Genomic DNA, 247,500 nt, shown 5'->3' with positions numbered 1-247,500 from the left:
AGGAAGTCTCTTGTTCCAAACACGCAGACTCAAAGTCATCTTTTTTATAATAATAATAATAATAATAATAATAATAATACATTTCATTTATAAGCGCCTTTCAAAACTCTCAAGGACACTTTACAGTCACGTAATTTTTTTGTGCGGGTGAGCAGCGGTAACCATTTGCGCCAGCGTTCACTCTACCAACCAACTAACTAGCTAGCTGGGTAATTGGCATCTAACTCGCTATAGCTATCTATAGCTAGCTAAGTAGCTGGCTTACTAGCTACCCAACTACTTATCTAATGAGCCATCTAACTAGCTGTTAGCTAACTAATTGAATGGATGGATCGATAAAGAAATGAATGAGCAGATAAATCAATCAATAACCAAATAAATAAGTAAATGAATTAATAAATGAGCAAGAGAATGAACAAATAACCAACCAACTAATTAACTAGATAGCTAGCTCATGAGCCATCTAACCAGCTGTTAGCTAACTAATTGAATGGATGGATCGATAAAGAAATGAATGAGCAGATAAATCAATCAATAACCAAATAAATAAATAAATGAATTAATAAATGAGTAAGAGAATAAACAAATAACCAACCAACTAACTAACTAGATAGCTAGCTAACGAGCCAGCCAACCAGTTATGACTATAACTATAACCTAGCGAAGTAGCTAGCTAAGTAGCTGGCTAACTAGCTACCCAACTACCTAGCTAATGAGCCATCTAACCAGCTGTTAGCTAACTAATTGAATGGATGGATCGATAAAGAAATGAATGAGCAGATAAATCAATCAATAACCAAATAAATAAGCAAATGAATTAATAAATGAGTAAGAGAATGAACAACTAACCAACCAACTAACTAACTAGATAGCTAGCTAACGAGCCAGCCAACCAGCTATGTCTATAACTTAGCGAAGTAGCTAGCTAATTAGCTGTCTAACTAGATACCTAGCGAACTAGCCATCTAACTCGCTAATTAGCTAACTAAATGGATAGGTGAATGGATGAATAAATGAGCAGATAAATCAATCATTTTATCAAACAATAAACAGAAACAAATAAATAAGTAAATGAAGGACTAAATAAATAAAGATTTTGTAGACCATTACGATAAATATATTTTTTTTTAATTACATTTTGGCGTGAGAGGAAATCGCATTGAATTGCTTTCAACACAAGCAGGTTGACGCAAATGTCAGGTGACGACGTCGTCCTCTTAATCATTCCGGTCATGCTAATTCGCAAACGATACTTCGTGTCAGGTATTGAACAGGTGAGCTGTGACTTTTAAAATGCGAACCCGAGGGCAGTTTAAAGGCAATTAAAGGACAACCGACACCATTTTTTTGTTTTCTAACTGACATCAGAAAAACGTTTTATAGCACAGGTGTCAAAGTCAAGGCCCGCGGGCCAAATCCGGCCCGCCACATCATTTTTTTCGGCCCGCGAAAGCAAGTCAAACTTGTTAAATTCCATGATAATTGCTAAAATCTGAGCCAAAATGTCATATTTTTGGATGTCAACCACAATAAAAGTCATTATTCTTGACTTCAGATTTGAAAACGAGTTATTCATTAATTTTCTGTGTGCTCTATATGTAATATTTGAAGGGATTTAAACATTCTAATGGGTTCCCCAAATTCATAACGGCCCTCGAGAGGAAACCATAACTACAATGTGGCCCGCGGCAAAAAATGACTTTGACACCCCTGTTTTATAGCATCTAAAATACCCAAAAACATGCAGGCTGATATTTTTAGTCAAATGCAAAACACCAATTAAAATGACTTCAAGTGTCCCAAAACTGCTAACAAAATGAGCTCAGTAATGGTGAGATTCAGAAAGTCCCGCCCCCTTGTTCGTGACGTCACGGCAGGATACACCGTCACAAACTGCCCTGATCGAGAATCAAAATAAATGGCTTCAGAGACTTCAGATTCGGAAAAGATGGATTGGATTGGATTTGCCTTTACTAGTCTCGCAGTGGAGAAATTTACATTTCACAGTAGCAAAGTGATGACAGGAATGAAAGTAGAAAAACAAAATACACATATACAGTAAAGTCTCGTTATATCGATATTCAAGGGAGTCCGAAAAAATATCGATATAGCCGGGACTATCGATATATCCGACCCTGTTTGCATGTAATTTTCTCCGTGCGTGCATAGAAATAGTATCGATATAACCGGGACTATCGATATATCCGATATCGATATAACGAGACTTTACTGTGTATATATATATATATATATATATATATATATATATATATATATATATATATATATATATATATATATATATATATATATATATATCAGTGACGTACGGTGAGGTTCATGGCTGGTGAGGCACTGAAGTCATCAATGACGTCACCGCTCGCGTCTCTACTTAGTATTTGAACGGTAAATGTAAAAATTCAGCGATTTTGAAAAAAATCCTAAAACGGTGAAGTTAAATGGACAAGAACTTTAAAGTACAAATCACTAAATACATCTAACTGTTTAATTTATTTTTTCATTTGATATTTCCATGACAGCTTTCCATGATGACAGGTGAGGCACTGCCTCACCTGCCTCCACTGACTGCACATCACTGATATATATATATATATATATATATATATAATATTACATTTTAAGCGCCTTTCAAAGCTCTCAAGGATACTTTACAGTCACAGACAAGCATAGGTACTATAATAAATAAAATACAATCACAAATAGAATGCAATAAATAAAATACAATTATAAATAGAAACATGAGCTGCTGGAAAGGCAGCCACTCTTGTGGCGCCGTCTTGAAATCCAAAGAACAAATGCTTTCTTGTTACTCATCCAGTTATGAATATGATTCAAATAGTTCTGAAGAGGAAAGCATACATGTTTGCAATCGATTAAAGAAGTCCTTCCGTATCAATTCGAGCCGTCAGGAATTCAATGTAGCTTCCCAGAAAATGCACAAGAATTTGTGTCAATTTACACCTTCTTTATGCGTGTTACCGCAATTGGTAGTCTTGGTGCGACACACAATGATTCACCATCGCGTTATTTATGTAGTTTTCCTTCTAATTTCGCCGTCACCACGGTTTTTTCATGCGAAAAAAAGTACCCAAACCGCATTGTGTGTCGCTTTGTCGGTCATGGGCGTTCCCTTTGTGACATCATTCAGGAAATCGTCATCAACTCGAAAACAAGACTTGCTGAATATTCAGCACGAACCTTAAAACATAAAATATAGCTATATGTGGTGGAATCTTTGACTTCAAATGACTTCTACTGAGCATACTTTACAAAGATTTCACCCCATATAGCTATATTTTACGTTTTAAGCCTCGCGCTGAATATTCCGGAAGTCTTGTTTTCGAGTTGGTGACGATTCCTGACGTGACGTCACGTTAGGAATGCTCCTGACTGAGAAAGCGACACACAATGCATTTTGGGTACTTTGTTTGGTCTGAAAACTTCGTGTTGATGGCAAAATTAGAAGGAAAACACATAACGCGATGACGAATCGTTGTGTGTTGCACCAAGACTACTATTTGATACTAGTTGACACAAATTCCCAGCAGACAAATCAGCCCATTTCCAACAGAGCTTGGGCGCCATCTTGTGCATTTTCTGGGACGCTACATTGAAGTCCTGAGTGCTCGAATTGATACGGAATAAATTCTTTAATCGATTGCAAACATGTATGCTTTCTTCTTCAGAACTATTTGAATCATATTCATAACTGGATGAGTAACAAGAAATCATCTTCTCCGAATCTGAAACCATTGTTTTGATTCTAGAGCGAGGCAAGACGTCCTGGCGTGACGTCACGAACAAGGGGGCGGGACCTTCTGAAACTCGCCATCTCTGAGGTCATTTTGAAGTACAGTAAAGTCTCGTTATATCGATATTCAAGGGAGTCCGAAAAAATATCGATATAACCGGGACTATCGATATATCCGACCCTGTTTGCATGTAATTGTCTCCGTGCGTGCATAGAAATAGTATCGATATAACCGGGACTATCGATATATCCGATATCGATATAACGAAACTTTACTGTAGTTTTGGGGCACTTTAACTCATTTTTATTGGTGTTTTGCATTTGACTAAAAATATCATACTGCGTGTTTTGGGTATTTTAGATGCTATAAAACGTTTTTCTGATGTCAGTTAAAAAACAAAAAAGTGACGTCGGTTGCCCTTTAACTCATTTTTATTGGTGTTTTGCATTTAACTACAAATACAGTAAAGTCTCGTTATATCGCTATTCAAGGGAGTCCGAAAAAATATCGATATAACCGGGACTATCGATATATCCGACCCTGTTTGCATGTAATTTTCTCCGTGCGTGCATAGAAATAGTATCGATATAACCGGGACTATCGATATATCCGATATCGATATAACGAGACTTTACTGTATCAGCATTTTAGATGCTATAAAACGTTTTTCTGATGTCAATTAGGAACCAAAAAAATGGTGTTGGTTATCCTTTAAGATCAACAGCAGATGGCCATACGGGCCAAAATGGCAGCTCGTTCAGTTGGATAAAAAGGGACTTGATGAAAAAGACCAGTAAAACAGTAAAAGGGACAACTTTTGCGCACCTCTGTGTTTGTGCACGTCCAAGCTTCCGGCTTTGGACGAGCCGAGCGCCACCAACCAGCGTTGCCTCTCAGCCGCGTTCACCGCCCTGACGTAAAAATGCTGCTCGCCGGGGATGATCAGCTCCAAACGCGTGGCGTCCGTCGGGTGAACTGAAAGAATGAGCTAAAGTGAGCCACGCCGGGTCGGATGGCTTCCGTTTTTTGGGACTAACCTTTAATTTCGCACACGGACATCTCGATGGAGCCTTTGCTTCCTTTGCCCACGTCGTCCTCGCTGTCGTAGTAGGAGATGACGTCGTTGTCCAGCACGAACCAGCGTGGCTGCCAGCCTGCCGCAGACGTCAAGACTTTTACTTCATTCGGCGGAAAAAAAGTGATTGCATCCAACAGCAACGGATGAAAATATTAAGGGACGCTCAATAAACGTGAAACGGGCAGGGTCCGGGGACTGACGTGGGGGCTAGCTGGCTATCTAGCTAGCTATCTGGCTGGCTACCTAGCTAGCTATCAATTTGCTATCTTTTAGCTATATAACTAGCTAGCTAGCAATCTATTAGTTATCTATTAGCTAGCTAGCTAACTTTCTAGCTATTTGGATTATTCCAGGTTGAGTGAACACTGGCGCATGTGGCTGCCGCTGCTCACCCACAGAAAAACTGATCCTGTGACTGACTGTAAAGAGACCTTGAGAGTTTTGAAAGGCGCTTAGAAATGACATTAGTATTATTATTATTATTATTATTATTATTATTATTATTATTATTATTATTATTATTATTAAGAATCAGAATCAGAATACCTTTATTCGTCCCACAATTATTATTTATTATTATTATTTATAATAATAATAATAATAATAATAATAATTATTATTATTATTATTATTATTATTATTATTGAGACTAAAACAGTAAACTGTTAAAAATGTCACTTTTTTGTCACATTAGCTTTTTTATCATAAAGGTGAATTTCGAGTGTTTCAGATTTCAATATTTTTCAAAAAGAAATTTTGATAATAATTTACATTTCACAGTAGCAAAGTGATGAAAGGAATGAAAGTAGAAAAACAAAATACATAATAATAATAATAATAATAATAATAATAATAATAATAATACGTTTCATTTGTACGTGCCTTTCAAAACTTTCATGGACACTTTACGTGATGATATCTTACTACTAAAGAAAAAAAAAATGCCCAAACAAGGGAACTGGAATGGATTGGATTGGCCTTTATTCATCTCGGCATAGAGAAATTAACATTTCACAGCAGCAAAGTGAAGAAAGTAGAAGAAAAAATAATGCAGGGGGTGCTGTAAAGGCAACCATTCCCGCGGCCGCCATCTTAAAGTCAAAACAACAACAAAAGAACTAAATATGGAAAGGTGTGATGGATTTTCCTTCTTAAATATAATATTAATTCAATCGATTTTATTGTGTTCCCTATATTGCTCGACGTTTATCCCCGTTGCCAGTATCAAGATATTCTTTTGGACTTTATTATTCATACGTGACATGTACACAAAAATGTAGTGTAACGTCCGATGCTTGTGATTTGCATGTTTGGGGGCTGGGCTAGTCGGGAGAGCATAACGACTTGGAGAGAGACTTGGGAGGACCTGACAACTAGGGGTCCGCGAGAGAGCCTGAGTGGAAAGCACAATATGTACCACCAACAACTCCGGTATGAATGTGCTAACTGCTTAATAAAAGCATGACCATCTGTGCCAGCGACTGTGCGCATCCTTTATCACGCCGAGGGGCATGACAGTATGCTAAGCCTAAACTGAAGAAATCACCAGTGCGGCACGCAAGACTAATTATTATTTTCCTTCTTCATTCAATAAATTACAATATCAAAAAAAAAGAGACGGAAAGGAGACCCACCTGTCATGTAGTTGGTCCATTTGTACAAGACGCCCTCCATGTGCGCGTCTGCTTCTCCAGTTGAATTCGCCACAGATGCTAACCGGCGTGGTTACTCGCAGCGGTTTAGCGACGAAACCAGACGGAGTCGGGAAAGAAGGGAACCGTCACGTTGCGCCAATTTGACTTTCCGTATTTCCGTAAGACGACGGCGTTTGTCGTTCTGTTGGTAACATGACGGCTTTACGATTTAGTTTTGTTGCTAACTCGCTAGTCTGCTGACGGAAGAGAGCCGGACATTTTTTTTAACAAAACAAACGCTGACTACGAAAGCTGGCGAAGGTTATTTTGCAAAAAAAAGTGTTTGATGCTCAAAAAAAATTGTCGCGTAATGCTTTACATGAGGGCTGATGATTTTTTTTAATTAAAACTCATCTTATTTTTTAAATCAGATCAATATTTTGTGTGATTCCGACTAAATCTTCTGCCAAATCAATGCCGTTTAGGGACACGATACGGCGCATGCGCAGTCAGAGTAAAATCGACACGAGCCATCAGTTTGGTATTCATATGTAAGAAAAAGTGCACAATATGCCAGACTTTGAACAAAAAGTAAATAATTCTTTAAATTCATGAATGAAATGAATATAATATCTTTGCGGTGGACTGAGCATTGTCCACCTCAAAAGCATACATGTCAATTTATACGTTTCCTCTGCATTTTATGTTTTTTTATGATTTATTTATGACGGCGGACTACAAGTTTTAAACGGAATTGTCGTTTTTTAATTGTGAACCGATATCACAAAGAACATTTTGGCTCAAATCCAGTTGGTCTCAACTGCTGGTAGCTAACGACAATGCTGTCGCCGATCGCTACTATTGTCACGCAAAAGTAATCCTCAATCGTATATTTTTTAGCGCTGCTACGGTCGATAAAAGCATAATATGCGCATGTGCGGTAAACTGTCTGCATTTCCGCTTGTGTTAGCGTTTTTTATCATTTCAAATAATGTATGGCGTACAACTTTTATATGGGAATTGTCATCATTTATATGGGCAGCGATTAGCCAAGATTGACAGGTATGCAAAAGTTTGTCACTTAATAATTATCGATTTATGTTCAGCAGAGAAATTAACAAGGTGCGTTTTTGAGAACTCATCGTTTCATCTTTATTGCATTTCGAACATATATATATATCTATGTTTATATATTTATACTTGAGAAATTTGCTTTTTTACACTACAATCTTATATTGTGACACATTAGAAAAGACTGCAAAAACATAGCACTAAAAACAGATACCAAATGATAAATAATTAATTGGCCTTGTTTTTTTCCGCCATCGACAACTTCAAGCGGCTTGGACCGGAAACGGAAGCGAACACGCTTGATGTCATCACACCTAATTGAAGACAAACTAAAAAACATTGACCAGTTGCGAACAGCGCTCGGCAACTTATAAATGCTTTTAAATGTTCAACAGCCATCACACACTGCTTCGGAATGTACATCTACCACACGTGCTTCATTTAGGGCACTGTTTTTGTTTTTCCACATCATTTATGAATGAGGCGATATGTTGATCTGGTTGAACAAATACAAGTAACATCCGAATTACGAGCAAGTTCCGACCAAAAAAGTCGTAAGTCAAAATGGTCGTAAGTCGAAATCCATTCAAAATGTTGAATAGAGACTCGGAGACTAAATGACACGCAAACTCCCCCCCCTCTGGTGCCATCACGCGGTCGATTGCTGTGCGAGAGTGAGATGCTGGCTGGCCGGCCAAAATTGTGCAACGCGTTGCCGGCCTGCTAGCGTGTTGCGGTGCCAGGCGTAGAATTAAAATTGAACAAAATAGGGTCTGGAGGTCATGGTCGTAAGTACGGGTGGTCGTAAGTCGAATTGGTCGTAAGTCGGATGTTACCTGTATTGTTAGCCATAATGTGTGCTACTTTCGGAAAAGAAAATACAAACGTTACAATATCACATCTGAGACGGACGGCGGTGTTAGAAAAGCAGCTCACAGGAATCACCAAAGTTAAATGGAGGTGGATGGAGAAACACGCTAAGTTTTGCGTGATCGTAGCTCAATAGCAGAACCGTAATAATAATAATAATAATAATAATAATAATAATACATTTCATTTGTAAGCACCTTTCAAAATTCTCAAGGTCACTTTACAGTCACTGGATAGTTTTTCTGTGGGTGAGCAGCGGCAGCCACATGTGCCAGCGTTCACTCAACCCTGAAGTAATTCAAATAGATAGAAAGCTAGTCAACAACTAACAGCTAGCTAATGGATAGCTAATACATCATCATTTGTAACGGACCGAAATGTGTTTTATTTTTCCTCTCGGGCTGTCACAGATGATTATGAGTCTATTAAGTCCTTAAAATCCACAAAGAATGAATCATGACAATTGTACTAATTGTTGAAATACAGTCAATTAATAGGTGACATCTGCAGCTAACTAGCTGGCTGGCTTTTAGCTATCTGGCTGGCTAGCTAGCTGTTATCGATAGCTGATGTTGATTATGTTGTGGGTCATTTTTACATGTATGTAAAAATCCACACAAAACAGTCAAATAATCGGTAATATCAGCAGCTATCTAGCTAGCTATATATAAGCTATCTGCCTAGCTAGTTGGCTATCTATTAGCCATCTATTGGCTACTCAAATAGGTAGAAAGCTAGCTGTCTAGCTAATAGATAGTTAATAGCTAACTAGCTGGCTGGCTTTTAGCTATCTGGCTGGCTAGCTAGCTGTTAGCTATCTGTTATTGATAGCTGATGTTGATTATGTTGTGGGTCATTTTTACATGTATGTAAAAATCACCACAAAACAGTCAAATAATTGGTAACATCAGCAGCTATCTAGCTAGCTATATGTAAGCTATCTGCCTAGCTAGTTGGCTATCTATTAGCCATCTATTGGCTACTCAAATAGGTAGACAGCTAGCTGTCTAGCTAATAGATAGTTAATAGCTAACTAGCTGGCTGGCTTTTAGCTATCTGGCTGGCTAGCTAGCTATTAGCTATCTGTTATTGATAGCTGATGTTGATTATGTTGTGGGTCATTTTTACATGTATGTAAAAATCCACACAAAACAGTCAAATAATCGGTAACATCAGCAGCTATCTAGCTAGCTATATGTAAGCTATCTGCCTAGCTAGTTGGCTATCTATTAGCCATCTATTGGCTACTCAAATAGGTAGACAGCTAGCTGTCTAGCTAATAGATAGTTAATAGCTAACTAGCTGGCTGTCTTTTAGCTATCTGGCTGGCTAGCTAGCTATTAGCTATCTGTTATTGATAGCTGATGTTGATTATGTTGTGGGTCATTTTTACATGTATGTAAAAATCCACACAAAACAGTCAAATAATCGGTAACATCAGCAGCTATCTAGCTAGCTATATGTAAGCTATCTGCCTAGCTAGTTGGCTATCTATTAGCCATCTATTGGCTACTCAAATAGGTAGACAGCTAGCTGTCTAGCTAATAGATAGTTAATAGCTAACTAGCTGGCTGGCTTTTAGCTATCTGGCTGGCTAGCTAGCTATTAGCTATCTGTTATTGATAGCTGATGTTGATTATGTTGTGGGTCATTTTTACATGTATGTAAAAATCCACCCAAAACTGTCAAATAATCGGTAATATCAGCAGCTATCTAGCTAGCTATCTGCCTAGCTAGTTGGCTATCTATTAGCCATCTATTGGCTACTCAAATAGGTAGACAGCTAGCTGTCTAGCTAATAGATAGTTAATAGCTAGATAGCTGGCTGGCCAGATGGCTAATAGATAGCAAGCTAGCTTGCTTGCTTTCTATCTATTTGAGTTATTCCGGGTTGAGTGAACGCTGGCGCGTGTGGCTGCCACTGCTCACCCATAGAAAAACTTTTTCTGTGACTGTAAAGTGACCTTGAGAGTTTTGAAAGGCGCTTATAAATGAAATTGATTATTATTATTATTATTATTAAATATGTTCAAAAGTGACTTTTGTGCAATCATGCTATCAGGCTAACGATCAGTTTAAAAAAAAATCCCCTCCCACAAAAATCTAATTCTCGATATTTTTTTCCCCCACATCAATGAAAGGAAAAATGAGACGATGATGTCATTCAAGACGACATTTACACAATTTGGTTGAATTTAGTTCTTCAATTCCACCTCATTGGAATTAACGGAAAAGCCATGATTGTGTTTAAGCACCTCCAAAAAAATATTTTTTTTCACACACCGAACAAGAGACTGCAAATAAATAAAGCGGACTGCCATTTTGGTCGTATTTGTGAATAGGGGTGTACCCGCCCTTAAAATGGAGGTTCGATTCAAATACTTGCGTACAAGTACCAATTTTCATTCACATAGTGAAAGGGTGTCAAAGTCCTTTTTTTGCCGCTGGCCTTGTTACGGTTTCCTCTCAGGGGGCTGTTATGAATTTGGGGAAGCCATTAGAATGTTTTATCCCCTCCAAAGATGACATATAGAGCCCACAAAAAAATTAATAAATAACTACTTTTCAAATCTGAAGTCAAGAATAATGACTTTTGTTGTGGTTTACATGGGACATTTTGAAATTTTGGTTCGGAGTTTAGCAAGCGTCATGGCACTCGACATGCTTGATTTGCTTACGCGGGCCGAATACAATATGATGGTGGGCCAGATGGTGCCTTCGGGCCTTGACTTGGACAGCTGTGATATCAGGGATTAGCCAGCTAGCTGAATAGAAATAGAGATAGCTAGCTCGCTCGGTAGCTAGATCGATCACTTGCTAGCTAGCTCGATAGATGAGCTTGCAATTTCATAAGTTTCATTTGCTTTCGCGGGCCGAATAAAATGATGTGGTGGGCCACATTTGGCCCCCAGGACTTGACTTGGACACCTGTGAAGTCAAGCATTAGTCAGCTAGCTGAATAGAAAGCGAGATAGCTAGCTTGCTCGGTAGCCAGCTTAATTGCTATCTAGCTCGTTCACCAGATAGCTTGATCGCCAGCTTGCCTGATTACTCGCTACCGAGCTCGATAGATGAGCATGCAATTTCACAAGTTTGATTTGCTTTCGCGGGCCGAATAAAATGATGCAACGGGCCAGATTTTGCCCCTGGGCCTTGACTTGGACACCTGCGATGTAGTATGTGTATGTGTAGCTGAGAAAGCACACAATGGTCAACTAGACACTTGAGCGATCATACAGACGGTCCGATACAGTTATAAAATGTATTATTATTATTATTACAACATCTACACATCAACTATACATTGTGCGCTTTATTCCCCCCCCCCTCCCCCGTCGCCCCTCTTGCCGTATTTTCTGTGGGGTTGGCTGATTTATCACCATCATCGCATCACGGCTAAAAGATGCACGCAAGTGGAAGTGGAGCTGCAGAGATACAATTTGGAACCACTCGAGTCCCGTTTTTGACAAGCCGACACCCCCTCCCGTCGATCTAGCAGCCAATCAAGCTAAAAGGACTAGAAAGGGTCCGAAGACCAATGGGGGCTGATGCGTTCCAAAGTGACCTTGACCTTGACATTGACGGACGGAGGGAGGACGCTTGCGGTCGTTATGATATGACGGTGGCCTTGGTCACGATGGCGGGGTCTTCGATGTCCGCTTTGCTCTGGACCATCCGAAGTTCCAGCTGGGGGGGGCTGGGCCTCCGACCGGGACCGGCCAGGTCTGAGGAGAAGGCGATATAGACTTGAGTGGAAGATACCATTTTTTTTAATGGGGTGGGAGGTTACACCCATGTTGTTATTCGTGATGTATTCAAATTTTTGTGGCTATTAAAAAATTATAGCATGTGAATTTACAATAATTATCAATTACATACTGATTTGCCACGATGACCCAGCTTTCAAAATAAAATAAAATATATTAGCTAGCGAGCTTTCTATCCGAGTTACAGTGATACCTTGGTTTACAAACCCCGGTTTATGAACATTACATTTATGAAATTTTACCTTGGAATATGAACTATTTTTCGGGTTACACACAGAGCTGCCACAATTCTCCTAACAAGAAAATGGTGGCCACTGTTTTTGTCCTCTATTCCCCGCCCCCAGTCTTCGGTTAAAGCCACGTGATTGGTCAAGAATGCAGCAGTGGGGGATGGGGTTACAGATAGAGAGATAGAGAGACAGATAGAGAGTGAGGACGTTCTCCAAAAAACAAAATGGCGTCTTCGGTTAAAGCCACGTGATTGGTCGCGAACGCAGCACTCTGTGTGTGTGTGTGTGTGTGTGTGTGGGAGGGGGGGGGGGTAAACTTTAAAGAGAAAGGCAGGCGAGAGTGAGAAAACACACACACACACACACACACGAAAGGGAGACGACGGAGCTTGAAACAAAAAAACAAAAGTGAAAAAAAAAACTACATTGAAATTGTGAGAAAATGGATAGAAAACACTGAAATTTGGACTAGTTTCAACTTTGATAGTTCAAAAGCAAAGTGTAGACTGCAAGGTTAAAATTTCCATCAATCAGGGTCCACAAATAACCAGCACAAGCCATCTGTACACATGATGCAAAAAGCTATCAACCCAGCTAAACAGAACACAATTCAGAATCAGAATCAGAATCATCTTTCTTGCCAAGTATGTAGAACACACAAGGAATTTGTTTCCGGTAGAACACGCTGCACTAGTATCGTCGTCAAAAAAACTGCTAAGTGGCACTATACAGTTCCATTTTGGCTACTGTTGAAGAGTTCAAAGAGTTAATGGCTTGATGAGGAACTAGGTAAAATTATCGCAGAGAAAGCACCTACAAGGGATCATTCCTCAAGATGGTGAAAGAAGAAGGCTACGTTCCTCATCAAGTGTTTAATGCTGATGAAACCGGCCACTCCATTCCATCAAGCCATCATCGACCATCACAAAGATGAATAAAACGACTTCATTATACATTACAGTTTATTTCTTTAATTATAATACTGTATAACATTCATTATACATAAAATAATGTATGTTTTGTGTAGTTTTACGGCTTAGAAAATTAGAAAGTAGAAAATTAAGTTTTATGGGGACCTGGGAACGGATTATTCTCATTTTAATGGTTTCCTATGGGAAATTAATTTTTGGAATACACATTTTTCGCCTTACACACTGTCACACTTTTATTCGACCAAACATCGTGAACTTCGGTCACCTGATGCTAGCGGGCTAGTGTGGCTAACGAGCACACGAACATGAGTCACAACTTACTAGCGATACAAAAGTACAGCGAGTTGTACTCACGTTTTGCTCATGAACTCACACTTAAAAGACAACCGACGCATCCGGACTAGTTGTGTCCATAATTTGTAAAATCACTTCAAATGACTTTTACTGAGCGTATTTTACAAAGATTCCACCGCATATAGCTATATTTTACGTTTTAAGACTCGCATTGAATATTCAGGAAGTCTTGTTTTTGAGGTGGTGACGATTCCCCGAATGATGTCACAAAGGGAACGCCCCTGACCGACAAAGCGACACACAATGCGGTTTGGGTACTTGGTTTGGTTTGAAAACTTCATGTTGATGTTGAAATTAGAAGGGAAAAAACATAAATAATGCGATGGTGAATCGTTGTGAGTTGCACTAAGACTACTATTTGATACTAGTTGACACAAATTCCCAGCAGACAAATCAGCCCTTTTCCAACGGAGCTTGGGTGCCATCTTGTGCATTTTCTGGGATGCTACATTGGAGTCCAGACGCCTCAAAATGAGACGGAAGGACTCATGGATTCCAACCATTTATGCTGTCCTGTTCAGAACTATTTGAATCATATTTATAACTGGATGAGTAACAAGAAAGCATCTTCTCCGAATCTGAAGCCATTGTTTTGATTCTCGAGGAAGGCGTGACATCACAATCAAGGGGGCGGGACCTTCTGAAACTGAAACTTTCTGAGGTCATTTAGAAGTAGTTTTGGGACACTTTAAGTCATTTTTATTGGTGTTTTGCATTTGACTAAAAATATCATCCTTCATGTTTTGGGTATTTTAGATGCTATAAAACGTTTTTTTCTGATGTCAGTTACAAAACAAAAAAATGGTGTCGGTTGTCCTTTAAAATGTAATGTATTATTATTATTATTAAAGTTATCTAGCTAGCTACCGAGCTATCTATTAGCTGTCTAGCTGGCTATCTGGCTAGATATCTAGCTAGCTATCTATTCGCTATCTAGCTGGCTATTTGGCTCGCTATCTAATAGCTATCTATTAGCCATGTAATAGCTATCTATTTGCTTGCTAGCTAGCTTTCTATCTATTTGAGTTACTACCGGGTTGAGTGAATGTTGGCGTGTGTGGCTGCCGCTGCTCACCCACAGAAAGACTTATCCTGTGACTGTAAAGTGACCTTGAGAGTTTTGAAAGGCGCTTATAAATGAAATGTATTATTATTATTATTATTATTAGCTAGCTTTCTATCTGAGTTACGACCGGGTTGAGTGAAGCCCTAGCTAGTTATCTGTCCGACTTACTTAGCTATCTATTAGCTGTTTCTTAGCTAGCTAGCTTTCTATCTGAGTTACTTGCAGGTTGAGTGAAGGCCTAGCTAGCTATCTATTAGCTAGCTTTCTATTTGAGTTACTACCAAGTTGAGTGAAGGCCTAGCTAGCTGTCCGAGTTACTTAGCTATCTATTAGCGAGCTAGCTTTTTATCTGAGTTACTACCGGGTTGAGTGAAGGCCTCACTAGCTACCTGTCCAAGTTACTTAGCTATGTATTAGCTGTATATTAACTAGCTAGCTTTCTATCTGAGTTACTTCCGGGTTGAGTGAAGGCTGAGCTAGCTATCTATTAGCTAGCTAGCTTTCGATCAAAGTTACTTCCGGGTTGAGTGAACACTGGCGCGTGTGGCTGCCGCTGCTCACCCACAGAAAAACGTATCCGGTGACTGTAAAGTGACCTTGAGAGTTTTGAAAGCCGCTTATAAATGAAATGTATTATTATTATTATTATTATTATTATAAAAACCATCAAACTATGAGTGTGCGCCCCCTGCTGAAGGAGAAGTCTTTCCTCACCGTGGGCATACGAGATGGTCCTCTGGATGACGTGATGCATCACCGAAAACGTTTTCTCGCAAGCCGTCTGATTTGAACAAAAGATGGACACAGAAGACGTGCGTGCATACTCAAAGCGGGTTCGCCATTTTGGAAAAACAGTCGCTTGGCCAAAGTATTGGGACACCCTGAACAAAATGGGTTTGTTTACGGCAGTGAAATTCCATACTCATCTATCGAGCTTGCTATCGCTAGTGAGCTCGATCGAGCTATTTATCTCGCTAGCTAGCTCGATCGAGCTATTTATCTCGCTAGCTAGCTCGATCGAGCTATTTATTTCGCTAGCTAGCTCGATCGAGCTATTTATTTCGCTAGCTAGCTCGATCGAGCTATTTATCTCGCTAGCTCGATCGAGCTATTTAGCTCGCAAGTGCTCGAACTATTTCGCTCGCTAGCAAGCTAGCTTTCTTTTCATTCAGCTAGCTGGCTAATGCTTGACATCACAGGTGTCCAAGTCAAGGCCATATCATTTTATTTGGCCTGTGACAGAAAATTAAATTTGTGAAATTCCATCCTCATCGATCGAGCAAGCGAGCTAGCGATTGAGCTATTTAGCTCGCTAGCAATCGTGCTATTTGGCTTGCTCGCTAGATATTATTTTTGGAAAACATTTTTCATTCTTTGATGGTGCATATTATACATGGAAAAAGTTTGAAAATACAGTGAGACCTCAACTTACAAACACCTCAACTTACAAACTTTTTGTCTTACAAACGTCAAATTTATGAAAATTAAACCTTATAATAAGCACTATTTTCATAATACACACCCACCACGGCTGGCGGAGTGATCTTCGGCGGAAGCACACGACCGAACAGCACCAGAGGTTAAGTTACCAACAGTCCTTATAGAAGGTGACTCTCCTTCCATAAGTCATCAACGACCATCAAAAAGGCAATAAAACTTTATTTTACAGCACAGTTCATTTCTTTAATTACAGTCGTCATGTAATGCGCCTCTCTTTCCAAACAGCAATTCCCTTTGACCTTCGACCTCCAACGCCATTCCATCAAGCCATAAATCACAAATGTAAATAAAGTGACTTTATGATACAATGCAGTGTATTTCTTTCATTACAATACAATAGCACATTTATTATACATAGAATAAGGTATGTTGTGTGTAGTTTTAAGGCTTATTTAGTTGAAAAGTATATTTTATGGAAACCCGGGAACGGATTATTCCCATTTTAATGGTTTCCTATGGGAAATTTATTTTTGAGATACACACTTTTCGCCTTACACACTCTATCTGGGAACCAATTAAGTTCGTAAGTTGAGGTCTCACTGTACACCATTCCTTGGGGGTGCGCCTTATACATCGTAAAATATTTGAAGGATATGAAACATTCTAATGGTTTCATTCGGTGATAATAAACGGAGCCCCAATACTTTGATCCAATGGAAAACGGGTCATTGGGTACCTTGAGGTCATTCGGGTAGTGGTGGGTCCACGCCAGCAGCATGGCGGCAAACAAGTCGCCCGTCCCCACAAAGACGGCGTCCACTTTGGGGACTTCTATTCTGACCCTCTGCGTCGTCCTGCTGCCATCGGGGCAAACTGAACGGACAAGTAAGATTACCTTTTTTGTTTCAATGAATGAATGAATGGATCAATCAATCAATCAATCAATGTGGAAGCCACGCCCACCGTGACGCTGGCTACCCAGCGACACCAGGAAGCGATCGCCCAGTCTGGACGGCAGGTCGGAAGAGGTGATGACCACGGTGTCAGGGCCCATGGCGTGCAGCAGGTCCATCACCTGAACAGCAAACCAAGAGACATTTACAAAGCGGCGTGGGCAGAACCAAAAAAAAAGGATTCTGGGAAAAAAAAGTCAGACTGCTCACCTCCACGGCATCTTTCTGTGTGCTGATGTTTTTCCCAGTTAAAAGTCTGAAAAAAAAATGTTTGCTGAGTCGGGAAAAAAGCTACATTAGGCTTAACCGATTCGATTGGAAAAAAAGGTCAAATCAAGTATCAATGCGTCTTTTTTGTTATCGTGATATTTATGGTCCACATGCATCGCATGATTGGGGATCGTGATTGGGTTAAAGTAACATATTTTCTTTTAGGCATTTCGACTACCGTTTGCTAGCATCATCACTGTTGCTGCGGCTTGGAATTGAAGCGGATTTACAGTATGTGGCACAAGAGATGTGAGACAATCTCATTTCGTCAATGGATGCTACACCTTCATGTTGGCTTTCAAATTTTTCGAGCTTGTAGCAGACGTGCACGTTTCAACGTGATGTTCCTGATCCACAGGTGAAAAGGACGCTTTGATCCTCTTTCATCTAGAACTGCTTCATATGACAAAGAGGATGCAGAAAGTCTTTTTTTTGTTGTCATATTACAGTGATACCTCTGCTTACGAACTTAATTGGTTCCCAGAAAGTGTGTGTAAGGCGAAAAGTTCGTCAGCCGAACATTTATTTCCCATAAGAAACCATTAAAAATGAGAATAATCCGTTCCCAGGTCCCCATAAAACATAATTTTCTACTAAATAAACCTTAAAACTACACAAAATATACCTCATTTTATGTATAATAAATATGCTATTGCATTGTAATGAAAGAGAAACTGTACTGTATAATCAAGTGGTTTTATTGACCTTTGTGATGGTCGTTGATGTAGTTGCCCGTTGATGATATCCGAGTGAAGTTGCCGTGCTTTCTCGGCAATAATACCCTCACTCACACTGTCCCCTGCGAGCTGCTTTTCGTTAATTCAAATCAACAGAAGTTTTTCCAACCTCTTCTTCTGCCTGAGACCGTTGCTTAGACAACACAGAAACAGCCTTAGCCACACGTAGCAATGGTCGACTTAGCGTACTGGTACTGGGACAACTAAGTCACACAAACGCACACCTCGTTGTTGTTTTTTGATGATCTCCTTCTTCTGCTCAACCATAATTTTCTTTTGTGTCCTCTTCAACTTAACACTAGCCTGTGGTGTGGTCTTTTTCGGTCCCAAAAAAGCAAAAGTACTCCACTTCATAACAAGCCACGTCTGCACTCAAAGAAAGGGGGTGACGAAAACCACCGTGGCGCTATGTGGTTTGGTTCGTCCGCCAAGATTTTATTCTCGCTAATGTTATGTTCGTAAGGTGAAAAGTTCATGAGCTAAAGCGTTCGTAAGCCGAACTGTAGCTATCAATGTATTTGTTATTTAGTTTTTTGTTGTTGTTTTGACTTTAAGATGGCGGCGCGAGAGTGGCTGCCTTTACAGAAGCTCCTGTATTTAGTTTTTCTACTTCTTCCTTTCCTTTCCTTTCATCACTTTGCTGCGGTAAAATGTCAATTTCTCCACTGCCAGACTAATCCAATCCAATCCATAAAAATCAAACACGGTTTTGACAAGAGAAGATGAGCCACAATTTCGCGACTGGTGTCGTTCATTCGTCAAAATAAAACAATTTTGTTTTGAAATGGGATGCGGAGGCTAATGATTGCTCGATGAACGGCCGCTAAATCCAACTCACTCTGCCTCAAACTGGTTAGGGGTGATGATGTCGGCCACAGGAACCACCTTGTTCTTGTACACCGGGTAGAGGTTCTGAGGGACGTACTGTCAAGATGTTGGCGGTGAACACACGAAGACCAAAACACACACAAACGCTCACACACTCACAACGCACCATGGAGCCGTGGTCGCCCAACACCGGGTCGCACACTGCAACGACAAAAGTGACACACCCGCATTCCATTTCAATCATTGTTGTGGAATTGGAGACGACCTTCCAAGGTAGAACGAGAATTAAGTTTGTGTGTTGGCTCCCTCTAGTGGTGGGCCACTGTTTACTACACGTTCCAAACATGTTTATAATACAAAACAGTTTTTATAATAAGTAACTCGGACAGCTAGCGAGGCCTTCACTCAACTTGGTAGTAACTCAAATAGAAAGCTAGCTAATAGATAGCTAGCTAGGCCTTCACTCAACCTGCAAGTAACTCAGATAGAAAGCTGGCTAGCTAAGAAACAGCTAATAGATAGCTAAGTAAGTCGGACAGATAACTAGCTAGGGCTTCACTCAACCCGGTCGTAACTCAGATAGAAAGCTAGCTAATAATAATAATAATAATAATAATAATAATAATAATAATAATAATAATACATTTCATTTATAAGCGCCTTTCAAAACTCTCAAGGTCACTTTACAATCACAGGATACGTTCTTTCTGTGGGTGAGCAGCGGGAGCCACTTTTGTCTCAGGGTGATCATTCGCTGCCATTCCCGAATTTATTCAGGAATTGAAAATTGTGACGTAGAATCACCATTCCTGAATTTGTTTGGGTGTTGATAAAGCGCTCGTCAGACCTCTGGCAATGTTGGCCTCTAGTTACTCTTTAATTCATTCACTGCCGGTCCGAAATTTATTCGGGAATTGAAAATATGACGTATAGTGCCATTCCCGAATTTGCCCAGATTTTGTTTGTTCTTGTGTGGGTGTTGATAAAGCGCTGGTCATGGCCTGTGGCAATGTAATTTCCCCTTTCACAAGGGGGCAGCATTTTTCTTTTGTCCATCTTAGCGCTTCAGTTGTTGTTAAAGCACTATATAAAGCAATATGGATATAATAATAATTTCATTTTTAAAGGACAACCGACACCACTTTTTTTGTTTTGTAACTAACATCAGAAAAACGTTTTATAGCATCTAAAATACCTAAAAACACGCAGGATGATATTTTTAGTCAAATGGAAAACACCAATAAAAATGACTTAAAGTGTCTAAAAACTACTTCAAATTCAAACCGGAAGTGGCCAGTTTCAGAAGGCCCCGCCCCCTTGTTCGTGGTGTCACGCCAAGACGTCTTGCCTTGCTCGAGAATCAAAACAATGGCTTCCGATTCAGAGAAGATGCTTTCTTGTTACTCATCCAGTTATGAATATGATTCAAATAGTTCTGAAGAGGAAAGCATACATGTTTGCAATCGATTCAAGAATTTATTCCGTGTCATTTTGAGGCATCTGGAGAGAAATGTAGCACCCACAAGATGGCGACAAAGCTCCGAGGAAATGGGCAGATTTTTCTCCTTGGAATTTTCGTCAGCGAATATCAAATAGTTGTTCGGTGTAACACACAATGATTCACCATTGCGTTATTTATGTGTTTTCCTCCTAATTTCGCCATCAACACGGATCAATACGAAGTTTTTAGACCAAACAAAGTACCGCAAAATGCATTGAGGTGGTGAAAGGACTGCTACAGTGTGTCCTTTCTCGGTCAGGGGTGTTCCTTCCGTGACGTGACGTCAGGACTCGTCACCAACTGAAAAACAAGACTTCCGGAATATTCAGCGCGAGTCTTAAAACGTAAAATATAGCTATATGGCGTGGAATCTTTGTAAAATATGCTCAGTATAAGTCATTTGAAGCGATTTTACAAATTATGGACACAACTCGTCCGGAGGCGTCAGTTGTCCTTGAAGCGCCTTTCGAAACTCTCAAGGTCACCTTACAGTGACAGGATACGTTTTTTTCTGTGGGTGAGACGCGGCAGCCACACGCACTAACGTTCACTCAACCCGGAATAACTCAAATAGATAGAAAGCTAGCTAGTTACCTGGCTAGCTAATAAATACTTTGCTAGCTAGCCAGCAGATAGCGAATAAATAGTCATCTAGCTAATAGCTAGCTAGATAGATAGCCAGCTAGCTGGAACAGACAGCAAATATTTATTGTTTTCAACATTTAGCTTGTAGTCGACGTGCACATTCCACCATGATGTCCCTGATCCACTGGTGAAAAGATGCTTTGATCCTCTCCTCTTTCATCTAGAACTGCTTTATGTAACAAAGAGGGTACAGAAAGTGATAAAGAATGAATGCCTCTCTGTGTCTTTGTGTTGTAATATTGTCTTTGTTTTGTCATATTTGTTTTTCTTGTTCTTTTGACTTCAAGACGCCGCCGCGAGAGAGGCTGCCTTTCTAGCAGCTCATGTATTTTGTTTTTATACTTTCATTCCTTTTATCGCTTTGCTGCTGTGAAATGTAAATTTCTCCACTGCGAGACTAATAAAGGCAAATCCAATCCAAATAGATAGCGAGATAGGTATCCAGCTAGGTAGCTAGGTAGCCAGCTAGGTACCCAGCTAGCTAGCTAATAGACAGCAAATAGATAGATAGGTCGGTAGTCAGCTAGGTAGCCAAGAGAAGTCATCACTCACCGTAGACCAAATTGGGATTGGCTCTCTTGAGCTCCTGGACGATATCCACCACCATCTCCAGGAAGGACGTGTCCCTGGTGTAGCCTGAACACAAAACATTTGCGCCGTTTGGACAAACGTCCATCGAAACGTCTTTGGTTGGCGACAGTGACGGGGGAAACGCACACCTGTGAGAACGTAATCGTACTGGTGTACGTTGTTGAGCTTGATGCCTTCGTAGAGAACGTGCAGTTCGTCCGCCGTTAACACTTGGCCCTTCCAGTGCGAATAGCCTGAATGGGGACAAAGGGGGCGGGGCTTGTTACTTCACATACACACATGCTAAACAAAAGACAGATATTTAAAGTCACAGTTATTAGGGGACTGGCTATATCTGTCTGTCTGTGTAGGCGTATATTTTGGCATATACAGGTAACATCCGAGTTATGACCGGGTTCCGTTCCGACAAAGTGATCGTAAGTCAAAATCCATTCAAAATGGCCGACGTGACGTTTACACGACAGGATAGTATTCTATTGAATACTATTATATACCAAACTATTATATACCAAATTTTATACTTACCTTTAAAGGACAACCGATGTCGCTTTTTTTGTTTCTTAACTGACATCAGAAAAACGTTTTATAGCATCTAAAATACGCAAAACACGCAGTATGATATTTTTATTCAAATGCAAAACACCAATAAGAATGACTTAAAGTGTCCAAAATCTGCAAAAAAATGAGCTGCGAATTGGGCATTTTCAGGAAGTCCCGCCCCCCCAGTTCGTGACGTCACGTCAAGACGTCTTGCATTGCTGGAGAATCAAAACAATGGCTTCATATTCGGAGAATATGCTTTCTTGTTATGAATATGATTATGATTCAAATAGTTCTGAAGAGGAAAGCATACATGTTTGCAATCGATTAAATAATTTATTCCGTGCCATTTTGAGGCAACATTGAGGAGAAATCTCTCACCGAAAAAGAGGCACAAAATGGCGACCTCCTCTGGCCACCTCCGTTTCCACAGGCTGATAAATTCCTTATATGGAGCTTGGACGCCCTCTTCTGGCGGCTTTTGGGTGCAACACGAGGTCCCCAGACCAAACAAGTACAGCAAAATACATTGACGTGATGGAATGACCGCTACAATGCGTCTTTTTTTGGTCAGGGGCGTTCCTTTCGTGACGTCACCAACTCAAAAACAAGACTTCCTGAATATTCAGCGCGAGTCTTAAAACGTAAAATATAGCTATATGTGGTGGAATCTTATTAAAATACGCTCAGTAGAAGTCATTTCAAGCCATTTTACAAATTATGGACACAACTTGTCCGGAGACGTCGGTTCTCCTTTAAGTGTCGTTTTTATCATTTTATATTTCGTATAATCTATTTTATTACTGTACTTGTAATGTATACAAAACTGTTTACTGTACAGTTCATTTATAAATGTTATACTGACCCTGCTCTCCCTGTTAACGGCCAGAAGAGGTCGCCCGACACACATGCGAAAGAAAAACAGCAGTGTACAGTACTAAAGGAGGTATTGCCGAGACAGTATCTGCACTGTGTAACTACTGTATTGAGTGTAGTCACGCAGTAGATTGCTGTGCGAGAGTGAGATGCTAGCTGGCCAAAATTGTAGTATGCGTTGCCGGCTGCTCGCGCGTTGCAGTGCCATGCATAGAAGTAAAAAAAAATTAACATTATTAAAAAACTAATTAAAAAAAGGGTCTGGCAGTCATGGTCGTAAGTGCAGGTGGTCGTAAGTTGCGCCAGTCGTAACTCGGATGTTACCTGTACAGGGTGACCCAAAAAAATAAACGGGTCCCAACTTTAATTGGGCCTCCATTTCCTCGGGTTTTGTCCAAATGAAATGAAACTTTGGTGATAACTAGTTTATTACAGTAAAGTCTCGTTATATCGATATCGGATATATCGATAGTCCCGGTTATATCGATACTATTTCTATGCACGCACGGAGAAAATTACATGCAAACAGGGTCGGATATATCGATAGTCCCGGTTATATCGATATTTTTTCGGACTCCCTTGAATATCGATATAACGAGACTTTACTGTATATTGAAAATATCACATCAAAACACTAGGGTCCAGAGTCTACACCAGAAAACCAGAACCATCACCAACCAAGAAACCTCACTAGATGGGGCCTCATTAGAGTTGGGACCCGTTTTGTTTGGGTCACCTTGTATTATATTTGATAGCACAAAGCGTCCTGTTGCACATTAGCCACCTGTCAATCATACAACGATAGTGCGCGTTGAAGGAGCGTTCATGCGCACATCTGTCTGTTGCAGGCTGATGTCGCAGATTCAGGTGAGTCACAGGCGGGTCACGTGTTTGGAGGGGGTGACGAGGACGGGGTAGGGATGGGGTGTTGTTGTTGCCAAGCAACATGGCAGGAGAAAGCGAGAAAGAAAGGACGTGAGCGTGTGCGTAGGAGATGACATCATCACATGCTGGTGAGGGGGGGGGGGGCAGGAATTGATGTAATCTACCTCTCTAGCTAGCTATCTATTACTTATCTATTAGCTAACTAATCTTGCTATCTAGCTGGTTACCCTTCTAGCTATCTATTTACTAACTGGCTACCTAGCTAGCTAGCTATTTGCTATCTCTAAGATGGCTAGCTCGCTATCTATTAGTTTTCTATTAGCCAGCTAGTTAACTTTCTATCTATTTGAGTTACTTGAGTGAGCGCATGTGGCCGCCGCTGCTCACCCACAGAAAAACTGTCACCTTGAGAGCTTTTAAAGGTGCTTATAAATGTAATGTATCATTTATCATTTATCATTTTGAGGGTCCGCCCGGCTCGGAGTTGGAGGACATTTTTTACATTGGAACATATCAAAAACCCAAGTTTGTCTGTATTACACAATGGAGATGAAAAATGAATTCTGGTACTGATTATGGTTGACGATCGCTCTTGACGGTTTGCAAATCCAACAGTAGCCTCATGAGCACGATTAAAAATTGATTTTTCACGATTGGTCAAGAAATTGTGTGGCTATTTTATTCGTCCACATGTTCAATGAAGCCTTTCTCACATTCTCCTGCTTCCAATGCGACAGAGCGTGTACGACTTCAAATGGTAGGGCCTGGCCTGGTGAGTGACATGGGTGTCGAGTTGTCTTGGTGTTAACTGGCAGACGTCTTTGGTGTCCCTGTCTGAATTTTGTTCCCATTATACATCAGCTTTCTTCATTTTTTTTTAATCAAGCAATCAAAAGCGATCGAAGCGTTGGTCTTACCTGTGTGGTTGGAAAACTGCACAGAATTGATGGAGTCCACCTCAAAGCCCAAAACCTGCGACAAATGGGAGATAAACACACACATATGCAATGTTACAGCGGGAAAGAGGAATTCCATTTGATTATTGGAAGACAAATACAGTGATACTTCGGTTTACGAACCCCTTGTTTTATGAATTTTTCGGTTTACGAATGTTAAATTTATGAAAATTTAACCTTGGCATACAAACTATTTTTCGGGATACACACGGAGCGCCACAATGAGTGGTGTGTCATTGGCAAACGAGCCCGTTCTAACAAGAAAATGGCAGCCTCTATTCCCCGCTCCCAGTCATCGGTTAAAGCCACGTGATTGGTCAAGAACGCAGCAGTGAGGGGCGGGCTTTACAGACAGAGAAAGAGAGATGCCATTCTCCCAAAAAAGAAAATGGCAGCCGACATTTTTTTCGTCCTCTATTCCCCGCCCTCAGTTAAAGCCACATGATTGGTCAAGAACGCAACAGTGAGGGGAGGTGGTTTAAACATTAAAGAGACAGGCAGATGACAGAGAGAGTGACAAAATTGATAGAAAACAGTAAAATTTGGACTTGTTTCAACTTTGATAGTTCAAAGGCAGAGTGTAGACTGCAAGGTTAAAATTCCCATCAATCAGGGTCCACAAATAACCAGCACAAGCCATCTGTACACATGATGCAAAAAGCTATCAGCCCAGCTAAACAGAACACAATTGATGAGGAACTAGGTAAAATTATCGCAGAGAAAGCACGTACAAGGGATCATTCCTCAAGATGGTGAAACAAGAAGGCGACGTTCCTCATCAAGTGTTTAATGCTAATGAAACCGGCCACTCCATTCCATCAAGCCATAAACGACCATCACAAAGGTAAATAAAACTATTTGCTTATACAGTCCAGTTTATTTCTTTAATTATACCACCATCGCACATTTATTATAGATAAAATAAGGTATATTTTGTGTAGTTTTAAGGCTTAGAAAATTAGAAAGTAAATTATGTTTTATGGGGACTTGGGAACGGATTATTCTTATTTTAATGGTTTCCTATTGCAAATTAATTTTTGGGATACATACTTTTTGCCTTACACATTCTGTCTGGGAAGCAATTAAGTTCGTAAGTCAAGGCATCACTGTACTCCGTTTTGGATGGATTAAACTAGCGTTGTGAGTCAGGCTACGGAGAAGCTGGGCCTAAAGACTTTAAAACTTTGTGCAAAAAGAGCATCTTAAATTTGTTGAGCAACAAACGGGCGTGATGGTTATTGTGGTTGACATGGGACAATTTGACATTTTGGTTCAGACTGTAGCTTTCGCGGGCTGACTACAATTATTTTTTTTATTTAATATTATTTATTTATTATTTATTTATTTATTTATTTAATTTTATTTTTTTTGTTTGTGGGCCAAGATTTGGCCCCTGGGCCTTGACTTTGACATCTGTGACCTAATGGATTAGCCAGCTAGCTGAATAGAAAGAGAGCTAGCGAGCTCGATCGCTCGCTAGCTAGCTAGCTATCTCCATCGCTAGCTAGCTACCTGAATAGAAAGAGAGCTCGCTAGCTCGCTAGATGGCTAGCTATCTCAATAGATGAGCATGGCACTAGATATGCTTGATTTGCTTTGGCGGGCCGAATAAAATCATGTTGTGGGCCAGATTTTGGCCCCGGGGCTTGACTTTGACAGCTATGATCAAAATAATAATACAACATTTCATTGAGAAGCGCTTTTCAAAACTCTCAAGGTCACTTTACAGTCACAGGATAAGTTTTTTTCTGTGGGTGAGCAGCGGCAGCCACGCGAGCCAGCGTTACCTCAATCCGGGAGTAACTCAAATAGATAGAAAGCTAGCTAGTTAGCTAGATAGCTAGCCAGCCAGGCAGACCGCTAATAAATAGTAAATATATAGCGCGGTAGGTAGCTTGATAGCTAGCTTGACTGTCTTTATTATGATGTAAGGAATTATCCAGCTTGTTGAATAGAGAGTTAGCTAGCTAACTCGATTGTTAGCTAGCGCAATCGCTGCCATTTTCCACGAGCGGGAAAAAGTCAGCTTTTACAGGCCACGTCTTCAATTCAAAGAGCCCAGCTAATGGCCGCCGTTCTTCATCGCCATCAAACGATTATTATTTGCGCGTTAGTGAGCGCAAAAAGAATCAGTCAGACGTAACAAGTTGAAGGCGCGCTGGTGGGCGCGGGACTAGCACGCCGCAACTTTTCTAGCATCCCGACGAGCCCTCTGGGCCAAAAACAGACAAAGCGCTTCCTGTCACAGCGTGAGAGACGATGTGGAGGTTCATCGCCATCATCTTCATCATCATCCAAACAAAAGCCACCATCTCTCATGACATTCTCGCCGTCAACAACAACAAAAAAATTGCACAGTAATGTTCACAGGCCTGCTGAGCTAGACCCGTACTTATGACCACGATCTCCAGACCCTTTTTTTTTTTTTTAATTCTACGCCTGGCAACGTGTACTACAATTTTGGCCAGCCAGCATGTCACACACTCGCACAGCAATCTACTGCGTGACTACATTCAATACAGTAGTTATACAGTGCAGATACCATCTCTGCAACATCTCCTGTAGTACTGTACACTGCCTTTTTCCTTCGGCGTGTCCGAGCGTGTGTGTGTCGGGTGACCTCTTCTGGCCGTTAGCAGGCATTATTTTTGTACATATGTACCTACGTATTTTGCATTTTTTTACTTGCTTAATTTTGTATGTGTACCTCCAGTATATGTTGTCTTAATACTGTAATAATGTGGTATTCTTTACATATAAGTGTTTCTTTAACCCACTATATAAAATCCAAATATAAAATATAATATAAAATGATAAAAAGGACCCTAAAAGGTAAGTATAACATTTATCAATAAACTGTACAGTAAATAGTTTGGTATACATTACAGGTGCAGTTATACAGTAATAAAAATCGACAATACAAAATATAAAATGATTAAAATTACACAAAAAATTTAGAAATGAAGTGTAAACAGTTTGGTATATAATAGTATTCAATAGAAAACGTTGCTTAAAAACAGCAGATTAGGATACGATGTATACTATCCTGTCGTGTAAACGCCACGTCAGCCATTCTGAATGGATTTCGACTAACGACCATTTGACTTTCGACCGTTTTGTCGGAATGGAACCCGGTCGGAACTCGGATGTTACCTGTATTGAGTTTTGGGATGACAAACATTCACTATAGTGTTAGAAACCTTGAACTCTCTTCTTTCATGAGGAAAAAAAAAAAGAGTTAATTCCTAAATGACATGGGTCTTGAGTTATCTGAGCTTCAAATAGGGGCGGATGTCCAAAATACAACATACAGATTGGTTTATATCAGCTACCTGTCTTGCTTAAACAACAGCTGAAGCTGTAACAAAGCGCTAATATGGAAAAAAGGGAAATCCTGCCCCCTTGTGGTAGAGAAAAAAAACATCACCAGAGGTCTGACCAACGCTTTATCAGATCCACCCGCAAGAAAAACCCGAATGGCGCGCTACGTCATATTTCCAATTCCCAAATAAATTCAGGAATGGCAGTGAATGAGTTAAATTCAGAGATAAAGGTAAACTTCTTGGATTCTAGCTTTTGGTGCCATTAGCCAAGGTTGACAGGTATGCTTCATCATTTTAACGGATGCTTTCTATCAAAAACGTTGTCGCCATATTTGAAAAGATTTTCTTACATTTTTTGGGGTACATTTTGGTCGCTATGGGGAAATTGTATTGGCATCCACAGCGATCGACAACTTAGCACATCTGCTAACCTCAGAACTGAACTGCCGATGTGGATTTTCTCAGAGTCCTCTCGCTTTCTACCACCTTTGAAACATTTTGGATTTTTGGTTTTCCATATATGCTTGGCGATTGACTGGCGACCAGTCGCGGGCGTATCCAGCCTCTTTCCCAAAATCAGCTGTAATCGACTCAAAGTCTAAAGGACGAGTAATCTAAAAATAAATGATGGCTTGGCATAAAATGGTGGCAATTCTCCTGGTTTTGAGTATCAACAGTGTCCCCGTAATAGACCGAATGACTCGCGACTTGGGAGCGATCTAAAAACATGAAAACAGCCCCATCCTTTCGAAAAAAAACCCTAATGTTCTATTTGTCATGATGGACATTCATGTCTATTTCAATGTCGGACTACCAAGGTTTGACTCAATGACGACATGAAGGGGGAAAAAAGGTAATGAGGAGTCGTGAGTGACAGCTTGAAACGGCATTTTGGAGGTTGTAGCTTGCAGGAGGACAAACTCAAAACAGACGATGAAAATTGAAGAATCAGCGACAGGCCACGTCACGACTCGACAAACTTTGATTTTTGTTGTATTTATTAGTCACGGCGTGCAATGAGATGGCGTTTTATGGGGGACGGGGGCGCTTAACTCAATAAAAAGCATCAGAAATAAAATGTCAGTCAAGGTCCCCCACTCGTCGCTTCACGGACGCGAAGAAGCGGAGGCTGCTCGGCTCACTTGCTTTCTACCTGCAGCGGGAAAGAGGCGCTCTTGTTGCCCACATATCCTCGGACGACGTGGCTCTGGATGGACAGGACGCGGCACTCCATGGCGGCTCCCGATGGTCGGCCGAGGGTGAGCGGGAAGGGGCGGGAGGGACGGTCGCTGGCGGACTCTCGTTCGTCGGCTCGCTCGCTCGCTTCACCGCATAACAACCAAGCCCGAGCCCGGCGCGCGCCCACCGGAAATGTAGCTTGGATGTTAGCCAAACGGCTAACCGAAGGTGTGTCACGCGCACGCAGGCGTGCGTGGGGGCGGGTACGAACGAACCCCAGCTCTCGCGAGACTTATTGTTGATTTATAAAAGTGTGTGTGCGGGAATTCTTCCGTTCACGTGAATTCACTGAAAAAGATTTTCAAACGACGCAGTTCGGGTGCTAATCCTGTTGGTGTCGCTGTTAAAATCGCTACCCGGTGATGAAAAGGTTTCTTCAGCCGTCATCTGTACTTCTTTGAAGGTGTCGGACGTTTCGCTTCTTATCCAAGAAACTTCGTCAGCAAACTAAAGTCTTACTGGTAGTTTAGGCCCTATATATATCCCTACTGTCCAGACACGGTGGTGCTATGATAGGTCCCTGCTCTCAGGTTGGGGGGAGCAGAGGACTACTCCCTGCAACTCCACTGATTGTTCCTATTGTTCTGACTAACGACTGGCCTGATTGCCCCACTTCAACCAGTATCACCTCATCAGTCTTACTAATCCTATGTTGCCTAAGCAGGCTATTGTATGAACGATCTAAATTGAACCTCACAACACCAAACCGGTTTAATGAAGGATTTAGTTGTTTTATGAAAATCGCTTCTTTTACTCCCCTTTCAAACCATTTATGTTCTTTCGCTAAACTTTTAACCTCATTGCTTCAGTTGCTGACGAAGTTTCTTGGATAAGAAGCGAAACGTCCAACACCTTCAAAGAAGTACAGATGACGGCTGAAGAATCTCATTTTCAGCGATGGACCATTCCTGTACGACTGAGAGCTTACACAGACGCATCTCTACCCAGTGATGGGAATTCCGGCTCTTTTTCGAGAGCCAGTTCTTTTGGCTCGGCTCACCAAATGGATCTTCATTTTTTTTGTCACTTAATGTATGACCAGAAATAAGGTAAAATTATATATGAAACGAATTGCAAATATAAAAAAAGCATACAATATATTATTTAAAAAAAACAGTATTGCTTTATTTATATTCTTCTGAACATATTCAACATTGGATTGGCTTGGATGTATCTTTATTCGTCGCGCAGTGGAGAAATTTACATTTCACAGCAGCAAAGTTCTGAAAGGAAGAGGAAAGGAAAGGAAGAAGTAGAAAAACAAAATACAGGAGCTGCTGGCAGCCACTCTCGCAGCGCCATCTTGAAGTAAAAAAAAAAAAATAACCATGGAGTGCTACAAAAAATAATACAAAGTTCAAAAACAGACTCATCTAAAAAAAGTTCAAGAAAAATGTCCAATCTCTGTGTATCCTTATAGGATTTTAAGTATTTACAGTAAAACAACACACGTAAGCTTTGATTACCAATTATGAATTCTTTTTTAATTTAAATTAGTAAAATAAAAAAATCTGCATCCATCTCATCCAAGTTTTAGGTAATCGTTAGTGAAGATTGGCATTAAGATACTGTATACCACAGGTGTCAAAGTCAAGGCCCGCGGGCCAAGTCCGGCCCGCCACATCATTTTTTTCAGCCCGTGAAAGCAAATTAAACTTGTTAAATTCCATGATGATTGCTAAAATCTGAGCCATATTTTTGGATGTCAACCACAATAAAAGTCATTATTCTTGACTTCAGATTTGAAAACGAGTTATTCATTAATTTGCTGTGTGTTCTATATGTAATATTTGAAGGGATTTAAACATTCTAATGGGTTCCCCAAATTCATAACGGTCCTCGAGAGGAAACCATAACTACAATGTGGCCCGCGGCAAAAAATGACTTTGACACCCCTGATGTATACCAAGTACCTCAGGTTTAAGGGGGTTGATTCTATTTGCTCAAAGTGTACTGCTGTGTCTCTTAACGGTTAGAGTCTAACTCCTTTCCTTATGTGAGTGTGCGCGTGTAAAACCATCCTCTGTCTTCTACCACCGATTTTGACCAATCACGTGCAGCTCTAACCGAAGGGAGAAAAAAAAAATCGGCTTCAATAAGCGGCTAATAAGCCGTTCACTTCGAAGATCCGGCTCCTAGAGCCGGTCCGTTCGCGAAGGACACATGTCTACGAACACCCGATAGACGGGCATCCAAACGGCAGAACAAGATGTGTTCAACAGCCAAAACGAAACACGAATAATCATAATAAATAATCATACATTTCATTTACAAGCGCCTTTCAAAACTTTCAATGTCACTTTCCAGTGTTTTTCAGCGGGTGAGCAGCGGTAGCCAGACGCGTCAGCGTTCACTCAACCCAGAAGTAACACAAACACATGCACACGCACGCTACTAACTCAATAACATTAAAATACACAATAACATCCAAAGTCAAATACCTAAAAGGAAAAGCAAACATTTGCCCCCAATTGGAATGTATGTGTGGGCTTCAGTGTGCTCAAATATTCATTGATGGCACAACATCAGGAGTGACGGGGTTCAGTGTCTTGCTCAAGGACACTTTGACATGGTTGCAATGGCCAGAGATTGAAACACCTACCGCTGGGAAATTTACATTTCACAGCAGCAAAGTTATGAAATGAAGAGAGGAAAAGAAGTATAAAAACAAAATACAAGAGCTGCTGTAAAGGCAGCCACTCTTGCGGCGCCATCTTGACGTCAAAAGAACAAAAACAATAATAAAAATAATAATAATATGAGAACACTGATGGGTTAAAACAGGGGTGTCAAAGTCATTTTTTGCCGCGGGCCACATTGTAGTTATGGTTTCCTCTCGAGGACCGTTATGAATTTGGGGAACCCATTAGAATGTTTAAATCCCTTCAAATATTACATATAGAGCACACAGCAAATTAATGAATAACTCGTTTTCAAATCTGAAGTCAAGAATAATGACTTTTATTGCGGTTCACATCCAAAAATATGAAATTTTGGCTGGGATTTTAGCAATCATCATGGAATTTAACAAGTTTGATTTGCTTTCGCGGGCCGAAAAAAAAAATGATGTGGCGGGCCGGATTTGGCCCGCGGGCCTTGACTTTGACACCTGTGGGTTAAAATGATCCTTCCCTCTGGTTCATGGCTCTTCACGGTGTTAGAAGATGGTAGTAAAATCAGCAGGAACCAAGGTGTTGAACAAAAAAGATTATTTTAATCTTGTAGAGACCAGGGACATTGTGAGGTCGGTTGATAGGATGTAACGTCATGTAAAGGCGGGCAGGATGTGACGTGACAGGAAGTCCAAGGCAAACAAAATGATGCAAAAAGAAATAGAAAAGATATTTTAAAATGTGTTCGCATGGCAAATTGCCTTAACAAACACAAAGACACAGAGAGTAATTCATTCTTCAGTACAGTGAGACCTCAACTTACAAACTTTTTGTCTTACAAACGTCAAATTTATGAAATTCAAACCTTATAATAAGCACTATTTTCATAATACACACCCACCACGGCTGGCGGAGTGATCTTCGGCGGAAGCGCACGACCGAACAGCACCAGAGATTAAGTTACCAACAGTCCTTATGGAAGGTGACTCTCCTTCCATAAGCCATCAACGACCATCAAAAAGGTCAATAAAACTTGGATCACAGTTTATTTCTTTAATTAAAGTCCTCATGTAATGCGCCTCTCTTTCCAAACAGCAATTCCCTTATACCTTCGACCTCCAACGCCATTCCATCAAGCCATAAATGACCATCACAAATGTAAATAAAGTGACTTTATGATACAATGCAGTGTATTTCTTTCATTACAATACAATAGCACATTTATTATACATAGAATAAGGTGTGTTGTGTGTAGTTTTAAGGCTTATTTAGTTGAAAAGTATATTTTATGGAAACCCGGGAACGGATTATTCTCATTTTAATGGTTTCCTATGGGAATTTTTTTTTTGAGATACACACTTTTCGTCTTACACACTCTGTCTGGGAACCAATTAAGTTCGTAAGTTGAGGTGTCACTGTACTTGCTGTACCCTCTTTGTGACATGAAGCAGCTCTAGATGAAAAATGAAAGGATCAAAGCGTCCTTTTCACCAGTGGATCCGGGACATAATGGTGAAATATGCACGTCTGCCTCAAGCTAAAGGTTGAAATCCAACACGAAGATGTTAGCATCCATTGACGAAAGAGATTGTCTCACATCTCCTGTCCCACCGTAAATCCGCTTCAATTCCAAGCTGCGACAATTCCGCATACGCATCGAATTACATGTTGCATTTGAATCACAACATTTCGGTCCAACTGAATTTTCTTTTGATTTTTATTAACACTGAAAGACAAGGTACGTACATCTACAATGATGTCCGTCTTCTAGCGTCCATTAGCGGTCATATAATAACTCTTCGGTTCGTTTTCTCAGCAGTATTTCTACAGCAGCCCGGAAATCGGACAGTACGAGAAGCTTCATTAGCTTACTTTGAGTACAGTGTGAGGGACTACGATGGGGTCGTGAGGAAAATACAGCGTGAAGACTTTTTTTTTCTCATGGTCAATACACACAAAACTGGCTCGTCCACATCTGATTGGACAGTAGCTGGTCACTGAAGGTAGCCGTTGGTTGTTTACAGTGTGAGGGAATTGTGATAAGGGACAACATCATTCATGCAGTCCATTTTTGTGTGTGTGTGTGTGTGTGTGTGTGTGTGTGTGTGTGTGTGTGTGTGTGTGTGTGTGTGTGTGTGTGTGTGTGTGTGTGTATTTTCATTGGATTGGATGTACCTTTATTCGTATCGCAGTGGAGAAATTGACATTACACAGCAGAAAAGTTATGAAAGGAAGAGGAAAGGAAAGGAAGAAGTAGAAAAACAAAATACAGGAGTGCTGGAAAGGCAGCCACTCTCGCGGCGCCATCTTGCAGTGAAAAATAAACACACAAAAAAAACGAAACGACAAATAACATGACAACACAAAAGACAGTCATTCATTCTTCAGCACTTGCTGTACCCTCTTTGTGACATGAAGCAGTGCAAATGAAAGAGAAGAGGATCAACGCGTCCTTGGTGGAATGGATGGAATTTCATGCACATTCCTTCTCCAGTACATGACAAGAGAAATAAAAATACATACAGGATAGCTCTTTGGAGTAATCCAAGGAGGTTTGACGTGTGGCTAAATGAAGCTAAATGAACAGCCCTTGCAATAAAATAAAATAAAATAAAATAAAATAAAATAAAATATTCACAAAGAAAATTTAAAGGACAACCGACGCCTCAGATAAGTTGTGTCCATAATTTGTAAAATGGCTTCAAATGACTTCTACTGAGCGTATTTTATAAAGATTCCACCGCATATAGATATATTTCACGTTTTAAGATTCGCGCTGAATATTCAGGAAGTCTTGTTTTTGAGTTGGTGACGAGACCGTACGTGACGTCACGAAAGGACCGCCCACTGACCAAAAAAAAGACATTGTAGCGGTCCTTCCATCACGTCAATGTATTTTGCTGCACGTTTGGTCTGACAACCTCGTGTTGCACCCAAAAGCCGCCAGAAGAGGGCGTCCAAGCTCCATATAAGGAATTTATCAGCCTGTGGAAACGGAGGTGGCCACAGGAGGTCGCCATTTTGTGCCTCTTTTTTTGGGTGAGACAGTTCCCCCCAATGTTGCCTCAAAATGGCACGAAATAAATTCTTTAATCGATTGCAAGCATGTATGCTTTCCTCTTCAGAACTATTTGAATCATATTCATAACTAGATGTGTAACAAGAAAGCATATTCTCCGAATCTGAAGCCATTGTTTTGATTCTCCAGCAATGCAAGACGTCTTGGTGTGACGTCACGAACTGGGGGCGGGACTTTCTGGAAATGCCCAATTCGCAGCTCAGTTTTTCTTGCAGATTTTGGACACTTTAAGTCATTTTATTGGTGTTTAGCATTTGAATAAAAATATCATATTGCATATTTTGGGTATTTTATATGCTATACAACGTTTTTCTGGTGTCAGTTGTGACGTCGGTTGTCTTTTAAGGGGAAAAATAGTGAGTTAATCGTCATGGGTACAAAAATGAGAAATACTTCAAAAAATACAAAAAAAGACTTCTAGTGCTGCTAACTAATTAGTGCTAAATAGTTAGCATATTGTGTTAAGCCTGGACAATGAAAACACACACACACACACACACACACACACACACACACACACACACACACACACACACACACACACACACACACACACACACACACACACACACATTTCCTGTTTCAATGGTTTTGTGAGGTCCGGATAACTCCAGATAAGGAATGAGGTCCACCGTTACTGATAAGTATAGAGAAGAACTAGTGTTACATTTGAACACTAAATGTTACCCCATTTCCCACTTCAACTTCTTTAAAAACAAAGAAATAAAAAGTGGACTTGAAACTGAAATAACAGCAGGAGTGAGGTTATATTCAAAGTCCTCACCCCTGTAGTGAATTTGGTTAAAATATCGTTTTACTTTTTGTGGTATGAACTTTTTCCTCTCATTAACCACACGCACACAAACATGAACACACACAGTGAGTAAAAAGTGTGTGTATCCAAGTGAAATGAAAATACACACCAAAAAATCATTTTGGGTGAATTTGTGAGGACCTCTCTGAAACTAACAGATGCACATATAGACCCTTCTAGAAGCCTTTAGAATGAAAAACCTGTAAGGACCGGCCAAAAGGTCCGCACTTGTCAAAAATGTCCTCACTACGTATGGCACAGGTGTCAAAGTCAAGGCCCGCGGGCCAAATCCGGCCCGCCGTATCATTTTTTTCGGCCCGCGAAAGCAAATCAAACTTGTTAAATTCCATGATGATTGCTAAAATCTGAGCCAAAATTTCATATTTTTGGATGTCAACCACAATAAAAGTCATTATTCTTGACTTCAGATTTGAAAACGAGTTATTCGTTAATTTGCTGTGTGCTCTATATGTAATATTTGAAGGGATTTAAACATTCTAATGGGTTCCCCAAATTCGTAACGGCCCTCAAGAGGAAACCATAACTACAATGTGGCCCGCGGCAAAAAAATGACTTTGACACCCCTGACATGTTAGTGGTCCTCACAAGACTAGTCATACAAACACACTCACACACGCACGAGATTGTCACTGGATCAAAAACGGTTCAATAAAATATCAGCTTGGAATAGCCATTTGCAACTATGTAGCTAACAATGTTAGCATATCTCCTGAAACCAGCGCCTAAAACGTCTTTCGGTGACATTGTGGCGTTCACTTTAGTTCTTTTCTCTACTCGACGTCAAGTTTTTGAAGGCGAGCTGCCTCGCGGTCCAACATCCCAGCTGGCGATTTCAACTTTTTCCACCGCTCGGTCAATAAATTAGATTAATTAGTCTCCGTAGTGGATCTACAAGCCAGACCTTGGTCCCGGATGTGCCCTTTCAGGGTTCTTCGAAGAGCTGGAGATCCAGCCTGACCACGATCTCGCCAGTGGGAACTTCGTGGAGCAGCAAACGCTTGGTGATTGGTCCCTTGGAGCCCTGGTCCTTCTTGATCTCTGCCAATCGAATCTCAGTCCTGCCCAGGAAGTCTGAAAATGAGGAAGTGGAAAAGGAAACTCAAGCAAACGGCCATCTTGCTCATCTTGGATGGCGCTCCGGCTAAAATTAGTGGGACAACCAAAGACGTTTGAAGCGGAGCACCAACCGTCTGGCGAGAACTGGTCGCGTTCAAAGACGGTCACGCACAAGACGTCCTGTTCCAGGTCCTTGATGAAAAACTGGCAGTTGGAGTTCCACTTGGGATTCAGCGTGTCCTGTCGCCCAACAAGAGTTTGCATTCCAATCCAGAATTTGAGCCAGTGAATATCGTTTATCGATCAGGTTTTGAAAATCCTACCCCACTGGTGTGCATTGGGATATTCCGCACAAAAATATCTTGTATTGACAAATGTCGAATTCCTTGAAATTTTATTTATTTGTGTGCTTGTTTGGTTACATATTTACTTGGTTACTTATTTATTTGCTTACTTAGTTGGTTACTTATGTACTTATTTACTTATTTGCTTGTTTACTTATTTACTTAGTTACTTGGTTATATATTTACTTGGTTACATATTTACTTGGTTACTTATTTATTTGCTTACTTATTTGGTTACTTAATTATTTGGTTAATTGGTTACTTATGTACTTATTTACAGTTACTTATTTACTTATTTGCTTGTTTACTTATTTACTTAGTTACTTGGTTATATATTTACTTGGTTACATATTTACTTGGTTACTTATTTATTTGCTTACTTAGTTGGTTACTTATTTATTTGTAATTGGTTACTTATGTACTTATTTACAGTTACTTATTTGCTTGTTTACTTATTTACTTAGTTACTTGGTTATATATTTACTTGGTTACATATTTACTTGGTTACTTATTTATTTGCTTACTTAGTTGGTTACTTAATTATTTGGTTAATTGGTTACTTATTTACTTATTTACAGTTACTTATTTACTTATTTGCATGTTTACTTATTTACTTAGTTACTTGGTTATAGATTTACTTGGTTACATATTTACTTGGTTACTTATTTATTTGCTTACTTAGTTGGTTACTTATTTATTTGGTTAATTGGTTACTTATGTACTTATTTACAGTTACTTATTTACTTATTTGCTTGTTTACTTATTTACTTAGTTACTTGGTTATATATTTACTTGGTTACATATTTACTTGGTTACTTATTTATTTGCTTACTTAGTTGGTTACTTAATTATTTGGTTAATTGGTTACTTATGTACTTATTTACAGTTACTTATTTACTTATTTACTTAGTTACTTGGTTATATATTAACTTGGTTACATATTTACTTGGTTACATATTTACTTGGTTACTTATTTATTTGCTTACTTAGTTGGTTACTTATTTATTTGTAATTGGTTACTTATGTACTTATTTACAGTTACTTATTTACTTATTTACTTAGTTACTTGGTTATATATTAACTTGGTTACATATTTACTTGGTTACTTATTTATTTTCTTACTTAGTTGGTTACTTAATTATTTGGTTAATTGGTTACTTATGTACTTATTTACAGTTACTTATTTACTTATTTGCTTGTTTACTTATTTACTTAGTTACTTGGTTATATATTTACTTGGTTACATATTTACTTGGTTACTTATTTATTTGCTTACTTAGTTGGTTACTTAATTATTTGGTTAATTGGTTACTTATGTACTTATTTACAGTTACTTATTTACTTATTTGCTTGTTTACTTATTTACTTAGTTACTTGGTTATATATTTACTTGGTTACTTATTTATTTGCTTACTTAGTTGTTTACTTATTTATTTGTAATTGGTTACTTATTTACAGTTACTTATTTACTTATTTGCTTGTTTACTTATTTACTTAGTTACTTGGTTATATATTTACTTAGTTACTTATTTACATGGTTACTTATTTATTTGGTTACTTATTTACTTGATTATTTTGTTACCTATTTACTTGTTTACATATTTACTTGGGTACTTATTTATTTGCTTACTTAGTTGGTTACTTATTTATTTGGTTAATTGGTTACTTATGTACTTATTTACAGTTACTTATTTACTTATTTGCTTGTTTACTTATTTACTTAGTTACTTGGTTATATATTTACTTAGTTACTTATTTACATGGTTACTTATTTATTTGGTTACTTATTTACTTGATTATTTGGTTACCTATTTACTTGGTTACCCATTTACTTGGTTACTTATTTACTCGGTTACTTATCTACTTATTTACATGGTTACTGATTTACGTATTTACTTGACTACTTATTTACACGATTACTTATTTACTCGATTACTCATTTACTCTGTTACTTATTTACTCAGTTACTTATTTAGTCAGTACTTATTTACTTGGTTGCTTATTTACCTATTTAGTTGGTTACTTATTTACTGATTTACTTGGTTGCGTATTTACTTATTTATTTGGTTATTCATTCACTTGACTAATTATTTACTTGGTTACTTATTTACTTGGTTACTGATTTACTTGGTCCGTATTTACGTATTTACTTGGTTACCTTTTTTACTTATTTAGTTGATTACGGATTTACTTGGTTCCTTATTTACATATTTACATGGTTACTTATTTACTTATTTAGTTGATTACTTATTTACTGATTTACGTGGTTACTGATTTACTTATTTAATTATTTACTTGGTTACTTATTTACCGATTTATTTGGTTACTTATTTACTGATTTACTTGGTCGCGTATTTACTTATTTAATTATTTACTTGGTTATTTATTTACTTGATTACTTATTTACTCAGTTACCTGGTTACTTATTTACTTGGTTCCTTATTTACTTATTTACATGGTTACTTATTTAATTATTTACTTATTTACTCACTTACTTGCATGCTTACTTATTGATTGAATTTGTGATTTATTTTCTTTGGAAAAAAATGTGTCGCGGACAATAATTTTATATTAAAACAAAAATGAAAGTGTCCCAAAATCAATTCTCCTCATGGATGATTGATTTTTTTTTTAAAGTGTGAAGTAAATGTATTTCTCCTGATGGGTAAGAAACTTTGAATGGAAAGCAGCCATTGCGTTACCTGCAGTGTTTTGGTGATGTGGCACTGCGAGCCCATAGTCACCTCACAATAAGGATTGCTTTTTCCTGACGCACAAAACAAGCCCAGTCAAAGACGGCATCCGGGCGCGGAAATGGCGGCGCCATTTTTTGGGGGGGGAGGGGGTGTTACCGTGCGAGCGACAGGGCTTGAGTTCGATTCCCTCCACGATGTTGACCATCAGCCTGCCGATTCCCGTCGCCCTCTGGGAACGCACTGAGCACAGATTGGCAGGGCTCAACATCAGCCCAGCAAACAAGACAGAAAATATGACAATCCAATCCACGGGTGTCCAAGTCAAGGCCCAGGGGCCAAATCTGGCCCGTCATCTCATTTTATTCGGTCGACCAAAGCAAATCAAACTTTCAAAATTTCATGATGTCAAAATCAAAATGTCAAATTGTCCTACGTAAACCACAATAAGAGTCATTTTTTTTTAATCTCAGATTTAAAAACTAGTTATTGATTAATTTGTGCTCTAGATGTCATATGTATCTCCAATCTCGACTATTTTCGTCAGTGGATTCTACAGCTGCGTATTTGCTTTCAACATTTAGCTTATAGTCGACGTGCACGTTCCACCATGACGTCCTTGATCCACTGCTGAAAAGGACGCTTTGATCCTCTCCTCTTTCATCTAGAACTGCTTCATGTCACAAAGAGGGAACAGCAAGTGCTGAAGAATGAATGACTCTGTGTGTCTTTGTGTTGTCTTATTTGTTATTTAGTTTTTTTTACTTCAAGATGGTGCAGCGAGAATGACTGCCTTTCCAGCAGCTCCTGTATTTTGTTTTTCTACTTCTTTCTTTCCTTTCCTCTTCCTTTCATAACTTTGTTTCAGTGTAATGTAAATTTCTCCACTGCGAGATGAATAAAGGTACATCCATCCATCCAATGTGACCCGCCGGTGGCAAAACATGACTTGGACACCCCTGATGTAATCCAAAAAATACCCAGATAGGCTTTTTCTCTCTTCTTCTTCTCAGTTTCGATGAAAAGTTCGGAAGCCGCCTTGATTTTCTGGACCCACGCCGTCCTGCGGGTGCACGCACACCCACACATATACACGTAGCAGGTGAGCAGATTCGCATTGACCTCGCCGACGGTGAAAATTTTTGTTTTTTGGTTTACCGCTCATTGATGCTCTCGGCCCTGAGGGTGTAAACTCTGTCGATGTGAGAGATGTGAAAAAGCGGCTCGTCGCCCGACGGGTCCGTCGGTAGTTTCACCAGAACTTCGTTCAGAAAGATGGGCTGCGCAGTACATACGCGGACACGCATGGTTGTTTTTTTCAAGTACAATAAAAATATGTCAAGACAAACAAAGTGCTTTTTCCAAGTAATTTTTCAAAATAAAATATAAAGTACCGTATTTCCCGGTGTATAATGCGACCCCCCAGAAAATGTGCTTTTCTTGAAAAGATGACGCTGCGCCTTATACGGCGGTGTGCCTTATATAGGAAGCCTCTACTGTAGTGCCTTATAATATGGTGTGCCTTATTTTGAACATTTTTAGAGATTTCTATACAGGATTATATTTGGAAAACTTTTTTTTTCATTCATGCGCCTTATACAGGTAACATCTGAGTTACGACCGGCGCGAGTTACGACCACCCGTACTTACGACCACGACCGCCTTACAGGTACAAGTTATACAGTAATAAAAATCGATAATACGAAATATAAAAATAAAAATGACACTAAAAGTTCTAAAATGTATACATGAACTGTAAACAGTTCGGTATATACAGGTAACAAACATCCGACTTACGACCGAGTTCCGTTCCGACCAAACGGTCGTAAGTCAAAATGATCCTAAGTTGAAATCCATTCAAAATGTTGAATCAGAGGCTATATGACTCGCAAACTCGCCCCTCTGATGCCATCACACGGTCGATTGCTGTGCGAGAGTGAGATGCTGGCTGGCTAGCCAAAATTGTCGTACGCGTTGCCGGCCTGCTAGCGCGTTGCAGTGTCAAGCATAGAATATTTTTTTTTAAATACGGTGTGGACGTCGTGGTTGTAAGTACGGGTGGTCGTAAGTCGAGCCAGTCGTAAGTCGGATGTTACCTGTAATAGTATTCAATAGAAAACGTTGCTTAAGAACAACAGATTGACATCGTACACTATCCTGTCGTATAAACCTCGCGTCGGCCATTTTGAATGGATTTCGACTTGCGGCCGTTAGACTTACGACCGTTTTGTCGGAACAGAACCCGGTCGTAACTAGGATGTTAACTGTATATGGAAAAGTTTGCAAATACACCATTCGTTGGGGGTGCGCCTTATACTCCAGTGCGCGTTATACACCGGAAAAGAGAGTATATTTTTACTTAAAAAAAAATCCACAAATAAAATCAGAGGAGTAGTTTTGGAAAAAAGTTGTATTATTATTATTATTATTATTATTATTATTATTATTGTTGTTATTATTATTATTATTATTATTACTTGCTGTTGTTGTTATGATAACTGTCACTGTAATAATATGAAATATATTGTAAATTATACATATTGTTTTACAATTGCTAACAATTCGATTTTTTTTATAAAAAATCAGTTGTCCAGATTTCATTTTGACAAAGAAGTCAGTCCAGAGGCACAAACAAGTGGTATTGATTAGATAGTAAAGTATTTTTCATGATCATTACTATTATTAACTCATTCGCTGCCATTCCCGAATTTATTCATAAATTGAAAATATGACGTAAAGCGCCATTTCCGAATTAGTTTGGATTGTGTTTTTTTTTTTTTTTTGCTTGGGTGTCAATAAAGCGCTGGCCAGGCCTCCGGCAATGTTATTTCTTTCTCTTCCACAAGCATTTGCATTTCATTCATCTTAGCGCTTTGTTACAGCGTCAGCTATTGTTAAAGTGCTATATAAATCAATATGTATTGTATTGTGTACATCCGCCCCCATTTCAAGCTCATATAACTCCAAATCCATATAATTTAGGAATTAATTCTTTTTTTTCCTGACGAAAGAAGACAGTCTAAGCTTTCTAACGCTGAATTGAAAGTCTACGTCGTCCTAAAAGTCAATATTCTATGGGTCCTGGAATTGGACTGACAATGACAAAAACCTGGCACTGGAGTGGACACATTTTGGCACATTGTCTGCCAGTCAATGAGTTCACAGGCGGGTAGAAAGTATTTTTCTAGAAAAATGATAAATTGCACACGCTGCCCTTACAATAAAAAAGAAAGATGTGTGTATGTGTGTTTGAATGCATGTTCTCACCGTCTTGTACATGCGATACTGCAGGTGCGTTTTGGCCGAGAAGACTTTGTCGGAGCCAGACGAGCCCAGGGGTTTGGTGACCTGCAAGGTGAGAGGAGTTCAGACGAAGCGAGCGTATTAATAATAATAATAATAATAATAATAATAATAATAATAATAATTATAATTCACTCAATCACTTCACTCAATCCGGAAGTAACTCAAATACATAGAAAGCGAGCCAGCTGGCTAATAGCAAACTAGATACATAGATGGATAGATAGATAGCCATATAGCTAATAGCTAGTCAACAATATGTTAGCGCTTTGCTACAGCTTTAGCGCGATATAAACCTACATGCATGTATTGCATTGTATTTTGTACATCTGCCTTCATTTCAAGCGCAGATAACTCCAAACCCATTTAACTTAATAATTAACTATTTTTTTCTGATGAAAGAAGAACATGTAAGTTTTTTATCACTTTTGATTGAATGTTGCAGTGGAGAAATGTACATTTCACAGCAGCAAAGTGATGAAAGGAATGAAAGTAGAAAAACAAAATACATGAGCTGCTGGAAAGGCAGCTAACGAGTAACAAAAAAACTCAAATAAAATATTTACACTCAAAATTGTTTTCATTACTTTGGAAGGCAGGCTACAATATGACTTTGTTGTACATTACATATAGAGCACACAGCAAATTAATGCATAACTCGTTTTCAAATCTGAAGTCAAGAATAATGACTTTTATTGCAGTTGACATCCAAAAATATGAAATTTTGGCTCAGATTTTAGCAATCATCATGGAATTTAACAAGTTTGACTTGCTTTCGCGGGCCGAAAAAAAATGATGTGGCGGGCCGGATTTGGCCCGCGGGCCTTGACTTTGACACCTGTGACCTACACTGTCTGTAAGTAAAGAATCTGCTTAATATTACAATATGACTTATTTGGAGGGCGGGGGTCACCTGCGTGAGCAGCAGAAAGTCGTTGAAGAGGAAGCCGTAGAGCTCCTTGCTGCTTTTGGCTTTGAAGAGTTTGCCGCTGTGGAGGAACTTGCGGGGACCCAAACAGTTGGTCACCGAGTTGAACACCAATTGCTGCCAAAAAAAAGGCATTGGTGACCCGTAAAAAGCCGTTCCCCCACTCCAGAGGGACAGATGTTGAGGAAGATACGGAAAAAAATACCTCGGACAGGCCTTCACACTGAACGTGAGCTTGGATCCACTCCAGACGATCCGAGTTCTCCTTCTCCCTCACGCCTTCGTTCACCTACGAGACAAATAATAATAATAATAATAATAATAATAATAATAATAATAATAATAATAATAATAATAATAATAATAATAATAACACAAGGAAGCACAGGGTTTATTGTTTTTTTTTCCATCCCCAAGAGAACCCCCCCTCACGCAAACATAGTTTTATTTTTTTCCACAAATAAGGTAAGATGTGATGTGAGGAGGTCTCACCTGTGAGCACAACTCCTCGGCCTTTTCCAGAGCAGCTTTCAGGTGATTGTGGTCCGGATGCGATTCGGGGGTGTTTTCCAGGATCTGGAGAACAAACATACAAGGAATGACATCTCCCACTCCGACTCGGAGTCCAACTCGGAGTCCGACTCTGAGTATGAGTCCGACTCGGAGTATGAGTCCGACTCGGAGTATGAGTCCGACTCGGAGTCCGACTCTGAGTATGAGTCCGACTCGGAGTCCGACTCTGAGTATGAGTCCGACTCGGACTATGAGTCCGACTCGGAGTCCGACTCAGAGTCCAACTCCGACTCCGAGTCGGACTCATACTCCGAGTCGGACTCATACTCCGAGTCGGACTCATACTCAGAGTCGGACTCATACTCCGAGTCGGACTCATACTCCGAGTCAGACTCATACTCTGAGTCCGACTCAGAGTCCAATTCAGAGTCAAACTCCGACTCCGAGTCCGACTCCAACCTGAGTCAGACTTCGAGTCAGACTCAGATTCGGACTCAGAGTCGGATTCAGAGTCAGACACAGAGTCAAAGTCTCACTCCGACTCCAACTCTAACTCCCACTCCGACTCTCTCTCTGTGGTTGTGTGGGTGTGGGTGAAGCGTACGTTCTTGATGATGAGCGGGTAGCGAGTGACCCTTTGCATGGGCTTGAGCAAGAAGCTGGAGAGCGGCATGCCCTTGCACCGGGGGTCCATGGCTAACCTCTGACACACAAAAACAAACAAGTCAACATTGAAGGTGCGCCTTATAGTCCGTTGTTAAACCTCAGAAGATGGAGGACACTGATTTGCTGTGGCGACCCCTTGAAGGCAAAAGCCGAAAGGAAAAGAAGTATATTTATATACTATATATATATATATATATATATATATATATATATATATATATATATATATATATATATATATATATATATATATATATATATATCGGTTTATGTTACCTTGGCATACAAACTATTTTTTGGGATACACACGGAGCTGCCACAATGAGTGATGTGTCGTTCGCGAACGAGCCCGTTCTCCTAACAACAAAATGGCAGCCGACTGCATTTATTTCTCTATTCCCCGCCCCCAGTCTTCGGTTAAAGCCACGTGATTGGTCAAGAACGCAGCAGTGGGGGATGGGGATACAGACAGAGAGAGTGAGGCTGTTCTCCAAAAAACAAAATGGCGTCTTCGGTTAAAGCTACGTGATTGGTCAAGAACCCAGCAGTGGGAGGGGGGGTTAAACATTAAAGAGACAGGCAGAGAGAGAGTGAGAGAAAACACACACACACGAAAGGGAGATGACAGAATTTTAAACCAAAAAAAAGTGAAAAATAAAAGAAAAAATATAACAAAGGTTAGGAAATTGATAGAAAACAGTGAAATTTAGACTCGCTTGAACTTTGAAAATTCAAAAGCAGAGTGTAGACTGGAAGGTTAAAATATGCCATCAATCAGGCTCCACAAATAACCCGCACAAGTCATCTGTACACTTGATGGAAAAAGATATCAACCCAGCTAAACAGATCACAATTGATGAAGAACTAGATACGATTATCACAGAGAAAGCACCTACAAGGGATCATTCCTCAAGATGGTGAAAGAAGAAGGTTATGTTCCTTAACAAGTGTTTAATGCTGAGGAAACCGGACACTCCATCCCATCAAGCCATCAACGACCATCATAAATACAGAGGGTTGTGTCAGGAAGGGCATCCGACGTAAAAGCTTGGCCAAAAAAAACATGCGAATCAAACCTCTGAAGATGGAGGACACTGATTTGCTGTGGCAACCACATCAAGGGAAAAGCCGAAAGGAAAAGAAGACAAAGGTAAATAAAACGACTTTATTGTATAGTACAGTTTATTTCTTTAATCATAATACTATATCACATTTATTAGACATAGAATAAGCTATATTTTGTGTAGTTTTAAGGCTTAGAAAATTCGTAGGTATAAAATTGTTTTATGTGGAACGCATTATTCTCATTTTAATGGTTTCTTATGGGAAATTAATTTTTGGGATACACACTTCGCCTTACACTGACTGGGAACCAATTAAGTTCATAAGCCAAGGTCCCACTATATATATACACAGTAAAGTTATATCGCTATCGGTTATATCGATAGTACCGCTTATTACGATACTATTTCTATGAACGCAAGGAGAAAATAACATTACATCGATATATTTTCGGACTCTTGAGAATATCGATATAACGAGACTTTACTGTATATATATATATATATATATATATATATATATATATATATATATATATATATATATATATATAAAATGTGTGTACTTGAAAGTTTTGAAAGGTGCTTATAAAGAGGAGTCCACGTGGCTTATAGCAGTTTGCTTGTAGCTTTTGCTTCATTGACTAAAACAAACTTTTGATTTGAAAAAAATTTGAAAGTTGTACGCCCGTAAAAGTTGTATATATATATATATATATATATATATATATTTGGAAAACGTATTTCATTCATTGAAGGTGCGCCTTATATATGGGAAAAAGTTTGAAAATGCAATATTCATTGGGGGCGTGGCTTATACTGTAGTGCGGCTTATACCATGGTGTCCCTTATACACCGGAAAATACGGTATTTATATATTATATTTGGAAAACTTCTTTTTCATTCATTGAAGGCAGGCCTTATATATGGGAAAAAAGTTTGAAAATACAACATTCATTGGAAGTGTGGCTTAGATATCGGAAAATACGGTATTTTCACATCATATTTGAAACGTTTTTCATTCGTTGGAGGCGCGCCTTATATATTGGAAAAGTTTGAAAATACAACATTCATTGGGGGTGCGGCTTATACACCGGAAAATACAGTATTTATATACAGTAAAGTCTCGTTATATCGATATTCAAGGGAGTCCGAAAAAATATCGATATAACCGGGACTATCGATATATCCGACCCTGTTTGCATGCAATTTTCTCCGTGCGTGCATAGAAATAGTATCAATATAACCGGGACTATCGATATATCCGATATCGATATAACGAGACTTTACTGTATTATATTTGCAACACTTTTTTTCATTCATTGAATGTGCGCCTTATAGTCCGGTGCGCCTTATATATAGAAAAACGTTTGAAAATATACCATTCATTCAAGGTGCGGCTTACACTCTGGTGTGCCTTATACATCGGAAAATACAGTACAGTGAAAACTCAACTTACAAACACCTTATCTTACTAACTTTTCGTCTTACAAACGTCAAATTTATGAAAATGAAACCTTATAATAAGCACTATTTTCATAATACACACCCACCACGGCTGGCGGAGTGATCTTCGGCGGAAGCACACGACCGAACAGCATCAGAGGTTAAGTTACCAACAGTCCTTATGGAAGGTGACTCTCCTTCCATAAGCCATCAATGACCATCAAAAAGGTCAATAAAACTTTATTTTACAGCACAGTTTATTTCTTTAATTACAGTCCTCATGTAATGCGCCTCTCTTTCAAAACAGCAATTCCCTTTGACCTTCGACCTCCAACGCCATTCCATCAATGACCATCACAAATGTAAATAAAGTGACTTTATGATACAATGCAGTGTATTTCTTTCATTACAATACAATAGCACATTTATTATACATAGAATAAGGGATGATGTGTGTAGTTTTAAGGCTTATTTAGTTGAAAAGTATATTTTATGGAAACCCGGGAATGGATTATTCTCATTTTAATGGTTTCCTATGGGATTTTTTTTTTTTAGATACACACTTTTCGCCTTACACACTCTGGGAACCAATTAAGTTCGTAAGTTGAGGTCTCACTGTATTTATATATTATATTTGAAAAACGTTTTTAATTCATTGAAGGTGCGCCTTATATATGGGAAACGTTTGAAAATACAACATTCATTGGAGGTGCGGCTTATACTCTAGTGTGCCTTATACACCGGAAAATAAGATATTTATATACAGTAAAGTCTCGTTATATCGATATCGGTTATATCGATAGTACCGCTTATTACGATACTATTTCTATGAACGCAAGGAGAAAATTACATGCGCGCAGGGTTGGATATATCGATAGTCCCGGTTATATCGATATTTTTCGCACTCCAGAGAATATCGATATCACGAGACTTTACTGTATTATATTTGGAAAACTTTTTTCATTCATTGAAGGTGCGCCTTATAGTCAGTCGGGTGCGCCATTTATATGGAAAACGTTTGAAAGTACACCATTCATTGGGGGCGCGGCTTATACACCGGAAAATACAGTACCCAAAAATGATCCAGGTTCATATTGTTACACACCGAGTTGCGTTGAATGAATTAAAAAAAAAAAGTATGGGAATGACCTTAAGGAAATCTTTGATTTCGGGGTTGTCGTCAGTTTTCTGCTGAATGAGCGTCGCTCCGTTGAGTTGGCACGAGCAGAACCTGCGCAAATGGCCACCGGCGGCGGGGTGAAAAGGCGTCACGTGACCGGCGACGCGGCGCAGGCGAGCGCGCAATCACCTGATGTACGGCTGCATGTGTGGCAGCTGATTGGTCAGGATGTCGCCAATCATCTTGACGGGCATGCGGTCTCCCGACATTTTCTTCCTCACCCTCAGCGCTCTGCGGACAAGGAGTTTGGAAAATGTCCGCTACACCATAACGACGACGATCTCACTTGAGAAGTTTGATGTTGCACATGATGAGCTCCTTCCAGTTGACGAAGATCATGGCCACCTCCTTCTCGCTCAGCAGTTCACACTCCAGCAAAGGCTTGTGGAAGATCTAAACACACATGCGTAAATTGCCCATGCAAACAATAAATTGCCCAATTTGACATATAATCTCATATTATTCTCATACACTCTCACGCTCACTCGCTCTCAATTGCTCTCACTCTCACTCTCTATCACTTGCTCGCTCTCACACTCACTCAATCACTCACTCTGACTTGCTCGCTCTCACACTCACTCAATCACTCGCTCGCTCTCACTCACTCACTCTCGGTCGGTCGCACACTCACTCGCTCTGACTTGCTGGCTCTCTTACTTGCTCTCACACTCACTCTCTCGCTCTCACACTCACTCACTCACTCACTCGCTCGCTCTCACTTGCATACTAACTCACTCGCAGTCACCCACTCTCGCTCGCTTTCACTCACTTGCTCGCTCTCACATTCACTCACTCGCTTGCTATCACTTCCACTCACTCACTCTCACTTGCTCGCTCTCACACTCACTCAATCACTCACTCTGACTTGCTCGCTCTCACACTCACTCAATCACTCGCTCGCTCTCACTCACTCACTCTCTCGCTCTCACACTCACTCACTCACTCGCTCTCACTCTCACTTGCATACTAACTCACTCGCTGTCACTCACTCTCGCTCGCTTTCACTCACTTGCTCGCTCTCACATTCACTTGCCCGCTCTCACACTCACTCACTCAATCACTCGCTTGCTATCACTTCCACTCACTCACTCTCACTTGCTCGCTCTCACACTCACTCAATCACTCACTCTGACTTGCTCGCTCTCACACTCACTCAATCACTCGCTCGCTCTCACTCACTCACTCACTCACTCACTCTTGGTCGGTCGCACACTCACTCGCTCTGACTTGCTTGCTCTCTTACTCGCTCTCACACTCACTCACTCTCTCGCTCTCACACTCACTCACTCACTCACTCGCTCTCACTCTCACTTGCATACTAACTCACTCGCTGTCACTCACTCTCGCTCGCTTTCACTCACTTGCTCGCTCTCACATTCACTTGCCCGCTCTCACACTCACTCACTCAATCACTCGCTTGCTATCACTTCCACTCACTCACTCTCACTTGCTCGCTCTCACACTCACTCAATCACTCACTCTGACTTGCTCGCTCTCACACTCACTCAATCACTCGCTCGCTCTCACTCACTCACTCACTCACTCTTGGTCGGTCGCACACTCACTCGCTCTGACTTGCTTGCTCTCTTACTCGCTCTCACACTCACTCACTCTCTCGCTCTCACACTCACTCACTCACTCACTCACTCACTCGCTCTCACTCTCACTTGCATACTAACTCACTCGCTGTCATTCACTCTCGCTCGCTTTCACTCACTTGCTCGCTCTCACATTCACTTGCCCGCTCTCACACTCGCTCACTCAATCACTCGCTTGCTATCACTTCCACTCACTCACTCTCACTCGCTCTCTCTCGTCGGTCACACACTCACTCGCTCTGACTTGCTTGCTCTCTCACACTCATTCACTCGCTTTCACACTTACTCTCACACGCTCTCACTCTCTCTCACATGCTCACACACTCATTCTCGCTCACTCGCTCTCACTCACATGCTCGCTCTGGCCTATTCACTCTCACACACTCGCTCTCACGAATTCGCTCTCGGACACTCGCTCTCTCACTTGCTCTCACACCCACACCTCTCTCTCTCTCTCACACACACACACACACACACACACACACACGCACGCACACACACACGCACACACACACACACACACACACACACACACACACACACACACACACACACACACACACACACACACACACACACACACACACACACACACACACACACAATGCCTCAGCACCGTGAAGTCAACATACTAACCACTCGACTACCAAACTGCGCAACATATAATGCATATATGGACATAAATACAAATGAATGCATATACAGATACAGATATATGTATTTTTTGGGGAGAAAGTGATGGCTAGCTGGTGTTTTTGCCAACCTCTGTGACGAGTTGCAGGTCGTTGACGTAATTCTCCTCGGTGACGATGAGCTCGTGGATGTAGCCTTGGCGTTTCCTCTCCATGGGACTTAGCATGTCCAGCAGGTGCAGATCAGCACACCCTAAAAAAACCACACATCAAGCAATATTCGCAGCGTCAATCAAGTCCAAATAATGTTGGGATACATACCTGACGTCAGCACACACGTCATTCATGATTTATTCAAAAGTACAAAAATAATTCAGGTCTAAGCTGTATTAAGTTAATTGTGTCTACTTCAGGTCTTTTTTGGGAATGTAAATATGTAAATAGTTTTTTAATCAGTGCAATTTATTCCAAAAGACGTGTTCATTTAAAGGCTACATTAATACATGGCATGTTTTGTAAATATCATTTCGAGAGAAAAAATGTTTTTTTAAGATTTAAAGAAAAGTCTGAGAAAAGGCAGATTTTTTTCAAGATTTATTGTATTTTTTTCCCATTATTAAAATTCTATTACTTTTAAGAAAACGTTACTAGTCCATTATTTATGTATTTATGATTTATGATGTATGATGTCGATTGTCTATTTTCTATTGTATACTGTGTACTGTTTACTATTTACTTTTACTATTTATTTGTTTATTTTTTATTTATTGTTTTATTTATCTATTTATCTTTATCTTTATTTATTTATTTATCTATTTATTTATTTAATTAATTATGAGAAATTGTCACATTTGATCTGGTTGTGGCTCAAAAAAAAATCAATATTTCAGAGAAAAAAAAATATTTCATCATTCTGTGCCGTTAAATACTTTAAAAAGTTGATGAAGATGAAAAGCTCTCATGTATTTTTGATGATGTCATATCACAAGAAAATAAAAGTTCCCCTCTTCTCTTTAAATTCGTAATCTAAGTACATTTTTTTTTTATTTTGGCGGGGAACATTGCATGATAAGATTCAAAAATCGCTAAATAGGTTGAAATGACATTTTTATAGGATCAAAACAAGCAGTTTGCATCATGGACGGAAAATAAATCTGAATTTTGATCAATTTGAGGTGACAACAAAAGGTAAGGTCACAATATTGAAGCAAAAACCTACCATTAAACCCCAAAAAATACCGGCAAGTTTTGGATTTTGGGCGTTTTTAATTCGATTTGCTAGACGAGACGTTTGAATTCCTTTTTTTTTCATGTTTGCTGAATGAGAGGAAGGAGCACAAGCACATCTTTGAGCGTTTTAATCGGCAGGACGCGGTCCGATGCGGAGCCTCCCGCAAAAAAAAAAGCTGCGCTTACATTCAATCTGTACACGCCTGGAAATCGAAGCTAAAGAAAAAGCGTATTGGCGTTGGTCGGATTTTCACTGGTGCGAACGAGTGTGAGTGGCGCAAGTCGTGCAAAGCGCACTTTTGGCTCACGGGAGTTCGTTAAAGTTCCAAGTCAAAGACATTGAAAAAGTTCAGAACACCCGCTCTTAAGCCACCATTCAGTGGCGGATTCACAACGTATTTAACTCATTCACTGCCGTTCACAAATTTATTCCGGAATTAAAAATATGACTTAGAGCGCAATTCCCGAATTTATTCGGGATTTGTTTTATCATGCTTGGGTGCGGATAAAGCGCTGGCTATGGCCTCTGGCAATGGTTTTCCCCTTCACAGGGGGGCAGCATTTGCTTTTTTCCCATGTTAGCGCTTTGTTCCAGATTCAGCTGGTGTTCAAGCGCTATAGCAATCAATATGTACTGTATTACGTTGTATTTTGTATAGTCACCCCCATTTCAAGCTCATATAACTCCAAACCCATATCATTTAGGAATTACAGTGAGACCTCAACTTACAAACACCTCAACTTACAAACTTTTTGTCTTACAAACGTCAAATTTATGAAAATTAAACCTTATAATAAGCACTATTTTCATAATACACACCCACCACGGCTGGCGGAGTGATCTTCGGCGGAAGCACACGACCGAACAGCACCAGAGGTTACGTTACCAACAGTCCTTATGGAAGGTGACTCTCCTTCCATAAGCCGTCAACGACCATCAAAAAGGTCAATAAAACTTTATTTTACAGCACAGTTTATTTCTTTAATTACAGTCGTCATGTAATGCGCCTCTCTTTCCAAACAGCAATTCCCTTTGACCTTCGACCTCCAACGCCATTCCATCAAGCCAAAAATGACCATCACAAATGTAAATAAAGTGACTTTATGATACAATGCAGTATATATCTTTCATTACAATACAATAGCACATTTATTATACCTAGAATAAGGTATGTTGTGTGTAGTTTTAAGGCTTATTTAGCTGAAAAGTATATTTTATGGAAACCCGGGAACGGATTATTCCTATTTTAATGGTTTCCTATGGGAATTTTTTTTTTAAGACACACACTTTTCGCTTTACACACTCTGTCTAGGAACCAATTAAGTTCGTAAGTTGAGGTCTCACTGTAACTGTTTTTTTTTCTGATGAAAGAAGAGAGTCTAAGGTTTCTTACGCTGCATTGAATATTTATGTCGTCCTAAAGTCAATATTCTGCGGGTCCTGCAATTGGAGTGACAATGACAAAAACCTTGGCACTGGAATGGACATATGTATTTTTTGCACATCGTCTGGCAGGGAATGAGTTAAAAAACAGTGAAGAAATCAATTGTTTCCATTTGTGAGGGTTAAAGACTAAAAATCACAATTCTGTCATCCGGATAACAAAATATAACAAAAATAGATGGCAATTCTACGACAGTGCTCGTCTGCTGCTACGGACACAAAAAAATCAAGAGGGCGGTCATGTTGCCAAAGTAACAAAGGTTGATTGACATTTTTATGCTAGCGTTTCTGATGTCATCCGTGTGAACAGACTATAAATTCATATTGTGACAACATGTTTTGTGGACGTTTTACAGGATTCAACAGTGGCGTTCAAAGAACGTGGGAATTTATAAAATCCCGAAGAATAAAAGCTTTAAAAATGATTATAAAATAGGTCAAAGCATCTAAAATATATCAAAAATAACCGCCTGACTCATTTCTGACGCAATAAGAAATCATCGGAATGGAGTGACTCGTTCGTAACGCGCGTGGTTGTCTAGCAACAGACGAGCCCATTAGTCCAGGTGTAAACATGAACAAACAGAAAATGGCGTCACTGAATCGTAAATTGGTTTTAAAAATATATTTTTTTAAAACAATGTCATATGTGTGCGTGTGTGGTTAAAATTCCCAAACTCTGTACCGTGTTTGTTTTGAGTGTGTACGTTCGTGCGTGCGTGCGCTCCGTTAAGGGGCGGAGTCTTTGGCTGGTGCGTTCCACATTGGAGCGAGTCCTCCAACAGATAGTGGGTCTTTCTGTCAAGCTCTGGGGAGGGGGGTCGGGTTAGTCGGGCGGTGGAGGTGGGATGGGGCATTGGGTATGGGGGTGGGGGGGTAGACGTTTCAGTCACAGGTGTAAAAATTGGCCCAGTATGTAAAATAATATATATATTTTAAAATAGTAGCAAAGCGTGAATGGAGAAAAGGAAGAAAAAAATATGAGGCTTAACCGGGGGTAAGGGGGGCATAGCATAATGAAAATAGCATGAGAGTTAAGTTATTTGGGGGGGGGGGGGGGCATTTTATGGAGGAATATATTGTCATTCTGGCCCATTTTGTTTTTAGATGGAAAAAAAATATTTTCTATATATTTTTTTTGTTTTCTGGGAAAAATGATAAGATTAATATGCACATATGGGAAAAAAACAGTTTTTCATTCAAAATTAAATGATCAGAAGTCGTAATTTGTGTTTTTCCCCCAAAACAAATTCAGGAAAATATTTTTTTCCAGTTACAAAACGTGCCAGCAAATAAAAATATTCCTCAAACAGTGTTTTCAAATAAAAAATAATCATAATACTTTTAGTACATTTTATTCTGAAAGGTTTACATTTCAGAATAAAATGTACGTCCATTTTTTTTAAGATGGGGAAAAAATATTTTCTATATATTTTTTTGTTTTCTGGAAAAAAAATGTTGAGATGATAGATTTATGTGCACATATGAAAAAAAAACAGTTTTTTTCTTCAAAATTAAACAATCAAAAGTCTTAATTTGTGTAGTTCCAGAAAAAACATACTTTTTCTTCCACTTAAAAATCGTTCCGGGAAGAAAACATATTCCTCGAAAAGTGTTTTCCAAGTAAAAATAATCTGAATATTTTTTTCAAAATTTTATTCTGAAAGGTTTACATTTCAGAATCTTACCGGCACAAATCTGAGCTAAAAAAAGGCCAGCTTTAATCTGATGCAATTTCTTTCGGGGGGGGGGCTCATTTTATGAAGGAATATATTGTCATTCACGTCCATTTTTTTAAGATGGGAAAAAATATTTTCTATATATTTTTTTGTTTTCTGGAAAAAAAATGTTGAGATGATAGATTTATGTGCACATATGAAAAAAAAACAGTTTTTTTCTTCAAAATTAAACAATCAAAAGTCTTAATTTGTGTAGTTCCAGAAAAAACATACTTTTTCTTCCACTTAAAAATCGTTCCGGGAAGAAAACATATTCCTCTAAAAGTGTTTTCCAAGTAAAAATAATGAGAATATTTTTTTCGAAATTTTATTCTGAAAGGTTTACATTTCAGAATCTTACCGGCACAAATCTGAGCTAAAAAAGGCCAGCTTTAATCTGATGCAATTTCTTTCGGGGGGGGGGGGGGGGGGGGGGGGTCGTCATTTTATGGAGGAATATATTGTCATTCACGTCCATTTTTTTAAGATGGGAAAAAATATTTTCTATATATTTTTTTGTTTTCTGGAAAAAAATGTTGAGATGATAGATTTATGTGCACATATGAATAAAAGTTTTTTTTTTCTTCAAAATTAAACAATCAAAAGTCTTAATTTGTGTAGTTCCAGAAAAACATACTTTTTCTTCCAGTTAAAAATCATTCCGGGAAGAAAACATATTCCTCTAAAAGTGTTTTCCAAGTAAAAATAATCCGAATATTTTATTCGAAATTTTATTCTGAAAGGTTTACATTTCCAAATATTACCAGCCCAAATATGAGCCAAAAAAGGCCAACTTGACTCTCATGCCATTTCTATTTTGTGTGTCTCTCTCTTTTTCTTGGAAACAGGGATGAACCGAGCCGCTTCTAAAAATGACAAATCTCCCGTCAAGCCACAAAATGACCCACTATCCACTGAACCACCGCACGGTGACCGGGGCGCCGCACGTGCGCGTTGGTGCGGTGCCAATACAGTCCCAGTCAAAGTCTCAACGCATCTTGCCACATGCAAGATGGCGGCGGCGAGGCCTAGGTAAGTCATTGCTAAACGTTACAGTCAGTCTGTCTGTCTGTCTGAGACTTCTATCGGTGGTGGAGCGTTGGCATTTCCGGTTCGTGTGAGCGCTCGCAGCGATCCCATTGGTTGAGTGGCCTAGTGGGCGTGGCCTAGTGGGTCTCTTTGAGGGCTTTGAGGAGAGGGGGATTCTGGGGAATGATATGATCCTAGAGAGAGGACGACAACAACAACATCAAACAAAAACAAAAATAACAACAACAACAACAACAAATCGGGTGCTAGGTGGGCAGAGCGCACGGCGACGGGCACACAAGTAGAAGATCTAGAGCGGGACATCCCCATAGCACTGACGGGATCTGGAGTATTACCTCATTCGCTGCCATTCCCGAATTTATTCCACAATTGAAAATATGACGTAGAGCGCAATTCCCAAATTTTGTTTTTTTTTTCATACTTGGGTGTCGATAAAACGCTAGCCATGGCCTCTGGCATTTTTTTTTTTCTTTTCCACAAGGGGGCAGCATTTGCCTTTTGTCCATGTTATAATAATAATAATCATCATCATAATCATTAATAAAAAATCAATAATAATCATTTCTAAGCACCTTTCAAAACTCTCAAGGTAACTTTACAGTCACGGGAAAAGTTTTTCTTTGGTTGATCAGCGGCAGCCACACACGCCAGCGTTAACTCAACCCGGATATCACTCAAATGGATAGAAAGCTCGCTAGCTAGCTAACAGATAGCTAATAGATAGCCAGCTAGACAGTTAGCTGACTAGCTAACCCAGCTACATTGCTAGCTAGATAGCCAGAAAGCTATAAGGCACACTTATTGTTTCAAAAGTCAAGACAAAATAAAGCGCTGGTCAGACCTCTGGCAATGTTTTTCCCCTCCCACTAGATAGATAGATGGATAGATAGATAGCCATATAGCTAATAGCTAGTCAGCTATATGTCAGCTTCAGCTTGTTGCTAAAACACGATATAAACCTATATGCATGTATTGCATTGTATTTTGTACATCTGCCTTCATTTCAAGCGCAGATAACTCCAGACCCATTTAACTTAATAATTAACTATTTCGATCTGGAAAATCTACGGTTTGTAACACTGTAATGAATGTTTATGTAGTCCTAAAAAATCAATATTTTGTGGGTCCTGCAATTGGAGTGACAATGAAAAAAACCTTGGCCCAAAAAAACAACTAAATAGTAAATGAAGAAGAAAATAAGTAAATAAATAATAATGATAATAGCAATAATAATAATAATAATAATAATAATAAAAATACCAATATTGTTTGCTTTATTTAGTGTAGTTTCTTTTTTTAATCACTTTAAATGTTTTGTTTATCTAGCCAGCTGGCTATCTAGCTAACAAGCTGGCTATCTAGCGATCTATTAGCTATCTAGCTAGCTATCTATTAGCTATCTAGCTAGCTATCTATTAGCTATATAGCAAGCCATCGATTAACTAGCTAGCTATCGATTAACTAGCTAGCGAGCCATCGATTAGCTATCTAGCTAGCTATCTATTAGCTAGATAGCTAGCCATCGATTAACTAGCTAGCTATCGATTAACTAGCTAGCGAGCCATCGATTAGCTATCTAGCTAGCTATTAGCTATATAGCTAGCCATCGATTAACGAGCTAGCTATCGATTAACTAGCTAGCGAGCCATCGATTAGCTATCTAGCTAGCTATTAGCTATATAGCTAGCCATCGATTAACGAGCTAGCTATCGATTAACTAGCTAGCGAGCCATCGATTAACTATAGCTAGCTATCGATTAACTATCTAGCTATTGGCTATCTATTAGCTAGCTAGCTTTCTATCTGAGTTATATCCGGGTTGAGTGAACGCTGGCGCGTGTGGCTGCTGCTGCTCACCCACAGACAAACTTGTGCTGTGAATGCGAAGTGACCTTGAGAATTTTGAAAAGCACTTATAACGGAAATGTATTATTATTATTATTATTATTATTATTATTATTATTATTATTATTATTATTGCACAGCCATTTGAAATTGACATTTTATATATATATATTTTTTTTACCAAGGGTAGAATTCTGTATCTTTAGTAATTGCATACAGAACTCGAAATTATTTCTACATCAAATATGCAAATTTAGATATTTGAAGTCTATGTACCTTTCCACTTTTTACAACAATTATTCCTTTTTAATCTATCAATGAATTATTTGGCTCAATGTTGGGTAAAAAAATACGTAATTAAGCGTTGTTCTTGAGCACAATCTATTTATAGCTATCTATTTGCTATCTAGCTTGCTGTCTGGTTAGCTCTTTTTGCTATCTAGCTGGTTAGCTGGCTATGTATGAGTTATAGCTAGCTATTAGCTAGCTTTCTATCTATTTGAGTTACATCCGGGTTGAGCGAACGCTTGCGCGTATGGCTGCCGCTGCTCACCCGCAGAAAAACTGATCCTGTAACGGTAAAGTGACTTTGAGAGTTTTGAAAGGCGCTTAGAAATTAAATGTATTATTATTATTATTATGGGACCGAAAAAGACCCCACCACAAAATCAAATGACAGTCGAGCAGAAGATCATTGAAAAACACCAACGAGGTGTGCGTTTGTGTGACTTAGCGTCCCACTACCAGTACGCTAAGTCGACCATTGCTACGTGTGGCTAAGGGTGTTTCTGTGTTGTCTAAGCAATGGTCTCAGGCAAGAGAAGAGGTTGAAAAACAACTAAAGGGGACAGTGTGCGTGAGGGTATTATCGGCCAGAAAGCACGACAACTTCACTCGGATATAAATAAGAGGCAACTACATCAATGACCATCACAAAGGTCAATAAAATGACTTTAATATACAGTACAGTTTATTTATTTCATTACAATACAATAGCACATTTATTATACATAAAATAAGGTATATTTTGTATAGTTTTAAGGCTTATTTAGTAGAAAATTATGTTTTATGGGGACCTGGGAACGGATTATTCTTATTTTCAATGGTTTCCTATGGGAAATTCATTTTTGGAAGACACACTTTTCTTACACACACTTTCTGGGAACCAATTAAGTTCGTAAGCCGAGGTATCACTACGTATCATCACAAGGCAACTATATTAACGACCATCACAAAGGTTAATAAAATGACTTGATTATACAGTAGTTTATTTCTTTCATTACAATACAATAGCACATTTATTATACATAAAATAAGGTACATTTTGTGTCGTTTTCAGGCTTATTTAGTAGAAAATTGTTTTATGAGGACCTGGGAAAGGATTATTCTTATTTTTAATGGTTTCTTATGGGAAATTAATATTTGGCAGACACACTTTTCGCCCTCCACACACTTTCTGGAAACCAATTAAGTTTGTAAGCTGAGGTAACACTGTACGTCAAGACACATGTGTAATGAATGAAACACATGTGTGAGGGGAACGTGTTCAACTCTAGAATTTCTACATCTCTGATGGATGGATCATGCTGAGGAGGCGAAAGGGGGCGGGGGGTGGAAGGCATGCTGGAGAGAGAAAAAAAAACACACAATGCTAACAAATAGAATCATGCGGAAACACACCTACACACAAACATTCACACACACTGGGGTTATAATAAAAGAGTTCCAAAAAACGTCAAGGCCGCGCGTTGAGAGAGGTGCAGTGTCTCCACACCACAAACTGAGGTGTGTGTGTGTAAGGTAGAGAGTGCATGTGCGTTTTCAACAGGACGTTTGTCGTCGCTATTTTTTTTTTACTCACACTGCATGCTGGGGTCGGTGTCGGTGGTGAGCTTGACATAGTTGCTGGGGAAGAGACCCTCGCGACCGTTCAATTCGCCTTTCCACCAATCGCAGTCGTCCTTGTTGAGCACGGTGATCACCTGACCCTTCTGGAAGGCCAGCTCATCGTCGTTCTGCGCCACGTAGTCGTACATGCCGATCACCTGGCACACTGCTTCTTCCGCAAACGCCCAAAAAAAGCGGGAGGGAGGAAGGAAGTGTATTCCGCGTTAGGAAGCAGTACAGACGCTCCCTGACTTACGAACATTGAAGTTATGAAAAACGGTACATAGGAACATTTTTGTTGTAACATATGTAGTATTCTGTCCAGTTGTACATGTAAATATTTTTATTGAACATACATTTTATTAAATGTTTATTTTTCAGTACAAACCAATACAGGTTACTTACACAAGCCTTAAACATGCAACATACTTATATAAGCCTGAAACACATATATGCAGGTAACATCCGAGTTACGACCACGACCGCCAGACCCTTTTTTTATTCTACGGCTGGCATCGCAATGGGCTCGCAATGCGCACTACAATTTTGGCCAACCAGCATGTCACACACTCGCACAGCAATTTACTGCGTGGCTACATTCAATACAGTAGTTTTATAGTGCAGATAACATCTCGGCAACATCTCCTGTAGTACTGTACACTGCTTTTTTCCTTCGGTGACGCCAGAGTCCGAGCGTGTGTGTCGGGCGACCTCTTCTGGCCGTTAGCAGGGAGAGCAGGGTAAGTATAACATTTATAAATGAACTGTACAGTAAACAGTTCTGATTACAGTGGTACCTCGGTTCTCGAACGCCTCACAGTTCGAACAAATCGGAGTTCGAAAAAAATATTTGAGATATTCTTGCTTCGTAGTTCGGACACCAATCGGTGTTCGAACGCCAATACGACGCGTGAGTGCGTACGCGAGGGTGGGGTGCTGAGCGGCGTACGGGTGTATCGCTCTCTCCATGACCTGTTGTCGCTTGCGGACGTGCTGCGTTTTGCTCTAGCGTTTAATATAGGGTTACAAAAGAGTTTTAGCCCCTAATCATGCCTCCAAAGAAAGTAAGTGATGCTAAAAGTGACAAAAGAAAAGTAGTGCGTACAACTATTGCATTTAAGAAAGAAATAATCGCAAAATATGAAGGAGGTGTGCGAGTGTCTGATCTGGCTAGGGAATACAGCATGGCGAAATCTACGATCAGTACGATATTAAAGAATAAGGAGGCTGTGAAATCTAGTGATGTGGCTGTGGGAGTGAGAGCAAGTGTCATTGGATAGATATTTGAAGAGAAAAGAACATCCTGTAGCCGAGTCATCCGTAGCTGTCACGTTCCGAGCGAGAGTGACGGCAGCTGACTCGTCGGAACGTAGTGTAATGTTTGGGATCCCAAAGCAGACACATACTACCCAAGTAGGATGTTTATTCACAAATAAAAGACAACACAGCGAGTAAGAAGGCAGGGGGTGATCCGACCCGCTTACTACGCCAAAAAGCAAATGACGCAATCCCGGAAGATGACATAAATTTACGGGACGCAGGGAAAATACCTCGGACCGGATACACTCGAATCGAAGGAAGAGTCCAGGTACGGTGGCGAGTTGAGTCAATCATCCGACATTGGCGAGGTGATCGCGAACCGTATAAATGCTCCGTGTCCGTGATTAGATCACAACGATGGGGTGCAGAGCTTTCAGCCGCTCCGCTCCTAAACTCTGGAACTCACTTCCACCCAACATCCGCAACATTGACTCCCTTCCTACTTTCAAATCTCACCTGAAAACCCACCTGTTTAAACTTGCTTACATGGTCTAATTTATTATGCTGTTTTATTATTTATTGTTTTATGCATGATTTTACTGTTTTGTGTGTTGTCTTTGTTGTAAAGTGTCCTTGAGTGTTCAGAAAGGCGCTTGTAAATTAAATGTATTATTATTATTATTATTATTATTAGAGAGAGGCAGCCCCGCCCCCGGCTGTCAACTCGGAAGTGACAGGAGCAAAGAGATGGTTTCGGTGTTCGAAAAAAAAAAATCGCTTTTCGAACAGGGTCCTGGAACGAATTATGGTCGAGAACCGAGGTGTCACTGTACATTACAGGTATAGTTATGAAGTAATAAAAAATAATAATATGAAATATAAAATGATAAAAACGACACTAAAAAGGAAGTATAATATTTATAAATGAACTATACAGTAAACAGCTTTGTATACATTACAGGTATAGTTATGCAGTAATAAAAATCGATAATATGAGATATAAAATGATAAAAACGATACTAAAAAGTAAGTATAACATTTATAAATGAACTGTACAGTAAACAGTTTTGTAAACATTACAGGTACAGTCATAAAAATCTATACGAAATATAAAATGATAAAAATTATACTAAAAGATATCAAATGTATTATTCAAGAGAAAATATTGCTTAAAACCAACAGATTGACATCGTATACTATCCTGTCGGCCATTTTGAATGGATTTCGACTTACGACCATTTGACTTACGACCGTTTCGTTGGAACGGAACCCGGTCGTATCTCGGATGTTACCTGTATTTTGTATGAAATGCACTGAAGCAACTTACAAACACATTCACCTTACAAACGACCGTTCGGGAACGTATATCGTTCGTAAGTTGGGGAGCGTCTGTAATGTGCTTGTGAGGTTTTGTCGTATTTTTGTGTACTTGAGCTTGCCATTCTAATGTTCTACTGTAGTATCTGTGACTTGGAGGTTGTAAAGCACAGGTGTCAAAGTCAAGGCCTGGGGGCCAAATATGGCCCACCACATCAGATTTTAAGGCCCTCACGGGTAAATTCCAGGATGCTTGCTAAAGTCTGAACCAAAATTTCAAACTGTCCCATTTAAACCACAATGACAATCAATATTTTTGAGATCAGATGTGAAAATTAGTTGTTAATTTGTTGTGCGCTCTATATGGAATATGTGGAGGGAACTAAACATTCTAATGAATTCCCCAAATTCATAACGGCCCCCCAAGAGGAAACTGTAACAACAATGTGGCCTTCCCGCTGCAAAAAAAATGACTGACACCCTTGACATAAAACTTTAAAAGGTGGATCCGGGCCTTGAAAGTGATGTGGGTGTCAGCAAATGTGAGTCTGGCTAACCCCCTTCCATGTGTGTGCTTGTATACCAGTGTTGACGGGGACCAGTTTTGGCGGCGTGGGCTCGGTGGGCGTGGTCTTGCTCGTGCTGGGGCTGAGCAGCTTGACGTAATTGGCGGGAAACCATCCGATTTGCCGCTTTTTCCCTCGGGCCTGAAGCGCAGAATGTCAAGCGTCCGATGAAAAACGGCATCGTACACGGCTAACGCGGCGCTCCGACGGCTAACGCGGCGCTCCGACAGCACCTCAAATTTCACGAGCATGATTGTAACAAGCGCAAGACGCATCTAGCCATCCGTCCCGAGTTCGATCACGGCGAAGCTGATTGGATGCAGACCATTGAAATCTCGCTAAGTCCTAGCGGTCGATCTTCCCTGTAGTTCAGCTCCAGTCTGAACTCAACGAGGACTTAAGACTTCAACGCTCTCTTCTAAATTGTTTTCTTGCCGCTTCTATTAATTTCAATTATTTTTTTTGTACCTGAAGCTCGCCTTCCCACCAGCCTCCCGGGTTCTTCTTCCTGATGAGGATCAACTGCCCCGGCGCTAACGTTAGCTGCTCCGCTCCCGTCGCGCAGTAGGGGGCGATCACCTGGGCAATCTCTGATGAAAAGAGATGGTGGAAATAGAGAGTTGATCGTGAGTTGGGCAGATCGGATTATTAACTCGACTCAATTGTATGTTTTGGGCAATCCAGGTTTTGATTTCTTTCAAACCACGTCTGCACTCAAAGAAAGTGGATGTGGAAAACTAGTCCGCCAGTCATCGTGGCGCTGTTCGACTGTGTGGTTTAGAGTTCTTTCGCCGAAAACTAGTCCGCCAGCCATTGTGGCGCTTCGTGTGTTTCCCAAAAACTAGTTTGTATGCCAAGATTATATTCTCGCGAATTTAATGTCCGTAAAGCGAAACGTTAGTAAGTTAAAGCGTTCGTCAGCTGGGGTATCACTGTATGTCATATGTGGCGCAAATCATGTAGCAATATGCGTCAATCGTAATCGGCGCTGGCGCAGTGGAGTTCCACAGTTGTGCCAGTGGCTGTCAAATTGGCGCAAGGGTGCCACCCAGGCGCATCCCTGCGCCACATGACAAATCAAATGATTTCTAGCGCTGCTATCTACTTAGTGCTAAATACTTTGCATCTAGTGTTAAGCCTGGACGATGAACACACACACACACACACACACACACACACACACACACACACACACACACACACACGCACGAGATTGTCACTGGATCAGAGGGGGAAAAAACGGATCAATCAAATACAGTGATACCTTGGCTTACGAACTTAATTGGTTCCCAGACAGAGTGTGTAAGGCGTAAAGTGTGTATACCAAAAATTAATTTCCCATAGGAAACCATTAAAATGAGAATAATCCGTTCCCAGGTCCCCATAAAACATAATTTTCTACTTTCCAATTTTCTAAGCATTAAAACTACACAAAATATACCTTATTGTATGTTTAATAATGTGCTATTTTATAATAATTAAATAAATTGTACTCTAAAATAAAGTCGTTTTATTTACCTTTATGATGGTCGTTGATGGCTTGATGCAATGGAGTGGCCGGTTTCATCAGCATTAAACACTTGATGAGGAACGTATCCTACTTCTTTCACCATCTTGAGGAATGATCCCTTGTACGTGCTTTGTCTGCGATAATTTTACCTTGTTCCTCATCAATTGTGTTCTGTTTAGCTGGGTTGATAGCGTTTGTCATCAAGTGTACAGATGGCTTGTGCGGTTTATTTGTGGAGCCTGATTGATTGGAATTTTAACCTTGCAGTCTGCACTCTGCCTTTGAACTATCGAAGTTGAAACAAGTCCAAATTTCACTGTTTTCTATAATAATAATAATACATTTCATCTATCCATTTTGTCACTCTCTCTCTGACGTCTGCATGTCTCTTTAATGTTTCAACCACCTCCCCTCACTACTGCATTCTTGACCGAAGACTGGGTTCGGGGAGTAGAGGACCAAAACAAGCCGGCTGCCATTTTATTCTTCGGAGAACGGGCTCGTTCGCAAACGACACCTCACACATGGAGGCGCTCCGTGTGTATCCGGAAAAATAGCTTGTGTGCCTAGGTAAAATTTTCATAACGTTTTACATTACGTTTAACGTTCGGAAACCAAAAAGTTCGTAAGCCAAGGGGTTCGTAAACCGAGGTATCACTGGACGTGATGACCAGATTCACAGATGCCGTCACCGTTCAATCACCTGGTTTCTTGCCAAGGCTCCCCGTTTTTCCCGCTGCTCCTAAAGCCTGGAAACACAAACAAAAATAAAGAATGAAATCAGCCGTGATTGCGTGCCACATGCTGCTTCACCTTTACCTCCGTGGACGCATCTCGTGGCTTGACGTAGTTAGAAGGGAAGACGCCAGTCTTGCCCGCCACTGTGCCGGTCCACCAGTCGCCTTCCTTCCTGGCCACCACCACGACGTCTCCTTGCTGGAAACTCAAGTCGCCCTGCTCGCTGCTCTCGTACGTGTACATGGCCACGTATTCTACGCAAAAACAAAGGAACGCGCAAGATCAATGACGAGTGGGCGCCACGGGAAAAGTTTGGCTTACCTTCTCCCGACTCGGAGGGCTTGAACGGGGCGGGCGAAGGGCGCTTTCCGTTCAGGGGGCTCTCCGACAACGCACATTCGCTGGAAGCCGAACAAGGAAAAGCGTCCATTTGTCGCTCTCGTATGAAAAAAAATCAAACTTTCTACCTTGCGTTTTTGCCACGTGCCGAAGAAACGAGCGGGGCAGCGATCGGGGCTGCGATGGGAGGCGCCACAGTGAGCGTGAGCGGGGGCATGGCGGCGACGGCGGCAGAGATGAGCTTCACGTAGCTTTTGGGGAACCATCCTCTCTGTCCGCTTTGGAGCTCTCCCAGCCACCACATGTCCTGCTGCTCCAGCACTGTGATGATCTACAATGCAATTTCATTGACAATTACAATAAGAATTCTTTAAAAAAGTAAGAACTGTTTTTTTCCTTCCACGAGGGTGCAGCATTTCCCTTTTTTCTCCTGTTTGCGCTTTGTTACAGCTTCAAATGTTAAAGCGCTTTATAAACCAAGATACAGGTAACATCCAAGTTACGACCGGCGCGAGTTACGGCCAACCGTACTTACAACCACGACCGCCAGACTTTTTTTTTTTAATTCTACCCCTGGCACGCAACGCGCAAGCAGCCGGCAACGCATACTACAATTTTGGCCAGCCAACATATCACACACTCGCGCAGCAATCTACTGCGTGACTACACTCAATACAGTAGTTATATGGTGCAGATACCGTCTCCTGTAGTACTGTATACTGCTTTTTTCCTTCTGTGTCTGCCTGAGTCCGAGCGTGTGTGTCGGGCGACCTCTTCTGGCCGTTAGCAGGTAGAGCAAGGTAAGTATAACATTCATAAATGAACTGTACAGTAAACAGTTTTGTATACATTACAGGTACAGTTATACAGTCATACAAATCGATAATACGAAATATAAAATGAGAAAAATGACACTACTTCTTCTTTTCCTTTCGGCTTTTCCCCTCAGGGGTCGCCACAGCGAATCAATGTCCTAACCCGGTTTTGTGTATCCTCTTCTCTCACACAAGCTACCTTCATGTCTTCTTTGACCACATGCATAAACCTCCTCTTTGGTCTTCCTCTCCGTCTCCTGCCTGGCAGTTCAAGGCTCAGCATCCTTCTCCCGATATAGTCACTCTCTCTCCTCTGGACATGTCCAAACCATCTCAGTCTGGCCTCTCTGACTTTCTCTCCAAAGCCTCTAATATGAGTTGTCCCTCTAATGTACTCATTCCTGATCCTATCCAACCTGGTCACTCCCAAGGAAAACCTCAACATCTTCAGCTCTGCTACCTCCAGCTCTGCTTCCTGTCTTTTCTTCAGTGGCACTGTCTCCAGTCCAAACATCATGGCTGGTCTGACCACGGTTTTATTACACTTTTCCTTTCATTCTAGCTGAAACCCTTCTATCACACATCACACCTGACATTTTTCTCCAGCCGCTCCAGCCTGCCTGGACACGCTTCTTCACCTGTTTTCCACACTCTCCATTGCTCTGGACAGTTGACCCCTTAAGTACTTCAAATGGAGAAATTTACATTTCTGATGAAAATTCTCCACCTTCTTTATATCTTCTCTCTGTAGCATCACTTGGATCCCTCTCATTCACACACATATATTCCGTCTTGCTGCGACTGATCTTCATTCCTCTCCTTTCCAGGGCATATCTAGTTTCTCCGCCACCTGTTCCCTGTTTTCGCTACAGATCACAATGTCATCTGCAAACATCATGGTCCAAGGAGATTCTTGTCTAACATCGTCTGTCAGCCTGTCCATCACCATAGCAAACAAGAAGGGGCTCAGAGCTGACCCCAGGTGGAGTCCCACCTCCACCTTGAATTCCTCAGTCACACCGACAGCACACCTAACAACTGTCTTACAGTCATGATACATGTCTTGCACCGCTCTGACATACTTTTCTGTCACTCCAGACTTCCTCATGCAATACCACAGCTCTTCTCTGGGCACCCTGTCAGACGCTTTCTCCAGATCTACAAAGACACAATGCAATTCCTTCTGACCTTCCCTGTACATCTCTATCAGCATTCTTAAAGCAAACACTGCATCTGTCGTACTCTTTTTTGGCATGAAGCCATACTGCTGCTCACAAATGTTCACTTCTGCTCTTAGTCTAGTTTCAACTACTCTTTCCCAGAGTTTCATTGCATGGCTCATCAACTTTATTCCTCTGTAGTTAGTACAACTCTGCACATCTCCTTTGTTCTCAAAAATGGGCACGAGTACATTTCGTCTCCATTCTTCAGGCATCTGTTCACCATTTAAGATCTTGTTGAATAACCCAGTCAAGAACACCACCGCTACCTCTCCAAGACACTTCCATACCTCGATTGGTAAATCATCAGGCCCAAGTGCCTTTCCCCCGTTCATTCTCTTCAGCGCCCTCCTCACTTCATCCTTGCTAATGTTTGCTACGTCTTGGTCCACAACAGTCACGTCTTCTACTCTTTGTTCCTTCTCATTTTCCTCATTCATCAATTCTTCAAAGTACTCTTTCCATCGTGCCATCACACTACAGGCACCTGTTAATCCATTGCCATCTCTATCCTTAATCACCCGAACCTGCTGCAGGTCCTTACCATCTTTCTCTCTGTCTCGCCAGCCTGTAAAGATCAGTCTCACCTTCCTTGCTGTCCAGCCGAGCATACAACATAGGCCTTTTGTTTGGGCTTTGCCACCTTTACTTTAACCGTGCGCTGACACTAACAAAAATGTACAAAAATGACACTAAAAGTTATGAAATTTATAAATGAACTGTAAACAGTTTGGTCTATAATAGTATTCAATAGAAATTGTTGCTTAAAAACAACAGATTGAAAACGTCTACTATCCTGTCGTGCAAACGTCATGTCGGTCATTTTGAATGGATTTCGACTTGACCGTTTGACTTACAACCGTTTTGTCGGAACGGAACCCGGTCGTAACTCAGATAACTCCAGACCAATACAACTTAAAAAATAACCATTTATTGTGATGAAAAGAAGAGAGTCTAAGGTTTGTTATGCTGCATTGAATTTTATGTCGTCCTAAAAGTCAATATTCTGTGGGTCCTGGAATTTGAGTGACAATGACAAAAACCCTGGCACTGCAGTGGACACATTATTGCACATCATCTGGCAGTGAATGAGTTAAAAATAAGGAATTTGCTACAGAATAGCACACATGTTCTCCAATATAGTCAAACCTGGGTTTTTGACCATAATCATTTCCAGAAACCTGCTTGAAAACTGATTTTGTAAAAAAAAAAAAAAAAAAAAAAATTCCCATTATAATCAATATCTGCTTTTTTTTTAAATTGTGATTGACTAATCGAGTGGTGCATTTAGGTGCGCTCAGTTTGGTCGAGAACAATTTATCGGTTGCAAACTGAGGCATAAAAAAACAGACATTTTTGGTTGAAAAGCGAAATGGTTGAGAACCAAGACGTTCGAAAACCGAAGTTTAAAAAAGTTGATGTGATTTTGGATCTGACCTCATTTTTGTTGAAGTTGAGGTGGTTGTCCTTCTTGGCTCTCCAAGGGTACAAGGCCTGAGCCTGCAGACCCTCCACCTTTTCCCCTTGGCCCAGGACGGGAGACGGCGAGGAGCCCGCCGTCATGGTGGCCGGCGTGAAGGCCGAGCGCTGCCGCAGCTGAGCGGACGGCACGCCGAGGGACGGATTGGGTGCGGCCGACGAGGTGGGCCACGCGTCCCATCCCTCGCTCTCCATTTGGCTGCTCATGTTTGATGGCCAGCTGAAAAAAAAACGTTCACAACATACGTCAAAATTGTTTTCACGGGGCAACAGGAAAACAAGAAACAAAATAACACGCGTCTCAAAAGGTTTAATTGTCTCTAAGAGTGTTGAGGGGAAAAAAAGGGCAGCCTTTTGGCCACGTTTTCAAGCATGCAATAATTGATTTATTTGCCTCTAAGGTTATTTATTTGCTATTTTTCGGTATTTGCGATCTATTGGCTAACTAGCTAGCTATCTATTAGCTATCTAGATAAGCCTCTAAGTTTATTTATTTGCTATCTATCGGTATTCGCTATGTATTAGCTATCTAGCTATCTATCTATTAGCCATATAGCTATCTAGCTAGCTATCTATTAGTTAGCTAGATAAGCCTCTAAGTTTATTTATTTGTCATCTATTTGCTGTCTACCGGTCGTTGCTATGTATTAGCTATCTAGCTGGCTATCTAGCCAGCTATCTATTAGCTATATAGCTATCTATTAGCTATATAGCTATCTATCTAGCTAGCTAATAGACAGCTAGATAAGCCTCTAAGTTTATTTGCTATCTATCGGTATTCGCTATGTATTAGCTACCTAGCTGGCTATCTGGCTAGCTATCTACTAGCTATATAGCTATCTATCTATCTATTAGGTATATAGCTATCTCACTAGCTATCTATTAGCTAGCTAGATAAGCATCTACGTTTATTCGCTATCTATCGGTATTCGCTATGTATTAGCTATGAAGCTGGCTAGATAGCTATCTAGCTAGCTAAATATTAACTAGCTAGATAAGCCTCTAAGTTTATTTGCTATCTATTTGCTATCTCCTGGTACTTGCTATCTATTGCCTATCTGGCTGGCTAGCGAGCTATCTATTAGCTAGCTCGATAACTTTTCTATCTATTTAAGTGAACGCTGGCGCGTGTGGCTCGCCCACTGAAAAACTGACCCTGTGACTGAAAAGTGACCTTCAGAGTTTTGAAAGGCGCTTATAAATAAAATAAATGTATTATTATTTATTATTTATTATTTATTTTGATGATTATGATTATGATTACAATTGTGATTATGATGATGATGATTATGATTATTATTATCATCATTATTATCATTATTATCGTCGTCGTGTGGCCTTCGTCATTGTCATTATCATTATTGTTATCACATATGTTGTCATGTTAATGGGTGGCCATTTTGTGCTGCTCTTCCATTTGCTGTTGACTAAAAATGATGTGAAAGCCACAAATGTCACAGTTGCCATGATTTATACCTTTGCTGACGTGACATGCGCGGGAATTTTTTTTGTGGGGGTATGCGGGAGAAAAGCGTCAAGTGTAACCCTCACGTGGTGCTAAAGTCGGCCCAGTTACTGTTAGCGGACGACGTGGACGATGACGTCTGCCCGGGGGCGGGAGGCGGCGTGCAGTCGGGCTGCTGGCCCGAAGTTGCCGTTGAAGAGGAGGCGGGCGCACGCAGGCTGACGGGCGCTTCGCTGTCCGATATCCGTTCGGCGTAATTGGCCGGAAACCAGCCGGTTCGTCCCCTCAGCTCTCCGCCCAGCCAACCGGGCTCTCCCGTCTGAGACTCATCCACCTGTCGGGTGGGACATGGGAGACGGTAACTGCGCCAGATGCTAACTGAATTCAGAAATCTGGATACGGTGGGTCAATGATCACGAATATGATCATGTGTATGCCTACAGGAGAGGTCCGTCGATGAGAAGGTTTCTTCAGCCGTCATCTGTACTTCTTTGAAGGTGTCGGACATTTCGCTTCTTATCCAAGAGGCTTCGTCAGCGAACTAACATTTTTTTGCTGGTAGTTTTGGCCCTATATAGATGCCTACTGTCCAGACATGGCGTGCACCTAAAAGCTAGCAACCACTCATTTGACGACGATGAGGTTAACATTTTAGCAAAAGAAAATAGATGGTTTGAAAGGGGAGTAAAAGAAGCTATTTTAGTAAAACAGAAAAACCCTTCACTAAATCGCCATGGTGGGGTGAGGATCAATTTGGATCATTTGTACAGACTTCTTAGGCAGCATAGGCTTATTTATGCTGATGAGGTGATACTAGAGCAAATGGCGCAATCAGGCCAGTCGTACTCCCCATAGGCAGGACAATAGAAGTAATCAGTCAGGACAATAGAAATAATCAGTGTAGTATGGGGTGTATGACTGGCCTGATTGTGCAAGGAGTAGTCCTCTGCTCCCCCCAACCTGAGAGCAGGGACCAATCATAGCAGAGTCTGGCACCGCCACATCTGGACAGTAGGGATATATATAGGGCCAAAACTACCAGCAAAAAAAAATAGTTAGCTGACGAAGCCTCTTGGATAAGAGGTGACACGTCCGACACCTTCAAAGAAGTACAGATGACGGCTGAAGAAACCTTGTCATCGATGATCATATGTATGATTTTTTTTTTTTTTTTTTGGGGGGGGGGGGGGATAAAGTAATATTGGCAGGGATGTGAAATGGGAAGAGTGTAAATATTGACACACAATACACACTGGACTTTAAATACATGAATGATGAATTTCGTAACCTGCGCATATTCATATTTATTACACACAGCGATGTTCTTTGACGATGCTGATCGCATTGCGCCCCCTCGCGCTGGGACATCCGCGATGACAAATCAGTGTCAAGTACCACCAAAGCCAATTCCAATGAAGTCGGGATGCCCACAGGTGTCAAAGTCAAGGCCTGCGGGCCAAATCTGGCCCACTACGTCATTTTATTCAGCCCGTGTGAGCAAATAAAACTTGTGAAATTACATGCTCATATATCGAACTAGCTAGCTAGCAATTGAGCTAGCTCTCTGTCTATTCAGCTATCTCGCTTATCCCTTACATCACGCGTCAAAGTCAAGGCCCGGGGGCCAAATCTGGGCCGCCACATCATTTTATTCGGCCCGCAAAAGCAAATCAAGCTTGTCAAGTGCTATGCTCCTCTATCCAGCTAGCTGGCAATCGAGCTAGCAAGCAATCAAGCTAGCTAGCTCTCTTTCTATTGCGCTATCTGGCTTATCCCTTACATCACAGGTGTCAAAGTCAAGGCCCGGGAGCAAAATCTGGCCCACTATCAAACTTATGAAATTCCATGCCCATCTATCGAGTTAGCTTGCTCGCGATTGAGCTAGCTCTCTTTCTATTCCGCTATCTGGCTTATCCCTTACATCACAGGTGTCCAAGTCAAGGCCCGGGGGTCAAATCTGGCCCGCCACATCATTATATTTGGCCCGTAAAAGCTAATCAAGCATGTCAAGTGCCATGCTCATCTATTGAGCTAGCTGGCGATCAAGCTAGTTAGCAAGAAAGGTAGCTAGCAAGCGAGGTAGCTAGCGAGCGAGATAGCTAGCGAGCGATGTAGCTAGCTCTCTTTCCATTCAGCTAGCTGGCTAATACCTTACATCTAGCTGGTTGGAGACATTGAAATGGCGAGTGGACGAACGTGAGTGAGAATGAGCTGACAAGGTCGCCGACAAGGTCGTCGACGCCGGGCCACAGCAGGGCGGGCGGGCACTTACCCATTCCCCCTTCACCTTCAGTTTGCACACCAAGGAAGAGAGCAAAGCGTTATCCACCCGCATATAACGTAGCATATTGGCAGCTATCCAAACTGTAAGCGACATTGATTTGACACGATGGCATCAACAGTCAAAAGCTTGGATTGAAACACTGGACCCGATCAAAAATATCGGGTCCAATTCGATCACGGTTCATCGGTACAGGACTTCATTGTGCTGCATCGTGCCGAGTTGCATACCATGATGACATCGCCGGGGGTGATGCTGATCTCATCGTGGCTGCGAGCATCGAACGGGTAGAGCGCTCGGTAGTAGACCACCTTCAGAGCCTGCTGCTGCTGCTCCGAGCCGCTGATTGCTGCTGCCTTCTGCTCAAAGAGGCTCGTTGCCGCAGTTTTTTCTGACGTTCAAAAAAAAAAACAACAACAACAACAACACGACCTAAGTCAAATAACGTGCAAGGTCTCCAATTTCAGTTGTCAAGAACTAAGGAGCGTCAGCGCAGAGCGCCGATGACGTACAGTAAAGTCTCGTTATATCGACATCGGATATATCGATATTCCCGGTTATATCGATACTATTTCTATGCAAAAATTGAAGGGTCGGATATATCGATAGTCGGTGGGAATATCGATATAACGAGACTTTACTGTATTTGGATCGGTCGCGGCTTGGAATTGAAGCGGATTGACGTGGGGCAGGAGCTGTGAGACAATCTCTTATTGTCAATGGATGCTACAGCTTTGTGTTATGTTAGCTTTTAACATTTAGCTCGTAGCAGATGTGCACATTTCACCATGACGTCCCTGATCCACTGGTGAAAAGGACGCGTTGATCTTGTCCATGTTCATCTAGAACTGCTTCATGCAACAAAGACGGTGCAGAAAATGCTTAAGATTGAATGACTGTCTCTGTCTTTTGTGTTGTAATTTTATTTTGTTCGTTTTTTTTTGTTTTTTTTTTTTTGTTTTGACTTCCATCACCGCTGGTTAGGGCCCACCGTAAAAATAAACAAAATCTGACTTCAACGGACAGTTAGGACGGCGGCAGAAAATCATGGCCACCGCCCTACCCACTCTCGAGGACTTGCACACTGCAAGAATCCAAACAAGGGCAATAAACAAATCCTACAGGACCCTCCGCAGCCGGCCCACCACCTTTTCCAGTGACTCCCCTAGCTCAGGCAGGCGCTACCGATCCATGCGCACCAAATCCAGCAGACATTTAAACAGCTTCTTCCCCCCCCCCCCCGTCGCCATTAACTATCTAAACCACAGGTGTCAAAGTAAAGGCCCGCGGGCCAAATCCGGCCCGCCACATCATTTTTTTCGGCCCGCGAAAGCAAATCAAACTTGTTAAATTCCGTGATGATTGCTAAAATCTGAGCCAAAATTTCATATTTTTGGATGTCAACCACAATAAAAGTCATTATTCTTGACTTCAGATTTGAAAACGAGTTAATCATTAATTTGCTGTGTGCTCTATATGTAATATTTGAAGGGATTTAAACATTCTAATGGGTTCCCCAAATTCATAACGGCCCTCGAGAGGAAACCACTACAATGTGGCCCGCGGCAAAAAATGATTTTGACACCCCTGATCTAAACAGTAACACAAATAGAACTGGAAAGTGCCTCCATTTTTCTTATGATACTAGTGCAGCGTGTTCTACCGGAGACAAATTCCTTGTGTGTTCTACATACTTAGTAGATGATTTTGATTGTGATTCTGATTTAAGATGGCGCAGTGAGAGTGGCTGCCTTTACAGCAGCTCCTGTATTTTGTTTTTCTACTTCTTTCTTTCCTTTCCTCTTTCTTTCATCACTTTGATGCTGTGAAATGTCAATTTCTCCACTGCAAGACGAATAAAAACTAATCGAATCCAATTGAAATAGCGATCAGGTGTTGTCATAGCAACACGTCACTTTCAACCGACCTGATGAGGCCCAGGGGTCGGTGGGCTGGCCGAAGAGCTTATTGAGTTTCTCCTGCGTCTTTCTTTCCCGAGCTTCTTCGTCCTTCTCTTCCGAGGACGCGGCGGTCTGGCGGCCGTCGGCGTCCTCGCCCTCGCCTCTGCTTTTCCTCCCCTCTTCCTCTTGGCTCACTCGGTTGAGCCAGCTGTGCGAGGCGGAAGCGGGGCTCGGTGCCTTCAGGGAGGAACTTGAGGCGGTGGCGTCATCATTGCTCCAAGCCAGAGATTTGTCCGAGGACACCCTGAAGTACAAGATTACTTTTTCATAACTTGGAGGTCAATATGGCAAGCTATTATGGATATGCAGGTTCACATACAGGTAACATTCGAATTACGACCGGGTTCTGTTCCGACAAAAGGGTCGAAAGTCAAACGGTCGCAAGACGAAATCCATTCAAAATGGTCAACGTAACGTTTATATGACAGGATAGTATACGATGTCAATCTGTTGTTTTTATCATTTTCTATTTCGTATTATCGATGTTATTACTGTATAACTGTACCTGTAATGTATACAAAACTGTTTACTGTACAGTTCATTTATAAATGTTATACTTAGCTTTTAGTGTCATTTTTAGCATTTTATATTAGCGATTTATATTACTGGATATGTACCTGTAATGTATACAAAACTGTTTACTCTACAGTTTATTGATAATGTTATACTTACCCTTTAGTGTCATTTTTATCATTTTCATATGATCGATTTTTATTACTGTATAACTGTACAGGGAGACCTCAACTTGCGAACACCTTATCTTACGAACTTTTCGTCTTACGAACGTCAAATTTATGAAAATTAAACCTTTTGATACGCACTATTTTCATGATACAACATCCACCACGGCTGGTGGAGTAATCTTTGGCAGAAGAACACCAAAGCACACCTTCGGCTCTGGCAGAGTGATCTTCGGCGGAAGCACACGACCGAACAGCGCTCCAGCCGGTGCTACTTTCGACACCCCCTCTCATTGATGGTATCGAGATGGTATCTGCACTGTATATGAAGAGATGGTATCTGCACTGTATGACTACTGTATTGAGTGTAGTCACGCAGTAGATTGCTGTGCAAGTGTGTGACATGCTGGCTGGCCAAGATTGTAGTACGCATTGCCGGCTGTTTGCGCGTTGCGGTGCTAGGCATAGAATTTAAAAAACAAACAAAAAAAGGGGCTGGCGGTCATGGTTGTAAATACGGTCGTAACTCGGATGTTACCTGGATTTGCATTTTTCATCAGGGAAAATGCTTCTATTCTCTTTCCAAGGCAACAATGTCTCATTTAAAACACATACAGTCAAACCTGGGTTTTCGAACACCTCGGTTCTCGTCCAATTTTTTGACCCAAAATGTCTGTTTTTTTATGCCTCGGTTGACAACCAAAAAAGGAATCAACGTGTTTGTATTGTTCAATCACGATAAAAAAACATGGATGACATTGATTGGAATGAATTTTTGACCAAATCGGTTTTCAAAGCCGCTTTCTGGAACGGATTATGGTGGAAACCCCATCTTTGACTGTATTTGGAGCCGGACCTGTTCTCCCGCAGCTCGGCGGAATCCCTGTCAATCGGCGTGTGCGTCATCGAGCGCGACTCTCCTTCCAGCTCCTTCTGCTTCTGTCTCTGTTGCCGACTGTGGATGTCTCTCAGCTCCTGCGAGGTGACACAAGTGATACAGGAACGGTAAAGAGGGAGCGGGGATGGAATTGATTGGTCGCCACGGGTTATCACCGACAACAACAGCAGTAGTGGTGGCAGCAACAGTGATATGGATTAGTTCAGGGACCCGTGCGCAGTGATGACAACCAACTGCGCTATTAGAAAAGTCATCTATCAATCACAACAGACCACACTTGATTAGATTGAGGAGATTGTGGATTAAACTCCTCCCACAAGAGGAAGTAAAGGTGCCATGCAGCCATTTGTGAATACAGTGAACTCGCCAACATTTGTGCTTTGGTATTTCCAAATTCACATCCTATTCTGCAACAAACACACAGCACACCAGGGTCAGTTCGTGCAAGTCAAGCGTGAACGAAAGCGACAAAGTCAAAGCAATCTTGGCCGGTGTGTCTTGATGCTACCGCGCTGCTTCTTGATGGGAAATTCTTCACGTTATTTTGGGAACGACGTGGACCAAATACAGTGTCACCTCAGCTTACGAACTTAATTGATTCCCAGAAAGTGTGTGTAAGGTGAAAAGTTCATCTTGCAAATAATCATTTCCTATAAGAAACCATTAAAATGAGAATAATCCGTTCCCAGTTCCACATAAAACCTAATTTTCTACTAAATAAGTTTTAAAACTACACAAAATATACCTTATTTTTATGTATAATAAATGTACTATTTTATTGTAATTAAAGAAATAAACTGTACTGTATAATCAAGTCGTTTTATTGACCTTTGTGATGGTCGTTGACGTAGTTGCCTCTTGATGATATCCGAGTGAAGTAGCCGTGCTTTCTCAGCGATAATACCCTCATTCACACGGTCCTCTGCTAGCTGCTTTTCATCCAAATGAACCTCTTCTATTGCCTGAGACCGTTGCTTAGACAACATAGGAACACCCTTAGCCACACGTAGCAATGGTCGACTTAGCGTACTGGTACTGTCACGCTAAGTCACACAAACGCACACCTTGTTGGTGTTTTTCGATGATCTCCTTCTTCTGCTCGACCGTCATTTTCTTTTGTGTCCTCTTCGGCTTAACGCTAGCCTGTGGTGGAGTCTTTTTCCGTTGCGTAATAGCAAAAGTACTCCTCTTGATAGCAACCCACGTCTGCACAAAGGGGGTGTGTAAAACTAGTCCACCACTCACCGTGGTGTTGTTCGACCGTGTGGTTCTGTGTTGATCCGCCGAAAACTAGTCCGCCAGCCACAGTGGCACTTTGTGGTTTGGTTCGTCCGCCGAAAACTAGTTCGGATGCCAAGATTGTATTCTCGTGAATTTAATGTTCGTACGGCGAAAAGCAACAAACCACTGTACTTATCAAAAAAATGTCATATTATTATGAATAAACAATTTGATGGTTTTTTTTTTGGTTGAATTCTCTGCAATCAGGCGGCATTCCAGTGGCAGTACCACCCCAGTCCAGCAGTGGCAGTGTGCTCTACCTGTCTCCCTCTCTGCTTGTCGTCAAGCCGCCGCCGCAGGGCTTCTATCCTGGCACAGTGGCTGGCATAGAACTCACACAGAGACTGGTGTGGGTAATGGAGCCAAAAAAAGGAGTTGGGGGTCGGGGGAGCAGTGAAATAAATAAAGGAGTAGAAAACAGGAAGTAGCGTTCATAGTGAAAAGCTCGATCAAGGTTGACAGAGCGGGCGGGAGAGAGATGGCGACAGGCAAAGTGGAGATGGGTTAGGAGGCCACAGAAAAGGAATGGGTGGGGTTTGGAGGGGGAGGAGTCAAAAGCAAGACGGAAGGTCATGGTCTTGACTCTACAGCACAGGTGTCAAAGTCAAGGCCCGCGGGCCAAATCCGGCCCGCCACATCATTTTTTTCGGCCCGCGAAAGCAAATCAAACTTGTTAAATTCCATGATGATTGCTAAAATCTGAGCCAAAATTTCATATTTTTGGATGTCAACCGCAATAAAAGTCATTATTCTTGACTTCAGATTTGAAAACGAGTTATTCATTAATTTGCTGTGTGCTGTATATGAAATATTTGAAGGGATTTAAACATTCTAACAGGTTCCCCAAATTCATAACGGCCCTCGAGAGGAAACCATAACATACAATGTGGCCCGCGGCAAAAAATGACTTTGACACCCCTGCTCTACCGCATCATGAGCGCCTGGTCACGTATGCGGTGTACACATCGAGAGAGAGCAAACGCAGGCTGACTGACAGGTGTCAATCACAAACGTCGGTCTACCTTCAGCTGCGTGTTGAAGGCGTCAATCTCCAGCAGCTTGGCCCGGGTTTCCCTCTCCACCGTGTCCAACTGCTCTCTCAGCAGCTGTCTGCTGGACTCCTTCTGGTCCACGGCCTTCTGCAGCGAACAAAGACTGTCGCCTGCACAGAAATAATATAACACATAAGAACCAAAAAAATGGAGGCCGGGAGAGGTTCGATGGGGGGGGCGAAGTCGGACTCACGATGAAGGCTGTTCTGCTGAACCTGTTTCAGCTGGTCGTTGAGACTCTGCTTGTCGGGAATAAGACTTCCGAGCCAGTGCTGGGAGTCCTGCGGTGACGTTAGCAAGCGTTCGTAATCACGACAAAAATCTGTGTGGAGGATGGCGGGGGGTTTGGGACCATACTTGCAACTGTTGCTGCAACAAAGTGATCTCAGCCACGCGGGTCTCCCGGGCCTGGTTGGTCCGCTCCACTTCCCTGCGCTGGGCCGAAAGACGGAAGCGGACGTCCTTCAGTTTGCCCTCCAGCTGGCTCTTCTTGTCGTTCTGCGGCGTCGGAAGCAAGCAAGGACAGTGATACCGGAGCTTACGAACACTTTCGCTAACACATTTTTCGCCTCACGAACATTAAATTCGCAAGAATATAATCTTGGCTGGCAGAATGAGTAACGAAAAGCAGCTAGCAGGGGACAGTGTGAGTGAGGGTATTATTGCCGAGAAAGCACGGCAACTTCACTCGGATATCATCAAGGGGCAACTACATCAACGACCATCACAAAGGTCTATAAAACGACTTTACTCTACAGTACAGTTTATTTCTTTCATTACAATACAATAGCTCATTTATTATACATAAAATGAAGGCTATTTTGTGTAGTTTAAGGCTTATTTTGAAGACAAGTATGTTTTATGGGGACCTGAGAACGGATTATTCTCATTTTAATGGTTTCTTATGGGAAATGATGGTTTGGCAGACAAACTTTTCGCCTTACACACACTTTCTGAGAACCAATTAAGTTTGTAAGCTGAGGTATCACTGTACATTACACTTCATTTTATTAATTACAATACAATAGCACATTTGTTATACATAAAATATGGTATATTTTGTGTAGTTTTTAGGCTTATTTCGTCGAAAATTATGTTTTATGGGGACCTGGGTACGGATTATTTTCATTTTAATGGTTTCTTATGGGAAATGATGGTTTGGCAGACAAACTTTTCGCCTTACACACACTTTCTGAGAACCAATTAAGTTTGTAAGCTGAGGTATCACTGTACATTACACTTCATTTTATTAATTACAATACAATAGCACATTTATTATACATAAAATATGGTATATTTTGTGTAGTTTTTAGGCTTATTTCGACGAAAATTATGTTTTATGGGAACCTGGGTACGGATTATTCTCATTTTAATGGTTTCTTATGGGAAATGAAGGTTTGGCAGACAAACTTTTCGCCTTACACACACTTTCTGAGAACCAATTAAGTTCGTAAACTGAGGTATAACTGTACATTACACTTCATTTTATTAATTACAATACAATAGCACATTTATTATACATAAAATATGGTATATTTTGTGTAGTTTTTAGGCTTATTTAGACGAAAATGATGTTTTATGGGGACCTGGGTACGGATTATTCTCATTTTAATGGTTTCTTATGGGAAATGAAGGTTTGGCAGACAAACTTTTCGCCTTACACACACTTTCTGAGAACCAATTAAGTTGGTAAGCTGAGGTATCACTGTACATTACACTTTATTTTATTAATTACAATACAATAGCACATTTATTATACATAAAATATGGTATATTTTGTGTAGTTTTTAGGCTTATTTCGACGAAAATTATGTTTTATGGGGACCTGGGTACGGATTATTCTCATTTTAATGGTTTCTTATGGGAAATGAAGGTTTGGCAGACAAACTTTTCGCCTTACACACACTTTCTGAGAACCAATTAAGTTCGTAAGCTGAGGTATCACTGTACATTACACTTCATTTTATTAATTACAATACAATAGCACATTTAATTATACATAAAATATGGTATATTTTGTGTAGTTTTTAGGCTTATTTCATCGAAAATTTTGTTTTATGGGAACCTGGGTACGGATTATTCTCATTTTAATGGTTTCTTATGGGAAATGAAGGTTTGGCAGACAAACTTTTCGCCTTACACACACTTTCTGAGAACCAATTAAGTTCGTAAACTGAGGTATCACTGTACATTACACTTCATTTTATTAATTACAATACAATAGCACATTTGTTATACATAAAATATGGTATATTTTGTGTAGTTTTTAGGCTTATTTCGTCGAAAATTATGTTTTATGGGGACCTGGGTACGGATTATTCTCATTTCAATGGTTTCTTATGGGAAATGAAGGTTTGGCAGACAAACTTTTCGCCTTACACACACTTTCTGAGAACCAATTAAGTTCGTAAACTGAGGTATCACTGTACATTACACTTTATTTTATTAATTACAATACAATAGCACATTTATTATACATAAAATAAGGTCTATTTTGTGTAGTTTTTAGGCTTATTTCGACGAAAATTATGTTTTATGGGGACCTGGGTACGGATTATTCTCATTTTAATGGTTTCTTATGTGAAATAAATGCTTGGCAGATGAACTTTTCACCTTATACACACTTTCTGGGAACCACAGTCTGCAAGAAAAGAATCTGTTTTAAATTAAAATTGTTGTGTGGTGTTGGATGAATTACCAGGGCCTCCAGTTCAAACTCCAAGGTCTTCTTGCGGGCTTTGAGCAGAACGATGCTTTCCTGCTCCCGGTTCCTCTGAGTCAGAAGCTCCTGGCGCCGTTGCCGTTCCCACTCGAGTTGCCGCTGCCGCTCCAGCTCGCGCTTGGCCGCCTGGACACCACACAAGACGACATTACCGCCTTTTTGTCGGCAAAGAAAGGTAAGGGAAATTTTCATGGACTGGAAGGTGGATGAAGATGAGGACTGTCTCTTATCTAGATTAAAAAAAAAATACATTGGCTTAATCCTAAATCAACGTACCACCGCACATTGCAAATTTCCCCATTGTGGAACTATAAAAGGCGTTCTTATCTGATCTTATTTTATCTTGTCTTATCTTATTTTATCTTGTCTTATCTTATTTTAGCTTCCTTATTTTATTTTATCCTACATTATGTTAGCTTATTTTAACTTTTCTTATGTTCTTATTTTAGTTTCTTTTCTTATTTTAGCATATCTTATTTTCACTTATATTATTTTAGCTTTCTTATTTCAATTTATCCTCGCTTATGTCTATCTTATATCTTATATCTGAATCGTTGTGTTAACTTCATCCTGTCTACTTGATATGACGAAGGCGGAAGTATACGCTGAAACATGTCAGGTAATTGAACACCTAAAAAACACTGTTGTTTGTAATCAGAATCAGAATCAGAATCATCTTTATTGCCAAGTATGTAGAACACACAAGGAATTTGTTTCCGGTAGAACACGCTGCACTAGTATCGTTGTCAAAAAAAACTGCTAAGTGGCACTATACAGTTCCATTTTGGCTACTGTTGAAAGAGTTCAAAGAGTTAATGGCTTGGGGGAAGAAGCTGTTTAAATGTCTGCTGGATTTGGTGCGCATGGATCGGTAGCGCCTGCCTGAGGGGAGTAGCTGGAAAAGGTGGTGGGCAGGGTGCGGAGGGTATCTAATGTTAGCTTATCTTAACTTGGCTTCTTTGCTGCTGTGAAATGTAAATTTCTCCACTGTGAGACTAATAAAGGCAAATCCAATCCAATTTTTTTTTTTTTTTCATTTTAGATTATCTTATTTTAGTTTCCTTATTTTATCTTATCCTAGCTTATGCTCGGTTATTTTAGCTTGCCTTGTCTTCTTATTTTAGTTTCTTTTTTTATTTTAGGTGGCTGAGAAACTAGAGCTGTGGAGATATGCCCAGGAAAGGAGAGGAATGAAGATCAGTCGCAGCAAGACGGAATTCGGTTGTGTGAATGAGAGGGATCCAAGTGCAAGAGTGATGCTACAGGGAGAAGGGATAAAGAAGGTGGAAGATTTTAAGTACTTGGGGTCAACTGTCCAGAGCAATGGAGAGTGTGGAAAAGAGGTGAAGAAGCGTGTCCAGGCAGGCTGGAGCGGCTGGAGAAAAATGTCAGGTGTGATGTGTGATAGGAGGGTTTCCGCTAGAATGAAAGGAAAAGTGTATAAAACGGTGGTGAGACCAGCCATGATGTTTGGACTGGAGACAGTGCCACTGAAGAAAAGACAGGAAGCAGAGCTGGAGGTAGCAGAGCTGAAGATGTTGAGGTTTTCTTTGGGAGTGACCAGGTTGGATAGGATCAGGAATGAGTACATTAGAGGGACAACTCATATTAGAGGCTTTGGAGAGAAAGTCAGACTGAGATGGTTTGGACATGTCCAGAGGAGAGAGAGTGACTATATCTGGAGAAGGATGCTGAGCCTTGAACTGCCAGGCAGGAGACGGAGAGGAAGACGGAAGAGGAGGTTTATGGATGTGGTCAAAGAGGACATGAAGGTAGCTGGTGTGAGAGAAGAGGATGCACGAAATAGATGGAGGACATTGATTCGCTGTGGCGACCCCTGAAGGGAAAAGCAGAAAGGAAAAAAAGATCTTATCCTATCTTATGTTAGTTTATTTTAGCTTGTCTTATCTTCTTATTTTAGTTTATTTTCTAATTCAAGCTTATCTTATTTTTGCTGATTTTCGTATCTTAGCCTATCTATCTTAGCTTATTTTATCTTATCTTATCTTAGTTTATTGTTTATTTTAGCTGATCTTATTTTAGCTTATTTTCTGATTTTAGTCTATCATCGCCTATCCTATCTTATCTTAGCTTATTTTATCTTAGCTTTTCTTATTATAGCTTACCTTATTCTATCTTATTTTCTTATCTTAGCTTATCTTAGCCTATCCTATCTTATCATATTTTATCTTTTCTTGATATAGCTTATCTTATTTTAGCCTATTTTCTTATCTTAGCCTATTTTAGCCTGTCGTAGCTTATCTTAGTTTAGATTAATCTAGTTTAGTGATCATATCTTAGTTTAACTTATCTTAGTTTAATTTATCTTATTCTAGCTAGGCTTTGGTGACCCGCCAAGAGACTTTTCCAATATGAAATAAGTTCCCCAGCTCAAGACGGGTTGGGAGAAACGGCATCGGCTTTGACAAAATAGCATCGCCGCCGCCATGTTTCCCTCTCACCTCTCTCCTCTCGATTTCTTTGCGTCTCTCCTCCTCTCGCTGCCTCTCCATCTCCCTTTGCCTCTCCAGCTGCTTCTCCAACTCTTGCTGTCGCCTCCTCTCTTGCTCCAACCTCTCGCGCTCCTGACACGCGAGGAGAGACGAGAACGGCGGCTCTTTTATTTCCTGCGGCTCTTTTGGCTTCCATGTTTCTGATGGTTTCACGGTGAGCGACCTTCCTCTCCTGCTCTTCCCGTTCCAGCGCCGCCAGCCTCTCCTGTTCTTTCCTCTGCTGCTCCTGCAGGGCCTGACGTCGCTTCTCCAGCTCCAGGTTGCCCCGCTCAAAGTTCTCTCGTTTCTTATCCTCAAACGTGACTGAGGGGGCAGCAAAGAGAGCGACAAAATGGTGACGAGCAACCATACAAAAACATCTTTTGAAGGACTGAGAAACACGAAAATAATTCGTTGAAAACGTCAAAGACGTGAAGGAGACGAGACGTTGGCCAACCTGGAAGTTTCTTGTCCTGGTTGGTCTCCACTTCCTCCTTGGCCTCCTCGGCGACGCTCTTCTGGTCTGACTGCACGCTATCGCTTCGCGTGCGCCTGCGACGGGCATGACACAAACAGCGCCTCAGCTTTGTTGTTGTGCGGCGCCGATGTATACGGCGTATATGAACCCCAATGAAATGTGCATTTTCAAACCTTTTCCATATACAGGTAACATCCGAGTAACGACCGTCGCGAGTTACGACCACCCGTACTTACGACCACGTTTTTTTTATTCTATGCCTGGCACTGCAACACGCAAGCAGCCGGCAACGTGTACTACAATTTTGACCAGCCAGCATGCCACACACTTGCACAGCAAAGCGTGACTACACTCAATGCAGTAGTCATACAGTCCAGATACCGTCTCGGCAACATCTCCGGTAGCACTGTACACTGCTTTTTGCCTTCGGCGTCCGCCTGAGTCCGAGCGTGTGTGTCGAGCGACCTCTTCTGGCCGTTAGCAGGGAGAGCCATTTTTCAACAGCGCGCATACGTGGGAAGTCGTGCGTATTTGGGGCAGCAGAACGTGTAAGTATAACATTTATGAATGAACTGTGCAGTAAACAGTTTTGTATACATTACAGGTACATCTGTGTAAGCTCTCAGTCGTACAGGAGTGGTCCATCGATGAGAAGGTTTCTTCAGCCGTCATCTGTACAAAAGTGAAGGTTTCGGACGTTTCTAAACTTTAGTCTGACTTTAGTCTGACTTTAGTCTTCAGACTTTTGTACAGATGACGAAACGTCTTCACTTTTGAAGATGACGGCTGAAGAAACCTTCTCATCGACATTACAGGTACAGTTATACAGTAATAAAAATCGATAATATGAAATATAAAATTATAAAAACGACACTAAAAGGTATTAATTTTATAAATAAACTGCACAGTAAACACTTTGGTATATATTACAGGTATACAGTAATAAAGATTGATAATACAAAATATAAAATAATAAAAATGACACTAAAAGTTATCACATTTCAAAAAAAAACTGTAAACAGTTTGTTATCTAATAGTATTCAATAGAAAACATTGTTTAAATACAACAGATATACGACATTGTATACTATCCCGTCGTGTAAACGTCACGTCGGCAATTTTGAATGGATTTGGACTTACGACGGTTGGACTTGCGACCGTTTTGTCGGAACGGAACCCGGTCGTAACTCGGATGTTACCTATATAAGGCACACCGGAATGACTATAAGGCGCACCTTCAATGAATGAAAAAAGTTTTTCAAATATAATACATAAATATTGAATTTTCCGGTCTATTAGGCACACCTTCAATGAATAAAAAATGTTTTTCAAATATAATGTATAAATATCTCAAAGTTGTCCAAATATAAGGAACACCACATTCTAAGTAGAGGCTGGGGTTACGAACTACTACTACTACGAACTCTACTGGGGGTGGAATCGTGGCTTCCCGACAGTCGTTGCGAGATCTGTTGTACCTCAATATGCCTTCACATATAAGGCGCACGGGCGTATAAGGCGCAGGGTCATCTTTCAAAGATCTCAAGGACACTTTACAGTCACAGACAAGCATAGGTACTATAATAAATAAAATACAATCACAAATAGAATGCAATAAATAAAATACAATTATAAATAGAAACAAGAGAGAGAGCTACACAGAAAAATCAAGAAAATCAAGGCTTTTTTTGGGGGTGCGCCTTTACACTGGAAAATACGGTACTCCATTCTGCCTTTGGGCCAATTAAAACTAACCTCTATTAAGAAATAAAGTCCAATTGGATTTTCCGGAGAATAAAATGCCTACTATTACAGTAGAGTGATATTCTTCATATCCACTCGGTAAATTCCGACTTATCAAGTTCCCCAAAAAATAAAAAAGATAACGTGACACTTACCGGAAAGTTGGAGGGATGTAATCCGGCGGCAGCACGGGAGGCAGCGGCAGGCCGGACATAGCCATGTCGATGAGGTGCATGGCCAAGATGAACTCCTCCGCCGTCAGCTTCCCGTCTTGGTCGATATCCGACAGGCTCCTGTCCGGAGAAGACATTTGACGTCGTCGTTATTTGGGGGGGGATAGGAAATGCGGCTTGGAAATTTGAACATTTCAAGTAGTGACCATATGGAGGCCAGCTGGCCTTGTGGAAGGCTGGACTGCATGAGGATGGTGCGCGCCTGCGGACCTGCGCAAAAAAAGGCAAAAACGGCAATCAAGCGACACACGCAAAGCGAGGACAAGCGCGTCAACGCCGGAAAGCGCACCCGTCAAGTGGCCGCTCATCATTTTGTCATGGGAGTTAAACAGCTGCCGGTACTTCAGCCTCGACGATTGAGGGACGGCCCAGTCCAAAGGGGGTTGACCACTGTCCAGAAAACAAAAAAAAAACATCAGGTTCGGATGAATCTGCAGCGAAACGGAACGGAAGGGCTCAGACGACCTACCCGCTGGCATCGAAGGACGGACCCTTTTGCAATTTGCTGCCCGAACGGTTGAAGGAGGCCTTGGTGATGGAAGAAGCTGCAAAAGAAAAAGAAGAAGACTTTTTTTTTTTAGTTTTTTTTTGTCACTTTGAGTTGTTGGATTGGAAGTACAGTGATACCTTGGCTTACAAACTTAATTGGTTCCCAGAGAGTGTAAGCCGAAACGTGTGTATCCCAAAAATTAATTTCCCATATGAAACCATAAAAATGAGAATAATCTGTTCCCAGAAAATTATGTTTTATGGGGATAAAACATAATTTTCTACTAAATAAGCCTTAAAACTACACAAAATATACCTTATTTTATGTAGAATAAATGTGCTATGGTATTATAATTAAAGAAATAAACTGTACTGTATAATAAAGTCGTTTGATTTACCTTTGTGATGGTCGTTGATGCTTGAATAAATGTGCTATGGTATTATAATTAAAGAAATAAACTGTCCGGTATAATAAAGTCGTTTGATTTACCTTTGTGATGGTCATTGATGATTGATGGAATGCAGTGGCCGGTTTCATCAGCATTAAACACTTGATGAGGAACGTAGCCTTCTTCTTTCACCATCTTAAGGAATGATCCCTTGTAGGTAGGTGCTTTCTCTGCGATAATTTTACCTAGTTCCTCATCAACTGTGTTCTGTTTAGCTGGGTTGATAGCTTTTTGCATCAAGTGTACAGATGGCTTGTGTGGGTTATATGTGGAGTCTGATTGATGGGAATTTTAACCTTGCAGTCTACACTCTGCCTTTGAACTATCAAAGTTGAAATCCATTTTCTCACTCTCTCTGTCGTCTGCCTGTCTCTTTAATGTTTAATGTTTGTTTTAATGTTTAATGTTCCCCTCACTGCTGCGTTCTTGACCAATCACGTGGCTTTAACTGAAGACTGTGAGCGGGGAATGGAGGACAAAAATGAGTCGGATGCCATTTTCTTGGTAGGAGAACAGGCTTGTTCGCAAACGACACATCACTCATTGTGGCACTCCGTGTGTATCCCGAAAAATAGTTTGTATGCCAAGGTAACATTTTCATAAATTTACCGTTTGTAAACCGAAAAGTTCGTAAGCCAAGGGGTTCGTAAACCGAGGTATCACTGTACCTTGATTCGTCTCGCAGTGGAGAAATTGACATTTCACAGCAGCAACATTATGAAAGGAAGAGGAAAGGAAAGAAAGAAGTAGAAAAACAACATACAGGAGCTGCTGGAAAGGCAGCCACTCTCGTGGTGCCATCTTGAAGTCAAAAGAACAGGTCGAACGGAGATGAATTGCTTTTCAACATTTTGGCCACAACATTGTGCAGATGCGCCTTTTTGGCAGCACGTACCGTATTTATTCGAGTATAACGCGCACCCCTAATTTTCAATTAAAAATCAGTACAAACTTTGTTTTCTCTTTTTCTCGGCTCAGACCAAGCATTGTAAGTGACAACACATGCGTCCATGAGAAAAATCATTTATTGAAAATGTAAACACTGATGGAAACTCTGGATATTGGTATTTGTGCAAAACAGCAATGCTTAACTCACGTTTCAGCGTGGGCGAGGCGAGGAAAGGAAGCATAGCTAAAGAAATGCTAATCAACAATTTAAAAAAAAGGAATGCGCATGATCCGGGTCTTTCCCAGAATCGAAACTGAAGGGCGAGAATAGCAATGGAAATGCTGCCCCCTCCTGGAAGGGATAAAGTATAAAATATACAGTAAAGTCTCGTTATATCGATATTCAAGGGAGTCCGAAAAAATATCGATATAACCGGGACTATCGATATATCCGACCCTGTTTGCATGTAATTTTCTCAGTGCGTGCATAGAAATAGTATCGATATAACCGGGACTATCGATATATCCGATATCGATATAACGAGACTTTACTGTATATGAGAATTTTTTTTCCTAGGCCTCGTTTATAACGCACACCCAAACTTTGAGTTCTTTTTTAGGTAAATGTTGCATGTTATACTCGAATAAATACGGTATATGCCAGCACCGTTTTTGATTGGGAGGAATGTCTATGCTACTTGACTGTCATCCCTGGATAGCTCTAGGGGCCATTGATGAGAAGAAAAAAGCGTCAGCACATAGCACCTATGTAGAACTGCCTCGGCTTGGAATTGAAGCGGATTTACGTGGGGCAGGAGATGGCAGTGTGCGGGCTCCCAACTTCTCTGGACACGGAAGGAGACGGACGGCATCCATATTTTTTTAACACTTTTTTAACACACGGACTGATCAGATGTTCGAAAATCAATTTGTGTTCCTTTATCGTGCAAATTGGGACTGTCACGGTTTGGAATTGAAGCGGATTTACGTGGGGCGGGAGATGGCAGCGTGCAGGCTCGCTACTTATCTGGACATGAAAGGAGACAGACGCCATCCATATTTTTTTAAACATTTTTTCAACACACGGACTGATGAGAGGTTCTTGCAAATTGGGACGGTTGCGTCTAGGAATTGAGGCGGATTAGCGTGGGACAAGAGATGTGAGATTTCGCTAATGAATGCTACGGCTTCGTGTTTGCTTTGAACATTTAGCTTGTAGCAGACGTGTACGTTATCACCATGACGTCAATGATCGCCTGGTAAAAAGGACACTTTGATCCTCTCCTTTTTCATCTAGAACTCTAGAACAACAAAGACGTGCAGGAAGTGCTTAAGATTGGATGCCTGTCTATGTCTTTTGTGTTGTCATATTATTTTGTAATTTTGTTTTGTTGTTTTTGACTTCAAGATGGCGCCGCGAGAGTGGTTGCCTTTACAGCAGCTCCTGTATTTTGTTTTTCCTACTTCTTCCATTCCTTTCGATCTGCGTCTATCACATGAAGCGGTTGCGCCTTTTTAGCAGCACGAATATGCCAGCACTGTTTTTTGATTGGGGAATTGTCGCGGCTGGGAATTGAAGCGGATTTACGATCTCTTTTCATCTCATGGATGCTACAGCTTGGTGTTTGCTTTCAACATTTAGCTTGGAGCAGACGTGCACATGTTATCACCATGAAGTCAATGATCCACTGGTGGAAAGACGCTTGGATCCTCTCCTCTTTCATCTAGAACTGCTGAATGCCACAAAGACGGTGCAGAAAATGCTTTAAATTGAATGTCACATTATTTGTTTTTTTTTCTTGTTTTGACTTCAAGATGGCGCCGCGAGCGTGGCTGCCTTTACAGCAGCTCCTGTATTTTGTTTTTTAACTTCTTACTTTCCTCTTCCTTTCATCACATTACTGCTGTGAAATGTCAATTTCTCCACTGCCAGACTAATAAAGGCGAATCCAATCCAATGGAATGCGTCACCTGGGTGGGAGAAGCTTGAAATGGGTTGCATCAAGCCCGTTGTCGGCGCTCCGTTGGCCATGGGGGGCGGGAGGGTCGGCGCCGAGACCAGAGGTGGCGACACCCCGACAGGTAGAGGGGGGAGAGGGGGAGGCGCCATGGCGGGCATACCTGGAGGCAGGGAAAACATGCACTGAGCGAGCGCGTCTATCGTGCGTCGGCGACATGTGCAGAAGGGCCTTACCGAAGCCGGCTAGCGGGGGCTGTTTCATACTCGGGGGCAACGCTGGAGGAAGGGGGTGGCCCTGGAGTTTTAGCTTTATTAGCTTCATGGCGATGGAGAACTCGTGGATGTCCATGCGGCCGTCGCTGTTCATGTCCGCCAAGGCCCTGGAAGCAAACACCCAAAAAAAATTATGTCCCGCAAGAGCACTGGTGTCCAAGTGAATGCCCGGTGGCCAAATCTGGCCCGCCACCTCATTTTATTCGGGCCGCGAAAGCAAATCATGCATGTCAAGGGGCACTTCCTCCGGTATCACCTCATCAGTAATGCTGATGAGTGATTACCGGAGGGAGTGGGGCAATCAGCCAGTCCTTAGTCAGGAATGTAGGAACAATCGGTGGGGCTGCAGGGAGTGGTCCTCTGCTCCCCCCAACCTGAGAGTAGGGACCTATCATACCAGTAAGACTTTAGTTCGGTGAAGAAGCATCTTGGATAAGAAGCGAAATGTCCGACACCTTCACAAAAGTACAGATGACGGCTGAAGAAACCTTTTCAATAATACATTATAACACTCCAAACTGTCCCTAGGTGTGACTGTGACTGTTGTACGTCTTTTCGTGCCCTGCGATTGGCTGGCAACCAATTCAGGGTGTCCCGCGCCTCGTGCCCGAAGACAGCTGGGATAGGCTCTAGCAACCCCCGCGACCTTAATGAGGAATAAGCGGTACGGAAAATGGATGGATGGATAATACATTTTATTTCAAGCGCATTTCAAAACTCTCAAGGATGTTAATGCTTTGTTATAGCTTTAGCTGTTGTTAAAGCGCTATATAAACCAATATACAGTGAGACCTTGGCTTACAAACAAATTGGTTCACAGACAGAGTGTGTAAGGCGAAAAGTGTGTATCTCAAAATTGTTTTTGACATAGGAAACCATTAAATGAGAATAATCCGTTCCCAGGTCTCCATGAAATATAATTTTCAACTAAATAAGCCTTAAAACTACACACAACATACCTTATTCATTGTATAATAAATGTGCTATTGTATTGTAATGAAAGAAATACACTGCACGATATAATAAAGTCACTTTACATTAGTGATGGTCGTTGATGGCTCTTAATTGACACCTGTTGCTTTCTGACTTGTAAGATCTTACGAAACTGAGGCATCACATTATCATTCATCATGTTGATGATTCTCATAGCCTTTTCTGGATGGAACTGTTCAATAAAAGCCTGCACATCAACTCCTGGATGGCCTGCTTCTGCTTGTCCTCTTAAAGGCAAATCAAATCCTCTGTGTTGAGGACCTCATTATGGTCAGCAACAAGCTCTTCGATGTCATCTGTATCCATTTCGAGTCCCGTAGGTGCTAGCAGAGAGTTTATTACAACAAAAGGCACGAGTCCGATGATTCCACAGACGCGGAATAAAACGCGACAAAAGAAGGCGGGCGGGGCGATCCGTCCAGCACATTCGCGATCCCGGAAAGCACCAAACTTACGCCATCGCTGCTAACAATCACCACGGCAAAGCAAACTCTTGAACTTGCCAGCACAAGACACAGCGAGGCGTCGTAATCATGTCACTAGTGAGGTGACAGCGACTCGTTGAAATGTCCCAGTATCGATGATGAGGGGATCAACACGCACATTCGCGATCCCGGAAAGTACCAAACTTACGCGATCGCGGCTAACAATCACCTCCGGCAAAGCTAAACTGTTGGACTTGCCAGCACAAGCGTCGTAATCATGTCACTGATGAGATAACAGCGAGTCGTTGAAATGAAATGAAATTGTCTTCTTCGGCTGGCGGAGGTCGCGAGCGGCGGCCCCGCCCCAGCTGTCAACTCGCACGTGACAATTTCTGCGTCATTAGTCACATGAAAGCATCGACTAAATAACGCCTCTGTGTAAAGCTTTTAGGCGAAGGATGGTAGCAATGGTGAACGGGACCGGGCTCTTTATTTGTAGAATGATCGTAGAAAGTTACTCTCAGGGAAGTGACACACAGTGTGAGAGATGTGTTAGGCTGAGATTCACATGACAGCCGCGGTGTGCACATGTGACGCCACAAACGCACACCTGGTTCGTATTTTCTCAATGATCTCCTTCTTCTCCTCGAAGGTGATTATTAGGGGATCATCTTGCATTCATTTCCTAATAGTAAAATTATCTGCAAAAAGCTCCTCGGAAGCGATCGACGTGTGAATTCAGAGAGGCGGTGTGGAAAGGTGCGCCGCTGGAGCGCTGTTAGGTCGTGTGCTTCCGCCGAAGATCCGAAGATCACTCCGCCAGCCGTGGTGGGTGTGTATCGCGAAAAGTAGTGCATATTTCAAGGTTTAATTTTCATAAATTTGACGTTCGTACACCGAAAAGAGAGTTAGACAGCTGACTGGCTGTAAACTGGCTAGCTGTAAACTGGCTAACTGGCTATCTATTAACTATGTGCAATCTATTAGCTAGCTAGCTATTAGCTGGCTAGCTGTTGGCTATCTATTAACTATTTATTGGCTATCTATTAACTATTTATTGGCTATCTATTAGCTAGCTATTAGCTGTCTAGCTGACTGGCTATAAACTGTCTAGTTGGCTATCTGGCTATCTATTAGCTATTTATTAGCTATCCATGAGCTAGCTGTCTAGCCATTAGCTGTCTAGCTGGCTGGCTGTAAGCTGTCTAGCTGTTGGCTATCTGGCTATCTATTAACTATTTATTTGCTATCTATTAGCGAGTGAGCTAGCTTTCTATCTATTTGAGTTACTTCGGGGTTGAATGAACGCTGGTGCATGTGGCTGTCGCTGCTCACCCACAGAAAAATGTTTCCTGTTACTGTAAAGTCACCTTGAGAGTTTTGAAAGGTGCTTAGAAATCATATGTATTGTTATTATTATTATTATTATTATTATTATTATTATTATTATTATTATAAGATAGCTAGCTAGACAGCTAATAGATATCTAATAGATAGCAAAAAGATCACTTCGTGTTTCTCAATGATCTCCTTCTCCTCGAAGGTGATTATGAGGGGATCATTCATTTCCTAATAGTAAAATTATCTGCAAAAAGCTCCTCGGAAGCGATCGACGTGTGAATTCAGAGAGGCGGTGTGGAAAGGTGCGCCGCTGGAGCGCTGTTCGGTCGTGTGCTTCCGCCGAAGATCCGAAGATCACTCCGCCAGCCGTGGTGGGTGTGTATCGCGAAAAGTAGTGCGTATTTCAAGGTTTAATTTTCATAAATTTGACGTTCGTAAACCGAAAAGTTCATAAGGTAAGGTGTTCGTAAGCTGAGGTCTCACTGTACAGGTACGTTGTATTTTGTACAGTCGCCTGCATTTCAAGCTCAAATAACTCCAGACCCATATAACTTGGGAATTAACTACTTAGCTTTCTTACGCTGCTTTGAATGTTTATGTAGTCCTAAAACTCAATATTCTGTGGTTCCTGCAATTGGAGTGACAATGACAAAAACCCTGGCACTGGGTAATAATACTATTATTATAATAATATATTATTATATAAATAACAATTAAATTAAATAACAATATTATAATAATATTGTTATTAAGTATACCGGGAGTATTTCAGAAGGACATTAGCACACACACACACACACACACACACAGATATATATATATATATATATACAGTAAAGTCTCGTTATATCGATATCGGATATATCGATAGTCCCGGTTATATCGATACTATTTCTATGCACGCACGGAGAAAATTACGTGCAAACAGGGTCGGATATATCGATAGTCCCGGTTATATCGATATTTTTCGGACTCCCTTGAATATCGATATAACGAGACTTTACTGTATATATATATACAGTAAAGTCTCGTTATATCGATATCGGATATATCGATAGTCCCGGTTATATCGATACTATTTCTATGCACGCACGGAGAAAATTACATGCAAACAGGGTCGGATATATCGATAGTCCCGGTTATATCGATATTTTTTCGGACTCCCTTGAATATCGATATAACGAAGACTTTACTGTATATATACACACACACACACACACACACACACACACACACACACACACACACACACACACACACACACACACACACACAGTAAAGTCTCGTTATATCGGTTATATCGATAGTACTGCTTATTACGATACTATTTCTATGAACGCAAGGAGAAAATGTACATGCCGCAGGATCGAATATATCGATAGTCCCGTTATATCCATATTTTTTCCGACTCCCGAGAATATCGATATAACGAGACTTTACTGTATATAAACATAAAAAAGAGAGCATCTTGTGGCTGGTGACCAGAGAGTCCAGCATGAGTCTCGACGGTGTCTCCGAGCTCACCAGATCTGGGCCAGGATCGGTGGCGGCAGCCCGGACTGCAGGAAGAAGTTCCTGGCTTGATCCCCTGAAAACGTCACACACGCGTTATCAGACAATAGACGTGCAATGCAAGGCGTCCACGTGGCTGCAGCACATCGAGCTACCCACCCGTGATGTACCCCCCCGCGCTGGGAGAAAGGCTGTGAAACTGTTGGTCATGTTTGGCTCGCTCGTCCGCCGAGATCAAGAACACATCCGGACCTGAGAAACGCACGCGCGCAACAAAAGGGTAACCAAGACCACGGCAGCGGAAAAAAAGGGGAAGGGGAAGGAATGACGAGAATGTGTTAGTCACGCGTTTCACTTCCTGCGGAGAGGATGACGCTGGAGGAGCGGTAAAACGAGATTTCCGTTGACTGACCCATGAAAGTGGCGGGGAACTGAGCCATGGTTCGCGTCTTCACAAAGACCACCTGCACAAATGGCAAAAACAAAAAAGCATTTTGATAATAATAATAATCATAATAATAATAATAATCATAAATTTGATTTATAAGCGCCTTTCAAAACTCTGAAGGTCACTTTACAGTCACAGGATCAGTTTTTCTGTAGGTGAGCAGCGGCAGCCCCCTCCCCCCAAAAAAAGCTAGTTAGTCATGAGGTGTGGGGATGGACCATCACTTGAGCTATCTAGCTATATAGCTGGCTATCGAAGTAGCTAGCTAGCTATCTGGCTGGCTTCCAAGCTAGCTATCTAGATGGCTACCTAGCTAGTTATCTAGATGGCTACCTAGCTAGCTATCTAGATGGCTACCTAGCTAGCAATATATTTGCTATATCTATTTTGATAGCTAGCTGTCGATTAGTTATCTATTAGCTAGCTAGATAACTTTCTATCTATTTGAGTTATAGCGGGCTGAGTGAACGCTGGCGCGTGTGGCTGCCGCTGCTCACCCACGGAAAAACTGATCCTGTGACTGTAAAGTGACCTTGAGAGTTTTGAAAGGCACTTAAAAATAAAAGTAAAATAATACATTTTAGTAACAAAGTAACAAAGTTAAAAAAAAAAAATAATATGAGAAATGTATTATTATTATTATCAAATTGATAGAAAGCTAGCTTAGCTATCTATTATCCATCTGGCCAGCCAGCCGGCTAGCTATTAACTATCTATTAGTTAGCCAGCTAGCCTTCCTATTTGAGTAGCTAATAGATAGCTAATAGACAGCCAACTAGCTAGGCAGACAGCCAATATAGCCAGCTAAATAGCTGCTGATGTTACCTATTATTTGACTGTTTTGTGTGGATTTTTACATACAGGTAAAAATGACCAGCTATCAATAATAGCTAGCTAATAGCTAGCTAGCTGGCTGACCAGATAGCTAAAAGCGATTGAGCCACGTGTCTTTTGGCATTGCTGATGACGTCGCCGCCCAACTCGCCTCACTTGCCGGTGTGGCCTCCTTTTCCCGCTCAGTGACGGCGCGGACGCAGATGCTCCTCCGTCGCTGTACGTGCCTTGCGACCAGCCGGCGACCAGTTGGAGGTGGAGTCCGCGGAGTCGGCCTTCCGCCCAAAGTCAGCTGGGATAAGCTGCGGCACCCCCGCCGCCCTGTTGGCGTCGGAAAGGACGTGAGACCGCGTGGCTTTCGGACAGTCATTCCTATTGCGCAAGATCGCACGCACACACATTTTGCTGGATTGAGCAAGACGACCGTGGGCGACATATAATAATAATAATACATTTTATTAATAAGCCCTTTCAAAACTCTCAAGGTCACTTTACAGTCACAGGATAAATTTTTCTATGGATGAGCAGCGGCAACCACACGCGCCAGCGTTCACTCAACCCGGAAGTAACTCAAATAGATAGAAAGTTAGCTAGCTAGCTAATAGATACAATATAATAATACATAAATTATAATAATACATTTCATTTATAAGCACCTTTCAAAACTCTCAAGGTCACTTTACAGTCACAGAATACAGTCACTAATAGATGGCTACCTGGCCAGCTAGATAGCTAAACGATAGCAAGTTAGACAGCTGACTGGCTCAAAACTGGCTAGCTGGCCATCTATTAGCTAGCTAGCTATTAGCTGGCTATCTATTAACTATTTATTGGCTATCTATTAACTATTTATTTGCTATCTATTAGCTAGCTAGCTATTAGCTGTCTAGCTGACTGGCTATAAACTGTCTAGTTGGCTATCTGTTGCTATCTATTAGCTATTTATTAGCTATCCATGAGCTAGCTGGCTAGCCATTTGCTGTCTAGCTGGCTGGCTGTAAGCTGTCTAGCTGTTGGCTATCTGGCTATCTATTAACTATTTATTTGCTATCTATTAGCGAGCGAGCTAGCTTTCTATCTAGCTTTTGAGTTACTTCGGGGTTAAATGAACGCTGGTGCATGTGGCTGCCGCTGCTCACCCACAGAAAAATGTTTCCTGTTACTGTAAAGTCACCTTGAGAGTTTTGAAAGGTGCTTAGAAATCATATGTATTATTATTATTATTATTATTATTATTAATAAGATAACTAGATAGACAGCTAATAGATATCTAATAGATAGCAAAAAGATCACTACGTAGCTGGCTTGATAACTAGCTAGACTGTTATAAGTCTTCTCTCATAAGGAATTGTGTCAAACGGAAATTCCTTAATCTGGATAAAAAATGTATGTATTATTTTTTTTACCACAAAATGAATCTGGCACCCTGCGTATTCCATTTACTGTACCAAAAGAAATAAAAATTCACTTCTTGATTTTCATTGATTTTGTATTCAGTTAGACCAAGCATGTCAAATTCATTTTTTTTGCAGCGTGCGGGCCACAATGGAGTTCCTCTCGTCGGCCATTTTGAATTTGGGGAAGCCATTACAATGTTTCATCCCTCCACATATGACATTTAGAGTGTTCACCAAATGCATGAATAGTTTTCAAATGTGAAGTTTACGTGGGTGTCATGATCTGGTTAGCGACCAACGGGTGGCGCTGTCAGCCCTGCCTGCCGTTACAATCAGTGGCAGTCAAAAGGACTCCCGGCACGACCATTCGCTGTCGGGTAATTGTATGCTTTGTATGTGTTTGTTTCACCTTGGAAGACTTTTACTCTTGGTTTTCTTTTTTACTTTTTTTTGTATTTTTTCTGTTCAGATGATTTTGATGTTTTACATTTTGTTGACTGACTTTATTTTAATACAACTTGACAAACACAACCTCCTGCTCCCTCCTACCTGCTTTTTGGGATCCACAACCGCCATCACCACATTGCAAACCGTGACAGAGGGACAATTAGATCCGTCACTCGGACAACTGTGATCTAAAGGATTAGCCAGCTAGCTGAATCAAAAGAGAGATAGCAAGCTAGCTCATTCGCTAGCTAGCTCACTCGCTATTTCGCTTGCCAGCTAGCTCACTCGCTAACTAGTTCGCTTGCTAGCCAGCTAACTCAATTATATTTTTTGGTTCATTGAGTGAAAGAAGGGCTACAACGAACAAATACTGTTAGAATTAAGTATTCAAACAATTGAAATCGATTTTGGAGTCTCCAATCATTCACCGCAATCGATATATATGGAAAGAATTCCTTACTTTTAGCTCATTCACTGCCATCCCCCAATTATATTCAATATTAAATATTAAATTCAATATTCAAAGCCATCCATAACCTTGCCCTCCCTTATCTGTCTGACGTACTTCAAATCTCCGTTCCCTCTCTGTCCCTCAGATCCTCATCATCCCTTCACCTCAATGGGCCTTCTGCCCGTCCTACCACAATGGGGTACAGAGCTTTCAGCCGCTCTGCTCCCAAACTCTGGAATTCACTTCCACCCAACATCCGTAATATTGACGCCCTTCCTACTTTCAAATCCCACCTCAAAACCAATCTGTTTAAAATGGAATTCATGGTCTAGTTCAATCAGCTATTTTTGTTATTTACCATTTAATTTGTGGTTTTATTGTTTTGTGTATTGTTTTTTGATTGTGTCCTTGAGTGCTCTGAAAGGCGCTTGGAAATTAAATGTATTATTATTATTATTACTATTATTATTATTTATTCGGGAATTGAAAATATGACATAGGGCGCTATTCCCCAATTTGTTCGGGTTTTGTTTTGTTCTTACTGAGTGCTGATAAAGCGCTGGTCAGACTTCTGGCATAAGTTTTGCCCTTCCACAGGGGGGCAGCATTTCCATTTTTTATGTCAGTGCTTTGTTACAGCTTCAGCTGTTGTGAAATCTGTAAATAAATCACTATGGAGTGTATTTTGTACAGCTGCCCCCATTTCAAGCTCAGATAACTCACGACCCATTAACTTAGGAATTAACTATTTTTTTCTGATTGAAGAAGCGAATCTACAGTTTCTAACGCTGGAATGAATGTGGATGTAGTCCTAAAACTCAATATTCTGTGGGTCCCGGAATTCAAGTGACAATGACAAAAACCCTGGCACTGGAGTGTGCACATTTTTGCACATTGTCTGTCTACAAGTTAAAGACATTTAAACAGTTTTTTGGTTTTATCTCATGGAAAAATGATGTAGACCGTTTTTCTGTGTTTAAAGCAAAAACTTTCCCCACCCCATCATCAACGACAATCACACATGAGCCGCCGTTATCCAGACTCCTCTCAATCATTCGTATCAATCACGCGCAAATAAAATGATAGAAATCGGTGGTGCGCATGTTCTCATTCAACACGATAAAAACAAAGACTGTATCCCATTTTAAAATGAATTGAAAAATGCAGCCCACACCTTAGCAAGCGCTAACACAACGTGTGTGCGGCATCGGAACTCTCGCAGGAGTAGTCGTATGTTAATCAGATCCAGACTCTCATACCCCCCATAAATAAATACAGTGAGACCTCAACTTACGAACTTAATTGGTTCCCAGGCAGAGTGTGTTAGGCGAAAAGTGTGTATCTCAAAAATAAATTTCCCATAGGAAACCATTAAAATGGGAATAATCCGTTCCCGGGTTTCCATAAAATCTACTTTTCAACTAAATACGCCTTAAAACTACACACAACATACCTTATTCTATGTATAATAAATGTGCTATTGTATTGTAATGAAAGAAATTCACTGCATTGTATCATAAAGTCACTTTATTTACATTTGTGATGGTCATTGATGGCTTGATGGAATGGCGTTGGAGGTCGAAGGTCAAACGGAATTGCTGTTTGGAAAGAGAGGCGCATTACATGAGGACTGTAATTAAAGAAATAAACTGTGCTGTAAGATAGTTTTATTTACCTTTTTGATGGTTGTTGATGGCTTATGGAAGGAGAGTCACCTTCCATAAGGACTGTTGGTAACTTAACCTCTGATGCTGTTCGGTCGTGTGCTTCCGCCGAAGATCACTCCGCCAGCCGTGGTGGGTGTGTATTATGAAAATAGTGCTTATTATAAGGTTTAATTTTCATAAATGTGACGTTTGTAAGATGAAAAGTTTGTAAGATAAGGTGTTTGTAAGTTGAGGTCTCACTGTACATAAATAAATAAATAAATAAATAAATAAATAAATAAATAAAGAATCCAACAGAGGCCGCAATAACTTGAATAAAAGCCCGAAATGATGAAAATGACAAGCAAAGCAGCGCCGTTGCTCTTCTTTTGTCCGACGGAGGTGTGTGCGATTGGGCCAGTCTTTCTCATCAGAGCTCGGGGGGGAACAAAGTAAACCCGTTTAAAGTGGGTCACTGAGACAAAAGCAAAATCTACACTCGATTAAAGTTGCCAGAATGAAGCGGTTGGGGACAGGGGGCAACGCGGTGGGAGGTGGGGGGGAAAAAGGTTTTCTTTTCTCAGACTTTCAAATGAAGGTTCACATTGCGGCGGTGGCCATAAACACGCTCGATTTAAACTGGAGGTTGTATGTTGTAATGAGGCAATCTGTTGAGAAAAAAAATACAGTGATACCTCAGATTACGAACACTTTAGTTTACAAACGTTTCGCTTTACGAATATTAAATTCACGAGAATATAATCTTGGCATACGAACTAGTTTTCGGCAGACGCCGCAGTAGCTGGCGGATTAGTTTGCCACACCCCCTTTGAGTGTAGATGTGGTTTGTTATCGAGTGGAGTACTTTTGCTATTATGGGACCGAAAAAGACCCCACCACAGGCTAGTGTTAAAGAAGACACAAAAGAAAAATGTCGTCAAGCAGAAGATCATCGAAAAACACCAAAGAGGTGTGCGTTTGTGTGATTTAGCATCCCAGTGCCAGTATGCTAAGTCAACCATTGCTACGTGTGGCTAAAGGTGTTTCTGTGTTGTCTAAGCAACGGTCTCAGGTAATAGAAGAGGTTGAAAAACTTCTGTTGATTTGGATTAATGAAAATCAGCTAGCAGGGGACAGTGTGAGTGAGGGTATTATCACCGAGAAAGCATGGTAACTTCACTCTGATATCTTCAAGAGGCAACTACAGCAACGACCATCACTAAGGTCAATAAAATAACTTTATTATAGAGTACTGTTTATGTCTTTCATTACAATGCAATGGCACATTTATTATACATAAAATAAGGTATATTTTGTGTAGTTTTAAGCCTTATTTAGTAGAAAATTATGTTGTATGGGCACCTGGGAACGGATTATTCTCATTTTAATTGTTTGTTATGGGAATTAAATGTTTGGAAGACAAACATTTCGCCTTACACGCACTTTCTGGGAACCAAATAAGTTCGTAAATTGAGGCATCACTATATATATATATATATATATATATATATATATATATATATATATATATATATATATATATATATATATATATATATATATATATATATATACATTTCAAGTTCTGATCGCTCCAGACCCATATAACTTAGAAAGTAACTTTTTTTCTGATGAAAGAAGACAGTCTAAGGCAGGGGTGGGCAAACTTTTTGACTCGCGGGCCGCATTGGGTTCTAAAATTTGACAGAGGGGCCGGGCCAGGAGCATTTGGAGGGAGTGTTTGGGCCGGAAATACTAAACCTAAAGCATTAAAGGACAACCGACGCCCCCGGACAAGTTATGTCCATAATTCATAAAATCACTTCAAATGACTTCTACTGAGCGTATTTTACAAAGATTCCACAGCATATAGCTATAGTTTACGTTCTAAGACTTGCGCTGAATATTCACGAAGTCTTGTTTTCGAGTTGATGACGATCCCCATGTGACGTCACGTTTGGACCGCCCCTGACCGAGAAAGCGACACACAATGCATTTTTGGTACTTTGTTTGGTCTGAAAACTTCGTGTTGATCTGTGTTGATGGCGAAATTAGAAGGAAAACACATAAATAACGCGATGGTGAATCGTTGTGTGTTGCACCAAGGCAACTATTTGAGATTCGCTGACACAAATTCCCAGCTGACAAATCAGCCCATTTCCAACGGAGCTCGGGCGCAATCTTCTGCATTTTCTGGGTGCTACATTGCTGTCATTGGCGGCTCGAATTGATATTGGAGGACTCCTTGAATCAATTGCAAACATTTATGCTTTCCTCTTCAGAACTATTTGAATCATATTCATAACTGGATGAGTAACAAGAAAACATCTTCTCCGAATCTGAAGCCATTGTTTTGATTCTCGAGCAAGGCAAGACGTCTGGGCGTGACGTCACGAACAAGGGGGTGGGACCTTTGAAACTGGCCATTTCCGGATTCATTTTGAAGTCATTTTTATTGGTGTTTTTCATTTAACTAAAAATATCAGCCTGCCTGTTTTGGGTATTTTAGATGCTATAAAACGTTTTTCTGATGTCAGTGGGAAACACAAAAAAATGGTGCCAGTTGTCCTTTAAATGTAGTGTGTACAAACCTCATAGCACAGTAAGAACCCAATTTATTAACTGTCTTTCAAATGTGAAAAATATCCCTGATCAGTTAATAAATTTACGTTTACATACTATTTTGCAGATACTTGGAGGAGGAAATGGAAATAGATTAAAATAACATATGCACTGTGATTCATCAAGATTGCGTCTGTTTTTAAGAAATTTTCATTGAAGGGGCAAAGTTAAAGAAATCAACATTTATTGAAAAATGGAATCACTTTCAACATTCAAAACATATTATTCCACAGCAAAATATTCAAGCTCAATAATACCTACTTGTGTTAAATTCCCCCAAATCATAGATGGATTGTCCTGACCGCACGCTCAACAAACTCATCACTGACGCCCTCGCCTTCACGCGCAAAAAAATTGTAAATTTCTCCACTGTGAGACTTATAAAGGCATATCCAATCCAATCCAATCCAAACAATACGTGTGTACCGTCGCCAAGCACACAGACATAGGCTACCTGCAGTGAAATTTGCATACTTGGCACGACAGCCAATCAGAAGTGTGCTTTTTTCTTCCGGACTTTCGCAAGCGCTATAAAGTCGTGCAATTGTATATCATTTTCCAAAATAGATGCACAGAACCTCAGCCCAGAAGAAAGATTCAAAAGAAGCTAACAACATATGTGACGCTACAAAACGTAAATTTACATTAAACCGTGACTGTAAACTGTACGTGACACTTATGAAAGGGGCTTAGTGGCTCGTAGGAAGCAATGCAAACGTTGCATTGTCACCACAATGACAATCGACTACTGCAGCAAAAACTAGCCATGCACATTTACTGTAAATTAAGCAAGGTAGCATTTGTAGTAGGTGCATTCTTGATTAAAAAAAAACTGTATACTTTGTGACAATGTTTTTTAATGTGATTAGTTTGTCTCATTGTGCTTCAAGATGTGAAAAATGGGGCAGGCAACTTTTCAGTTATCTGCCCTGTTGTCGCTAACTTTTTGTCATGAGCTTCAGACACCGTTTTTACTATAATTTGGGCATGTTCGGCGGGCCGGATTAAAAAGCCTAACGGGCCGTATGTGGCCCGCGGGCCGTAGTTCGCCCATGTCTGGTCTAAGGTGACGCTGACGCTGCGTTCAATGTTTATGTAGTCCTGGAGTGGACACATTTTTTGCACATAATCTGGCAGTGAATGAGTTCATCGACACTGAGATGTTTCCATTTGTATTCATTGTATCCATTTTTTTCCATCCAGTGAAATGTTTCATGGGAAGACTAGTGCGAGCCACCTCCCGCATCGTGAACAAACTCTCCACACACCACAATGCTACTCTGAACACACACACACAAATACATTCACATCTCATTTTGACCGTCCTCCCCCGCCGCCTACATGGCAACACATTTTTATCACACTGCTGTCAAGTGAAGAGGTCATCCGCATGGGCCCGACCTCCATTTCCCTACTCCGCCTTAATGTATCAGGCAGGGGCTCATTAGGTCCACCAAATACATGTCGATTAATGTAGCATCCCAAATGATAGACAATGAGCTAACACTGTAGCTGTGCTAAACTTTTGTTGTTGTTTTTTTACTTTAGACGAGCCATGTATGCATGGAAGCAAGCTTCACTCTCATAATTTTGATTTTTAAAGTGGGTTTTCGATGCCGGACATGTTTCAAGGAGGGATTCTTTTCACATTTGTTTTGTTGAGACGTCTGCACAACATGCAAGACCTGGAAGCCCAAAACATGAGCTTTTTTTAAGCATCAGTCGTCACCATGGGAGCTATTTCACACTTTCCAACCGACACGGCTGAAGACTAATTCTTTCCCTGACACGGACAGGTTGAGTGACACCGAATGGGCATAAAATCTGCATTTGATGTGACATCTCCCAGCATTCAAGGGCTTTTACCGACGAAACTATTTCAAGGAATGGGCAGCTTAAAGTAGCATCCAGCTAAGGCTGAAACAATCGTTATTGTTATGTAACCGACTCATCATACTGTGAGTCTTAATTCCACAAAAGACGGCGCGTGAGTTTGCCCACAAAGCAGAATGTTGAGGTGACATAAACGACAAGCAAATTGCCAAGATGCAGTGATTTCACGTTAGCATAGCGGCGACTAGCACTTAGGATAACTGGGGAAAGCGGCTCAACATCTGCCCCCCGAGTCATCTCGCTGAGCACAATTACACGTCGGCGATCTTCTACTTTGTCCGGGCACGGCGAGCGCACGAGCGCCGGAATTTATGGAAGACACCAATCCGGCGACCATCGAAGCTAAAGCAAAGCTAACGTCAGCCCGCTGAGGGGGACGGACATTCGTTGGCATCACACCCGAAACAAGTCCGCTTACCTCATTGTAACGCTACCATGCTGAAATGCCGCACAAAGTCGATCCTAAGGTCAACGTGAAGACGTTGGCTCCACCGAATTGTGTTATTTTACGATCAAACACCGCCCTTGGTTCGCTCCCGTGACTCTCCGACCGGTGCTGCTGGTTCCAAAATCCCGACTGAGTACAAGCGGGGACAGTTGGGAAAATGGGGTTGACGTCCATTATGTATCGCGAGATTTAACCGGGATCAAAACGAAGAAGATTAAATCTCGCGATTGGTTTACACGGCGAGCCTCGATGAAACGCCGTCTTTTAAATTGATTTTTTTTTTTTATTTTTTTCAAAAAACGTTGATAAAAGGGTCTCTATGAAAAACTCGTTTTCGTATAACTAAAACAGAAAAACCCAAACCCAAAATATGTTAGACCATTTTTATTATTTCGCTTTTAGGTCGTGACATTTGAAGAGTACTTCCTAGAAATGGCCATCAGAGGGCTCTACAACATAACTCATCACTCGACTCCCCCGCTCTTGAACAAAAGAAGTAGGAAACGTTGGTCACATGACACGCACAAAGTAAACACAAACGCCAAATAGCTGCTTTGTCATGAAAATAGATTCTATTTGAATTTAATCAGACACACGTTTGGGGCGAAATAACATGAAAGGCTTATTCTGCCAAATTGACGGCAATGAGCTCAAATTCGTCAACCGGGAAACGGTGAGATCGTGTCTTGTTTTATCTTTCAGTTTTGAAAGGCCCCTGTAAATTGAATGTATTATTTTTATTAATTATTATTATTAGTGACAGAAATGCGATTGAAAGCGAATTCGGTTGTTTTCTGAATTCTGACTGTTCAGACTCCATTTCGACATCGAGCATCACCTCTCTTGTGATGATTCCCTCTCTAGATGCTTCCCGAGGTTTTAGGCAGCCATGACGTCAGAATTAACGTGAAGGCGTGTGGCCTCAGTCCGGTGGACCTCAAGGTAATTCAGTATCTGCCAGTGACGTGCAGTCAGGGGAGCCAGGTGAGGCTGTCATCATGGAAATATCAAATGAAAAAATAAATTAAACAGTTATACTTATTTACTGATTTGTACTTTGAAGTTATTTTCCATTTAACGTCACCATTTTTTGATATTTTTTTTCTAAATCGCGGAATTTTCACATTTATCGTTCAAATACTAAGTAGAGACGAGCGGTGAGGCAGCAGCTGGCTGAGCCTCACCATGAATTGCGCAATGACTATGCTAACTGTGCTGGCTTGCTCTTCAGTGAGACTGCATTGCTGTCCCTCTGCATATCGCTATTAAAGTGTTCAAACACTTTTAGTATATGAACTAAATTTCTACAGTTTAGCTGGTGTATATAATGTTGGGTCACTTTACATTATAAACACTGTACTACAGTGTTTATTTTATGTTTTATCAAAACTATGTGCATAGGTGAGGCACACAGTTCTCCTGCCTCATGACAGGGGGCGCTGGTGATTACAGATTCTTCTTGCGCCTCCTCGGCTGCACAATAACAATTAGTGAGAGCAATTTTTTTCAGAATGGAGGATTACATATCTAAATTGAAAGAAATAGAGAGACTTTTAAAACTGAAGAAAGATAAGGAAGGCTTCTACAAAGAAGTTATCGATGCCTTTCTTCAGAAGGAGCAGCACATGGACTTCATTTATCAGTAAAGGTAACACGATAATCACGTTTTATTTTTTTTTCCTATGCTAGTTTATATAAAGAATACTGACATGACATTTTAAACAAAACACGTTAACTGTTGCCAAATGGTGAATAAGCTACTCTGTAGAGGTCATATGTTTGTAAATCTGACTGTGATGACATCAGTGCCTCACCAGCCATGAACCTCACCGCACGTCACTGGTGTCTGCAATGCCACCTTAAAAAGGGTATCAGGCTATGCTTGGAATTGCCCCAAAATTAATAAAATACTCTCATTTTTTTGCATGCTCCAGTTTGTGGAAGGCGTGGGCCTGCAGAAAGATGCGATTCCCCTGGGAAGGGAGCTCGCGGGCATTGTCCAACAAGGTGGGAAGCTCTAAAATGATCGGCGACCACCCACAGAGGCGGCACAACTATCCACTTGCATACAGAAAGTTGGATTGGATGTACAGTAATACCTTGGTTTACGAACTTAATTTGTTCCCAGAAAGTGTGTGTAAGGCGAAAAGTGTGTATTCCAAACATTAAAGTGAAGTGTCCGTGAGTTTTGAAAGGCCCATAGATGAAAATTATTATTATTATTTTCCCATAGGAAACCATTAAAATGAGAATAATCCGTTCCCAGGTCCCCATAAAACATAATTTTCAACTAAATAAGCCTTACAGCACAACCAACGCCATTTTTTGTTTTGTAACTGACATCAGAAAAACGTTTTATGGCATCTAAAATACCAAAAACACGCAGGCTGATATTTTTAGTTAGATGAAAAACACCAATAAAAAATGACTTAAAGTGTCCCAAAACTACTTCAAAATGACCTCAGAAAGTTTCAGTTTCAGTAGGTCCCGCCCCCTTATTCGTGACGTCACGCCAAGAGGTCTTACCTTGCTCGAGAATCCAAACAATGGCTTCAGATTCGGAAAATATGTTTTCTTGTTACTCATCCAGTTATGAATATGATTCAAATAGTTCTGAAGAAGAAAGCATAAATATTTGCAATCGATTAAAGAAGTCCTTCCGTGTCATTTTGAGGCGTCTGGACTGAAATGTAGCGTCCTAGAAAATGCACAAGATGGCGCCCAAGCTCCGTTGCAAATGGGCTGATTTGTCTGCTGGGAATTTGTGTCAGCTAGTATCAAATAATAGTCTTGGTGCAACTCACAACGATTCACCATCGCGTTATTTATGTGTTATCCTTCTAATTTTGCCATCAACACGAAGTTTTCAGACCAAACGAAGTACCCAAAATGAATTGTGTGTCGCTTTCTCGGTCAGTGACGATACCTACCGTGACGTCACGGTAGGTATCGTCACCAACTCAAAAACAAGACTTCCTGAATATTCAGCGCGAATCTTAAAACGTGAAATATAGCTATATGCGGTGGAATCTTATTAAAATACGCTCAGTAGAAGTCATTTGAAGCCATTTTACAAATTATGGACACAACTTGTCCGGAGGCGTCGGTTGTCCTTTAAAACTACACACAATATACCTTATTTTATGTATAATAAATGTGCTATGGTATTGTAATGAAATAAATAAACTGTACAGTATAATAAAGTCGTTTTTTGTTGTTGTTTTTCTTACCTTTGTGATGGTCGTTGGTGGCTTGATGGAATGGATAGCTTTTTGCATAAAGTGTCTCAAGGAGCTCTGGGTTGTACATTTTAGAAGACACACTAGAAACTTCATTAATAGCTGGTTCCTTTGCTTGTATGTTCTCTTCAAATTGTACAGATGGCTTGTGAGAGTTATTTGTGGAGCCTGATTGATGGGATATTTTAACCTTGCAGTCTGCCTTTGAACTATCAATAAAGTTGAAACGAGTCAAAATTTCACTGTTTTCTATCCATTTACTCACCATCTCACTTTTTTTCGCTTTTGTTTTTTGTTTCAAGCTGTATCATCTCCCTTTTGTGTGTGTGTGTGTTTCTGTTTTCTCCTCCCCGCGCTCACTGCTGCGTGTGTCTCCTCCCTCCTCTACCATGGACTTTGACCAATCATGTGCGGCTTTAACCAAAGACTTGAGGCGGGGAACAGAGGGGGAAAAAAGCCGTCTGCCATTTCAGGAGCTCCAAGTCATGAAAGACACATCCCTCATTGTTGTGGCGCTCCGTGTGTTTCCAGAAAAATACTTCGTATGCCAAGATTATATTCTCGTGAATGTAACATTTGTAAGGCGAAAAGTTCGTTAGCTAAAGCGTTCGAAAATGATAACTTGACACTAATTTATTTTGTTGTCATTCCCTGTAGTGGGTCCAAAAGTTACCTTCTTCCAACCCGGCGACGAAGTTGTCGGTAGGTGACTCAAAACACACCATCTGTTTGCAACATAAACATTGTTCGCTTTTCTATGTCACCTCTTTGCCAGGTATTCTGCCACTGGATTCTGCCTGCTCGGGCCTCAGTGATGTCATCGACATGAACGAACAATATCTAGGTAGTGTGGATTCCTTTTTCGATGCTCACACGTACACGATTCCTGCCGGTCATTTCAGTCCAATTCTAGGGACACCTTGGGGACACATGGCAAAACACCGTTTTTATGTTTTGATTGATTAGTTCCCTCAAACACATTCATTAGCTGACTATATAAATTGTAATACTGTATTTGATGTACTGTGTTTTAATATATAATATACGGGTAACATCCGACTTACGACCACCCGTACTTCTGACCGCCAGACCCTTTTTTTTTATTCTACGCCTGGCACCGCAATGCGCTAGCAGCCGGCAATGCGTACTACAATTTTGACCAGCCACCATGTCACGCACTCGCACAGCAATCTACTGCATGACTACACTCAGTACAGTAGTTATACAGTGCAGATACCATCTCAGCAACATTTCCTGTAGTACTGTACACTGCTTTTGTCCTTCGGCGTCCGCCTGAGTCCGAGCTTGTGTGTCAGGCGACCTCTTCTGGCTTCTCCATTAGCAGTGAGAGCGATTTTTCAACAGCGCGCATGCATGGGAAGCTGTGACTATTTGGGTTAGCAGAACGTGTGTACAGTAAACAGTTTGGTTTACATTAGAGGTACAAGATTACAGTAAAAAATCAATAACATGAAATATAAAATGATAAAAATGACACTAAAAGGTATAAAATTATAAAATAAACTACTAAACTGTTTGGTATACGTTTTTGGTACAGGTATACAAAAGTAAAAATCGATATGAAATATAAAATATCCCAATATATAAAATAAAAAACGACACTAAAATTTATAAAAGTTATCAATGAACTGTCAACAGTTTGCTATATAATAGTATTCAATAGAAAATGTTGCTTAAAAACAACAGATTGACATCGTATGCTATCATGTCGTATAAATCTCGCATCTCCCATTTTGAATGGATTTCGACTTACGGCCGTTTGACTTACGACCATTTTGTCAGAACGGAACCCGGTCGTAAGTCGGATGTATGTAAGACACAGGTGTCAAAGTCAAGGCCCGCGGGCCAATTCCGGCCCGCCACATCATTTTTTTCGGCCCGCGAAAGCAAATCAAACTTGTTAAATTCCATGATGATTGCTAAAATCTGAGCCAAAATTACATATTTTTGGATGTCAACCACAATAAAAGTCATTATTCTGGACTTCAGATTTGAAAACGAGTTATTCATTAATTTGCTGTGTGCTCTATATGTAATATTTGAAGGGATTTAAACATTCTAATGAGTTCCCCAAATTCATAACCGCCCTCGAGAGGAAACCATAACTGCAATGTGGCCCGCGGCAAAAAATGACTTTGACACCCCTGATGTAAGACCTGTATTTCTTTTTAAATTCAAGATGGTGCCGCAAGAGTGGCTGCCTTTACAGCAGCGCCTGTATTTTGTTTTTCTACTTCTTCCTTTCCTTTGTCTTCCTTTCATCACTTTGCTGCTGTGAAATATCCATTTCTCCACTGCGAGACTAATAAAGGCAAATCTAATCTATAAAATGTCTTAGTCAAGAATAAAATACAGGCAATATCCGCCTTACAACCAGCTTGACTTACGACCACCCGTACTTCCGACCATGACCCCCAGACCCTATTTTTTAGAAATTTTGAATTCTACGCCTAGCACCGCAACGCGAGAGCAGGCCGGCAACGCGTAGGACAATTTTGGCCAGGCAGCCAGCATGTCACTCTCGCACAGCAATCGACCGTGTGATGGCACTAGAGGGGGGAGTTTGCGAGTCATTTAGCCTCCGAGCCTCCATTCAACATTTTGAATAGATTTCGACTTAAGACCATTTTGATGTACGACCGTTTGGTAGGAACAGAACTGTCGTAAGTCGCATATTTTGGGGGAACAAAATATCTATATACAGTAAAGTCTCGTTATATCGATATTCTCGGGAGTCGGAAAAATATCGACATAACCAGACTATCGATATATCCGATCCTGCGGCATGTAAATTTTCTCCTTGCGTTCATAGAAATGGTATCGTAATAAGCAGTACTATCGATATAACCGATATTGATATAACGAGACTTCACTGTATTTAGTTTATACTGTATTTACTATTGTCATTTCTGGATGGAATATTTCTGTATTCTATATTTTTTTTTTACTTATGTTGAGTTTACAACAATAAATGTTATAACTTTGGCTGTCCTGCATATTTATTTTTTTCCATTATTAATAATAATAATACATTTAATTTCTAAGCGCCTTTCAAAACTCTCAAGGACACTTTACAGTCACGGGATTTTTTTGTGCGGGTGAGCAGCGGCAGTGAAGAACTAATTTGAGCAAAGAGTGAAATAATGGGATTTGTTATGCAGTTCCGAAAGCAGATAAACTGAGCTGCACCAGCGCGGCGGTGGCGCTGGAAGACGGCCTGCGGGCGTACAGCGCCCTCCACACGCACGCTCGAATGGCAGCCGGTCAGACGCTTCTGGTGGTGGATGGCGCCAGTGTACGTTGTCCGACGAACAATGTGCTTTTGTTTAGATTTCCTCTCTGTGTGTGTTTTTTCTTCTACTTATACTTTTTTCTCCACTCAGCCTTTTGGCCTGATGTGCATTCAGCTGGCGTGCTACCACGGCGTGAAAGTGGTGACCACTTCGCACTCGCCGCCGCAGCACGCCTTCTTGGAGGAGCTAAAACCTAGCCTAGGTGGGTACGCGCACATCTGCCTCACACTTCTTCACAAACAAAACGGATATTTACATGACAGTTTGTCATTTGTTAACTCATTGACTGGCAGACCATGTGCAAAAATGTGCCCAGTCCAGCGCCAGGGTTTTTGTCAGTGTCACTCGAATTCCAGCACTCAAACAATACAGTGATACCTCAGCTTACAAACTTAATTGGTTCCCAGAAAGTGTGTGTAAGGTGAAAAGTTTGTCTACCGAACACTTATTTTCCATAAGAAACCATTAAAATGAGAATAATCCGTTCCCAGGTCCCCATAAAACATACTTTTCTATGAAATAAGACTTAAACCTACACAAAATAGACCTTATATTATGTATAATAAATGTGCTATTGTATTTTAATTAAAGAAATAAACTGTACGATATAATAAAGTCGTTTTATTGACCTTTGTGATGGTCGTTGATGTAGTTGCCTCTTGATGATATCCGAGTGACGTTGCCATGCTTTCTCGGCGATAATACCCTCAGTCACACTGTCCCCCGCTAGCTGCTTTTCATTAATCCAAATCAACAGAAGTTTTTCAACCTCTTCTATTGCCTGAGACCGTTGCTTAGACAACACAGAATAGCTTTCTTGTTATTAAGGATGGTAGCAATGGTTGACTTAGCATACTGGTACTTCGACGCTAAGTCACACAAACGCACACCTTGTTGGTGTTTTTCGATGATCTCCTTATTCTGCTCGACCGTCATTTTCTTTTGTGTCTACGTCAGCTTAACACTAGCCTGTGGTGGGGTCTTTTTCGGTCCCATAATAGCAAAAGTACTATACTCGATAACAAATCACGTCTGCACTCAAAGGGGGTTGTGGAAAACTCGTCTGCCAGTCACCATCACGCTGTTCAACTGTGTGGTTCGGTGTTCTTCCACGAAAAACTAGTCCGCCAGCCACCGTGGCGCCATGTGGTTTGGTTCGTCCGCCGTAAACTAGTTCATCAGCCAAGACAATATGTTGGCGAATTTAATGTTCGTCATGCTAGAAGTTCGTAAGCTAAAGTGTTCGTAAGATGAGGTATCTATCACTGTATATCCCTAATTGGTAGAAGTGCCGGTGCGTCATTTCAAGTATCAACAAATAAATCAAGAAATACAACTTATTCTGGAAAAAATATTCAATTTCAACATTTGTTGTTGTTTTTTTTACCTGTAGTGAGGGTGATTCCCGTGTACAAAAACCCAACGGAGCTTCTTCCGGCGGTCATGGAGGAGACTGGCGGTCTGGGAGTGGACATCGTTGTCGACCAAGGAGGTACGCATTTTGGGGGGGGGGGGGGGGTGTGTAAATAAAGAAAATTCTGATACAGGTAACATCCAAGTTACGACCGGCGCGATTTACGACCACCCGTACTTACGGCCACGACCGCCAGGCACCTTTTTTTTTTTAATTCTACGACTGTCACCGTAACGCGCGAGCAGCCGGCAACGCGTACTACAATTTTGGCCAGTTAGTATCTCACTCTCACGCAGCAATCCAGTGCGTGACTACACTCAGTACAGTAGTTATACAGTACTGATATCATCTCGGCAACATCTCCTGTCGTACTGTACACTGTTTTTTTCCTTCGGCGTCTTCTGGTTTCTCCGTTAGCAGAGAGAGCGATTTTTCAACAGTGCGCATGCGTAGGAAGCCATGCGTATTTGGGTCTGTAGAACGCGTGTGCGCCGACACTAAAATGTTCGGATGAAGTTTATAAATAAACTGTACAGTAAACAGTTTGGTATATATAACACGTACTTATGTATAGTCATAAAAATCGATAATACGAAATATAAAATGATAAAAATGACACAAAGTTATAAAATTTATAAATGAACTTTAAAGGACAACCGACATCACTTTTTTGTTTCCTGACATCAGAAAATCGTTTCATAGCATTTAAAATACCCAAAACACGCAGTATGATATTTTTTGTCAAATGCAAAACACCAATAAAAATGAGTTAAAAAGTACAGTAAAGTCTCGTTATATCGATATTCAAGGGAGTCCGAAAAAATATCGATATAACCGGGACTATCGATATATCCGATCCTGTTTGCATGTAATTTTCTCCGTGCGTGCATAGAAATAGTATTGATATAACCGGGACTATCGATATATCCGATATCGATATAACAAGACTTTACTGTACTTCAATTTGAAACCGGAAGTGGCCAGTTTCAGAAGGTCCCGCCCCCTTGTTCGTGGTGTAACGCCAAGACGTCTTGCCTGGCTCGAGAATCAAAACAATGGCTTCAGATTGGGAGAATATGCTTTCTTGTTACTCATCCAGTTATGAATATGATCCAAATAGTTCTGAAGAGGAAAGCATACGTTTGCAATCGATTAAAGAATTTATTCCCTGTCATTTTGAGGTATCTGGGGCGGAGGGGGGGGGGGGGGGTGTAGCACCCAAAAGAGGCAGAAGATGGCGACAAAGTCCGTTGAAACGGGATGATTAGTTCCTTAGAATTTTTGTCAGCGAATATCAAATAGATGCTCGGTGCAACACACAAGCATTCACCATCGCGTTATTTATGTGTTTTCCTTCTAATTTCGCCATCAACACGGATCAACAGGAAGTTTTCAGACCAAACAAAGTACCGCAAAATGCATTGACGTGAATGAAACGACTACTACAATGTGTCCTTTCTCGGTCAGGGGCGTTCCTTCAGTGACGTGACGTGAGGACTCTTCACCAACTCAAAAACAAGACTTCCGGAATATTCAGCGCCAGTCTTAAAACGTAAAATATAGCTATATGCGGTGGAATCTTTGTAAAATACACAAAGTAGAAGTCATTTGAAGCAATTTTACAAATTATGGACACGACTTGTGGGTGGCGTCGGTTGTCCTTTTAAACTGTTTGGTATATACGTAATAGTATTCAATAGAAAATGTTGCTTAAAAACAACAGATTCACCATCCAGTCGTATTAACTTTGCGTCAGCCATTTTGAATGGACTTCGACATACGACCGTTTGACTTACAACCGTTTTGTCGGAACGGAACGCGGTCGTAACTCGGATGCTACCTGTATATGAATGTCCAGAGGATCGAGCTTGTACTTCTCAATTCAAGTTAGTCTGCAAGAGAAGGAGCGTGGAGAAGAGCCCGATGAGGAGGAAAAGGAAGAGGAACCGACGTTCCTCCCACACAAGCATGACATCATCAGCGCGTTAGCCGTCGGGGGCCGCTGGGTGACGTCTCACCAAGACCTGCAAGTGAGTAGATTCGCGCTTCTCATTTGCGCTATCAATGGGTAGAATCTTCACGGCTGGTCCATCTTGTTTGGTTTTAGCTGGATCCACCCGACAGCAGGTTAATGTTCTTCAAGTCGGCCTCCGTGTCCTTCCTCAACCCTCAAGTGTGGCTGGCGTCCTCATCCCAGCAGGGACGATACCTGCGTATCCTTTGGCTAACCACATATATGCGTGTGTCATTTAAGACGGCGCTCGTTATGACGTTCGGCGATGCTCTCTTAACAACCTGTGGCACAGGTGTCAAAGTCAAGACAAATCTGGCTCACCGCATCATTTATTCGGCCAACAAAGGCTAATCAAACTTGTGAAATTCCATGCTCATCTATCAAGCTAGCTCGATAGATAGCTAGCGCTCATATTATTCAGCTAGGTGGCTAATTCCGTTCATCACAAGTCGAGGCCCAGGGGCCAAATTTTGCCTGCCGCATCATTTTAGTCGGCCCGACAAAGCAAATCAAACTTGTAAAAATTCCATGCTCATCTGTCAAGCTAGCTCGCTAGCTAGCTCTCTTTCTATTGAGCTAGTTGGCTAATACCTTCCATCGCAGGTGTCAAAATCAAGGCCCAGGGGCCAAATCTGGCTCACCGCATCATTTATTCGGCCAACAAAGGTTAATCAAACTTGTGAAATTCCATGCTCATCTATCAAGCTAGCTCGCTAGCTAGCTAGCGCTCATATTATTCAGCTAGGTGGCTAATTCCTTTCATCACAAGTCGAGGCCCAGGGGCCAAATTTTGCCTGCCGCATCATTTTAGTCGGCCCGACAAAGCAAATCAAACTTGTAAAAATTCCATGCTCATCTGTCAAGCTAGCTCGCTAGCTAGCTAGCGCTCTTTTTATTCAGCTAGCTAAAATTGTGCCTTTTCTCTTCCGAGACTCTTTCTCCTAATTTTCCAACTTCTCTTGAATTCCTTTTGCGGATGTGTACAATATAGACAATGGGTCCTTCCTGGGCTGTTCACACCATGTTGTTCACTTGAGCTATCTAGCTAGCTGTCTAGCTAGCTATCTAGGTGGCTATATAGCTGGCTACATAGCTAGATATATATTTGCTATCTATTAGTTAACTAGCTAGCTATTAGTTATCTATTAGCTAGCTAATTTTCTATCTATTTGAGTTATTCCGGGTTGAGTGAACGCTGGCGCATGTGGCTGCCGCTGCTCACCCACAGAAAAAAACGATCCTGTGAATGTAAAGTGACCTTGAGAGTTTTGAAAGGCGCTTATAAATGAAATGTATTATTATAATCCCTTTCATCACAGGTGTTCAAATCGAGGCCCCAGGGCCAAATCTGGCCCGCCGCATCATTTTATCATACCCGCAAAAGCAAATCAAGCATATCAGGTGCCATGATGCTAGCTAAAGTCCCATCCAAAATTTCAAATTGTCCCATGCAAACCACAATAACAGTAATTATTTTTGATTTCAGATTTGAAAAGTAGTTTTCTTTTAATATTTTTTTGGCCGTTCTGAATGTGAAATGTGTCGAAAATGAAACATTGGAATGCTTTCCCCAAATTCATAACGGCTCTCGAGAGGAAATCATAACTACAATGATTTTTACATCCCTGACCTTATGGGCAGATATTCTCAGGGACATCGTGGAAAAGATGTCATCCGGAATACTCAGGTAAATAGTACGCATCGGTATTCGCGCCCTCCATCAAAAGTTTGTTCTGAGCTCGTCTACTCACCGGCGCATTGAGTTCAGGTTGTACCGTCTGCCACATGCTGTCGCCTGGTGGTGTGGAGGACCACATAAACGATACCAAACAACTTGAGTTAGGAGCAAATTTCAGTTGAAACTAGAATAAAAATAGAACTGCGTCAGTCTCAGGTTGGGTTGACAGTCAAAAAAATAAAACAAATGTTTCAAATAGACAGAAATACACAAACGTGGCCGGATTTTAGAGCGTTTACGTTTTTTTTTTTTTAGGATGGAAGTGCACACAAACCAACGTTCGAAAGGCCACGGACAAATGTATTTTGAAAATTTTACGTTGAGTACAAAGTGGATTTGATTCAGTTCACCCCCTTTTAGAAACCGGAAGTCTTAACAATGAAAATTAGTTCAAATGTTGACCGAATTGTGTATTTTCAACGTTTTTCCACATCTAAGGCGCACCTGCAATGAATGAAAAACATTTTTCAAATACGGGAAACATCCGACTTACTACCGAGTTCCATTCCGACCAAACGGTTGTAAGTCAAAATGGTTGTAAGTTGAAATCCATTCAAAATGTTGAATAGAGACTCGGAGGCTAAATGACTCGCAAACTCCACCCCCCCTCTAGTGCCATCACATGGTCGATTGCTGTGCGGGAGTGACATGCTGGCTGGCCTGCCAAAATTCTTGTACGCGTTGCGGTCCCAGGCGTAGAATTAAAATTTTAAAAATAGGGTCTGGAGGTCGTAATCAAGCCGTAAATTGGATGTCACCTGTATATAAATATCGTATTTTCTGGTGAATAAGCCGTACCCCCAATGAATGGTGTATTTTCAAACTTTTTCCACATCTAAGGCGCATATTCAATGAATGAAAATGATTTCCAAAGATAATGTATAAATACCGTATTTTCCAGTGTTTAAGGCGCACCAGATTATTAGGCGCACCTTCAATTAATTAAAAAAGTAATTTCATCTGTGCTGTATGTCATGCATATTAGCATGTTTGACAATAAAGCTGATTTTGACTTTCACTTTGAAAAGTTTTCCAAATATAAATAAATACCATATTTTCCGGTGTATAACCCGCACCAGACTATTAGGCGCACCCCTAATGAATGGTGTATTTTCAAACCATATCTAAGGTGCACCTTCAATGAATGAAAAACATTTCCCAAATATAGCAGATAAATACTGTATACAGTGATCCCTCGCTACTTCGCGGTTCACTTATCGCGGCTTCAGTGCATCGCGGAATTTTTTTCTGGGATTTTTTTTTTATTATTAATGGCATGCAAATGTGCAAACAAACAAAGTAAAAGAAACAACACTGCAAACAATACTGCAAACAAAGCAGAATAAAATCAAACACACTGGATTTGAACAACTAATGGAGCATTCTACTTCGAGAAATCGGGCCATGTCGGTTTATAAAAATATTATTGCTAAAAAGAGTGCCAACAACTACCGAACACAATGTTCTTCTCTCGGAGAAATACTCCTTAGTAGAAAAAGACGCTGCAGCGCAGCCAGGACGAATAGGCGCAGCAACAAAATATTGTTTTACAACATTGTTCTTTAAACTATTGAAAAAGAGCTTTTATTTTTTGTTTCATTCTGCTGTATGTGCAGTTTTGCATTGTGTTAAAAAAAAAGATGCCTACATTGTACTTCGCGGAGGGAAACAAGGGTTCACTGTACGTATAATATATAAATACAGTGAGACCTCAACTTACGAACTTAATTGGTTCCCAGACAGAGTGTGTAAGGCGAAAAGTGTGTATCTCAAAAAAAAAATCCCATAGGAAACCATTAAAATGGGAATAATCCGTTCCCGGGTTTCCATAAAATATACTTTTCAAATAATAAGACTTAAAACTACACACAACACTAGCTAGATACTACTACAACTACTACTACGACTACTACTACTACTACTAATAGAGTACAGTGGTTCCCAGGTCTCCATAAAATGTAATTTTCAACTAAATAAGCCTTAAAACTACACACAACATTCCTTATTCTATGTATAATAAATGTGCTATTGTATTGCAATGAAAGAAATACATTGCATTGTATCATAAAGTCACTTTATTTACATTTGTTATGGTCATTTATGGCTTGATGGAATGGCGTTGGAGGTCGAAGGTCAAAGGGAATTGCATGAGGACTGTAATTAAAGAAATAAACTGTGCTGTAAAATAAAGTTTTATTTACCTTTTTGATGGTCGTTGATGGCTTATGGAAGGAGAGTCACCTTCCATAAGGACTTTTGGTGCTGTTCGGTCGTGTGCTTCCGCAGAAGATCACTCCGCCAGCCGTGGTGGGTGTGTATTATGAAAATAGTGCTTATTATAAGGTTTAATTTTCATAAATTTGACGTTTGTAAGACGAAAATTTTGTAAGTTGAGGTCTCACTGTACTGTATTTTTTGGTGTGTAAGGTGCACGGGAGTATAAGCCCTCCCCCCGCCAACAAATGGGGTATTTTCAAATTCATGCCTGATTGATATCTGTTGACTTGCGGTGTTCTCTGCAGACCTCGACCCGAGGAGGTGGTTCCTCTGCGGGAAGCGGCGGCCGCCATGGAGGATGTTCAACACCAGCGCAAAAAAAAGGCGGTGGTTGAAATGTGACGATTTGATGGACGTCCATTGATTGTCGGGACTGTTTATTTTTTTATTATTTTTTTTGTCTTGTTGGGTTCTCACAGTTCAATTGTCTCTATATGAATAAATGCTCAATTAAGCCAATTTAGTAACTTCCTTGATATGTTTTGGCGTGGAAGCGACAACCGTCCATTTGTCTGTCTGTCTTTGGGACATATCTTCACATCAGAACGGGTTATCCACATCCGCTTGGCTCACCTCGCTTTTGGGAGTGATTCCAGGCATTTTTCCAAGATGGATTTTTCCTCCAGCCGCAGTGCCTGGACCAATCGCAGTTGTTCCCCGAGTCGGGGATCGCCATCTTGGAGGTCCTCGGAGATCTTTTTGGGAATAAAAAATAACAAATGACAGGCAATGAGACAAGAAATGAAATGACCAAGTCAAAATGATTGATCCATTCGATTTATTGAGAAATATATTCAGGCTTTTTGCAATTTATGTTGATGTATAACCGTAAATGCTGCGCAACACAACATAATGACGGCCATTTTTTTTTTTTACCATGACGAGACAAACGCACTTTGAAAATGTCTTACTTGGTCCAACTCATTTTTACGTTTTAGAAGAAAAAAAAAACAGTGAAAAATTAGAATGTAGCTAACGACTAGCTTGCTAACTTGATGTTGTTTGAGCACATAGTGTGTAGCTAATAATGAGATGTCTTATTGGTTGTCCGGTATGTCAATCAAGATGATTGATAGGCTGACATCGATTTTTTTTCTCCAAAAAACTCAACTTTATTTGTATAAGCATCAATTCATGACGATGTCACATCACTCTTGTCATACGATCGACCAATCGTTTTCAAAGCAACTCAACTTTATTTGTATAAGCATCAATTCATGACAATGTCACATCACCCTTGTCATACGATCGACCAATCGTACCTTGGCGATCGACAGGTCGATCGTGATGGATTTATTGAGCACCCACCGTTGTAAATAATGAAATAAAAATGGCGTTCGGACATCATGCAAACCTTATCCAGAGTTTCGAGCGTGTCTCGTAGGAGTATTCGGCACAACGCCTTCGCCGTTCCGACGCTCGTACGCTCGGCCTCCTTGTCGACCGCTTGGCCCCGCAGCACCGCCTTCCACTGCCGGCTACAGAAGACGTTAGACTATTTATTTATTTATGGATTATTTTAGTGGTGTACATATTTATCTATATATCTATACAGTGATGCCTTGGCTTACTAACATAATTGTGTCACGATCTGGTTGGCGGCCAACGGGTAGTGCTGTCGGGCCCCCACCCCTCAGTTGCACAGGTGTTGGTCATCTTCATCAGTGGCAGTTAAAAGGACTCCCGGCACGACCATTCTGTGTCGGGTCATTGTACTGTGAATGTGTTTGCTGCACCCTGTCAGGTTTGTTTCATTTTGGCAGATTTTTACTGATGGTTTTCTTTATATACTTTGTACTTTTCTGTTCAGATGTCTTTAATGGTTTAGATTTTGTTCCTGCTGACTTTATTTGATGACAATTTGTCAGATACATCCTGCTGCTCCTTCATTCCCGCTTTTTTGGGATCAACAACCGCCATCACCACCTTGCAAACAGTGACAAATTGGTTCCCAGAAAGTGTGTCTAAGTTAAGTATGTATTCCAAACATTAATTTCCCAAAGGAAAACATTAAAATTAGAATAATCCGTTCCAGGGTCCCATAAAACAATTTTCTACGGAATAGGCCTAAAAACTATACAAAATAGACCTTAGTTTACGTATAATAAATGTGCTATTGTATTGTAATGAAAGAAATAAGCTATACTGTATAATCAAGTGGTTTTATTGACCTTTGTGGTGGTAGTTGATGTGGTTACCTCCTGATGATATCAGAGTGAAGTTGCCGTGCGTTCTCGGCGATAATACCCTCACTCACATTGTACCCTGCTAGCTGCTTTTAATTAATCCAAATCAACAGAAGTTTTTCAACCTCTTCTATTGCCGGAGACTGTTGCTCAGACAACACAGAAACACCCTTAGCCAAACGTAGCAATGGTCGACTTAGCGTATTGGTACTGGGACGCTAAGTCACACAGACGCACACCTCGTTGGTGTTTTTCAATGATCTCCTTCATCTGCTCGACCATTTTCTTTTGTGTCCCCCTCCGGCTGAACACTAGCCTACGATGGGGTCTTTTTTGGTCCCATAATAGCAAAAGTACTACACTCGTTGTGGAAAACTAGTCTGCCAGTCACCATCACGCTGTTCGACCGTGTGGTTTGGTGTTCGTCCGTGGGAAACTAGTCCGCCAGCCACCGTACCGCTGTGTGGTTTGGTTCGTCCGCCGAAAACTAGTTCGTCAGCCAAGACTATATGATCGCGAATTTAATGTTCGTGAGGTGAAAGGTTCGTGAGCTAAAGCATTCCTAAGCCGAGGTATCACTGTATTTATTTATTTATTTTTTCTCTGTTTATAGGTTGTTCTTACCAGACCGTTTGAGGCAGTGACATCATTCTGAGGACCGTCATCAGCCTCCAACTGGGACCTTCGCTGCTCACACTCAAATTTCTGAGGGACGAGGACGAGGCAGGGATGATATGAGTAATCATGGAGGCGCCTGCCGCTAATCATCATCATTCGGTCGAGAGTCTGACTTGAGGAAGTTGTTGTCTGCGAGGACCTTCATCTTGTGCTCCAGACTCCTCGCGTCTCCTTTCACAACTTGTCGCAGCATTTCTACACAGCAACAAACGCATTTCACGATGACCACAAATACTTATCGGCTATTAACACTAATACAGTGGGGCCTCGGTTTACGAACACATTGCCTTACGAAATTTTCGATTTACGAACGTTAAAGGACAACCGACGTCACTTTTTTGTTTCTTAACTGACATCAGAAAAACGTTTTATAGCATCTAAAATACTCAAAACACGCAGTACGATATTTTTATTCAAATGCAAAACACCAATAAAAATGACTTAAAGTGTCCAAAATCTGCAAAAAATTGAGCTGCGAATTGGGCATTTTCAGAAAGTCCTGCCCCCAGTTCGTGCTAACACTTTTAGCTTGCTTACAACTACCACTCTACTAGCATTACAGCTACTCTACTACGATAAGTGTTGATACTATTACCTCAGCACGACTTAGTGTTATGTCTCAATCAATCCAATCCTTAAGAACTATTTGATGACTGTACATACCTTTATTTACTACAGCGACAGCTGCGACTCATATAAAAAGTGTAGTTGATTACCAAGTGTCACGTCTCGGTTTGCGGCCAACACAGTAGCTGAACAGGTATTGGTCATTTTAATCAGTGGCAGTAAAAAGGACTCCCGGCACGACCGTTCAGTGTCTGGTCATTGTTTGTTTCACTCTGTCACGTTTGTTTTGTCTTGACAAGTTTTACTCATGGTTTTGTTTGCTACTTTGGACCTTTTGGACTTTGTTGTTTGGATTGGATTGGATTGGATATGCCTTTATTAGTCTCACAGTGGAGAAATTTACATTTCACAGCAGCAAAGTGATGAAAGTTTGAGATTTTGTTCCTGCTGACTTTAATACGGTTTTTCAAATACACCCTGCTCCTCCTTCCCGACTGCTTTTCTGGGGTCCATCACCACTACCATCTTGAAAATCGTGACTAGTCTACTAGAGGGTAGCGTTAGCCAGGATATAAGGCCTGGCTTTGGTGTCGCAAACACCAAATCTAATTGGTTTAAGCAACAGAGTCATTGACGCAGCTTTTAATGCGATTGGGCCTGCAGAATTGATTGTGAAGGTGTTCAGGTCAATTTCTGGCCCTGGTAATGTCTGAAATGCGATTGGTTCAATGCTTAACTATTTCGCTGCCATTCCCAAATTTATTCGGGTTTTAGTTTTTATTGCAGGGAGTGCCGATAAAGTGTTGGTCATCCCTCTGGCAATGTTTTTTCCCTTCAACGAGAGGGCAGCATTTGCCTTTTGTCTATCTTAGCGCTTTGTTCCAGCTTCAGTTGTTGTTAAAGCGCTATAGAAATCAATATGTATTGTATTATGTACAGACGCCCCCATTTCAAGCTCAGATAAGTCCAGACCAATAGAATTTAGATATTAACTATTTTTTTCTGATGAAGGAAGAGAGTCTAGGGTTTCTAACACTGCATTGAATGTTTATGTAGTCTTAAAACTGAATATTCTGCGGGTGCTGCAATTTGAGTGATAATGACAAAAACCCTGGCAATGAAGTGGACAAATTTTTTGCACATTGTCTGGCAGTGAAGCAGTTAATTACGAAAACGCACATCTGGAAGCAGCACAACAGGGGAAAAAAAAGCAAAAACAATTTGAAATAATTCCATCAGATTTAAAAGAGACAATGTAATTCATAATGAAATGTATTATTAAAATCTAACTCATATCAGTCTGTGATTCAGATATTTTGAGGCCAGCAGAGAAGGCCTTGCAGGCAGGCCGTGAACTATCGACCACTACAGCGCCACTCCTACCTTGACTTCCCCTTACTGTGACAAACCTGCGTCCAAGTAGACCACGGCTTGCGGGTTGCCGGCGGCGACAAAGCCGTACTCCAACAGCAGCCGCTGGTTGTCATGGGAACCATAGTTGATGAACGCCTGCCGGAATCGCCGAGTCCCGCTCACGCTCCTGATCTCGTAACTTTTGGTCTCTTGGTTGAAGCCCGCTTTAACCTGACGAGTAAACGACAACGAAATGAAGACAGCGGAAGGAAGGCAGGTTTTGATGAGGTGCGGCCTACCTGCACGTCAGGGCGATGGTTCAGCAAATCCAAAAAGGGAGCCAGCGCGTAGTCGTCCGGGCCGCGCAAAAATGGGCTGGGCGGTTGTCGCATGAAGACGGAGCGGGTGTTGACGCTGCACCACGCCCACCTGGACAACACACCGACATTTTCATGTTTGTCTCGTTCACAGTCCTGGATGGCAACAGCGCCAATGTGCTCAAAGACAATCGGCAAATGTGTTTTGTCAGCACCTCAGGGCTTCAAACGTCAACACATCCTCCACCGGCTGACTGAGAATAGGCTGCAAAGTCCTGAATGGAAACATCGCGGGTCAGTGACGTGACAAACACAAGCGCTTCCATTTCAAAATACAGTGATACCTCATCTTACGAACTTAATTGGTTCCCAGAAAGATGTCTGTAAGGCGAAAAGTGTGTATTGCAAACATTAATGGTTCCCAAAGGGAACCATTAAAATGAGAATAATCCATTCCCAGGTTCCCATAAAACATCATTTCCTACTAAATAAGCCTTAAAACTACGCAAAATATACCTTATTTTATGTATAATATATGTGTTATTGTATTGTAATTAAAGAAATAAACCGTACTGTATAATAAAGTCGTTTTATTGACGTTTGTGATGGTAGTTTTCAATGGATGACGAACTTTCAGGTTGCCTCTTGATATCTGAGTGAAGTTACCATGCTTTCTCGGCGATAATACCCTCACTGACACTGTCCCCTGCTAGCTGCTTTTCGTTAATCCAAATCAACAATAGTTTTACAACCTCTTCTATCACCTGAGACTGTTGCTTACACAACACAGAAACACCCTTAGCCACACGTAGCAATGGTCGACTGAGCATACTGGTACTGGGACGCTAAGTCACACAAACGCACACCTCATTCGTGTTTTTAGATTAGGTACTTCTTCTGCTCGACCATCATTTTCTTTTGCGTCCTCTTCGGCTTAACACTAGCCTGCGGTGAGGTCTTTTTTTGCTCCCATAGTAGCAAAAGTACTCCACTCGATAACAAACCACATCTGCACTCAAAGAAAGGTGGTGATGAAAAGTAGTCTGGCGGCCACCGTGGTGCTGTGTGGTTTGGTTCGTCCCTCGAATACTGGTTCGTATCCCAAGATTATATTGTCGCGAATGTAATGTTCGTAAGGCGAAAAGTTCGTAAACTAAAGCGTTCGTCAACTGAGGTATCACTATATGTAAACGCACTTCAAAAAATCCAGATTGGACGAATGCATTTCCCACACGGCGTCCTTCTGCTCCAAAGCTTGCCGCCGAAGTCCGCCTGGCAGGAGGGCCATCACATCATTCTCAAAATAGGCGGCGCAGGTGTAGGAAGCGGGTAGGGTACGGATGTACGGGGACCAATCGGCGTCCGCACCTTTGTGCCGCTCGCATACCAGGAAAACGCAGAGAGCCAATAGAGGCGAGGGCGGCGGTGTCCAGCTGCCGGGATAAAAATGTTGGGAAACCAAAAGGAAGGACGAGCCATGTGACGTTTCCTCTCAACTCTCCCACAAAAATTGACAAAATTAAACTTCAACGAACTGTTAGGATGGCAGAAAAAAAAAACACAATCGCCACTCTGGAGGATTTGCACAATGCAAGAACCAAGACAAGGGCACGGAAAATGGACCCTCCACACCCTGCCCACCACCTTTTCCAGCTACATCCCTCCCCTCAAGACACTACTGATTCATGCACACCAAATCCATCAGACATTTAAACAGCTACTTTTTCCGTTGCAATTAATTCTCTAAATAGTTACCCAAACCTTTGCAATTTTGGACAACCCTGTGGAACACCATCTCCGTTCCAATCATGTTATAATCAATCAAGATGATTCTGATTCTTACTCCTGCTACGGTTCTACTTCTAACATGTATAAACTACGGTGCGTTCATCGTAGCGTTGTAATTACCTTTTGATGTAGCGCACAAGTAGGCTGTCCAAAATGGTGGAAGATGTACCATGACAAGGGCACAGAAAAACCGCCTGGACCCTCCGCACCCTGCCCACCACCTTTTCTAGCGACCCCCCCCCCCCCCCCCCCCCCCCCCCCCCGACCCCCACAATTAGACACTACTGATCCATGCACACCAAATTCGGCAGACTTTGAAACAGCTTCTTAGGAACATTGTACAGTGAGACCTCAGCTTACGAACTTAATTGGTTCCCAGAAAGTGTGTGTCAGGTGAAAAGTTCGTCTTCCAAACATTTATTTCCCATAAGAAACCATTAAAATGAGAATAATCCATTGCCAGGTCCCCATAAAACAATTTTCGGCAAAATAAGCCTTAAAACAACACAAAATATACCTTATTTTATGTAGAATGAATGTGGTATTGTATTGTAATTAAAGAAATAAACTGTACTGTATAATAAAGTAGTTTTATTGACCTTTGTGATGGATGTTAACGTAGTTGCCTCCTGATGATGTCAGAGTGAAGTTGCCGTGCTTTCTGGATGATAATACCCTCACTCACACTGTCCCTTGCTAGCTGCTTATCGTTCATCCCAATCAACAGAAGTTTTTCAACCTCTTCTATTGCCTGAGACCGCCTTAGACAACACAGAAACACCCTTAAAGGACAACCGACGTCTCCGGACAAGTTGTGTCCATAATTTGTAAAATGGCTTCAAATGACTTCTACTGAGCGTATTTTAAAAAGATGCCACCGCATATAGCTATATTTTACGTTGTAAGACTCGCTCGGAATATTCAGGAAGTCTTGTTTTTGAGTTGGTGACAAGTCCGTACGTGACGTCACGAAAGGACCGCCCCCTGACCAAAAAAAAGACACATTGTAGCAGTCCTTCCATCACGTCAATGTATTTTGCTGTACATGTTTGGTCTGAGAACCGTGTTGCACCCAAAAGCCGCCAGAAGAGGGCATCCAAGCTCCATATAAGGAATTTATCAGCCTGTGGAAGCGGAGTTGGCCACTGGAGGTCGCCATTTTGTGCCTCTTTTTTTGGGTGAGAGATTTTCCCCCAATGTTGCCTCAAAATGGCACATATAATTCTTTCATCAATTGCAAACATGTATGCTTTCCTCTTCAGAACTATTTGAATCATATTCATAACTGGATGTGTAACAAGAAAGCATATTCTCCGAATCTGAAGCCATTGTTTTGATTCACAAGCAATGCAAGACGTCTTGGCCTGACGTCACGAACTGGGGGCGGGACTTTCTGAAAATGCCCAATTCGCAGCTCAATTTTTTTGCAGATTTTGGACACTAAGTCATTTTTATTGGTGTTTTGCATTTGACTAAAAATATCATACTGCGTGTTTTGGGTATTTTAGATGCTATAAAACGTTTTTCTGATGTCAGTTAAAAAACAAAAAAGTGACGTCGGTTGTCCTTTAAAAGCTTCCATTTCCTTAAGGATGGTAGCAATGGTCGACGTAGCGTACTGGTACTGGGAGGCTAAGTCACACAAACGCACACCTCGTTGGTGTTTTTCGGTGATCTTCTTCGTCTGCTCGACCGTCATTTTCCTTTGTGCCCTCTTCGGCTTAACGCTAGCCTGTGGTGGGGTCTTTTTGGTTCTATAATAGCAAAAGTACGGCATTCAATAACAAACCACATCTGCACTCAAAGAAAGGGGGTCACGAAAACTAGTCCGCGAGCCACCGTGGTGCTTCTTGACCGTGTGGTTTGGTGTTCTTCCATCGAAAACTATTCTGCCAGCCACCGCGGTGTTGTGTGGTTTGGTTTGTCCGCTGAAAACTAGTCGGTATGCCAAGATTATATACGAATTTAATGTTTGTGAGGCGCAAACTTCGTGAGCTAAAGCATTCGTAAACTGAGATATCACTGTAATTACCTTTTGATGTAGCGCCCAAGGTAGCTGTCCAACACGGTGGAGGATGTAATCAAACAAGACTCAGGCAGCGAAATCAGCAGTTGGTTGGGCTTCGAACAGTAAAGAGAAGCTTTTTTATCATTTCCTGGTCCTCAAAATTTGGGGACCCTGATTGGATAGTGACCTCATCTTACCCCGATGCTCCTTACAGCTTGCAGACCTCGGCCTGTGTCTGTAGAGAAAAGCAACATTCAGTGTTTGGCTACATGAACGGGCTATCCGTTTGTTTCAGATCTAAATTTGTGAAAACCAGTAAAGAGCACAGGTTGCAGCGGTGTTGACGCAAATCCACGTCGGTGAAGAAAGCTGAGCAGTTCCACATATTCGGGCTGGTGCCTCACAGAAACTTGACAAGAGGACAAAATAGGAGACGTGAAATTTTTGTGACACGCGTTGACGCCATGGCATTTGATACCTGATTGGATCATCCCGTTGCGTTTTTCCTTTCTCTTCCTTGACGCTCGTCCACAACGACTCATCACCATGACTTAACTTTGAGCATTAATTCAGTTTTTAAAAATACGTCTCAGCGAATGACGTCATGGTCTGTTAGGACCTTATCGTTGAATGTTTTTTATTTCTGTCGCACTTGGCAATTTTCTTGTGTGATGATTGTTTTTATTCGTTTTATTATTAAATACAACGACAAATAATACACAGTCCATTGTCATTATTTCTTCATCTGAATGTGTTGTGGTTGCAATAAGTACATTTCTCCACTGTGAGACAAATAAAGGCTCATTTCATCTAATCTAAGAAGGTACTCATATTAGTGCCAGCGATTTGATCGACTAGGAGGATTTGATCAAATGGCAATTTGACAAAATCATTATTTTAAAACCAGACGAACGCTCAACGGTATCATGCTAGCTCATTTAGCAAATTAGTTGGAATTTGGTTATTGAATAAATACAAAGACGCGACGTTAAACCTAACGACGTTCACGTACATTATTAGCCTACTTAAACTGGAGCCACAAAGTAAATAGTAAACACTAAACCTCACAATAAACGTTATTTAATCCAAATTATCCATGAAATTCAGCCGTTCACCAAGGCTACTTGCGCTCGGGTTGTTGTTTTTCCGGACATGCGCACTGAGGTTTTGTTAAAGGGAGGTGTTGTTTTTCCGGACATGCGCACTGAGCTTTCGCTAAAAGGAGGTGTTGTTTTTCCGGACATGCGCACTGAGGTTTTCCAAAGGGGGCGTTGTTTTTAAAAGCATGCAAACTGAGGTTTTTCAGGACATGACGGACGTCGTTAACTAAAATGGCGTCCGGGAACAGTTAAAAAGGGCAAATTGAGGTTCCCAAACATTCCTCATATACCCACTTATATTTTGGTACGCTGCTGGGAATTCTCATTCTTCCCTGGTCAGATGCCATGGGAAAAATATTTTTTTTTTAAAGGAGAAGACGAATGTTGTTTTTTAGTTTGTTTTAGCTGCCCAGTTGTCTCATTTTGTGCTCACTGGGAATGTCTCATGTCAAGTTGAGAAATCAGAATTAATCAAAATAATGATTGACTGAATTTCATATATGTAGACTTGGAATAAGTGTATTTTCCCCCATTTATTTCTCTTAATATTCCGTGAAAGGTACAATATTGCCATAAAGTCATATTTTATTACTGCAAAAATATGACGAGAATAAACATACATAAAAATGTTTTTTTTAACATAAAAAAATCATAAAAACATTTTTTTTTTTTTCAAAAAATCCAGCAAAATATAGTTGTAAGTATGAATGTGTGATAACTATAAATGATATGGGTCTGGAGTTATATGAGCTTGAAATGAGGATAGCTATCCAAAATAAAATGCCATATTGGTTTATATAGCGCTTTAACAACAGCCAAAGCTAAAAACAAAGCGCTAACATGGAAAAAAGGGAAATGCTGCCCCGTTGAAAAGAAAAAAACATTGCCAGAGGCCATGGTTAGCGTTTTATCGGCACCCAAGTATGAAAAAAAAAACCCTGAACAAGTTCGGGAATGACGCTGTTCGTCATATTTTCAATTCCCGAATAAATTCTGGAATGGCAGTGAATGAGTTTATACACCATATCCCCTCAGAGTTAATTCCTAAGTCATATGAATTTGGAGTTATATGAGCTTCAAATTGGGGCGGCAGTGAATATTCTTTATCAAGTGCTGTAGGTGTTGTTAAGTGATGGAACCAAGTACACGACCTTCCCGGTGACCTTTTACAGTGATACCTCTGTTTACGAACCCCTTGGCTTACGAACTTTTCGGTTTACGAACGTTAAATTAATGAAAATTTTACCTTGGCATACCACCTATTTTTTGGGATACACACAGAGCTGCCACAATGAGTGATGTGTCGTTCGCGAACGAGCCCGTTCTCCTAACAATAAAATGGCAGCCGGCTTGTTTTGGTCCTCTATTTGCCGCCCCCAGTCCATCAGTTAAAGCCATGTGATTGGTCAAGAACGCAGCGGCGAGTGGAGGTGGTTTAAACATTAAAGAGACAGGAAGACGACAGAGAGAGTGACAAAATGGATAGAAAACAGTGTAATTTGGACTCGTTTCAACTTTGATAGTTCTATGACAGAGTGTAGACTGCAAGGTTAAAATTCCCATCAATCAGGCTCCACAAATAACCCGTACAAGCCATCTGTACACTTGATGCAAACAGCTATCAACCCAGCTAAACAGAATACAATTGATCATTCCTCAAGATGGTGAAAGAAGAAGTGTTTAATGCTGATGAAACCGGCCACTTCATTCCATCAAGCCATCAACGACCCTCACAAAGGTAAATAAAACGACTTTATTATATAGTACAGTTTATTTCTTTAATTATCATACCACAGCACATTTATTATACATAAAATAAGGTAGATTTTGTGTAGTTTTAAGGCTTAGAAAATTAGAAAGTAGAAAATTATGTTTTATGGGGACCTGGGAACGGATTATTCTCATTTTAATGGTTTCCTATGGGAAATTACTTTTTGGGATACACACTTTTCGCCTTACACACTCTGTCTGGGAACCAATTAAGTTCGTAAACCAAGGTATCACTGTATGTTTGTGACCTCCAGGCCGTCCTTCTTGTTTGTCTTTTAAAAGTCCCAAATTAGACATTTTTGCCTGATTCCCACCATTTGTGGTCAGATGGCGAGGTCGTCAGCTCGCGTTCGTCCGCTGGCAGCGCTAGTTTTGCTGTGTCGCCGTTTGTCCTTGCCGACGACGGCGTCAGCGGCGCACAGCAGGAGACGCTCGGCGGCAGTTCCGTTTTGGATCCGCAGGCAACCGGCGGCGGCGTCGTAGCAGGCGGTCACGTCGGCAGCCCCGCCCCAACCGGCCGAGTAGCAACCTATCGGTAGCAGGCCGCCATCGTCGCCGCCGCCCGCCGTCATTTTGTGCTGCTCGGCCGCCATGTTGACCGAGTTCTGTTGGTGGGCCAGCCGGTGGTTGGGGAAGGGCAGCGCCAGGAAGTGCGAGGAGCCCATCACGCATTGGCTGAATTCGGGAGGCGGGGTGGACGGCGGCGGCGGCGGCGAAGGGGGCAGAAGCGGGGGAGGAGACATGTGGACCGCTTTGGATTGAGTCGTCTCGCTGGCGGACGCCAGTTTCCTGGACGCAAAAAAGCGCCTGCAGAGAGCAAGTTTGATTGTAAAAAATAGACATTTACATCACAGATTTTTCCCAATTTTTAAACTCTTTCACCACCAGACAATGTGCAAAAATGTGTCCACTCCAGTGCCAGGGTTTTTGTCATTGTCACTCCAATTGCAGGACCCAAAGAATATTGAATTTTAGCACTACATAAACATTTTTTGGCTATCTAGCCGGCTGGCTGTTAGCTGGCTATCTATTAGCTATCCATTAGCAAGCCGGCTATCTATTAGCTATTTATTAGCTATCCATTAGCAAGCTGGCTAGCTATTAGCTGTCTAGCCGACTGGCTGTTCGCTGGCTATCTAGCAATCTATTAATTATTTATTGGCTATCCATTAGCTAGCTACCTAGCTGCTATTAGCTGTCTAGCTGGCTGGCTGTTAGCTATTTATAATAATAATAATAATACATTTCATTTATAAGCGCCTTTCAAAACTCTCAAGGTCACCTTACATCACAGGATGAGTTTTTCTGTGGGTGAGTAGCGGCAGCCACATGCGCCAGCGTTCACTTAACCCGCAAATAACTCAAATAAGCCATAAAGGCATATCCAATCCAATCCAATCCAATAGATAGAAAGCTAGCTAACTAGCTAATAGATAGCCAGCTGTCTATCCAGCAAGCCAGCTAAACAGCCACATAGCACACCAGCTAATAGACAACTAATAGATAGCCAGCTATCAATCCAGCCAGCCAGCTAAATAGCCATATAGCTAGCCAGCTAATAGAAAGTCGGCTATCTATCCAGCCAGCCAGCTAAATAGCCACACAGCTCGCTAGCTAATAGATAGCTAATAGATAGCCAGCTATCAATCCAACCAGCCAGACAAATAGCCACACAGCTAGCCAGCTAATAGATAGCTAATAGATAGCCAGCTTTTATTAGCTATCAATTAGCTAGCTGGCTAGCTATTAGCTGTCTAGCTGACTGGCTGTTCGCTGGCTATCTAGCAATCTATTAATTATTTATTGGCTATCCATTAGCTAGCTACCTAGCTGCTATTAGCTGTCTAGCTGGCTGGCTGTTAGCTATTTATAATAATAATAATAATAATACATTTCATTTATAAGCGCCTTTCAAAACTCTCAAGGTCACCTTACATCACAGGATGAGTTTTTCTGTGGGTGAGTAGCGGCAGCCACATGCGCCAGCGTTCACTTAACCCGCAAGCAACTCAAATAGATAGAAAGCTAGCTAACTAGCTAATAGATAGCCAGCTATCTATCCAGCAAGCCAGCTAAATAGCCATATAGCTAGCCAGCTAATAGAAAGTCGGCTATCTATCCAGCCAGCCAGCTAAATAGCCACACAGCTCGCTAGCTAATAGATAGCTAATAGATAGCCAGCTATCAATCCAACCAGCCAGCTAAATAGCCACACAGCTAGCCAGCTAATAGATAGCTAATAGATAGCCAGCTTTTATTAGCTATCAATTAGCTAGCTGGCTAGCTATTAGCTGTCTAGCTGACTGGCTGTTCGCTGGCTATCTAGCAATCTATTAATTATTTATTGGCTATCCATTAGCTAGCTACCTAGCTGCTATTAGCTGTCTAGCTGGCTGGCTGTTAGCTATTTATAATAATAATAATAATACATTTCATTTATAAGCGCCTTTCAAAACTCTCAAGGTCACCTTACATCACAGGATGAGTTTTTCTGTGGGTGAGTAGCGGCAGCCACATGCGCCAGCGTTCACTTAACCCGCAAGTAACTCAAATAGATAGAAAGCTAGCTAACTAGCTAATAGATAGCCAGCTGTCTATCCAACAAGCCAGCTAAACAGCCACATAGCACACCAGCTAATAGACAACTAATAGATAGCAAGCTATCAATCCAGCCAGCCAGCTAAATAGCCATATAGCTAGCCAGCTAATAGAAAGTCGGCTATCTATCCAGCCAGCCAGCTAAATAGCCACACAGCTCGCTAGCTAATAGATAGCTAATAGATAGCCAGCTATCAATCCAACCAGCCAGACAAATAGCCACACAGCTAGCCAGCTAATAGATAGCTAATAGATAGCCAGCTTTTATTAGCTATCAATTAGCTAGCTGGCTAGCTATTAGCTGTCTAGCTGACTGGCTGTTCGCTGGCTATCTAGCAATCTATTAATTATTTATTGGCTATCCATTAGCTATCTACCTAGCTGCTATTAGCTGTCTAGCTGGCTGGCTGTTAGCTATTTATAATAATAATAATAATACATTTCATTTATAAGCGCCTTTCAAAACTCTCAAGGTCACCTTACATCACAGGATGAGTTTTTCTGTGGGTGAGTAGCGGCAGCCACATGCGCCAGCGTTCACTTAACCCGCAAGTAACTGAAATAGATAGAAAGCTAGCTAACTAGCTAATAGATAGCCAGCTATCTATCCAGCAAGCCAGCTAAACAGCTACATAGCACACCAGCTAATAGACAACTAATAGATAGCCAGCTATCAATCCAGCAAGCCAGCTAAATAGCCATATAGCTAGCCAGCTAATAGAAAGTCGGCTATCTATCCAGCCAGCCAGCTAAATAGCCACACAGCTCGCTAGCTAATAGATAGCTAATAGATAGCCAGCTATCAATCCAACCAGCCAGCTAAATAGCCACACAGCTAGCCAGCTAATAGATAGCTAATAGATAGCCAGCTTTTATTAGCTATCAATTAGCTAGCTGGCTAGCTATTAGCTGTCTAGCTGACTGGCTGTTCGCTGGCTATCTAGCAATCTATTAATTATTTATTGGCTATCCATTAGCTATCTACCTAGCTGCTATTAGCTGTCTAGCTGGCTGGCTGTTAGCTATTTATAATAATAATAATAATAATACATTTCATTTATAAGCGCCTTTCAAAACTCTCAAGGTCACCTTACATTACAGGATGAGTTTTTCTGTGGGTGAGTCGCGGCAGCCACATGCGCCAGCGTTCACTTAACCCGCAAATAACTCAAATAAGCCATAAAGGCATATCCAATCCAATCCAATAGATAGAAAGCTAGCTAACTAGCTAATAGATAGCCAGCTATCTATCCAGCAAGCCAGCTAAACAGCCACATAGCACACCAGCTAATAGACAACTAATAGATAGCCAGCTATCAATCCAGCCAGCCAGCTAAATAGCCATATAGCTAGCCAGCTAATAGAAAGTCGGCTATCTATCCAGCCAGCCAGCTAAATAGCCACACAGCTCGCTAGCTAATAGATAGCTAATAGATAGCCAGCTATCAATCCAACCAGCCAGCTAAATAGCCACACAGCTAGCCAGCTAATAGATAGCTAATAGATAGCCAGCTTTTATTAGCTATCAATTAGCTAGCTGGCTAGCTATTAGCTGTCTAGCTGACTGGCTGTTCGCTGGCTATCTAGCAATCTATTAATTATTTATTGGCTATCCATTAGCTATCTACCTAGCTGCTATTAGCTGTCTAGCTGGCTGGCTGTTAGCTATTTATAATAATAATAATAATACATTTCATTTATAAGCGCCTTTCAAAACTCTCAAGGTCACCTTACATCACAGGATGAGTTTTTCTGTGGGTGAGTAGAGGCAGCCACATGCGCCAGCGTTCACTTAACCCGCAAGTAACTCAAATAGATAAAAAGCTAGCTAACTAGCTAATAGATAGCCAGCTGTCTATCCAGCAAGCCAGCTAAACAGCCACATAGCACACCAGCTAATAGACAACTAATAGATAGCCAGCTATCAATCCAGCCAGCCAGCTAAATAGCCATATAGCTAGCCAGCTAATAGAAAGTCGGCTATCTATCCAGCCAGCCAGCTAAATAGCCACACAGCTCGCTAGCTAATAGATAGCTAATAGATAGCCAGCTATCAATCCAACCAGCCAGCTAAATAGCCACACAGCTAGCCAGCTAATAGATAGCTAATAGATAGCCAGCTTTTATTAGCTATCAATTAGCTAGCTGGCTAGCTATTAGCTGTCTAGCTGACTGGCTGTTCGCTGGCTATCTAGCAATCTATTAATTATTTATTGGCTATCCATTAGCTATCTACCTAGCTGCTATTAGCTGTCTAGCTGGCTGGCTGTTAGCTATTTATAATAATAATAATAATACATTTCATTTATAAGCGCCTTTCAAAACTCTCAAGGTCACCTTACATCACAGGATGAGTTTTTCTGTGGGTGAGTAGCGGCAGTCACATGCGCCAGCGTTCACTTAACCCGCAAGTAACTCAAATAGATAGAAAGCTAGCTAACTAGCTAATAGATAGCCAGCTGTCTATCCAGCAAGCCAGCTAAACAGCCACATAGCACACCAGCTAATAGACAACTAATAGATAGCCAGCTATCAATCCAGCCAGCCAGCTAAATAGCCATATAGCTAGCCAGCTAATAGAAAGTCGGCTATCTATCCAGCCAGCCAGCTAAATAGCCACACAGCTCGCTAGCTAATAGATAGCTAATAGATAGCCAGCTATCAATCCAACCAGCCAGCTAAATAGCCACACAGCTAGCCAGCTAATAGATAGCTAATAGATAGCCAGCTTTTATTAGCTATCAATTAGCTAGCTGGCTAGCTATTAGCTGTCTAGCTGACTGGCTGTTCGCTGGCTATCTATTAGCTATTTATTGGCTATCAATTAGCTATCTGGCTAGCTGTTAGCTGTCGGCTATCTGGCTATCTATTCGCTATTTATTTGCTATACATTAGCTATCTAGCTAGCTTTCTATCTATTTGAGTTACTTCGGGGTTGAGTGAACGCTGGCACGTGTGGCTGCCGCTGCTCACTCACACAAGACTGTGAAGTGACCTTGAGAGTTTTAAAGGCGTTTAGAAATAAAATGTATTATTATTATTATTATTATTATTATTATTATTATTATTATTATTATTATTATTATTATTATTATTATTATTATTATGACTATTATTATGACTATTATTTTTACAATTATTAGTACTATTATTATTACTATTGTTGTTGCTATTGTTATTACTATTGTTTTATTATTATTATTATTATTATTATTATTATTATTATTATTATTATTGACATTTTACCTGCAACAGTGCCTCCAGGCCAGGTGGTGGAGCTCCAGCACGCTGAGCACCAAGGACACGCCCGATACGGCCAACATGAACACGATGAAGACGTTCTTCTCCGTGGGCCGCGACACATAACAGTTGACCAGATGTGGACACGGCCATGCCTAAACACGCATAAAGAGTGGAATTTATTTGGGGGAGGGGGGGGAATCATATTTTTAATTTTTTTACCTTGCACACATAGAGAGGGTTCAGGAATATTCCATACAGGAAGTACTGGAGGCAGAGAAACACCACCTGAGTGGAACAACACATCAACTGTAGTCAGATACTATTTATGTTTCTTGTTTAACTCATTCACTGCCAGACGATGTGCAAAAAATGTGTCCACTGCATGCCAGGGTTATTGTCATTGTCACTCCAATTCCAGGACCCACAGAATATTGAGTTTTGGGACGACATCAACATTCAATACAGCGTTAGAAACCTTAGACTCTCTTCTTTCATCAGACAAAAACGAGTTAATTCCTAAATGATATGGGTCTGGAGTTATATGAACTTGAAATGAGGGTGCAAAATACAACACATTGTGGTTTATATAGCGCTTTAACAACAGCTAACAGCTAAAACTAAAAACAAAGTGGGAAAAAAGGGAAATGCTTGTGGCCCCTTGTGGAAAAGATTTTTTTTTTTACCAGAGGCCAGGGCCAGCGCTTTATCGGCAACCAAGCATGGAATAAAACAAAAAAAATTGGGGAATGGCGCTCTCCGTCATATTAATATTTAATATGACGAATATGTAATTCCTAAGTTAAGTACGACAATTTTGGCCAGCCAGCCAGCATCTAACTCTCGAACAGCAATCGACCGTGTGATGGCACCAGAGTTGGCCAGTAATTTAGCCTCCGAGTCTCTATTCAACATTTTGAATGGATTTGAACTTACGACCATTTTGACTTACGACCGTTTGGTCGGAACGGAACTCGGTCGTAAATTGGATGTTACCTGTACATTACACCCATATTGATTGATGTAGTGCTTTAACAACAGCTGAAGCTGTAACAAAGCTCTAAGATGCACAAAAGGCAAATGCTGCCCCATCGTGGAAGGGAAAAACATTGCCAGAGGCTACGACCAGCGCTTCATCAGCACCCAAGCATGAAAAAAACAAAACCCGAACAAATTCAGGAATGGCGCTCCACATCATATTTTCAAGTCCCGAATAAATTCTGGAATGGCAGTGAGTGAGTTAATACTCTAAATCCGTCAGAGTTAATTCCTGTTATATGGGTCTGGAGTTATCTGAGCTTGAAATGCGGGCGGCTGTCCAAAATACTATGCAATACACCCATATTGATTTATATAGCGCTTGAACAACAGTTGAAGCTGGAACAAAGCGCTAACATGGAAAAAAAGGGAAATGCTTCCCCTTGTGGAAGAAAAAAAACATTGCCAGAGGCTACGACCAGCGCTTCATCAGCACCCAAGCATGAAAAAACAAACAAATTCAGGAATGGCGCTCCACATCCAGAATTTCCCATTCTGTGTTAGCCTCAAGCTAGCAGACTTGTGTTTTCTTTGGGTTTCGTTGGATAAAGAGCTCGTTTTTGTTTCATGTTTAGTTTGACAGACCGCCATTTTTGTGTACAATTACTTGCCGAAATCGTGTCCACGTTTACCTCCATGATGCTCCTGATGAGGATGCTGAGCACGTAGGTCTGCAGCAGCGCCCCCTTCAGGCGCACCCTACCCGCCGACGGCCCCGCTTTCTTGGCCTTCACCGATTCCTTGCCATCCTTGCCGACTTGTTCGTCGTCGTCGTCGTGGCGGCCCCCTCCCGGGTCATCTTCGTCCTCCTCTTGGTTGCGGCGCTTCTCCTCCCGCCGCACGGTGTGCATGGCGTGGCCCATGTACACTAAACTGGGCGTGGAAACGAAGACGATCTGCAGCACCTGGACATGGAATCCAACGCGAGATGTAAAATAGCGGACGTTCCTCAACGGCTTTGAGTCTGAAATTTTAACATTAAAAAAGCTAACCACTTTTAGCGGTTAGCTTTCAAGTAAGATCTTTCGACAAAATAAATATGCAATAGAAAAAAATCAACGGAATGTTCATAATGTCCATCCATCTATCCATTTTCGGATCCATCCATCCACCCAACCGTCCGTCCATCCATCCGTCCACCCATCCATTTTCTGATCCATCCATCCATCCACCCATCCATCTGATCCCTCCATTCATTCATCCATTTTCAGATCCATCCATTTTGTGATGCATCCATTTTCTCATCTTTCCATTCATCCACCCATTTTTAGATCCATCCATTCATCCATCCATTTTTAGATGCATCCATCCATTTTGTGATGCATCCATTCATTTTGTGATCCATCCATTTTCTGACCCATCCATCCATTTTCTGATCCCTCCATTCATCCATCCATTTTCTGATCCCTCCATTCATCAATCCATTCATCCACCCATCCATTTTCTGAACCATCCATTTTCTGATCCCTCCATCCATCCATCAATCTATCCGTCCATCCATCCACCCATCCATCCATTGTCTGATCCCTCCATTCATCCATCCATTTTCAGATCCATCCATCCATTTTGTGATTCATCCATTCATTTTGTAATCCATCCATTCATTTTCTGATCCACCCATCCATTTTCTGATCCTCCATTCATCCATCCATTTTCAGATCCTTCCATCCATCCATTTTGTGATCATTCATCGATCCATCCATCCATTTTCTGATCCCTCTATCCATCCATCCATCCATCCTTCCATTTTGTGATCCATCCATCCATTTATTTTCTGATCCATCCATCAATTTTCTGATTTCTCCATTCATCCATACATTTTCAGATCCATCCATTTTGTGATCCATAGATTTTCTGATGCCTCCATTCATCCATCCATTTTCAGATCCATCAATCCATTTTCAGATCCATCCATCCATCCATCCATCCATCCATCCACCCATTCATCCATCCATTTTCTGATCTCTCTATCCATCCATCCATTTTGTGATCCATCCATCCATCCATCCATTTTCAGATCCACCCATTCATCCATTTTCAGACCCATCCATCCATTTTGTGATCATTCATCGATCCATCCATCCATTTTGTGATCCATCCATCCACCCATCCATCCATTTTATGATCCCTCTATCCATCCATCCATCCATCCATTTTGTGATCCTTCCATTTTGTGATCCATCCATCCATTTATTTTCTGATCCATCCATCAATTTTCTGATTTCTCCATTCATCCATACATTTTCAGATCCATCCATTTTGTGATCCATAGATTTTCTGATGCCTCCATTCATCCATCCATTTTCAGATCCATCAATCCATTTTCAGATCCATCCATCCATTTTGTGATCCATCCATCCATCCATCCATCCATCCATCCATCCATCCACCCATTCATCCATCCATTTTCAGATCCATCAATCCATTTTCAGATCCATCCATCCATCCATTTTGTGATCCATTCAACCATCCATCCATTTTGTGATCCATCCATCCATCCAGCCATCCATCCATTTTCTCATTCATCCATTTTCTGATCTCTCTATCCATCCCTCCATCCATCCATCCATTTTGTGATCCATCCATCCATCCATCCTCCATCCATTTATCCACTCAGCAATTCATTTTCTGATCCATCCATCAATTTTCTGATTCCTCCATTCATCCATCCATACATTTTCAGATCCGTCCATCCATTTTCTGATCCATCCATCCATCTTCTGATCATCCATCCATTTTCTGATTGATCTATTTTCTGATCCCTCCCTCCCTCTATCCATCCATCCATCCATCCATCCCTCCCTCCCCCCTTCCATCCATTTATTTTCTGATCCATCCATCAATTTTCTGATTTCTCCATTCATCCATACATTTTCAGATCCATCCATTTTGTGATCCATAGATTTTCTGATGCCTCCATTCATCCATCCATTTTCTGATCCCTTCATCTATTTTCTGGTCCAACCATCCATTTCTGATCGTCCATCCTTGCATCCATCCAGGCGTCACGTGGACGCAATGCGTGTGTGACCAAGGCAAAGCGCCCGCTGGCCTACCCAATATCGTATGTGGGCAATGGGGAAGGCTTTGTCGTAGCAAACGTTCTCACACCCGGGCTGCTCCGTATCGCAGTTGAAGTCCTCCTGTTCGTCGCCCCAAGACGACTCGGCCGCCGTCCCGAGGACCAGGATGCGGAAGATGAACAGGATGGTCAGCCACACCTACGTGCCAAGAAACTTGTTTTACAAATACAGTGATATCTCATCTTACGAACGCTTTATCTTACGAACTGTTCGCCTTACGAACATTAAATTCGTGAGAATATAATCTTGGCATATTTTTCGAGAAACACACAATGGCTGGCGGACTAGTTTTTGGCGGAAGAACACTAAACCAGACGGTCGAACAGCGCCACGGTGACTGGTAGACTAGTTTTCCACACCCATTTTCTTCGAGTGCACTCAGTGCAGATGTGGTTTGTTATCAAGTGGATACTGTTGCTTTTTTGGGACCGAAAAAGACCCCATCACAGGCTAGTGTTAAGCCGAAGAGGACACAAAAGAAAATGACGATCGAGATAGAGAAGGAGATCATTGAAAAGTACTAACGAGGTGTGTGTTTATATCACTTAGCGTCCCAGTACCATTACGCTAAGTCGACCATTGCTACGTGTGGCTAAGGGTGTTTCTGTGTTGTCTAAGCAACGGTCTAAGCCAATAGAAAAGGTAAAAAAACTTCCGTTGATTTGGATTAACGAAAAGCAGCTACCAGGGGCCAGTGTGAGTGAGGGTATTATCGGCCATAAAGCACAGCAACTTCACTCGGATATCATCAAGAGGCAACTACATCAACGCCCATCACAAAGGTCAATACAACGACTTTATGGCTGGCCAAATTTGTCGTACACCTAGCTGGCCCGCTCGCGCGTTGTGGTGCCAGGCGTAGAATTAAAATTTTAAAAATAGGGTCTGGAGGTCGTGGCTGTAAGTACGGGTGGTCGTAAGTCGAGCTGGTTGTAAGTCAGATGTTGCCTGTACAGTGATACCTTGGTTTACGAACCCCTTGGCTTACGAACTTTTCGGTTTACGAATGTTAAATTTATGAACATTTTACCTTGGCATACAAACTATTTTTCGGGATACACACGGAGCGCCACAATGAGTGATGTGTCGTTCGCGAACGAGCCCGTTCTCCTAACAAGAAAATGGCAGCCGACTGTTTTTGTCCTCTACTCCCCGCCCCTAGTCTTCCGTTAAAGCCACGTGATTGGTCAAGAACGCAGCAGTGCTGGGAGGTGGTTTAAACATTAAAGAGACAGGCAAATTACATAGATAGAGTGACAAAATGGATAGAAAACACTGAAATTTGGACTTGTTTCAACTTTGATAGTTCAAAGGCAGAGTGTAGACTGCAAGGGTAAAATTCCTATCCATCAGGCTCCACAAATAACCCGCACAAGGCATCTGTACACTTGCTGCAAAAAGCTATCAATGTCATGATCTGGTTGGCGACCAACGGGGGGCGCTGTCGGCCCCGCCCGCACGTGCACAGGTGCTGGTCGTTTTAATCACTGACACTTAAAAGGACACCCGGCACGACCATCCGGTGTCGGTTCATTGTTTGCTGCTGTTTGTTGCATGCATTGTGTATGCTGTGCATGTGTTTGTTTAACCTTTACGCTTGGTTTTCTTTTGATACTTTTTTCTGTTCAGATCATTTTGATGTTTTACATTTTGTTCCCGCTGACCTTTATTTTAATACAATTTGTCAAACAACCTCCTGCTCCCTCCTGCCTGCTTCTTGGGATCCGCACCCGCCATCACCACCTGGCAAAACGTGACAATCACCCCAGCTAAGCAGAACACAATTGATGAGGAACAAGGTAAAATTATCAGAGAGAAAGCACCTACAAGGGATCATTCCCAAAGATGGTGAAAGAAGAAGGCTACGTTCCTCATCAAGTGTTTAATGCTGATGAAACCGGCCACTCCATTCCATCAAGCCATCAACGACCATCACAAAGTTCAATAAAACAACTTTATTAAATAGTACCGTTTATTTCTTTACAATACAACATTAATTATACATACAATAAGGTATATTTGGTGTAGTTTTAAGGCTTATTTAGTAGAAAATTATGTTTTATGGGATTATTCTCATTTTTAATGGTTTCTTATGGCAGACAAATTTTTCGCCTTACACACACTTTATGGGAACCAATTAAGTTCGTAAGCTGAGGTATCACTGTAGTCCTTCCCAGTGGTGGAGAAATATACTTGGAATGTGAATGTGCGGGTGTGTACCTTGCCAATGGAGGTGGAGTGTTCCTGTACTTCCTCCAGGAAGTTTCCCAGCAGACTCCAGTCTGCCATTGATTTCCTTGCCGCTGGTTGGGATGCCGGCCTGCGCTCAGGCAAAGTCACGCTTTTGCCTTGGAGGACAAAAGATACAAAAATCTATATGTAACCTTCACCTGCAAATGTGGCCAGGGTGTATTTAAAAGCACGATTTATCAGATAATGAACATGAGGAGAAGTGGTTCACAATGCGGCGTGTGACCCTGGGACAGGGTCAGTACTAATTTGATGAGAAGAATAAAACGAAAAACTTCAAGGGGACACGCTGCCGCGATGCAAAAGGGATTACAGCTGTAGTTTGTATACAACACAAGTGTCCAAGTCAAGGCCTGGGGGCCAAATCTGACACACCACCTCATTTTATTCGGCCCGCAAAAGCAAATCAAGCATGTCAAGTGACAAGTTCATCTATCGAGCTAGGTAGCTCGCTCGCTAGCTGCCTCGCTCGCTAGCTGCCTCGCTAGTGACCTCGCTCGCTAGCTGCCTCGCTCGCTAGCTACCTCGCTCGCTAGATACCTCACTTGCTAGCTGCCTCGCTAGCTACCTCACTCACTAGCTGCCTCGCTCGCCAGCTACCACGATAGCTAGCTACCTTGCCCACTAGCTACCTCACTCCCGAGCTACCTCGCTCCCTAGCTGCCACGCTAGATACTTAGCTCGCTCGCTAGCCAGCTAACTAGATACCTAGCTCGCTAGCTACCTCGCTCGCTAGCTACCCCGATCGCTAGCTATCCCACTCGCTAGCTACCCTGCTCGCTAGCTGCCTCGGTCACTAGCTGCCTCGCTCGCCAGCTACCACGATAGCTAGCTACCTTGCCCACTAGCTACCTCACTCCCGAGCTACCTCGCTCCCTAGCTGCCACGCTAGATACTTAGCTCGCTCGCTAGCCAGCTAACTAGATACCTAGCTCGCTAGCTACCTCGCTCGCTAGCTACCCCGATCGCTAGCTATCCCACTCGCTAGCTACCCTGCTCGCTAGCTGCCTCGGTCACTAGCTGCCTCGCTCGCCAGCTACCACGATAGCTAGCTACCTTGCCCACTAGCTACCTCACTCCCGAGCTACCTCGCTCCCTAGCTGCCACGCTAGATACTTAGCTCGCTCGCTAGCCAGCTCACTAGATACCTAGCTCGCTAGCTACCTCGCTCGCTAGCTACCCCGATCGCTAGCTATCCCACTCGCTAGCTACCCTGCTCGCTAGCTGCCTCGGTCACTAGCTGCCTCGCTCGCCAGCTACCACGATAGCTAGCTACCTTGCCCACTAGCTACCTCACTCCCGAGCTACCTCGCTCCCTAGCTGCCTTGCTAGATACCTAGCTCGCTCGCTAGCCAGCTCACTAGATACCTAGCTCGCTAGCTACATCGCTCGCTAGCTACCCCGATCGCTAGCTATCCCACTCGCTAGCTACCCTGCTCGCTAGCTGCCTCGGTCACTAGCTGCCTCGCTCGCCAGCTACCACGATAGCTAGCTACCTTGCCCACTAGCTACCTCACTCCCGATCTACCTCGCTCCCTAGCTGCCACGCTAGATACTTAGCTCGCTCGCTAGCCAGCTCACTAGATACCTAGCTCGCTAGCTACCTCGCTCGCTAGCTACCCCGATCGCTAGCTATCCCACTCGCTAGCTACCCTGCTCGCTAGCTGCCTCGGTCACTAGCTGCCTCGCTCGCCAGCTACCACGATAGCTAGCTACCTTGCCCACTAGCTACCTCACTCCCGAGCTACCTCGCTCCCTAGCTAGATACCTAGCTCGCTCGCTAGCCAGCTCACTAGATACCTAGCTCGCTAGCTACCTCGCTCGCTAGCTACCCCGATCGCTAGCTATCCCACTCGCTAGCTACCCTGCTCGCTAGCTGCCTCGGTCACTAGCTACCCCGCTCAAACTCAATTCACCCGGGGGCCGCTGGAGGCAGAGTCTGGGTGAAGCTGGGCCGCAACAGGATTTTCACAAGGAAAGCACAGATAAAACATTCTAATGTTCTCAAAATCTTTATTTTTAACACACAAAAAAATGAATTAAATGAATAAATGGAAAAATGAATACAAAAATAAATTAACCAGTAATAAATAAAATAATTATAATGATCATAAGGCAGCTACAGACGACTGAAAAAACACAGGAAACTAATTATTTTAATAAAGTTTCAAATGTCTGTATTCACAGCTCTTTAACCTTTAACTTTCTGAACATAAATAAAATATTGAACATGAACTGTCCTAAACATGGCTTCTCTTGCCTACTTTTTGATGCTAGCCGAGCCACATTTGCTTGAGGGAGGAGGCAGTGGAGAATCTAAGTAGGGCTTGAAGATGCTCATTCTGGACACATGGTCCGCTTGAACATTCGGGAAAGTTCAGGGAAGCTGGAGGTTAACTCTCTCAAACATTGCCCAAGCTTGTCTGCTTCTCCACTCACATCCCTGAACTTGGCTTTGAGTGCGGAGTGGCACTGTAGGTCACAGAGCTCCATTTGGAACACAGGAGGGGCATCTTGCACATCAAAAGAGAATGAGTCGGCAAAAATTTGAAATGTGGTTTTGTGCGTCTAGAAGTCTGCAAATCTGTGATTAAATTCCCTCTGGAGCTCCAAAATGGTGGTTTGTTCAGCTCCACACACATGTTTCATTCATATCAATCATGCGGGCCGCACTAACATTAATCTTTTATGTCAAGGCGGGCCGCAAAATATTATTTCGGGGGCCGCAGTTGGCCCGCGGGGCGCAAGTTTAAGACCACTGCTGTAGAGTGTAAAGTGTGTTGAAGTTGTCTGTGATGAATCTGTGATGTATTTTGACAACTCCAAAATGCCTTCCTGGAATAGTAACAATCATTAAAACCTTAATTTGACTGTTTCTCAAAATACAGTGATACTTTGGCTTACGAACTTTTGTTTCCCACTTACGAAAATTGGTTCCCAGATAGAGTGTGTAAGGCGAAAAATATGTATCCCAAAAATTAATTTCCCATAGGAAACCATTAAAATGAGAATAATCAGTTCTCAGATACCAATAAAACATAATGTTCTACTTTCTAATTTTCTAAGCCTTAAAACTACACAAAATATACCTTATTTTATGTATAATAAATGTGCTGTGGTATTACAATTAAAGAAATAAACTGTGCTGTATGATAAAGTCGTTTTATTTACCCTTGTAATGGTCGTTGCTGGCTTGATGAATGGAGTGACTGGTTTCATCAGCATTAAACACTTGATTTGTTTTGGCAAAAATTATTACGGCGGATGCCCTTCCTGACACAACCCTCTGTATTTATCCGGGCTTGGGACCGGCACAATAAGACAATGGCTTGTGCCCCCTTGTGGCTACATGGCAAGATGGAAAGAGTACTTCGAAGAATTGATGAATGAGGAAAATGAGAAGGAACAAAGAGTAGAAGACGTGACTGTTGTGGACTAAGACGTAGCAAACATTAGCAAGGATGAAGTGAGGAGGGCGCTGAAGAGGATGAAGGGAGGAAGGGCACTCGGGCCTGATGATTAACCAATCGAGGTATGGAAGTGTCTTGGAGAGGTGGCGGTGGTGTTCCTGACTGGGTTATCCAACAAGATCTTAGATGGTGAACAGATGCCTGAAGAATGGAGGCAAAGTGTACTCGTGCCCATTTTTAAGAACAAAGGAGATGTGCAGAGTTGTACGAATTACAGAGGAATAAAGTTGATGAGCCATACAATGAAACTCTTGGAAAGAGTAGTTGAAGCTAGACTAAGAGCAGAAGTGAACATTTGTGAGCAGCAGTATGGCTTCATGCCAAAACAGAGTACGACAGATGCAGTGTTTGCTTTAAGAATGCTGATAGAGAAGTACAGAGAAGGTCAGAAGGAATTGCATTGTCTTTGTAGATCTGGAGAAAGCGTACGACAGGGTGCAAGAGAAGAGCTGTGGTATTGCATGAGGAAGTCTGGAGTGACAGAAAAGTATGTCAGAGCGGTGCAAGACATGTATCATGACTGTAAGACAGTTGTGAGGTGTGCTGTCGGTATGACTGAAGAATTCAAGGTGGAGGTGGGACTCCGCCAGGGGTCAGCTCTGAGCCCCTTCTTGTTTGCTATGGTGATGGACAGGCTGACAGACGATGTTAGACAAGAATCTCCTTGGACCATGATGTTTGCAGATGACATTGTGATCTCTAGCGAGAACGGGGAACAGGTGGCGGAGAAACTAGAGATGCCCTGGAAAGAAGAGGAATGAAGATCAGTCGCAGCAAGACGGAATATATGTGTGTGTATTTGAGGGATTCAAGTGCAAGAGTAATGCTACAGGGAGAAGAGATAAAGAAGGTGGAGGATTTTAAGTACTTGGGGTCAACTGTCCAGAGTAATGGAGAGTGTGGAAAAGAGGTGAAGAAGCGTGTCCAGATCGGCTGGAGAAAAATGTCAGGTGTGATGTGCGATAGGAGGGTTTCAGCTAGGATGAAAGGAAAAGTGTATAAAACAGTGGTGAGACCAGCCATGATGTTTGGACTGCCAGGCAGGTCCTTCTCATCGATGAACCACTCCTGTACGACTGAGAGCTTACACAGACGTCTCTCTCTGTCGTCTGCCTGTCTCTTTAATATTTAACTCCAGCCCCTCACTGCCGCGTTCTTGAACAATAGAGGAATAGAGGACAAAAAAGGTGGGTTCCATTTTCTTTTTTGGAGAACGGCCTCAATATCTCTCTGTCTGTAACCCCCCGCCCCTTACTGCTGCGTTCTTGACCAATCACGTGGCTTTAATCGAAGACTGGGGGCGGGGAATCGAGGACAAAAACAGTCATGCCATTTTGTTGTGAGGAGATTGGGCTCGTTCGCCAACTACACATCACTTAATGTGGCGCTGCGTGTGTATCCCGAAAAATAGTTTGTATGCCAAGGTAAAATTTTCATACATTTAACGTTCGTAAACCCAAAAGTTCGTAAGCCAAGGGGTTCGTAAACCGAGGTAAAATTGTATACATTTCATGTTTGTTTCTCATCTTAGCTTCACTTTTGGTTCCCACACTCGCCCCTGATGGTCTCTTGGGAAGGGAAACATCCACTCCCACACAGTCTTTTGCTATTTGTGGGGCAACCCAATCCACAAGACTTTCACTCATGAGTGAAAGTCTCGTGGATTGCTCCAATAGGAACGTATTACCGTATTTTCCGGTGTATAAGGCGTACCGTAGTATAAAGTGTCACCCCATTGATAATAATAATAATAATAATAATAATAATAATATATCATTTATATTGATAATACTTCTTATTATGACACTATTTTCATTTCCCGTGCACATTTCTAGTCGTTTTATGTATAATTAGTTCCGTTTAGTACGGTTAGTAGTGAACAGGTGGCGGAGAAACTAGAGCTGTGGAGATATGCCCTGGAAAGGGGAGGAATGAAGACCAGTCGCAGCAAGACGGAATACATGTGTGTGAATGAGAGGGATCCAAGTGCAAGAGTGATGCTACAGGGAGAAGAGATAAAGAAGGTGGAGGATTTTAAATACTTGGGGTCAACTGTCCAGAGTAATGGAGAGTGTGGAAAAGAGGTGAAGAAGCGTGTCCAGGCAGGCTGGAGCGGCTGGAGAAAAATGTCAGGTGTGATGTGTGATAGAAGGGTTTCCGCTAGGATGAAAGGAAAAGTGTATAAAACAGTGGTGAGACCAGCCACGATGTTTGGACACACACACATATATATATATATATATATATATATATATATATATATATATATATATATATATATATATATATATATATATATATATATATATATATATTTTATATAATATATATATATATATATATATATATATATATATATATATATATATATGTGTGTGTGTGTGTGTATGCGTGTGTGTGTAGATGTTAGTGTGTATATGAATATACATGTACATATGTGTGTGTGTGTGTGTGTGTGTGTGTGCGCTAATGTCCTTCTGAAATACTCCCGGGATACTTAATAACAATATTACTTCCTTGTATAGACTTTTTCCTTGACCTGTGTGTGTGTGTGTGTGGGGGGGGGGGGGGGTCAGTAGCACTCAGCATTGTTCTCCATCCCGCCGCCATAATTCTCTTTGTGCCTCGTTCCCTGTCTTTCTTGCACCCCAGGATGTTTTTTTTTATATTCGAGTGACAATAACAAAAAACCCTGGTAATGGAGTGAACACATTTTTGCACATCGGCTGACAGTCAATCAGTTAAAATGGAGTCAAATGTGTTTAAGTGAGGCTTTAAATAAATAATTGTGCCTTAAATCAAGTCAAATTTGCCCTGTTTCATAACTTATTTTTCCTTGCCGCATATATGAACCATTTTAATACTGTATTTGTATTTTTTCAAGCATAATATTCTGTTGATGGCAACACAAAATCTTGAAGAAACGTGTGTGTGTGTGTGTGTGTGTGTGTGTGTGTGTGTGTGCGTGTGTGTGTGTGTGTGGCAAGTGGGTGCCAAATCACTACCTGCTGATGTGACAGATGAGAGTGATGTCACCTATGGTCTTGAAGCTCAGAAAGTTCCACCTTGGCCAACAAACGAGCAGCACGCCGGGGATGGTCCAACCAAACGCCCTTGAGCAAGGCAGCAAGAAGTCAAGTCTGTCTTTGGGAATAGGCGACGAGTCCACCTTGAATCCAAGGAAACCGCTCCCAAACTTCAGGATAACTTTGGATAATACGAGAGAGACAATGTCAACAAGAAGTTGCTGGAAGTCGGACAAACTTTGCGTGTACGAGAGAGGGGATGTTGGGGTGATACTCACTTTTGGAGTCTCTCTCTCTCTCTCTCTCTCTCTCTCTCTCTCTCTCTCTCTCGCCCCCCCCCCCCCTTTTTTTTTTTAACTTGCCCTGGGCCGTGTCTGGAAAGGAGTACCATGTACTGTATATAGACGTGTTGATTTGTGGGTGTGGTTGCCCGTATCAATTTGTATGTGTGTGTGTGTGTGTGTGTGTGTGTGTGTGTGTGTGTGTGTGTGTGTGTGTGTGTGTGTGTGTGTGTGTGTGTGTGTGTGTGTGTGTGTGTGTGTGTGTGTGTGTGTGTGTTATTTGTATGTATGTATGTATGTATGTATGTATGTATGTATGTATGTATGTATGTATGTATGTGTGTGTGCGTGCCTGCATGTATGTATGTATGTATGTATGTATGTATGTATGTATGTATTTTTAATTGAGTTGGCTAATCCTTTGTGTGTGTGCTCTATATAGTTTTATTTATGCACGTATTTATGTATTAATGTATTTAATTATTTATGTATTAATGTATTTATTTATTTATTTTTAATTGAGTTGGTTCATCATTTGTGCATGTGCTCTATATAATTTTATTTATGTTTTTATTTATTAATTATTTTTTTTATTGAGTTGGTTTAGACTTTGTGTGTGTGTGCACTCTAATAACTGTATTTATTTATTTTAAATTGATTTGGCTCATCCTTTGTGTATGTGCTCTATACAATTGTATTTATTTATTAATTAATTTATTTATTTTTAATTGAGTTGGCTCATTCTTTGTGTCTGTGCTCTATATAATTGTATTTATATATTGATTGATTTTTATTAATTGAGTTGGCTAATAATTTGTGTATGTGCTCTATATAATTTTATTTACGTATTTATTTATTTTAATTGACTGGGCTTATACTTTGTGTGTATGCTCTATATAAGTGTATTTTATTTATTTATTGGATTTTTTTTTATCGAGTTGGTTTAGACTTTGTGTGTGTGTGTGCACTCTATATAACTGTATTTATTTATTTTAAATTGATTTGGCTCATCCTTTGTGTATGTGCTCTATACAATTGTATTTATTTATTAATTAATTTATTTATTTTTAATTGAGTTGGCTCATTCTTTGTGTCTGTGCTTTATATAATTGTATTTATATATTGATTGATTTTTTTTAATTGAGTTGGCTAATAATTTGTGTATGTGCTCTATATAATTGTATTTATGTATTTATTTATTTTAATTGACTGGGCTTATACTTTGTGTGTGTGCTCTATATAAGTGTATTTTATTTATTTATTGGATTTTTTTTTTATCGAGTTGGTTTAGACTTTGTGTGTGTGTGCACTCTAATAACTGTATTTATTTATTTTAAATTGATTTGGCTCATCCTTTGTGTATGTGCTCTATACAATTGTATTTATGTATTTATTTATTTTTAATTGAGTTGACTTATACTGTGTGCATGCTCTATATATTTTTTTAGTAATTTATTTTTTTAATTGAGTTGGCTTATACTTTGTGTGTGTGTATGTGTGTGGTCTATATAATATTATTTACTTATTTTTAATTATGTTGGCTTATACTTTTTTTGTATGTGTGTGTGCTCTATATAATTATATCTATGTGTTTATTTATTTTTAATTGAGTTGGCAAATATTGTGTGTGTGTTCTATAATTGTATTTATTTTTTTAATTGAGTTGGTTTATACTTTTTTGTGTGCGTTCTATATAATTTTCTTTACTTATTTATTGTTAAGTTATCTTACACTTTTTGTGTGTGTGCGCTCTATACAATGATATTTATTTATTTATTTTTAATTGAATTGCCTTACACTTTTTTGTGTGTGCATGCGCACGTGTGTGCGTGTATAAGGCGTCTGGCATGGAGAGGAAGTGGCATATTGTGCTCACACAATGGCTTTTGAGTTTGGGCCCCGCATTCCCTCCTTGTCACTCTTTTCTTATCTGACCACTGGTTCCCCCAACACTAGGTGTGTTTGTGTGTGTGTTTGGGGAAAATCGGCAAGGAACGCAACCTGAAGGTCATTTCAATTTTCTATCTACAAACCGCCCCAGTTATTCCGGGTGGAGTGATCGCCGCTGCTCACCCACAGAAAAAAAAATCATCCTGTGACTGTAAAGTGACCTTGAGAGTTTTGAAAGGTGCTTATAAATCAAATGTATTATTATTATTGTTATAGATAGCTAGCTGGCTATAACCAAAAAAGAAAGAAATAACCAGTTAGTTCCTAAATGATATGGGTCTGGAGTTATCTGAGTTTGGAATGGGGGCAGATGTACAAAATACAACGCAATACATATAGCGCTTTAACAACAGCTGAAGCTGTAACAAAGCGCTAACATGGAAAAAAGACAAATGCTTCCCCCTTGTAGAAGGGAAAAAAAACATTGCCAGAGATCTGGCCAGCGCTTGATTGCCACCCAAGCATGAAAAAACAAAACCCGAACAAATTTGGGAATGGCGCTGAAAGTCATATTTTCAATTGTTGAATAAATTCGGGAATGGCAGTGAATGAGCTAATAAAGGCTAATCCAATCCAAAATGGCCGACCCCCGAGAAGGAAGAAAACAAGTTTATTTCTCCCCAGCACGGCGACATGATGGAAACTTGTTTGCAATCCTGCACAGAACTTGTGACGGCAATGGCAGGTCGCCGCCTTGCCGCAGGCCGTTTGCGCATGCTTGTCTTGAATCGATTAGGGCAGCGGTTGCGCCATGTGACTCCGAAAGTCACTTTGGGAACATGGCTGCGAGTGCTTTTGCCCTCTAACAGAAGCGGCCATTGTCTTTTTTCACATTTGTGTCGTGTCTTTTTGCTCCATCAAAAAGAAAAATGCCACAAAAAAATGCCACAAAAATTTTAGATAAGCTGCGTGGTAACCCGGCTGGCACAGATGCCGCAAATAGAAAGTTTTCCGCACTGACCGTCGAAAATGGAATTCATTTTTTTTTTTTTTTTTGCTATGTTATTAACTCATTCGCTGCCATTCCCGAATTGATTGCACAGTGTGACATGGAAGCGCCATTCCTGAATTTGTTTGTTTTTTTTTTCTCATGCTAGGGTGCCGATAAAGCGCTGGTCATACCTCTGGCAATGTTTTTCCCTTCCACGAGGGGGCAGCATTTGCCTTTTGTCCATGTTAGTGTTTTTTTTTTTTTTTTTTTTTTTACAGCTTCAGCGCTATATCAATCAATATTTACAGTACATAATGTATTTTGTACTGCATTTCAAGCTCCGATAACTCCAGACCCATATTATTTAGGAATTAACAATTTTTTTTCTGATGAAGGGGTCGGGAACCTTTTTGACTAAGAGAGCCATAAAAGTAAAATACAGTGATACATCAGGTTACAAACTAACCGGTAATTAGTTCTGAGAAAGTGTGTGTAAGGGGAAAAGTTCGTCTTCCAAACATTTATTTCCCATAAGAAACCATTAAAATGAGAATAATCTGTTTGCAGGTCGCCATAAAACATCATTTTCTACTAAATAAGCCTTAGAACTACACAAAATATACCTTATTTTATGTATAATAAATCTGATATTGGATTGTAATGAAAGAAATAAACTGTCCTGTACAATCAAGTGGTTTTATTGACCTTTGTGATGGTCGTTGTAGTTGCCTCTTGATGATACCCGAGTGAAGTTGCCGTGCTTTCTAATACCCTCACTCACACTGTGCTAAACTGAGTACTCGGATAGACTCAACGTTCCTATTCCTGTCCATGTGTACATAAAATATGCGCACGCATATTTCCCACCTCTGATATCACATCACTGTTACATAACTTTGCCTTAGAGGAGCACTCACATGCAAATTGGGGTCACCTGACCTTCCTTGATTGTTCTTTTTTGGAGGCGCTTCTTCAGTGTCACCAATGCACACCCAAAGGTGGTGAGGGCTTATCTGGGCAGCCGCACCTCCTCTGACACTCGGCTGACAAGTGCCTGCGTGAATATTTACATCATATTAACTCACACAAATGTTTTGACTCGGCACTAGTTAATATGTCCGTGTAGGCTCTCAGTCGTACAAGAGTGATCCATCGGGGAAAAGGTTTCTTCAACCAACATCTGTACTTCTTTGAAGGTGTCGGACATTTCACTCCTCATCCGAAGAGCTTCGTCAGGCAACTAAAGTTGTGCTGGTAACTGACCTTATACAGGTAACATCCGAGCGGGTTCTGTTCTGACAAAACGGTCGTAAGTCAAATGGTCGTAAGTCGAAATCCAATCAAAATGGCCGACGTGACGTTTGCATGACAGGATAGTATACAATGTCAATCTGTTGTTTTTAAGCAACTTTTTTCTATTGAATAGTATTAGATACCAAACTATTTAAACTTCATTTATAAATCTGGTACTGTATTGAGTGTAGTCACGCAGTAGATTGCTGTGCAAGTGTGTGACATGCTGGCTGGCCAAAATTAGAGTACACGTTTCCGGCGGTGCGAGGTCTGGCGGTCATGGTCTGATTATGTCCTAAGACTGGCTTTGATTGCCCCATTCGCTATTGGTATCAACTCATCAGCATGACTAAGCCGATGTGGTAACGACCTAAGAAGTCTTTTGTAAGACAAATGAATTTTTATCGTGCTACCAGGGTTACCAGCACAACTTTAGTTAGCTGACGAAGCTCTTCGGATGAGGAGCGAAATGTCCGACACCTTCAAAGAAGTACAGATGACGGCTGAAGAAACCTTTTTATCGATTGCTTGATATGTTTGATACGTGAAACTATCGCATTCTTTTTGGATTTAAATTTTGGATTGTTGTATGTACTGCCGTGATAATGATGACCATTTTTACGATGACTTTCCAACTGGGACTTTGCGAAAATTTTCAGGTCCAAATTGTCGCAAAAACATTTGGATTTGGATAATTTAGCTGTCTATTAGCTATCTGGCTAGCTACCTCTTATCTAAATAGCGAGATAGTTATCTATTTGAGTCAGGAAACATATTAGCTAACTAGCTCGCTGGCTATCTATTGGCTATCTGGCTATCTATTAGCTGGCTGGCTATCTACTTGCTAGCTAGCTAGCTTCCTATCTTTTTGAGTTACTTCCGGGTTGAGTGAATGCTGTCGCGTTTGGCCGCTGCTGCTCACACACAGAAATCTTGTGACTGTAAAGTGAACTTGAAGTGAGTTTTGAAAGGCGCTTATAAATGAAATGTATTATTTTGTCAACATTTGTATCGACATAGCACGACAGTTTTACTGCTATCTAGCTAACTAGCTATTAGCTATATAGCAAGCTGGCTATTGATGATATAGCGAGCTATCTATTAGCTGGCTGTGTCGCTGGTAGTTGGCTAGCAATATCGCTAATAGTTATTAGCGATATAGCTGGCTATCTATGTATTTGAGTTACTTCTGGGTTGAGTGAGTGCTGGCGCGTGTGGCTGCCGCTGCTCACCCACAGAAAATCTTATCCTGTGACTGTAAAGTGACCTTGAGAGTTTTGAAAGGGGCGTATAAATGATAAGCATTATTATTATCAATATTTGTACCGGAATAGCATGACAGTTTGTCTGCTATTTAGCTAGCTAGCTATAAGCTATACAGCGAGCTGGCTATTAGCTTGCTATCTATTGCCGATATAGCTAGCTATTTATTAGCTGGCTGTGTCTGTGGTAGCTGGCTCTCTTTTAGCTAGCTAGCTTTCTATCTATTTGAGTTACTTCTGGGTTGAGTGAACGCTGGCACGTGTGGCTGCCGCTGCTTACCCACAGAAAAACTTTATCCTGTGATTGTAGAGTGAACTTGTGAGTCTTGAAAGCCGCTTATAAAGTAAATGTATTATTATTATTATTATTATTGTTATCTGGCAAGCGCATCTCAATAAGGTCTCCACACAGGCTCCTCCCCCCTGAGGGTAAAACACGCCCCTTCGATGGAAGCGCTCAACGCCGCCGCGCCGCCATTGTCGTCATCTCCCACGCGATCGGCGGCCGCGTAGTAGAAAGGGCCGACGTGGTTGACCGGAGGGGGGGGCGCCGAGCTCAGGTAGGCGGGGGTCTGAACGCCATAATGGCGCCGGTGATGGTGCTGGTGGTGAGGCGGGTGTATTCGGGGAGACGTCAGGGCGGCCATTTGGCCCAACAGGGATGACTCACAAGACCAAAACGAGGCGGACGAGGAGGAGGATCTGCAATCTGGAGAAGGAGGACTTTGGTTACCCAAAATGGTTGCTCCGTTTAGCTGTCAGTCATTTTTTTTTTGCCGGGGGCGGGGCCACATTGTCGTTCAGCTTTCTTCTCTGGGGCCATTTTGAATTAGGGAGAAGCCATTACAATGTTTCATCACCTCCACATAATAGAAATTCATAAATACGTAGCTTTCCAATTTGAAGTTACAAATAATGACTGTTATTGTGGTTGACATGGGACAATTTTAATTATTATTTTTTTTTTTTTTTTGGACTTCAACAAGCATCCTCGTACTTCACATGCTTAATTTACTTTTGCGGGCCGAATAAAATGATGCGATGGGCCAGATTTGGCCCCCGGCCCTTGACTTGGACACCTGTAATGTAAGGGATTATCCAACTAGTTGACTTAACAGAGATAGCTAGCTCGCTCGCTAGCTAGCTTGATAGACAAGCATGAAATTTCACAAGTTTGATTAGCTTTCATGGGCCGAATAAAATGATGTGATAGGCCAGATTTGGCCCCAGGGGCCTTTATTTTGACACCTGCGATGTAAGGGATTATCCAACTAGCTGAATAGAAACAGAGCTAGCTATCTCACTCGCAAGCTAGCTTGATAGACGAGCATGGAATTTCACAAGTTTGATTTGCTTTTGCGGTCCGAATAAAATGATGTGATGGGCCAGATTTGGCCCCTGTGCCTTGATTTTGATACATGTGATGTAAGGGATTAACCAACTAGCTGAATAGAAACAGAGATAGCTTGCTCGCTAGCTAGCTTCATAGACAAGCAAGTTTGATTTGCTTTTGCGGGCCGAATTAAATGATGCGGCGAGACAGATTTGACCCCTGATAGCTAGCTCGATCGCTAGTTAGCTCAATCGCTAACTAGCTCGATCGCCAGCTAGCTCGATCGCCAACTAGCTCGATCGCCGGCTGGCTCGCTCGCTAGCTAGCTTGATAGACGAGCATGGAATTTCACAAGTTTGATTTGCTTTCGCGGGCCAAATAAAATGATGCGACGGGCCAGATTTTGCCCCTGTGGCTTTAACTTTGACACCTGTGATGGAAAGGATTATCCAACTAGCTGAATAGAAACAGAGGTAGCTTGCTCGCTAGCCTTCATAGACAAGCATGGAATTTCACAAGTTTGATTTGCTTTTGCGGGCCGAATAAAATGATGGGGGGAGCCAGATTTGACCCCTGGGCCTTGATTGCCCCTGGGACACTTGTGATATAAGGGATTAGCTAACTAGCTAAATAGAAAGAGATCTTAACAGCTCGATTGCTAGCTAGCTCGATCGCCAGCTAGCTCGATCGTCCGCTAGCTCGCTCGCCAGCTAGCTCGATTGCCAACTAGCTGGATCGCCAACTAGCTGGATCGCGATCGCTATCTAGTTCAATCGCTAGTTAGCTCGATCGCTTGCTAGCTTGATAGATGAGCATGGCACTTGACACGCTTGATTTGCTTGACCACCACGTTACACATTTTTACCTGAAGAGATCATGCCGCATATGGATGACCTGAAAAGTGCTGCTTCTTTTTGACGCTGGCCTGAAAGTGGACATAAAAAGTGACGGTCTCAAGACCACACAGCTACGAATTAAGGGAAAAAAAAGAATAAATATATATCAATGTTGTATGTACTGACGCCTGGGCATGCGCGGACCATCCACCGTGACCTTGATGGCCCTGTGCAGCGTGGCCACCTGAGGGGGCGTGGTCAGCACATTGATGGACAGGGTGAAACTCTTACCTGGAAAGAGAAAAAAAATAAACAGATTTTATACACAGTGAGACCTCAACTTACGAACTTAATTGGTTCCCAGACAGAGTGTGTAAGGCGAAAAGTGTGTATCTCAAAAAAAAATTCCCATAGGAAACCATTAAAATGGGAATAATCCGTTCCCAGGTTTCCATAAAATATAGTTTTCAACTAAATAAGCCTTAAAACTACACACAACATACCTTATTCTATGTATAATAAATGTGCTATTGTATTGTAATGAAAGAAATACACTGAATTGTATCATAAAGTCACTTTATTTACATTTGTGATGGTCATTTATGGCTTGATGGAATGGCGTTGGAGGTCAAAGGGAATTGTTGTTCGGAAAGAGAGGCGCATTACATGCCGACTGTAATTAAAGAAATAAACTGTGATTTAAAACAAAGTTTTATTTACCTTTTTGATGGTCGTTGATGGCTTATGGAAGGAGATTCACCTTCCATAAGGACTGTTGGTGCTGTCTGGTCATGTGCTTCCGCCGAAGATCACTCCGCCAGCCGTGGTGGGTGTGTATTATGAAAATAGTGCTTATTATAAGGTTTAATTTTCATAAATTTGACGTTTGTAAGACGAAAAGTTTGTAAGTTAAGGTGTTTGTAAGTTGAGGTCTCACTGTACATGGAACATCTGACTTACGACCGAGTTCCATTCCGACCAAACGGTCGTAAGTCAAAATGGTCGTAAATTGAAATCCATTCAAAATGTTGAATAGAGACTCGGAGGTTAAATGACTCACAAACTCCTCCTCTGTGGTGCCATCACATGGTCAATTGCAGTGTGAGAGTGAGATGTTTGCTGGCCAAAATTGGCGTACATGTTGCCGGCCTGCTAGCGCGTTGCGGTGCCATGTGTTTATTTATTAAAATAGGATCTGGAAGTCGTGGTCGTAAGTACGGGTGGTCGTAAGTCGGATGTTACCTGTACAGTAAAGTCTCGTTATATCGATATTCTCGGGAGTCCGAAAAATATCGATATAACCGGGACTATCGATATATCCGACCCTGCGCACATGTAATTTTCTCCTTGCGGTCATAGAAATAGTATCGTAATAAGCGGTACTATCAATATAACCGATATCGATATAACGAGACTTTACTGTATATTATATAGCTAGTTGTCTAGCTGTCTGTGTATTGGCTATCTATTAGGTTTCTATTAGCTATCTGTTAGCTACCTGGCCGGTAGCTAGCTATTTGGCTGACTATGTATTAGTTATATTTTTCATATTTTAGTTCTTTTTGATGATAATACTAGTGCAACATGTTCTACATACTTGGCAATAAAGATTATTCTGATTCTGATATAGCTAGTCTTCTAGCTGGCTATCTATTAGCTTTCTGTTAGATTTCTATTAGCTATCTATTAGCTAACTGGCCGGCTAGCTAGCTACCTGGCTGGCTATCAATTAGTTATATTTTATTTCAGTGATCTTTTTTGATGATGATACTAGTGCAGCGTGTTCTACCGGAGACAAATTCCTTGAGTGTACATCAGTGGTGTCCAAGTCATTTTTGCCGCGGGCCACATTGTAGTTATCGTTTCCTCTCGAGGGCCGTTATGAATTTGGGGAACCCATTAGAATGTTTAAATCCCTTCAAATATTACATATAGAGCACACAGCAAATTAATGAATAACTTGTTTTCAAAGCTGAAGTCAAGAATAATGACTTTTATTGTGGTTGACATCCAAAAATATGAAATTTTGGCTCAGATTTTAGCAATCATCATGGAATTTAACAAGTTTGATTTGCTTTCGCGGGCCGAAAAAAAATGATGTGGCGGGCCGGATTTGGCCCGCGGGCCTTGACTTTGACACCTGTGGTGTACTACATACTTGGCAATAAAGATTATTCTGATTCTGATATAGCTAGTCTTATAGCTGGCTATCTATTAGCTTTCTATTAGCTATCTATTTGCTACCTATTAGCTAACTGGCTATTAGTTCGCTCCATATTAGCTAGCTAGCTTTCCATCTATTTACTTTCGGGTTGAGTGAACGCTGGCGCTTGTGGCTGCCGCTGCTCACCCACAGAAATACTTCTTCTGTGATTGAAAAGTGACCTTGAGAGTTTTGAAAGGCGCTTATAAATGAAATGTATTATTTTTATAGCTGCGACAGCTGTGAAATCATTCCCATTAGCCAATAAATTCGAATAATTAACAACAGTTGCTGCAACAAATTGTCTCTATGTTCCACAAACGTATTCGATTGTTTTAAAAAAACGACATTGTTTGTTTGATGCCTATTTTTTTAATATCTTTTACAGTTTAACTCATGTTCTAACGCTCCATAGCGCAACCATCCGTTATGTTTGGAGTAAATAATGCAATGCACCATGGGTAAATAAGTACAGTATTCGATTATCTCTTTCGGCGATTTAAGGCAGATCACGGAAAAGCCCGAAATATCGATGTGACTGATTGGTACACGTCGTTTTTGACTTTTTCTTAATTTTCCTTCTACCTCTGCCACTGCGGCCGACGAAGCGGAGATCGTTGAAGTGCGCGTGTCCCTGCTTCACTGTGGCGGTGGCATTGCGTAACTCGCCGCTACTGTTGTCGTCGTTTCCCGCCATCAGCGTGACTGTGACGCCATCTGCAACGTCATCGCCAAGACAGACTACCTGCACGATGGAGGAAAAGGTCACATGACTCTGATTCCTCATGCCTCGGATTGCGTAAAACGCTGATTATTATATTTCTTTCTTATTTTCATAAATAATCACTTAATGACATTGAAACGAAGGCGTGTGAGCGCTCACGGTGAAAGGTCGAGGCAAAGTCTTGTTGCACCTCCAGTGACGCGGCAGGCCGCTGCACAGGAAATTGGGGCTGTCGGTGGCCACCAGGCCAGGCGGGGGCGCTGCGGTGCGCGTTTCGCTTTCGTCCACATCGAGATTCGATGGCGAAGGAGCTGGACGTCGTTTCGTCACGGCATCTGATTGACAGCCACACAAAATGGACAACTTTAATTGTTGTGATGTTACCGTACATGTGTTTGAATTGTGTGGTCCGCGTCTTTGATTTGCCAATTTTACAAATACGAACAAAATAACGCGCATTGATAAGTCCACATTTGTTAAAATCGAGTCTTCAGGATTCCTTATTTACAATCGAATATGATAATGTTAAAAAAAACACCCCCTACCCCAAAAGACGTTTCACGTGAGACCGAACTATTCTCTTTTGATAATAATAATAATAATAATAATAATAATAATAATAATAATAATACATTTTATCTTTAAAAACAAAGTGAATTTTAACGATATAATGCAAGATTTATCGAGTTACCAAAACAAAATGCGACATACAAATACTAATTTCGATTCCTATGTTCACGGTATTAAAACATAGGCATAGAATTACTTCCGGGTTGCGTGATATCTGATGCTTCCGGCTGCCATTGCTCGCCGGCAGAAAAAAAACTTATCCCGTGACTCTAAAGTATACTTGAAAGTTTTGAAAGGTGATTGTAAATTAAATATATTATTATTATAATTAACGGTATTATTATTTTCTTGTTATTATTCAGTTTAAGTATTTTACCTCCGGAAATGCGTCATCGAAGCGCGCCAGGTTTTCACACAAACAACAGCGACTCAGTGCTCGACAACTTTTGGTGTGTTTTATTCTTATTATCCCCGTCTTCTGTCGTGTCTTTGTTAACCTTTGCCTTATTTTATATTTTTGCATTTGCGGAGCATTGGTGGCTTTTTAACCGCACCGTTTGAATACAGAGGAACTGAGTGCTTTTTTATTATTCAGATTTGCTAACCGCAGGGGAAGCAGTGCGGTTACACCTGTGCCCGTTTGTGTGTTGGATTTTAAGACGGTTGTTTTATTTTTAGCGTTTGACTGGGCCCGACACGAAGTGGAAATCGCACGAAAAAGCGATTTCCATTCATTTTTTCAAACTGTTGTGCATGTCATCAAATACTGTTGACAAATACAATACGTTACGAGGACTAAAAATTGTGTCAACGTCTTTGTTTAGTGTCACGAGTTTGGGATCGGTCCAGAGATCCCAGATGGCTGTTTCGACAGGCTCCAGAGAACGTCCTGCAGCATCTAGGACCAGTTTCATACCTGAAATCCAGGGGATGATGTACGACAGACACACACACACACACGCATTCAGACTCACTTGCGTCGAGCGTGTGGCTGCCAGGACCGAAAAGACTGTTTGAAGCCATGTCCACCTGTTTATGAAGACATGGTCAATCACACAACACCACAATAGAGGCGAAATACACCCCCCCTGATCACGTCTGTGTAAGATCTCAGTCGTACAGGAGTGGACCATCGATGAAAAGGTTTCTTCAGCCGTCATCTGTGCTTCTTTGAAGGTGTCGCTTCTTATCCAAGAGGCTTTGTCAGCGAACTATTAATAATAATAATAAATCTTAGCGAAAGAAAATAGATGGGAGTAGGGGAGTAAAAGAAGCTATTTGCATAAACCAGCAAAACGCTTCACTAAATCGCCATGGTGGGGTAAGGTTCAATTTGGATCGTTCCTACAACAGACTTCTTAGGCAACATAGGCTTAGTTATGCTGATGAGGTGATACCAGCGCAAATGGGGCAATCAGGCCAGTCGTAGACCCCATACTCGGGCAGGACAATAGAAGTAATCAGTGTAGCCGCAGGGAGTAGTCCTCTGCTCCCCCCCAACCTGAGAGCAGCGACCAATCACAGAAGAGTCTGGCACCGCCACGTCTGGACAGTCGGTATATATATATATATATATATATATATATATATATATATATATATATATATATATATATAGGGCCAAAACTACCAGCAAAAGATTTTAATTAGCTGACGAAGCCTCTTGGATAAGAAGCGAAATGTCCGACACCTTCAAAGAAGTACAGATGACGGCTGAAGAAACCTTTTCATCGATCCCCTGATCAATTTTCACAAGTTTTTTTGCTCTCAAATCTAATATGCGTCATGGCCCCGATACCCCAAAGAAGAGGGTCATGGACGGCCACCATTTTCAAGTTTCTCTGTTGCAACACACCTGATTCAAATCATTGGATCACCTGCAAGCTGAGTTGAAGCCTCACAATGAACATTTGAATCAGAGAGAAGGATCAGAATTTGACCCCTATGACCCCCCCCAAAATAATAATAATAATAAGAAGAATACATTTCATTTATAAGCGCCTTTCAAATCTCTCAAGGTCACTTTACAGTCACAGGATACGTTTTTCTGCGGGTGAGCCGCGGTAGCCACACGCGCCAGCGTTCACTCAACCCGGAAGTAACTCAAATAGATAGAAAACTTGCTAGCTAGGCAATCGTTAGCCAACAGATACCTAGCTAGACAGACAGCTAGATAGTGAATAGATAGCGAGCCACATGGACTCACCTGCTGTGTTATTGGCGGTGGGAGATGCCTGCAACCACGTCAACCCCAAAAACCGAATCCCAAGCCTCAGCATCGAGCCCGCAACCTCAAAAAGGAAAACTCCTCTTGGCCGTGTGATTGACAGCCGCTGACGGCCAGTCACAGGACTGCGGAGGCGGACTAGGGAAAGATGAGAAGGGATGTCGGGGATGTGGTTTTCAGTTTTTGGCATTGTCCAGGAACTACTTTTTCTATATGCAAATGAAGGTGTGTGTGTGTGTTAGGTTTGCCCTCGGAGACGCTCGCAGGCCGCTCCACGAGACGGCAGCCCTGGTGGAGGACATTGTGCATACGCAGCTTATCACCATGGTAACGTACCGTTTCAATGGAAGAGAGCGGACATTTGGATTTGGCGAATTTTTTCAACAGTATCTTCGAAGATAGCAAAAATACAGTGATGCAAAATACAGTGATACCTTGGCTTACGAACTTAATTGGTTCCCAGAAAGTGCGTGTAAGGTGAAAGGTGTGTATTCCAAACATTAATTTCCCCTAGAAAACCATTAAAATGAGAATAATCCGTCCCCAGGTCCCCATAAAACATAATTTTCAACTACATAAGCCTTGATGGACAACCTTCGGACAAGTTGTGTCCATAATTTGTAAAATGGCTTCAAATGACTTCTACTGAGCGTATTTTACAAAGATTCCACCACATATAGCTATATTTTACGTTTTAAGACTCGCGCTTCATATTCCGAAAGTCTTTTTTTTTCAGTTGGTGACGAGTCCGTACGTGACGTCATTAAAGGAATGCCCCTGATAGAAAAAAAGGACATATTGTAGCAGTCCTTCCATCACGTCAATGCATTTGGCTGTACTTGGCTGGTCTGAAAACTTCGTGTAGCACCAAAAAAAGACGCAGAAGAGGGCGACAAAGCTCCATGTAAGGAATTAATCAGCCTGTGGAAAGGGGCTGAAAAATTCCTGACAGGAGTTTTGTCGCCATTTTCTGCCTCTTTTTGTGCTACATTTCCTGCCCCCAGATACCTCAAAATGGCACGGAATAAATTATTTAATCGATTGCAAACATGTATGCTTTCCTCTTCAGAACTCTTTCAATCATATTCGTAACTGGATGAGTAACAAGAAAGCATATTCTCCGAATCTGAAGCCATTGTTTTGATTCTCGAGCAAGGCAAGACGTCTTAGCATGACGTCACGAACTGAGGGCGGGACCTTCTGAAACTGGCCACTTCCGGTTTCAAATTGAAGTACTTTTTACACACTTTAAGTCATTTTTATTGGTGTTTTGCATTTGTTTTGGGTATTTTAGATGCTATAAAACGTTTTTCTGATGTCAGTTAAGAAACAAAAAAGTGATGTCGGTTGTCCTTTAAAACTACACACAATATACCTTATTTTATGTATAATAACACACACATCTGAGCAGACACAGACACATGGTCGTGGATGGCTTGATGGAATGGATAGCTTTTTGCATAAAGTGTCTCAAGGAGCTCTGGGTTGTACATCTTAGAAGTTGTGATATTGCAAAAGATGCAGGCAAACTGCATTAATAGCTGGTTCCCTTGCTTGTATGTTCTCTTCAAATTGTACAGATGGCTTGTGCGGGTTATTTGTGGAGCCTGATTGATGGGATATTTTAACCTTGCAGTCTACACTCTGCCTTTGAACTATCAATAAAGTTGAAACAAGTCCAAATGTCACTTTTTCTATCCATTTCACTTTTGTTGTTGTTTCTTTTTTCACTTTTGTTTTTTTTGTTTCAAGCTCTGTCGTCTCCCTTTCGTGTGGTTGTGTTGTTTCTGTAACCCCCCCTTAGCATATGAAAACTAGTTCGTATGCTAAGATTATATTCTCGCGAATTTAACGTTCGTAAGGTGAAAAGTTGGTTCGCTAAAGCCTTCGTAAGCCAAGATATCAATGTTCATTGATCATTTGGACATGGTTTTAAAAGTACAACTTGCCTGTCAGCTTCATCAGGCCAGCGAGGGCGCCAACCTCCGAGGTTCAAGGGTCATCGCCGTGGAGGACATCCTCTTCTTGATGCGCAGAGACAAGGTCAGCACAGTAAACACAAAAACAAACATTTTTTGGGGGGCGTGTTTGTCTTTCTGAAATGTTCCTAAAAACAAAACGACTTTGCGCAGAGAAAAGTCGCAAGGCTGTTGAAGTATCTCCAATTCCGCGACTACAAGTCAAAGCTTCTCAAGGGCCTGGATGATGATGACGGGCAGCCGGAGCAAGGTGCGTGACCCCTGAGCCCCCACTCAATCACCCCCCCTGATGATCAATCATAACAAGGAATCTGGGTCGCCAGGCACGGTCACCGGGGGCAACCAGCGCCGCCAGCGTTTGGCTCAGGATTACCTGCTGTGGTTGGACCACACGGGCGAGCTACTGTCCCTGTCCGAGCGGCAGGAGATGGACCCTGTCAAGCAAGAGAGGCTGGAGGTGTGTTGCCATGGAAACGGGTCCTTCCAACCTGGCGGTTGAATGAGGGTTCTGATTTTGATTATGGGATTATTGGGATTATGGGATTGCAGCGTATGGAGCGTCACAGCAGAGCCATGGACCAGACGCAGTACGTCGAGTTCTGTGAGAGTCGGCAGCTCAGCTTTGGTAACTGTCTTTGGTCGTACCATCTGATAGCCATTAATGCACTGGTGTCCATGTTCAGGCCCGCAGGCCAAATCTGGCCGGCCACATCATTTTATTCGGCCCGCGAAAGCAAATCTAACTTGTGAAACTCAATGCTAAACTATCAAGCTAGCGAGCGAGCTAGCTCTCTTTCTATTCAGCGATCTGGCTCATCATTTACATCACAGGTGTCAAAGTCAAGGCTCGCGGGCCAATGCTGGCCCGCGACATAATTTTATTCGGCCGCAAATCAAGCATGTGACGTGCCATTTTGCTTGCTAAAGTCAGAAGAAAATTTTCAAATAGACCCATGTAAACCACAATAACAATCATAAATAATAATAATACATTTAATTTCTAAGTGGCTTTCAAAACTGTCAAGGACACTTTACAGTCACAGGATTTTTCTGTGCGGGTGAGCAGCGGCAGCCATTCGCACCAGCGTTCACTCTACCCGGAAGTAACACAGGAGCAAAGTTATGAAAGGAAGAGGAAAGGAAAGAAGTAGAAAAACAAAATACAGGAGCTTCTGGAAAGGCCGCCACTCTTGTGGCACCATCTTGAAGTAAAATAAACGAATAGGCTTTAATTTGTTGTGCGTTCTTGATGTCATAATGGCTTCCCCAAATTCATAATTACAACGAGGCCCGCGGCAACAAGAAAAAACTTGCATGAATGCATAAATACATCCGAAACATCCGACTTACGACCGAGTTCCGTTCCGACTAAACGGTCGTAAGTCAAAATGGTCGTAAGTCAAAATCCATTCAAAATGTTGAAAAGAGACTCGTAGGCTAAATGACTCGCAAACTCCCCCCACTGGTGCCATCACACAGTCGATTGCTGTGCGAGTGAGATGCTGGCTGGCTGGCCAAAATTGGCAAACACATTGACGGCCTAGTAGCGCGTTGCAGTGCCAGGCGTAGAATTAAAATTTTAAAAATGGAGGTCGTGGTCGTAAGTACGGGTGGTCGTAAGTCGAGCTGGTCCTAAGTCGGTTGTTACCTGTACATAGCATTCCATTTTTCAATAAGATATTTTTAAAAAATGTATGCACAGATTCTTTTTTTCAGAAATGACACGTATTTTTCCGTGCAGCCAAAAAAGCATCCAAGTTCCGCGACTGGCTGGATTGCAGCACCCTGGACCTCAAACCCAACGGTATCGCCATGGAGATACTCTCCTATCTGGCCTATGAAACTGTCGCCCAGGTAACCGCATCATCCATCCATCCATCCATTCATACCTTCACTTTTTTTTTTTGCTTTATCCCTTTCCTAAATACAGTGCTACCTCAGCTGACGAACTTAATTGGTTCCCACAAAGTGTTTGTAAAGCAAAACGTTTGTCTTCAAAACATTTATTTCTGATAAGAAACGATTAAAATGAGAATACAGTGATACCTTCGCTTACGAACTTAATTGGTTTCCTGACAGAGTGTGAAAGGCGAAAAGTGTGTATACCAAAAATTGATTTCCAATAGGAAACCATTAAAATGAGAATAATCCGTTCCCAGGTCCCCATAAAACATAATTTCTACTTCCTAATTTTCTAAGCCTTAAAACTACACAAAATATACCGTATAATAAATGTGCTATGGTATGATAATTAAAGAAATAAACTGTATTGTATAATAAAGTCATTTTATTTACCTTTGTGATGGTCGTTGATGGCTTGATGCAATGGAGTGGCCAGTTTCATCAACATTAAACACTTGATGAGGAACGTTTTTGCATCAAGTGTACAGATGGCTTGAGCGGGTTATTTGTGGAGCCTGATTGATGGGAATTTTAACCTTGCAGTCTACACTCTGCCTTTGAACTATCAAAGTTGAAACGAGTCCAAATTTCACTGTTTTCTATCCATTTTGTCACTCTGTCGTCTGCCTGTCTCTTTAATGTTTAAACCACCTCCCCTCACTGCTGGATTCTTGACCAATCACGTGGCTTTAACCGACGACCGGGGGTGGGGAATAGAGGACAAAAACAAGCCGGCTGCCATTTTCTTGTGAGGCGAACGGGCTCGTTCGCGAACAACACATCACTCGTTTTGGCAGCTCTGTGTGTACCCCGAAAAATAGTTCGTATGCTAAGGTAAAATTTTGATAAATTTAATGTTCGTAAACCGAGGTAACACTGTAATCCGTTCCTAGAGCCCCATAAAACATAATTTTCTACGAAATAAGCCTTAAAACTACACAAAATATACCTTATTTTATGTATAATAAATGTGCTATTAGATTGTAATGAAAGAAATAAACTACTGTATAATAAAGTCATTTTATTTACCTTTGTGATGGTAGTTGTCAATGGATGATAGCAATGGTGGACTTAGCGTAATGGTACTGGAACAGCTAAGTCACACAAACGCACACCTCATTGGTGTTTTTCGGTGATCTTCTGCTCCACCGTCATTTTCTTTTGTGTCGTCTTTGGCTTAACACTAGCCTGTGGTGGGGTCTTTTTTGCTCCCATAATAGCAAAAGTACTCCACTCGATAACAAACCACATCTGCATTCAAAGAAAACTAGTCCGCCAGCCACCGTGGCGCTGTGTGGTTTGGTTCCTCTGCCGAAAACTAGTTCGTCAGCCAAGACTATATGCTTGCGAATTTAATGTTCGTGAAGCGAAAGCGTTTGTATCACTGTTTAATCATCGTTTCTTGGTTGCAGATTGTGGACTTGTCACTGCTGGTGAAGCAGGAGACGGTGGTAAAAACCAACGCCGTCTCTCACGTCATTTCAGCTAGCCACATACACTACAACACGCACGCTGAGGTACTCACGCACGCACGCCCGCCGTCAACGTCAAAGTGGTTTTTGGTCTTTGGATTTATTTGTTAGCTTTCCTGAGGTGAAATTCACGTTTTTTTTTTTTTGGTCTGACAGGTCAAAAAAGAATCCCCCGAGTCCCCCGAGGCCACGCCTCCATCCACTCCCAGCTCCTCCCACTCTTCCAAGCCCCTCCTCCAAGGCAACGGAAGCCTGGACGGGCGAGCGCGGCAGAGGAAACGGAAAAAGGTCAGAATGACGTTATCTCGGTCACAACCAAGAAAATGCATGATTTGAGAGGAATTTAAATTATTAAACTCTATTAATTAAACTCTATTAAACTAAAAACTATTAAAAAAAATGAACGCATTTACAATGAGCATGTTCATATGAACATAGATTTTAAAAAATCACAATAAAATCAAAACAGAGTATCAAATAGGTTCAAATGTAGTCGTGATACCTCCGCTTCCAAACTTATTGGTTCCCAGAAAGTGTGTGTAAGAAAAGTGTGTCTTCCAAAAATGAATTTCCCATAGGAAACCATTGAAAATAAGAATAATCCGTTTCCAGGTCCCCATAAAACATAATTTTCTCCTAAATAAGCCTTAAAACTACACAAAATATACCTTATTTTATGTATAATAAATTATTGTATTGCAATGAAAGAAATAAACTGTATTGTCTAATAAAGTGGTTTTATTGACCTTTGTGATGGTCGATGTCGTTCCCTGCCGTGCTTTCTCTGCGATAATACCCTCACTCACACTGTCCCCTGCTAACTGCTTTTTGTTAATCAAAATCAACAGAAGTTTTTCAACCTCTTCTATTGCCTGAGACCGTTGCCTAGACAACACAGAAACACCCTTAGCCACACGTAGCAGCGGTCGCCTTAGCGTACTGGTAGTGGGACGCTAACTCGCACAAACGCACACCTCGTTGGTGTTTATCGATGATCTCCTTCTTCTGCTCGACCGTCATTTTCTTTTGTGTCTTCTTCGGCTTAACACTAGCATGTGGTTGGGTTTTTTTCGGTCCCATAATAGCAAAAGTACTCCACTTGATAACAAACCAAATCTGCACTCAAAGGGTATGTGGAAAACTAGTCCGCCAGCCATAGTGGCACCGTGTGGTTTGGTTCATCCACCGAAAACTAGTTCGTATGCCAAGATTATATTATTGCGAATTTAATGTTCGTAAGGTGAAAAGTTCGTAAGCCAAGGTATTACTGTATATAATTAACAATATTATGATGTATAATTAAGAATTAACAATAATGTGGCAAGAAACAACATGAACGCGTTTAAAAATGAATTGATCTGTGTTCATATAAACACGCTTGGTGTAATACGTCAGTGTAAGCTCTCAGTCGTACAGTCGTCCATCGATGAAAAGGTTTCTTCATCATAGGTTCAATTTGGATCGTTCATACAATAGCCTGCTTAGGCAACATAGGATTAGTAATACTGATGAGGTGATACCGGTCGAAGTGGGGCAATCAGGCCAGTCGTTAGTCAGAACAATAGGAACAATCAGTGGAGTTGCAGGGAGTAGTCCTCTGCTCCCCCCAACCTGAGAGCAGAGTCCGGCACCGCCATGTCTGGACAGTAGGGATATATATATAGGGCCTAAACTACCAGTAAGACTTTAGTTTGCTGACGAAGTTTCTTGGATAAGAAGCGAAACGTCCGACACCTTCAAAGAAGTACAGATGACGGCTGAAGAAACCTTTTCATCGACGCTTGGTGTAAATGGGTTAAATTAATTTGTAATTATTTTAATATTTTTAATAATTTTTTTTAGCCCCCCCTCTAAAAAAATAAGCGATTGTCTGAATTGCTCTTAAAACGATGTTATTTCAGAGCTGTCCCGCCACAGCAGAACCCACCAGCGGCGCCATCCAACCTTGTCACATCCGGGAGGCCATGCGAAGATACAACTACCGACATACCGTAAGTGGACGTCGGTGCAAATTCGCATCCAAAAATGTTGAAAAAAAAGCTTCGTGTTTCTTTCAGAATGCCTACAGGAGGAACGGAATGGCTTACCTGGCTTGTTGATCCCTCTTCTCCCCAGACGCGTGGATTTATTTTTTTGGGTGGGCAGTTTGTATACATCGCTCAGAATACACAATCTGGCGTTGCGGGAATGAACAAAAAAAAAAAAAAAACACAAAGATAGTACAGAAAAGGTAGACGGAAGAGGCTGACTCACTTTAATGACGATGATTTCAGACACAATAAAAAGGATGCGTTCACTGTCGCTCAGAACTTTTGAGCGCCGTTGACCAAGGCGTCTCGCTCCGTCACGAGTTCGCCGTAGCGCTGCTGGAGTTCCCGCTCTCGTTCCATCTGACGTTTCACGTCCTCACGCAACGTCTGCAAGCACACGCAATACAAATAAAGTTGTTGTTTTTTTTCAAATTATGCGTGTGTGTGTGTGTGTGTTTGTATGACTGGTCTTGTGAGGACCACTAACTAATTTTATATTATATAATATAATTTTAATTTTATACCATGCGTAGTGAGGAAATGTTTTTCATTCTAAAGGCTTCTAGAGGGTTTATATATGCGTCTGTTAAAGTTTCAGAGAGGTCCTCACAAATTCACCCAAAATGATTTTTTTTGGTGTGTATTTTCATTTCACTTGGAAATACACACTTTTTACTCACTGTGTGTGTTTATTTGTGTGTGTTTAATACGAGGAAAAAGTTCATACCACAAAAAGTAAAACGATATTTTAACCAAATTCACTACAGGGGTGAGGACTTTAAATGTACCCATTCGGAAACATCACTCCTGCTGTTATTTCAGTTTCAAGTCCACTTTTTATTTCTTTGTTTTTTAACGAAGTTGAAATGGGAAATGGGGTGACATTTAGTCTTCAAATGTAACACTAATTCTTCTCTAAACTTAGCAACAGTGGCCCTCACAAAACCATTGAAACAGGAATGTGTGTGTGTGAGAGACCTCGAGCCTTCTGGGAATGGCCGTGTCTTCTTGTTTCTTTAGCTGACTGAAGGTCTCCAGCTCCGTGGCCGCTTGCTCCACCTAGTGGACAAAACCAACATTGCGGTTCCAAAGGGTTGATAGAAAATACATGAGTGAGTGACGTCGAGACTTGTTTTTTATTGCGGGCGGTGCCGATAAAGCGCTGGTCAGACCTTTGGCAATGTTTTTCTCTTTCACAAGGGGGCAGCATTTGCCTTTTCTCCTTGTTAGCGCTTCAGCTATTAATGCGCTATATAAATCAATATGTATTATTTGGGTGCCGATAAAGCCCTGGGCAGCACTTTTGCCTTTTGTCCATCAGCTGTTGTTAAAGCGCTATATTTTTTCTTTGCTTTGTGAGCTATCTTACTGGCTATCTAGCTCGTTCTCCAGCTGGCTACCCAGCTCGCTATCTACCTAGGTAGTTAGCTATCTAGCGAGCTATCTAACTGGCTTCCTAGCTAGCTAGCTATTAGCTATATAACTAGTGAGCTAGCTACCTATTAGTTATCTATTAGCAAGCTAGCAGCTCACCCACAGAAAAAACTGATCCTGTGACTGTAAAGCTAGCTATCTAACTGGCTTCCTCGCTAGCTATCTATTTGCTATCTAACTAGCAAGCTAGCTATCTATTAGTTATCTAATTAGCTAGCTAGCTGCTCACCCACAGAAAAACTGATCCTGTGACTAAAGTGACCTTGAGAGCTATCTGGCTGGCTAGCTAGCTATTTAGCTAGCTATCTTTTGTAAAGCCGCCCCCATTTAAAGCTCAGATAACTCCAGACCCATATAACTTAGGAATTAACACTAAGAGGAGCGTCTAAGGCATAAAAGTAAAATTCAGTGATACCTTACAAACACATACCTTACAAACTTAATTGGTTCCCAGAAAGTGTAAGGCGAAAAGTTTGTCTTTCGAACATGTATTTCCCATAGGAAACCATTAAAATGAGAATGATCCGTTCTCTTTTTCTGATGAAAGAAAATAGCATAAGGTTTCTTACGCTGCATTGAATGTTTATATCATCCTAAAACTATATTCTGTGGCTCCTGCAATTGGAGTGAAAATGACAAAAACCTTGGCATTGGAGTGGGTACATTTTTGCACATCGTCTGGCGGGGAAGGAGTTCATGGAATCACTAAAAATGGGTAACGGGGGAGTCAAATGCTGACCTGTTCCCAGAGTTCGTTGTGCTGCTTGAGGAGGCCGAGCGCACGAGACTGGAAGCCCCCCAGGAGGATCTTGAGCTTCTTCTCCAGTTTGGCCGCCTTGCGGGCTTCTGCTGTCATGTGACTGCGGTTCACCTGTTTCGGCACGCGCCAAACATCAGCATATAAATTTAACAGTCGTCATTGTTGAAAAAAAAATGGCAATTAGAGTCTTCTCCAAATGTGTATTTCTTAAAAAAAAAAAATCACCCCAAACTACTTTGCCTAGGACACAGGTGTCAAAGTCAAGGCGTGGGGGCCAAATCTGGGCCACCACCTCATTTTATTCGGCCCGCCAAAATCAATCAAGCATGTCAAGTGCCATGCTCATCAATCGAGCTAGCTAGCGATCGAGCTAGCTGGCAATGGATCTAACTAGAAACTGACCTACCTAGCGATCGATCTAGTTAGTGATGGAGTTAGCTAGCGATGGAGCTTGCTAGCTAACGAGCTAGCTCTTTCTATTCAGCTGTCTGGCTAATCCCTAAAGTCACTGGTTTCAAAGTTAAGGCCTGGGGGCCAAATCTGGCCTACCACATCATTTTATTCGGCCCAGGAAAGCAAATCAAGCATATCAAGTCCCATGCTCATCTATCGAGCTAGCTAGCGATGGAGCTAGCGATTAAGATAGCGAGCGATCGTGCTAACTAGCGATCGAGCTAGCTAGCAAGCTAAGTAGCAATCGACCTACCTGGCGATTGAGCTAGCTGGTGATCGAGCTAGCTATCAATCGAACTAGCTAGTGATCGTGCTAGCTAGCTCTCTTTCTATTCAGTTGTCTTGCTAATACTTTCCATCACGGTGTTAAAGTTAAGGCCCGGGGGCCAAATCTGGCCCACCACATCATTTTATTCGGCCCAGGAAAGCAATTCAAGCATGTCAAGTGCCATGCTCATCAATCAAGCTAGTGAGCAACCGATCTAACGAGAGATGGAGCTAGCTACCGATGGATGTAGTTAGTGATGGACCTAGCTAGCGATGGAGCTTGCTAGCTACCGAGCTAGCTCTTTCTATTCAGCTGTCTGGCTAATCCCTAACTTCACAGGTATCAAAGTTAAGGCCCGGGGGCCAAATCTGGCCGGCCACCTCATTTTAATTGGCCCGTTAAAGCAAGTCAAGCATGCCATGCTCATCTTTTGAGCTAGCTAGCGATTAAGATAGCGAGTGATCGTGCTAAGTAAGTAGCAATCGAGCTAGCTCGTGATCAAGCTAGCTATTGATCGTGTTAGTTAGCTCTCTATTCAGCTGTCTGGCTAATACGTTCCATCACTGATGTCAAAGTTAAGGCCAAATCTGGCCCACCACATCATTTTATTTGGCCCGGGAAAGCAAATCAAGCATGTCAAGTGCCACGCTCATCTATCGAGCTAGCTAGCGATGGCGCTAACTAGCGATGGAGCTAGCGATTAAGATAGTGAGCGTTCATGCTAACTAGCGAGCGAGCTAAGTAGCGATCGAGCTAGCTGGCGATCGAGCTAGCTAGCAACCGAGCGATGGAGCTAGCTAGGCTTTTGTTATTATTTTTGGGACGATATGTGTAAGGGATGAAACATTGTCATGGGTTCCCAAAATCAATAATAGCCCCCTAGAAGAAACCGGCCCGCCCCCAAAAATGATTGACACCTAGGTCGAGGAAGTAAAAACAAGCCCTTACTTCTAGTTTCTTCTCCACACTCTCAAGTCTTTCTTTCTTGGTGGCCAAGCTGGCTCGGGTGTACCTGTTCTGCCCCGGCAGGTACAAGACCTTCATCCATAAAATAATCAAATCAAATGTAATCAATCAAATCAACATGGCCGCACATTTCCCCGGCGAATACGACTGGGAAGGCGTGAGGGGGTACCTGTCCGTAGCATTCCTCCCAGACTTGGCAGTAGGCCTCCATGCTGAGGTCTCCGTGGCCCATGCCACCCTTCACCACCTCCATCTCGGACGCCAGGATGGCCTTGGCCTAATGAGTCAAAACGTGCACATGAACGCAACATGGATGTTCTTTTTCTTATTTCTCAGAATTGTTTTTTTAGCTATTCTTTTGAAATTTCCAGTTTAAAAAATATACCAATAATATTTTATGCCTTGAATGCACCACTTGACATCCTCTGCTTCCTTATCCAGTGATACCTTGGCTTACGAACTTAATTGGTTCCCAGACAGAGTGTGTAAGGCGAAAAGTGTGTATCCCAAAAATTAATTTCCCATGGGAAACCATTAAAATGAGAATAATCCGTTCCCAGGTCCCCATTAAACATAATTTTCTAAGCCTTAAAACTACAAAATATACCTCATTTTATGTACAGTGAGACCTCAACTTACAAACACCTCAACTTACAAACTTTTTGTCTTACAAACGTCAAATTTATGAAAATTAAACCTTATAATAAGCACTATTTTCATAATACACACCCACCACGGCTAGCAGAGTGATCTTCGGCGGAAGCACACGACCGAACAGCACCAACAGTCCTTATGGAAGGTGACTCTCCTTCCATAAGCCATCAATGACCATCAAAAAGGTAATTACAACTTTATTTTAGAGCAGTTTATTTCTTTAATTACAGTCCTCATGCAATTCCCTTTGACCTTCGACCTCCAACGCCATTCCATCAAGCCATAAATGACCATCACAAATGTAAATAAAGTGACTTTATGATACAATGCACTGTATTTACTTCATTACAATACAATAGCACATTTATTATACATAGAATAAGGTATGTTGTGTGTAGTTTTAAGGCTTATTTAGTTGAAAAGTATATTTTACGGAAACCCGGGAACGGATTATTCCCATTTTAATGGTCTCCTATGGGAATTTTTTTTTTAGATAAACACTTTTCGCTTTACACACTCTGTCTGGGAACAAATTAAGTTCGTAAGTTGAGGTCTCACTGTATAATAAATGTGCTATGGTATTATAATTAAAGAAATAAACTGTACGGTATAATAACGTTGTTTTATTTACCTTTGTGATGGCCGTTGATGGCTTGATGGAATGGAGTGGCTGGTTTCATCAGCATTAAACACTTAATGAGGAACGTAGCCTTCTTCTTTCACCACCTTGAGGAATGATGCCTTGTAGGTGCGTTCTCTGCGATAATTTTACCTAGTTCCTCATCAATTGTGTTCTGTTTAGCTGGATTGATAGCTTTTTGCATCAAGTGTACAGATGGCTTGTGCCATTTTCCCACTCTCTCTGTCGTCTGCTTGTCTCTTTAATGTTTAAACCACCTCCCCTCACTGCTGCGTTTTTGACCAATCATATGGCTTTAACCGAAAACTGGGCGCGGGGAACAGAGGACAAAAAACTGTCGGCAACCATTTTCTTTTTTGGAGAATGGCTTCACTCTGTCTGTAAACTACCCCCCCCCCCCACTGCTGCGTTCTTGACCAATCACATTTAACCGACGACTGGGTGCGGGGAATAGAGGACCAAAACAAGCCGGCTGCCACCATTCTCTGGTTAGGAGAACGGGCTCGTTTGCGAACGACACATCACTCATTGTGGCAGCTCCGAAAAATTGTACGTATGCCAAGGTAAAATTTTCATAAATTTAACGCGCAGTCAAACTTCGGTTTTTGAGCGTCTCAGTTCTCATTCAATTCGTTTTTGATTAAAAAAAAAAAAAAGAGTTTTTTTTTAATGCCTTGGTTTACAACCAAAAATGGGTTCTCTACCAGACGCACATGAACGTACCACTCGATTTCTTTCGCTTCCTTATACAATCAAACTTCAGTTTTCGAACATCTCTGTTCTTATCCAATTTTGTTTTCAACCAAAAATGTCAGGTTTTTCATGCCTTGGGTGTACAACCAAAAATGGGTTATCGACCTAACTGAGTGCACCTGAATGCACCACTGGACACCCCTCCGCTTGCTAAAACGTCACTTCCTTGTGTCGCGTCTGATTGTGACAGACGCATTCATGTTGTCGAATAAAGTTTTTTTAAACTAAGAACCAGGCTGATCTTTCCGCAACTTGGATGTTATCCTTGTGTAGCGTTCAATTGTGAGACAATGTGGATGTGTATTGTTCAATGTTGATTGAAAAAAGCAGACATTGATTACATTGATTGATACCTGATTGATTGATGGGAAATTTTTTGGTTTTTGAACAGGTTTCTGGAACCGGATTATGGTCGAAAACCAATGCTTGACTTCTTGTTTTTTTAACGTTTTCGAAAGGTGCTTATAAAGCAATTTTTTTAAGCAATTTATTATTAGTATATTATTATTATTATACTCGCCAATCAGAAGCCTGCTTCGGACTACACACTGACTCAAAAGTGTACTTCAGAGTTTTGAAAGCCGCTGAGAAAGCGGAGTCCTCGTAGTTTTAAGCAGGCTACACAACGCAAACGTTGCAGTGTGCGCCATGACGCTAAGCGACAGCTGGAGCAAAATCTTCAGCAAGGTATATTTACCATAAATTAGGCAAGGTTGCATTTGTGGTTGGTACTGCCTTAATTAAAAAAAAAAAAAAAAAAACTTTACATTTTTTTTTGGGCGATTAGACGTCTTTATGTGTTTTAAGGTGTGAAAAATCGGGCAGGCAACTTAATGGCAACTTTTCAGAGTTGTCTGCCCGGGTGTCCACTAACTTTTTGTCATGAGTTTCAGACACTGTATTAGCATTAGCAATAGTATTAGTTTATATTATTGTATTAGTATCAGTATTATTTTGATCATGATTATGATGATGACTATGATGATGATTATTATTAAAAATGGACGCTTGACCGACCCAATCCAGCCTCACTCTTTTTCCGTTTGCAGATTTAACCATTGTGGTCGGTCACGAGAGGCGCCACACCTTGTCCATGTCCTCGGTAGAGACGGTGCTGTAGGCGTGTCCGTCCAGGTAGGCGATGTGCAGGGCGTTGTTGGACGCAGACGCGGGTCCTCGGGCCTTGGCGCGCTGCTGCTGGCCGCCGGCCGCCGGATGGTGAAGGCAGTCGTAGTGCATCATGGTGATCATCTCCTGCTTGATCAGCTCCTCGGCCACCTGGAGGTCGTTCAGCTCCATGGAGGCCGGCCGCAGCACCGACTCGTTCACCTGATGGCATCAACGCACGTGCTCATTCGGATGGCGTGCGTGCGGTGCTAATGTGCTAGCGTGCGCTACCTCGGTGGGTCTGGGCAGCTTGCGCTGGACGGCGGCGTGTCGCAGCTTCAGCTCCTTCTCCCTCTCCGCATCGCGTTGGGCCTGACGAGCACACGTCGACAAACTCAGCGGCGACATTTTGGTCTGCGACGTCCATTTTGAAGCATCCGAAACGTCAAGTGATATCAAACCTGCTTGCGGGCTTGCACGTCGGCGGCGTCCTCCACGTAGCCGACCTCCATCTCAGTCTCTTCCAGTTCTTTCTCGGCATTTTCAGGCAGGACAATCTCAAAGTCGTTTTTGGGCACGGGAAGTGACATCAGGCCTTGCCTCAGTTGCTGAAGACTTTCGCGGTGCTGAAGCGGAAGCCACAAAAAGTCACGCCGAAGCATTTTACTTCAAAAACAATACATTTTTAAATACAAAATTTGGAGTTTATGTGAATTTTAGTTACTCAGATTTTATTTTAAAAAAAACGACTTTTTAAAACACTGGTTTCAAAGTCAAAGCCCGGGGGCCAAATCTGGCCCGCCACATCATTTTATTTAGCCCGTGAAAGCAAATGAAATTTGTGAAATTCCATGCTCATCTATTGAGCTAGCGAACGAGCGAGCTAGCTAGTTCTCTTTCTAGTCAGTTAGCTGGATAACCCCATATATCACGGGTGTCAAAGTTAAGGCCCGGGGGCGAAATCTGGCCCGCCACATCATTTTATTCGGCCCGTGAAAGCGAATCAAATTTGTGAAATCCCATGCTCATCTATCAAGCTAGCAAGCAAGAAACCGAGCTAGCTACTCCTCTTTCTATTCAGCAAGATGGCTAATCCCTTATAGCACGGGTGTCAAAGTTAAGGCCCAGGGTCCAAATCTGTCCCCCAACATCATTTAGTCGGCCCGCGAAAGCAAATAAATGTTGCGAAATTCCATGCTCATCTATTGAGCTAGCAAACGAGTGACCAAGCTAGCTATTTCTCTTTCTCTTCAGCTAGCTGGATAACCCCATATATCACGGGTGTCAAAGTTAAGGCCTGGGGGCCAAATCTGGCCCGCCACATAATCTTATTCGGCCTGCGAAAGCAAATCAAATTTAGTGTAAAAAAAAAAAAAAAAAAAAAAAAAAAAAAAAAAAAAAAAAAAAAAAAAAAAAAAATCAACTGAATTTTTCCCGCCCCTTCAAAACAGGTTTTGAAAATACATTTTAAAAAAAGTCTTCATAAGGTCTATAAATAAATAAATATTGGAAAATAATCTAGGTTCAATATTTAAAAAAATATGTATTTCTTCAATGAAAATTAAAAATTTTCATTGGGAAAAAAAAAAACAACTTAAAATCCTAAAACAACAACCCGTTCTTTACGACCACTGACCAGATGCTGAGCGTAGGACGGGTCAGCCAGCTGCTCCTCGCTGTTGATGTTCAGCTTGTCCCTCAGTGGTGTGCGCGCCGGTGTCAAACCGGGCGTCGTCGCCCCGCGCGGCGTCAATGCCTCACCCGCTTGCGGGGTCATGCCCTCCGACCCTTGGCCCTGGCCAGGAGTTCTGCGGCGGATGACGCAAGCAAGGTTAATTTTTGGAGATACGGCGGTTGGGGGTGGGGTGCCGGTTACCTGAAAGGGGTGGTGAGCACGGTGTTGGGGGTTTGCACCTGCTGCCGCTGGGGCGTCACGCCGCTGAAGTCGCTCTCGTGCAGTGGCGTATTCAGGCCACCCTTCAGCGGGGTGTCGATGTTGGTCAGCGCCATCAGATTCTGAGCCTCCTGAAAAGGGGGTCGGGTTGGAGAAAATACAAATCTTGACAGATGACTCAAAGGTACTTTCATGTTTGAACAGTGGTGGAGCGTCAGGGCCTGCAAGGCCTTCTCTGCTGGACTAAAAATATCTGAATCACAGACAGATGTGAATATTTTGCCCATGAATTTTTATTAAATATCTATTTGCTATCTATTAGCTGTCTAACTAGCTAGCTATCTATTAGTTATCTATTAGCTCGCTATATGTCTGTGTAAGCTCGCAGTCGTACAGGAGTGGTCCATCGATGAGGTTTCTTCAGCCGTCATCTGTACTGCTTTGAAGGTGTCGGATGGTTCGCTTCTTATCCAAGATGCTTCGTCAGCGAACTAAAGTCTTGCCGGTAGTTTTGGCCCTATATATATCCCTACTGTCCAGATGTGGCGGTGCGAGACTCTGCTATGATTGGTCCCTGCTCTCAGGTTGGGGGAGCAGAGGACTACTCCCTGCGGCTACACTGATTACTTCTATTGTCGTGACTGATTACTTTTATTGTCCTGCCTATGTATGGGGTCTACGACAGGCCTGATTGCCCCATTTGATCTGGTATCACCTCCTCAGCATAACTAAGCCTATGTTGCCTAAGAAGTCAGTTGTAGGGACGATCCAAATTGATTTAGTGAAGGGTTTTGCTGTTTTATGAAAATAGCTTCTTTTCCTCCCGTTTCAAACCATCTATGTTCTTTCGCTAAGATTTTAACCTCATTGTCGTCAAATGAATGGTTGCTAGCTTTTAGGTGCATATGTACTGCAGATTGAGGCCCACTAGTATTATCCCAGCGGTGTTGATAAAGTTTTTTTTTTTGAGAATTTGTTTAGTCTCCCCAATGTTTTGCTCTTTACAATTTTTGTTATTACAATGTATTGAATAAACTACATTACTTTGTTTTTCATTTGGCAGCCGACCAACCAGCAAAAGATTTTAGTTCGCTGACAAAGCCTCTGGGATAAGAATCGTCCGACACCTTCAAAGAAGTACAGATGACGGCTGATGAAACCTTCTCATCGATATTAGCTAGTTAGCTAACTTGATCTATTTGAGTTATTCCCCGTTGAACGGGGTCACCGTTGCTGGCTACCTAGCTGGCTATCTACTTGCTATCAATTAGCTATCGATTAGCTGTCTGACTGGCTAGCTATTAGTTATCTATTAGCTCGCTAGCTAACTTGATCTATTTGAGTTATTCCCGGTTGAGTGAACGCTGGCGCATGTGGCTGCCGCTGCTCACCCAAAGAAAAACTGATCCTGTGACTGTCAAGTGACCTTTAGAGTTTTGAAAGGCACTGATAAATGAAATGTATTATGATTATTATGATTCCAAATTGTCTTTGAGCTTTCTTTTCCCCTGTTGGGCTGCTTCCAGACGTGTCTCTTTCTATTTAAGCATTGAACCAATCACATTTCAGCCATTATTTGTTACCAGGGTCAGAAATCGACCCGGACGCCTTCACAATCGGTTCTGCAGGCCCTGTAGCATCAAGTAAGTGTCAATCAAACTGTTCCTATAACCAATCAGATTTGGAGTTAGTGACGCCAAGGCCTCCTCGCAGGTGTTATTTCCCGGCTAACGCTACCCTCCAGTGGATTTGTAGTGAATCGCACCAGATTCGTTTATACGAGTCTCAGTCGCAGCTGTAGCTGCAGTCAAGGTTGTATCGTCCAAAAATAGTATATATAAAATAGGGTTGGATTGATTCACAAATAGCACGACTGAAGGCCTAGCTGTCAAATCAGCCACTGGGTTTGAAGGTATACCTGCCAACTTCCGAAACCAGAAAAGCCAAAAAAGCCAAACTATTTGTACATTTCAGCTACTGAAAATTAGGCTAATGTTGATCAGTGTCAAAGAAAAACAGTGATACATCGGCTTACGAACTTAATTGGTTCCCAGAAAGTGTGTGTAAGGCGAAAAGTTTGTCTTCCAAACATTTATTTCCCATAAGAAACCATTAAAATGATCATAATCAGTTCCCAGGTCCCGATAAAACACAATTTTCTACGAAATAAGTCTTAAAATATACACAAAATATACCTTATTTTATGTATAAATGTGCTACTGGATTGTCATGAAAGAAATAAACTGTACTGTATAATCAAGTCATTTTAATGACCTTTCTGATGATCGTTGATGTAGTTGCCTCTTGATCCACTTGGTCTTTTTTGCTCACATAATCGCAAAAGTACTCCACTCGATAACAAACCACGTCTGCACTCAAAGAAAGGGGTGACGAAAACTAGTCCGCCAGCCATCATGGTGCTGTTCGACTGTGTGGTTTGGTGTTCATCCACCAAAAACTAGTCTGCCAGCCAAGACTATATTTAATGTGAATTTAATGTTCGTAAGGTGAAAAGTTGGTGAGCTAAAGCGTTCGTAAACTGAGGTATTGCTGTATTTACTATTTTGATGATTTTTTTACTGATTGTTTTTATTGGAAAACGTCATTTTCATTCATAAACCGTAACCCGGAATGCAATCGTGAAAACCGTACTCGTGACAGCAAAACCGCAGTCGTTGGCAGGATGGATGCAAATTGGTGTTTCAGGCTCGGCCAGCTTTTCAAAATCAAATTGGATGCCAGGGTTCTGCTTTTGGGGGGCATCAAATGATAATTTGGGCTCCCAAGCGGAGTTTTGTGTTGAAGCGAGCTGACCTGCATGATCCTGTCCTGAGCGGCGGGTGTGCGCGGCGTACGCATGGCGCCGCTCATGTTGTTGGTGACGCTGTACTCGGAGAGCAGCGCCGAAGAGGCGCAGTTGGCGCTCTCGCTCTCCTCGGCCGCCTGGCGGGCCACCTCGCTGGCCACGCCCATTTTCACCACCTCCTCCAGTTCGGCGTCGCTGATCTGTCGAAAAGGGAGGAGGGCCGCAATGTCAGCGGGCGGGCGGTCGGCCCGGAAACGGCAACGGCCCGGCGAGAGCCGCGTCGTTACCTGCGGCGCCGGCAGGACCAGTTTGGAGCGCTTTTTGGTGAACTCGGCGACGCCGCTGGTCTGCAAGATGGCGGAGGGCAGGTCGCTCTCCTTCTTCTTCTTGATCTTCTGCTTGTCTTTCTTGCGGTCGCGGTCCTCGCGTTCGCTGAAACCACAAACGCGTGTCATGGCGTCCTCGGGTCGCTCACGCTAACGCGGGAAACTCACTTGCGCAGCTCGCCATCCAAGTGCTGCTGCCGGAGACGCTTGAAGTTGGGCGCCAGGGGGTCATAAATCTCCATGCTGGTGTCGTAGAAGCCCTGCAAGCAGACAAAATGGCCGCCGAACTTAATGGCTGGAATTTCAAGGTGGACCGTCAAAGAAGTTCAACTTACAGCGGCGGGTTTCTTTTCAAAGGGGATCTCGGCGTTGTAGTCCACGCCTCGCTTCTTCTTCCTCTTTTTCCCGATATGGATGCCCGCCGCCCTAAGCTCTCGGCGCTTCTGCAGCGCCGCCAAACGCCTGCAAACGGCGAATTCAGCGCGGTTAATATCCGCAACTCCATCGGACGGGAAGAAGAAAATACGACCTTGCTTCCTCCAGCTGCTTCTCTCGGGCCTTCCGCTTGGCCTTCTTGCCCTGCGTGTTGGCCAGTCGAGCTCGGGCCTCAGATAGCATCTCCAGTTCGTCTGGAAACAGTAGCGCATGGTAACATTTAGTCGGATTTTCTCAGATCAAAAGTGGATCTCTGTACAGTATATTTATTTTCATGACAATACAATAGCACATTTATTATACAGAAAATAAGGTGTATTGTGTATAGTTTTAAAGGACAACCGACGTCTCCGGACAAGTTGTGTCCATAATTTGTAAAATGGCTTCAAATGACTTCTACTGGGCGTATTTTAACAAGATTCCTCCGCATATAGCTATATTTTACGTTTTAAGACTCGCTCTGAACATTCAGGAAGTCTTGTTTTTGAGTTGGTGACGAGTCCTCACGTGACGTCAGAAAAGGACCGCCTCCTGACCGTAAAAAGACACATTGTAGCGTCTTTCCATCACGTCAATGTATTTTGCTGTACTGTTTTTTTTAAACCCTTGTGTTCCATCCAAAAGCCGCCAGCAGAGGGAGTCCAAGATCCATTGAATGAATTAATCAGCCTGTGGAAACGGGCTGATCTGGGCGGCCATTTTCTTGCCTCTTTTTGGGTGAGACATTCCCCCCCATCCCCCGCCCATTTGCCTCAAAATGACACGGAATAAATTCTTTAATCGATTGCAAACATGTATGCTTTCCTCTTCAGAACTATTTGAATCATATTCATAACTGGATGTGTAACAAGAAAGCATATTATCCGAATCTGAAGCTATTGTTTTGATTCTCCAGCAATGCAAGACGTCTTGGCGTGACGTCAAGAACTGGGGGCGGGACTTTCTGAAAATGCCCAATTCGCAGCTCAATTTTTAGCAGATTTTGGACACTTTAAGTCATTTTTTTATTGGTTTTGCATTTGAATAAAAATATCATACTGCGTGTTTTGGGTATTTTAGATGCTATAAAACGTTTTCCTGATGTCAGTTAAAAAACAAAAAAGTGACGTCGGTTGCCATGTAAGGCTTATTTCGTAGAAAATTATGTTTTATGGGGAACCGGGAACGAATTATTCTCATTTTGATGGTTTTAATGATCACATTTTGATGTGAAATAAACGTTTGGACTACAGCTGAGGGTTTGCTTTCAACATTTAGCTTGTAGTCGACATGCACATTCCACGATGATCCACTGGTGGAAAGACGCTTTGATCCTCTCCTCTTTCATCTAGAACTGCTTTATGTAACAAAGAGGGTATAGAACGTGCTTAAGATGGAATGACTCTGTGTCTTTGTGTTGTCAGATTATTTGTTATGTAGTTTTTTTTTTTGTTCTTTTGACTTCAAGACGGCGCCGCGAGACTGGCTGCCTTTCCAGCAGCTCATGTATTTTGTTTTTCTACTTTCATCAGTTTTCCGCTGTGAAATGTAAATTTCTCCACTGCGACACTAATAAAGGCAAATCCAATCCAATACAAAGGTCAATAAAACGACTTTATTATACAATAGTTTATTTCTTTAACTACAATACCATTGCACATTTATTATACAGTAAAGTCTCGTTATATCGATATTCTCGGGAGTCCGAAAAAATATCGATATAACCGGGACTATCGATATATCCGACCCTGCGCGCATGTAATTTTCTCCTTGCGTTCATAGAAATAGTATCGTAATAAGCGGTACTATCGATATAACCGATATCGATATAACGAGACTTTACTGTACATAAAATAAGGTATATTTTCTGTAGTGTTAAGGTTTATTTCGTAGAAAATTATGTTTTTGGGGGAACTGGGAACAGATTATTCTCATTTTAAAGGTTTCTTATGTGAAATAAATGTTTGGAATACGAACTTTTCGCCTCACACACACTTTCTGGGAACCAATTTAGTTCATAAACTGAGGTATCACTGTGTTGTATTTCAACACAGAATGTTAACACAAAATGTTTAGAATTATTATTAGGAAGCTTTGGATCACTGATTAGCAATAAACATGTATTTATTATTATGATGATTGTGTGCCGATGGTCCCTCGAAGCTGCGCGCGTGCGCAATCGCGCACATACTCAGCGCACAAGAACATCTATGCTCAGACACATGAAAAATTAGAGGGAACATTTCCGATGACCATTTTGTGTTTGAGAACCCTTTTCCTGAGCATCTTCATCTTTATTAAATTCAAAGAGTCACTTGTTCTGTAGCCACAAAGGGACATAAGCCAGTGGCTTCTTGTACCGGTCCCACGCCTGGATAAATGCAGAGGCTTGTGTCAGGAATGGGATCCGTTTTCTAGGGCAAAAAACACCTTACTATACAAGGTAGTTTTTTTCACTAATAACGCCTTACTATACATTGTCTTTTTTTTCGGCTAAAAATGCCTTACTATACATGGTCTTTTTTTGGGCTGAAAATGCCTTACTATACATCAGGGGTCTCCAAAGTCGGTCCTCGAGGGCCGCTGTCCTGCTTTCTTGTTACACATCCAGTTTTGAATATGATTCAAATCGTTCTGATAATCAGGACCATTTTGATGCTGCTTCGGAGCTTGAGTTGATCATTTGAATTAGGTGTGTTGCTACTGGGAGTGCTGGAAAATAGGCAGGACAGCCGCCCTCGAGGACCGACTTTGGAGACCCCTGCTATACATGGTCATTTTTTTTTCAGCTAAAAATACCTTACTATACATGGTCGTTTTTTTCGGGCTAAAAACGCCTTACTATACAAGGTTGTTTTTTTTTCACTAAAAATGCCTTACAATACATAGCCGTTTTTTTCACGCTAAAAATGCTTTAAAGGACAACCGACGTCACTTTTTTGTTTCTTAACTGACATCAGAAAAACGTTTTATAGCATCTAAAATACCCAAAACACGCAATATGATATTTTTATTCAAATGCAAAACACCAATAAAAATGACTTAAAGTGCAAAAAATTGAGCTGCGAATTGGGCATTTTCAGAAAGTCCCGCCCCCAGTTCGTGACGTCACGCAAAGACGTCTTGCATTGCTGGAGAATCAAAACAATGGCTTCAGATTCGGAAAATATGCTTTCTTGTTACACATCCAGTTTTGAATATGATTCAAATAGTTCTGAAGAGGAAAGCATACATGTTTCCAATTGATTAAAGAAGTCCTCCCGTGTCATTTTGAGGCATCTGGACTGCAATGTAGCGTCCCAGAAAAGAGGCAGAAAATGGCGACCAAGCTCCCTGTGAGGAATGAATGAGCCCGTTTCCACAGGCTGATAAATTCCTTCCATGGAGCTTGGACGCCTTCTTCTGGCGGCTTTTGGGTGCAACATGAGGTTTTCAGACCAAACAAGCAAAGCAAAATGCATTTACGTGATGGAAGGACTGCTACAATGTGTCCTTTTTTTCGATCAGGGGCGTTCCTTCAGTGACGTCACGTACGGACACGTCACCAACTCAAAAACAAGATTTCCTGAATATTCAGCGCGAGTCTTATAGCGTTAAATATAGCTAGATGCGGTGGAATCTTTGTAAAGTACGCTCAGTAGAAGTCATTTTACAAATTATGGACACAACTTGTCCGGAGACGTCGGTTGTCCTTTAATATACATGGTCATTTTTTCATCAAATGGTGAGTATAGTTTAGCTTTTTTGAATGTTGCTGTGCCAATGACCATTTTGTGTTTGAGAGCCTTTTACTGAGCGAGTTGCTTGTTCTGTAGCCACAAAGGGACACAAGTCTTCTTGTGCCGGTGCCAAGCCCGGATAAATACAGAGGGTTGTGTCAGGAAGGGATTCCGACGTTAAAGCTTGGCCAAAACAAACATGCCAATCAAACCTCTGAAGATTAGCTATATAGCTAGCTTGCTATTCGCTAGGTATTAGCTATCTATTCGCTAGCTATTCGTCAGCCCCATGTCGCCTCAACGCCCAGCGCCATTATTACGATTAGAGGCGCAGTTAGGAACAGCTATTATAACAGAAATTAATTTTGGGGATACATTAATTTGGGATGTTATTGATTTCGCCTTACACACTCTGTCTGTCTGGGAAGCAATTAAGTTTGTAAGCCAAGGTATCACTGTATAGTCACAGGGACCTCGGTTGCTAGGGGTACCTTCATCCATGTCCACGGGGTCAGGCCGGGCCGGTTTGGTCTCGGGATTGGGGTCGATCTCTCCTGGCTTCAACTTCCTGGGATCCTCTCCTACTTCCTCTTCGTTGTCTCGCTGAGCCGCTTTATCGCTAAAATGACACACAGATGCAACCGCGTGAGGGCGAGGCGCGGCGGAGTCGAGCGGCGAGACGGCGGGCGGGCGGGCGTACAGCAGATATTCATAATGCTCCAGACACTGGGCAGCGGTGCGGCCGATGATGGGTGCGATGGTTCTCCACTGGGTTGGCATCAGCTTGGCCAGGTGGAGCAGCTTCTCCTCCTCCTCTCTGGACCACTCGGTTTTCTTAATGCTGGGGTCCAGCCATTCGTACCTGAGGCCAGAGCAGTCACTTGAAAATGCAGCCATTTAAAGCCGGCGGGGACTCCTTATGTGGGCTCATAAAAAAAATGGGGAAAAAAATCATCCATTTAAAAGACAAACTCACCATCGGGCTTTGCACTGCTTGGCCGACTTGCGGTGGAGCAAAGAGGCGATACGGGACCACTGATTTTTCCCATATTTCATCACCGCAGCCTTGAGGATTTCATCCTAGAATTGGCAGATGTGTGCATCATTGACATTTGGGTCAAATTGGAGTTCAAATAAATACCGTGATACCTCAGCTAACGAACGCTTTAGCTCAGAAACTATTTCGCCTTACGCACATTAAATTTGTGAGAATATAATCTTAGCATACAAACTAGTTTTGGCGGATGAACCAAGCCACACAGCGCCACGGTGGCTGGCGGACTAGACCCTACCACAGGCTACTGTTAAGCCTAAAAAGACATTAAAATTTACGGTCGCGCAGAAGAAGATCATAGAAAAACAAGAACGAAGTGCTCGTTTGTGTGACTTAGTGTCCCAGTACCAGTATGCTAAGTCAACCATTGCTACGTGTGGCTAAGGGTGTTTCTGTGTTGTCTAAGCATTGGTCTCAGGCAATAGAAGAGATTGAAAAACCTTCTGTTGATTTGGATTAACGAAAAAAAGCGAGCAGGGGACAGTGAGTGAGGGTATTATCGCCAAGAAAGTAGAGCAACTTCACTCGGATATCATCAAGTGGCAACTACATCAACGACCATCACAAAGGTCAATAAAACGACTTGATGATACAGTACAGTTCATTTCTTTAATTACAATACAAGCACATTCATTATACATAAAATAAGGTATATTTTGTGTAGTTTTAAGGCTTATATAGTAGAAAGTTATGTTTTATGGGGACCTGGGAACGGATTATTCTCATTTTAATGGTTTCTTATGGGAAATAAATGTTTGGCAGACAAAACTTTCGCCTTACACACACTTTCTGGGAACCAATTAATCTCGCAAACTGAGATATCACTGTCCAATTGTCTACTTGTTCTCGTGGACAGTAAGTAGATTTTGGAATCATTCATGGAGCTGGGTTATGCTCCACCAACTTCATCTCGTGACGTTGGTTGACGAATTCACAATGAGTATTGTATATTCTCTTCCAGCGGACATAAAAAAGAATAGCGCCTTCCGAGGCATTTCTCTCCTTGACAGCGTAGCTAGCTGCTAGCTACGTGCTGCTATACAGGAACATCGTATTATTTATTGAGAGCCAGCGGGATTAGCACGAGGCTAACCCCGCTAGCCGTGTACCTCCGCGTACCTCCGTATTGCGCCAAACGCCTCCTTTGATCATGATTCGCGGCATCTTGGCGTCTGGGTTGTTTTCTTTCTTTCTTCTACCAGGAAAAAAAACAAGTAAGAAAGCAAAACAAAAAACAAACTGGCCGCAAGACGATTTAAGCGCTCGCCGCGACAAACACGAAATATGTGGTGGCTCTTCTTCGATTTTCAAGGAGTAAAATGGTAAGACGCCTTACTGTACGTTGCCGCGCCCAGTGGTGGAATGGGAAACTACACGGAAGCAGTTAAATGTAGTCGGTGGGCAATTTTAATATAATAATAATATTAATAATAATAATACAATTATATTTTATAAATTATATTTTGGACTAGGGGGGCTAATTTGAGAAGGAAAAACGGCATAGATGAAGACAACCAAAAAAATCAAGTATTTATGTTATTTCATGTCATTTTCAGTAAATAATTTACAGTTCATCCACATTACATTCAATAAAAGACTCCAAAATTAGATTCTATCTTCTTTATTCCGAGAAATAAATAGATATAATTGGGACAATAGATGCATAGACATTTAAAGTGAATAAATAAATAAAAAAACCCTCAGCAACATGCAATCTGGCATCGTAATGTATTTATTTCAAGATACGTTTTTACCTATTGCGCACAACATAACGAAAACGACAGGCACGATTGCTTCCCCACGTTAGCACGACACGCAGAACACGCCAACATGAGACATGCACAAATCCAGAATGGTCACCACGGGAAACGAGCAGTGAGTGTTGAGGTCACACAAGTGCAGAGGTGACCGAAAAAAAGGGAACACGGAGTGGGGCTTAGAGCTAAAATATTAACACGGAGCACGACGGGAACCAATAAATTATTTCTATATAGACATCATCAACTTATTTTTCTGATCACCAAATAATTTTTTACACCCCCCCCATCCCCCGACCCCAAACCCCCTTCGTCTCTCGCTTTATTTCAAGTCTCCGGCGTCCCCCTGGATGGTCTTCTTAATGCGAAGCAGCATGGTGGTGAGCCACTGATCCAGGCGGGACACCGAGTCAAATTCCTTGACGGCCTCGGTGAAGGCTTCGCTGTTCTGCTCCTCGTGGGCCTCCAGTAATTTCTGTGCGCACCCCCGACGACGAGGACAAAAAAATAACGCAAATCATCATTTTGTGTGTTCATTGTGGTACCTCAGCTCACGAACTTAATTGGTTCCCAGAAAGTACAGTGAGACCTCAACTTACAAACTTTTCGTCTTACAAACGTCAAATTTATGAAAATTAAACCTTATAATAATCACTATTTTCATAATACACACCCACCACGGCTGGCGGAGTGATCTTCGGCGGAAGCACGCGACCGAACAGCACCAGAGGTTAAGTTACCAACAGTCCTTATGGAAGGTGACTCCCCTTCCATAAGCCATCAATGACCACCAAAAAGGTAAATAAAACTTTATTTTACAGCACAGTTTATTTCTTTAATTACAGTCCTCGTGTAATGCGCCTCTCTTTCCAAACAGCAATTCCCTTTGACCTTCGACCTTCAACGCCATTCCATCAAGCCATAAATGACCATCACAAATGTAAATAAAGTGACTTTATGATACAATGCAGTGTATTTCTTTCATTACAATACAATAACACATTTATTATACATAAAATAAGGTATGTTGTGTGTAGATTTAAGGCTTATTTAGTTGAAAAGTATATTTTATGGAAACCCGGGAACGGATTATTCCCATTTTAATGGTTTCCTATGGGAAAAATGTTTTTGAGATACACACTTTTCGCCTTACACACTCTGTCTGGGAACCAATTAAGTTCGTAAGTTGAGGTCTCACTGTATTTGTAAGACGAAAAGTTCGTCTTCCAAACATTTTTTTGCCATAAGAAACCATTAAAATGAGAATAATCCGTTCCCAGTTCTCCATAAAACATAATTTTCTATTAAACAAGTTTTAAAACTACATAAAATACACCTTATTTTCTGTATAATAAATGGGCTTTTGTATTCTAATGAAAGAAATAAACTGTAATGTATCATAAAGTTATTTTATTTACCGTATTTATTCCAGTATATCGTACACCCCTAATTTTCAATCAAAAATTGGTATAAAAATGTGTTTCACCTTTTCTCGGCTCGGTAACAGTATATCAATTAAAATATGAAGAAGACTGAATGGAAACTCTGGATGTTGGTAATTGTGCAAAACAGCAATGTTTATATATACTGTATATGAGATATTTTTCCCAGGCCTCGTTTATAATACGCACCCAAACTTTGAGGTTTGGGTGCGTATTTGAGAACATTTTGCGATTTACACTCGAATAAACACGATACCTTTGTGATTGTCGCTGATGTAGTTGCCTCCTGATGATATCCGAGTGAAGTTGTCGTGCTTTCTCGGCGATAATACCCTCACTCACACTGTCCCCTGCTAGCTGCTTTTCATTAATCCAAATCAACAGAAGTTTTTCAACCTATTCTATTGCCTGAGAACGTTGCTCAACCAACATAGAAACACTCTTAGCCACACGTAGCAATGGTCGACTTAGCGTCCCATTACCAGTACGCTAAGTCACACAAATGCACACCTCGTTGGTGTGTTTCGATGATCTCCTTCTTATGCTCGATCGTCATTTTCTTTTGTGTCCTCTTCGGCTTAACGCTAGCCTGTGGTGGGGTCTTTTTCGCTCCCATAATAGCAAAAGTACTACACTCGATAACAAACCATGTCTGCACTCAAAGAAAGGTGGTGCCCGAAAACTAATGCACCAGCCACCGTGTGGTTTGGTTTGTCCGCCGAAAACTAGTTTGAATGCCAAAATGATATTCTCGCTAATTTAATGTTTGTAAGGTGAAAGTTTTGTTAGCTAAAGCGTTCGTAAGTCGAGGTATCACTATATTTATTTGGATTTTCCAGTGTAGAAATGTTTTAGTGCATAGAAATGTGTTTTACCTTGAGCAGTTTCAGCTCTCTTGAATCGGAAAAAGCGGGGAACATCTCCTCATACTTCTCGATGGCCAACTACAAACAGAGTTCGGGTGTGAATGGAAATCTTCATCACGGATCGGACGTGTACGTGCGTGAGACCTTAGCGTTCAGCTCATCCACGATGAAGTGACACAGCGAAGCCTTGAAGAAGTATTCTTTGGCGTTGTACTTCAACAGAGGATTGTCCATGGTGCTCATGGCCACCTGCAAAGACGTACGCGCACTGAATGACTGACCTGCGTCTCTTCCCTTAGAAACACGCGCCGTTTACTTCCGACACAAAAGGTATTTCTTGTATTTATTTTATTTGTTATTTTTAGCGCACCGTAGACTGAGAAACGAGTCGAAAATGAGCGCGAGGATCACGTGAAACGGCACTAAATGGCACGGAAGGAGACAGACGGCATCCATATTTAACACACAAACTTATCGGATACTCGAAAATCAATTTGTGTTCTTTTAACGTGCAAATTGGGACGGCCGCGGCTTGGAATTGAAGTGGATTTACATGGGACAGGAGATGTGAGACAATCTCTTTTGGTCAATGGATGCAACAGCTTCATGTTTGCTTTTAACATTTAGCTTGTAGCAGACGTGCGCATTCCATCATGACGTCCCTGATACACTGGTGAAAAGGACGCTTTGATCCTCTACTCTTTCATCTAGAACTGCTTCATGCGACTAAGAGGGTGTACAAAGTACTTAAAATTGAATGTCACATTATTTATTTTGTTTTTTGTTGTTGTTTTTTTGACTTCAAGACGTTCCACCATGACATCCCCGATCTATTGGTGAAAAGGAGGCTTTGATCCTCTCCTCTTTCATCTAGAACTGCTTCATGCGACAAGGAGGTTGCAGAAAGTGCTTAAAATTGAATGACTGTCTGTGCTTTTTGTGTTGTGTCACATTATTTGTTATTGATTTATTTTTTGTTTCTTTTTGACTTCAAGATGGCGTCGCGACAGTGTCTGTCTTTACAGAAGCTACAATATTTTGTTTTTCTACTTCTTTTCCTTCCGTCTTCCTTTCATCACTTTTGTGCTGTGAAATGTCAATTCCTCCAGTGTGAGACTAATAAAGGCTAATCTAATCTAATTCAGGGCTACGACAGTCCCTGCTTCATCATATTTTATCATTTCTACCTAGCTAGCTATCTAATTGCTATCTATTTGCTATCTAGATAAGTATTTACTGTCTATTTGCTATCTAGCTAGCTATCTATTAATTATCTATTAGTTAGCCAGCTAACTTTCTATCTATTTGTTATTATTTTTATATAATAATAATAATATAGCTATTCCGGGTTGAGTGAACGCTGGCTCGTGTTTATTAGCTATCTATTTAGCTAGCTAGCTATTTGCTGTCTATTAGCAAAACTCTCAAGGACGCTCTCAAGGACGCTTTACATTCACAGGATTTTTTTTGTGCGGGTGAGCAGCTAGCTAGCTAACTGTCTATCTATTTGAGTTATTCCGGGTTGAGTGAATGCTGGGGCGTGTCTACCGCTGCTCACCCACAGAAAAACTGATCCTGTGACTGTAAAGTGTCCTTGAGAGTTTTGAAAGGTGCTTAGAAATTAAATGTATTATTATTTGTTATTATTAAAATAAGCAAACATAAGATAGGATAAGTTAAAATAAGTAAGCTAAAATAAGAGAATCTAAAATAAGAAAAGCTATTAGCCATCTATTAGCTAGCTAGTTAGCTTTGTATGAGTGGGTTGAGTGAACGCTCACAGAAACTTATCCTGTGACTGTAAAGTGTCCTTGAGAGTTTTGAAAGGCGCTTATAAATGAAATGTATTATTATTATACAATAAGAAAATAAACTAAAATAAAGAAATAAGACAAGCTAAAATAAGATAACATAAGCTAGGATAAGATAAAATAAGGAAACTAAAATAAGAAAAGCTAAAATAAAATATGCTAAAATAAGAAAACAAAGTAAAATAAGAAGATAAGACAAGCTAAAATAAACTAGGATAAGATAAAATAAGAAAGCTAAAATAATATAAGCTAAAATAAGAAAATAAACTACAATAAAGAAATAAGACAAGCTAAAATAAGATAACATAAGCTAGGATAAGATAAAATAAGGAAACTAAAATAAGAAAAGCTAAAATAAAATATGCTAAAATAAGAAAACAAAGTAAAATAAGAAGATAAGACAAGCTAAAATAAACTAGGATAAGATAAAATAAGAAAGCTAAAATAAAATATGCTAAAATAAGAAAACTAACTAAAATAAGAAGATAAGACAAGCTAAAATAAGATAAGCTAAAATAAAATATGCTAAAATAAGAAAACAAACTAAAATAAGAAGACAAGCTAAAATAAGCTAACATAAGCAAACACAAGATAGGACAAGATAAAATAAGGAAACTAAAATAAGATAAGCTAATATCGGATAATCTAAAATAAGATATGCTAAAATAAAAATCAATTATGTCCCGCCTTCTTCCCGAGATGCCACAAGATGGCGTCACAGCACATAAAGCAGCCATCTGAACTGCTTACCTGTTCGTAGATCTCGATGGCCTTCTGGTACTGCTCCAGCTGGGCGCTGTAGTGACCCACTTTCAGCAGGCACTTGTTAGCCGAGCTGAAACAACACGAGTGAGAGTTTTCCTTGACCGTCGCATTGGTCGACGCATTAAAAAATAAAGTGATACCTTGGTTTACGAACTTAATTGGTTGCCAGAGTGTGTAAGGCGAAAAGTGTGTATCCCAAAAAATAATTTCCCATAGGAAACCTTTAAAATGAGAATAATCCGTTACCAGGTGCCCACAAAACATAATTTTATACTTTCTAATTTTCTAAGCCTTAAAACTACACATAATATACCTTATTTTATGTATAATAAATGTGCTATGGCATTATAATTAAAGAAATAAACTGTACAGTATAATAAAGTTGTTTTATTTACCTTTGTGATGGTCGTTGATGGCTTGATGGAATGAAGTGGCCGGTTTTATTAGCATTAAACACTTGATGAGGAACGTAGCCTTCTTCTTTCACCATCTTGAGGAATGATGCCTTGTAGGTGCGTTCTCTGCGATAATTTTACCTTGTTCTTCATCAATTGTGTTCTGTTTAGCTGGGTTGATAGCCTTTTGCATCAAGTGTACAGATGGCTTGTGCGGGTTGTTTGTGGAGCCTGATTGGATTGGATTGGATATGCCTTTATTAGTCTCACAGTGGAGAAATTTACATTTCACAGCAGCAAAGTGACGAAAGGAATGAAAGTAGAAAAACAAAATCATTGAGCTGCTGGAAAGGCAGCTATTGATGGGATATTTTAACCTTGCAGTCTACACTCTGCCTTTGAACTATCAAAGTTGAAACAAGTCCAAATTTCACTGTTTTCTATCCATTTTTCACTGTCTGTGTCGTCTGCCTGTCTCTTTACAAACCACCTCCCCTCACAGCTGCGTTCTTGACCAATCACGTGACTTTAACCGAAGACTGGGGGCGGGGAATAGAGGACCAAAACAAGCCGGTTGCCATTTTCTTGTTAGGAGAACGGGCTCGTTCGCAAACAACACATCACTCATTGTGGCAGCTCAGTGTGTATCCCGAAAAATAGTTTGTATGCCAAGGTAAAATTTGCGTAAACGTGCGTAAACCGAAAAGTTCGTAAACTAAGGGGTTCGTAAACCGAGGTATCACTGTACCTGTTTGACTCTTCGCCTTTGTAGTAATCGGCCGCCTGCTCGTAGTGGGCGATGGCCTGCATGAAACAAAAAGGTGAGAAAAGCTCGTCTCGCCGATAACGGCGGCGTTGAAGGAGATTCACCTTCTCGATGTCAACCAGTTCCGACTCGTAGATCTCGGCGATGGTGATGTGGTGTTTGGCGGCGATGGTGAAGCGACCCTGCGAAACGCACAAAAGGTGTCTTTGGAAAAGACACTCAAATGACTCCACAAGGCGCTGTTGGACGCCATTGCTAATGCCGCGTGGCGTGTCAATGATCATGGCGATGAAATCAAATGGAGCATCAGGGCCTGCAGGACCTTCTCTACTGGCCTAAAAATATCTGATGTTCATGATATTTTGTCCATGAATTCTTATGAAATAATTCAAAATTGTCTTTCAGCTTCCTTTTATTGACGTCTTGCATTGCTTGTGAATCAAAACAATGGCTTCAGATTCGGAGAAGATGCTTTCTTGTTACACATCCAGTTATGAATATGATTCAAATAGTTCTGAAGAGGAAAGCATACATGTTTGCAATCGATTAAAGAATTATATGTGCCATTTTGAGGCAACATTGGAGGAAAACCTCTCACCCAAAAAAAGAGGCACAAAATGGCGACTTCCAGTGGCTACCTCAGCTTCCACAGGCTGATAAATTCCTTATATGGAGCTTGGATGCCCTCTTCTGGCGGCTTTTGGGTGCAACACGGTTCTCAGACCAAACATGTACAGCAAAATAAATTGACGTGATGGAAGGACTGCTACAATGTGTCTTTTTTTCGGTCAGGGGGCGGTCCTTTTGTGACATCACGTACGGACTCGTCACCAACTCAAAAACAAGACTTCCCAAATATTCAGAGCGAGTCTTAAAACGTAAAATATAGCTATATGTGGTGAAATCTTATTAAAATACGCTCAGTAGAAGTCATTTGAAGCCATTTTACAAATTATGGACACAACTTGTCCGGAGACGTTGGTTGTCCTTTAAGTCATTTTTATTGGTGTTTTGCATTTGACTAAAAATATCAGCTTGCGTGTTTTGGGTATTTTAGATGCTATAAAACGTTTTTCTGATGTCAGTTGGGAAACAAAAAAAATGGTGTCGGTTGTCCTTTAAGCCAATCACATTTCAGCCATCATTTGTGACCAGGGTCAGAAATCGACCCTGGACGCCTTCACAATCGGTTCTCCAGGCCCTGAAGCATCAAATAAGTGTCAATCAAAGTGTTGCTTTAACCGACGCCAAAGCCTTCTTTGCTGGCTAACGCTACCCTATAGTGCAGAGGTCCCCAACCCCCGGGCTGCGGACCGGTACCGGCCCCGTGGGTCATTTGGTACCGGGCCGTGCAGAAAGAATAAATAATTTACATAAATTCAGTTTTATTTATTATCTGAGTCCGAACTATGTTTTATTTTGAAAAATGAAAAATTACCACAATGGATTCACGTTTACTATTATATTTAAAAGAAAGAAAAAAAGTAAATCACACCAGGTTTTGTCATCATCAAATAATAATAATAATAATAATAATAATAATAATAATAATGATGCTAATAATAAATGTTATTTATAAGCACCTTTCAAAACTCTCAAGGTCACTTTACAGTCACAAGTTTTTCTGTGGGCCACCAGTGGCAGCCACACGAGCCAGCGTTCACTCAACCCGGAAATAGTAACTCAAATTGATAGAAAGCTATCTAGCTAGTCAATAGATAGCCAACAGCTAGCTAGCTAGATTGCTAGCCAGTCAGCTAGATAGCTATATATACTATATGGCGAGCTAGATAGCCGGCCAGCCAGCCAGATTGAAAACAGATAGCAAATAGCTAGAGAGCGAGATAGCTAGCTATTGGCTAAACTCTTTCTCTCTCTCTGTCTCGTTGTCTCTCTCTCTTCTTTCATCAGAAAAAAACAGTTAATTCCTAAATTATAGGGGTCTAGAGTTATCTGAGCTTGAAATGGGGCAGCTGTACAAAATACAATGCACTAGATACATATTGGTTTACATAGCGCTTTAACAACAGCTGAAGTGCTAACAACAAAGTGCTAACATGGACATATAAGGCAAATGCTGCCCCTTGTGGAAGGGAAAAACATTGCCAGAGGTCTGACCAGCACCCAATGCCCACCCCCCTGTGGCCATCAAAGTTATTTCATCACAAATTTGACAGAATTGAACGACGGTCACTTTCGTCTTAATGGATCAATAACAAGCGTTTCAGCCTTAGGGGTTTAAGAGTTTCAATCTTAGGTTCTTCAGGATTAGGCTTTTAGGGGTTTCAGGCTTAGGTTTTTTAGGATTAGGGTTTTAATGGTTTCAGGTTTCGGGTTTTAGGGGTTTCACGCTTAGGGTTTTAGAGGTACAGTAAGACCTCAACTTACAAACACCTTATCTTACAAACTTTTCATCTTACAAACGTCAAATTTCTGAAAATTAAACCTTATAATAAGCACCATTTTCATAATACACACCCACCACAGCTGGCGGAGTGATCTTCGGCGGAAGCACACGACCGAACAGCACCAGAGGTTAAGTTACCAACAGTCCTTATTGAAGGTGACTCTCCTTCCATAAACCATCAACGACCATCAAAAAGGTAAATAAAACTTTATTTTACAGCACAGTTTATTTCTTTAATTACAGTCGTCATGTAATGCGCCTCTCTTTCCAAACAGCAATTCCCTTTGACTTCCGACGGCATTCCATCAAGCCATCAATGACCATCACAAATGTAAATAAAGTGACTTTATGATACAATGCAGTGTATTTCTTTAATTACAATACAATAGCACATTTATTATACAGAGAATAAAGTATGTTGTGTGTAGTTTTAAGGCTTATTTAGTTGAAAAGTATATTTTATGGAAACCCGGGAACGGATTATTCCCATTTTAATGGTTTCCTATGGGATTTTTTTTTTGAGATACACACTTTTCGCTCGCCTTGCACACTCTGTCTGGGAACCAATTAAGTTCGTAAGTTGAGGTCTCACTGTATCTGGTTGAGGCTGTTCAGGTTTAAGGATTTTCAGGCTTAGGTGTTTGGGATAGACGTTTTCAGGCTTAGGCGTATCAGGCTTTGGGTTTTAGGCTTTTCAGGCTTAGCGTTGCCAGGGGTTGAGGGGTTTTCAAGGCTCATGAGTTCTTAGGTTTGGGCGTTTTAGGGTTATGGTTTTAGGGGTTTCAGGTTTGCAGGTTTCAGGCTTACAGGTTTAGGATTTTAAGGGGTTTCAAGGCTTAAGGTTTTCGGGTTTTCACGCTTAGGGTTTTAGGGGTATCCGGTTTAGGCTTTTCAGGCTTAAGGTTTTCCAGGCTTAGGTGTTTCAGGTTTAGGGTTTTAGGTGGTTCAGGCGTAGGCTTTTGAGGCTTAGGGGTTTGGGCTAGACGTTTTCAGGCTTAGGGTTTTAGGCTTTTCAGGCTTAGGGTTGTCAGGCTGAGGGGTTTTCAATGCTCATGAGTTCTTAGGTTTGGGCGTTTCAGGGTTATGGTTGTAGGGGTTTCAGGTTTGCAGGTTTCAGGCTTACAGGTTTTGAATTTTAAGGGGTTTCAAGGCTTAAGGTTTTCGGGTTTTCACGCTTAGAGTTTTAGGGGTATCCGGTTTAGGCTTTTCAGGCTTAAGGTTTTCCAGGCTTAGGTGTTTCAGGTTTAGGGTTTTAGGTGGTTCAGGCGTAGGCTTTAGAGGCTTAGGGGTTTGGGCTCGACGTTTTCAGGCTTAGGCGTTTCAGGGTTAGTGTTGTCAGGCTGAAGGGTTTTCAAGGCTCATGAGTTCTTAGGTTTGGGCGTTTCAGGGTTATGGTTGTAGGGGTTTCAGGTTTGAAGGTTAGGTTCACAGGCCTAGGATTGTAGGGGGTTTCTGGCTTAAGGTTTTCGGGTTTTCAAGGCTTAGGAGTTTTTTAGGCTTGGGGTGTCCTTGAGAGTTTTGAAAAGTGTTTATAAATTAAAATTATTAAAATTATCAATAACGCGAACCCTACTCACCATGTCAGTGTAGATGTCGATCGCTTGATTGAGACAGCTGATGGCCTCTGCGGGAGGGAAAGCAACAAGCGATGTTGAAATGAGCTTCCGAGATGGGGGCATGGGGGTATAGGATGGTGTTCAAGATGGCCGACGGCACCTCTCACCCTGCGGGTCGGCCTTCTTGTACGCGTTGCCGGCGTCCACAAAGCTGGTGGCCGAGTCCAGTTTGTTTTGAAGCTGCATGTGGAGTCGGGCCGCCTGGCAGAAGGCGTTGCCGGCGGCTAAAGTGCACGCAAACATACACGCTCAGTTTGGATGTTGGACTTCATGACCGTTCATAGGCGAGCGGCCATTGAATGGTCGCTCCACCGATCATCTGGCAATTGTGCACGAGTGCGTTTTCTCACCGCCCCAGTTCTTGGCCATCTTGAACATGTTGGCTGCCCGAGCATACATCTCGCAGGCATCCTCCACTTTGTGGTTTCCGCTGGAGAAAAAGCAAAATGGCTGTGACTGGCACAAATACAGGTAACATCCAACTTACGACCAGCTCGACTTACGACCACCCGTACTTACGACCCCGACCCCCGAAGGGGCGGAGTTTGTGACACATTTAGCCTCTGAGTCTCTATTCAACATTTTGAATGGATTTCGACTTACGACCATTTTGACTTACGACCTTTTGTTTGGAACGGAACTCAGTCGTAAGTCGGATGTTACCTGTATTGTTGTTATTTAGGAAAAAACTCAAGAAAACCGGGGTTGCTTTTGAGCATGAGTCTGTCACGTTTCGTCACGTTTGTGACCAACAGGTGGCACTGTAGGGCACCGCCTGCAGCTGCACAGCTGTTTTAATCAGTTGCAGTTAACTCACTAACTGCCATCCCTGAATTTATTCAGGAATTGAAAATATGACGTGGTTGCTGAATTTGTTTGGGTTTTGTTATTTCTTGTTTGGGTGCCGATAAAGCGCTGACCATGGCCTCTGGAAATGTGCAGCATTTTCCTTTTGTCCATGTTAGCGCTTTGTCTTTAGCTGTTGTTAAAGCGCTATATAAATCAGTATGTATTGTATTTTGTACAGCTGCCCCCATTTCAATCTCAGATTACTCCAGACCCATATAATTGATGGTAATTAATTATTTTTTTTCTGGTGAAAGAAGAGAGCCTAAGGTTTCTAATGCAGTATTGAATGTTTATGTCGTCCTAAAACTCAATATTCTGTAGGTCCTGCAATTTGAGTGAAAATGACAAAAACCCTGGCACTGGAGTCGACACATTTTTGCACGTCTGGCAAGCAATGAGTTAAAAGGACTCCCAGCATGACCATTCAGAGTCAGGTCATTGTTTGTTTCACGCTGTCGGATTTGTTTGGTCTTGTCAGGTTTGCTATGTTTTCAGTCATGGTTTTGTTTGTTACTTTGGACCTTTTTGTTCTGATGACTTTGTTGTTTTTGATTTATGTTCCTGTCAACTTTATTTGATACAAATTTGTGAAATACACCCTGCTCCTCCCTCCTGTATGCTTTTTTTGGGGGGGTCCATCTCCACCATCTGCACTCGTGACGTACTCAGTGTGGAGGTTGCGTGCAGAAGGCCACCGACGGGCTGCTTAGGAGAAGCAAGCTGATGGTTAAAAATAGAATTCCCCGCATTCCCAAATAAAATGGATGCCGCCTTCATCTCTTTTTGTGCCGTTGAAGTGAAATGTCTTAAGTAGGCCGCGAGGAAACAAACGCCAGCAAGACTCGAGTTCCAGAGCTGACGTCACACAGAAACGGAAATGCGAAAACACCAAAACCGCACTGCCGTGTTTATATTTGACCACCACGCATTTGCTATCTACCCGTCGCTTTTCATATGAGTCGCAATGTTGATGGACAGACGTTCCGCCCGCACGCGCAGTCACGCGCGCGCACAGCGGCCATTGATTTACCCGAACATTCCGCCAAGAAAGGAGCCGGACGCTTTGACCTTCTTGTCAGCGTCGGCCATGAGCTGCATGGCCTCCTTCTCTTTGCCGCTGTTGTCCATGGTGGCCCGCAGGTGGCCGCGCGCTGGCTGGTGAAGGTGACGGCGGCAAAGGGGGGCGACGACGCCGCGAAATCGGCCCGATGTTCCGCAGGAGAGACGACGGTGGAACGGGGAGGGGCGTGGGCGGGAAGACTCAGAGCTCACCGCGGCGAGGAGGACGGAGGGGGGGGGTCGAGAGAAGAGCCCGTTTGAGCTGGTGCTGAGGCTGAGAGCGGCTCTTCTTCTACGGCGAGGCGGTGCGGGTGCTCGCCATCGCTCTCTAATGGGCGAAAAGTGAACACCAGGAACCCGGAAGGCCGAACAACATGCGACGGCAGTCCTGTGACTTCACGCTAACGCTAGTTTGAAACCCTGAACAGAAATTAAAATCTGAATTTCTATCTTGAAACCATCCATGCCAATGTATACGTTTTCCAATATTTTGTATGGTTCTTTTTAAATACTCGAATGTACAGCGTACTACAACTTTTACAGGGGATTTATTTTTAAAATTGTGAAGCGATCTTCCAAAGACCATTTCGGCTCCAATCCAGTTGGTGTCAACAACAATACTGCTGCCGATCGCTACGATTATCACGGCAAACCAACAAAAGTACCGGTAATCCTCAATCGTATATATTTTGATATACAGTGATACCTCGGCTTACAAAACGCTTTAGCTCACAAACTTTTCACCTTACGAACATTAAATTCATGAAAATATAGTCCTGGCATACAAACTAGTTTTCAGCGGATGAACCAAACCACACGGCGCCACGGTGGCTGGCGGACTAGTTTTCGACGGAAGAACACCAAATCACACGGTCGAACAGCGCCACATGCAGTAACTGGCACACTAGTTTTTGTCACCCCTCTTTCTTTGAGTGCAGACATGGTTTGCTATTGAGTGGAGTACTTTTGCTATTATGTGACAGACAAAGACCCCACCACAGGCTAGAAGAGGACACAAAAGAAAATGACGGTCGACCAGAAGAAGATCATAAAAAAACACCAATGAGGTGTGCGTTTGTGAGACTTAGCATCCCAGTATCAGGACGCTAAGTTGCTACGTGTGGCTAAAGGTGTTTCTGTGTTGTCCAAGTAACGGTCTCAGGCAATAGAAGAGGTTGAAAAACTTCTGTTGATTTGGATGACTGTAGAGCAGCTAGCAGGGGACAGTGTGAGTGGGGGTAAAATCGCAGAGAAAACACAGCAACTTCACTCGGACATCATCAAGAGGCAACTACATCAACGACCATCACAACGGTCAATAAAATTACTTGCTTAGACAGTCCAGTTTATTTCTTTCATTACAATCCAATAGCACATTTATTATACATAAAATAAGGTATATTTTGTGTGGTTTTAAGGCTTATTTCATAGAAAATTATGTTTTATGGGGACCTGGGAACGGATTATTCTCATTTTAATGGTTTCTTATGGGAAATGAATGTTTGGCAGACAAACTTTTCACCTTACACACACTTTTTGGGAACCAATTCAGTTCGGAAACATAAGGTGCGCATGCGCGGTGAGCTGTCTGCAGTTCCGCTTGTGTCAAATAATGTACGGCGTATTACAACAATGGCTGCTATTCGCCAATGTTGACAGGCATTAAAACGCGAAGATGTCCAAAACCAACAGTGAAAACACTTGAGATTCAAACAACAGTTTTGCACCCTCAATATTTAATCAGGAAATGACATCACAATATTACCATTGTTTTATTGCAGTGTTGATTATATATATTTTTTTGTGGTGGGGGTATTTTCATTTTGGTATAAGGGCCTCACGGGAGAACATCATGCGCTTCAAAATGTAATCTAAATGTACTATTAGAATCCAAAGAAATGGAAAAACAAAACCTTGCTAGCAAACTTGTGTTGTCATGTTAGTGAAGATGGAGAGCAAGATTTAATCCAAGGGCCATCCAGTCCAAACAAAGAACTGCAAAAACATTGCATGCGCTGTTGATGAATATAATAATAATAATAATAATAATAATACATTTTGTTTCAAAACTCTCAAGGTCAAAGGGTCCGTTTTTGTGTGGGTTAGCAGCGGCAGTCGCGCACCAGCGTTCACTCAACCCGGAAGTAACTCATATAGATAGAAAGCGAGCTAGCTACCTAATAGATAGTTAATAGCCAGCTAACTAGCAAATAGATAGCTAATAGCTAGCTAGCTAGCAAATAGATAGCTAATAGCTAGCTAGCCAGCTAGATAGCGGCCACACGCGTCAGCGTTCACTCAACCCATAATTAACTCAAATAGATAGAAAGCTAGTTAGCTAGTTAATAGATAGCTAATAGCTAGCTAGCCAGCTAGAGAGTAGCCACATGCGTCAACGTTCACTCAACCCGGAAGTAACTCAAGTAGACATAAAGGTAGCTAATAGATAGCTAATAGCTAGCTAATAGATAGCTAATAGCAAGCTAGCCATCAGATAGTTAATCGCTAGCTAGCTAGCCAGCGAGCTAAAAGCCACACACGTCAGCGTTCACTCAACCCGGAATTAACTAAAATAGATAGAATGCTAGCTAGCTAGCTAGCTAAGAGATAGCTAATAACAATAAATGTGAAGGTGGTGTACTTTTCTGTACTCACTACTGTGCTCAAAACACGGCACATGCGGACCGGTGAATTCTGCCACCGGCCATATCATGCAGAAGGGGCAGCAACCGAGTCCACAAAGGAAAACGATGGCTCGGAAAACTAGGCTAACAGTCGGTGGCTAAAGCGCCGTTGTTGAAATAAGCATCAAAGTTCATAACATTCCAGTTGAACGTTCGCAGACAGGACCGATGATGAGCCCAAAAATTGATCGACTACCATCTTGGATTTGAGTTGATCAAGCAAATCAAGAGAATATGAAAAATAAAAACAATACAACCACGACTCATAAAAACACAACAGAATCCAAACATGCTTTGAAAGGTTTGAGGATTTAGGTCTGAAATCCTAAAAGGAGTGTCAAAGTCTTTTTTTATTTGTTTTAGCAAGCAAATTGGAACTTGACAAGCTTGATTTGCTTTTGCGGGCCTTGATTTTGACACCTGTAATGTAAGGGATTAGCCAACTCGCTGAAGAGAAAGAGAGCTCTCTACCGCACTCGCTAGCTACCTCGATCGCTAGCTACTTCGATAGATGAGCACGGCACTTGACATGCTTGATTTGCTTTCGCGGGCCGAATAAAATGAAGTGGTGGGTGACAATTGGCCCCCGGGCCTTGAGTTTGACACCTGTATTGAAAGGGATTAGTCAACTAGCTGAATAGAAAGAGAGCCAGCTAGCTTGATCGCTAGCTAGCTCGATCACTAGCTAGCTCGATTGCTAGCTAGCTCGATCACTAGCTAGCTCGATCACTAGCTAGCTCGATTGCTAGCTAGCTCGATTGCTAGCTAGCTCGATCACTAGCTAGCTCAATCACTAGCTAGAATCTAGCTAGCTAGCCAGCGAGCTAAAAGCCACACACGTCAGCGTTCACTCAACCCGGAATTAACTAAAATAGTTAGCTAGTTAGCTAAGAGATAGCTAATAACAATAAATGTGAAGGTGGTGTATTTTTTGCTGATCCATCTAGCTGCTAGATGGATCACTAGCTAGCTCGATTGCTAGCTAGCTCAACAAATGGGCATGGCACTTGACATGCTTTATTAGCGTTCACGGGCCGAATAAAATGATGTGGCGGGCCAGATTTGGCCCCTGGGCCTTGACTTTGACAGCTGTGATTTAGGAGGATTTAGTTTGGGTGTAGCCAAAAACAAAAACAGCTTCTGTTGAGGATCAGATCAATCCGGATCCACGAACCAAATCCCAAGTCGCCGTCCGGCTGCTCTCTGGCTTTGTCCTTTCCTCGAAACTGTCCTCAGTCGTCCTCGGAGAAAATCTCGCTAGGGGTGGACGCTCGGGACTTGCTGTGCCCCCGGACCTCGGTCCTGCCGTCCCGCAGAAAGTCTCCGATCTCGCCGGGCAGTCGGTCAAACTTCTCCTGGAACTCGGCCTCGATGGCATCCTGCAGCTGAATTGCAGCGGCAAACGTGGCGAAACCATTCGGAAAATGTTTTTTGGTAGTCAATTCAAAGTCCTCTGCTTTGTTTTCAGTCCTGGTTTTCTTTGTTACTTTGAACCTTTGTGTTCTGATTACAGGTAACATCTCAAGTTACGACCGCGTTTTGTTCCGACAAAACGATCTTAAGTCAAACGGTCGTGAATGGAAAAGCATTCAAAATGGCCGACACGAGGTTTATACGACAGGATCGTATACGATATCAATCTGTTGTTTTTAAGCAACGTTTTCTATTGAATACTATTAGATACCAAACTGTTTACACTTCATTTATAAATCTTATAACTTTTAGTTTCATTTTTCATCATGTTATATTGCGTATTCTCGATTTGTATGACTGTATAACTGTATGTGTAATGTATACAAAACTGTTTTACTGTACAGTTCATTTATAAATGTGATACATACCTTTTAGTATCGTTTTTATCATTTTATATTTCATATGATCGATTTTTATTACTTTATAACTGTACCTGTAATGTATATAAAACTGTTTACTGTACAGTTCATTTATAAATTTTATATTTACCCTGCTCTCAATTTAATCATTTCATATTTCGTATTATCGATCTTTATGACTGTGTCGGCGCACACGCTTTCTGCCGACCCAAATACGCACGGCTTTCAACGCATGCGAGCTGTCAAAAAAACATTCCACCTGCTAACGGAGATGTCACCCAACACACACGCTCGGACTCAGGCAGACGTCGAAGCAAAAAAGTTCTACCGGGTGCCCTCGCCACAGCCGTACCCCGCGCCGACATGCCGAACTGTCTTAAAGAGGCGGCGACCATGAGCCCGACGCGGCGTTTGCACCGACACCCACCGCCCAGATTGCTGGAGAAAATTGTCGTACATGTTTGTTAAGAAACAGTGATTTTGTATACTCATTTTGGGCAATGCTGCTCCGACAAATAAACATCCGACTTGTTTGTTATTGTCACATTCGGATTGACAGCTGGGGGCGGAGCCGCGCCTCCCCGCTTCCACCACCTCCTTCATTCGGACTACGGGGATGAAAACGGGACGCTGTCAACTTGTATTTGTACTTTGGATTACCCTGGACTTTCTATATCTTCGGTCCTTGGTCCGAGAACCCCCCCCTCCCCACACATCCCGTAAGCAGTATTGTGTTGTCTCTCAATTTATGAGCGCCTTTCGAAGCTCACAAGGGCACTTTACAGACACGGAATAAGAACTTTTTTGTGCGGGTGAGCGGTGGAAGCCATTCGCTTCAGCGTTCACTCTTCCCGGAAGTAACACAACAGCAAAGTTATGAAAGGAAGAGGAAAGAAAGAAGTAGAAAAACAAAATACAGGAGCTGCTGAAAAGGCAGTCACTCTCGCGGCGCCATCTTGAAGTCAAAAAGACAAGATAACAAATAATATAGCTGTCTACTAGTAGGCTAGCTAGCTTTCTGTGTATTTTTTCTGTGTATTTTAGTGACATTCAGTGTATTAGGTAACTAACTATCTAGCTAAAAAAAGGAAAAGTGTATAAAACAGTGGTGAGACCAGCCATGATGTTTGGACTGGAGACAGTGCCACTGAAGAAAAGACAGGGAGCAGAGCTGAAGATGTTGAGGTTTTCGTTCCTGCTGCTATGTTTGCAGTCATGTTTTAATAATAATAATAATAATATCGATGAAAAGGTTTCTTTAGCCGTCATCTGTACTTCTTGAAGGTGTCGGACGTTCCGCCTCCTATCATAAAACAACAAAATCCTTCATTAAACCGGTCTGGTGGGGTGAGGTTCAATTTGGATCGTTCATACAATAACCTGCTTAACCAACACAGGTTAGGCAACATTCGCAATACTGATGAGGTGATACCGGTGGGAGTGGGGCAAATAGGCCAGTCGTTAGTCAGGAATGTAGGAACAATCAGTGGGGCCAGAGGGAGTGGTTATCTGCTCCCCCCAACCTGAGAATAGGGACCTATCATAGTTGTGTCCGGTGCCGCCGTGTCTGGATATTAAGGTTATATAAATAGGGCCGATACGACTTTAGTTCACTGACGAAGCCTCTTGGATAGGAGGCGAAACGTCCGACACCTTCAAGAAGTACAGATGACGGCTGAAGAAACCTTCTCATCGATGGACCACTCCTGTACGACTGAGAGCTTACACAGACGAATAATAATAATAATAATAATAATCATCATAATAATAATAATAACAACAACAACACATTTATAAGCGCCTTTGAAAACTCTCAAAGACACTAGTCATGGTTTTGTTTGTTACTTTGGACCTTTTTGCTCTGATGAATTTGTTGTTTTTTATTTCCGTCCTGCTGCTATACTTTCAGTCATGTTTTCATACTACTACTACTACTACTACTACTACTAATAATAATAATACAGTAAAGTCTCGTTATATCGATATCGTTTATATTGATAATACTGCTTATTACGACACTATTTTCATTTCCCGTGGACATTTCTAGTCTTTTTATGTATAATTAGTTCCGTTTAGCACGATTCGTGGTTTTTACGATAATCCGGTTACTACGGTGCTCTTTTTCATCTCCCGCGGGCCATTTTGCTATGTTTATATCGATACACGCCATCGGTCGCGGCATTGGTCGACTTGGTCACGTGAGTTTGTTACGTGACCAGCTCCCGTGTAGCAGAGCCCTTTTTCATTTTCAGACGCTAGCTCGTGTGTAGCAGACGAGATTGAAGTGTTTGTGTTAAAAGGTAGAAATGGGAAGTAGAAGAACATTGATGACTTTTTTAAATTGCATACATAATACAGTAAGATGTAAGTCAGGGTTGCTCACACTTTTTCAGCATACGAGCTACTTATAAAGACTACCAAGTCAAAATGATCTACCCACGACAAAAATGCAAAACATAATTATTTTCAAATGTTTTAAGGATTCTTTGTATGTACAATGTATGTTGATGTACCTTGCATAACTGAATAAGCACATTCCCAAATGTACATCATTCATGGTGGAACGGTATTTGGACTTAATGATCTTTATGTAGGAAAAGGCTCACTCACATAAATAAGTGGAGCCGAATAATGCGGTCAAGGAGGTAGCACATTTCCTCATGTTAGGGTACTTTTCCTGTGTGAGTAAGTTACAGAACTGTCCATAAGCCCTGGACTTCAGCAGTGAGAACACTCACAATCTCCGATGTCTTTCCACATTTGCTGGGTTAAATGCTCAGTCGTGGCTTCACAGCGCCGTGTAACTGTATGTCTTGACAGCTGCAGAGCTTTGATTGAAGATAATATCTCTGCCTTATTTTTAAAGTCTCTGAACAAGGAGTCAGCTGCTTCGATGAATGCTTCTTTTACCATCTCTCCGTCTTGGAAGGACTTATTGTTTTTAACGATGGCGTGACTCACCCGGAACGATGCTTCGGTGGCGGCTTTCGCTTTTGAAGTATGTTGAGTGAAAAATGACTGCTGGGATTTTAGTTCGTCCACCGTTCTCTTTCTCAGCTGGCTTTTCGGCGGGAAGACAATCCGAAAATGGCGCTCCACATTTTCCCATTCCGTATGAAAGTAATATGTTTTGCCCCCTTACTTGGTCCCGCTTTGTCACTCATTTCGATCACCATATGTTTTAGCAAGGGCTTAAAATCTGAGGTAATTCGCTGACTAGCTTGTAAAATTTTGCTACGTTTAGCGCCGTTGTTTACGCATGCACGGCGACCTAAAGGTAAAAATTCAGTTCTGAATGGTTGCCCTGTATGTCAATCAAGTGACGGGACAATGGCTTCAGATTCTGATAATATGCTTTCTTGTTATGATTATATTAATATGATTCAAATACACTGTAGTTCTGAAGAGGAAAGCATACATGTTTGCAATCGATTAAAGAATTATATGCGCCATTTTGAGGCAACATTGGGGGAACATCTCTCACCCGAAAAAAATAAAAAGCACAAAATGGCGAGCTCATGGCCAGCTCCGTTTCTTATATGGCGCTTGGATGCCCTCTTTTGGCGGCTTTTGGTAATGCAGTTCGGCGCAGGACGGATATATCGACAGTACGGTTATATCGACATTTTTTTTCTAACTCCCGAGAATATCGATATAACGAGACTTTACTGTAATAATACTAATAATAATAATAGTACATTTCATTTAGAAGCGCCTTTCAAAACTCTCAAGGACACTCGTCATGGTTTTGTTTGTTACTTTGGACCTTTTTTTGTCCTGATGACTTTGTTGTTTTTGATTTCTTTCCTGCTACTATGTTTTCAGTCATGTTTTAATAATAATAATAATAATAATAATAATAATAATAATAATAATAATAATAATAATCACCATCATCATCATCATAATACATTTCATTTATAAGCGCCTTTCAAAACTCTCAAGGACACTAGTCATGGTTTTGTTTGCTACTTTGGACATTTTTCTCCTGATAATTTTGTTGTTTTTTATTTCGTTCCTGCTCCTATGTTTTCAGTCATGTTTTAGTCCTGGTTTTGTTTGTTACTTTTGACCTTTTTTGTTCTGATGAATGTTTTTTCAATTTCATTCGTGTTAACTTTTTTTCGGCTGTTGTTGGCTCACTAATCGTGTTTTTTTTTTTTTTTTTTTTTCGTGGCTAAGCGATTTGGGCAAATGTTTGGGTGCATACCTTGTGTTTCTGTTCCTGCATCTCCTGCAACAGTTGATTGTGCTGCTCCACCAGCTGCTCCTGCCGCTTGGCCTGCGTCTCCTCCAGCTACAAGCACAAAAAATAAAACAAAATAAAAAATAACCCAAAGCGACGTTGTATCGCACGCCGAGCGACTTTAGCCTGCGCTCACCCGCTTGATGTTCTGCACCACTTCGTTGACGTACGACTTATTGATCTCCATCTTCTCTCTGCAACGCGCACAATAACCATGAATGCTTTTCCCAGGAATGGAATTCAATCAAGTCAGGAGCGGAACGGCGAGAAATCTTACTCTTCCGCCAGATGTTTCTCTTTGTTCTTGGCCAAGTTGATCTTCTCGGTTCTTCTTCGGTCCATTTGCCTCTTCAGCTCCTTCTTCTCCCTGAATCGGCGGCGAAAAATGGGCTGTCAATAATAATAATAATAATAATAATAATAATAATAATAATAATAATAATACATTGTATATATAAGCGCCTTCCAAAACTCTCAAGGGCACTTTCCAGGCACACGATAAGAACATTTTTTTTCGCTGCGGGTGAGCAGTGGCGGCAACACGCGCCAGCGTTCACTCAACCCGGAAATGTACACCACTAACTCAAATATAAAATGGCCACAATAACATTCAAATAAAGTAAAACTACTCTTGAAATGGGCATCCCTTCATTTCTAAATGCTAGCTAGCTAGCTGTGTCCTAGCTTTAGTAATAATAATAATAATAATAATAATAATAATAATAATAATAATAATAATAAGAAGAAGAAGAAGAAGAAGAAGAAGAAGAAGAAGAAGAAGAAGATACATACATACACATACATTTTAAATACTGTACATAAAAAAATACATTTTATGTTCAAGCGCCTTTCAAGGCTCTCAAGGACACTACAGTCACAGACAAGCATAGAAAAAACAAATTCAAAAATAAATAAAATATAATTATAAATAGAAACCAGATATGATAATAATAATAATAATAATAATAATAATAATAATAATAATAATAATAATAATAAGAAGAAGAAGAAGAAGAAGAGGATACATACATACACATACATTTTAAATACTGTACATAAAAAAAATACAATTTATGTTCAAGCGCCTTTCAAGGCTCTCAAGGACACTACAGTCACAGACAAGCATAGAAAAAACAAATTCAAAAATAAATAAAATATAATTATAAATAGAAACCAGATATGATAATAAATAATAATAATAATAATAATAATAATAATAATAATAATAAGAAGAAGAAGAAGAAGAAGAAGAAGAAGATACATACATACACATACATTTTAAATACTGTACATAAAAAAAATACAATTTATGTTCAAGCGCCTTTCAAGGCTCTCAAGGACACTACAGTCACAGACAAGCATAGAAAAAACAAATTCAAAAATAAATAAAATATAATTATAAATAGAAACCAGATATGATAATAATAATAATAATAATAATAATAATAATAAGAAGAAGAAGAAGAAGAAGAAGAAGAAGAAGAAGAAGAAGATACATACATACACATACATTTTAAATACTGTACATAAAAAAAATACATTTTATGTTCAAGCGCCTTTCAAGGCTCTCAAGGACACTACAGTCACAGACAAGCATAGAAAAAACAAATTCAAAAATAAATAAAATATAATTATAAATAGAAACCAGATATGATAATAAATAATAATAATAATAATAATAATAATAAGAAGAAGAAGAAGAAGAAGAAGAAGAAGAAGAGGATACATACATACACATACATTTTAAATACTGTACATAAAAAAAATACATTTTATGTTCAAGCGCCTTTCAAGGCTCTCAAGGACACTACAGTCACAGACAAGCATAGAAAAAACAAATTCAAAAATAAATAAAATATAATTATAAATAGAAACCATATATGATAAATAATAATAATAATAATAATAATAATAATAATAATAAGAAGAAGAAGAAGAAGAAGAAGAAGAAGAAGAAGAAGAAGAAGAAGAAGAAGAAGAAGAAGAAGAGGATACATACATACACATACATTTTAAATACTGTACATAAAAAAAATACATTTTATGTTCAAGCGCCTTTCAAGGCTCTCAAGGACACTACAGTCACAGACAAGCATAGAAAAAACAAATTCAAAAATAAATAAAATATAATTATAAATAGAAACCAGATATGATAATAATAATAATAATAATAATAATAATAATAATACATTATATTTCCAAGTGCCGTCCAAAACTTTAAGTAAACAAAATATAGGGAATAAGCATTCAAAATGAATATAGATGGAAGGGGAAAGTCATGCGAGTGAAATCTCTCCAGCGCTGACGCGAGAGCGTATTTGGAGTCGTGACACTTACTTGCCGCAAATGTCTTTGAGTTTCTTCATCTGCGTGCTGTGATTGTCCTCGGCCAGGCCGTTCAGTCGCTCGTTCAGCTGGAAGTGGAGGAAATCATTTGATTCGGTCCGCAAAAGAAAATCAAGCATGTCTCACACTAGCTATCGCACTAGTTAGCGAGCGAGTTAGCTATCGCACTAGCTAGCGAGCAAACTAGCTAAGGCACTAGCTAGCGAGTGAGCTAACTAACGCACCAGCTAGCGAGCGAGCTAGCTAGCTATTGCACCAGCGCGCGAGCTAGCAATTGCACTAGCGAGCGAGCTAGCTATCTAGCTAGCTAGTTATCTCTAGACAGCGAGTTTGCACTAGCTATCACACTAGCTAGCTATTGCACTAGCCAACGAGCGAGCGAGCTAGCTATTGCATTAGCTAGCGAGTGAGATAGGTATCGCACTGCTATCACACGAGCCAGCGAGCGAGCTAGCTATTGCACCAGCGCGCGAGCTAGCAATTGCACTCGCGAGTGAGCTAGCTATCTAGCTAGCTAGTTATCTCTAGACAGCGAGTTTGCACTAGCTATCACACTAGCTAGCTATTGCACTAGCCAACGAGCGAGCGAGCTAGCTATTGCATTAGCTAGCGAGTGAGATAGGTATCGCACTGCTATCACACGAGCCAGCGAGCTAGCTAGCTATTGCACTAGCCAACGAGCGAGCGAGCTAGCTATTGCATTAGCTAGCGAGTGAGATAGGTATCGCACTGCTATCACACGAGCCAGCGAGCTAGCTAGCTATTGCAACAGCCAGCGAGCGAGCTAGCTATTGCAATAGCTAGCGAGTCAGCTCGCTATCGCACTAGCTAGCGAACTAGCTCACTATCGCACTAGCTAGCAAACTAGCTCACTATCGCACTAGCTAGCAAACTAGCTCACTATCGCACTAGCTAGCAAACTAGCTATTTATGTGGCCAGCTATCGAGCCAGATAATGAGCTAGCTATTGAGCCAGCTATAGATCCAGCTAGCGAGCTAGCTAGCGAGCTAACTCTCTCTCTGCTGTGCTTTATTTTTGTTGACATTACGTTGAGTTGTTGTCACTTCCGGTACAGGTTTTATTTTCCGCGCTACTTTAAGTTTAATTTTTACTGAGAAGACGGCAAGCATGGACATGTTTTATTGCTGTACTGTTTAGCAAGGAAAAGCTAAAAAGGACGAAGATTAAAACTTCCATTTCGGACGGAAAGCGGGCAGTGTTCGACGGAGAATGAACCATCAGTGCAAACCGGATCTTCTGTTTCGAAGGGGAGACATTCTCAAAATAAATAAACAAAAACAGGCACGCCAGAGCTTTCGCGGATGGCGGCTCACCGTCTTGACGTGTTCCCTCTGCAGATACTTTTGGCTGTAGTACTGCTCCTGCCTGAGTGCGACAAGCTGCCGGTGTTGTTCATCTCGCAGCGAGCGGAGACGCTCATCAGGCTCCTCGGACGACGAGATCCTAAGCGAAGGTGCACGAAATTTAGAATCGTGCGATTTGGCGAGGAGCGGAACGCCCGCTTGCCCACCCGCTCTTGCTGCTCTGTCGGGCCGTACTCTTGTACTTGTCGTTGACGTCTCGCAGGAGCTCCGAGGTCTTCTTCTGGTGTCTCCTCACCAGCTCCTTCAGCTCCTTGAACTGACGCCGCTGCTCCTTCTGGTACGCTTTGGATTGCTGCAGGCTAGCTAGCGTGCACGTGGGCACGTCTGCAGATGGCACCATCGAAAGGATTACGCGGGCAAAGCCCCTGGGCAGGGGGCCTAAACCCTGACCTTAAAACCGCGGTGCAGAGGAAACGCCATGGCGAGAGCTGATGAAGGGCGACGCCCAGTTTTGCTTTTGTCAAAATCACCTTCGCTCATCCACTGCCATTCACGAACGTATTCGGGAATTGCAAATAGAGTGATACCTTGGCTTACGAACTTAATTGGTTCCCAGACAGAGTTTGTAAGGTGAAAAGTGTGTATCCCAAAAATTAAATTCCCATAGGAAACCATTAAAATTAGACTAATCCGTTCCCAGGTCCCCATAAAACTTTCTAATTTTCTAAGGATTAAAACGACAAAAAATATATCTTATTTTATGTATAATAAATGTGCTATGGTATTAAAATTAAATAAAAGAAACTGTAATGTATAATAAAGTCATTTTATTTACCTTTGTGATGGTCGTTGATGGCTTGATGGAATGTGGTGTCCGCTTTCATCAGCATTAAACACTTGATGAGGAACGTAACCTTAATTCTTCTTTCACCATCTTGAGGAATGATGAGGTGCTTTCTTTGTGATCAATTTATCTAGTTCCTCATCATTGTGTTCTGTTTAGCTGGGTTGATAGCTTTTTGCATCAAGTGTACAGATAGCTTGTGCGGGTTGTTTGTGGAGCCTGACTGATGGGATATTTTAACCTTGCAGTCTACACTCTGACTTTGAAGTATCAAAGTTAAAACTCACTGTCGTCTGCCTGTCTCTTTAATGTTTAAACCACCTCCCCTCACTGCTGCGTTCTTGACCAATCACATGGCTTTAACCAAAAACTGGGGGCGGGGAATAGTGGACAAAAACAGTTGGCTGCCATTTTGTTGTTAGAAGAACGGGCTCGTTCGCGAACGACACATCACACATTGAGGCAGCTCTGTGTATGCAAAAAGTCCGTATGCCAAGGTAAAGTTCGAATGCCAAGGTAAAATTCTCATACATTTAACGTTCATAAACCCAAAAGTTCGTAAGCCAAGAGGTTCGTAAACCGAGGTATCACTGTATGACGTTGAGCGCCATTCCCGAATTTGTTCAGGTTTTGTTTTTTCTTGTTTGGGTGCCGATAAAGCTCTGGTCATGGCCTCTGGCAATGTTTTTTTCTATTCCACAAGGGGGCAGCATTTCCCTTGTGTCCATGTTAGCGCTTTGTTACAGCTTCAGCTGTTGTTAAAGCGCTATATCAATCAATATGTATGTACAGGTAACATCCGAGTTACGACCGGGTTCCGTTCAGACAAAACGGTCGTAAGTCGAAATCCATTCAAAATGGCCGACGCAACGGTTACACGACAGGATAGTATATGATGTCAATCTGTTGTTTTTAAGCAACATTATAAATTGAATACTATTAGATACCAAACTGTTTACAATTCATTTATACATTTTCTAACTTTTAGTGTCATTTTTAACATTTTATATTTCATATTATAAATTTTTATTACTGTATAACTGTACCTGTACAGTTCATTTATAAACGGTTGTAAGTCAAACGGTCGTAAGTCAAAATCCATTCAAAATGGCCGACGACAGGATAGTATACAATGTCAATCTATGCAAGCAATGTTTTCTATTTAATACTATTAGATACCAAACTTTTGACAGTTCATTTATAAAATTCATAACTTTTAGTGTCATTTTTATCATTCTATATTTCGTATTAGTGATTTTTATTACTCTATAACTGCATCTGTAATGTATACACAACTGTTTACTGTACAGTTCATTTATAAATGTTAGCTATACCCCGCTCTCCCTGCTAACGGTTAGAAGAGGTCGCCCCACACACACGATCGGCAAAAAGCAGTGTACAAGAGATGTTGCAGAGACGGTATAGGCACTGTGTAACTACTGTATTGAGTGTAGTCACGCAGTAGCTTGCTGTACGAGCGTGTGACATGCTGGCTGGCCAAAATTGTAGTACGTGTTGCCGGCTGCTTGCCAGGCGTAGAATAAAAAAAAAGGGTTTAGGGGGTCGTGGTCGTAACTCGCGCCAGTTGTAACTCAGATGTTACCTGTATTGTATTTTGCCCCTATTTCTAGCTCATATAACTCCAGACCCATATAACGTAGCAATTAACTCTTTTTTTCTGATGAAAGAAGAGCATCTAAAATGTCTTACGGTGCATTGAATGTTGATGTCATCTTAAAAGTCAATATTTTGTGGCCCTTGGAATTCGAGTGACAATGACAAAAAAAAAAAAAAAAACGCCGCTTTTGTCAAAATGGCTAGCGAGCTTCACCTTCAACAAGTGAAGCCCACAGAGAGCCGTTTTACGAACTGACCTATCAAAACGCCCAACACCAAATCTTCAGTCTTCACCGCTGGTTTGGCCACATCTAAAGGGAAGAACAAGACAACTGACAAAAATCTTACCAGAAGAAAATCGAAGGTTTTGAACGCTATATTGAATGAATTATTATGATTATGATGATTATGATTATTATTACTTTTCAGCTATCTATTAGCTATCTGTTAGCTGGCTGGCTATCTAGCTAGCTAGCTATTCGCTGTCTGGCTAGCTATTTAGCTAGCTAGCTATTAGCTATATGGCTGTCTGGCTACCTCGCTATCTAGCTAGCTTTCTATGTATTTCAGTTACTTCCGGGTTGAGTGAACGCTGGCGTGTGTGGCTGCCGCCGCTCACCCATGAAGACAAATTTATCCTATGACTGTAAAGTGTCCTTGAGAGTTTTGAAAGGCGCTTAGAAATGAAATGTATTATTATTATTATTATTATTATTATTATTACTTCCCGTTTCCCAAACCAAACATGTCCTCAAGTCGAATGCGGCGCCGCTACCTGTCATGGCTGCTTGCGGATTGGCCGCAGAGGCTTTGGGTGCTGCGGCGACGGCAGCCAGGCCCTGCGTTCCGGTGACCAGGCTCAGTCCATTTTCCACCAACGGCAACTTGGCCTCGTTTTTACGCTCGCAGCAGCTGTCGGCTTCGTCCTGGAACGAATTTTAAGTTTGATGACAGCGCCCCCGTGTGTTTATATCTCAGCTTTTCGTTCTTTCTGACCTCGGTCTGCGTGTCGACGTCTCCGTCTTCCAGCGTAAGAGCGGCAAGCTGTTTGGAACGTTGCTCCAGCAGGTTGACGTAGCGGATGGGGTTGGACAGAGCTTCGATCACGTCTGGAGGGAAACATAGAGACCAACGAAGGCGGATTCTTGGCAACCAAATGACAGGTTATTTTGCGGTTTCCAGTTATCCTTTCATTGGAACATTTGGGATCAATCAATCAATCAATCAATCAATCAATCAATCAATCAATCAATCAATCAATCAATCAATCAATCAATCAATCAATCAATCAATCAATCCATCCATCCATCCATCCATCCATCCATCAATCCATCAACTAAACAATCCATCCATCCATCAATCAAGCTACCCATCAATCCCATCAACCAAACAATCAATCCACTGATCGATTAATCAATAAATCAATCAATCAATCAATCAATCAATCAATCAATCAATCAATCAATCTACCCATCAATCCATCAACCAACCAGTTAGTCAACTGATAGATCAATCAACCAATCAAACAATCGACCAATAAATCAATGAATCCATCCATCAATCAATCTACCCATCTATCCATCAACCAACCGACCAACCAATCAATCAACTGATCAATCAAACAGTTGATCAATCATTCAATCAATCAATCCATCAATCAATATACCAATCAATATATCAATCAATCAATCATCGATCAATCAACCAATCAAAAAATCGACCAATCAATCCATCCATCAATCAATATACCCATCAATACATCAACCAACCAATCTACCCATCAATACATCAACCAACCAATCAACCAAACAATCGATCAACCAATCAATCATCTGATCGATCAATCAATCAATGAACCAATCGTTCAATCTACCAATCAATCCATCAATCAATCAATATATCCATCAACCAACCAATCAACTGATCAAGCAATCTACCGATTGATCAACCAACAAATCAATCATCTGGTCAACCAATCACTCAATAGATTGAACAACCAAACAACCAATCGATTAACCAAGCAATCAATCCATCCATCAATCAATCTAGCCACCAACCAACAAATCAAACAATTGATCAATAAATCCATTCATCAATCAATCTACCCATCAATCAATCAAATCAACGATCGATCAATCAACCAATCAATCACTCAATCAATCCATCCATCAATACATGAACCAACCAATCGGTCAACTGATCGATCAATCAATCGACCAACAACCAATCAATCATTTGAGCAATCAATCAATCGATGAACCAGCCATTCAATCCATCAATTAATCAATCTATCAATCAAATGATCAATCAATCAACCGATTTATCAATCATATGGTCAATCAATCACTCAATAGATCAATCAGCCAAACAACCAATCGATTAACCAAACAATCAATCCATTCATCAATCAATCCATCTATCCATCAACCAACCAACCAACCAATCAACTGATTGATCAAACCACAAATCAATCATATGGTCAATCAATCAACCAATCGATTAACCAATCTATCAATGAACCAACCGATCAATCAACTAATCAAACAAATCAATGCCTCTTTGGTCTGGTGTGTACCTGCAAAAGTGTCCGGGACGTAGTCTTTGACTTCCATGTAGACGAAGACGGCGGGGAGGACAAGCGACTGGTTCTTCTCGTTCTTCAGGCCAATGTAACGATAGCCTTGAAAGGAAGACACGTGGTTGGCGAGGGGGGGGGGGGGGGGGGTCCACACTCAGACCGGCACAATCGCCTCGGGACGGTCACGTGACCAACGGCGACGAGTACCGGGGCGGACGGCGGACACGGGGATGATGCCATGGCCGATGAACTTGCCCCCTTCCTCGAAGGCGGCGATCCTCAACGACGCCAGGGTTGGAAGAATCACCTGGTGGAAAGACCATTTGTAGCTTTGGTCAATCGATCTGACCCAAGTCAACATGGCGACTTAGAACAATGGCGGGTGGAGAAATTTTGGGAAATTGAGCCTTCATAGCATCTTTTTGTTAGCTTAGAAACATCAAATTTGGTACAACTAAAGAATCTTGAGTAGCCACAAATGAAAGACGCCGGAAGTTGGCCATTTTGCTTCCGATGTAAACAAAATGTACATCCAAAATGGTTGACGGTACGGGTCACGCTGCGACCCATTTCCCACCTTCTTGAAGACCACCGGTTCCTCATCCCACATCGGGTTGACGGCGTTGTTGTTCTGCGAGGTTTTGGTCTTCAAAGCTTTCCTCCTGGTATCAGCTGGAAGCCCAAACATCTCCACTTCCACGTAGACGCCAACCCTGCGCTCGCTGAGGAACTGGCCCGAGATCACCTAAAGGTTAGGGTTAACACAACTAGGTTAGGGTTAGGGTTAGGCGTGAAAACCCAAAACCGTGTGACGTGAGCGCCTCACCTTGACGGAGAGCGTGTTGGCCACGACGCCGTCCACCGTGTTCTCCGTAAAAGGGTCAAAATGTTTATCCGGCCGCCGCATGAACTCGGGCTTTAGCCGGTAGCCGCTACAACCGTTGTACTCAAACATGAAGAGATTCAGCTGCATGGAAAGATCTGCGGCAAAGAGTTTTGGAAAAACCGGCGAAGGAGATTTGGTGGCCATGTCTGTGACCAAGCCCCGCACCCCCCAAAGAAACAGGAAGTGTTCTGTTTCTAGCTCATTCGACCTCATGCTAATCCCGGATTGCGGCTCACCTACGGTTTGATAATTGAGAGCTACTAGTTGACATCCGGTGTTCCAGAAAAGTTGCGGCATGAAGTTGGACGAGTCCACTCTGGTCCCTTTGGGGTAAATCCGACTCAGCTGCGATTTATTGTATCTGGTTGACGGACGGGTTAAGAAGGCCACGCCTAGTATGATGTCATGTTAGCTTCGGACAAAATCCGTCAACGGACGGTGGAAAACAAAACAATAATTGGTGCCACCCTAGCCACTCTGGAGGACTTGCACACTACAAGAACCAAGACAAGGGAAGGGAAAATCCGACTGGACCCTCCGCACCCTGCTCACCACCTTTTCCAGCGACTCCCATCAGGCAGGCGCCATGCGCACCGAATCCAGCAGACATTTAAACAGCCATAAATCATCAGTCAGTTTTAAATGTGCTAAGTAGTATAATGTAAAGCTAGCTAGCTATCTATTAGCTATGTCATTGAGAGGTTTGAATGGCGCGTATGAATACAATGTAAGATTATTAGTAGCTATCTATTAGCTAGCTAGTTGAATGTGCCAAGTAGTATAATGTAAACCGAGCTGGCTATTAGCTGTATAGCTATCTAGTTAGCAAGCCATCTATTAGCTATGTGCTAGAGAGCTTTGAAAGGCACTTATAAATACAATGTATTATTAATTGTAGCTATCTATTAGCTAGCTAGTTGAATGTGCTAAGTAGTATAATGTAAAGCGAGGTGGCTATTAGCTATATAGCTATCTAGCTAGCTTTCTTTTCGCTATGTCCTTGAGAGTTCTGAATGGCACTTACATATACAATGTATTATTATTAGTAGCTTTCTATTAGCTAGCTAGCTAGCTAGCTTTCTATCTATTTGAGTTACTTCCGGGTTGAGTGAATGCTGGCGAATGTGGCTGCCGCTGATCACCCACAGAAAAACTTATCTTGTGACTGAAAAGTGACCTTGAGAGATTTGAAAGGCGCTTATAAATGAAATGTATTATTATTATTATTATTATTATTATTTTTATGACGTCCCTGATCCACTGGTGAAATTGACACTTTGATCCTCTCGTTTTTCATCTAGAACTGCTTCATGCAACAAAGACGGTGCAGAAAGTGCTTAAGATTGAATGTCACAATATTTATTTAGTTGTTGTTTTGACTTCAAGACGTTCCACCATAACGTCCCTGATACACTGGTGAAAAGGACGCTTTGATCCTCTCATGTTTCATCTAAAACTGCGTCATACAACAAAGAGGGAGCAGAAAATGCTAAAGATTAAATGTCACATTATTTTCGTTTTTTGTTTTTGTTTTGAGTTCAAGATGGCACCCGCGAGGGTGGTTGTCTTTACAGCAGCTCCTGTATTTTGTTTTTGTTTTTACTTCTTCCAAACAAATTCCTTGTGTGTTCTTATCCAATAAAAGACGATTCTGATTGTGATGTCCTCGATGTCAATATATTCCGCTCAGAGCGATCAAAGGCATTCCGGGCGACGTGACTTAGCATCGAACGGCGGCTTTTTAAAGTCATCCTGTATCAAAGCGAAAGAAGCAGGTGGGGGATGTGAGCGGTCGCCCTCGGCAACCGTCGTTAAGGATACTCCACAAACTCAACCGGTGACTTGGTGAGATGCTCCAGCGCTTTGGTCTCCACAAACGACGACATGTGGTAACAGCGGCCCGCCTCTGCGAACATGTTTCGTACACTTGAGCATAACGCCGAAAGACGACGAGGCACACCGGAACGCCCAACGTCAGCTTTTTTTGGCTTACTTTTGGAGGCCTCGAAGGAGTTGAACTTCGTGGGCTGCACGTAGTTGACCAGGGTGGACATCTCTTCCGTGGCGACGGCCTCGCGCTCCGATGAGCCCTTAAAAGAAAAGAAAGAAAACTAATTTTAAAATGGCCGCTTAGGCGCCATGTTTTTTTTTTCATTGGAACACGGGCTGACCTTTTTACCGTCGTCGTCGTCGTCATCGTCGTCTTCCTCGCTTTCAGCCTCCACCTCTGCCAAAATTGCAAAACAATATATTTTTGGTTGACTCGACAACATTTTCATTGTTTGAATAATGCGTCAAAGTGCAGATGTGGTTTGTCAATGAGTGGAGTACTTTTGCAATTATGGGAGCGAAAAAGACCCCACTACAGGCTAGTGTTAAACCAAAGAGGACACAAAAGAAAATGACGGTCATCAAAAAACACCAACGAGGTTTGTGTGACTTAGCGTCCCGCTACCAGTACGCTAATTCGACCATTGCTACATGTGGCTAATGCTGTTTCCGTGTTGTCTAAGCAATGGTCTCAGGCAATAGACGAGGTTGATAAACTTCTGTTGATTTGGATTAACGAAAAGGAGCTAGCAGGGGACAGTGTGAGTGAGGGTATTATCGCCGAGAAAGCACGGTAATTTCACTCAAATATCAAGAGGCAAATACATCAACTACCATCACAAAGGTCAATAAAACGACTTGATGATACAGTACAGTTTATTTCTTTCATTACAATACAATAGCACATTTATTATACATAAAATATGATATATTTTGTGTACTTTTAAGGCTTATTTAATAGAAAATTATGTTTTATGGGGACCTGGGAATGGATTATTCTCATTTTAATGGTTTCTTATGGGAAATGAATGTTTGGCAGATGAACTTGTTGCCTTACACACACTTTCTGGGAACCAATTATGTTCGTAAGCTGAGTTATCACTGTACATCAACGACCATCAAAAAGGTGAATAAAACTACTTGATTATACAGTACAAATATATTTCTTTCATTACAATACAATAGCACATTTATTATTCATAAAATAAGGCATATTCTGTGTACTTTTACGGCTTATTTAATAGACAATTATGTTTTATGGGGACCTGGGAACGGATTATTCTCATTTTAATGGTTTCTTATGGGAAATAAATGTTTGGAAGATGAACTTTTTGCCTTACACACACTTTCTGGGAACCAATTATGTTCGTAAGCTGAGTTATCACTGTACATCAACGACCATCACAAAAGTGAATAAAACTACTTGATTATACAGTACAAATATATTTCATTACAATAAAATAGCACATTTATTATTCATAAAACAAGGCATATTCTGTGTACTTTTACGGCTTATTTAATAGACAATTATGTTTTATGGGGACCTGGGAACGTATTATTCTCATTTTAATGGTTTCTTATGGGAAATAAATGTTTGGAAGATGAACTTGTTGCCTTACACACACTTTCTGGGAACCAATTATGTTCGTAAGCTGAGTTATTACTATACATCAACGACCATCAAAAAGGTGAATAAAACTACTTGATTATACAGTACAAATATATTTCTTTCATTACAATACAATAGCACATTTATTATTCATAAAATAAGGCATATTTTGTGTACTTTTAAGGCTTATTTAATAGAAAATTATGTTTTAAGGGGACCTGGGAACGGATTATTCTCATTTTAATGGTTTCTTATGGGAAATTACACTACTTTCTGGGAACGAATAAAGTTTGTTAAACTGAGGTATCTGATAGAGTGTTTTTATACACATCGGTAAACATCCTATGTTATTTCATGTTTAGTTTAGTCTATATGGATGTATGTAGCTTATTAGTTAACTTGTTGCGTATGTAGAGTGTAACAAGTATTCTTTTTCAGTCTAATGTACTCCCAACCCCCTCCCGTAGCTGATAGGCTTAGTCGAGACGATGTCATCAAATGCTGTGTGAGTAAAACTAGCTTGAAGGGGCGGGCTTTGCGCTCTTGGCTCCCCGCACCGACTAGAGATGTTCTTCTATTGTTTTACGAGAATAAAGTAGTCTTTTCTGTTCACCATCTATGGTCCCCGCTGGTATTTCATCATAAAACTCTGTTGAACTCCGAACCAGAAGAGATACAAGAATTAGATTCCAACAGTATCACTGGAGGAAGTACACATTTTTTACTCCAAGTCCACTAGAGAGTAGCGTTAGCCAGGAAATAATTGCCCGTGGCCTGCTACAAGGCCTTAGTGTGGCCAACTGGAAATCGGATTGGTTAATGCAACAGTTTGGTAGATTGACACTTATTTGATAGTACTGTACAGGGCCTGCAGAACCGATGGTGAAGGCGTCCAGGTCGATTTCTGACCCTGGTAACAAATCATGGCTGAAACATCAAAATCATCTGAATGGAAAAAATACAAAGTAGCAAAAGAAGACCAAAAGTAAAAGTCCGCCAAGGTTAAACAAACACATACACAATGCATGCAGCAAACAAGCAGCAAACAATGAACCGACACCGGATGGTCATGCCGGGTGTCCTTTTAAGTGTCAGTGATTAAGACGACCAGCGCCTGCGAGGCTGCAGGCAGGGCTGACGTCGCTACCCGTTGGTCGCCAATCTGATCGGGACGACCAGCACCTGAGCAGGTGCAGGCGGGCCCGACAGCGCCCCCCGTTGGTCGCCAACCAGATCATGACACTGGCAATGTTTTTTCCCTTCCACAATGAGGGAGCATTTCCCCTTTTTCCATGTTAGCGCTTTGTTCCAGCTTCAGCTGTTGTTATAGCGCTATATAAACCAATATGTATTGCATTGTATTTTATACAGCCGCCCCCATTTCGAGCTCAGATAACTCCAGACACATATAACTTAGGAATTAACTCTTTTTTTCTAATAAAAGAAGAGAGAGTCTCAGGTTTCTAACGCTGTATTGAATGTTTATGTCGTCCTAAAAGTCAATATTCTATGGGACCTGGAATTTGACTGATAATGAAAAAAACCCTGGCACTGGAATGGACACATTTTTGCACATCTGGCAACATATGGAAACATGAAAAATAAGCGGGGAGGTGCGAAGAGCAAATTTTCAGCTATTTTACAACTTGGGACTTCGCTATAAGGCTGAGCGATGTTCCTCACGGTACCTGTGGCGTTGTTGCTAGGCGACAGCGGCTCGGGGTCCTGATTGGCCGGTTGCTCCGTCAGCCTCTTGATGTCGCCGGTGGCGGCGGAGGCTTTGTGAGATTTCTTGTTCTTGATGAGAATTTTGCCCATCAGCTCCTGAGGACTTGGTAGAGCTACTCCCGACTCCAGCTGCAATCAAATAAGGGCGAGTAAGTCCATGAAGTAGAACTGTTTTTTTTTAAACTACAGTGATACCTTGGCTTACGAACTTAATTGGTTACCGGAAAGTGTGTGTAAGGCGAAAAGTGTGTATTCCAAACGTTAATTTCCCATAGGAAACCATTAAAATGAGAATAATCCGTTCCCAGGTCCCCATAAAACATAATTTTCAACTAAATAAGCCTTAAAACGACACACAATATACCTTATTTTATGTATAATAAATGTGCTATGATATAAAGCTGTTTTATTTACCTTTGTGATGGTTGATCGTTGATGGCTTGATGGAATAATAATAATAATAATAATACATTTAATTTCTAAGCGCCTTTCAAAGACACACTAGAGACACACGAGAAACTTCTTTAATAGCTGGTTCCCTTGCTTGTCTTTTGTCTGCAGTCTACACTCTGTTCAAACGAGTCCAAATTTCACTGTTTTTTCTATCCATGCTCTCACCTTTTCACTTTTTTTTTTTTTTTGTTTCAAGCTCTGTCGTCTGCCTTTCCTGTTTATGTGCAGCTCTGTTTTTCTATAACCCCTCCCCCCTCTCACTGCTGCGTGTGTCCCCTCCCTCCTGTACCACAGATCTTGACCAATCACGTGCAGCTTTAACCGAAGACAGGGGGCGAGGAATAGAGGACAGAAAGTCGGCTGCCATTTTCAGCTCCTTGTTAGGAGCGTCAAAAACGACACATCAATCATTGTGGGGTTCCGTGTGTTTCCTGCAAAATAGTTTGTATGCCAAAATTATATTCTTGCGAATTTAACGTTCGTAAGGCAAAAAGTTCGTTAAAAAAAAAAAGCGTTTGTAAGCCAAGGTATCACTGTATTTTTTTCTTCTCACCGGGTATCTGTCCAACGGATCGATCAGTAAGGCCTCCCCGAAGATTGATCGACAATATTCCGCCATTTTAGCCTGCTGCTTCAAACTGATGAAAAAAACGGATATTTCATCGAGTCAGGAGGCTTGAGCATTTAGCCTTTAGCAAATTTAGCATTCAACAAGGAGGTAAATGCGTCAAAATTGAAACTCTGCTAAACTCTCGAATGATGAAAAAGGAATTTAGTGACTCACGAGTCGACGTGATTCTCAAAAGACAAGATGACCGGAAAAGGGGATGTCTTGAAGGCACACTCGGCAATGGCCTCAATGACTTCCTGCCCAAACAAAAGTCAACAGAAAAAGAACAAAACAGAAAAAAAACAATAATAAATTAAAACGCACGACAGCAAATAAAATAAACAACTAGAATACAGGTTGCATCCAACATACGACCGAGTCCCGTTCTGACCCAATGGTGGTAAGTCAAAATGGTCGTAAGTCGAAATCCATTAAAAAGGCTAAATGACTGGCAAACTCCCCCCTTTGGTACCATCACACGGTCGATTGCTGTGTGAGAGTGAGATGTTGGCTGGCTGGCCAAAATTGGAGTACACGTTGCCGGCCTGCTAGCATTGCCAGGCGTAGAATTAAAATTGTAAAAATAGAGTCTGGAGGTTGTGGTCGTAAGTACGGGTGGTCTGAAATCGAACCGGTCGTAATTCGGATGTTACCTGTATTTATGCCGATATGGTTTCTACCTTAAAAAAAGTATTTTGTTACAATTGAAACCAATTTAATTTTAAAACCAATCTCATTGAAAGGACAACCGGCGTCGCCGGACAAGTTGTGTCCATAATTTGTAAAATGGCTTCAAATGACTTCTACTTAGCGCATTTTACAAAGATTCCACCGCATGTAGCTATATTTTTCGTTTTAAGACTCACGCTGAATATTAAGGAAGTCTTGCATTTGACTTGCCAGAGCCAGAAGAGGGCGTCCAAGCTCCATGGAAGGAATTTATCAGCCTGTGGAAACGGGCTGATTCATTCCGCACAACAGCTCGGTGGCCATTTTGTGCCTCTTTTTGGGTGAGACATTTCCCCCCAATGTTGCCTCAAAATGGCACGGAATAAATTATTTAATCGATTGCAAACATGTATGCTTTCCTCTTCAGAACTATTTGAATCATTTTAATAACTGGATGTGTAACAAGAAAGCATATTCTCCGAATCTCTTTTGATTCTCCAGCAATGCAAGACGTCTTGGCGTGACGTCACGAACTGGGCGCGGGACCTTCTGAAAATGCCCAATTCGCAGCTCAATTTTTTTCAGATTTTGGACACTTTAAGTCATTACGGCCTTACGACCGGCTCGACTTACGACCACCCGTACTTATGACCACGACCACCAGACCCTAATTTTTGTATTTTCATTTTACGCCTGGCACCGCAATGCGCTGGCAGGCTGGCAACGCGTACGACAATTTTGGCTAGCCAGCCAGCATCTCACTCTCGCACAGCAATCAACCGTGTGATGGCACCGGCGGGGGGAGTGTCCACCGCAGCCAGGACTAGAGCTGAGGCAGGGGAGCTAGAGATAGCGAGCTAGCTAGCTGGCTAGAGATAGCTCAATAGATATAAATAGATAGAGATGGCTAGCTAGTTATATAGAGATAGCTCGGTAGAGATAGATATGGCTAGATAGCGAGATAGCTAGATAGATAGAGATAGCTAGCTAGCTAGCTAGAGATAGCTCAATAGAGATATAGATAGACATGGTTAGATAGCTAGCTAGCTAGCGAGAGATAGCTCGATAGAGATAAATAGATACCACTTCTATGAGTTATAAAAATACAACTTACTCACCTTTATAAACTATAGTGTTAGCAAAAAGCGTAAACTTCAATACATTTTTTCCCTGTTTTTTTTTAACCTGGTTATGAGTCAGATGTTACCTGTATTTAAAAACGTTTTCCATACATAAAGCGCACCGCATTATAATGGGCACTTTCAACAAATGATAATAATAACAATAATACATTTCATTTCTAAGCGCCTTTCAAAACTCTCAAGTTCACTTTACAGTCACAGGATCGGTTTTTCTGCAGGTGAGTAGCGGCAGTAACGCAAATAGATAGAAAGCTAGCCAGCTAGCTAACATATAGCTAATAGATAGCCAGCTAGACAGCTAGGTAACTAGCTAGACATCCATATAGCTAATAAATAGCCAGCTACATAGCTAGCTCGCTAGATAGCTAGGGAATAGGTAGCAAATGGATAGCAAATAGATAGCCAGCTAGGTAGCTAAATGACATATTTTAAAACGTTTTTCCAAATGTGCTTTTGTGTTATGTCACATTATTTATTGACAATAAAGCTGACTTTGACTTTGATTATTTTTTGCTTTGTTGTTTTGATTACAAGAGTCGCGAGAGTGCCTGCCTTTACAGCAGCTCCTGTATTTTTGTCTACTTCTTCCTTTCCTTTCCATTTCCTTTCATTACTTTGCTGCTGTGAAATGTCCATTTCCCCACTGCGAGACTAATAAAGGCTACTTAAATCCAATCCAAATAGTTCTTAAAGGTTAGATCAGGCGTCTGCAACCCGCGGCTCCGGAGCCGCATGTGGCTCTTTCACCCCCCTGCTGTGTCTCCCTGCGGCTTTAGAAAATAAATAATGAGTATTTAATTTAATGTATATTATTTTAGTTCGTTCGTTTTTAAAAGCGTAATTCTAAATTTGAAGATTATGGTGATTCTAAATAATACAAAATAAAACGTATTCAATTTTTTTGTCGGTCATAATATACGTCACAACCATCGACAGTGGACGTATATCCGGTCACAACCGCCAAATTGTGCACGATTTCTTGAATTTTTCGACCCCCAGGTAGGCCAACTATGGATAAATCTAAGAAAAGTGTCTGAAGAAAACAGAACGTTTAATGATACGTGGGCCGATTCGTTCGCCTTCACTGCTGATGAAACGGGTTTACCGGTATGCTTAATATGGAATGAGAAGTTAGCAAACAATGTCGCAAGACATTTCCAGAACAAACACACAGCCTTTGCTCAAAAATATCCGGATAGAGATGAGAGAAAAAGAGCCGTTTCGGAACTGATGCGGAAAGCTGATCAGAGCAAAAATTTATCCATTTTATCAAGTGGATGATCATACAGCCCTGATGTGTAGAGGCTGTGCGCTGAGGTGCAGGAGCAGAAATCACATTAACCAGGTGATAAATATTGTATTTGCCATTTTGCAAATACAGTAAAGTCTCGTTATATCGACATCGGATATATCGATAGTCCCGGTTATATCGGTACTATTTCTACGCACGCACGTAGAAAATTACATGCAAACAGGGTCGGATATATCGATAGTCGCGGTTATATCGATATTTTTTCGGACTCCCTTGAATATCGATATAACGAGACTTTACTGTATTCTTTTTTTTTTCCAATAAATATTGAGTATTATATTTGAAAGTAATCTTCAACCCAACGTCTTTTTTTCTGAGTTTAAAATGTTTTTGTTGCGTGCAGAAATGTAATTTCACTTCCCTGTAACAGTTCATTGATTAATAAATGCAACACACTATAGTTTGTTTATGCATATACGTATCAAGGTAAAAAAAACGATGATGAAAAGATGCAGTGTTGTCTTCATTTTAAATGTCAAAAGGATTTTGTGGCTCCCATTGTTTTCTTTTCTGTGGGAAATGGATCCAAATGGCTCTTTGAGTCGTAAAGGTTAGATCGAGAAGGACATAGCACTACTGAAGGCCTAGGTGGAAAAATGCGCGGCTCGCCATTGGTAATAATGAAAATAAAAATGAAAGTAAACAAGAAGAGAAAAGAAAAAAAAAAGAAAATGAAAAAAAGGTTTTCAGGCATTAAATAAGGTCGACGTGGTGTCTAGTGCGCGACGGCGTTGACCTTGAAGGAGATCTCTGAGGTCATGGTGAAGCCGTGCGTGATGACGGGCTCCTCGTCGGCTGTGCGACCTTTCCACACGTCCAGTTCCACGCAGCGACATCCGGCCAGCAACACCTGCCGGTACATCTCCACCGACGAGCTCCCCGCCAGCTGGCCCGCTACCATCAGACGACTTTTAACGGCCATTTTCGCGGGGGGGTGAGGGGGGGGGGTTCCCACCTGTCAGGTAAGTGTTGTGCGAGGAGTTGACAAAGTAGTGCGGCAGCGGGAAGCTCATGTCTTCCGATTGGTCCAGTTTGTCCGGAGGGATGACGGCGTTCTCGTCGCTCGATAGGTAACTGCTGAAGGCCTGCAAGGAGATCAGGCCTGCAGAAAAGCATAATAATAATAATAATAATAATAATAATAATAATAATAATAATAAATTTCATTTTTAAGCGCCTTTCAAAAATCTCAAGGTCACTTTACAGTCACAGTATGAGTTTTTCTGTGGGTGAGCAGCGGCAGCCACACGCGCCAGCCTCCAATCAACCCAGAAGTAACTCAAATAGAAAGCTAGCTAGACAGCCAATAGATAGCTAATAGATAGGTATTAGATAGCTACCTAGATAGCTAATAGATAGCCAGATAGCTAGTAGCCAGCTAGACAGCCAATAGATAGCTATTAGATAGCTACCTAGATAGCTAATAGATAGCCAGATAGCTAGTAGCCAGCTAGACAGCCAATAGATAGCTAATAGATAGCTATTAGATAGCTACCTAGATAGCTAATAGGTAGCCAGATAGCTCGTAGCCAGCTAGACAGCCAGTAGATAGCTAATAGATAGCTATTAGATAGCTACCTAGATAGGTAATAGCCAACAGGACAGCCAGGAGATAGCTATGAGATAGCTATGAGATAGCCACTAGATAGCTATTAGATAGCAAGCCAAATAGGCTTCAAGATTTCAACGGCGCAGTTTGCTTTGGTGCATTTTGTAAACCTGACCCCGTTCCAGCAGAGTCACATCGCTCTGGTGCCTTTCCAGGAGCGTCCGGGTCTGAGCGGGTCTCAGAGGCGGGTAGAGGATCTCGTTGAGTCTAGGGTCCCGTTGCTTGTTGTTGATGAAATCCGTCATCCGGTCTACTGATAGGACGCCGTCCTCGCCGCCCCTATCAAAAACACGCCACTTTGACCTTTGCCACAGCTGCATTTTAGTTTGGAAACTGTAAAATGAATGATGTCCAAAAAGTGAAAATACAGTCAAATTTCGGTTTTCGTCCATAATCTGTTCCAGAAACCTGTTTGAAAATGGAAACATTTCCTATGACAGTCGAACTTCAGTTTTCAACCATAATCAGTTCCAGAAATCTGTTTCTAAACTGAAACATTTCCCATGACAGTCAAATTTCGGTTTTCGTCCATAATCTGTTCCAGAAACCTGTTTGAAAACTGAAATATTTCCTATGACAGTCAAACTTCGGTTTTCGTACATAATCTGTTCCGGAAACCTGTTCGGCAACTGAAACATTTCCTGTGACAGTCAAACTTTGGTTTTTCACCATAATCTGTTCCAGAATCCTGTTCAAAAACTGAATTATTTCCTACGACAGTCAAACTTCAGTTTTCGTCCATAATGTGTTCCAGAATCCTGTTCGAAAACTGAAACCTTTCCGGTTACACTCAAATGTTGGTTTTCGTCCATAATCTGGTCCAGAAACCTGTTCGAAAACTGAAATATTTACTATGACAGCCAAACTTTGGTTTTCAACCATAATCTGTTCCAGAATCCTGTTCGAAAACTGAATTATTTCCTACGATAGTCAAACTTCAGTTTTCGTCCATAATCTGTTCCAGAATCCTGTTCGAAAACTGAAACATTTCCCGTTACAGTCAAATGTTGGTTTTCGTCCATAATCTGTTCCAGAAACCTGTTCGAAAACTGAAATATTTCCTATGACAGCCAAACTTCGGTTTTCGTACATAATCTGTTCCAGAAAACTATTCGAAAACTGAACCACTTCCTATTACAGTCAAACATTGGTTTTCGACCATGATCTGTTCCAGAAACGTGTTCAAAAACTGAATTATTTCCTACGACAGTCAAACTTCAGTTTTCGTCCATAATGTGTTCCAGAATCGTGTTCGAAAACTGAAACATTTCCCGTTACAGTCAAATGTTGGTTTTCGTCCATAATCTGGTCCAGAAATCTGTTTCTAAACTGAAACATTTCCCATGACAGCCAAACTTTGGTTTTCGTACATAATCTGTTCCAGAAAACTATTCGAAAACTGAACCACTTCCTATTACAGTCAAACATTGGTTTTCGACCATGATCTGTTCCAGAAACGTGTTCAAAAACTGAATTATTTCCTACGACAGTCAAACTTCAGTTTTCATCCATAATCTGTTCCAGAAACGTGTTCGAAAACTGAATTATTTCCTACGATAGTCAAACTTCAGGTTTCGTCCATAATCTGTTCCAGAATCCTGTTCGAAAACTGAAACATTTCCCGTTACAGTCAAACTTCAGTTTTCGTCCATAATCTGTGTGTGTGTGTGTGTGTGTGTGTGTGTTCCTATTACAGTCAAACTTCAGTTTTCATCCATAATCTGTTCCAGAAACCTGATCGAAAATTGAAACATTCCCCGTTACAGTCAAACTTCAGTTTTCGTCCATAATCTGTTCCAGAAACCTGTTTGAAAACTGAAATATTTCCTGTGACAGCCAAACTTTGGTTTTCGTACATAATCTGTTCCAGAAAACTATTCGAAAACTGAACCACTTCCTATTACAGTCAAACTTCAGTTTTCATCCATAATCTGTTCCAGAAACCTGATCGAAAACTGAAACATTTCCCGTTACAGTCAAACTTCAGTTTTCGTCCATAATCTGTTCCAGAAACCTGTTTGAAAACTGAAATATTTCCTGTGACAGCCAAACTTTGGTTTTCGTACATAATCTGTTCCAGAAAACTATTCGAAAACTGAACCACTTCCTACGACAGCCAAACTTTGGTTTTCGTACATAATCTGTTCCAGAAACGTGTTTGAAAACTGAAATATTTCCTGTGACAGCCAAACTTTGGTTTTCGTACATAATCTGTTCCAGAAACCTGATCGAAAACTGAAACATTTCCCGTTACAGTCAAACTTCAGTTTTCGTCCATAATCTGTTCCAGAAACCTGTTTGAAAGCTGAAACATTTCCTATGACAGTAAAACTTCAGTTTTCGTCCATAATCGGTTGCAGAAACCTGTTTGAAAACTGAAACATTTCCTATGACAGTCAAACTTTGTTTTTTGTCCATAATCTGTTCCAGATGACTATTCGAAAACTGAAACACTTTCTATGAAAGTCAAACTTCGGTTTTCGACCATGATCTGCTACAGGCACCTGTTCCAAAACTGAAACCGTTCCCGTTACAGTCAAATGTTGGTTTTCGTCTATAATCTGTTCTGGAAACCAGTTCGAAAACTCAAACATTTCCCATTATAGTCAAACTTTGGTTTTTGTCCATAATCTGTTGCAGAAACCTGTTTGAAAACGGAAACATTTCCTATGACAGTGAAACTTCAGTTTTCAACCATAATCGGTTCCAGAAAACTGTTCCAAAACTGAAATATTTCCTATGACAGTCAAACTTCGGTTTTCGACCATAATCTGTTCCGGAAACCTGTTCGGCAACTGAAACATTTCCTGTGACAGTCAAACTTTGGTTTTCAACCATAATCTGTTCCAGAAACCTGTTCCAAAACTGAAACATTTCCTATTACAGTCAAACTTCGGTTTTCGAACATCATTGTTCTCGCCAAATTCATCGATGAAAAGGTTTCTTCAGCCGTCATCTGTACTTCTTTGAAGGTGTCGGACATTTCGCTTCTTATCCAAGAAACTTTGTCAGCAAACTAAAGTCTTACTGGTAGTTTAGGCCCTATATGTATATCTATACGTACTGTCCAGACATGGCGGTGCTGGACTCTGCTATGGTTGGGGGGAGCAGAGGACTACTCCCTGCAGCTCCACTGATTGTTCCTATTGTTCTGACTAACGACTGGCCTAATTGCCCCACTTCCACCGGTATCACCTCATCAGTATTACTAATCCTATGTTACCTAAGCAGGCTATTGTACGAACGATCCAAATTGAACCTCAACCCACCATATCGGTTTAATGAAGGATTTAGCTGTTTTATGAAAATCGCTTCTTTTACTCCCCTTTCAAACCATCTATGTTCTTTCACTAAGATTTTAGGGATATATATATATAGGGCCTAAACTACCAGTAAGACTTTAGTTTGCTGACGAAGTTTCTTGGACAAGAAGTGAAACGTCCGACACCTTCAAAGAAGTACAGATGACGGCTGAAGAAACCTTTTCATCGATGTACAGTAAAAAGTTTGGTATACATTACAGCAATAAAAATTGATAATACGAAATATAAAATGATAAAAATGAGACCAAAAGTTATAAAATGTATAAATGAACTGTAAACAGTTTGGTATCTAATAGTATTCAATTGAGAATGTTTAAAAACAACAGATTGACATTGTATACTATCCTGTCGTGTAACCGTCACGTCTGCCATTTTGAATGGATTTTGACTTACGACCGTTTGACTTACGACCGTATTGTCGGAACGGAACCCGATCGTAACTCGGATGTTACCTGTACTTCCCGGGTGCCTCCAATGCCCCCCAATTCCTCAAAGAAGACACACACACACACACCCACGGTGCACTCACTGCATTTTAAAGATGTTAGCCAACTCCGGACGAGGACAAAGATGCTCCAGGAAGCTTTGGTACACCTCCAGAGGGAAGTCGTCCAGTTTGATGGCGTCGCCCTATTGAGCGAATGAAACAACAGCGTCAGAGTTGCGCAATCTGGGTTGAGACAAACAACGATGCTAAAATCAAAATGGAGATTCCGTTTTGGTGTTCAGAAAAAAAAAAAAACTAATGGACCGACCCGCCCAGAAGGAAGTTGGCAATTCTCCAAAGCGCTCTCCACCCGCTTCCTGTCCGATGAAAACAAGCGAACGATACTGAAAAACAAAAACAAATTAATATCATAGTGTCCTCACGTCACATGATCACTTCAAATTCTGTCAGCGGTCCAAAAATGTTCTCTAGTGGAACCGGCGCTAAGACATGGATGGGCTAATCCGGGCGTTATTTGGCCGCGCTCCATTTCGTGAAGCGAAATCTATTCGTAAAAAAAAAAAAAAAAACGGCAAAATGGCTGAAATTAAAATTGTCGCGGCTCAGAATTGAAGCGGATTTACTGTACGTGGGGCAGGAGATGTGGGAAAATCTCTTTTGGGAAATGAATGCTACAGCTTCCTGTTTGCTTTCAACATTTAGCTTGTAGCAGATGTGTACAGGTTATCACCACAACGTCCCTGATCCATTGGTGAAAAGGATGCTTTGATGCTCTCCTCTTTCATCAAGAACTGCGTCATATAACAAAGAGGGTGCAGAAAGTGCTGAAGATTGAATGTCATTTTATTTGTTATATTGTTTTTTCGCTGTTGTTTTGACTTCAAGACGTTCCACCATGACGTCCCTGATCCACTGGCGAAAAGGAGGCATTGATCCTCTCCTGTTTCACCTAGAACTGCTTCATACGAAAAAGAGGATGCAAAAAGTTCTTAAGATTGAATGTCACATTATTTGTTATTTTGTTTGTTTTTGTTATTTTGACTTCAAGACGATCCACCATGACGTCTCTGATCCACTGGTGAAAATGAGGCTTTGATCCTCTCCTGTTTCATCTAGAACTGCTTCATACGAGAAAGAGGATGCAGAAAGTGCTTAAGATTGAATGTCACATTATTTGTTATTTTGTTAGTTTTTTTGTTATTTTGACTTCAAGACGTTCCACCATGACGTCCCTGATCCACTGGTGAAAAGGACGCTTTGATCCTCTCCTGTTTCATCTAGAACTGCTTCATACGAGAAAGCGGATGCAGAAAGTGCTTAAGATTGAATGTCACATTATTTGTTATTTTGTTTGTTTTTTGTTATTTTGACTTCAAGACGTTCCACCATGACGTCCCTGATCCACTGGTGAAAATGAGGCTTTGATCCTCTCCTGTTTCATCTAGAACTGCTTCATACGAGAAAGAGGATGCAGAAAGTGCTTAAGATTGAATGTCACATTATTTGTTATTTTGTTTGTTTTTTGTTATTTTGACTTCAAGACGTTCCACCATGACGTCTCTGATCCACTGGTGAAAATGAGGCTTTGATCCTCTCCTGTTTCATCTAGAACTGCTTCATACGAAAAAGAGGATGCAGAAAGTGTTTAAGATTAAATGTCACATTATTTGTTGTTTTGTGTTTTTGTTGTTGTTGTTGTTTTGACTTCAAGACGTTCCACCATAACGTCTCTGATCCACTGGTGAAAATGAGGCTTTGATCCTCTCCTGTTTCATCTAGAACTGCTTCATACGAGAAAGAGGATGCTTAAGATTGAATGTCACATTATTTGTTATTTTGTTTGTTTTTTTGTTATTTTGACTTCAAGACGTTCCACCATGACGTCCCTGATCCACTGGTGAAAAGGACGCCTATTTTTTTTTTTTTTTTTTTTTTTTTTTTTTTCATCCACTGGTTATTCTTCCTTTTATCACTTTGCAGGTCGGCGCGGAATTAATAAGCACCTTGACGGATCCTGTGCCTGTTTTTTTTTGTTGCACGCGGAATGGAGTTTATTTTAAGAAGCACCGGACGGGAAAGAGTAACCTTGTCACGTTTGCGTACATCCCAGCAGAATATCGACTCTGCTCAACAGTTGCGGGCTTGACTCACTTTTTGACAGGGATTTTGCCGTCCGCATTGGGCTGTAGAGTCAACTTCACGTACCTGAAAAATTTAAAGGAGTCTGTGAACAACAAAAAAAAAAAAAAATGGCAGTGTTCTAACCACTCTGCAAAAAATCCTACTGGACTCTCCGCAACCTTTTCCAGCGACTCCCCCGAAGCAGGCGCGACCGATCCATGCGCGCCATATCTGAGAGGGAGTTTCTGGAAAAGGTGGTGAGCAGGATGCGAAGGATCCAGTCGGATTTTCCGAGTCCTTGTTTGGATTCTTGCAGCGGTGACAATGATTTTTTTTTTAACTGTCCGCTGAAGACAAAATTATTACATTCTCTGCGGTTTAATGTAAATGGTGGACTGAGGAATGTGCAGTTTGATTCCCCTCCAGTATCTTCTGGATGGAAATTATGATAATAGTAATAATAATAATAATAATAATAATAATAATAATAATAATAAATAATAATAATAATAATAATAATAATACATTTCATTTATAAGCGCCTTTCAAAACTCTCAAGGTCACTTGACAGTCACAGGATAAGTTTTTTCTGTGGGTGAGCAGCGGCAGTCACACGTGCCAGCGTTCACCCAACCCGGAATAACTGAAATAGATAGCAAGCTAGCCAGCCAGCTAGTGCATAGCTAATAGATAGCTAACTAGATAGTCAGCTATCCAATAGTTCGCTAGCTAGATAGCTAACAGATAGCCATCGAGAAAGCCAGCTAGCTAGGCAGACAGCTAAAAGATAGCAAATAGAAAGCTAGGTAAGTAGCCAGCCAGTTAGATAGCTCGATAACTAGTTAGATAGCCAGCTAGTTAATGATGCACGGTATGTGGATGCTTGTGGAAAAATATGTTTTATATGTGAAGTAATATTGAGCCACAACAGGTCTCGCAACTACTGTCAGCAGCCACCGACTCCATTTCTCCCTGTCGTGGCTCGGAATTGAAGCAGATTTATGTGGGACAAGAGATGTGAGACAATCTCTTTTCGTCAACGGATGCTACAGCCGCGTGTTTACTTTCAACATTTAGCTTGTAGTAGACGTGCTCATTCAACCATGAAGTCCCTGATCCACTACTGAAAAGGATGCTTTGATCATCTCCTCTTTCATCTAGAACTGCTTCATGTCACAAAGAGGGTACAGAAAGTGCTGAAGAATGAATGACTCTCTGTGTCTTTGTGTTGTCATATTATTTGTTATTATTATTATTTTTTTAACTTTATGTTACTACTTTACTTATTATTATACTTGATACTATTAGTTTTATTTTATGTTACTACTTATGTTATTAAACTGTAAGAAATTTCGTTCATATACTAAAAGCTTTTGAACACTTTAATAGCGATATGCAGATGCACATTTAGCATAGTGATTGCGCAATCCATGGTGAGGCTCAGCCGGCTGGTGCCTCACCGCTCGTCTCTACTTTGTATTTGAATGGTAAATGTGAAAATTTATTGATTTTGAAAAAAAAAAATCCAAAAATGGTGAAGTTAAATGGAAAAGAATGTTAAAGTACAAATCACTAAATAAATATAACCGTTTAATTTATTTTGTCATTTGATATTTCCATGATGGCAGGTGAGGCACAGCCTCACCTGCCTCCCCTGACTGCACGTCACTGCAATGTATTATGATTAGTAGCGTTCTATTAGTGAACTAGCTAGCTAGCTTTCTATCTATTTGAGCAACTTCCGGGTTGAGTGAACTGTGGCAACGTGTGGCTGCCGCTGCTCACCCGCAGAAAATTATCATGTGACTGTAAAGTGTCCTTGAGAGTTTTGAAAGGTGCTTATAAATGAAATGTATTATTATTATTATTATTATATTATTATTATTAATATTATTAATATTATTATTAAAATAATAACATGCGCGTCTTGACTTACGCTTTGAGGTGCTTATAAATGAAATGTATTATTATTATTATTATTATTAATATTAATATTATTATTAATATTATTAATATTATTATTAAAATAATAACATGCACATCTTGACTTACGCTTTGAGGTGCTTATAAATGAAATGTATTATTATTATTATTATTAATATTATTATTAATATTATTAATATTATTAATATTATTAATATTATTATTAAAATAATAACATGCGCATCTTGACTTACGCTTTGAGGTGCTTATAAATGAAATGTATTATTATTATTATTAATATTATTATTAATATTATTAATATTATTAATATTATTAATATTATTATTAAAATAATAACATGCGCGTCTTGACTTACGCTTTGAGGAGACTGCGATCTCTGTTGAGGTTGTGGCTCAGCAGGTTGGAAGACAGACCAAAAAGCTCCTCACACCACACCTACAGAGGGAATCGTTAGCATCATTAGCATCACGGTCGTCCGTCTTCACGCTTACCTTGGCCTCGTCCTCTTGCGAGGCGATGAAGACGATCTGGTTGACGTTGACGAAGTCGGAGGCCGTCACCACCGTCACCATGCGGTTCTCCAAGCGGCCCACCAGGTTGCCCACGTCCAGAAGCTCACGTAATTTGGCCTCCTAGCAAAAAAAACACCTCAAACTCAAACACCCAACAACCGGTTACCCCAAAATGGCATGTGCTTGTTTTTTTTTTCCCCTTTTCTTTTCTTAGTCATGAAGAAGCGGTGAGATGGCGTTGCTACGGCGACACGCAAGATGGAGGACAAAGTGGTGAAAAGGAGGAGCAAAGAAGGTCAAGAGGCCGCCGGTCGGCCGTTACCTTGGCGGTTTTGGTGCGTCTGCCTGTACGCACATCCTTCACGTGGCTCAGGTCTAACAACTCCGTCTCCTGGAAGACCGAAACACACACACACACACACACACACACACACACACACACACACACACACACACACACACACACACACACACACACACACACATTTAAGATTGCCTCCTGCATCGGTGCCAAATTGTGTGGGTGTGTGTATGTTATTGTTTTGTGTGGGTGTCTGTTTGTTTGTGTACGTGTGGTTTTGTGTGTGTGTGTGTTTGTATGTGGTTGTGTGCGGTTGCTTGTATGTGTGTGTGTGTGTGTTTGTGGTTTTGTGGAGTTGTGTGTTGTTGTGTAACTGTGGTTATATGTGTTTGTTTGTGTGTGTTTCTTTGAGTGTGTGGTTTTGTGTGGTTGTGTGTGTGCACGTGTGTGATTGTGTGTATGTGGTTGTGTGCAGTTGTGTGTGGTTTTGTGTGGTGTGTGTGTGTGCGTGTGTTTGCGTGTGTGCGTGAATTTGTGGGGCTGTTGTGAGTGTGTTTGTTTGTGTGGTTTTGTGTGGTTGCGTGTGTTTGTGTGTGTGTGTGTGTGTGTGTGTGTGTTGTGTGTGTGTTGTTGTGTGTGTGTTTTTGTGTGTGTGTGTGTTTGTGTGTGTTTTGTGTGGTGTGTTGTGTGTTGTGTGTGTGGTTGTGTGTTTGTGTGTGTGTGTGAGTTGGTGTGTGTGTTGTGTGTGTGTGTGTGTGTGTGTGTGTGTGTTGTGTGTGTGTGTGTTGTGTGTGTTGTGTGTGTGTTGTGTGTGTTGTGTTGTGTGTGTGTGTGTGTGTGTGTGTGTGTGTGTGTGTGTGTGTTTGTTGGTTGTGTGTTGTTGTTGTGTGTGGTGTGGTGTGTTTGTGTTGTGTGTGTGTGTGTGTTGTGTGTGTGTGTTGTTGTGTGGTTGTGTGTGTGTTGTGTGTGTGTGTTGTGTGTGTGTGTGTGTGTGTTGTGTGTTGTTGTGTGTGTGTGTTGTGTGTGTTGGTGTGTGCGTGTTGTGTGTGTGTGTTGTGTGTTGTGTTGTGTGTGTGTGGTTTTGTGTGTGTGTGTGTGTTTGTGTGTGTGTTGTTTGTGTGTGTGTGTGTGTGTGTGTGTGTGTTTGTGGTGTGTGTGTGTGTGTGTGTGTGTGTGTGTGTGTTTGTGTGTGTGTGTGTGTGTTGTGTGTGTTTGTGTGTGTGTGTGTGTGTGTGTGTGTGGTGTGTGTGTTGTGTGTGTGTGTGTGTGTGTGTGTTTTGTGTGGTTGTGTGTTGTTGTGTAAGTGTGCTTATGTGTGTGTGTTTGTGTGTGTTGTATGTGTGTTGTGTGTGTGTGTGTGTTTGTGTGTGTGTTTCTTTGAGTGTGTGGTTTTGTGTGGTTGTGTGTGTGGTTGTGTGCGTGGTTTTCTGGGGCTGTTGTGAGTGTGTTTGTTTGTGTGGTTTTGTGTGGTTGTGTGTTGTTGTGTAAGTGTGGTTGTGTGTGTTTGTTTGTGTATGTGAGTTTGTGTGTGTGTTTCTTTGAGTGTGTGGTTGTGTGTGTGCGTGTGTGTACGTGTGTGATTGTGTGTATGTGGTTGTGTGCGGTTGTGTATGATTGCTTGCATGTGTGTGTGTGTGTGTTTGTGGTTTTGTGGGGTTGTGTGTTGTTGTGTAAGTGTGGTTATGTGTGTTTGTTTGTGTGTGTTTCTTTGAGTGTGTGGTTGTGTGTGTATGTGCGTGTGCGCGTGGTTGTGAATGTGTGGTTGTGAGAGTGTGGTTATGTGTGTGGGTTATGTGTGTGTGTGGGTTATGTGTGTGTGTGTGTGTGTGTGTGTGTGTGTGTGCGCGTGGTGGTGTGTGGTTGTGTTGTGTGTGTGTTTGTTGGTGTGGTTTTGTGTTGTGTGTGTGTGTGTGTTGTGTGTGTGTGTGTGTGTGTGTGTGTTTGTTTGTGTGTGTGGTTGTGTGTGTGTGTTGTGTGTGTTGTGTGTGTTTGTGTGTGGTTGGTGTGTGTTTGTGTTTGTGTGTGTGCGTGTGTTTTGTTGTGGTTGTGTGGTGTGTGTGTGTGTGTGTGTGTGTGTGTGTGTGTGTTTTGTGTGTGTTTGTGTGTGTGTGTGTGGTGTTGTGTGGTTGTGTGTTGTGTGTGTGTGTTTGGTTGTGTGTGTGTTGTGTGTGTGTGTGTGGTGTGAGTGGTGTGTGTGTGGTGTGAATGTGTGGTTGTGAGAGTGTGGTTATGTGTGTGTGTGGGTTATGTATGTGTGTGTGTGTGTGTGTGTGTGTGTGTGTGTGTGTGTGTGTGTGTGTGTGTGTGTGTGTGTGTGTGTGTGTGTGTGTGTGTGTGTGTTTGTGCGCGCACACAGAAAAATGAAAAGCAGTGAGCGGAGTGTGTTGTTGTTTCCTTTTTTTCTGAGTGCAACTTGAAATGTCCCATTTGAGTCGCCGGTGACATTTCACCAAAACGTGTCCACACTCAAACAAACCTGTGTGATCTTGGTCATTTACCTTATTTTGGTCCGTCCAGTAGAGATAAAGCCCGTGAGGATCCACAAAGAGCACGACTGGCGTGACGGTGGAAAGATCCTGCGGAAGAACACCACAAAAAAAAGTCAACCCCAAATTGACGACGAAGGCCGAGCGCATCCCTGGCAAGCGTCGCCATGGCAACCGACTCTTTTAAAACAGCCAGCGGCACATAAAAAAGAGCCTCACTGTGGGGGTTGCATGCAGATAGACACGCTCTTATCTGTGTCACATGATGCATCAATTCTGTTTTAGCGTTGCGGTTACCATGGCAACTGCATCGCCATACGTCTGTTTACGGGTTGCCGCACGCTCTGGCGCCCCATCAACAAATGCTTTCGGACAAAAGATGATTTATTTTTTTTTTCCTGGTGGTGATTTTCAAAATTCCGGGCGGATTTTGGACATCAGCCCTCATTTCAAGCTCAGATAACTCCATATAACTTGGGAATTAACTCTTTTTTTCTGATGAAAGAAGAGATTCTCAAGGTTTTTTTTTACGCCGAACTTAATGTTTATGTCGTCCTAAAAGTTAAGATTCTGTGGGTCCAGGAATTGGAGTGACAATGACAAAATCCCTCAAGGGCAGGTCATTTTTTGTTTCACGCTGTCAGATTTGTTTCATCTTTTACTATGTTTTCAGTCATGGGTTTGTTTGTTACTTTGGACATTTTTGTCATTAAGAAATAAACACATCAGAGAATATCATCAAAGGAGAATAAAGCATGTTAAACAGCCACATTTGCTAATTCCTCGGAAATTGTTTCATCTTGTCAGGTTTGCTACGTTTTCAGTCATGTTTTTGTTTGTTACTTTGGATCTTTTTGTAATTAAGAAATAAACACATCAGAAAATACAGTCAAAGGCGGATAAAGCATGTTAAACGGCCACATTTGCTAATTCCTCGGAAATTGTTTGTTTCACGCTGTCGGCTTTGTTTCATCTTGTCAGGTTTGCTATGTTTTCAATCATGGTTTGGTTTGTTACTTTGGACATGTTTTGTAAATTAAGAAATAAACACATCAGAGGATATCGGAAAAGGACAATAAAGCATGTTCAACGGCCAAATTTGCTAATTCCTCAGAAATTGTTCGTTTTATCTTGTCAGGTTTGCTATCTTTTCAGGCATGTTTTTGTTTGTTACTTTGGACCTTTTTGTGATTAAAAAATGAACACATCAGAGAATACAGTCAAAGGAGGATAAAGCATGTTAAACGGCCATATTTGCTGATTCCTAGGAAATTGTTTGTTTCACGCTGCCAGATTTTTTTCATCTTGTCAGGTTTGCTATGTTTTCAGTCATGGTTTTGTTTGTTACTTTGGACATGTTTTGTCATTCAGAAATAAACACATCAGAGGATATCGGAAAAGGACAATAAAGCATGTTCAACGGCCATATTTGCTAATTACTCAGAAATTGTTTGTTTCATCTTGTCAGGTTTGCTACGTTTTCAGTCATGGTTTTGTTTGTTACTTTTGACCTTTTTTGTGATTAAGAAATAAACACAGCAAAGAATATATTCAAAGGAGACGAAAGGATGTTAAACGGCCATATTTGTTAATTCCTCGGAAATTGTTTCACGCTGTAGGATTTGTTTCATCTTGTCAGGTTTGCTATGTTTTCAGTCATGGGTTTGTTTGTTACTTTGGACATTTTTGTCATTGAGAAATAAACACATCAGAGAATCTCATCAAATTAGAAGCATGTTCAACGGCCAAATTTGCTAATTCCTCAGAAATTGTTCGTTTTATCTTGTCAGGTTTGCTATCTTTTCAGGCATGTTTTTGTTTGTTACTTTGGACCTTTTTGTGATTAAAAAATGAACACATCAGAGAATACAGTCAAAGGAGGATAAAGCATGTTAAACGGCCATATTTGCTGATTCCTAGGAAATTGTTTGTTTCACGCTGCCGGATTTTTTTCATCTTGTCAGGTTTGCTATGTTTTCAGTCATGGTTTTGTTTGTTACTTTGGACATGTTTTGTCATTCAGAAATAAACACATCAGAGGATATCGGAAAAGGACAATAAAGCATGTTCAACGGCCACATTTGCTAATTACTCAGAAATTGTTTGTTTCATCTTGTCAGGTTTGCTACGTTTTCAGTCATGTTTTTGTTTGTTACTTTTGACCTTTTTTGTGATTAAGAAATAAACACAGCAAAGAATATATTCAAAGGAGACGAAAGGATGTTAAACGGCCATATTTGCTAATTCCTCGGAAATTGTTTCACGCTGTAGGATTTGTTTCATCTTGTCAGGTTTGCTATGTTTTCAGTCATGGGTTTGTTTGTTACTTTGGACATTTTTGTCATTGAGAAATAAACACATCAGAGAATCTCATCAAATTAGAAGCATGTTCAACGGCCAAATTTGCTAATTCCTCGGAAATTGTTCGTTTTATCTTGTCAGGTTTGCTACCTTTTCAGGCATGTTTTTGTTTGTTACTTTTGACCTTTTTTGTGATTAAGAAATAAACACATCAAAGAATTTATTCAAAGGAGACGAAAGGATGTTAAACGGCCATATTTGCTAATTCCTCGGAAATTGTTTGTTTCACGCTGTAGGATTTGTTTCATCTTGTCAGATTTGCTACCTTTTCAGTCATGTTTTTGTTTGTTACTTTGGACCTTTTTGTAATTAAGAAATAAACACATCAGAAAATACAGTCAAAGGCGGATAATGCATGTTAAACGGCCACATTTGCTAATTCCGTCTTACCTCGTCCCATTTGATGAAGTTGCTGCCGTTCCTCAGCGTCGGCGACACGGCGGGCGGCTGGAGTTTTAAGGCGTGGACGCCCGGCTGGGCGCCGGCCATGGCAAACGCGCGCGCTGGCGCCGAGCTTGTCAAACGGCCGTCAACAGGCGGAGACGCCGCACCGCCGCGTCCTCTTCTTCCGCCTCCTCAGCATCATCTAGTCCCTTCGCCTTCGCTGCCGCTGAAAGATACGATGCACGGTCCTCCCCCCGCCTCCGCGTGCTGCAACAGACAGACTGAAGCAGATGTCTTCATGGGAGGCCACAAAGCACGCGGCGCGCTCAGCCTCCACAAATTGACTCATTGGCGACATGCGCAAAGCCGCTTCCCACAAATGGGGGAGGCGGGGGGTGGGAAGAAAAGGGACGCGTAGACGATGAAGAGGAGAGGAAAAGGGAACCGGTGGGAGATAAGTGGGGGAGTGGACGTGGAATGTAAAAGGTGGTTGATTTGCTCAAATCAAGCCAGCGAGAGGGAAGTGCTTGACTTTTTCATGTCAGCTCAACAGGTGGGGGGAGGAGAGAGACGAGTGCGGGAAGGGAAAGGGCCACTCGAGGACTTTTTACGGGGGAGAATATATATACGTATATATACAGTGACGTGTTGTGAGGTTCATGGCTGGTGAGGCACTGCCGAAATATAACTGTTTAATTTATTTTTTCATTTGCAGTGACGTACTGTCATGATCTGGTTGGCGACCAACGGGGGGCGCTGTCGGCCCCGCCTGCACCTGCACAGGTGCTGGTCGTCCCGATCAGATTGGCGACCAACGGGTAGCGACGTCAGCCTCGCAGGTGCTGGTCGTTTAATCACTGACACTTAAAAGGACACCCGGCGCGATCATCCGTTGTCGGTTCATTGTTTGCTGCTTGTTTGCTGCATGCATCGTGTATGTGTTTGTTTAACCTTGGCGGACTTTTACTTTTGGTCTTCTTTTGATACTTTGTATTTTTTCCATTCAGATGATTTTGATGTTTTACTTTTTGTTCCTGCCGACTTTATTTTAATACAATTTGTCAAACAACCTCCTGCTCCTTCCTGCCTGCTTTTTGGGATCCTCACCCGCCATCACCACCTCGCAAACCGTGACACATGCAGTCAGGGGAGCTAGGTGAGGCAGTGCCTCACCTGTCATCATGGAAACCTGTCATGGAAATATCAAATGAAAAAATAAATTAAACAGTTATATGTATTTAGTGATTTGTACTTTATTTTTCTTTCAAAATCGCTGAATTTTCACATTTACCGTTCAAATACTAAGTAGAGACGAGCGGTGAGGCAGGAGCCGGCTGAGCCTCACCATGGATTGCGCAATCACTATGCGAACTGTGCTGGCTTGCTCTGCAGTGAGACCGCATTGCTGTCCCTCTGCATATCGCTATTAAAGTGTTCAAACACTTTTAGTATATGAACTAAATTTCTACAGTTTAGCCGGTGTTTATAATGTAGAGTCACTTTACATTATAAACACTGTACTACAGTGTTTACTTTTATTTTATTTTTTAATCAAAACTGTGTGTATAGGTGAGGCACACAGTTCTCCTGCCTCATGAAGGGGGCGCTGGTGATTATAGAGATTCTTGCGCCTCCTCGGCTGCAGAATAATAGAATTAGTGAGAGCAAGCGACAGTAAACAGTTAGCAAGTTAAGTGCAACCATCCAGTCATTTTTTCGTGTTGCTTGGCCTTATTTTCAGAATGGAGGATTACATATCTAAATTGAAAGAAATAGAGAGACTTTTAAAACCGAAGAAAGAGAAGGAAAGCTTCTACAAAGAAGGAATAGATGCCTTTCTTCAGAAGGAGCGGCGCATGGACTTCATTTATAAATAAAGGTAACACGATAATAACGTTTTTGTAATTCTTTTTTCTCGATGCTACAGTTTATATAAAGAATGCTGACATGACATTTTAAACAAAACACGTTAACTGTTGCCAATCAAATGGTGAATAAGCTACTCTGTAGAGGTCATGTGTTTGTAAATCGACACTCATAACTCGACGTGTTTTGTAAAGTTACCATTTTACAAGGCAAATCACCCAATTGCACAGGACTCAAGACACTCCTACTGGCCACCCACTGACACA

The 247,500-nt window shown here is 41.4% G+C and overlaps 11 protein-coding genes and 1 long non-coding RNA gene across 26 annotated transcripts in view; 2 read left to right on the top strand and 10 right to left on the bottom strand.

Moving 5' to 3' along the window:
* Nucleotides 1-6,967, bottom strand: part of plekha3 (pleckstrin homology domain containing, family A (phosphoinositide binding specific) member 3) — a 10,753-nt gene extending 3,786 nt beyond the window's left edge. The window contains 3 exon segments of the mRNA XM_089012709.1: nucleotides 4,599-4,748; nucleotides 4,811-4,927; nucleotides 6,486-6,967. Coding sequence (XP_088868835.1) covers nucleotides 4,599-4,748; nucleotides 4,811-4,927; nucleotides 6,486-6,525 — 307 coding nt within the window. The 5' untranslated portion in view covers nucleotides 6,526-6,967.
* Nucleotides 6,968-10,412: 3,445 nt separating this feature from the next.
* On the bottom strand, nucleotides 10,413-29,771 carry pdxkb (pyridoxal (pyridoxine, vitamin B6) kinase b). Of its 2 annotated transcripts, none has more exons than XM_089012142.1 (11): nucleotides 29,474-29,771; nucleotides 24,959-25,013; nucleotides 21,869-21,973; nucleotides 21,702-21,785; nucleotides 19,170-19,204; nucleotides 19,014-19,099; nucleotides 17,379-17,424; nucleotides 17,179-17,290; nucleotides 16,952-17,088; nucleotides 15,490-15,556; nucleotides 10,413-12,151 (listed from the first exon to the last, which is right to left on the bottom strand). In XM_089012142.1, the coding sequence occupies exons 1-11, from the start codon at nucleotides 29,552-29,554 to the stop codon at nucleotides 12,036-12,038; spliced, it is 924 nt and encodes a 307-aa protein (XP_088868268.1). In that variant the 5' UTR covers nucleotides 29,555-29,771; the 3' UTR covers nucleotides 10,413-12,035. The 2 variants fall into 2 exon arrangements, with proteins under 2 accessions (XP_088868268.1, XP_088868267.1); XM_089012141.1 differs by having other exon boundaries at nucleotides 19,014-19,087; nucleotides 29,474-29,683.
* A 4,522-nt stretch (nucleotides 29,772-34,293) lies between these two features.
* Nucleotides 34,294-100,719, bottom strand: itsn1 (intersectin 1 (SH3 domain protein)). Of its 5 annotated transcripts, XM_089012695.1 has the most exons (47): nucleotides 100,652-100,719; nucleotides 96,973-97,142; nucleotides 95,952-96,003; nucleotides 95,699-95,791; nucleotides 95,552-95,615; nucleotides 91,230-91,375; nucleotides 91,007-91,156; nucleotides 87,679-87,754; nucleotides 87,499-87,599; nucleotides 87,356-87,419; nucleotides 87,132-87,269; nucleotides 85,213-85,307; nucleotides 84,940-85,079; nucleotides 84,726-84,848; nucleotides 82,240-82,389; nucleotides 79,899-80,039; nucleotides 79,735-79,822; nucleotides 79,512-79,651; nucleotides 78,750-78,833; nucleotides 77,167-77,285; nucleotides 75,597-75,874; nucleotides 73,900-74,060; nucleotides 73,661-73,675; nucleotides 71,475-71,722; nucleotides 69,882-70,143; nucleotides 66,538-66,740; nucleotides 66,392-66,471; nucleotides 66,152-66,324; nucleotides 66,036-66,081; nucleotides 64,291-64,412; nucleotides 63,840-63,963; nucleotides 60,654-60,848; nucleotides 51,637-51,758; nucleotides 49,562-49,668; nucleotides 49,405-49,506; nucleotides 49,245-49,326; nucleotides 45,527-45,625; nucleotides 44,902-44,985; nucleotides 44,615-44,698; nucleotides 44,395-44,526; nucleotides 43,446-43,526; nucleotides 41,337-41,458; nucleotides 41,159-41,241; nucleotides 40,338-40,421; nucleotides 40,188-40,252; nucleotides 37,273-37,381; nucleotides 34,294-37,156 (listed from the first exon to the last, which is right to left on the bottom strand). In XM_089012695.1, exons 3-47 carry the CDS (start codon nucleotides 95,977-95,979, stop codon nucleotides 37,008-37,010), a joined length of 5,352 nt encoding a protein of 1,783 aa, XP_088868821.1. In that variant the 5' UTR covers nucleotides 95,980-96,003; nucleotides 96,973-97,142; nucleotides 100,652-100,719; the 3' UTR covers nucleotides 34,294-37,007. The 5 variants fall into 5 exon arrangements, with proteins under 5 accessions (XP_088868821.1, XP_088868819.1, XP_088868818.1 ...); XM_089012693.1 differs by lacking the exon at nucleotides 78,750-78,833 and having other exon boundaries at nucleotides 60,654-60,845; XM_089012692.1 differs by lacking the exon at nucleotides 78,750-78,833 and having other exon boundaries at nucleotides 100,652-100,717.
* A 5,396-nt stretch (nucleotides 100,720-106,115) lies between these two features.
* On the top strand, nucleotides 106,116-120,273 carry cryzl1 (crystallin zeta like 1). 3 transcript variants are annotated; one of them, XM_089012707.1, is made up of 12 exons: nucleotides 106,116-106,398; nucleotides 106,590-106,667; nucleotides 107,660-107,732; nucleotides 109,622-109,666; nucleotides 109,740-109,808; nucleotides 112,147-112,280; nucleotides 112,369-112,480; nucleotides 113,672-113,770; nucleotides 115,580-115,722; nucleotides 115,800-115,905; nucleotides 117,348-117,393; nucleotides 119,967-120,273. In XM_089012707.1, the coding sequence occupies exons 1-12, from the start codon at nucleotides 106,339-106,341 to the stop codon at nucleotides 120,061-120,063; spliced, it is 1,062 nt and encodes a 353-aa protein (XP_088868833.1). In that variant the 5' UTR covers nucleotides 106,116-106,338; the 3' UTR covers nucleotides 120,064-120,273. The 3 variants fall into 3 exon arrangements, with proteins under 3 accessions (XP_088868833.1, XP_088868832.1, XP_088868834.1); XM_089012706.1 differs by having other exon boundaries at nucleotides 106,590-106,709; XM_089012708.1 differs by lacking the exons at nucleotides 106,116-106,398; nucleotides 106,590-106,667; nucleotides 107,660-107,732 and adding an exon at nucleotides 109,391-109,542.
* Nucleotides 106,581-113,792, bottom strand: LOC148888932 (uncharacterized). 2 transcript variants are annotated; one of them, XR_016116975.1, is made up of 4 exons: nucleotides 113,666-113,792; nucleotides 109,729-109,883; nucleotides 108,252-108,338; nucleotides 106,581-106,715 (listed from the first exon to the last, which is right to left on the bottom strand). It is a non-coding gene; the product is annotated as an uncharacterized LOC148888932 (long non-coding RNA). The 2 variants fall into 2 exon arrangements; XR_016116974.1 differs by lacking the exon at nucleotides 106,581-106,715 and having other exon boundaries at nucleotides 107,742-108,338.
* setd4 (SET domain containing 4) lies at nucleotides 115,582-129,778 on the bottom strand. Of its 3 annotated transcripts, XM_089012704.1 has the most exons (14): nucleotides 129,097-129,777; nucleotides 128,932-129,027; nucleotides 128,816-128,853; nucleotides 128,643-128,731; nucleotides 126,019-126,255; nucleotides 125,038-125,097; nucleotides 124,805-124,934; nucleotides 124,562-124,736; nucleotides 122,699-122,780; nucleotides 122,532-122,612; nucleotides 121,076-121,199; nucleotides 120,295-120,416; nucleotides 117,458-117,501; nucleotides 115,582-115,716 (listed from the first exon to the last, which is right to left on the bottom strand). In XM_089012704.1, exons 1-13 carry the CDS (start codon nucleotides 129,164-129,166, stop codon nucleotides 117,471-117,473), a joined length of 1,335 nt encoding a protein of 444 aa, XP_088868830.1. In that variant the 5' UTR covers nucleotides 129,167-129,777; the 3' UTR covers nucleotides 115,582-115,716; nucleotides 117,458-117,470. The 3 variants fall into 3 exon arrangements, with proteins under 3 accessions (XP_088868830.1, XP_088868829.1, XP_088868831.1); XM_089012703.1 differs by having other exon boundaries at nucleotides 128,932-129,778; XM_089012705.1 differs by lacking the exon at nucleotides 126,019-126,255 and having other exon boundaries at nucleotides 129,097-129,778.
* Nucleotides 129,779-130,232: 454 nt separating this feature from the next.
* On the bottom strand, nucleotides 130,233-150,456 carry LOC148888929 (gap junction alpha-5 protein-like). Of its 2 annotated transcripts, none has more exons than XM_089012843.1 (7): nucleotides 150,173-150,456; nucleotides 143,668-143,795; nucleotides 141,421-141,585; nucleotides 138,976-139,269; nucleotides 137,549-137,614; nucleotides 137,333-137,481; nucleotides 130,233-132,295 (listed from the first exon to the last, which is right to left on the bottom strand). In XM_089012843.1, exons 2-7 carry the CDS (start codon nucleotides 143,734-143,736, stop codon nucleotides 131,812-131,814), a joined length of 1,227 nt encoding a protein of 408 aa, XP_088868969.1. In that variant the 5' UTR covers nucleotides 143,737-143,795; nucleotides 150,173-150,456; the 3' UTR covers nucleotides 130,233-131,811. The 2 variants fall into 2 exon arrangements, with proteins under 2 accessions (XP_088868969.1, XP_088868970.1); XM_089012844.1 differs by having other exon boundaries at nucleotides 138,997-139,269; nucleotides 150,173-150,455.
* A 3,833-nt stretch (nucleotides 150,457-154,289) lies between these two features.
* On the bottom strand, nucleotides 154,290-164,036 carry runx2a (RUNX family transcription factor 2a). 3 transcript variants are annotated; one of them, XR_016116988.1, is made up of 8 exons: nucleotides 163,783-164,036; nucleotides 162,551-162,605; nucleotides 161,166-161,341; nucleotides 160,868-161,027; nucleotides 158,266-158,370; nucleotides 158,109-158,168; nucleotides 156,191-156,619; nucleotides 154,290-154,409 (listed from the first exon to the last, which is right to left on the bottom strand). XR_016116988.1 is itself a non-coding variant. In XM_089012847.1 (7 exons), exons 2-7 carry the CDS (start codon nucleotides 162,597-162,599, stop codon nucleotides 156,303-156,305), a joined length of 867 nt encoding a protein of 288 aa, XP_088868973.1. In that variant the 5' UTR covers nucleotides 162,600-162,605; nucleotides 163,783-164,036; the 3' UTR covers nucleotides 154,623-156,302. The 3 variants fall into 3 exon arrangements, 2 of the variants coding, with proteins under 2 accessions (XP_088868973.1, XP_088868974.1); XM_089012847.1 differs by lacking the exon at nucleotides 154,290-154,409 and having other exon boundaries at nucleotides 154,623-156,619; XM_089012848.1 differs by lacking the exons at nucleotides 154,290-154,409; nucleotides 163,783-164,036 and having other exon boundaries at nucleotides 154,623-156,619; nucleotides 162,551-163,171.
* Nucleotides 161,954-171,354, top strand: supt3h (SPT3 homolog, SAGA and STAGA complex component). Its single transcript, XM_089012845.1, has 12 exons — nucleotides 161,954-162,025; nucleotides 162,401-162,511; nucleotides 164,046-164,130; nucleotides 165,760-165,846; nucleotides 165,936-166,032; nucleotides 166,106-166,239; nucleotides 166,332-166,407; nucleotides 167,524-167,636; nucleotides 169,097-169,201; nucleotides 169,313-169,444; nucleotides 171,058-171,147; nucleotides 171,214-171,354. Exons 1-12 carry the CDS (start codon nucleotides 161,961-161,963, stop codon nucleotides 171,253-171,255), a joined length of 1,137 nt encoding a protein of 378 aa, XP_088868971.1. The 5' UTR covers nucleotides 161,954-161,960; the 3' UTR covers nucleotides 171,256-171,354.
* Nucleotides 171,355-171,387: 33 nt separating this feature from the next.
* cdc5l (cell division cycle 5 like) lies at nucleotides 171,388-189,728 on the bottom strand. The gene is made up of 19 exons (XM_089012842.1): nucleotides 189,554-189,728; nucleotides 188,357-188,460; nucleotides 188,081-188,242; nucleotides 187,872-187,999; nucleotides 183,777-183,876; nucleotides 183,583-183,709; nucleotides 183,416-183,507; nucleotides 183,209-183,353; nucleotides 182,930-183,121; nucleotides 180,098-180,246; nucleotides 179,858-180,029; nucleotides 178,683-178,847; nucleotides 178,513-178,593; nucleotides 178,201-178,443; nucleotides 175,237-175,344; nucleotides 175,050-175,139; nucleotides 173,360-173,491; nucleotides 172,165-172,245; nucleotides 171,388-171,573 (listed from the first exon to the last, which is right to left on the bottom strand). The coding sequence occupies exons 1-19, from the start codon at nucleotides 189,596-189,598 to the stop codon at nucleotides 171,460-171,462; spliced, it is 2,430 nt and encodes an 809-aa protein (XP_088868968.1). The 5' UTR covers nucleotides 189,599-189,728; the 3' UTR covers nucleotides 171,388-171,459.
* Nucleotides 189,729-190,150: 422 nt separating this feature from the next.
* On the bottom strand, nucleotides 190,151-202,440 carry napba (N-ethylmaleimide-sensitive factor attachment protein, beta a). 2 transcript variants are annotated; one of them, XM_089012438.1, is made up of 10 exons: nucleotides 202,139-202,440; nucleotides 200,610-200,689; nucleotides 200,367-200,483; nucleotides 200,221-200,267; nucleotides 196,341-196,418; nucleotides 196,219-196,274; nucleotides 195,061-195,145; nucleotides 192,644-192,748; nucleotides 192,496-192,577; nucleotides 190,151-190,676 (listed from the first exon to the last, which is right to left on the bottom strand). In XM_089012438.1, the coding sequence occupies exons 1-10, from the start codon at nucleotides 202,234-202,236 to the stop codon at nucleotides 190,519-190,521; spliced, it is 906 nt and encodes a 301-aa protein (XP_088868564.1). In that variant the 5' UTR covers nucleotides 202,237-202,440; the 3' UTR covers nucleotides 190,151-190,518. The 2 variants fall into 2 exon arrangements, with proteins under 2 accessions (XP_088868564.1, XP_088868563.1); XM_089012437.1 differs by having other exon boundaries at nucleotides 190,151-190,666; nucleotides 192,509-192,577; nucleotides 202,139-202,435.
* Nucleotides 202,441-203,570: 1,130 nt separating this feature from the next.
* plcb1 (phospholipase C beta 1) lies at nucleotides 203,571-246,148 on the bottom strand. The gene is made up of 32 exons (XM_089011616.1): nucleotides 245,375-246,148; nucleotides 242,636-242,713; nucleotides 240,159-240,227; nucleotides 239,816-239,956; nucleotides 239,680-239,759; nucleotides 237,411-237,464; nucleotides 235,567-235,642; nucleotides 235,341-235,441; nucleotides 231,604-231,767; nucleotides 230,835-230,981; nucleotides 230,616-230,773; nucleotides 226,931-227,013; nucleotides 226,700-226,784; nucleotides 225,654-225,822; nucleotides 222,698-222,753; nucleotides 222,520-222,616; nucleotides 222,348-222,432; nucleotides 220,763-220,887; nucleotides 220,467-220,621; nucleotides 220,218-220,385; nucleotides 219,848-219,947; nucleotides 219,638-219,742; nucleotides 218,059-218,171; nucleotides 217,838-217,988; nucleotides 217,320-217,373; nucleotides 214,808-214,985; nucleotides 214,611-214,740; nucleotides 213,267-213,343; nucleotides 211,207-211,296; nucleotides 211,066-211,123; nucleotides 210,894-210,980; nucleotides 203,571-206,236 (listed from the first exon to the last, which is right to left on the bottom strand). The coding sequence occupies exons 1-32, from the start codon at nucleotides 245,471-245,473 to the stop codon at nucleotides 206,084-206,086; spliced, it is 3,486 nt and encodes a 1,161-aa protein (XP_088867742.1). The 5' UTR covers nucleotides 245,474-246,148; the 3' UTR covers nucleotides 203,571-206,083.
* Nucleotides 246,149-247,500: the final 1,352 nt, after the last annotated feature.

Source organism: Hippocampus bargibanti, linkage group LG13 (genome assembly GCF_051943395.1).
Source record: "Hippocampus bargibanti isolate YZ-2025 linkage group LG13, ASM5194339v1, whole genome shotgun sequence".
NCBI lineage: Eukaryota > Metazoa > Chordata > Actinopteri > Syngnathiformes > Syngnathidae > Hippocampus > Hippocampus bargibanti.
The sequence above is the reverse complement of the archived record's forward strand: the minus strand, read 5'-3'. Positions and strand labels throughout refer to the sequence as shown.

Excerpts from the sequence above, each read along its gene's own strand:
- pdxkb (XM_089012142.1), bottom strand. The coding sequence starts at position 29,554 with ATGGAGTGCCGCGTCCTGTCCATCCAGAGCCACGTCGTCCGAGGATAT. Across the intron at positions 19,100-19,169 it reads TGGGCGACCACGGCTCCATG|TACGTCCCTCAGAACCTCTA; the intron begins GTGCGTTGTGAG and ends ACATCTTGACAG. Across the intron at positions 12,152-15,489 it reads GACCATCTCGTATGCCCACG|ACCTGGCCGGTCCCGGTCGG; the intron begins GTGAGGAAAGAC and ends CCTTCTCCTCAG.
- itsn1 (XM_089012695.1), bottom strand. The coding sequence starts at position 95,979 with ATGGCTCAGTTCCCCGCCACTTTCATGG. Across the intron at positions 45,626-49,244 it reads AAATCAAAGATTTCCTTAAG|AGGTTAGCCATGGACCCCCG; the intron begins GTCATTCCCATA and ends TTTGTGTGTCAG. Across the intron at positions 43,527-44,394 it reads ACTTTCTGCTGCTCACGCAG|GTCACCAAACCCCTGGGCTC; the intron begins GTGACCCCCGCC and ends CTCACCTTGCAG.
- cryzl1 (XM_089012706.1), top strand. The coding sequence starts at position 106,339 with ATGAAAGGCTTATTCTGCCAAATTGACGGCAATGAGCTCAAATTCGTC. Across the intron at positions 115,723-115,799 it reads CGTCTCACCAAGACCTGCAA|CTGGATCCACCCGACAGCAG; the intron begins GTGAGTAGATTC and ends GTTTGGTTTTAG. Across the intron at positions 115,906-117,347 it reads CCAGCAGGGACGATACCTGC|ATATTCTCAGGGACATCGTG; the intron begins GTATCCTTTGGC and ends CCTTATGGGCAG.
- setd4 (XM_089012703.1), bottom strand. The coding sequence starts at position 129,166 with ATGGTGATGAGTCGTTGTGGACGAGCGTCAAGGAAGAGAAAGGAAAAA. Across the intron at positions 122,781-124,561 it reads CGTGGTCTACTTGGACGCAG|AAATGCTGCGACAAGTTGTG; the intron begins GTTTGTCACAGT and ends GTTGCTGTGTAG. Across the intron at positions 120,417-121,075 it reads CGCTCGAAACTCTGGATAAG|ATCTCCGAGGACCTCCAAGA; the intron begins GTTTGCATGATG and ends ATTCCCAAAAAG.
- LOC148888929 (XM_089012843.1), bottom strand. The coding sequence starts at position 143,736 with ATGGCAGACTGGAGTCTGCTGGGAAACTTCCTGGAGGAAGTACAGGAA. Across the intron at positions 137,482-137,548 it reads ACCCTCTCTATGTGTGCAAG|GCATGGCCGTGTCCACATCT; the intron begins GTAAAAAAATTA and ends ATGCGTGTTTAG. Across the intron at positions 132,296-137,332 it reads GCCTGGAGGCACTGTTGCAG|GCGCTTTTTTGCGTCCAGGA; the intron begins GTAAAATGTCAA and ends TGCTCTCTGCAG.
- supt3h (XM_089012845.1), top strand. The coding sequence starts at position 161,961 with ATGCGTCATCGAAGCGCGCCAGGTTTTCACACAAACAACAGCGACTCA. Across the intron at positions 166,408-167,523 it reads GAGTCGGCAGCTCAGCTTTG|CCAAAAAAGCATCCAAGTTC; the intron begins GTAACTGTCTTT and ends TTTTCCGTGCAG. Across the intron at positions 171,148-171,213 it reads GATACAACTACCGACATACC|AATGCCTACAGGAGGAACGG; the intron begins GTAAGTGGACGT and ends TGTTTCTTTCAG.
- runx2a (XM_089012847.1), bottom strand. The coding sequence starts at position 162,599 with ATGGCTTCAAACAGTCTTTTCGGTCCTGGCAGCCACACGCTCGACGCA. Across the intron at positions 161,342-162,550 it reads CAGCCACACGCTCGACGCAA|ATGCCGTGACGAAACGACGT; the intron begins GTGAGTCTGAAT and ends GCTGTCAATCAG. Across the intron at positions 161,028-161,165 it reads CTTTGCCTCGACCTTTCACC|GTAGTCTGTCTTGGCGATGA; the intron begins GTGAGCGCTCAC and ends TCCATCGTGCAG.
- cdc5l (XM_089012842.1), bottom strand. The coding sequence starts at position 189,598 with ATGCCGCGAATCATGATCAAAGGAGGCGTTTGGCGCAATACGGAG. Across the intron at positions 183,877-187,871 it reads CCCCGTGGACATGGATGAAG|ACGAACTGGAGATGCTATCT; the intron begins GTACCCCTAGCA and ends TACTGTTTCCAG. Across the intron at positions 183,508-183,582 it reads TTGAAAAGAAACCCGCCGCT|GGCTTCTACGACACCAGCAT; the intron begins GTAAGTTGAACT and ends GTCTGCTTGCAG.
- napba (XM_089012438.1), bottom strand. The coding sequence starts at position 202,236 with ATGGACAACAGCGGCAAAGAGAAGGAGGCCATGCAGCTCATGGCCGAC. Across the intron at positions 200,268-200,366 it reads CAAGAAGGCCGACCCGCAGG|AGGCCATCAGCTGTCTCAAT; the intron begins GTGAGAGGTGCC and ends TCCCTCCCGCAG. Across the intron at positions 196,419-200,220 it reads TCGACATCTACACTGACATG|GGTCGCTTCACCATCGCCGC; the intron begins GTGAGTAGGGTT and ends TGCGTTTCGCAG.
- plcb1 (XM_089011616.1), bottom strand. The coding sequence starts at position 245,473 with ATGGCCGGCGCCCAGCCGGGCGTCCACGCCTTAAAACTCCAGCCGCCC. Across the intron at positions 242,714-245,374 it reads ACTTCATCAAATGGGACGAG|GATCTTTCCACCGTCACGCC; the intron begins GTAAGACGGAAT and ends GTTCTTCCGCAG. Across the intron at positions 239,760-239,815 it reads CGCAAGAGGACGAGGCCAAG|GTGTGGTGTGAGGAGCTTTT; the intron begins GTAAGCGTGAAG and ends TTCCCTCTGTAG.